Source organism: Pongo abelii, chromosome 22 (assembly GCF_028885655.2).
Source record: "Pongo abelii isolate AG06213 chromosome 22, NHGRI_mPonAbe1-v2.0_pri, whole genome shotgun sequence".
NCBI classification, from domain to species: Eukaryota; Metazoa; Chordata; class Mammalia; order Primates; family Hominidae; genus Pongo; species Pongo abelii.
The window spans coordinates 53,866,068-54,088,445 of record NC_072007.2 but is presented as its reverse complement, the minus strand read 5'-3'; the positions used below and the strand labels follow the sequence as shown (position 1 = coordinate 54,088,445).

At 46.0% G+C, this 222,378-nt stretch overlaps 2 protein-coding genes across 7 annotated transcripts; one reads left to right on the top strand and one right to left on the bottom strand.

Moving 5' to 3' along the window:
* Nucleotides 1–13,050: 13,050 nt before the first annotated feature.
* RRP1B (ribosomal RNA processing 1B) lies at nucleotides 13,051–48,210 on the bottom strand. The gene is made up of 16 exons (XM_009234009.4): nucleotides 47,864–48,210; nucleotides 37,817–37,899; nucleotides 35,418–35,475; nucleotides 33,819–33,904; nucleotides 33,086–33,147; nucleotides 32,617–32,746; nucleotides 31,469–31,533; nucleotides 30,890–31,071; nucleotides 25,748–25,842; nucleotides 24,422–24,519; nucleotides 23,276–23,295; nucleotides 22,128–22,259; nucleotides 20,822–21,546; nucleotides 18,636–18,788; nucleotides 17,581–17,644; nucleotides 13,051–15,940 (listed from the first exon to the last, which is right to left on the bottom strand). The coding sequence occupies exons 1-16, from the start codon at nucleotides 47,991–47,993 to the stop codon at nucleotides 15,747–15,749; spliced, it is 2,277 nt and encodes a 758-aa protein (XP_009232284.3). The 5' UTR covers nucleotides 47,994–48,210; the 3' UTR covers nucleotides 13,051–15,746.
* HSF2BP (heat shock transcription factor 2 binding protein) lies at nucleotides 48,129–174,036 on the top strand. Of its 6 annotated transcripts, none has more exons than XM_024239301.3 (9): nucleotides 48,129–48,269; nucleotides 49,338–49,597; nucleotides 50,921–51,071; nucleotides 63,193–63,296; nucleotides 74,169–74,318; nucleotides 76,970–77,102; nucleotides 92,947–93,064; nucleotides 114,522–114,625; nucleotides 173,262–174,036. In XM_024239301.3, the coding sequence occupies exons 2-9, from the start codon at nucleotides 49,562–49,564 to the stop codon at nucleotides 173,468–173,470; spliced, it is 1,005 nt and encodes a 334-aa protein (XP_024095069.2). In that variant the 5' UTR covers nucleotides 48,129–48,269; nucleotides 49,338–49,561; the 3' UTR covers nucleotides 173,471–174,036. The 6 variants fall into 6 exon arrangements, with proteins under 6 accessions (XP_024095069.2, XP_024095068.2, XP_054398578.2 ...); XM_024239300.3 differs by having other exon boundaries at nucleotides 48,146–48,269; nucleotides 74,169–74,327; XM_054542603.2 differs by having other exon boundaries at nucleotides 48,178–48,838; nucleotides 74,169–74,327.
* Nucleotides 174,037–222,378: the final 48,342 nt, after the last annotated feature.

The following is a 222,378-nucleotide window of genomic DNA, read 5'->3' as shown; positions in this document are numbered from 1 at the left end:
GCCATCAAGCCACGAAGAGAGTCAGGAAACGTTAGGTGCACATTACCAAGTGGAAGACACTGATCTGAAGAGTCTGCCCACTGTGTGACTCCAACCAAGTGACATCCTGGAAAAGGTAAAACTATGGAGATAATTAAAAGGTCAGGAGGCTGGGCATGGTGGCTCACACCATCATCCCAGCAGGGGCAGTGGCTCATGCCATCATCCCAGCACTTTGGGAGGCCGAGGCAGGTGGATGTTTGAGCCCAGGAGTTCAAGACCAGCTTGGACAATATAGTGAGGCCCCATCTCTAAAAAAAAAAAAAAAAAAAACCAAAAATTAACCGTGTGTGGTGGCACACTCCGGTAGTGTAGACCTAGCTATCTGAGAAAGGCTAAGGCAGGAGGATTGCTTGAGTCCAGGAGGCAGAGGTTTCAGTGAGCCAAGATCATGCCTCCGCACTCCAGTCTAGGAGTCAGAGCAGACCCTCTCTCCAAAAAAAAAAATTGGTCAGGGGTTGTCAGAAGGTTAGGACAAGGGGGAAAGGAAAGGATATGAGAAGCACAGCGGGCTTTAGGGCTGGAAAAGGACACTGCGATGGTCTGCACATGAGATTAGCATTTGACAGACCCAGAGAAGCACCCATCATGAGTGACCCCTGATGTGAACCAAGTGAACTATCCTGTAAATAATCACATAACAGCAGGACGGCACCACAGAGCTGGAATTGGCTATAGGGTGTGCACCAACTCACCTGCTGAAAAAAGAAAAACAGCAAAAGAAAGTAGAGATATTCATATGCTAATACGTTTTATTTTATTTTACTTTTTTGAGACAGGGTCTGCTCTGTCACCTGGGCTGGAGTGCAGTGGTGCCATCAGGGGTCACTGCAGCCTCAACTTCCTGGGCTCAAGCGATCCTCCTGCTTTGGCCTCCCAAGATGCTAGTATTACAGGCGTGCTCCACCACGCCCAGCTAATTCTGTAATTTTTTTTGTAGAGACAGTGTATTACACTGTTCTCATATTGCTATAAAGAAATACCTGAGACTGGGTTATTTATAAAGAAAAGAGCTTTAATTGGCTCACGGTTCTGCAGGCTGCACAGGAAGCTTGGCTCTGGCACCAGCGTCTGGGGAGGCCTTGGGGAGCTCGCACTCATGGTGGGAGGCGAGCAGGGAGCAGGCGCGGCAACAGGGCGAAAGCAGGAGCAAGAGAGTGAGGGGTGGGGGTACCACACACTTCTAGACACCCAGTTCTCCTGTGAACTCAGAGCAGGGAGCTCAGTTGTCGCCAAGGGGATGGCCCCAGCCATTCTTGAGGGAGCCGCCCCCATGACCCAAACACCTCCCATCAGGTCCCACCTCCAGCACCAGGGATCACATTCCAACATGAGATTTGGGCAGGGACCAATATCCAAGCTATATCGGACAGGGTTCCACTTGCTGCCCAGCCTGTCTTGAACTCCTGGCATCTTGGCCTCCCAAAGTGCAGAGACTACAGGGGTGACCCACCGCGCCCAGCCTGTGACTGCATTTCACTCCAATATATGACTATTCTGTGTCTGTCTTCAGCCAGCTCTGTTCTCAGTTAATGGACGTTTAGGTAGAGTCACCACTGTTTCACTATGGCGGAATCTCTTCAAACTTGCACGAATTCAACTAAAAGTGTGCAAACACCCCCACCCAAGAAAAAGGGAGCACAACAACCCGTTTAAGACTGTAAAGTCGGCCAAGCACGGTGGCTCACGCCTGTAGTCCCAGCACTTTGGGAGGCCAGGGCAGGCAGATCACGAGGTCAGGAGTTCGAGACCATCCTGGCTAACACGGTGAAACCCTGTCTCTACTAAAAAAAAAAAAAATACAAAAAATTAGCATGGTGTGCTAATATAACAAAAAGTTAGGCGTGGTGGTGGGCGCCTGTAGTCCCAGCTACTTGGGAGGCTGAGGCAGGAGAATGGTGTGAACCCGGGAGGTGGAGCTTGCAGTCGAGATTGCAGCCGAGATTGCGCCACTGCACTCCAGCCTGGGCGAGAGAGTGAGACTCCATCTAAAAAAAAAAAAGAAAAGACTATAAAGCCAGCCAGGCACGGGGCTTATGTCTGTAATCCCAGCACTTTGGGAGGCCGAGGTGGGAGGATTGCTTGAGCCCAGAAGTTCGAGACCAGCCTGGGCAACATAGGGAGACCCCGTCTCTACAAAAAAGTTAAAACAAACAAAACCAAACTGTAAAGCCAGTGAGTCTGGCTGCTCCTGGCCTCTGTGGGTATGTGGGGCTCATGAGGCACGTGGGGAGCATGGCTGTGGTTTGCCATACAACTCATTTTCTATGTTTGCTTTTATATGATAGAAATCATACTATTTTTCAATTAAGCTTTATTTTTTATCTAATGATGCAAACAATTCTTTTTTTTTTTGAGTCAGAGTCTTGCTCTGTTGCCCAAGCTGGAGTGCAGTAGCGCCATCTTGGTTCACTGCAACCTCTGCCTCCCGGGTTCAAGAGATTCTTCTGACTCAGCATCCTGAGTAGCTTGGGATTACAGGCATGCGCCTCCACACTGGGCTAATTTTTGTATTTTTAGTAGAGGCGGGGTTTCGCCATGTTGGCCAGGCTGGTCTCGAACTCCTGACCTTAGGTGATCCACCTGCTTCAGCCTCCTAAAGTGTTGGGATTACAGGCGTGAGCCACTGCACTGGGCCTCAAATTAGTTTTTATGTTTGTTTTTTCTTTCTTTCTTTTTTTGAGACAGGGTCTCACTCTGTCACCCAGGCTGGAGTGCCGTGCCGCGATCTCGGCTCACTGCAACCTCTGCCTCCCAGGTTCAAGTGATTCTCCTGCCTCAGCCTCCCGACTAGCTGGAATTACAGGCATGTGCCATCATGCCCCGCTAATTTTTGTATTTTTAGTAGAGACAAGGTTTCACCATGTCGGCCAGGCTGGTCTCGAACTCCTGACCTCAGGTGATCCACCCGTCTCGCCCTCCCAAAGTGCTGGGATTACAGGCGTGAGCCACCACGCCCGGCCCTATGTTGTGTTTTCCTTATAGAAATCTTATTTTTTTCAATTAAACTTTATTTTCTATCTAATGATGCAAACAATTTTTTAAAGGAAAATAATACGATCTTTAATGGAAAACAGCATTCCCTTCAGCAGGCTCTCCATCTGCATGTCTCATTCTTGATACAGGGACCACCTTTAACTTGTAGAGCTATTTATTCTATTTATGTATTTGTTTTCTTTTCTTTTTCTTTCTTTCTTTCTTTTTTTTTTTTGAGACAGAATCTTGCTCTGTTGCCCAGGCTGGAGGGCAGTTGAGCGATGTTGGCTCACTGCAACGTCTACCTCCCGGGCTCAAGCAATTCTCCTGCCTCAGCCTCCCAAGTAGCTGGGATTACAGGCACCTGCCACCCTTCTGGGCTAATTTTTGTATTTTTAGTAGATATGGGGTTTTGCCATGTTGGCCAGGCTGGTCTCAAACTCCTGACCTTAGGTGATCCGCCCGCCTCGGCCTCCCAAAGTTCTGGGATTACAGGCGTGAGCCACCACACTCAGCCGATTTTTTTCTTTTCCAACTTTTATTTCTAATTCAGGGGTGCAGGTGCAGGTCTGTTTCCTGGGTATACTGCGTGATGCTGAGGTTTGGGGTGCGAATGATCCTGAACCCAGGTACTGAGCGTAGTCTCCGGCAGTTGGTTTCTCAGCCCTTCCCCGCTCCCTCCCTCTCCTGTCTGGTGGTCCCAGTGTTTACTGTCGCGGTCTTTATGTCCATGGGCAACGATGTTTAGCTCCCACTTATAACTGAGAGCACGTGGTATTTGGTTTTTAGCTCCTGTATCGATTCACTCAGGACAGTGGCCTCCAGCTGCATCCATATTGCTACAAAGGACATGATCTCGTTCTTTTTCATGGCCGCATTTGTGTTCGTGACAGCAGGAGTGCTGTCAAACTGAGAGGCTCTCTCATATTTAAAGATTTTTTTTTTTTTTTTTTTTTTTTGAGACAGAGTCTTGCTCTGTCGCCCAGGCTGGAGTGCAGTGGCGTGATCTCAGCTCACTGCAACCTCCACTCCCCAGGTTCAAGGGATTCTCCTCCCTCAGCCTCCTGAGTAGCTGGGAATACAGGCATGAGCCACTACGCCCAGCTAATTTTTGTATTTTTTAGTAGAAATGAGGTTTTGCCATGTTGGCCAGGCTGGTCTCGAACTGCCGACCTCAGGTGATCCACCTGCCTCAGCCTCCCAAAGTGCTGGGATTATAGGCTTGAGCCACTGTGCCCAACCTAAAGGTGTATTTTTTTAATAGCATAGCCTCTACCCACAAGTCAGATATTTTTTCCTAGCACTGGACCCAATAGACAGCGCCTCCCAAAGGAGCTCCTGAGGGCAATCTTGGGTCTACCCAACTGCTAGAGACTGAGTGTGTCCCCCTAAATGCATAGGTTGAACCTAACTCCCAAGGTGAGGGTATCAAGACGTGGGGTCTTGGGAGGTGATGAAGTCGTTGCGGGGAGCCCTCAGGAATGAGATTTGTGCCCTTGTGAAAGAGGCCCCAAAGAGCTGCCTGGCCTCTCCCAGACACCAGATCTGCTGGTGCTCCATCTTGGACCTCTAGCCTCCAGAACTTTGAGAAAACAATTTCTGTTGTTTATAAGCAGTTTATGGTCCAGTCAAGTGCCACAAGTCCCATAGATAGTCCCATACATGATGACACCGTATTTTTTTTTTTTTTTGAGATGGAGTCTCGCTCTGTCGCCCAGGCTGGAGTGTAGTGGTGTGATCTCGGCTCACTGCAACCTCCGCCTCCCCAGTTCAAGCGATTCTCCTGCCTCAGCCTCAGAAGCTGGGATTACAGGCATGTGCCTCCATGCCCGGCTAATTTTTGTATTTTTAGTTTAGATGGGGTTTCACCATGTTGGCCAGGCTGGTCTCAAACTCCTGACCTCAGGTGATCCAACCGCCTCGGCCTCCCAAAGTGCTGGGATTACAGTGTGAGCCACCGTGCCTGGCTGGCACGTTATTTTTTACGCCTTTTCTGTATTTAGATACACAAGAGCTCACCACTGTCACGGGGGCCCACAGTATTTGGTGCAGTGACATGCTCTGCAGGTTTGTAGCCTGGGAACAGCAGGTTACAGCACAGGGCTCAGGTGTGTCGTGGGCTGTGCTAGCCGGGTTTGTGTGAGTGCATGCTGTGATGTCTGCACGACAGTGATATCGCCCGAGCATGCAGTTCTCAAAACAGATCTCACTAGGCGACCCATGACTGTACTTGCTATAGCAGCCAGCACGAACCAAGCCACTCCCGGGAAACTCCATCGCCAAATACCATCCCTCTGGGGATTAGGTTTCAACACATGCATTTGGAGGCCTCAGACATTCCATCTCTAACAGCCTCCATGTGGCAGGCCTGGGGGCCCTTCCAGGGCCAGAGCTGGGCAGGAAGCGGGAAGGGCCTTCTGGCTGAAGGGTCCCCACAAAGAGGCCAATGAGCGGGTCAACAGCGTGGCGGTTTGGGGAACTGAAGATAAGCCCCGGGGAGGTGGGGCTGTGACTGGGGCTGAGCAGGTAACAAGTGGGGACTTTGTCCAGCAGGTTCAGAAAAAGCTGTCACGCAGAACACACCTGGCTGCCATACCCATCTTAAAGCGTTTTCATCAGCAGATTTCAGCACATAATCATTTAGGACAAAGTTGCCTGCTCAACTGTGTTAAACATTAGCACTGCCTGCAGTTGCTTGTAGGGAACAAAAGCAACGTCTCCTTTCACCCGCAGAAAGCCCGTGATAGGGGGCGGGGCTGAGTGTCAGTGCTGCGTCTCTGCTGAGTTCTCAAGGTCGGCCTGAATGATTTGCCAGGACGTGGCGCTGCGGTGGCGATCGGGGCCACTCGGGGAAGGTACGAATCAAATAGGAATCACATCCGGTAGCTGTCAGTTCAGTACATTTTCAACTTTTATTCTTAAAAACCTGGGTGGAGAAATAATTATAGGATTTAAAGATTGACGGACTGAAGCCTTAGTCACCAGGCAGTGACTACGCCAGAAAGAGCTGCGGCAATTTTTAGACTGGGTTCAGAAGGGCACCGAGTCCTAGGAACAAAAGGCGGGCGCAGGGCCCTCCGGGAAAACATAGGGGCTGAATTGCAACAAGAGGCAGGCGGCTCACCGTTCTCTCCACCCAGACTCTACTTCCTAAAAGGGAATCGCACCAGCATAACCTGCAGAGAAGGGGCTTCAGCTGCCGTCTGTGGACCCCCTACACCCCCAGTCAACGCCACCTCCAGCCCCCAGGTAGGGCTGGCCTCCCTGTCCTTCTGAGACAGCTGCCTGCTGGGCGGCGGCGGCCGTGCCGGCCACGGAGGTAGTGTCTCTTCTGGCACGTGCTCCCAAAGCAGCAGTGGAGAGAAAGTCAGAGGCTGCAGTGTGCCAAACCCCAGGGGGCTGGCCCTGGAAGCCTGGGACGCCTGCAAGGGCCGGGTTAGTGGAGATGAGGACAGAGGCCCGCCTGCTGACTGGCTTCCCAGCTCTTCTCAGAAGGAAAATGTGCCCATGGAGATGAAGTGGATCAGGAAACGAGGTGGAGAGAGGCCGACACACTTGGAAGCCTCCCTGTCTTCTTTTCCTCATTGTCCCTGGGCCCTCCCCACATCAACCAGAAGCCAGTCCTCCGCTCCTGCCTGCTGAGCCCAGGTGTGGGCCCCAGGCCTGGCTGCCCTCCCACCTCTGGTCCTCTGGGCCTCTGACCCTTCCTTCCCCTGCTGCCTGGTGGGTGCTCTCCAGTGGCTCCTGAAGTGTGCACAGGACAAAGCCCAAACCCTGCCCACAGCCCCCCCGGCCCCCACGGCCCTCCCTGGCCGGCCCCCCTGCACCCTGGCTGCACTGGCTGTTCCCTCCTTTGTGCCTTTACTCAGGTGCGATTCCCTCTACTGAGATCCCCACCCCGACTTGTCCTTTGGACAAACTTCCTCTCAGCTTTAGCTATAGAATCGCCATGGGCAATATCATAGCTGCAACCACGTGACTCCAGAGTGCCAGGCGACACGCGCCATCAGCATCACGCCTGCTTTTGGAAACTTACTACAGAAAAAAAGCCTGCAAAATATCTCAATACTTTTTAATATTAATTACATGTTGAAATTATATTTTGGAAATACATTATTTAAAAAGATTGACAGTTTCTTTTTCTCTTTTAAAAAATGTGTCTACAGCCGGGTGCGGTGGCTCACGCCTATAATCCCAGCACTTTGGGAGGCCGAGGCGGGCAGATCACGAGGTCAGGAGATTGAGACCATCTTGGCCAACATGGTGAAACCCCGTCTCTACTAAAATAAAAAAAAAAAAAAATCCAGGTGTGGTGGTGGGCACCTGTAATCCCAGCTACTCGGGAGGCTGAGGCAGGGGAATCGCTGGAACCTGGGAGATGGACGTTGCAGTGAGCCGAGATCACACCACTGCACTCCAGCCTGGCAACAGAGCAAGACTCAGTCTCAAAAACAAAACAAAAAGTGTGCAAGGAAATTGAAAATGACAGCTGTGGCTTGCATGGTGTCGCAGGTTCCTCCGTCTCATCTCCTCTCTGGTCCCTGGACTCCAAGCAGTCCCTGTTGTCTTTCTGGCCTGCATCCCAGCGCCTGGCACTGCCTGGGCACTTGGCGGGGGTGCCAAGCATTTTTATCAAAGGAGAGAGTGCCTGAGACTCCTTGATCTGCACCCATCTTCAGTGAGTCAGTGTGTGGGTGCGTCTGAGGATGGGGCCCTCACCTGGCTGCAGCTGTGTGTGTGGTTTTTTTGGAGTTTTATTTTTTATTTTATGAAATGGGGTCTCGGTCTGTCACCCAGGCTGGAGTGTAGTGGTGTGATCTTGGCTCACTGCAACCTCTGCCCACTGGGCTCAAGCAATCCTCCGTTAGCTTCCTGAAGAGCTGGGACTACAGGTGCGTACCACCACACCCAGCTAATTTTTTGGTACTTTTGGTAGAGTTGGGGTTTCACCATGTTGCCCAGGCTGGTCTAGAACTCCTGAGCTCAAGTGATCCACCCTCCTCAGCCTCCCAGAATGCTGGGATTGCAGGCAGGAGCCACTGCGCCCGGCCAGCTGCAGCTGTTGCATGTGAGTGTGCAAGTGCGTTCTGGTTGGGGCACTGGGGTTGGGCGTTCTCTAACTTTGCAGGCAGCCCCTCCTTTCCGGAGTCCCTGGGAACTTCAAAGCAGGAACGGAACATTCAGAGGCAGCAGCAATGTCCTGGTTCCCACAGGCTTTGTAGGCTCAGAAAACAAACCTAAATCCAGTCATGTTTCTGCATTTAGCTTTATGTTTTTAAACAAAACTTTGGCTTGGCTTATGTTTCATTTATAGAAAAGTGGTATGTAGCTGGGGAGTTGGTGTAATAATAATTTATTCTCAGGCGCTGCAAAAACCAGCCATGTGTCTGCTTGCCTGCTGTGCTAACCCTGGAATTTATTGATCTCTGGGGTCCTAGGTAGATCCACAGTTGAGAGACTAAAGTTAGATGACAATTTGTGCTTGAGAAGCAGGAGCTCTGGGGAGAAGACGATGTCTTCTTGGAGTCTGCTGTGTCCCCATGGTGCCGGCTCAGCACCCTGGCTGGGTGAGAATAGGCCTCCTCGGGCTGCCCGCCCGGACACACAGGAAGACGCCAGCCCATGTGCTGCCCTGAGCTGCACTAGGACCAAGTCAAGGGGAAACCAGCCTGTGAGCTCTGGATTTGGGTCCTGATGCTGGGCCAGGGGGGTTATCCCTTCCTAGAGAAAGCTGGAAAGCTGTGGTTGGAGTTGTCATAGCAACCAGGCCATCAATCACCTGGCTGAGCACTGTCGGGGCGTTGGATGTCCAGGACTTCCCACACAGGGGTCCCTGTGACAGAGTGGACAGGCCACAACCCTGCTAGATCATCCCCAGGGCAATCAGAGGCAATCCACTGGGCTGTGGGGTCAAAGTTAGACACACTCTTCAAGAATGCAGTATCAGAAGAAATGAGGGGTAAACGATCTGGAAGAGAGACTTTAGACAAGAATCACTGCACATCCTTGGTTATTTCCCCGTAAGAAAAAATGTTTTGAGAACAACTAGGGGGAAATTTGAATGTGAACTTGTGTGAAGATGTCCTGATCTAAGTTAGTTTCCTGTAAGCATGGTGATATAGTTATAGAGAGGAATGTCACCCGGTAATGCAGGCTGGAGTGTTTGAGGACACAATGCTATATTGCCCATAACTTATTTTTATTTTTTCCTTCGAGACAGGGTCTTGCTCTGTCGCCCAGGCTGGAGTGCAGTGGTGCAGTCATGGCTCACTGCAGCCTTAACCTCCTGGGCTCAAGCGATCCTCCCATCTCAGCCTCCTGAATAGCTGGGGCTCTCGGCACGCGCCACCATGCCCAGCTAATTTTTGTATTTTTAGTAGAGACAGGGTTTCACCATGTTGGCCAGGATGGTCTTGATCTCCTGACCCTGTGATCTGCCCGCCTCGGTCTCCCAAAGTGCTGGGATTACAGGCATGAGCCACCGCACCTGGCCGGGAAGGGCACCTTCTAAAACGAAAAATGCACATCCTCTGCCAGCCCAGTCTCTCAGGAACCTCAGAGACATCCTCACACCAGGGGGGACAGGTGACGCGTTTGGCAAAACATTAATCCACATAGAGCATGAGTGCACGCTCATGAAATATCTAGAAACACAAAGTGCTGGTTGCCAGGTGCTGGCGGGGAAGGACGCGGGGCTGACTGCTCAGTGAGTGCAGGCCTTCTCTTGGGGTGATGAAATGCCTGCAGTAGAGGTGTGGCCTCACAACACTGTGAATATACTCAATGTTGGAGACCAGCCTCAACACCACCCGCAGGGTACCCGAAGTTTGGTGGCAACACAGGAATGAGAAGAGACAGGTTAAGAGTTTATAAAGGTGGGAGCCAGGGGGCCAGTTGCAAAATGGAGGCTGCAAAAGGCGCCAAGCTCTGGTCTCCACACTATTTATTGAGTACAGTCACTTAGATCTAAGAAGCAGATGTTCAGGGCAAAACAGTGAAAGGGAGGCAGTACGTCATAGGCACAATCTATAGCAATAGCAGTTTAAATGAATCTCCTTTGTGCTCAAACAGCATATCTTTAACTTATCGGAGAGGAGCTGGTGGGAGCGGGCTTAACTAGGAGCTCGTGTGTCTGTCCACATTCCAGTGCTTCAAAGGAGTATCTTTCTCCTTGAACACAGTGTTTACAGATAAGAGAGCGGGTCTTGCTCTGAGCATGGGAACATGATGACAATTAGGAGGCTTTCCTCCTCAGAGGCCTCTTGTGGCTTTCCACAACTTATTGTCCCATATTTTCATGGCCAGTTTATACAGGCACTCCACAAGCCTTTTTCCCAACACTAAATGCCACTGAACTGTACACTTTAAACAATGATTATGCCACTCAGCACGGCAGCTCACACCTGTAACCCCAGCACTTTGGGTGGCCGAGGTGGGCAGATCACTTGAGGCCAGGAGTTTGAGACCAGCCTTGGCTAACATGGTGAAACCCTGTCTCCACTAAAAATACAAAAATTAGCTGGGCGCAGTGGCGCATGCCTGCAATCCCAGCTTCTTGGGAGGCCAAGGCACAAGAATTGCTTGAACCCAGGAGGTAGAGGTTGCAATGAGCCGAGATCACACCACCTCACTCCAGCCTGCGTGACAAAGACTGTCTCAAAAAAAAAACAAAAAAAAGATTATGTGAATTTCACCCCAATTTAAGAAAGGGTCTTGGCTTTTTTCTTTCAGCGTTTTGAGTATCTCATCCCTGCCTTCAGTGTATTTTTTTTTTTTTTTCTGATGAGAAGTCAGAAAAAATATCTGAATCAGGTTTAAAAAAAATCTTAAACTTCCTGGGGTTCTCTTGTACGTGATGAGTCCTTCTCTGGCTGCTCTGAAGTTTTGTCTTTCAACATTTTGAGTTTCATCATTTCAGCTGTGTTTGGGTGTTGGAGGGTGTGGAGTTACTTAGATGTGTGCAGTTTTTGATCAGTGTACACATCTAAGAAACTCCACACACGCCAAGGAAGATAAACTCAAAGCTGGCAAGTTTTTGGCCGTGATTTTTTTGAGTATTTCTTCTCCTGCGGTCCTGCTGCCGTGTGTGCTGCGGCACTTGGCGGTCCTGCATTTCTGAGGCTCTGTTCATCAATTTTCTTTTTCAGATCACGTAATTTCTATTAAGCTACAAGTTTGCTGATTCTTTCTTCTGCCGCCTCAAATCTACAATAACTGAAATAAAAACTTCACTAGAGGGTCTCAACTCTATTGAAGTTTTGATTTCTCTTACTGTGCTTTTTAACGTCTATATCTCTATTTGGTTCCTTTTAAAAATACCTATTGGTATTATTTGATGAGACACTGTCATCATACTCTCTTTTATTTATTTTTATTTTTGAGACAGGAGTTTCACTCTTGTTGCCCAGGCTGGAATGCAGGGGTGCGATCTCGGCTCTCACGGCAGCCTCTGCCTCCCAGGTTCAAGTGATTCTCCTGCCTCAGCCTCCCCGGCTAATTTTTGTATTTTTAGTAGAGACGGGGTTTCATCATGTTGGCCAGGCTGGTGTTGAACTCCTGACCTCAGGTGATCCACCCGCCTCGGCCTCCCAAAGTGCAGGGATTACAGGCGTGAGATACTGAGCCCGGCCCCATCTTTTATTTCTTTAAATATGGTTTCCTTTAGTGATGTGAACATATTGATAATGGCTGGTTGAAGTTTGTCTGCTAAGATCAGCACCTGGGTGCCCTCAAAGCCAGTGTCTATTGCCTCTCTGCTCTTTGTGTATGTGACACTCTTTTGTTTCTTTGAATGTCTTGTTTTTCTTGAAAACTGGACATTTTAAATAATACAACAGAACTTCCTTCTTCCCCTAGGGCTTTTTTCTTTTTTTTTAAAGACAGGGTCTCATTTTGTCACCCAGGCTGGAGTGCAGTGGTATGATCATAGCTCACTGAAGCCTTGACCTCCCAGGTTCAAGCAATCCTCCTGCCTCAGGCCCCCAAGTAGCGGGGACTACAGGTGCACGCCACCATGCCTGGCTAATTATTTGTATTATTATTTTTTTTTTGTAGAGACAGGGTTTTGCCATGTCGCCCAGGCTGGTCTCAAACTCCTGGACTCAAGCGACTTGCCCGCCTAGGCCTCCCAAAGTGCTGAGATTACTGGGATGAGCCGCCGCGCCTGGCCCAGGGTTTGTTTTTGTTTGCTTGCTTGTTCAGTGTCTGTCTGTGGACTTCTCTGGGTCCAAAGTACAGGTGAAAAATTTGTTTCGGGGAATGTGTGCCTATAAAGACTGCGCCATGCCTGTACTCTGCTTGCCCGACACTGACCACACCCACCGCCAACACCCAGAACAGGCTGTCTGCTGGGTACCAGCTCACCCATGCCTGCCTCACCCTAGCTGGAACAGACTGTGTGCTGGGTTCCAGCCCCCCTGTGCCCGCCTCACCCTAGCTGGAACAGGCTGTGTGCTGGGTTCCAGCCCTCCTGTGCCCACCTCACCCTAGCTGCAGCCTCCCTGTGCCCGCCTCACCCTAGCTACAGCCTCCCTGTGCCCGCCTCACCCTAGCTGCAGCCTCCCTGTGCCCGCCTCACCCTAGCTGCAGCCTCCCTGTGCCCGCCTCACCCTAGCTGCAGCCTCCCTGTGCCCGCCTCACCCTAGCTGCAGCCTCCCTGTGCCCGCCTCACCCTAGCTGCAGCCTCCCTGTGCCTGCCTCACCCTAGCTGGAGTCAGTTTCTGGGCTCCAGCGGGGGATCTCCACCCGGGACACTGGCACTTCTCCGCTCATCGTCACAAGCGTAGGCCTGTGGAGTGATGTTTTAGACATGATAGTGAGCATTTGTGCGCAGTCAGGCCTGCTTCAAGCACCCGGAGAAGATCCCCGGAGCAGCGCCCCCACCAGCTCTGGCAGCAGCAGACAGATGAAGAGAATGGTACCCAGAGTCTTGTTTTCAAACCCAACCAACACCAACATCTTCCAAACTCTGCTGTGCTGAACAGCTCCCAAAGAGGCCTATTTTTACCCATACTGAAAGTCAACATCAAACACAAATTGGAGGGCAAAGACTTTTTTTAATTGGACTTGGCTTTGACGAGTACTGACAAACCCTGCAGACACTAGTACAATTTGATCGTAAACAAAGTCCCTGCTAGCATAGTCCAGCAAATTCTAATAAAACACATACAAAAGTTAAAAGACAGCTCGATTTCATCTTCCTCCCAACACCTGCAACTGTTTCCAGATTTTCTGTGTAGTCTTCTTTGTGCTTTCAGTTCAGTAAAAATTAGAAAGGATAACAAACTTGTAAAGTCAGATACCTAATTGTACAAAAGTGGCCACACCATGGAGAAGGGGAAGCATCATTGTACAAAATATTATTAAGATCACCAGCATTCATTTAAATTATTTTCTTTTCTGGACTTCCAAGTCCACTTGGCAATTTTACTTAGGAAAATATCATGCTTAAATAGAAAACTGGTATTCTAAACACATTTTCTTTATGTGACGTATTCTTGTGCGTCTATGTAATGAGAATTTTTAAAAAATTGTTTTCTTCCTGCTGTCAAAACTTAGGCATTAAAAATAAGGGACTGTAAACCTAGTTGACTTACCCATAAGAAGTAGTAAGTTCGGAGAATGAGAGAAGGACCAATAGAATCTAAGAAGCACCCTGTCACTCCCAGCCAGGACCTCTCACGTGTGGTTTTGACAGGAGGTGCGTTTATAGGACATTCACTGGTTCCTCAGAATGGACAGATAATACAGAAATGCTAGGAAGAAACATTCCTGCAATAGTCTGCAGAACAAGTGTGCCAGTTTTGCCTTAGATGTCTTAAGACATCTCAACAATGTTGGATTATATGGCCTGTTTGGCTATATCACCCATCTTTAAAGCTGAAATAAAAATTGTTAGAAAAATATTCTAGGAAGAATGAAACTTAAAAAAAAAAAAAAAGAAAAGTTAAAAATATTTGCTCACCTAAACTGTTTCACTGTATCAGTTTTGGTTCTGAATGTGACGTGAGGATCCTATCCAATGCAGCCATTAAACCATGCGGCCACCACAGGGATGCTGTACGTAAGACTTCTCATTACAGTGACGATTTAACAGCACAAGTTAATTAATTTTTTCATGGCTCATTATGACAAAACGATTACAGAGTAGGCGAAGAACAGAGTGAGTGCTTTCTCCTCACCAGGGCCTTCATCAGTGAGTCAACTGCTCTTGACGCCAGCAAGTCAGTCTGATGTTCGCAGGTGAAACCCCACCCTTGGCTCCATGAACGAATGAGACCGAGGTAAACCCAATGCAGCTCTGCAACCCCAGGGGCCGAAGCCACGTTGTCCAAAGCCATAGCCGGGACCTTGGAGAACCTGGGGCCCTCTGCTGGGAGGCAGCAGTGGAGAAGGGGACTGGCCGGGTTTTGCTGAAAAACCGAGGCTCCTGTATGGGGGGCATAACGGGAAGGAGGCGGCTTTCACTTCCAGGCCTGAGCAGAGCCTGGCTGGCTGGGAGAGCTGCACGCCAGCCCAAACCGTGTGCCCGTGCCCTCTCACCGTGCAAGACGGTAGCTGCGGAAGCCATGGAGAACGCGCATAGCCTCGGCGGCTCTCCTCAGGAGCTGCTCACTCTGAATCTGCACCTTCTCCAGCTCTCAGGCCCAGGTCAGACACTTTCTCAAACAGACCAATGATCGAGCAATCGCTGCTCAAAAGAAGGCCTTATTTCTGTTTCTCCAGCTAAAGCCTGAGTGCCTTCCGCCCGTGTTTGTAATGAACTTACAGGAGAACTGTCACGCTTCCGCATTTGAGAGGCAAGGTCGCTGAGCCGGAGCGCAGGCTCCACATGCGCAGGCAGCCTCTAGGGAAGATGAGGAGCTGCCATGGAGCCGGTCAGGCAGTGACTCGGCTGGAACGTGGACGGAGAGAGAGAGAAACGGGAGCGCAAGGGCATGGAGGAATGAGTGTGCTCCACGCAAGGACCTCAGGCAGAAGGCTCAGCACGGGGCGGGGTCCTGGGTAAGAGCCGGGGGCTGCGCTGGGCTCCCGAGAAGACACTTTGGGCTTGCCGTAGAGGTAGGAAAACAGGGAGGGAAACCGGGCAGGGGGAGGAGAAGAAAAAGCCCCCAGAACACAGAGCCTCTTCTTTCCCCACCCCTACCTGTCCACACCCCCAGCTGAGCACATGTAGAAAAACTATGGTATTGCTGATTCTGTGACAAGAATCTTCCCCATCGGTAACCTGCCAAACACCCACAGAACATGGCAATGAAGCCCTACATGCTTTTAAAAGAAAACAGGCTGTTAAGACTAACAGAAACCAACTTAGTACGGCGAGTACAGCAATGAGTACCAAGTTCCGCAGAACTGAGAGCTCGCAGGAAGTGCAGTCCCACCTTTCACTGTGCCAACAGCATTGATTGAGTTAAAAGTTCAGATCAACGCGCTCTCCGCAGCTTCAGAGAGGGTCTCATTTCCTACACCAATGGGAATCACTGAGGTTACCCCAAAATGTAAAATCCTGGAGAGCTCAAACACAAACATGGGTTGTAGCAAAAGATTCAACCAAGACGCCCGCAGCCACTACAGAGGGGCCAGGACGCAGCAGCCTGCGGGCACTTTCAGAACCTCGTGCACACAACTTATGGGAACTTATAAAATCATAAAAAAGGCCCCACATTCTTAAAGGTATAATTTATAGCGCATTCTGTACAAAAGCAGTCTTTTACAAGGGACTCTGCTGCTCCTCAGAAGAAATCCATAGCCCTGGGCCTTCTCCTTGGTGTGGTGGTGAGGGGCTTCTTCGCCACCAGGGGTGAGCTGGCAGGTGAGCTGGTGGGGGTCTTCAGCACCCCGTGGAGGGGCTTCTGTTCAGGGTCGAAGGCCACTCGAGAAGGGCCCGTGGGACTGACCAAGATACTCTTGTCTGTCTTCTTGAATTCTGTCCCAAATGAGAGCAAGGCCCCGTATTAAGTGGGTCCGACAGCTGTCCCTTCAACAGCTTAGACAGCGTCCTGCCTGGGTGCCAACCCCGCCCACTCGCTAGGACGAAGCAGGGCCATCTCAAGGCCCCGCAGAGAGCAGGCCCAAGAGCCTTCTGAGGAAAGGAGGTGAGGCCACATCCCATGCCTCACCTCACCCTCCCAAGGGAGGGCCTTAGGGCTGCCTGCACAGACCAAGGGGAGCTCCTGGAAGGGTGAACATTGGGGGTGGGGGTGTTTTGGACAATGAGTGAACCAGGCATTTGTGTCTGGGACAGATCTGTGCTATGTGGAGCTGCAGGATTCGTACTGTTCATTTTCTCCAGTTGTAAAGGCTGGGTGAGCTCCTCAGGCTCTGAAAGAGTCTCTTCTCCCTAAACATGCACACACGCACACACACATACATGCTGGTGCATGTACACACACTCGCACATACACATACTCTCTATTACTTGCAGTTCCCAACAAGAGTCAGGTCCTAAATTCGTTATAATACTTTTTTATTTTTTTGAGATGGAGTCTCACCCAGCCTGTCACCCAGGCTGGAGTGCAGTGAAACGATCTTGGCTCACTGCAACCTTCATCTCCTGGGTTCAAGCAATTCTCCTGCCTCAGCCTCTCGAGTAGCTGAGACTACAGGTGCTTGCCACTGCGCCCGGCTAATTTTTGTATTTTTAGTAGAGACGGGGTTTTACTATGTTGGCCAGGCTGGTCTTGAACTCCTGACCTCATGATCCGCCCACCTTGGCCTCCCAAAGTGCTGGGATTACAGGCATGAGCCACCGCGCCCGGCCTATAATACTTTTTAAAACTTTGGTTTCCTTTGTAAAAGCAACTCGAATGGATGGCACCAATATGAAGAGTAGGAAGATAGGGGTTACCCTTCTCTGTCCCCCAGGAAGCAAGTGGTTCCGAAGTTTCGCAGAGAGACAGCTACAGCTGATGGACCACTGCGATCTCAAATGGCCTCTCTGTGGGACAGCCTTCAGTATTTAGAAAGACACTTGGGAAAACGGCTTTTTGGATCACATCTCACCAGGTAGCCTCTCTTAATAGGTCCCAGGCAATTGGCTGCCCACTTACCACTGGCACCCCACTCACAGCCCTTTGAGGACGAGGGACAGACACACAGGTGCTTCCTTCTGACTCAGAAATGAGCAGTGAGGGGCCGGGCTCGGTGGCTCACGCCTGTAATCCCAGATCTTTGGGAGGCCGAGGCAGGCAGATCATCTGAGGTCAGGAGTTTGAGACCAGCCTGGCTGACATGGTGAAACTCCATCTCTACTAAAAATACAAAAATTAGCTGGATGTGATGGCATGCGCCTGTGATACCAGCTACCCGGCAGGCTGAGGCAGGAGAATCGCTTGAACCCAGCGGGGTGGAGGTTGCAGTGAGCCAAGATTTCACCACTGCACTGCAGCCTGGGTGACAGAGCGGCGAGACTGTCTCAAAAAAAAAAAAAAAAAAAAAAAAAGAAATGGGCAGTGAGGAGCTAGGAACCCCCTCTTCCCCAACCGCCTTGCGGAACCAGGCTGTGAGCCGCGCCAGGAGCCGCAGCTGTGCTCCAGAGAAGCTTGCCGCCGGCAAAACCCCACTTACCGGCAGTCATGTTTCTGTTCAGCCCAAAGGTGACTTTCTTGGAGCTGGACGGTGTCTTGTTTAGCTGCAGAAGAGAAATAACAGGAACGAAAAGAGTGACGCAGGTGCAACGGAGGCGCTTAGTCTCCCTGTCAGATTTTTCTGGAGAACCTGCCCTGGAGGGGACGCCGCCCACACTGCTGCTTACTGAGCGGCACATATAGGGAGAGGCCAAAGGGACTGCGGCCAAGACTGAAACCGACCCTCCTGTTGGGGCTTCACCAAGACCACCCTCTGTCCTTCCCAGCGTCCCACACGCGCACCTCCCCCAGCCCAGGGTCAGCGGTGCCCACAGTCTTGGCCCATCTGCGGTCACTGCCTCATCACTGCTGTGAGGTTCTACGATCCAGGGAAGAAAGGCAAACAGAGAGGATGCCTGAACTGTCCTAAAAACAGTTCACCACTGAGAACCCATGAGGACAAATGCCAAGACTCCCCTGCCTTTTGCTGGAGAGTTCTGAAGTTCTAACTTGAAGACTCTATGACATTGATGAGATGATGCCTATGATGGAATCTCACTGCAATGGACAATGGACACACAGTTTCCAGCTTTTTGTGCACAAGGACGCCAAGCTATCTGCATATCCCAACAGTTCACCACAATCAACTATCTTCTTTCCTACTTACATTCCTGGAAGCGGATCCAGCCTGCATTAGGAAGCACTGCCTCAAATTCCTGCTCTGACCCACATTTCTGTGTGGACCCCCTACTGCTGACTTGCACCACTTGCGTTTAACACTGTGACATTTCACGAGAGAAAACTGGTTTCTGCAAACCCTGAACCGGAAGCCCTGGGAGGCAGAATTTGTGGATCAACCGCCCCTCAAAGTCCCCTTCCCGACTGTGATCCCTCAGGGTGGGTCCCAGACCACCCAGACCGCGGAACCTGTCCACTGTGGACAGGCTCAGGGGGCCACAGTAGGGCTCCGGGCCCGGCATGGGAAGCACCGTCAGCTTAAGCCCATCTGTACCCTTGTGGTGAAACGTGCTGTGCCACTCTGGGGAGGGTGCGTACCTGGACGGCAGGGCCTGGAGGGCGGGTGGCAGTGCTGCTCTTGGCTCTTCTGAAGAATAGGGGCTTTGGTAAGAAGGGGGTGTCAAACTTCACAAAGTCGCTCTCTGCCCTCAGCTTCTGCTTCTTCAGGGAACTGCAAGTCCCACTGCTTCCCTATGTGAGCGAGGGGTGAGAAGCGGAGAGGGGTCAGACGACAGAGCCTCCTGTGCTGCCCACGCACACAGGAGGGGAAGGCAGAGCCCCACGGCGGATCCAGCCCACCCCACAGCCCGCGGTTTTCCGCACTGCGCTTGCAGACAGCCCTTCCATTCGGCAGAGCTCAGGCTTCACACACAACATGACCGCCTATCATGGCACCATGCCAAGAGGGGCGATGAAAACGCCTTGTCAGAGCAAGGACCCACTTTTATCTTCATCTTCAAAATGAGGATTTTGGCCTTTCAAAGCCAATCTGTTAATAATTCACTCTCCCATTTGTAGCTGAATCGTCACTGCGCTGGCAGTCTGGTGTGGAGGACAGTGATGCCCATGTGGGGCTGTGGGTCCCTCACAGGCAGGCCCAGGACACTCACTGGGTGTGCAGCAACTGACAGCCACCCCGAGAGAGACCGGGTCTCGTTCTGGGCTCTCAGAGGTGTGGGCAGCCCAGTGCTGCTGCTGACACATGGGTGGCTCTGGCAGGTTCAAGTGTGCCGCCTGGAGGGCAAAGAAGCCTGAGGAACTTCTCCTGTGCCGTGAGAGATGGCAGGGGAAGGCTTCCCTCAACCCTGGGACTTATTGAGCAACACCCCATCCTCTTTACAATAGACTGCCAGGGGCCTGAGACGACAGCAAGCAAGGCAATGTCTCTGGCCCTCTTAGTGAGGGAGCAGCGCTGAGGGTACGAGGGGCAGGCTGCAGTCCAGGGAGGAGATGGCGGCACTGTGAGGTAGGAGAGACTCGAGGCTAGAAATGGGCCTCCTGCTGTCCAGCTCAGTGCACGCTTCTCCTGGGTAAGGCTTTCCTGACCATAAACTCACTCACTAGCCACTTGCAGACACTCTTAGCCCCAAACCAGCACTTAACCAGGTCCACACATGTCCACTTAAACAAAAGAGAGGTCATAACCTCCGCAAAGCGCTGTGTGCAAAGCAAGAGCTGCCCAAGGTGCGCCAACTCTGTGAAGGGCAGAGTTGTTTTCTGCTTTACAGACCACAGGTCTCTGTCTCTACCACTTGCCTCTGCCGCTGCAGCATCAAAGTGGCCATGGACCTGCACATACGAGTGGATGTGGCTCTGTTCCAGTGAAACTACGTTTGCCGGCCCTGGCCTGGAAGCCCAGTGCGCCCAGAGGTGGTGTGAAAAGCGGATCAGGGCCAGGCGCAGGGGCTCACGCCTGTAATCCCACACTTTGGGAGGCTGAGGCAGGTGGACTGCTTGAGCCCAGCCTGGGCAACGAGGCAAAACTCTGTCTCTACAAAAATAACAAAAATTAGCCGGGCATGGTGATGTGTGTCTATAATTCCAGCTACTTGGGAGGCAGAGGCAGAAGAATCGCTTGAACCTGGGAGGTGGAGGTTGCAGTGAGCCGAGATTGTGCCACTGCACTCCAGCCTGGGTGACACAGCCAGACCCGAGACCAGATCAACAGCTTGGTTCCTCATTTATATCTGGCTCTAGAGATCGAAGTGGAAGGAAAGTCTTTCCATTAAGAAGGTAAGTGGTCCTGCTAGTGAAGTTTCTTGAGGGGGTGGTGGGGGCAAGCTAATACAAGAAAAGAATATAGAAAAGAAGGTGAGTGAGGCAAGAGAATTTTGGGCTTCCTCTTTTGCCAGAGGGGCCTGGACTGGCCATGGGCTGACGAAGAAAACCAGACCTGCCTTTGACTGAGGCCCAGACTGGCCTGAACACGCCTGGGGCAGGAGTGCCTGGCTCATGGGATAACCTTCCCAGCTTGGAGCGGGCCCTCCCAAACCCAAGCATGTGGCCTAGGGGAGTGAAGGTGGCCGATGAGGAGGACCGAAGTACTGGTCACCTGTGATTTCCTCCTTAGCGAAGGCTGTTATGAACACACCCTATTCTAACTACTGCTGAGTCCAGAGGCCTGGCCGCCAGCCCCCACCCCTTCCTCTCAGGAGGCAGTGGAGCCCCCTGGATGCGAGTGAGTGCCTCTGTGGCGAGCTGGCCTGTGGGTGCTCCCACCTTACCAGAGCCTGGGGTTGCCCAGCTTCGGACTCCAGCACCCCGTTGTGCTCTACCAAGTTTGACATCGCTCTCATTTTCTTCCTCTTTTTCAAGCTTGCTGTTTTCTGGCTGGGCAGGCCACAGAGCTCCAGGCTGCCGGGCCCTGCCTTCTTCTTCTGCAGCCTCCTGCGCTGGGGCAAGGTGGTGTGGCTGTTCGCCCCCTCTGCGGGGCCTGTGGGAGGGCCTTCCTGCTGCAGTGGAGGCCAGGCCGGTGTGGACAGGCCACTGCCATTGACTGGGACAACTCCAAGCTTCCGCTTCCTTTTTAGGAGTTGGGCTCCACCTGTCGGGGACCCTCTAGGTCCCTGAGGATGACTGCCACTCGGGCCACTCTGAGACATGTCCTCTGGGGGCAACACTGCTGATTCTGACATTTCCCTGTGGGCCCTCGGGCTCTTCTTCCGTGGCCGTTTCCTTTTATTGTGCATGGGGATGGCTGGAGGATGCTCGGAGCCACTCTCCTCCCCAGTGCTGGACGTGGCCTCTGCGCCTGGCTCGGCCACATGTGCCTTCAGGGCCTTCGGCCCAGCAGCCTCGGGCTCCCTGCCCTGGTTCTGTTCCAGGTACGGGGCTGCATCCCCTGGGCCTGGATTTTCAGGCTGCAGGTGGTGCTTCTTCTTCTTCTTCCTTCTTCTCTTTTGAAGACTGCTTTCACTGTCCTCTTCCTCTACACAAAAGACTCTGCTTCCTAAAAAGACAGAAACCCATCAACAAGCACCCCAATGCCGGCTGGGCCAGAGTCCTGCTGGTGATTCTGAGACAGTATGATTGGCGGACACAATTTCCTGACATTCTACCACCAGGAAAGTTTCTGTCTCCCTTGAGGTACTCAGTGTGCCCACTACCTTTGTTGTCTGGTCCCACTTCCTCCATCCCCAGCTGTGACTGGAAGCCTTCCTTCTGTCCGTTTATAAACACACATGGAACTGAAATAGTCCGATTTCCACTAATTTTAGGGCCCAAGAGTAAAAACCATAGATCTAGAGTGGTCATCAAACAGCCACACCCCCGTGCTCCCTGCAGCTCCTGCTTCCCTGCAGAGGTGCCCTGGAGAGCAGGCGGACGTGAGCGGGGTGAGGCGGGGACGTGGCTCCACCGAAAACAGCACAACACTTGGAAAACTGCCTTTACCTGTCAGCCATTAAAGACTGAAGCTTTGGGCTCTGCTAATGCTTTATGACGGCACGAGCTCAAGTCTCCAAGGCCTCCAAGGTGCCTGCCGCTCCCCAAAGGCTGAGTCATACCCTTCTTTTCAGCTTTACAGCTTACCTTTCTCCTTTTCCAAGTTAGTTTTCTCTAAAAGTTTATTTCCTTTCTTCTTATGCTTTCCTTGACTGATGATTTGGTCATCTTCATCAGCAGAAATGTCCTCCGCAAAACTGAGTTGAGATATACTGCTTCCTAGATGCCAGAGTGACACACCGTCAGCTTCCCCAGGCGCTCGAGACTCTGCCCCAGGGGCCTAAGAGCAGCACCCCTCCCAAGTTCTGCCTCATCATCATCGTTCCTCACCGTTTCTCCCACCCAAACCTGAGCGCTGCTGACACAGGAATTACAGACTTAAAAAAAGCTTTGTGGATTTCTCAACCAAGGCAAGGCAAGGGATCACAAGCCCTCGGTGACACCCTCCATGACTGGACCCCGGACGCTTGGCTAATGCGGTCTCCGCATTCCAACCAGCTTGCTGGTGCCTTTCCCAATTCCAAGTGTCCCTAGTGCATGAGGGGTATGGGGTAACTTCACTGACTTGTCCAAATGTGACCAAACTTAGAGCATCAGCCTTTCCCGGGGGGACCATCGACCATAACAGCAAATGAAAGGGATCCTGAGAAATTACATTTTTTACCTTCATAGAGTATCCAATTAAAACCTTCCTAGGCCATTGAAAATTCATCTAGTTAAAATAATAAAAACTAAACCAAAACATCGCAGTACCCACACATGAGAGCAGTCGGCCCTCTTGCTTTGGTGGTTAGGGGAGAGCCTGGGATAGGAAGGTGGGCAGGCTGCAGGGGGCCCTAGGCTTGCATCACTTCCCACGCTGTACTGCGGTACGACTAGGTAAGGGCTGGTCTTTCTTTCTTAAAAGTTGGGGTCTTGCTGTGTCACCCAGGCTGGAGTGCAGTGGCATGATGACAACTTACTGCATCCTGGACCTCCTGGGCTCAAGCGATCCTCCCCTCTTAGACTCCCAAGTGACTGGGACTACAGGCTCGCGCCACCATGCCTGGCTAATTTTTTCATTTTTAGTAGAGATGAGGTCTTGCTATTTTGCCTGGGCTAAGGACTATTATTTCTTATTAGAGGTTTTCAGTAAAGTTCTTTCAATCCTGTTTCTCAGCGTTTGGCATCAACGCCCCCAGTGGGGTCCATATTCATGAAAAACACCATGAATGATGATTCTCGGCGCGCCTCACCTTCAGAGAGGTCTTGGAATCTAAAAATAAAAAAATAAAAAATAAAAAATAAAAAATAAAAAAATAACAAATGTTCATAAAGAAATCCCTTCTGTCTTCTGTAGACATATGTATTTAATTTTTAAAATACAAGCCATAGTTAAATAGTTGTTAATTCACGTTCTCCTCCAGGAGGGGAGGCTAGACAGGAAATTCCATGAGGGAAGGGTGGTACAATACAAAAGCCAAAAAGCTCAAGGCCAGTGCCACCCTTGGTTACCATCAATACCAGCAAGGACACAGCGGGCCAAAGATGCATCTTGGCACACCCAAATCAAACTAAGAAATTCAATTTTTGTTTCTGAAGGCAGAAATAGCTTAGATCTCTCTTATATTCAATTCTTCAGTGAGAAAGGCAAAGCCATGTTTTGCTTCACACAATTTTTGTGCATTAGAACAAACAAGACGCATTGAAGCGCAGTGTGGGGAGGTGCATGGAGGAGGAGACACTGGATGGCAGGGACCTCAGGCAAGCTAGGACCATCCTGTGCCCTAAGAACCAGCTGGAAATGGGCAAAACTACAGGAGCTACTTTCTGGGGGCTTAACATGGAATACTTGAATGTATACAAAGTGCTCAGAGCAGTGCCAGGCTCCTAGAGTGTGATCAGACAGTTGTTGTCACCAATGACAGCAAGCCACACGAGGCCCTCCAGGAATTCCAGGCCATCATGTCACTATGGTCAGAGTGGCGTCAACACTGACAGCTGAATTAACTAACACCTTTGGCATAGCCATATGGGAGGGAGGGGAGAGGTAAAGAATTAACCCTATCTATCTCAGCAGCACACCAGCAGAAGACACCTAAATAGCAGATTCACATCAGTTTCTGGTTGGTTCATTTTAGACATGAATAGACTTCACACATCATTCTAAAGCAGCTAAGAGATGAGTATGGCTGCACTGGAAGAATGGAACCTGAGGGGTGGGACTGCTGTTTCCATTAAGCTTGTCAGTTTACATGTGTCTATTACATTGCTATACACAAAAGCATTAAAGGACAAAAAAAGAAGGAAGAAAAAAGATAAGCATGCAGATGGCTTGTCCCACACCGGGAGATGAGAACTAAAGGAATGATGATGTCAGAACCCTCTCCCCAGTTACTGACTTCTTGATGAGTTTGGAGAGGCGCTTCCTGTTGAAGTGGGGCGTGTTCTTCCTGCTGGTCATTTCCAGGAGTCGATCAGCAACAGCCTTATAGTCAAACTAGGCAGGAAGAGAAACTAAACATAAGTCTGCAGCCAAACAACACTGCCTGACTTGGACATTTACATCTGCTAGTAAGAGAAACCCTTACTGAAGCATTTGGCAACAGACAGGCTAAACAAGCTTGTGCTGGGACTTGGCAACCAGGAGCACAAGCACTACCTTTGAAAAATGCATGTTCAGGCCGGGCGCAGTGGCTCATGCCTGTAATCCCAGCACTTTGGGAGGCCGAGGCGGGTGGATCACAAGGTCAGGAGATCGAGACCATCCTGGCTAACACGGCAAAACCCCATCTCTACTAAAAATACAAAATATTAGCTGGGCATGATGGCGGGCGCCTGTAGTCTCAGCTACTCAGGGGGCTAAGGCAGGAGAATGGCGTGAACTCAGGAGGCGGAGCTTGCAGTGAGCCAAGATCGAGCCACTGCACTCCAGCCTGGGCGACAGAGCGTGACTCTGTCTCAAAAAAAAAAAAGAAAAAAAAAAAAGAAAAAAAGAAAAAAGGATGTTTTGTTTATTCTTGGGAGAAGCTGGGTAAGTAATTCTTAAAAAAAAAAAATTGTGATAGAGTACCCACAACAAAATTTACCTGGGTGTGCTTTTTTTTTTTTGAGCCAGAGTCTGTCACCCAGCCTGGAGTGCAGTGGCGTGATCTGGGTTCACTGCAACCTCAGCCTCTTGGGTTCAAATGATTTTCCTGCCTCAGCCTCCCGAGTAGCTGGGATTACAGATGCGCGCCACTGCGTCAGGCTAATTTTTGTATTTTCAGTAGAGACGGGTTTCACTGTGTTGGCCAGGCTGGTCTTGAACTCTTGACCTCAGGTGATCTGCCCGCCTGGGCCTCCCAAAGTGCTGGGATTACAGGCGTGAGCCAATGCACCCGGCTGGAGGGTGTGCTTCTTTTTAAATTTAATCTAGATTTGCAATCTGTACTTGGCAAACTTTTTTTTATTTGAAAAGTGCCACTAGAGCTGGCTCTGTGGTAGAGAACAGAGCAGAGCTTAGCCATTCAAAATAAGTGCTACTATCTCTTTCAAAACTCCATCATATTTACATTTCCTTGTCTCCAATAAGGTTATTCTTAGGAAGGTGACATTTAGTGACTGAAGGGATTAAAAAGGAGTTTACACTTCAGGCCTTATAGCTTAACTAGCTGTGACCCTAATTCTCTAGTCAGGCTACTCCACAGCAAATTTATATTCTATAAAAAGCAACAACTGCCACCCACCTGGAGAAGGGGCCCTGTGTCCTCAAAGGTTCCACAGTCATCTCTTCCTCTTTCATCACTGAGTCCATCTTTTCTGGAATGATTTTTGCCCAGTGCTGTCAAAATATACCCAAAGACCAAATTCTTGACATATCAAATATACAGAAGTGACTACTTCCACAGGAGCCACTGTCTAATTAGGTGTCTCTTAGCAAAAAAGAAGGTTGGGCACGGTGGCTCACGCCTGTAATTCTAGCACTTTGGGAGGCTGAGGTGGGTGGATCACTTGAGGCCAGGAATTCTAGATCAGCCTGGGCAACATGGCGAAACCCCGTCTCCACTAAAAATACAAAAATTAGCTGGGCGTGGTTGCGGGTGCCTGTAATCCCAGCTACTCGGGAGGCTGAGGCATGAGAATCGCTTGAACCTAGGAGGCAGAGGTTGCAGTGAGCCGAGATCATGCCACTGCACTCCAGCCCGGGCGACAACGAGACTCCGTCTCAAAAAAAGAAAAAAATGAAAGAAAATTTACTTAAGGAGAAAAACTCTGCAAAGCCATTTATAATTTCCCAGGACATTTTGATTGTTCAGGCTATGGGAATGAAGATAAGTCTGGGAAAAAGCACATGTTTTGCCTTTTGTACCCATAAAACCCCAATTCCCTGCTGCCTTTGATGATTCCCTCCCCGACACACGGTCCCGTTAGGACGAAGGCTGTGGTGAATGGGAAGCTCCTGTCCAGGGACGCAGGCAAGCAGATGGGACACTGCATCGCCCTGGACCACCAGGGGTAGGAGCATGGATGCAGGAATCTGGCCCTAGTCTCAGGTCAGTTTAGGACCTTGGTGAGAACCTGTCACAGCAGTACAGTCACTTTTCACGAGCATGCTTCAGGAAACACAAGTCAATATTAACGCAACTTTTAGCACTTAAAAAATTCAAAGAGTGTTACAGCCTATGAAGAAGCAGATTAAACAGACTCAGGAGAACTCAAAATTATCTTAAATGTGTACTGTTTCTGGAACCCTCTAAGCTTATTAGTGGTGTGACATCAGGGCGAGGCCTGGGGAGGATGGGGCAGGCGCAGCACGCATTTGATGAACGCAACTGGGAGGGAACGTCCGGAACTGCACTCAGAAGAGAGTCTGTGTCCAGGTTAGGCTGACAGAAGTGTGGGGAGCAGAGGGACCCAGAGACTGCTCCCATGACCACATGAAATTTGCTCCAGGTCCTTAGTCAACTCTGTTATCTACATCAAATGTAAAATCAGACTATTTCTTTTTTTCGTTTTGTTTTAGAGATGGGGGTCTCATTATGTTGCCCAAGCTGGTCTCAAACTCCTGGGCTCAAGTGATTTTCCCATCTTGGCCTTCCAAAGTACTAGGATTATAGGCATGAGTCCCCACACCTAGACTAGACTATTTCTTTTATTCTTTCTTTTTTGAGACAGGGTCGCTGGTAGCTCTGTTGCCCAGGACGCAGTGCAGTGACACGATCATGATTCACGGCAGCCTCACCCTCCCAGGTTCAACTGATTCTCCCAGCTCAGCCTCCTGAGTAGCTGAGACCACAGGCATGTGCCACCACGCTTGGCTAATTTTAAAATTTTTGTAGGGTCAAGGTCTTGTTATGTTGCCCAAGCTGGTCTCCCACTCCTAGGCTCAAGCGATCCTCCCACTTCAGGCTCCCAAAGTGCTGGGATTACGGGTGTGAGCCACCATGCCTGGCCAGAGTTATTTTTTCTTTCTTTTAAAGATTCTTGGCCGGGCACGGTGGCTCATGCCTGTCTGTAATTCCAAGACTTTGGGAGGCCCAGGCGAGTGGATCAACTGAGGTCGGGAGTTCGAGACCACCCTGACCAAAAGATAGATTCAAATTTTGCCGAGCATGGTGGTGCATGCCTGTAATCCCAGCTACTTGGGAGGCTGAGGCAGAATTGCTTGAACCTGGGAGGCGGAGGTTACAGTGAGCCGAGATCGCGCCATTGCACTCCAGCCTGGGCAACAAGAGCGAAACTCCATCTCAAAAAAAAAAAAAAAAAAAATAATTCCTGTCGACCAGGTCTAAAAATTAAAAAGAAAAAAAAAAGATTCTTGATTCTTTCTATCTATCTATCTATCTATCTATCTATCTATCTATTTATTTATTTTTTGAGACAGGGTTTTGCTTGGTTGCCCAGGCTGGAGTGCAGTGGCACGATCTTGGCTCACTTCAGCCTCCGCCTCCTGGGTTCAAGTGATTCTCCCACCTCAGCCTCCCAAGTAGCTGGAACTACAGGTGCACGCCACCACACCTGGATAATTTTTGTACTTTTTGGTAGAGACTTGGTTTCACCATGTTGGCCAGGCTGGTCTCGAACTCCTGACCTCAAGTTATCTGACCGCCTGGGCTTCCCAGAGTGCTGGGATTATAGGCATGAGCCACTGCAACCGGCTTGATTTTTTCTGATTAAATATAATATACAATCACTGTAGAAAATAGAGAAGTACAAAGGAAACAGAAATCACTCATAATTCTGCCACCTACAGCTAACCATACTAACATTTTCGGCTAGGTGTGGTGGCTCATGCCTTTAATCCCAGCACTTTGGGGAGGCTGAGGTGGGTGGAATGCTTAAGCCTAAGAGTTTAAGACCAGCCTGGGCAATACAGTGAGACCCCTGTCTCTACAAAAAATAAAGAGGTATGTGTTTGTGGTCCCAGCTACTTGGGAGGCTGAGGTGCGAGGATCACTTGAGCCCAGGAGGTTGAGGCCACAATAAACCATGATTGCTCCACTGCACTCCAGCCTGGGCAACAGAGCAAGACCCTGTCTCTCTCTCTTTTTTTTTTTTTTTTTTTTTTTTTGAGATGGCATCTCCCTCTGTCGCCCAGGCTGGAGTGCAGTGGCTCGATCTCTGCTCACTGCAACCTCTGCCTCCCAGGTTCAAGTGATTCTCCTGCCTCAGCCTCCTGAGTAGCTGGGGTTACAGGCGTGTGCCACCATGCCTGGCTAATTTTTTTTTTTTGTATTTTTAGTAGAGACAGGGTTTGAGCATGTTGGTTAGGCTGGTCTCGAACTCCTGATCTCATAATCCGCCTGCCTCCGCCTCCCAAAGTGCTGGGATTACAGGCCTGAGCCACCCCGCCTGGCTGACCCTGTCTCTAAATAAATAGATGAAACATTCTAAATAAATAAATAAAGAAAACAATCCCATCAAAAAGTGGGCTAAGGAAATGAACAGACAATTCTCTAAAGAAGATATACAAATGGTCAACAAACATACGGAAATGCAAATGAAAACCATAATGAGATACCACCTCATTCCAGCAAGAATGGCATAATTTAAAAAATCAAAAAATAATAGATGTTGGTAGCTGGGCGTGGTGGCTCATGCCTGTAATCCCTGCACTTTGGGAGGCAGAGGTGGGTGGATTACCTGAGGTCAGGAGTTTGAGACCAGCCTGGCCAACATGATGAAACCCCATCTCTACTAAAATGCAAAAAATTAGCTGGGCCTGGTGGCGGGTGTCTGTAATCCCAGTTACTCAGGAGGCTGAGGCAAGAGAATCGCTTGAACCTGGGAGGTGGAGTTTGCAGTGAACTGAGATGGCACCATTGCACTCCAGCCTGGGCGACAAGAAGCAAAACTCCATCTCAAAAAAAAAAAAAAAAGATGTTGGCACAGATGTGGTGAACAGGGAACACTTGTACACTGCTGGTGGGAATGTAAACTAGTACAACCACTATGGAAAACCGTGTGGAGATTCCTTAAAGAACTAAAAGTAGATCTACCATTTGATCCAGCAATTCCACTGCTGGGTATCTACCCAGAGGAAAAGAAGTCACTATATGAAAAAGACACTTGCACACGCATGTTTATAGCAGCACAGACATGGAACTGTTTGCAGTTTATAGCTGCAAAAACATGGAACTGGCCTGAATGCCCATTGACCAATGAGTGGATAAAGAAAATGTGGTATATATACTGTGAATACTACTCAGCCATAAAAAGGAATGAAATAATGGTATCCACAGCAACCTGGCTAGAGTTGGAGACCATTATTCTAAGTGAAGTAACTCAGGAATGGAAAACCAAATATTTTATGTTCTCACTTAAAAGTGGGAGCTAAGCTATGAGGATGCAAAGGCTTAAGAATGATACAATGGGCTTTGGGTACTCAGGGGGAAGGGTGAGACAGGGGTGGGGGATAAAAGACTACACAGTGGGTACAGTGTTCACTGCTCGGGTGACGGGTGTACCAAAATCTCAGAAATTACTACTAAAGAACTTATCCATGTAACCCAAACCACCTGTTCCCCCTAAATTATCAAAATAAATAAAATAACCTTTTAGGAAAAAAAAATAAAAGCACAAATAAACATTTAAAAACAAATCAGATGCACAACTATTATATAGCCATAATAATTAAAAAAAACCCAAACAACAAATCAGACTCCTTCCACGTACAGTTTGTGCCCTGCTTTAAAAAATATATATATATGTATGTCACATTTCCTTTGGTCCTTAGTTTTTAGGAGCTTTGCTTTTAAATGGTTATATAACACTTCAAAAGCATGGGTAAACTGGGACCTAACCATTTCCCTCATTTCGTGCATTCAGATGCCATAAAGCGCCGTGGTGAGAGTTTGGGTGGGCCTGCAACTTCAAATGCACATTCTACATGAAGCCCACAGACACAAAACAGCAGTGAGAATGATGTCAGTACACAGTGGGCATTTAAACATCCCAAGAAAAAGAAAAACATTCCCTGAAGGCAGCCATGAGTTGAGAAAGGACAGCCACAGAAACAAGAGTACGTCCCTCGAGTAACCTGTAGGAATGAGGCCACGCTAAAGTGTTGAAATACGTCAAACAAAACAACAAAGCAAACAAAAAGCACTAGCAGTGACAATGGTAAAATCCTCGAGGAGAGTCCTGAGATCCTGGGAGGTACAGAAATGTGTGTATGCCACATGGGACAGGTCTCAGGTCTCCCCAGAGCCCCGCTAGGCACCCCCCAGGTACAGTGAACCCACCTCTGCTGCCTTTCTTGGGAGGGGCTGAGGCAGAGCCATCAACTCTAGGTTGCATTCAGTAAGATGCCAACAAATGTATTAAAAACTGTCTGTCTGAGGATTCTACCAGAAAGAAAGCTAGACCGACCAAGAACATCCTCCTACCTGTCTTCTTTTTACTGACAGCTCTTCTCAAGGATACCTCATTTTCAGGTATCTCCTCAGCAGAGAGGTCACCATCACCCACTTTTGTCTTCTGTTCCTCCATCGTCTCTTCAGGCACAAAAGGAGACTGATCTACGATAGCTTCGAAGACACCCCGAGCTATGGTCTGCACCAGGGTGTGGCTGAGGGTAGAAGCACAGCGGAGAGCATGTGATTAGAACACACGGCCTGGCCTTCTGGCTTCAGGAGCACAGAGGGAAGCCCTGCACATGTTGCTGTGGTCTGGAGTGGCCCCCACGGGCCAGCAAGCATCTGAGAGGAACTGCCTAAGTGCCACCCGACAGGCATGGGACGCCCAGAGGTCAGATCTCTGGGCATGGGAGGGCATTCCTGGAATGAGTGAGTCAAATACTGAAGCTAGAAGAGCCAAATCACTGCTCAAAGCTTCGGCTGTCTTCTCCAGCTGCTCTCTGCTGTGAAGCAGTGTCCTGGGTACCCCACGCCAGGCTGCACGATGGCAAGCAGCTCCCCATGAGCAAGTGCCACGGAGCAGGAGGAACGAACAGGGGAATCACTTACTCCTTCGTCTTCGCAGCGATTTTGCAGAATGGATCGATAAACTTGAGATTCTGATCTGCTAAAAGCTGTAATTTAGAAAAAGGGAAAAAGTGAGAAAGAGCCTTTCCCTTCTTGACATGTCCTTGAAAAAGGGACCATTCCCATCTTTTACAAAGGTGGAGTTAGACCAAGCAATGCCTGTCTCACACAGCCCCAAAGCGCCCCTGTGGAACAAACGCCAGAGAAGCCTGGAGCCAGGCTGAAGATTGAGGCCGCCCTCCAGCTACTTGGTATCTTAGTGCAGTAGCTGGAGAAAGCCACCCAGCCCGACCGGCACTATCCTATACGCCCAACATATACAACAAGGGTGTCCAATCTTGTGACTTCCCCAAGTCACACTGGAAGAAGAACTGTCTTGGGCCACACCTAAAATACACAAACACTAACAACAGCTGATGAGCTAAAAATAAAATAAAATAAAATAAAATGCAAAAAAAAAAATCTCATAATATTTTAAGAAAGTTTATGAATTTGTGTTGGGCCACATTCAAAGCTGCCCTGGGGCCCCCGCAGCTCTCAGGCCGCGGGCTGGACAAACCTGATACAGGACATACGTATACTTCCTCTACAAGAGGGGTAACAGGGGCCTCCAAGTGTGAGACAAAAGAATTATTGTTTTGAATATAACATATTTTCCTTTAATCAAAAAAATACATGTTCCCTACAAAACATCTGTGAAAGAAAAGTAAAATCTGTGCACATTCCCACATTCAGAGAATCATTTGCATACTAAAAAATGTATGTTTCCTTTCCAGCCTTTTGTCTATTTATGAGTATATACCTTAAAAATGTCTACCATTTGCATAGCTTTTCCTGCCGCTTTATAAAGCTCCCTAGATCCTGAGCACTCCCCCGTGTTAGTGAGTTCTCTATTGGAGTCTGCAGGTTGCTTTCAATTCCATTTTACAGGTAAGACTGTCATGTACATCCTCAGTGCACAAATCCCATCCCACCAGCTGCTTAGGACACATTCCCAGACAGGACTGAAGCAACTCACGCTGCTACAGTCGCTGGTCATGCGAAGGGCCATCCCACAGCACTTCACTGGCGACTGCTGCAAACACTGGCGGCCCCCTCACCCCATGGGCAGCCTGTCGGCAGCTGCTTACCTCCTTCCCCCCGACTTTGGAGAGTTCATCCAGGTAAATATCAATGAAGTGGAATCTCACTCCATTAGGAGACTGACTCTCAGGACACAGGATCTCCTTCATCAGGACATCCAAGAAAACCTTGATTCGGCTAAAGAACCAAACACATGCTTCTGTGAACGACAGTATGCCAACACTTCCCACTTCCCAAAGAGAAACAAAAATACTCCGTCTAGTACCTACACAGCATAACAATCAATGAGAGGCTGAAATCATTTTACAAGGAAAAAAGCAATCACTTAAATCAGTATAAAATGTTAATTGTCATATATACTTAACTGTTTTATGCCTTCTACTGGATTTCAATTCTCTATAGGTAATGATGTATTGAGCTTCTCATGGTACTCTACAAGTTCAGAAAACTTGACAAACACTCTACTACCTTTTAAGTTTTAAGACTACCACATGCTAACTCAAATGGTTTACTGACCTTTCTTCCCAGCCATTTCGCTTCAAGACTTCAAAGGACTGCCTCAGGACCAGACGAATCAGCTAAAGAAAGGCAATTTTTGTTTAAAAAAAAAAAAAAAAAAGGAAAGGTAAGAAATATTAATCAGCTCAGCAGAATGACGGGACCAATGAAATTGTTATGGCCTGGATCCCAAAAGTAAAAAAATATTCACAACAGTCATATTTAACTTCTAGATCAAAAAACATATTCACAGCCAAGAGCAGTGGCTCATGCCTGTAACCCCAGCATTTTGGGAGGCTGAGGTGGCAGATCATTTGAGGCCAGGAGTTCAAGACCACCCTGGCCAACATGGCAAACCCTCATCTCTACTAAAAATACAAAAATTAGCCAGGCGTGGTGGTGCGCATCTATAGTCCCAGCTACTCAGGAGGCCGAGGCATGAGAATCACTTGAACCCAGGAGGCGGAGGTCGCAGTGAGCTGAGATCGCACCACTGCACTCCAACCTGGGGAACAGAGCAAGAGAGACTCTGTCTCAAAAAATACCCAACGTATTCACTAATGCTCCCCAAACTCATCCTTAAGAGCTGTGAAAGCTAAAACAGAGAAGCTTTCCAGGACACATTCAAATTCTTCCTTCACACTAAGCCTGTGGCTTGTTTTGCTTCACAAATAAACCTTTCCATTGTTTTAAAGATAAAGGACATTCTTTTCTTCCCAGGAGTTTTTGAAGTAACTGTGGCAGATCTTACCATATAGTATTTGTCCAGGCGTAACCTGTCTATTCCTTTCCATTCTCGATTCATGGTTTGCCAAAAGGTCTGAATGAACAGGTGTTCTGCAGTGAACAAAAGGCTCTAAATACTTGGCTTCCACATCAACATACTACCATATAGCAAGAAAATAGTGAAGAGGAACAAACTAGCGTTATTTATTATTCACTTTTCTCAGTAATTCTTGGGCAGCTAGAAAATGTTTCATAATTAAATATACTCAATCATTTCTTTTACACTTATTTATTAAATATTAAACATCACTTGGACTGTGCAGATCTTTTACTTTTTTTTTTTTTTTTTTGAGACGGGGTCCCACTCTGTGGCCCAGGGTGGAGTGCAATGGTGCGATCTCAGCTCATTGCAACCTCTGCCTCCTGGGTTCAAGTGATTCTCCTGCCTCAGCCTCCCGAGTAGCTGGGATTACAGGTGCGCACCACCACACCCGGCTAATTTTTGTATTTTTAGTAAAGACGGGGTTTAACCATGTTGGCCAGGCTGGTCTCAAACTCCTGACCTCAGGTGTTCCACCCAACTTGGCCTCCCAAAGTGCTGGGATTATAGGCATGAGCCACCACGCCTGGCCTTGATCTTTTGCATTTAAATAAAAACAGAATAATAGGAAGGGCTGGCAACATTGTAATGTCAGATTTGAATGCTCTCTGGAGCATTTTTCTTTTATCCATTGCAAAGCCACATTTCTTTTAAAATCAAAAGACTCCTTGTTCCACTTCTAGTAACTCTTCCTACTGCATTGGTACGTAACAATCAGTTCAAAACCATTAATTCTGACACTTATATAATCCATATAGAAACTCATATTTTTGTCTGATTATAGGTGTCGTCTGGGTGAGCTACAGTACAAAACACTGAATTTTTCTCTTCTGACCCACAGAACTAGCACTTTTTTATTCAAAAACAATTTTTGTTGATTTTTTGGCTTTATTTCTTTTTGCACAATTCCTTTTTCATCTTTGCAAATCTATTATACATCATATGTAGAATTTTGTTCAATATGAGTCAGCTAATATTCAGAGCACCACTGGGGGTTGTTGAAATCATTAGGATGGTTTTCTGAAGAGCACTAAGCAGAACAAACGAAGTCTGCTGCCTTTTTCTTCCTTTGCAAGCAATCAACGCCTGACACAGAAGCACCCTAACTAATTTCTTTTCTCTATGGTTGAGAGGAATTACTTCATAGTCTGCGACCGGTGGTGTCTTCTATGTATTTATTTATTACCAATGACGGCTCTGCTCTTGGGGAAGACGAACCTGGCATCCAGAAGTCACCGTGGACCCTGCATCTGGCTCTCCAGGCTCCAAGTGTTAAAGTAACTCAGAATTTGAAGATTCTGGAGGATTGTTATTTCTAAAAGCATTTTCTGAAATCTTTGAGATGTCAAATTGATTCTCCCCAAGACACTTTGCCCTCTCACCAAGTCAATGACTAAGTTTATCACAGCTTTTAAAAACAGGAATGGCTTGTCCCCTGACATCTACACAATACCGGCACAGCGTTCCCATTAAACTAGTAAGTCGGAAAACTTGGAAGGAAGGAGAAGAAACAACAGGACTTACGAGCCGCTGAGTTGTTAACAGCATGGACTAGCTGCGCAATGGTGTTGGCGAGCTCTTCCTGCAGAGGTGGGGTTGGGGAGAAACATGGGGATTATCGTGGGGCAACATGAGATGCCTGTGCCACGGCCTGCTTCCTCCTCCCACTTCTGCTGGTGGGAAGGTCTGCCCCTCTTGTCACTTCCACTAAGAAGTATGTATCTGAATATCTGAATTTTATCAAATGTGTAATTTCCAATATTGATGGACTATTATGCTAACTTGGTATGTCTGCAAGAACTGTGTTAAGCCACATGTTTAAAAAAGCATCTCTAATTATCAGTTCAAATGAACTAGAGATGAAATAAAGTAGTTATCCATTCCTGGCTTTATAACTATATCTGGCCTTGTGCGGTGGCTCACGCCTATAATCCTAGCACTTTGGGAGGCCGAGGCAGGTGGATCACCTGAGGTCAGGAGTTCAAGACCAGCCTGACCAAGATGGCACTCCCTACATGTCTACTAAAAATTCAAAAATTAGTCAGGCGTGGTGGCATGTGCCTGTAGTTCCAGCTAGTCGGGAGGCTGAGACACAATTGCTTGAACTCGGAGGTAGAGGGTGCAGTGAGCCAAGATCATGCCATTGCACTCCAGCCTGGGTGACAGAGCGAGACTCCATCTCAAAACAACAACAACAACAACCAAAAAACCCACATCTAAGCTGGGCATGGCAGCTCATGCCTGTAATGGGAGCCCGGGCACTTTGGGAGGCCGAGGTGGGTGGATCGCTCGAGTCCAGGAGTTCAACGCCTGGACTCACAACACAATGAGACCCAGTCTCTACAAAAAATACAAAAATTAGCCAGGCATGGAGGCGTGCACCTGTAGTCCCAGCTACTCGGGTGGCTGATGCAGGAGGATCAGCTGAGCAATAGAGAAGTCGGGGCTGTAGTGAGCCATGATGGCACCACTGCACTTCAGCCTGGGCAACAGAGTGAAACTCTTAAAAAAAAAAGAAAGAAAACTTCATCATAATCCCAGAAGTGATGTGAAACACAAAAACAGCAGGGCAGACCCCACAGAGGTGAGATGCTGGGGATGCTCACTGCACGCCATGGAAAAGTCCTCCCCACAGCTTGCTCAGAGACAAGGTGGAATGTGAAGGTAAACTCAGCCTTCTGGGCTCTGTCCTGGGTGAAGGGGTCCCTGGGAGAGCATGCCCTGCTGAGGTGCAGCAGGCTTACTCTGGGGAGACGCCCTCTGTTCCTGAGTTTCCGTGAGAAAAGCACACTCCTCATCAGTCTGACTCACACCGCACCCAGTCTGTTTTCCTTCGTGGGAAAATGAGATTTCTGTCCATTGGTTTTCTTCCTCCACTAAAGCTGTTGGTTGTTACTTTTGAATGCAATATAAAAATATTTTGCCCTGCTCCTACTCAAAATATGTTCAGTAAAATAAAAATAAATTAAAACAAGTTATTACGCAGCATGGGAGAAGCGGCAAGGCTGCACATTAAAACCCAGAAAAGTAAAATCTTGCCCTGAGGACTTGTCATCTGCATCAGAGACTTGCAAGCACTTCTCCTCAAGGCTGGTTCCTCTATCTCAGGGGTGTCCAGTCTGTTGCCTTCCCTGGGCCACACTGGAAGAACTGTCTTGGGCCACACACAGAATACACTAACACTAATAATAGTGAAGAGCTTAAAAAAAAAATCTCATAAGGTCCTAAGAAAGTTTCCGAATTTGTGTTGGGCCGCTTTGGAAGCCATCTTGGGCCGCATGTGGCCGGGGGTTGGACAAGCCTGCTCTCCCTCTACAGAGGCAGATCGGATTTACTTTCATGGGTCAGAGCAAAGCTTTTAAAAAGTGAAAGTCACTTCTTTAGTGTTGGCTTTGGTGGTGGGCTCAGCGGGCTCAGCAGGCCCCGCAGAGAGAGACCGAGCCTGGTGCGCGTTTGGGTGACTGCGCTGGCGCACTCGGCTTTAACAGGGAGGCTTTCGCTGAGCCCTACCGCTGCTTTCCATGGAACCCGAAGCCCAGTGACGCGGCTGCCTTGTCCTGGGTTTCACAGGGTCTTGACTAGTTAGTGCTCCTGTCATGCCATCCTTGACCACAAAAAATAAACTTACCAGAAGAGAGAAACTTTAAGTAACGTAAAACCTAGCATGGAACCTATGAAATTTTACAGAGAAATAGTAAATTGACAACGAATGCACATCTTTCCTTTTATTTGAAAAGACAATTCACCTAACTGTGTTGACCCTGCATCCCTTTCTGTATGGACAAGAGGTACGAAAATGACTCCTTGAAGCATGACTGTCAGTGTGCGTCAGTGTATCGGGGGACTGGCACAGCGTGAGTGATCAAGTCTCTTATCCATCCACAGCAAGAACCCAGGGGCATGACAAAGGGAACGCATGTTACCTGTAGAAGGGGTTCATCCTGCACCCACATGCAATAGAAGAGCCCCTTCCAGATTTTTAGAAGTTCTTCCTGACTGAAACCTCCTGGAAGGCAAAACAATACAAACGTCTTAGAGTTTATGCATCTCCTTTCTTCAAGTTTAGAAAGTGGTGAAGTACCACATACATTTTAATTCTCTTTCGTTTGCATGTCTTTTTAAAAAATTGAAGCAAACATTTCCTTATTGTTATAAAAGAAACACAAATAAATTACTACTGTACCTGCAGCTTTATCAGCTACAGGGTAGGGTGGCAGTGGTGGCCCGGCCTCAGCGTGAGGAAGCAAATGTCATCACAACACAAAATTCCCGAACAAAGTGGCCACTTATGAAATCAGCTCCTCATCAAGGCCCTCCCCGCCCACCATGTGCAGCCATCCTGCACACTGACATTTTCGCTGGTCTTGTGAAGTAAAACTGCAAATCTTACAAGAGATGCGGGGGACTTGCTCAAGTCATATGAAGCCCCAGCAACGGGCAGCCCCACTTCCGAGGAACAGAAAACCAGCCAGGCTGAGGACACAGGAGCTCCAAACAGTACATCTGAAAGTCAAAGGCCTAGGAAAGGGCCCGGGGACACTGACGTTGCTTTGGAATATTTTTGCAAAAATTACCTTTTAAGGATCCTAGTATGAGGTCAAAAGTGGCTGCCTCCCAGCCACCCTCCCTGTAACGGTGATCATTTACTGCGGCATCACCAGGGTTGGCTTTGTCAGTCACCCACCCTGTAAGGGTGATCATTTACTGCAGCATCACCAGGGTTGGCTTTGTTCTGACTCTAGCTACTCAGGGCTCTACCTCTGCCTTCATGATCTATGACTGAGTGACCAGTCTCGTTCAGCCTTAGATCTCCTGAGTAGACCCCAGGTGTCATAAAGTATTTGCTGACTGACATAAAGAATCACAAAATGATAAGGTAGGTGTACACTCTTGGAGTTTCCAAGCCTATGGACCATGAAATTAGAACACAAACAGAATCCTCAAGTCTTGATGTGTGTTACAAATGGTCTTTATTAGAATTTTACTAGGAGATCCTAGGAGAAATCTTTTGGAGCAACAAAGTGCTATAAACTAGATGAATGCAAACAAATATTTAGAATCAATGTGATCTTAATACTCCAAAAGATGCTTAAAAAGTGACAAAAAGGGCCGGGCGTGGTGGCTCATGCCTGTAATCTCAGCACTTTGGGAGGCCGAGGCCGGTGGATCACGAGGTCAGAAGATCAAGACCATCCTCACTAACACAGTGAAACCCTGTCTCTACTAAAAATACAAAAATTAGCCGGGCATGGTGGCGGGCACCTATAGTCCCAGCTACTCCAGAGGCTGAGGCAGTAGAACGGTGTGAACCCAGGAGGTGGAGTTTGCAGTGAGCTGAGATTGCGCCACTGCACTCCAGCCTGGGCGACAGAGTGAGAGTCCGTCTCAAAAAAAAAAAAAAAAAAAAAAAAAAAAAAAAAAAGTGACAGAAAGACCTTTTAATGGACCAAAGTTTATTTAGTGTAATCAGAGTGCGTTTTCCTTAATTTACAGGTATTGATTTCCACTTTGCTAAGGGTCTTTCTCCCATCAACAATTTTATAATGGTACATTTTGATTCTTTTTTTTTGGGATAGAGTCTTGCTCTGTTGCTCAGGCTGGAGTGCAGTGGCACAATCTAGGCTCACTGCAACCTCCGCCTCCCAAGTTCAAGCGATTCTCCTGCCTCAGCCTCAAGAGTAGCTGGGATTATAGGCGCGTGCCACCATGCCTGGCTAATCTTTTGTATTTTTAGTGGAGACAAGGTTTCACCATGTTGGCCAGGCTGGTCCGGAACTCCTGACCTCAGGTGATCTGCCGGCCTCGGCCTCCCAAAATGCTGGGATTACTGGCATGAGCCACCACGCCCGGCCTGCATTTTGATTCTTTTATGATAGTTTTCCATGTAAAACCAAGATATCAAGAACTAACATAAAACTAGTTTATTAAAGTATATTTCCTTTCACAGTTGGAGAGAAGATGTACAAACTGGTTCTCTTGCCCTCTTGTTATGAACAAGTCATGCCTGGGGATCCTCACGTGGATAATGTAAATATGGTATGAGTAATAAACCCCACTAGAGCTGAGCCAACTATGGTCATGATTGCAGTAACTTTTTTTTTCTTGGTCACAGTGACCTGCACTTATATTTAATCATGTTCAAAGACCACATATATCCCCAGTGAATTGAAGGCTTTGGGCAAGGATCATAAATAGCTGCTAAAACATTAGATGAAAAGATATCACCCAGGTGTGGCGGCTCACTTGAGCTCAGGAGTTTGAGACCAGCCTGGGCAACACAGCAAAACCCAGTCTCTACAACACTGTACTCCATGGAGCTTGGGCGACAGAGCAAGACCCTGTCTTAAACACACACACAGACACCAGCAACAAAACCAAAAAATTGGCAGAGCATGGTGGCATGTGCCTGTAGTCCCAAGTACTCAGGGGCTGAGGTAGGAGGATGACCTGAGCCCAGGAATTTGAGGCTGCAGTAAGCTATAATCGTGCCACTGCACTCCAACCTGGGCAACAGAGCAACTCTGTCTCTCAAACAAACAAACAAACAAATGATATTAAGAAACTTGAAAGTGGATGTGTCAGACCATCAACACCCAAACCCACCGACCAATCATTAACATGCACAGGCAATAATCACGCATCAGATGCCAGAGGTGATGCCAACAGGAAGAACGTTGCACCAACCTATGAAGTATTCTTACAAAAGTAAAAAAAAAAAACAACAAAAAACACCCAACTGTGTCAAATCTTAACTATTAATACTAGTTTCTAGGAAATACAGGGGATAGAGGAACATGGTAAGTGAGACAACGGGATGCAGTCAACAAACCCCAAATATGTGAAACTCTACAAGGCATATGAACCATGTCCTCCAACAAATAAACTGTACAGAAAAAGATGGGTAAGAACTGTTAGATTTTAAGAGTGTCTTGGCAGACATATTAACCAAATGCAGTGGGTGGTCCTCATTTGGATTGCTCATAAAAAACATTTGACGAGAAAAACTAAACAGATTGGATATTTCATGCTATTAAGGATTTTTTTTTTTTGAGACAGTTTTACTCTGTCACCCAGGCTGGAGTGCAGTGGTGCAATCCTGGCTCACTGCAACCTCTGCTGCCCGGGTTCAAGCGATTCTCCTGCCTCAGCCTCCCAAGTAGCTGGGATTACAGGCACCTGCCACCGCACCCAGCTAAGTTTTGTAGTTTTTAATAGAGACAGGGTTTCGCCATGTTGGTCAGGACGGTCTCAGCCTCTTGACCTCATGATCCGCCCGCCTCAGCTTCCCATAGTGCTGGGATTACAGGCGTGAGCCACCACGCCTGGCTGCCATGCTAGTTTTAAGGGGGAAAGTGAAGCACAACTTTGTGCAGGAGCTCAACTGCTGGTGCCAGAACCTTGTTTTTCTCCACTGCAACCTCTGCTGCCCCAAAGATTGTCTCCATTCTCAGACAGGCTCCACTTGTGTTACAAGGTGGCTGGGAGCAGTACAAACTGTGTGTTCTCTTCAAGTCCAGTAAGGAGAGAACTAGAGACTCCTAAGGACTGAGCAAGAAGATTTTTATCTGCAGAGGGTCACTTGGCTTTTCTTGAACCTGTCCTGTGGCGAAGGGAATTCTGATGAATTGGCGGAAGCCTTCTCCTCTCCATGTGGGGTAAGCCCCACCCAGACCACAGAGTCCCTCCACACCCTGCTTGAAGGTGGAGAGCCTTGGAGGGGAATCACAATGTAGCTGCCCAGCAAGGACAACGAGTGCCCTGAGCCTGACCCCATGCAGTAACCCGGGTCCTTCAAATCTTCTTTTTGTGTTTAAGTTGGTTAATGCTCCTGCCCTTCCAGTTGCATCATTGTCTTAGTCTGTTGCGCTGCTATAAAGGAACACCCGACGCTAAGAGGTTTATTTGGCTCAAGGCTCTGCAGCCTGTACAAGCATGGCTCCAGCATTTGCTTCTGGTGAGGACCTCAGTGAGTGTCCCATCTTGGCTGGAGGGGAAGGGGATTTGTCATGTCACATAGCAAGAGAGGAGGAAGGTGCCAGGCTCTTTAACAGTCAGATCCCACAGGAACTAGGAGTGCGCACTCATTTAATCCCAAGAGAATGGCACCAAGGGTTCCACTGGAAGCCAGGAGGCGGAGGTTTCAGTGAGCCAAGATCGCACCACTGCACTCCAGCCTGAGCGACAGAGCAAGACTCCATCTCAAAAAATAAACAAATAAATAAAATAAAATAAAACTAGCGTGGCATGGATGTTCTGTCAAGTTGCAACTGAAAGAGTCCTAACTAATAAAAACAGGTTTATTGCAAAGAACCTTACCACCATCAAAGTGATACAATCACAAGCTTGTCTTGCTCCCTGCCTCCTGAATCCCAGGCTCTGAACCAGAGGGACTGATGCAACCTGTCTGATGTGCATCTTTCCAGATCTTTCCTGTGCATTTATTTACAGAACAGTTACAGGTAGTGCAGAAAAGCACAGTTGTGTGTGTGACCTAAATGGCATAATATTCTGTATTCTGGTCTTTCTCACTTAAAAACAGCATATTTATCTGCAGATGGTTTTGTAAGTATACCATTGGGTCAAGCCAACAGTAAGTGACAATGTGGTCTGCCCAGCATCTGCTATGGATAGCCCACACCTATAACAGGCAAAGGCACAGTATGATGTGCTACAGAGGCGTTCATAATGGAAAACAGTAGATTCTGACAGTGACAATAGACCCTGGACAGTGGGCAGCAAAGTGGGCTGGGTGAGTTATATGGGTTGGCTGTGTCCCCACCCAAATCTCACCTCGAATTGTAATAATCCCCACATGTGGTGGGAGGGATCCAGTGGGAGGTAACTGAATCATGGGGACGGGTTTTTCTCATGCTGTTCTCGTGAGAGTGAATAAGTCTCATGAGATCTAACGGTTTTATAAAGGGGAGCTCTCCTGCACATACCCACTTGCCAGCCGCCATGGATGATGTGCCTTTGCTTTGCTTCTCCTTTGCTGTCTGCCATGATTGTGAGGCCTCCCCAGCCATGTGGAACTGTAAGTCCATTAAACCTCTTTCCTTTATAAATTACCCAGTCTCTGGAATGTCTTTATTAGCAGCGTGAGAACAGGCTAATACAATGAGAAAAGATACTCTGATTGTCTCTTTTCTAGGAGGCAACAGAGTAGCACGGAAACAAACCTTGGCTCAGCCCCCAGCTTCCTGCTGACAAGGGCCCAGTATCAGAAAACTGTCAACTGACTTTTGGGCCTCAGTTCTATCACCTATACTATATGAAAGATTTATTGTTAGGGTCAAGCCCAAGACGTGTGAAACACTGTAAGAACAAAGCACTATTGAGTTGGTGAGATATTACAATAATAATTGTCTCACTTTCTATTCCTAGGAATACATTTTACATTTTGTTTCCTTTTTTCTTTTTCTTTTTTTTTTTTGAGACAGAGTTTTGCTCTTGTTGCCCAGGCTGCAGCGCAATGGTGCGATCTTGGTTCACTGCAACCTCCGCCTCCCGGGTTCAGGTGATTTTCCTGCCTCAGCCTCCCAACCTCAGGTGATCCACCCGCCTCGGCCTCCCAAAGTGTTGGGATTACAGGCGTGAGCCACCGTGCCCGGCCCATTTTGTTCCCTCTTAAAACATCTATTTTCCATTTATGTCTGTGTCTGTGTGTTCACCTAGGAATCTAATAAAAACAAGCCACCAATTTTTGAAGTATTCAAAGTAAAAGAGAGAAATGCTCATTACTGAATTACTTTCAAAGCTCTGAAAGGCAAAGTATATTATCTGAAGCAGTTTGGTTTCACCAGCCTTGTCTTCTCTTTCTTCTTGGGGCTAAATTTCTTAAACTTAATACAACTATGTTTTTACAACAATACAATATAGGTTTAGTTATTTCAAAATGAATGAGGTAGGCCAGGGGCAGTGGCTCACTCCTGTAATCCCAGCACTTTGGGAGGCCGAGGCGGGCAGATCACCTGAGGTCAGGAGTTCAAGACCAGCCTGGCCATCATAGAGTGAAACCCTGTCTCTACTAAAAAAATACAAAAATTAGCTGGGCATGGCGATGCATGCCTGTAGTCCCAGCTACTTGGGAAGCTGAGGCAGGAGAATCGCTTGAACCTGGGAGGTGGAGGTTGCAATAAGCCGAGATTGTGCCACTGCACTCCAGCCTGGGCGATAGACCAAGTCTCTGTCTCTCAAAAACACAAAAACAAAGGCTGGGCACGGTGTGGCTCACACCTGTAATCCCAGCACTTTGAGAGGCCTAGGCAGGCGGATCATGAGGTCAGGAGCTCAAGACCAGCCTGGCCAACATGGTGAAACACTGTCTCTACTAAAAACACAAAAATTAGCCAGGCGTGGTGGTGGGCGCTCCCAGCTACTCGGGAGGGTGAGGTGGGAGAATTGCTTGAAACTGGAAGGTGGAGGTTGCAGTTAGCAGAGATCACGCTATTGCACTCCAGCCTGGGTGAAACAGCAAAACTCTGTCTCAAAAAACAAAAACACACAAAACAAATGAGGTAAACATCAAAGTGAGACATGTAGACATGTGAAATATCAGTAAGTTTTGAAATGAGCAAATCCAACAGCTACTCTCACCATGCAATGAGCCCAGGAGCCATTTTAGATGGGGGTAAAGTGTTATACTTGAACACACCCCAGTGTCAGAACATCCACAACTCCTATTTATTATAACTCTTGGGTAGAGAGAACCCTAACCCCATCATTATAAAAAAACTTATTTCCTCCATCATCTACACTGAATCTAACATAGCATCAACCATAAGATGTACTGTTATTTTGTATGCTGCCAAAAAGAAAGCAATGATACAAATGAAATTGTCACCGGGTTGATTTTGGGATGCCTCCCCATTTTGGTCAATATTTTTAAAGTTGCAGAACTGATAAGATAGGCAGGGATTGTCTGTTTTGTTCACTGCTATATTCCCAGTGTCAAGAATTGCGTACATAATAGTACACAGTTGGCACTCCATAAATGTTTGCTAAATATATGAATGAATGAATGAATTGGGACAAATAAGCTCTTATGAATGAAAGCCATGGAGAGTGATCATTTTATGACTGTGAGTACCCAACTTGAACAGTTAAAGCATGAGCGCGACATTCTGTTACTTAAAGCAATACAAAGATTTCCAATTTATTTTTAAAATTACAAAGCTATCTATTTATGTTGCTGCAGAACAGCTTATGTTTCAGGAAGAGTGATATCTCACATTTCCTTTATGATGCCTAAGACAAGATCCAAAAAAGTTTGAGCCTGTCATGGGGAGTCAAATGTCAGGCCAAGTTATTTCCAAACTTGTGTTTTAATTGTGATGGGGCGTAGCTGTGGTGGAGACCTTGTGTTTTCTTGTTCCATTATCACTGTCCATGACGTTCACGCTGCAGAGTTATTTTTTGAAGACCCACTGTACTCCATGCAATGTGGTGGTGAACAAGATATACAAGACAAGTCACTCTGGATGTGATAGGCACTAACCAGACAGGACTCTGGAGCACTGGTGTAAACTAGTCTTAGGCCCCCGCATAACCTCAGCATTTGCAAATCCTGGGCTGGCTCACCAAAGGGTTTGAGCAAAAGGCTCTGTCTAGGCTGTCTTAGCACCATAAGTATTGCCTCTGGTCTTCCACTCTTGTATAGGCCAAGACCTTTTACGGTTGCATGTACTCCCACTTCTGGCTAAGAAAACAGATGGAAGCTTACAGTGTTTCGGGAGAAGAATGACACATTGATGATTAAGAAGCAATGTAGCTAAGTGCTACAACAGAGACACAATGGATGTTTTAGAACCCTGGAGGTGTAGGGCAAGATGCTAGGGGAGGCTTTTTGAAGGAAGTGATACTGAATTGAATGCTGGCAGTGAAGAAGGGATTCTTTGCAGAGTGAACAGGAGAAGCAAAGGCAGAGAGAAGTGAGAAATTGTGTGCTGTACACCAAGAACTATGAGCGATTCTGTTGACGGAACATGAAGCAGTCACACGGGGCTTAGGCAGGAAGAGCACCTGAGGACAGATCATGACTTGCAGACACTGAATTTCAAAAAATATTGGTGATGTGGGATCAGATTTGTTTTAGGAAGATGACCCTGGGCTGGTCTGTGGAGGACAGATTCCTGGGGACACAAATGAAGTTAAGGAGACCAGTTAGGGAATATGCAGGTGCAGAAGTTTGGGTGAGATACAAAGGGCCCACGGTCAGAGAATTTATTTCATCAGGAGGTGAAGGAGGGAGGACTGGGGTACACTGGATGTGGGCCAGAGGAAGAGGATGAGGAAGACAGAGCAGTCCAGGACAATCCCGTGTGTCCAGCTGGAATCTGAATGGCTGGTGGGAACCAGCAACCAAAAGAAAACAGGTGGCAGCGGAGCAGCAGCAGAGAACAGGCTTTCGGGGAAAGAAAACAGAACGTTTTTTGGCATCCTGAGTGTGAGGTGTCAGGTAGAGAAGCCAGGCTAGCAAGGCACATCCGAGCTGCAAGTAGGAAAGGGCTGGGTCAACAATTTAGGTTTAGAAACCACCAGCATATATGGGGTACCTGGAACTGTGAGAGTAAACAAAATCTCTTGGGGAGATTCTTAACAGAATCAAAGTCAGGAATTTTGGTCTTTATTCCTTTTTCTACCAGACTTCCCAGGAAAGTGTATTTTCTTTTTTTGGGTAGTCTGGTGATTTCTCTTAAAAATAAAACAAACTGAGAATGTCAGTGATGGGGGAGATAATATCTGTTCTTTTAAGCAGATTCTAAATGTATTAGTACCATCAGTAACTAAATCAAACTTTATCTTAAAACCTCTATCACACATTGTAGTTCATATTGTATGGGCTCACTCAAGAGTTTACAGAAAGTATTTTTGGATCAGGTAAATGAAATCATTCAACAGCAGTGCCGTTAAAATCTGAACTACAAAGCCCTGTGTGATCTGGCCACTGCCTACATCTCCAGCTTCATCTCATAACACTCGCCCCCCCAATCCCAACTTATTGGTCTTTCAAACCACTCCTAGGGCACGTGAAGCTCTTTCCTGCCTCTGCATAGGCGGTTTCCGCTCACCTCTCTTCAGATCTGAGCTGAACATCACCCCAGAGAGGCCTTCCCAGAACAGCCTATCAAGAAGAGCAACCTCCTTCCCTTTTTGCTATTATCTGGTTTTCTTTTTCCTTTCCTTTCCTTTTCTTTTTGAGACGGAGTTTCGCTCTTGTTGCCCAGGCTGGAGTGCAATGGTGCGATCTCGGCTCACCGCAACCTCCGCCTCCCAGGTTCAAGCGATTCTCCTGCCTCAGCCTCCCGAGTACTGAGATTACAGACATGCACCACCATGCCCGGCTAATTTTGTATTTTTAGTAGAGCCGGCGTTTCACCATGTTGGCCCAGCTGGTCTCGAACTCCCGACCTCAGGTGATCCGCCCGCCTCGGCTTCCCAGTGCTGGGATTACATGCGTGAGACACCGCGCCCGGCCTACTACCTGGTTTTCATTTCCTTTACTACACTTACACAAGGTCTACTTTATTTGCCTGTTTGCCTCCTTGCTTTATTACTAATAGATCCTCGAGGGTAGCGATTTTGTCTCTCTTCTCTCCTGCAGCCCCGTCACGTAAAGGTGCTGGTCAAAGGAAGGCGGCAATCACCGACCGGACACCAGGGCAAATCAGGGCAGCCCAGTGATTCGAGATGCCGGCTGGGGAATCGGGCCCATGTGGGTCTTTTCTCAGCTTCCCCGCTTACTGTGACTTTCACAAGTAACGGAACCCCCTCAACCCGTTTCCTTAAGTGTAAAAAGGCACTAGACACAGCAAGAAGCGGTTCCGGCAGCGCGGAAACCGAAGCACACGCTGGGTGTCACGACAACACGTGGAAGCCGCATTCCGTGCCGGGGCCCTAGCCCCAGCCCCAGCCCCAGCCCCGGCCCCCGGCCCGCCATGTGGCGCGGCTGACCGCCGCCGTGCGCCCACCTGTCTCCCTCTGCGTCTTCACGCTGATGTACTGGCGCAGCTTCTTCACCGCTCGGTCCCGGATGCCCTTCTCGCTGGACGCCAGCCGCTGGGCAAATTGGATCTCGGCCGGCTGCATGGCGGGGGCCATCGCGCCCGCTGGAGCATCCCCGGCCGCGCAACCCGCGGTGCCGCTGCCGCCAGCCGAGCGCTGCGGAGCAGCCAGCCACCGTCCGCCCGGGCCGCGACTGCACAGAAGGCGGCGGCGGCGCGCGGGCTGATGGCGTCACAAAGGCGCCGACGCTCGCAGCGCGCTCTGGGAGTGAGCGCGGCTGTGGCCCTGGCAGCTGGCGGAGCCGCCCAGCCCGTGTGCACGTGGCGCCGGCGCTGCCTTTCGGTTGCCAAAATTCAGGCTGTAGACGGCGAGGTTAGCCAGGGTTAGGACTTGGGCAGGAAGACACAGAAGGCTGTTTGTAAACGGTCTAGGATTTTTTGTTTGTTTTTGAGACAGGGTCTCCCTCTGTCGCCCAGGCTGGAATGCAGTGGCGCGATCTTGGCGGTGATCCTGGCTCACTGCAGCCTCGACCTCCCAGACTCAAGCGATCCACCCATCTCGACCGCCCAAGTAGCTGAGACTACAGGCGCGCGCCATCACGCCCCACTACTTGTTATTTTTTTGTAGAGACGGTGTCTCGCTATGTTGCCCATGCTGGTCTCAAACTCCTGGGCCCAAGCAATCCTCCCACGTCGGCTTCCCTGATCGCTGGGATTACAGGCTTGAGCCACCGCGCCTGGCCACGGTCTAGGATCTTTAATCCCATTTAGCACACCCCGTTGAGCCAGCAGCTCACCTGCGATCTTCGTGGCATGGAGTTTTTAACTGTGGAGCCCCCGGGCCCCCGGGTGGAGTTGAGACTGGAAGGAAAGGCCGGCACTGGGGCCTGTTGAGCGGGTGGAGGGCTCGCCTTCCTCCAGCGCCTGCAGAGGCTTGGGCAGGTCGGCGCGCCCCTACCCCGGAGCCCTGGTGCCAGTGCAGGGGCGCCCGCGCAGGCGTTCCGAGGCCTGGAGAGCACGCGCGCTTCCAGGGGAGTGGGGCAGGGCGGGCTGCTTGATAATTCCAGAGAGGGAAGAAATCTTAGCTTTGGGTTCATCTAAAACCCGAGGCCATCCTATATTTTGCGGACTCAGCGGGCGTGCTGGGGCAAGTTAATGGACTAGGTCACTCCACACGTAGCGGGGGTTATCTCAGTTGCTCCGCTAAGTTATCTGGGCAACCTCCCGAGGTGCCTGTTGACACAAAATTTCAACCCTTAACATAAAAGCGCCTGAATCCGAGCGAGGGAAGGCGAACCACGGAGGCGAGGTTTCCAGCAAAGACTGCCCGTTTGAACGCAGTCCCCCTTAGTGTAGCATTCCTCGCCAAACAGGAAAGGACCCATCCAATTTATTTTACTTGACACTTACATCAGGGGCTGACTTTCCTTCTGCTTTGCAGATAACAAGTTTAAAACCCTGGCTAAGCCAGAAGAGCCAAAGTGGGACCTCGCCAAGGCCACTCCTCGCTCTCTAGGCCGAGAATACTGCGGAAATTCTGCGAGGTTTGAGCCTGGCGGCTCTCCGTTCCCGACCCCCGGCGTGGACGCGTTCCCGCGCTTTCTGGCGTGAGGGGTCAGAGGGCGCGCCGACGCGCAGGCAAACGGAGTGGAGGCGGCAGCGGCCATGGGCGAAGCGGGTGCCGCTGAGGAGGCCTGCCGGGTCAGTGAGGAAGCCGTGGCCGCCGCCAGCGTGTTTGAGCCGTCGCCGTTCGCTCCCCTCAGGGCCTTGCCCCGTGCGCTCGGAGACGGCCCGCTGTCGCGTGCTTGGGGGAAGCCTGGAGACTTCCTCCCCTAACAGCGTGGGCTGGGCCAGAGCGGGGTGGAGACCTGGGCGGGAGGCGACTTCGCCTCCAAACCCACCCGGGGACCCGGTCTGTGAGGCTGCGCGCGGTGGGGCACTCAGTGGCGCCAAAGCGGGCATGGGAGCGTGGGATGGATGGTCACTCTCCTCTCTGCCCTGTGGAAGCCCAGTTCCCCTCCGAAGGCCCTGGCCCCCTGCTTCGGGACTTAGCGTCAGGCTTAGAGAGAATCTGCCCTCCATCGATTTTATAACTGTAACTGATTGCATGCGATGGAGAAGGCACGTGGACTCTGGGGCCAGATCCGTGTTCACATCCTGCTTCCGCCCGTTATTAATTGTGCTGCATTGAGAGTCATCTAGCTCCCGTGCCTTAATTTCCATCTAGACAATCTTGGAGGCTTGGGGTGAATAGTAGATGAGATCACGGGCGGAGGGCTTGGCAAACCCAGTAGGAAACCATATGACTTCCTTTTCCTCCTGATGAGTTTGGTGCTGCAATGATAAAAAGTTGCAGGCGTTTTCTTTGACTTTTAGAAATAGAGCTCTTGTATGACTTTTCTTTTTCGTGGTCTTGCTCTGTTTCCCAGACTGGAGTGCAGTGGCACGATCATAGCTCACTGCAGCCTCCAACTCCTGAGCTCAAGCCTTCTTCCCGTGTCAGCCTGCTGAGTACTGGCGCCGGCCACCACACCTGGCTAATTTTTGTATTTTTAGTGAGATGGAGTTTCACCATATTGGTCAGGCTGGTCTTGAACTCCTGACCTCAGGTGATCCACCCGCTTTGGCCTCCCAAAGTGCTGGGATTACAGGCATGAGCCACTGTGCCGGGCCTGCTGGGCACATTTTCATATTTTTGTAGTGACAGGGTCTCTCTATGTTGCTCAGACTGGTCTTGAACTCCTGGCCTCCCAAATTCCTGGGATTTCAAGTGTGAGCCACCATGCCTGGCCTGTTTGTCCTTGTTATTTTTAACATCTGGCTCCCTTTTTGAAGGCTGAAGCTTCAGCTTTCAAAATGTTTATATATACATAAAATGTATCTATAGCAGAACATACAGTAGGTAGAGACATGATTTGAAACAACGATGCACATAAGAGGTGTGAAAGAAAAGCAAGTTAACTTGGGCTGTTGTTTTTTTTGTCATGTGAAGAGAAATATAATAAGATCTGCTTGTTCTTTTAGCACATGGGAACTAAAGAGGAATTTGTTAAAGTCAGAAAGAAGGACCTGGAACGCCTGACAACTGAAGTGATGCAAATACGGGACTTCTTACCCAGAATACTAAATGGGGAGGTGCTGGAGAGCTTCCAGAAATTAAAGATTGTAGAAAAAAGTGAGTCTTCATTTTCAGCAGTCATTGGTGGTAACAGTAATTTGTTCTAGCAGATTTACCTTAGGTAAATAATTGTAAACAAATTTTAAGGTACTCTTATAGTCCTTGTGATGATATTTGGGAGAGTCGGATGACCTCAGAAAGGGAGGTTTCCTCAATGTAGTGACTTGGACATATGTAAGTTGGTTGTCAGTTTTCTGAGCATCTATTAACAGCTTCTCTTTCTCTCTCACTCTCTTCATTGGCAGAAGAATTTTATACTTTTGATAACTGAAAAGCTCTATTCTGAAAATTAAGTACTTCACTGTGTAAGTTAAGGATCTTGCCATATGGAAACCTTGCATGGAGTTTACTTGTCAGTAGAGATAGCTGGAAGTGTGTTCACTTATCTAGGTGGATGGGTGAGCCAGTTTCTAGAACTGATTGAAGTTTAGGCTTTCTGGTGTCCATTCAGACTTTTGAGATTTGAGCTGAGCCGTTATGTTGAATACCAGTTTAGGAGCCTATTGAAGTTCCTGGAGATATTCTGAAATTGTCTCAGCACTTGCTTGATTGAGGCCGAATCATGATTAAATCAGCCTTTGACGGTAAAGGCCAATTTACTGCATGACATTTGGTTGTTAGCCCTCACTGTGTGCCCTCTAGAAAAGGTGCATCCAGGGGGCCCAGGTAGGTGTAGCACTCGTCCAGACAAGAAGATAGCTCACCCCAAGAATATGAGTTTCTGGCATGTGCAAATGTATCTGGTCAGTGGGCCAGCCACATCCAGTTAGAAGGGACAGTTCTCGTCCACAGTACCTTGTCCTGTTTATATTCTCTCCGAAGTCCTCGGATCCATTCTTCTCTGCCCTGTGGTGTGCTCTGGGAGGTAGATCCCTGCAGATGGGGTTCTCCTGGTTCCCTTGCTGGCTGCCGGTGGGGCTCACCAATGGAAGGCATTGCTGGGTGGAGAGAGAGGTTGGGGTGTTTCTTCCTGCTCTCTCCCTGCTTTGCTGCTGTTTTGTGGCAGTAGCTGCATCCCTCCACAACAGAGACTCCTGTCTAGAGGTCTCTTCCATAGTCCTAGCTCTTGCTGCACTCCCCCTGCTCCTGTGGCTGTAGTGCTGTTGCTAGTCCCTGGGTACCTCACTGTCCGTTGGTGGTTCCGTTATCTCTTCTCTCCCCTCTGTAAGTGATCCTTTCAGAAAAGTCTCAACATCTGGGTTGATTTCTCTTTGCCACTGGGACTCTGCCAGATACATGGCGTGTCATTGGTTGCCAAAATGTCAGGTCATTGACTTCTAATTTCCCTAGTTTTGATTTCAAGCTCATCCAGCAACTTTCTGAGATTAGTCATTCCTTGTGCATTTATCTTCAGGAAAAGAAGGTAAATAGGCATACACCAGTAGCAGTGTATGGCAGCCTGCTGGTTGGTTATATTCTCACTGTAAATTAATAAACTGGCTTTCTAAAAAATACGTCAGGGTCTTATGAGTTAGTTAACATGAGTGTCTTTAGTGATCAGTCCCCCTGCCAAAATCAAACCGAGTGAGGGCCACAAACAAATCTGTGGTCACTTGATCACAGTCTGACTTTGGGAGATCTTATCTCATAGTCCCGGCCTTCCCCAGGCTATAGAGTCACCTTTTTTCCCGTAGTCTCTCTGGCAATTCCTGTTTATTCCCCTTTGCTGAAATTTAGCCTTCTCTGCTTAGCAGCCTTCAAATAGGGCTTGAGGCTCAGGCCTAGGCCCCGCTTCTTGCCTCACCCCATGGTGTCTCCCTAGGCAGTCTCATGCAGACTCATAGCTTCAGTTACCATCTTGATGGCTGCTGGATTTACTCTCTAGCCCAGAACTCTCCAAGCTCATGGCCTTGTGCCTGACTCCTACTTGGCATTTCTTCCTGCTTGTTTCATGATTATTTCAAATTCTAAATGTTTGCCCTAGCCTAATCAGTCTAAGGTCACCAGGAACAGACCCACAGTCTGACAGAGTGAGGTTTATGGCTCTTTGCAATGAGGAAGACCATACCAGAACACCGAGAAACTGTGGGGCATCTCAACAAAGAAGAGGATAGAGTTGTTATAGGACTTGGAGACAGAGTGGTATTAGGTGAAGCATAAATGAAGCAAAATAGAACTGTGTCTAAAGGGACCAATATTAATTCTGACTGTGAAGTGGACCCAGGTCCCGTTTCCTTGAAAACTACAACGTTCAAATAGACGTGGAACATTGTTCTAGAAATCCCTTACTTGAAGCTCTGCAGTAGCTGGAAGTAGGGTTCTTTTCTGTGTCACAGTGACTTAGATCCTGCAGGCAAAAGTGGGATCTTCCTACTTGTATAATTTCAAACAACAAAATTTCTGCGAGTCTGGGATTTTACAGAATAAAGCTTCTCAGTGAATAAGAAGTTAGCAGTCGCTCAAAGAAGAGGTCATTATGACACTTTACAGTTGCATTGTCTTGGAGAGATATTTTCTGTTAACTTGGCACCTGACTTTATCTGTGTTTGTTATTCCAGCCTGACAGAAGCCAGGACAGACTTTTGCTTTCTCAGTGCAAGCTAATTTTTACATCCTGTTGTCATATCTGCCTCATGCTGTTCGTCCCCTGCCCCTGTCTTACACTGGCCTGCCTCAGTCTCCCCAGAGCACCAACACCCAGACTAGAGACCCAGGAGTCTTCCTTGTTACCTGTCTCTCTTCCTCACTACTCCCCTTGAAACCTGTCCGCTGGTAAGTCTTGTGAGTGTTACTTCGTGGATGCATCCTGAATCGTCAGCCTGTGTCTGTCACCACTGCTGTGTTCTGCCTCCTCCTGGCGGTCTCCTCACTGCCACTCTCCAGTCCCTCAGACACACTGTAGCCTGAGTAGTTTGTGGCAATTCAATCTGATGATGCCATTCACCTGCGTAAGTCTTCAGAAGCTTCTCTTTGTTTTTAGGATAAAGAACAAAAACCTAAAAACCCCACCCAAACTCACTATTATCCAAAAACCTAAACAAAACCATACTACGGCTTAAAAGTCTTTATATTATTGGGCACAGCCCTGGCCCAGAGTTACTGCCTAATCTGACTACCTCGACATGATTCGTCTTCCTTTGAAATGTTGTCATGGTACCCTATGCTTCCCCTTCAGACACATGGTTTCATTTCCATTTTACTTTATAAGTTGTTGGGAGCGCAGGGCCCCTGATTTTGTCTGTCATTATCTCCCTGCCTGATTATTTGGTCTTGAGGGAGCACCCTACTGTCTCTGCATGCCCTTCTTTCCTTCTCTGTCTTCCTTCCTTCTCCCTTCCCTTCCCTCCCCTCCCCTTCCCTTCCCTTCCTTTCCCTTTTCTCTCTCTCTCTCTCTGTCTCTCTTTCTCTCTTTCTCTTCTCTCACTCTGTTGCCCAGGCTTGAGTGCAGTGGCATGATCTCAGTTCACTGCAACCCTGCAACCTCTGCCTCCTGGGTTCAAGCAATTCTCTTGCCTCAGTCTCCCGAGTAGCTGGGATTACAGGTGTGCGCCACCACGCCAGCTAATTTTTGTATTTTTAGTTAGAGACCAGGTTTCACCATGTTGGCCAGACTAGTCTTGAACTCCTGACCTCTGGTGATCTGCCTGCCTCAGCCTCCCAAAGCGCTGGATTACAGTCATGAGCCACTGCGCCTGGCCTGATGCCCTTCTTTCTAGTTTGCAGTCCTATCTCATGAAACTCACATGTGCTCCAGGAAACGTGGTGTTAACAGAAAGGAAGGATCAGATTGGGCTGGGCTGGTTCCAGGAGGGTTACTGTGGCCTCCAGAGGCATCTTTTATCTAATTTTGGCTTTTGAGTTTTTACCATTTAGGCAACATCAAGAAAAACAAAAATTCTTGTTTTTATAAGGCCTAGATCTGATGGCCCTCCCCAAACCTTCCCACAAGCCTGTCTTCCTCGGCTAATCATGCTAGACATGACTGTAAGAATAGAGCTCTACAGAGGAAATTCACGATTGTACTGTGGCAGCAAGAGCCATTTAACATACTGATTCTTCTACTCTCCCACTAGCCCTATGGTCCAGTATCCACTCCTTTTGCTTCTAGAGGTTAATGTGCACTTTCAGTTTGCTTTTTTTGTTTGGTTTTTTTTTTTTTTTTTTTTTTTGAGATGGAGTCTTGCTCTGTCTCCCAGGCTGGAGTGCAGTGGTGTGATCTCGGCTCACTGCAAGCTGCGCCTCCCGGATTCAAGCTATTCTCCTGCCTCAGCCTCTAGAGTAGCTGGGAATACAGGCGCCTGCCATCACGCCTGGCTAATTTTTGTATTTTTTGTAGAGACAGGGTTTCACCATATTGGCCACGCTGGTCTCGATCTCCTGACCTCAAGTGATCTGCCCGCCTCGGCCTCCCAAAGTGCTGGGATTACAGGCATGAGTCACCATGTGCTTCCAATCTTAAGCAGCGACAAAAGGCAACCTGAAGGTAGGAATGAATGCAGGCAGGGAAGGAGTAGACCTAATTTGAGAAGTTTCTTTTAGAGTGTGGATATAGTTTTGTTTGGATGGGCTTAGGCTATATAGTAACTTGTAAGCCAGCTAGAGGATTGAGGTGACACATCAAGTAGTGAATGGGGCTTGATTTTGATTCTAGCCCAGCATCTACCTTTGGGAGGACTGGGCAAGGTAAGTGGCAGTTTGCAATAATACTGACGAAGGTGTTGCCTGAGAGTCTTAGGGAGTTGATGGGTACTGGGGAGAGGCATGATTTGTTAGGAGGAGAAGGGGAGATATTCTAGGCCAGGGCGGTGGCGTGTGAAAGTCACACATGGGATTGAGCAGGACCGATTGCAGGTTCATCAGCTAGTGTTTGATTGCTGTATGGAGTAAGGATTGGGGGTATAGCAGAATTAGGGATGGAAAATGAGCAGTTTATGGAAGACAATCATAGATTGTTTTTAATTTGAGATGAGAGTCAACTGGAAATTACCACATGGAAATAACCATCAAAACAGCGATCAAAATGACGTTTTTAGGAGAATGGTTTTTATAGGTGAGTGTAGGATAGATTTGAGGAATTGGGTGGAAGATGAATTAGAGCATTCGTCAAGGAAGGTCGTGGGTTCCATTAGTGTGTGGGACTGTGGCTGTATGGATGGAATGGAAGGGACGTTTGATTAGTCTCGGTGGTGAAGTCAGGACAAAGTGTCATGATTTGTGATCGGCAGTGAGAGTATGGAGATACGGGATCATCTATATACTGCCTGCTGATTAGTGTCTACAAAATGTGGACAGTAATGCTTACCTCATAGGCTATGGCAAAGTTTAAAATGAGATAAGCTCTGTAAGGTGTGTGCCACTGTGCCTGGCTCATGGGAGTCCCCAGTAAATAACACCTCCTCAGATGGTGTGGGAAACTATGTGAACCCTTGGGGAAATGAAGAGAGACTCCAATTCACAGCCCAGCAGCTTAGCTTCTTGCTCGGCTATTGTCACTTCATGAGTTTGGGAAAAGTTTAGGGAGGTTTGAGTAAGACTCACCTATGTTTGCAAGAGATATAAACCAGGCCGGGTGCGGTGGCTCACGCCTGTAATCCCAACACTTTGGGAAGCCAAGGCTAGCAGATCACTTGAGGTCAGGAGTTTGAGACCAGACTGGCCGACAAGGTGAAACTCCATCTCTACTAAAAATACAAAAATTAGCCGGGTGTGATGCCATGTACCTGTAATCCCGGCTACTCAGGAGGCCGAAGCAGGAGAATCGCTTGAACCTAGGAGGCAGAGGTTTCAGTGAGCTCAGATCATGCCACTGCACTCCAAGCTGGGTGACAAAGTGAGACTCCGTCTCAAAAAAAAAAAAAAAGCAAGCCTGAAAACACTATAGGAACCTCCATTTGACTTGTTAAGGTGGTGGCACTTAAGTACTTAGTAAAATATCACCCTCTGTTTTCTGTCATCCCTTCTTGTGCTTCATTCATCCAACAGTGGTGAATAAATCAGTGGGTATCAAAAATTTGTTTAAAACTAGGAAAATCCTATTTTTTTTATAAATAAAATTTTATGGGCCGGGCGCGGTGGCTCACGCCTGTAATCCCAGCACTTTGGGAGGCTGAGGCGGGCAGATCACGAGGTCAGGAGATCGAGACCATCCTGGCTAACATGGTGAAACCCTGTATCTACTAAAAATACAAAAATTAGCTGGGCGTGGTGGTGGGCGCCTGTATTCCCAGCTACTCGGGAGGCTGAGGCAGGAGAATGGCGTGAACCCAGGAGGCGGAGCTTGCAGTGAGCCGAGATCGCGCCACTGCTCTCCAGCCTGGGTAACAGAGTGAGACTCCATCTCAAAAAAAAAAAAATTGTATAACAGTATATGATGGTTCTAGATGTAAAATAGATGAAAATTGTATTTTCTGGATATTTATTTTTAAAATTAAGTTTTAGAACATTCACCTATAAAATCAGTAAGTACAATGAAGGTGGTGTGATGAAAACAAAAAGTTAGTATCAGGGATTTTGGAAGATATTTGGATGATCACTTTCAGCATCCAGTTCGTTTTTCGTTTTGCTTGTGAAGTAGCAAGAAGACACAATACCACAGATAAGGAGTTGCAGATGGTTGTTTTGAAATAGTTCACCTAGCAACATGAAGACACTTTCTAATTAAACTGATATGAAGCTTGAAATAAGAGGAGTCAGATATTTTTGTTTTACAATTAAATCGCTAAGATCTAGCAATTCTTTGCTTTCCTTGATTGGCAATTGTTCATTTTGGAGAGAAATAATAAAAAAGCCATTCAGTCTGTTTAAATCTTCATTGTCTTACAGAAAACACTTTTCATGCATTATGCTGCATTTGACAATTTGGCACCTTAGTGGCAGTCAGATATTCACTGACAGTCTCAGAGGAGCTGGAATAATTTTTGTAGGTTGACAGCACACCTAAAATTTTGGCCTCATTTCTGAAATAATTAAAATGTTAAATAATTTTAACCTTTTAAAATTTATTTGTTTATGTATTTTTTGATGTTAATGTGAACCAGCCTTGTTTTGGTCATTGAAAATATCAGCAGTGAATGCAAACTAGTGCAGCCATGATACGCTGGTGAGATATTTGACCAACAGATTTTTCTTTCTTTTTTTTTTTTGAGATGGAGTCTCCCTCTGTCACCCAGGCTGGAGTGCGTTGGCATCATCTTGACTCACTGCAACCCCAGCCTTCCTGGTTCATGCCATTCTCCTGTCTCAGCCTCCTGAGTGGCTGGGACTACAGGTGCACGCCATCATGCCTGGCTCATTTTTGTATTTAAATTAAAAAAACAAAACAAAACAAAACAAAAAACCCCAAAACCAAAAAACAAACAAAAGGCCAGGTGCGGTCAGCACACCTGTAATCCCAGCTACTTGGGAGGCTGAGGCAGGAGAGTCGCCTGAGCCCGGGAGGCAGAAGTGACAGTGAATTGAGATGATGCCACTGCACTGCAGCCTGGGCAACAGAGGGAAACTCCATCTCAAAAAAAATTTTAATTAAATAAATAAATGATGAGCAAATGAGGCAAACAAAATGTTAATAGTAGGTAAGTCTGGGTAAAGAGAGATACAGGCATTTTGTTTTGGCATTAGTTTTTGTGAATTTGAAATTCCTAATAAAAAGTTTAAACAACATTGTAAAATGGAGATGTTACTTAAATGTTTATGGGACTGTAATTGTTCCCCAGGTACTCTTAGATTCTTAGCAGTAGGATTTGAAAACCACTGCGCTATGTGATTTCTAAAGTGTAGGATATTTTGAGATTAATTTCCTGAGAGTTTGATATGGGGTACCCCCATTTCAGTTCTGGGAAGAATTATTTGTAGTCTATAGAAATAAGAACTTGAGAAATATCCATGAAGAGTGGAACCAAAGAGTCAGCACCAAAAAAGGATTATTACTTTGACTCGGAGTTTATTGTGGCCCAGATGAAAGAACATCAGGAGTGTGTCACATCCACATCCTGGCAGGGGCAAAAGGAGTAAAGAGAGTAGACTGAAGAGATTAAAGTGTGATCAGGGTTCGGGGAAGCAGTGCCTGGAGAAAGAAGCATCCAGGACTTACCGAGTGGAACGCCATTGCCTCCCCTGGGCTGAAGGAGCAGGAGAAGGGAGAGAGGTACCAGATGTGGTGAGAGGCGTTGCGCCGGACAAGATGCTTGACAGCACTTATGACCTCACCCAGAAGGATGAAGCCCAGCAGGGAGGATGGAGTGGGGAGACATGTCCCACCCTTAGTCATCTTCTCCAGTCCTCCAGTTTCCTGCGGGGCTGGTACTGCATCCAACAGGAAGCCATAGGACGAGGGAGCCCTGTTGCTGTGGGTCTTCACATCTGCCTCTTGGGGCACAGATCAGGGTGGAGATTGTCCAGAACACAGGAAAGTAGAGGAAAAAAACACTTGGCGAAATTATGGACAGAGAAGGTGGAAAGGTGGCCAAGATGGAGGAGGAAGAGGTGTGTAGTGTTTGAATATCATCAGTGACCACTCCGCTATTCATGTCATATATGTGTGTCAGTGAATGAAAAGCAAAATTCCCTGACTCTGGTTTGGGAAATCAACAGAATTAATTTGAGTTCAGCAAGATTGATTTTAGTTTTTTTTTTTTTTTTTGAGATGAAGTCTTGCTCTGTCGCCCAGGCTGGAGTGCACTGGCATGATCTTGGCTCACTGCAACCTCCGCCTCCCAGGTTCAAGCAATCCTCACACCTCAGCCTCCCGAGTAGCTGGGACTATGGGCGTGTACCACCACGCCGGGCTAATTTTTGTATTTTTAGTAGAGATGGGGTTTCGCCATGTTGTCTAGGCTGCTCTTGAACTCCTGACCTCACATACCAGGTGATAAAGAAATGGTAAGATAAATTGACGCCGTTTGTGCAGTTTTCTTTGATTAGTATTTTAGAAACCCTTATTTTCATTTCTAGCTTTCTGTACCCTCCCTGTGAATAAGTTGAGCATCAAGAGACACAGCCATTCTCATGTTATTAGACCTGTATTAAGAAAGGATTATGGGCTGCATGCAGCAGCTCATGCCTGTAATCCCAGCACTTTGGGAGGCCAAGATGGGCCGATCACTTGAGGTCAGGAGTTCAAGACCAGCCTGGTCAACATAGTGAAACCCCGTCTCTACTAAAAATACAAAAATTAGCCAGGCATGGTTGGTGGCGGGCGCCTGTAGTCCCAGCTACTCGGGAGGCTGAGTTGAGAGGATCACTTGAACCTGGGAGGCGTTGGTTGCAGTGAGCTGAGATCGCGCCACTGACTCCAGCCTGGGCAACAAAGAGACTCCGTCTGGAAAAAAAAAAAAAATGTTGTTTCAGAAGATACATAGATGTTTAAATGGTCTATGATTTAGGTTGTTTGTAATATTCACTGTTCATATTATTTCTGTCTCTGGGTTTAAAAAAAAAAAAGTAATATATTCTTATTGTATAAGAATGAGACATACAGATAAAGTAGCCATGTGTTTTTCTTGGTTCAAAGATTAGCAGAAGGAATGTATAAAGAAGTGAAATAAATTTATGTGACAAATATTTATGTATTGTCTATTATATTACATATAGACATTTGGAGAGTAGGCACAGAAGAAAACCTATGCAAATCCCTGCCTTCAGGGTGCTTTTAGGTAGCATGCATGCAGTGGGGCCAAGTTGAAAATGCAAGGTCAGGGTTCTGTTCCGAGGCAGCAGCAATGCTCCCATCTGGCCACAAGGCGGCGGCCTCATACAGCAGAAGGGCACTTGCCACCTCCCCAGGAGCCTGGCGTAGATGGGTGTGGCCTCCCTGATGACTGACTGGAATTCTATGAGATTGCCTACCGTAGAGTGGGATGTGTTAACCCTGTCCCTTTGGTATGTTAACTTACACTACGGTTGCATACAGTTGTCTAGAACAAGTGATTATGAAATTACCATCATGCAAGAGAGCCCTTTGGGGTGGTCAAAGTTAATTCCCACAGGTTTTTACGCATAAGGCTTGTAGAGATTTCCTATCTCCTTTACTATGTTTGAGTAATATATAGTTTAATAGTAGAAGCCAAATTTAACAGTTAAATGCAAAGAAAAAGTTTTAAATCACAGATTTCATCTTAGTTTTTCAGTTTGTTCATTTTTGTCTATGACCATAGGTGGTATTTCGTATGATGATTGTAGTGTGTATGTGTATAAATAATGTATTTCCATTTAACATTGTTACAAATAATGCAAGTATGTAGTTTTTAAAGCATAGTGCTTGCTAGTTGATTTTTTGGCTAGGATTAGGATAAAATCAAGAATTCCAGTAAAAGTCAGTGTGGCACAATATTTCTTAAAAGAGCGGAAAATGAAACTGTGATTTGAGGGAGAGGAAATAGTCCAAAGGCACTTTGCTCTATTTCTGAGAAACACTTTTTTTTTTTTTTTTTTTTTAAGAGATGGGAGTCTTACCCTGACTGGTCTCGAACTCCTGGCCTCAAGTGATCCTCCCACCTCAGCTTTCCAAAGTGCTGGAATTACACAGGTGTAAGCCACCGAGCCTGGCCCCTAAGAAACACGTTTTATAAGAAGCTTTGCCAGCCAATTTTATAATGTTTAGGTGGTCTGAATATTTACTTTTAGGTTCGAATTTTTCTTCTAGGACAGGGTCTCTAGAAAATTTAGAGACTAGCTTGCTTTCTTCCTTTATTAACATTTCCTTTAGAGCTTTGGGGATACATATGTGGTTCTAAGCAGTCCCCACAAGTTTCTTATTCTGGCTTCCTCTTGTCCTCTCAGACCCCTAGATTTGAAAGCCCCTACCCCTTTCTCGTTTGTTTGCACATAGTTGAGGAAGTGTCTGTGAGCTTTTTCTCCTCTAGGGTGGAGTAATGTTCCATTTTCCAGGTGCCTGGCTCTTTGAGGCTTTCTCACTCATCGCAAGTGACAGTACAAGAATGAGACAGATAACCAGAGTTGCCTTGTGTTTTTCTCAGTTCAAGCATTAGGAGACAGAATGTGTAAAGAAGTGAAATTCCTTCATGTGACAAATATTAGGTAGCTGCCTTCCATTACTCTCCATTTTTTTGCTCTTTCACATTCCTGTGGATGGGTTCCCTTGTTTGCTGTTGCTGGTCATGTGTTGCGTGTTCATTTTATTTTATTGGTGATGAGAGACCAGGTTATTGCCCAGAAGTAGTTCTCAAAGTGTGGGTCCCAGACAGGCAGCATGAGTCTCATCTGGGAACTTGTTAGAAATGTAAATTCTCAGGCTCACCCTAGATGTTCCAAATTGGAAACTGTGGATGGGACCCAGCCGACTCTGTATTATCAAGTCCTTCAGGGATTCTGGTGTACGCTAAAGTTTGAGAATCACTGTCTTAAAGCATCGCTACTTTAATCAAAGAAGTTAGACCATTAGCTCTTAGCACACTCAAATCTTGGTATATGTTGGCATAAAAACTGATGATTTCCTAGCTCTTGAGATCAAACACTTAAAAATTTGTATTATGTATTTGTTTCTTTGAATGTCAGTATTTTTGCAACATAATATTTTAAAGTTTGGTAATACTTTTGCTTGATTTATTCACGTGGATTTTTTTGGGATTTTTGTTGGCTGTTGTTGACTCATCAACTAAATGAGTGCGGTGGAGAGGAAGTAATATGTAGTTTCCACTCTTTCACTATAGCATTTTCTCATTTTTATCACTGTTCTTTCCCTTCTCCAGTGCCTGCTACTGCAGTTGTTCCCATGGAGTCAGTCTGCCAGTGGGTGACACTAGCTTTGTGAATCAGCCAGTGCTGGCGCCGTGCACTCCCTGAGCTGCCTTCTGCTTTTCACGGAGTAGCGACAAGTCTGTGCCATGAGACAGTCGGGCTTCTCAGCTCTGCCTTCCATCCTTTAAATAACATGTTTTCTTGAAGCCTTGAGTACTAGTCTGGCAGTAAAGTGAAACCTTAAAAACACAAAACAGAAAACAACCAAAGTCCTTTGTGCTGTGGGCTAAAAACTGAGATGAACTTAGAGAACAGGACTTTTAGAATATTAGTTATTCAAGGACAGGCTAGAAGTCAAGAAATGCAAATATTCTCACCTAAGAAATCAGTACACATTTTACTAAGTCAAGACTGGGCAAAATAGATGCTTAGGGAGAGATTAGTGACTTGAAATATCTTGAGTAATTTTATGTCTTTCTCCTAGACCTGGAAAGGAAAGAGCAAGAATTAGAGCAGCTGAAAATGGATTGTGAGCACTTTAAAGCCCGCCTGGAAACCGTGCAGGCTGACAGCATAAGAGAGAAGAAGGTACCATGCTCAGGGACAGACTCTCACCAAGCCAGAAAGTGGGGCTGGCTTACAGCCTTTCACTTTTGATAAGCAGTGGGTCTGAGTTTTTTACTCTTAATCCTCAGTAAATTGTATTTGTAAATGTATGTATTCTGAGTGGGTTGGAATGTAGTTGAACAGATGGATTTTGTAACCATTTAACACGTAGATCATTCACTTGGTATCTTTTAACTTTTATGTTTAAAAATCTGCCCTACAACATAAAGGTTCATAATTATCTTAGTTCATTTTGTGTTGCTATAACAAAATATCTGAGACTGAGTAATTAATTTTTTTTTTTTTTTTTTTTTGAGACAGAGTCTTGCTCTGTTGCCCAGGCTGGAGTGCAGTGGTGCGATCTCGGCTCATTGCAAGCTCCGCCTCCTGGGTTCACGCCATTCCCCTGCCTCAGCCTCCTGAGTAGCTGGCACAGGTGCCCGCCACCACGCCTGGCTAAGTTTTTGTATTTTTAGTAGAGACGGGGTTTCACTGTGTTAGCCAGGATGGTCTCGATCTCCAGACCTCGTGATCTGCCCGCCTTGGCCTCCCAAAGTGCTGGGATTACAGGTGTGAGCCATCACGCCCAGCGAGGCTGAGTAATTTATAAAGAAAAGAGGTTTATTTATGTCAAGATTTTGGTGGCTGGAAGGTTCAAGATTGGGCATCTTTTTCTGGTGAGGGCCTCAGGCTGCTTCAAATCATGACAGAAGGGGAGCGGGCTGTGTGATGAGATCACATCATGAGAGAAAGCAAGAGAGAGACACTGAGGAAGCCAGACTCTTTACCAACCTGCTGTCAGGGAAACTAATCCATTCCTGTGAGAGCAAGAACTCACTCACTCTCCAGAGAGCACATTAATCGATTCATGAGGAATCCACTCGCATGACCCATATACCTCCCACTAGGCCCCACCTCTCAAGAGTGCCACGTTGGGGTCCAGATTTCAACATGACTTTGCGGGGGACAAACCACATCCAAACCATAGCGGTGAGAGTCTCGGGGGAAGAAAATCATGTGCATAATATCTTATAGTTGGACATAGATGTATTAAATCAGAAGTACATGTAATTAATTTGGGGATTATTATATTTATAGCCAGTTATATTTTATATAAATATTAGAGAAACTATTTCTTAAAAATTGCTTAGTTTAACTTTTTGTGTGGCATAACTTCCTTTTCCATACAACTAGAACTATTCTGACACTTTTTATAAAATTTGGGGCCTGGATATACTTTTATTTTGGATAATAATAGTACTAACAGGCCAGGTACAGTGGCTCAAGCCTGTAATCCCAGCACTTTGGGAGGCCAGGGTGGGCGGTTCGCTTGCGGTCAGGAGTTCGAGACCAGCCTGGCTGAGGCAGGAGAATTGCTTGAACCTGGGAGGTGGAGGTTTCAGTGAGCCGAAATCGTGCCACTGCACTCCAGCCTGGGCAACAGAGCGAGACTCTGTCTCAAAAAAAAAAAAAAAAAAAAAAAAGAAAAGGAAGAAGCCATTCCAGTAAATGCATACTGAGAAGAAGGAAACAGCCATGGTAAAGTAGCTTGAAATCACTAGGGTTTTGTTGCCCTGGAACTTTGACCTTAAAATGTGGGAATATTTTACCCAACTATTCCCTATTTATAGTTAAAAATCTTGTTAAATAGTCCAATTTAATACAGAGGAAAGCCCCTGTAAGGTGAATACAGAGGGAAGCTCTTGCAAGGTGAATACAGAGGGAAGCCCCTGCAAGGTGAATACAGAGGGAAGCTCCTGCGAGGTGAATACAGAGAAGCCCCTGCAAGGTGAATACAGAGGAAAGCTCCTGCAAGGGTGCTGTAACAAGGCCATTTCTCTTTTAGCAGCTGCCTTATCTGTAGCCTTTGCTGTAGTCTCTGTTGAGGCCTGTACAGATCATGAGGAGGGACTCTAGAAACTTATTTTATTATTATTTTTTTTTTTTGAGACAGGGTCTTGCTCTGTTGCCAGGCTGGAGTGCAGTGGTGCAATAATAGTTGCAGTAGCTTCGACCTCCTGGGCTTAAGCGATCGTTCTCCTTGGCCTCCAGAGTGTCTGGGACTACAGAGATGTGCCATGACATCCAGCTAAATTTAATTAATTAATTTTTATTTTTTACAAGAACAATTCTATTGTTTAATTTTGGAAACAATTTTTAAAATTTTTTTATAGAGATGGGGTCTCACTGTGTTGCCCAGGTTGGTCTTCAACTCCTGGGCTCAAGTGATCCTCCTGCTTTGGGCCTCCCAAAGTGCTGGGATTACAGGCGTGGGCCACTGCACCTGGCCCTGGAAACTTACTATAGAATTGAGAACCCAGGAAAGAATCCAGGAACTAGATCCTAAATTAGATTACTGCTAGTAAGTACTTTTTTTTTTTTTTTTGGGACAGAGTCTTGCTCTGTTGTCCAGGCTGGAGTGTAGTGGCGCAATCTCAGCTCACTGCAACCTCCACCTCCTGGATACCTGGGATTACAGGCGCGTGCCACCATGCCTGGCTAATTTTTGTATTTTTAGTAGAGATGAGGTTTCACCATGTTGGCCAGGCTGGTCTTGAACTCCTGACCTCAGGTGATCCGTCCACTTTGGCCTCCTAAAGTGCTGGGATTACAGGCGTGAGCCACTGCACCTGGCTGCTAGCAAGTACTTCTGTATGAGTGAAAAATCACTAGGAAAAGGCAGAAGTTATTGAGTTCAATATGTAAGAAAAGGTCAGAAACAAAGTATGGAACCAAAATCATAAAGTGTGATGTATGAGCAAGCGGCTTCTGAACCTCTAGAGAAAGGCTACTCAAACAAGGAAGACTTTGTCCCTGGCCATGGTGGAGATGTTTCCTCCACAGAGATTTTGCTGGGTCAGTGGAGGAGGTGTGCTGGGTCTTGATACCTGCTTATGATGTGAGGAGGCTGGGCCAGGAAAGAGTCCTGGCAGTAGCAACATTTGAACTTTAGAGGAAAAAGATCCCAGCTTCCTGGTAAAGGCACAACTGTTGGAGAATATTGGCTGGGCGCAGTGGCTCACGCCTGTAATCCCAGCACTTTGGGAGGCTGAGGTGGGCGGATCATACGGTCAGGAGATCGAGACCATTCTGGCTAACACGGTGAAACCCCGTTTCTACTAAAAAAACACAAAAACAAAAACAAAAAATTAGCCAGGCGTGGTGGTGGGCGCCTGTAGTCCCAGCTACTCGGGAGGCTGAGGCAGGAGAATGGCGTGAACCTGGGAGGTGGAGCTTGCAGTGAGCCAAGAAACTTTTAAAAGAAAAATTGTAGTTAAGCTAAAATACGAAATGAACTACAGAAAGATATTGAAGAAATCTTGGGAGTTTTGTGCTTGATAAACTGTTATGTATGAGTATTCCTTTATACAGGAAAATATATCAGGGTTTGATTATTGTTTCTTTAAAAGAGCATTATTGAGGTATATTTTGTACCACAAAATTTTTTTTGCATTGTAATTATATATATTGTAATTGTATAGTTTGATAGTTTTTAGTAAATTTATACAGCTTTTTTTTTTTAGTTAAAATTTTTTGGTCCAATCCCACTGGAAACAAAAAATTTTTTTTGTGTTTACTTATAGATTCACTAGAAGTTTCAAAAAGTCCAGGGAAGTCCAGGGAAGTTACCTATACCCTTCACCCAGTTTCCCCTAGTGGTGATATCTTTCATAACTGTAGTAGAAGATAAAAACCAGGAAATTGGAATTGGTACAATTAACAGCTTTCAGGTTTCACCAGTTTCACCTGGACTTCTTTGTATTTCATCAATTCTGTATGTACTCATTTGTGTGTGTGTGTATGTACATAGTTCTGTGCAATTTTATGACATTTGTAGATTCATGTAACCACCACCACACTCACAGAACTGTACCATCGCCATAAGGCTCCTTGGTGCTACCCCTTTATAGCCATATCCACCCCATTCTCTCTGCCTAGCCCCTGGCAATCACTAATACATTTTCCGTCTCTAATTTTGTTATCTCAAGAATGTCATAACGTAGAATAACCTTTTGAGACTGACTTTTCCTTGAGACAGAGTCTCACTGTGTCACGCAGGCAGTGACATGCAGTGGCAGGATCATGGCTCGCTGCATCCTCGACCTCCTGGGCCCAAGCAATCCTCCCATGTCAGCCTCCCAAGTAGCTAGGTCCACAGGCACATGTCACCATGCCTAGCTAATTTTTAATTTTTTTTGTAGAGACAGGTTCGCTATGTTACTCAGGCTGGTCTTGAATCCCTGGGCTCAATTGATCCTTTGGCCTTGTCCTCCCAAAGTGCTGGGATTACAGGCATGAGCCACGGGTGCCTGACAGAGACTGACTTTCACTCAGATACATCCAAGTTGCATGTATCATTAGTTAGTTTCTTTTTATTGCCTCATATTCCATGGTATGTATATGTTGCAATTTGTTTGCAATATGTTGCAATTCCTCCACTGAAAGAAATTTGAATAGTTCTTACGTTTTTTTTTTTCTATTACTGATAAAGACACTAAATAACATCCATGTATAGGTTTTTGTGTGAATGTGTGTCTTTATTTTTGTGTGATAAATGCTTGAGATTACAATTACTGGGTTGTATGGTAAGTGCACATTTAGTTTTGGAAGAAATTGCCAAATTGTTTTCCAGAGTGGCTGTACCATTTTATAGTCCCACCAAAAATCTATGAGTGATTCACTTTCTCCATGTCCTAGCCAGCATTTGGTGTTATTCTATTTTGAATTTTAGTCATTTTGATAGGTTTGTTGTGGTTTTAATTTGCATTTCCCTGATAGCTAATGATGTTGAACATCATTTCATGCATTTATTTTCTGTCTGTGTATTCTCTTTTATGAAATGTTTTTTTCGTGTCTTTTACCCATGTTCTAATTGGATTTTTTCTTTTTTTACTTTTGCATTTGAGCTCTTGATATATTCTAGATACAAGTCCTTTGCTGAGTATATGTTTTGCAAGTCTTTTCTCCCAGTCTGTAGCTGCTCTTTTCATCTTCACAGGTTCTTTCAAAAAGCGAATGTTTTAAATTTTAATGAAGTCCAATTTACTGATTGCTCCTTTTATAGACTGTTTTCTTGTTGTTATGTCTAAGAATTTTTCACATAGCTCTAGGTCTGCACAATTTTCTCCCGTTCTTTTTTCTTAATGGTTTTATAGTTTTACATTTTACATTTAAGTCTATGATTCATTTTGAGTTAATTTTTGTAGAAGGTATGAGGATTAAGTTCAAGTTAATATTTTTTTCTTTGGCTTATCGTTGTCCAGTTGCTTCAGTACTGTTTCTCAAAAAGACTCTCTCTCCTTCATTGCATTGCTTTTGCACCATTGTCAAAATTCAGTCATACTGGCCTGGGTCTGTTGTGGGTTCTCTACTCAGGTACTTTGATCTGTTCCTGCACCAATAATACATTATTCTGATTACTGTAGCGACATAGTAAGCCTTAACACTGGATAAAATGATTTTTCCCATTTCATTCCTCTTTTTCAGAGTTGCCTTAACTATTCTAGCTCCTTTGCTTTTCCCCATAAATTTTAGAGTAAGCTTGTTTATGTCTACAAAAACCTTGCTGGGATTTTAATAGAAATTGTGGTATACTTATAGATCAGTTTGTAGAGAATTGATATCTTTACTATGTTGAATCTTTCAATTCATGAACATAGCATGTCTCTCCATTTCTTTAAGTTGTCTTTAATTTCTTTCATCAGCAGTTTATAATTATTTTCAGCATCTAGATTTGTGTTAGATTTTTACCTAATTATTTTCAGCATACACATTTGTATTAGATTTTTACCTAAGTATTTAATTTTATTTGGAGTAACTGTAAATGGTATTGTGTTTTTAATTTTGGTTTCCATTTTTTAGTTAGCACATAGAAATGTGGTTGCTTTTTGTTTGTTTATCTTGTCCCCTAGGCTGGAGTGCAGTGGTATGATCTCAGCTCACTACAACCTCCGCCTCTCAGGTTCAGGCAATTCTCCTGCCTCAGCCTCGCGAGTAGCTGGGATTACAGATGCACGCCACCTGTAATGCCTGGGTAGTTTTTGTATTTTTAGTGCAGACACAGTTTTACCATGTTGGCCAGGCTGGTCTCAAACTCCTGACCTCAAATGATCCGCCTGCCTTGGCCTCTCAAAGTGCTGGGATTATGGGTGTGAGCCACCGCGCCCGGCCCCTGTAGTCTTTCTGAACTCTTTATGCCTTCTAGGAGTTCTTTTATGGATTTCTTGAGATTTTCTACATGGACAATCATGTCATCTGCAAATAGGGGCTGTTCTAGTTCTTCATTCTACTTCGTATACCTTTTATTTCTTCCTCTTTCCTTGTTGCGTAGCCAGGCCTTCCAGCACTATAGTACAGTGCTGAATAAGAGTGGTGGGAGTAGATGTCTTTGCCTTGTTCCTGATCTCAGGGGAAAGTATTCAGTCTTTCAGCATTAATTATGATTTTAGCTGTAGGTTTTTGCAGATGCGTTTGTAAAATTGAGAAAGTTCCCCTCTATTCCGGGTTTGCTGAGTTCCTTTGTTCTTTCTTTCTTTTTTTTCCAGAGACAGGGCCTCACTCTGTAGCCCAGGCTGGAGTGCAGTAGTGTGATCATAGCTCACTGCAGCCTTGAACTCCTGGGCTCAAAGGATCCAGTTGCCTGAACCTCCTGAGTCTATAGGCATATGCCACCATGGCCAGCTAATTTTGTTTTTTTTTGAAGTTTTTGTAGAGATAGGGTCTTGCTGTGTTGCCAAGGCTGGTCTCCAACTCCTCTCTCGTCAAGTGAACCTCCCACCTTGGTTCCTTAAAATGCTGGGATTACAGGCATGAGCCACTGGGCCTGACTGAGAACTTTTATTTTTATTTATTTATTTATTTATTTTTATAATTAGTGAGTGTTGGATTTTGTCCAATCAACTTTTAGAACATTTCCATCACATATCTGTTGCAATTAGTCCCTGCTCTCTTGCACAGCCCCAGGCAAACACTGATCTTTCTGTCTCTTTAGATTTCCTTTTCTGAATATTTTGTAGGAACAGAATTATATAATATGTATATAATATGTAGTCTTTTGTGTCTGGCATAATGTTTTGAAGGTTTATTCGTGTTATAGCATACATCGTTTATTTTTTATTGCAAAACAATATTCCATTGGATGGATATTCACATTTTCTTCATCCATTCACCAGTTGATGGGCATTTAGATTATTTCCAGTTTTCTTTTTTATTTTATAGGTACAGGGTTTCGCCATGTTGGCCAGGCTGGTCTCGAACTCCTGGCTCCAAGTGTTCTGCCCGTCTTGGCCTTCCAAAGTGCTGGGATTACAAGTGTGAGCCACCTCGCTTGTCCTGTTCCAGTTTTTGACTGTTATGACTAATGCCACTATAAACATTTGTGTACAAGTTTTTCTGCAGTCATATGTTTTCATTTTTCTTTCTTTCTTTCTTTCTTTTTTTTTTTTTTGAGACAGGGTTTCGCTCAGGCTGGAGTGTAGCGCTGTGATCTCTGCTCACTGCAGCCTCCACCTCCCAGGTTCAAGCAATTCTTCTGCCTCAGCCTCCTGAGCAGCTGGGATTACAGGCACACGCCACCACACCCAGCTAATTTTTGTATTTTTATTAGAGACAGGGTTTCACCATGTTGGCCAGACTGGTCCTAAACTCCTGACCTCAAGTGATCCGCCTGCCTCGGCCTCTCAAAGTGCTGGGATTACCATCGCGCCCGGCCACATTTATATGTTTTCTTTGGTTAAATATCTCTTCAAATCTTTTGCCGATTTTTAGTTAGGTTGTGTTGTTGATGTGTAAGAATTCTTTAATCTGGACACAAGTCCTTTTTTAGATATGTGATTAGAAGTACTTTCTCTTAGCCTGTGGCTTGTCTTTTTACTTTCTTTATAAGGTATCTTTTGAAGAGTAGAACTTTTAAGTTTTGATGAAACTTACTTTATTATTATTTTTTAATAGGTCATGGTTTTGTGATGTCTAAAAAATATTTGCCTAACCCATGGTCATAATGATTTTTTTTGAGAAATTTTACATTTATGTTTATGATTCTTTCTCTTTTTTCCCCCTTCCTTTTTTCTTTTCTTTTCTTTCTTGAGATGGTGTCTTGCTCTGTCACCTAGGCTGGAGTGTAGTGGTGTGATCATGGCTCACTTCAGCTTCAACCTCCCAGGCTCAAGTGATCCTACTTCAGCCTCACCGTGCCTGGCTATTTAAAAAAAATTTTTTTTTTTTTTTTTTTTTTGTAGAGATGGGGTCTCACTGTGGTGCCCAGGATGGTCTTGATCCTCCCATCTCAGCCTCCCAAGGTACAATGAGCCACTGCGGCTGGCCTATGATTTTTTTTTTTTTTTTTTGAGATGGAGTCTTGCTCTGTCATCCAGGCTGGAGTGCAGTGGCATGATCTCGACTCACTGCAACCGCCCCCTCCTGGGTTCAAGCGATTCTCCTGCCTCAGCCTCCCAAGTAGGTGGGATTATAGGTGGGATTACAGGCCCGTGCCACCATGCTCAGCTAACTTTTGTATTTTTAGTAGAGACGGGTTTTACCATGTTGGTCAGGCTAGTCTTGAACTCCTGACTTCAAGCAATCCACCCACCTCAGCCTCCCAGAATGCTAGGATTGTAGGTGTGAGCCACCGCGCCCGGCCCTGTGATTCATTTTGAATTAATTTTTTTTTGCATATGAATATTCAGTTGTTTTAGCATCAGTTGTTGAAAAGACTATCCTTTTTCCATTGAATTGCATTGGCACCTTTGTTAAAATCAGTTGACATGTCAGTGTTTCACTGATCTATATGTCCATCCTTATAGCAATGCCACAATGGTTCTATTTCTGTAGGTTTATAGTTAGTTTGCTTTTGCCTCTAAATCAGGCACTGTTAGTCTTCTAACATTGTTCTTCTTTTTCAGACAATTTTTTAGATATTCTGAGTGTTGAATTTCCATAGAAATTTTAGAATCAGATTATCACTTTGTACAGAAGTCTGCTGAGATTTTGATAGGGATTGTGTTGAATCTGTAGATTAGTTTGGGAAGAATTGACATCCTACCAGTTTTTGAACATGGTATATCTCTTTATTTAGCTCTTTACTTTCTCTCAGTAATGCTTTGTAGTTTTCATTGTATAGGTCTTGCACTTTAAAAAATTATTCTCATTTTTGATGTTACTGGGAATGCTATGATTTTCTTTGAGTTTTTTTTTTTTTTTAATATTATTGTACTATGTGTGGAACCCTGCGTTGGGGAAAATATCCTCCTGCAACTACCAAATGTGACTGTAGTGAGCAAAGTCCTTCCTGGTTCTTCTCAGTAGTCTTTTTGTAGTCGTGCAGAAGAACCACCATATCCTGACTAACTGAGATGCAGACAGCTTAAGTTGTGAGAAAAGCTAGAATTCCAAAAGGAAGTGCTTGACATAGTTTTCTTCATGTGTCACCATGACTTGTGTTCAGCTACATACACTGGAAGGATGAATCTAGGAGTCCAGATTATTGTTATAATGAAGACATTAAAAACCCAGAGTTGACAGATCACATGATGCAGTATTAGCGTGTGCCAGAGGCTCAGTGGCCATTTTTTTCTTAAATACATGTGTGCATATATGTATGAATGTGTATGAATCTCTGTGTGCCAAATGCATTGTCTCCAGGTAACTATGAGTGGACCACCCTAATCCAAGTTATGAGGTCAACAGTTTTGATTTGTAGCTCCAAAGCTCCCTTTTTCCTCCAAGGGGTGAAAAGCCCCCTCTACTTTGTCTTGTATTTATCTCACTAAAAGAAAATCTACAACATTTAATATACTTTAACTTTGTTGTTTATGTAACTAATTACATTTGGTATAAATGAATTTAACTGGGGTTTTATAGTTTTCAGTTTTTGTCGTATTAAATCAGGAAATGGTATCACCTTTTAAGGGAATTTCAGGTACCTGGTGCTGGTGGTTGGAGAGGACAGGAAGCCCCCCATCACTCTAGCAGTACACTCAAGGTGAATCCTCGAAGTGTGCTTGTGTTGTCAGGAGGGCCATCAGGACGGCTATTCCCTGTGTTTCCCTTGTGAAGAGTGCCATGGCGGAGACTTGCCCAGCTACAGGTCACTTCAGACACTGCTGGTGGGAGAGTAGGAAACTCTTCCTAGCCTCCATCTTCTTAGACTGGCATTGGCTTGCTGCACCAGGGCATGAATAGGACTCCCAGCCTTCACACTTCTTTTTGCCCCTCCTCCCATCTTTCCTACCTGGTCTTAGGTTTTAGGTTTTCTTTCCCTGTTTAGTTTCACAGATTGTATTTTATATTTACTGGCACCTTTGGCAATATTCTCTTGAGGACTTAAGGATATGTTTATACAGAATGAGTTTTTCTAAAGTACTTCTTTTTTTTACAAATCCTGATGTCCAAGTGCCTTTTATTTGGTGTCTGCCTCTGGCAGATGGCGTTTTTTCAATGGAGTGAGCCACTTGGAGGAGGCAGTCTCCTGTCTTAGAAATGTTGCTTTCTGGGTAAATTGCTTTGTGAGGTTGTTTTTGTTCAGAAGCCTTGGTTGGTGCTGGTTCTGGGTATAGTTACTTGGGGCTTGAGATATTTCATATAGTTACTTAAAGCAGATGAATTCAGCTCTGTGGGTTTATCAACCATAATGTGGTAGTACGTTCTTTCCTCAGATATTTCTCAAATATTTTTGCCTTTGAAATTTCTTTTGTAGATATAGATTATGGCTCTCTTAGGACTAGCTTTCATTTGCAACTATTTTCTATAATTATACGTGCATTTCTTTAATAAATATCTTTGTGAAAGAGGAAATGTAATAAAGATATGTCAAGGTTGAATGCTATTATTTATTTTTCGATTTTGTTTTGCTTTTAGGAGAAACTGGCTCTTCGACAGCAGTTGAATGAAGCGAAGCAGCAACTCCTGCAGCAGGCAGAGTATTGCACAGAAATGGGAGCAGCAGCCTGTACCCTCTTGTGGGGTGTCTCCAGCAGTGAGGAAGTCGTCAAGGCCATTTTGGGAGGAGTAAGTATGGTCAGTGGGCTCTCAGATATTGTTGATTAATGCTTGTGTAACTTAGAGCATATAGCTTATTAAGGCATTTAAAGACTAAGTCCATATCTTTCCATTTTCTTTTGTTCATTCATCAACTAGTTACTGAATACCTATCATATATGGTTCATTGTAACCTGATGCAAAGTGAATGAAATAAGATCCCTTCTCTCCAGGAGACCTTGTGGTATATGTGGACATATTACCACTTCAGTATTAATACTTTCCATGTGTTTAACAAGATCAAAAGTGCTTTTATATATATTATCTCATGGTTAATATAGTATTTATTGAATATTATGTTATCTAACATATATACATGTATGTAGATGTGTGTGTGTGTTTATACATACACACACACACACACATACATATAGATGCAGAACCTTGAGCAACATGGAGGTTAGGGGCGCTGACCCCCTGCACAGTTGAAAAGCCACATAGAACTTTTGACTCTCTCTACTGTTGGCTGGAAGCCTTACTGATAACATAAATAGTTGATTAACACATTACATTTTTTGTATGTTAGATCATCATGAAGGTCTTCACCCTCATCATCTTCAAATTGAGTAGGCTGAAGAGGAGGAGGAAGAGGAGTGGTTGGGTTGGCATTGCTGTCTAAGGGGTGGTAGAGGTGGAGGAGGTGGAAGGGGAGGCTGGAGCAGCAGACACACTCGGTGTAACTTTTCCTGAAGAAAATTCTTGTGTAAGTGGACCTGTGCAGTTCAAACCCTTGTTTTCAAGGTTCAACTGTGTGTGTGTGGCAGCGTGTGTGTGTGAGCGTGTGTGTGAGCATGTGCGTGTGTGTGTGACCGTGGGAGCGTGTGTGGGAGCGTGTCTGTGTGTGTGGGCGCGTGTCTGTGTGGGAGCATGTGTGTGTGTGGGGAGCGTGTGTGTCTGGGAGCATGTATTTGTGTGGGAGCGTGTGTGTGGGAGCGTGTGTGTGTATGTGGGAGCATGTGTGTGTGTATGTGGGAGCATGTGTGTGTGTGGGGAGCGTGTGTGTGTGGGGGGGAGCGTGTGTGTAGGGGAGCATGTGTGTGGGGGAGTGTGTGTGTGTGTGTGAGCCTGTGTATGTGGGAGCGTGTGTGTGGGAGCGTGTGTGTGTGTGTGGGAGCATTGTGTGTGTGTGGGAGTGTGTGTGTGTGTGGGAGCATGTGTGTGTGGGGGCATTCTGTGTGTGGGAGCGTGTGTGTGTGTAGGAGCGTGCACACGCACATGTATGCATGTGTGCAGGCGTTTATCAGGGAACTTCACAGAAGGGGATAAATTTGAAATGGGCCTTGATGAATAGGTAGAAATGGCAGAAAATGGGTGGGTTTGTTTTAGGACAGTGAGTAGGTCAGTTGACACAGTGGAGAGTTAATGTAATAGAGTAGTGGGGAGATAAAGCTTAAACGTAGGTTGGGATGTGACTTTGGGACCTTGAATACCAGGTTGATGGTTCATCCTGTAGGTGGGAAGACTGGATTTTCCCTAAGAGTTTTTCAGTAAAAGAGTGATAGGATAAGAGCAGAATTTTAGGAAGATTCACCTGACAGTGCGTGAGGATGGATTAGGAGGTGGAGTTGTGGCACATCGCGTCTAGACAGGATGACTGATGAGGTGGTTGTTCTAGCTGGTCTGGCTGGAGTGAGCTCGGCCCTCTGCAGGGGAGATGGGAAAGAAGGAACATGTATGAGAGCTGTGGCAGTTGAGGCAGATGTGGTGGCCGGGCAGAGTGGGCACCTGGAGGGGACAAGAGGAGCCAAAAAAGATCGGTGTTTGGGAGCATGGCATGATCATGACTGGAAATGAAGGTGAAGAGGGGGATGTGTGGCAGGAAACCAGTGAGAAATTACTTACTGCTAATAGAAATAACAGTTGTGTTTGACTTTAGGTGGAACGACTAAATGTGTTTTTAAAAGTTTGTTGAGCTTTATTGGGTTTAATTTACATACTGTAAGATTGTAAATGTACAATTCAGTGGTTTTTAGCAAATTTTTAGAGTTGCATTAACCATCACCACAACCCAGTTTTAGATTATTTGATCATCCATGAAGTTTTCTTATATCATTTGTAAATGCAAATATTTCCATTTTTTAACTGGGTTAAAATGTACATTGGTTTTAAAATTCTTCTTCAGAACTCTAGCACCCCAAAGGAAGTAACTCAGAGGTTCAAACTTGGAAATGCTTTTTGCCAAGTGATGAAGATTTAAACTACCAGAGGAGCCAGTCTTTACCTCTTTTACATGTTTCCATTAAGATTTTTTTTTGAAAAAAGTTATGCTAAAGCTTTGAACACCTCTGGTTTAATGCCCAGAGCAAATAGACAGCATGTTTTTCTAGTATATTTTTATTAACATTTTGAGTGAATTCTTCCCATTTACTTTTATCATCATGTACATTTGTCCTATTTCATATTTATGCATATGAAGAGTCCACCAGTCTTCAGGGTAGTTTTTGTTGCTCCTGTATGCCTCAAGCTGCTTTCTCTGTTCTTTTAGTTGGAACTTTTAATGAGGGAATAGATTTTACAATATTCTACAGTTAAAACTAGAATCTTCTGTATCCTGCACTTTTAAAATGTTTTCACACTAGTGTCTGTAAAAAGATATGACACTTTGATTTTCAAACTTTCAGGATAAAGCTTTGAAGTTTTTCAGCATCACTGGTCAAACAATGGAGAGTTTTGTGAAGTCATTAGATGGTGATATCAAGGAGCTTGATTCGGATGAAAATCAGTTTGTTTTTGCTCTGGCTGGAATTGTAACAAGTAAGTGCAAGCATACCTTGGAGATATTGCGTGTTTGGTTCCAGACCACTGCAATAAAGCAAATATTGCAATAACAAATGAGTCACATGAATTTTTTTAGTTTCCCAGTGCATATACAAATTATGTTTACACTATACTGTAGTCTGTTATATGTACAATAGCATTATGTCTAAACAGTGTACAAACTTTAATTAGAAAATTCTTTATTGCTAAAAATGCTAATGATCATCTGAGCCTTCAGCGAGTTACAGTTTTTTGCTGGTGGAGGGTCTTGCCGTGATATTGATGACTGCTAACTGATCAGGGTGGTAGTTACTGAAGGTTGGGGTGGCTGTGGCAATTTCTTAAAATGAAGCAACAATGAAGTTTGCCACATCGATTAAGTCTTCCTTTCATGTAAGATTTCTCTGTAGCATGTGATGCTGTTTGATAGCATTTTTTCTGCAGTAGAACACTTTCAAAATTGGAGTCAGCCCTCTCAAACCCTACTGCTTCTTTGTCAGCTAAGTATATATAATATTCTGAATCTTTTGTTCTTATTTCAACAATGTCTTAGCATCTTCACCAAGAGTAGATTCCATCTCAAGAAACCACTTTCTTTGTTCTTCCATAAGAAGCAACTTATCCGTTGTTTCTACCACCACGTCTGTAGTTACTTACTCCACTGAAGTCATGAACCCTTCAAAGTCATCCATGAGGATTGAAATCAACTTCTTCCAAACTCCTGTTAATGTTGTTATTTTAACCTCCTCCCATGAATCATGAATATTCTCTTGTTGCCCAGGCTGGAGTGCAATGACATGAGCTCAGCTCACTGCAACCTCTGCCTTCTGGATTTAAGCGATTCTTCTGCCTCAGCCTCCCGAGTAGCTGGGATTACAGGCATGTGCCACCATGCCCGGCTAATTTTGTATTTTTAGTAGAGACGGGGTTTCTCCATGTTGGCCAGGCTGGTCTCGAACTCCCGACCTCAGGTGATCTGCCTGCCTCAGCCTCCCAAAGTGCTGGGATTATAGGCATGAGCCACTGCGCCCGGCTGAATCATGAATATTCTTAATGGCATCTAGAATGGTGAATCCTTTTTAGAAGGTTTTCAGTTTACTTCACCCAGATCCATCAGAGGAATCACTGTCTATGGCAGCCGTAGTGTTATGAAATGTAGTTCTTAAAAAAAAATAGGACTTGAAAGTTGAAATTTCTTTTTGATGTATGAGCTGAGGAATAGATCTTGTATTAGCAGGCATGGAGTCAACATTACTCTCCTTGTACCTCTCCATCATGGCTCTTGATTGACCAGGTGCATTGTCAATGAACAGTAGTATTTTGAAAGAAATCTTTTTTTCTGAGCAGTAGGTCTCAACAGTGGGCTGAAAATATTCAGTAAACCATGCTGGAAACAGGTGTGCTGTCATCCAGGCTTTGTTTTTCTATTTCTAGAGCACAGGCAAGAGTAGATTTAGCATAATTCTTAAGGGCTCTAGGATTTTCAGAATGGTTAAAGGAGCACTGGCTTTAAATGAGCATTGACTTCAATTAAAGTCACCAGCACCATTGGCCCCTAACAAGAGAGTCAGCCTGTCTTTTGATGCTTTGAAGCCAGGCATTGACTTTTCTCTAGCGGTGAAAGTCCTAGATGGCGTCTTCTTCCAATAGAAAGCTACTTTGTCTACATTGAAAATCTCTTGCTTAGTGTAACCACCCTCGGCAGTGATCTTAGCTAGATCTTCTGGATAACTTGCTGCAGCTTCTCCATCAGCACTTGCTGCTGCACATTGTACTTTTATGTTATGGAGACAACTTTTTTCCTTAAACCTCATGAAGCAACCTGTACTAGCGTCCAGCTTTTCTTCTGAAGCTTTCTTACCCCTGTCAGCCTTCACAGAATTGAAGAGCATTAGGGCTTTTCTCTGAATTAGGCTTTGGCTTAAGGGATTTTTGATGATTTTTGATCTTCTGTCTAGAATACTTGGGCTTTCTCCATATCAGCAATAAGGCTGTTTTGCATTCTTGTCATTCATGTGTTCACTGGAATAGAGCTTTTAATTTCTATCAAGAACTTTGCATTTGGAGTCATAGCTTGGCTGTTTGGCACAAGAGGTCTAACTTCCAGCAGGTCTCAGCTTTGGCCATGCCTTCACTAAGCTTAATCATTTCTAGCTTTTGCTTTCAGACATGTATCTTTTCCTTTTGCTTAAACATTTAGAGGTCATTGTAGGGTTATTAACTGGCCTAATTTCAATATTGTTGTGTCTCAGGGAATAGCAAGTTCCTAGGAGAGGGAGAGAAACGGGAATGGCCAGTCATTGGAAAAATCAGAAGATAAGTAGCATGTATTGATTAAATTTGCTGTCTTATATGGGTGTGGCTCATGGTGCCCTAAAACAATTACAGTGGTAACATCAAAGATCACTGATCACAGATGACCATAACAGATGTAATAATAATGAAAAAGTTTCAACTATTGCAAGGATTACCAAAATGTGACACAGAGACATGAATTAAGCACATACTGTTGGAAAAATGGCACCAACAGACTTGCTCAATGCAGGGTTGCCAAATTCCTTCAATTTGTAAAAAAACAGTATCTGCAAAGCACAATAAAGTGAATGCAATAAAATGAAATGTGCCTGTAATTCTTTTCAGCTGTAGTGACTGTTGGAGAGACTGGTGTTTACAGTCAGGGTTGAGAGTGTGTAAACATCTCTCAGGAGTGTTTTCAGATATTTAATGCTGGGGAGCACCCTGGATAATCTGATTCCATAGATCTGGGATAGGTACCAGTTATGTTTATTTTGGAAAATCACCCCAGGTGATTCTGATAAGTATCAGTTATTAAGAATGAATGATCTGAAGGAAACAGATGAGTTTGCATGTTCTGTGTAGTTATGTACCTTGACAGAAAAAAACAATTAAGTTTAGCTGCTTTTATTCAGAATCATAATTTTACTATCTAGCTAGCTAAAGTAAAAGCTTTAAGCTAAGCTTAAACTGAGCTCTTTGCTATTGTTTTAGTATAATAATTATATAATTCCAAAAACCTAAATTGCCTCTTCAGTAAAATTCTCCTAAAAGATAATAAAGTAAACCTTTCCCTGAGAGTTATGATAAAATTCCATATCAGAACTATCATAAAGGATAAAGTCCAGGGACTAAATAATTTCTTAGTATAGAGGCAAGGCACGGTGGCTTATGCCTGTAATCCCAGCATTTTGGGAGGCTTGAGGCAGGTGGATCACTTGAAGTCAGGAGGAGTTTGAGACCAGCCTGGCCAACATGGGGAAACCCTGTCTCTACTAAAAATACAAAAAAATTAGCCAGGCGTGGTGGTGTGCATCTGTAATCCCAGCTACTCAGTAGGCTGAGGCAGGAGAATCGCTTGAACCTGGGAGGTAGAGGTTGTAGTCAGCTGAAATCGTGCCACTACACTCCACCCTGGGTGACAGAGCAAGACTCCGTCTCTAAAAAAAAAAAAAAAAAAAAAAAATTCTTGGTATAGAAAGAGGTGGAATGTACTAGTGAGTATTGAGGCTCTTTGTTCTGAAGTCAGTGAAATGGTTCAATACATTGCTGTGACTTATCAGCCTTAAACAACGAGATTCAGAAAATATGACTAAGTACAGAGTTTATTTGTGCACAGAGCTTGACAGTGGCCACTCAGAAACACCAACTTCAAACCAATGGGGTCAGGGTTCCAAAGTGAAGAAGATTTTACTGATATAGGCAGAGACAGAGAAGTTCCAGCAGGATTAGAACATTTTCCATACAAGATCAGTGTGTGTGCCACAGTGATTTGACTGTTTATAGATTGCTACATTCCAAGGAGGGTTATCTGAGGAAGTCTTATCTCCAGCAGTTTGGTCTTAATTATTTACAGGAAAGAAAAATGCAGAATTTGCAGCCGCATAGCTACATTTTTCACGATGGTTGGGATAATTTAAAGTCCCAACAGCTTTAAGTTTGAATTATTTAATTTCAGACTGTTTTTTTTACATTGATCTTTAATCTCTGCTTTATTATTATTTTCCCATGCTGTTCTTAGGAAAATTCTCTGCTGTTAAAGTGAGAGAAAATTTTATTTTTCTTATGGTGTTATTCTTCTTTTATTGAAATCCTAATGGGATAGGTCCTGTGTAGACATTTGTTTCTTAATCCCTTAAAACTTGATGATAGTTCTTGCGGGGTGGATGCTGAGACTGTGATGTTTTTGGCTATTCCTTACTCCAGTGCAGGGCAGCATTCTGTACGTTCATCATGGCACCTACAGTTGTAGCAGGCTTGCATTGCCCTCCCTTTAAAAAAATTGTTTGCAGGTTGTCTTTTAACAGAAGCCATTTGCAAATTAAATAATTTGCGTTTTCTTCTCTTTGCAAGTGACCCCAAAGGCCTATGACCTATGCGACTTGTCATGTTGCTGGTTGTGAATTTGAGCTGCCTGAACTGCTGGCTGGCATGCAGGTGAGGCAGTGGGCTGTGAGTGAAGCCGCCCTGTTGCCTGCCCAGCATTCAAGCTCAGTGCGGCTTTGCTTTCCTGTGTTTGTGTTGGTTTACATAGGAACTCTTACGAAGAGTTGGATAGTGGGCACTTATATTTGCATGTTAATGAATTTGACTGCGAGGAATATTTTATTAAAGTGCTGATTTGCAGAGGCTTGGGGGCTTATAAGTCTCAAATACTAAGACTATTCTGTGGGGATAGGTAATAGATACCATGGGTTAGATGTCAAATGGATCCTTTTCCTTCTGAAACAAATGTTCTTTTTAAAATTTTACATACAGTGAATTCATTCTTATAGTTTTTTTTTTAAACCTTTTTGCAGTTCTGTAAATTTCTACAAAAGTATACAGTCGTTTACCCACCACAATTAGGTTGTGGAACTAATTCCTTCCCCCAGACTTCCTGCACCCCATCCTTCTGTAGTCCAGTTCTCCACTCATCACCAGCCCAAGGCAACTACTGATTTTGTGATTTGTTCAATATTTTAGCTGGGTTTTTTTTTTTTTTTTTTTTTTTTTTTTGCTGCCTTGTGTGGTGTCCAGCATATGCCCCAGGTGAGCAAGTGCTTGCTTCATGTATCTGCTTGGAGGCTGTTGCCTTTCGTCATTTTTCAGATTGGTTGGCTGATGTCCAGCCTTAGCTCTCTAATGTGTTCAAGAAGACCTGTGATTTTGGTAAATTATCTCTCCCTCTGCCCCCGGAAAGAATGGGGTAGCTGTTACCAGTTTTCTGTATCCTAAGCTAAAGCTGGAAATCAGGAATTTATTTAAACATTGAAATTGTTAAATTTCTACTCAACTGTAGTCACTATTCTTTTTTTTTTTTCTTTTATTATTATTATTATTATTATTATTATACTTTAGGTTTTATGGTACATGTGCGCAATGTGCAGGTAAGTTACATATGTATACATGTGCCATGCTGGTGCGCTGCACCCACCAACTCGTCATCTAGCATTAGGTATATCTCCCAATGCTATCCCTCCCCCCTCCCCCCACCCCACAACAGTCCCCAGAGTGTGATGTTCCCCTTCCTGTGTCCATGTGTTCTCATTGTTCAATTCCCACCTATGAGTGAGAATATGCAGTGTTTGGTTTTTTGTTCTTGCGATAGTTTACTGAGAATGATGATTTCCAATTTCATCCATGTCCCTACAAAGGACGTGAACTCATCATTTTTTATGGCTGCATAGTATTCCATGGTGTATATGTGCCACATTTTCTTAATCCAAAGGACTATAAATCATGCTGCTATAAAGACACATGCACACGTATGTTTATTGCGGCATTATTCACAGTAGCAAAGACTTGGAACCAACCCAAATGTCCAACGATGATAGACTGGATTAAGAAAATGTAGTCACTATTCTTTAACGATAGGTTAGTGTAGTACAGAGGAGGTTTGGCCCAGTGAATCTACTTCCCAGGATGTCAGTTCTCTGGACATGTGTAAGGTGAAATAGTAACATCTGCTCTAATTACTTTACATATTGTGAATTTTCTACTGAACCGTAGTAAATGATAGCACATTGATAGCAATGTGATTGTTTCCAGTAACTTGGATAAGAGGGAAAATGAAGAGCGTAAAAGAGACGGAAATCTTCACAGTCCTGGAAGATTAACTGCTTAACTTGCTAGTGAAATCTTTTAAATGCTTTTTCTGCTTTTCAGTGATTTGAAAATCATGATTGTACTCCTTGTCTCTGGTTTATGTATTCAAATAATATCAGATAATAATTGCAGCATCAAAATTACTTTTTGATGATTGATAATTTGGGGGCAGGACTGGATCCAGCTTAGTCTTCCAGGGACCTTCCTAGTTACACAAAGTTACCAGCAGAGTACCTTTGTGTCAGTGACCGTGGCTGCTCTTGGCCTGCCAATACCTCCTCCTCCACACACTCACACCAACACTTGGAGGCAGTGTGGCGTGCAGAAAAGGCCAGGTGGGGCTTGAGGCCCCATGTCCATTGCTGCTTCTGCCACTGACTAACCCTGTATTCTTGAATATATGACCGTCGGTTTTTGTCTTCTGAGAAGAGTCTGACACTAGATGACAATTATGGTATCCCAGTCCTAGAATTGTGTGACTCTGCATGTGGAAGAATAAGGTGCCAGTTTTGAGCTTAAACTTACTGGTCTTCTGTTGTCAGAGTCTAAGTCAGCAGTGAAGGGTCAATAAACAGGCATTTGGGTTGTTTCCACCTTTTGGCTGTTATGGATAATGCTGATACGCGCATTCGTGCAGAAGTTTATGTGTGGATGTATGTTTCAGTTTTTCTGGGTATCTGCCTCGGGGTGGAATAGCAGGGTGTGGTAACTCTGTTTAGCTTTTTGAGGAACTGCCAGACAGGTTTCCACAGTGACTGTACCATTTTATGTGCTGGTGGCTCCCTTTCCCCATGTCTTCAGAACAGCCCATCTTTTTCTAGGTGTGCAGGAGTCCTTGTTGCTGTTTTTGGTTCTTTGAGCACCCATTTGTTTCTCATGTACCTTGATCTCTAGGAGAGATCATTAGCGTTGTCCTGGTTCCCCCATTGTGGTTGAACTTCCTGAAAGGTGAGGTTAGTTTGGAGAGAGTTGATTTATAACTTGAGCACTGATCAACATTATTTTTTCCTCTTTTTTTTTGCGGAATCACCTGTTGAATCATCTGTCAGGACAATAGCTGAACAGAAACTTTTAATGCAACAGGTAGCAAACAAATACAATTTGAGGCACTATAAGAAAGAAGACCGCTCTGGAACCTTGACCCAGGTGACTTCATCACCAGCCTGGTATTGACTCTGTACTTTTAAGATGAGACCCTCTCAGCAAACAGCATAAAGTCAGGCTTTGGTATGGGAGTGTCGTCTACAAGATATCTTCTGGGCATGGACACTTGTTGGACTGTGGAGATAACCTTGAGGCTCTCGAGGTTTCATTAATCTTCTGTATTTTTTAGTTTTAATTTCATGTATTTATGGTCTGATCTTTATTATTTCTTTCCTTCTAGTATTTTTGAGTTTAGTTTGTTCTTACTTTTCTGTTTCCTTGGTGCGTCGTTAGATTGTTTATTTGGAGTCGTTCTACTTTTTCGATACAGGCATTTATTGCTATAAACTTCCCTCTTAGTATCGCTTTTGCCATGCCCTAGAGTTTTTGGTATGTTGTTTTTCCATTTTCATTTGTTTCAAGAAAATTTTAAATTTCTTCCCAATTTTTTCATTGACGCATTTGGTTGTTCAGGTGTATGTTGTTTAATTTCCATGTGTTTATATAGTTTCTGAGGTTCCTCTTGTTATTAATTTCTAGTTTTATTCTATTGTGGTCAGAAAAGATACTTGAGCTGGGCATAGTGGCCCATGCCTGTAATCGTAGCACTATGAGAGACTCAGGTGGGAGGACTGCTTGAGGTCAGGAGTTTCAGATGAGCCTGGGCAACGTGGCAAGATCCTATCTCTATGAAAAAAAAAGAAAAAGAAAAAAGAAAAGCTATTTGATATGATTCTACTTTTTGAATTTGTTGAGACTTGTTTTGTGGTATAAGATGTTGTCTGTAATGGAGAATGTTCCATATGCTGATGAAAAGAATGTATATTCTGTAACAGTTGGGTGAAATGTTCTGTAAAGATTCAGGTCTATTTGGTCTAGTATGTAGTTTACCTCTGATGTTTCTTTGTTGATTTTTTTTTGGTCTGGATCATCTGGCCATTACTGAGAGTGGAATGTTGAAGTCTCTACTGTTATTGTACTGCAGTCAATTTCTCCCTTTAGATTGATTAATGATTGATTTATATACTTGGATGCTGCTGTGTTGGGTGCATAGATATTTACAATTGTTATATCCTCTAGCTGAGTTGGTCCATTTTTCATTATATAGTGACTTGGTCTCTTTTCACAGTCTTTGACTTGTAGTCTATTTTATCTGATATAGATGTAGCTACTCCTGTTTTTTTTTGGTTTCCAGTTGCGTAGATATCTTTTTCCACCCTTCACTTTCAGTCTGTATGTGCCTTTATGGGTGAAGTGGGTTTCTTGTAGGCAGCATGTAGTTGAGTCTTGTTTCTTTCCATTCAGCCACTCCATATTTCTTTTAATTAGAAAATTGAATCTGTTTATATTCAGTGTTACTATCGATAAATAAGGACTTATTACTGCTAATTTGTTGCTTGTTTCCTGGTTGTTTTGCAACTCCTCTCTTTTTTCTTGCTTTCTTACTGTCATCCTTTATGGTTAAGTGATTTTCTCTGGTGTGTTTTAGTTCATTGCTTTTTATTTTTAGTGCATCTATTACAGATTTTTGCTTTGTGATTACCATGAGGCTTACAAAAAAAATCTTTAGATATAACAAGTTATTTTAAAGAGATGACTTATCTTTGATCACAAAAAAATAGAAACAAAGACAAAACTAAAAATACCCCTATACTTTAACTCCATCCCCCATATTTTGACTTTTTGTTATCTCAATTTACGTGTTTATATTACCTGTCTTTTAATAGGTCGCTGTAGCTCTGATTGTTTCTGTTTCTAGGCTTCACACTAGAGTTTTGCGTGGATTGCACATCGTGAGTACAGTATTCGAGTATTCTGGGGTTGTCTGTGTACCAGTGTGTTTTATATTTATTTTATATGTTTATTTAAGTATTTCTTTTTCCAGTAGGTTTTATACCCTCAATTTTTTTTCTTTCTGCATGTTAGTGTGTTTTTCTTTCAGTTTGAGGAACTTCCTTTAGCATTTCTTCTAAGATAGGTCTGGTTGGTGGTAAATTCTCTCAGTGTTTGGGAAAGACTTCATTAGTCCTTCATATTTGAAGGATGGCTTTGCTGGATGCGATATTCTTGTATAGTGTTTTCTTTCTTTCAGAACCTTGAAAATATCATCCCACTCCTTCCTGGCCTATATGATTTCTTCTTCTTTTTTTTCTGAGACAGAATCTTGCTCTCTTGCCCAGGCTGGAGTGCAGTGGCACAGTCTCGGCTCACTGCAGCCTCCAGCTCCCAGGTTCAAGTGATTCTCCTGCCTTAGCCTCCCGAGTAGCTGAGACCACAGGCACGTGCCACCACGCCTAGCTAATTTCTGTTTTCTTAGTGGAGACAGGGTTTCACCATCTTGGCCAGACTGGTCTCAAACTCCTAACCTCAAGTGATCTGCCCGCCTTGGCCTCCCAAAGTGCTGGGATTACAGGCATGAGCCACTGTGCCCCGCCTGGCTTGTATAGTTTCTGTTGAGAAGTCTGTCGCTATATGAATTGGAGTTCCTTTGTTACTTGCTTCTTTTCTTTTGCTGTTTTTAAGTTTCTCTCTTTATTTCTGAATGTTGAGAATTTGATTAGTATGTACCTTGGGGTACACTCATTTAAATTGACTCTGGTGTTCTGTGGTCTTCCTATAGCTGGATATTTATATCTTAAGTTTTGGAAGTTTTCTGTTATTTCTTTGAATAAGCTTTCTACCCCTTATTGTTGCTCATCACCTTGTTGAACACCATAATTCTTAGATTGGGTCTTTTGAGGTAATTTTCTATATCTTGTAGAAATAGAATATTGGGTCTTTTGAGGTAATTTTCTATATCTTGTTCATTCCTTTGCTTTTTTCTTTTTCTCCTCTCTGTGTTTTTGGATAGCTTGTCTCTGAGCTCAGTGATTCTCTGATTGATCCATTCCGCTGTTGACAGCCTCAAATTAATTTTTCAGTTCAGCAAATGTATTTCTCAGTTCCAGGATTTCTGTTTGATGGTGATGGTGATGATGATGATGATGATGATGATGATGATTTTTTAGAGATGGGATCTTGCTCTGTTACCCAGGCTGGAGTCCAGTGGTACAATTCTAGCTCACTGCAACCTCGAACTCCTGGGCTCAAGCAATGCTTCCACCTCAGCCTCCTGAGTAGGTAAGACTACAGGCGATCACCACAGTGCTTGGCTAATTTTTTATGTTTTTTGTAGAGATGGGGTCTTGCTATGTTGCTGAGGCTGTTCTCAAACTCCTGGCCCCAAGGCCCCTATCTCAACCTTCCACAGTGTTGGGATTACAGGCATGAGCCACTGTGCCCAGCAGTTTGATTGTTTTACGTTTCAATCTCTTTATTAAATTTCTGTGACAAGTTTCTGAATTACTTTTCTATGTTATCTTGGAGATCACTGAATTTCCTTAAAACTACTATTTTGAATTCTTGGTCAGAGAGCTCACATATTGCCATCTTGTTGGAGACAGTCACTGGTTCCTTGCTTTGTCTGTTTGGGGAGGCCATGGTTCCCTGTTTCCTGTTGTTTCTTATGGATATATGTCTATGTCTTTGCATTGAAAGAGTATTTATTCCAGTCTTGTCTGTCTTAGTTATTTTGGTTTTTACTGGATATGTTTACTTAGAGATTCTTTGTAATTTACTTGTTGAATTTCTTCCTTTTTTTCTGCTAGGTTGCTGCCTCTTTATAGGCACTAGATGGTGCCTTAAGCCCAGGTTTACCTTGGCTCTAGGGAACCATCAGAGTGTTGCCCATTCCGAATGGGGGAGGTCACAAAGAGGATAACCCGGCAGTGTGGGAATACTGGCAAGGCATCTGTGCCCAGGGGACCTGTGGGACATACCTTCTACTGTGTGCATCTGCTGAACGGCCACTCTGATTTGGTGTCTTCTCTGGCCAAGTTACAGAGCAGCATTTCCAGGGCTGGGAATAGTAGTTCTGCTTCCCCACTTTGCCTCTGGCTATCCTCAGGGATAGTTTCCCTTCAGGTACTTACAGTGCTTCCCATGGGTTGAAGCAGGGACAGGTCTTCTGCCAGGGAACCTAAGATGGTGGGACAGTAGTTGTTCACTTCCATCTGCTTTTTCCAGTGTAGCAACTGAGTTGGGGAAATTTTCCTCACGCTTGGTGCTGGGCACATTATGGAAACGGGTGTCACAGGTATGAAAGTCCAGTTGTCTTACTGTCTGTTCAGAGTTTTTTTCACTTGTCTGTTGCCGTGAGAGCTGTTTGATCCTCATATTTAGAGTTCTGGGATATTGCTGCTGATAATCTTGGAGCTGCTGTATGTTCGTTTTTGGTTTTCTTTTGGGAAGCAGTGAAGCCAACTTGCTTCTATGCCATCGTTTGGAACCAGAAACTCCTTGTTGCCCATATTTTAATTGGGTTATTTTCCTTTCTGTTACTGAGTTGTAAGAGGTATTTGTAATATACTAGTACCTTATCAGAGATATGATTTTGAAATACAGCCATACCTCAGAGATACTGTAGGTTTGGTTCCAGATGACTGCAATAAAGCAAATAGCACAATAAAGTGAGTCACATGAAATTTTTGGTTTCCCAGCATATACAAAAGTTGTGTTTACAGTGTACTTTAGTCTGTTAAGTATGAAATTAGCTGGGTGTGGCGGTGTAGGCCTGTAGTCCCAGCTACTCAGGAGGTTGAGGGTGCAGTGAGCTGTGATTGTGTCACTGCACTCCAGCCCAGGTGACAGAGTAAGATTCAAAAAAATAAGAATTTTATAGCTTTAATTCTTTTTTTTTTTCTTTTTTTGAGATGGAGTCTTGCTCTGTCGCTTAGGCTGGAGTGCAGTGGTGCGATCTCCACTCACTGCAAGCTCCGCCTCCCGGGTTCACACCATTCTCCTGCCTCAGCATCCTGAGTAGCTGGGACTAAGGCGCCCGCCACCGCGCCCGGCTAATTTTTTTTTTTTTTTTTGTATTTTTAGTAGAGACGGGGTTTCACCATACTAGCCAGGATGGTCTTGATCTCCTGACCTCGTGATCTGCCCGCCTCAGCCTCCCAAAATACTGGGATTACAGGCGTGAGCCACCACGCCCCGCCAGCTTTAATTCTTATATTCAGATATTTGATCCATTTTGAGTTTATATTTGTATATGGTGTGTGGTAGGTATCCAGCTTCCTTCCTTTGCATGTGAATATCCAGTTGTTTTAGCACCATTTGTTCAAAAGATTATTCTTTTATCATTTCTCCATTGATTTGTCTTGGCACCTTTGTTGGAATTCAGTTGACCATAAATGTGAGGATTTATTTCTGTCCTCTCAGTTCTACCATTGATTTACATGTCTGTCATTCTGCCAATACCCTATTATTACTTTTTTTGCTCAAAATAAGATGAAATTATTACAGTCTAAAGCAAAAGTATCAGACATAGTGCGTCTCAACTCTGTACATCCTTTTCAGCATGAATAATTGACACCAGATTCTTTTTTTTTTTAAATGGGGTCTGACTCTAATCGCCCAGGCTGGAGTACAGTGGCGTGATCATAATTCACTGTAGCCTCAAACTCCTGGGTGCAAGCAATCCTCCCACCTCAGCCTGGGTAGCTGGGACTATAGGCATGAGCCACACCTAGCTAATTTTTATTTTTATTTTGTAGAGATGGGGTCTCACTATGTTGCCTAAGACTCATCTCAAACTTCTAGGCTCAAGTGATCCTCCTACCTTGGCCTCCAAAAGTATTGGGATTATAGGTGTGAGCCACTGTGCTTGGCCCAGATTTATTTCCTTTTTTGTTTGAGACTGAGTTTTGCTCTGTTGCCCAGGCTGGAGTGCAGTGGCACCATCTCGGCTCACTGCAACCTCTGCCTCCCGGGTTCAAGTGATTCTTCTGCCTCAGCCTCCTGAATAGATGGGATTACAGGTGCATGCCACCACACCTGGCTAATTTTTGTATTTTTGGTAGAGACGGGGTTTCTCCATGTTGGCCAGGCTGGTCTCAAACTCTTGACCTCAGGTGATCCACCCGCCTTGGCCTCTGAAAGTACTGCGATTACGGGTGGGAGCCACCGTACCTGGCCCCATTTCTTAAATTATGTAATTATTATACTAACCTCTAGAATTACCTGTAAACACTTTTAATGAAAAATGAACCTAGAAAAACCATTTTAACAGAAAAATTAACTGGGAGTTTTTTAATTTTGGTAGATGGTAACAAAGTCAATTCTGTAGGCCCTGAATTGACTCACAAGCATTCTAGATAGATTAAATATCAGTAAGCAAAGTACAAATTACCATGTAAAACAAAGAAATTCCAACAGATTGACAAATACTGAAGCTGTGTAGAAGTTTATTCACATTTATTTTACTTTGTAGTTCATGTTTTAGTGATATTTAATGAAATGCAGCATTGGCATTTGCAGTTGCAATACTGGATATATGATACAGACTTCATTTACCAGTACATTTGTTGTGTTGGGCATTGTTGCTTGCTATGATATATATATATATATATATATATATATATATATATATATATATTTTTTTTTTTTCTTCAGCGATGTATTAGTAATGTTTCTATTTTCTATTGCTGTGTAACAAACCTCCTCAAAATATAAAGTCTTAAAATTTATCTTGCTCGTAGGTCTACAGTTTGGTCAGGCTTGGAAGGGACAGTTTGCTGCTGCTGCTCTCCAACATCTGGGTTTCTGCTGGGTTTCAGTATATTATCTGAGGTTATTTACATGAATAATGCTTTCCCCTGAAAAGCTACCTAAAAGCTATCTTTTATGTGTTTCTGATGCCAAATGCTTACTTGCTTTGTTTTTCTCCTAAAATATTTCCTTAGTAAAACTAGAATGTGTCATATTCTGGAAAATGTACCTATCAGGTTAAAATTCATTGACCAAAGAAGGTAAGTTTATGTCATGGAAAGGTCCTGTCCTCAGTAAAGTTATGGCTGTCATCAAAGTGTGTACTTGAAGACACTGCACCAATGATATGGTTAAAATGCTGCAAAGACAAGTAGAAAGGGGGAAAAATCTGTTAGGTTTGGTGGACTCTACTGTCCCTCTTGTGGTCCATCTGGGACCAGGTGAACAAAAGTAAATAGTAATGTCAAAGATCTGAGTTCGCGAAGCTGGCCTGGTAACATGAAATTTTATATTCTGCCATCAGATTACATCCAGTCAAAGGCAGAGAAATAAGTGATAAAACTCAACTTCCATTTTTCATAATTCTTAGCAAGCCAAAAATAGAAGAAGACTTCTTTAAATTGATAAAGGGTATCTACCAGAAACAGATCAGACATCACACTTAACTGTGAATTTTTAGAAGCGTTTCCATTAAAATCAGGAGCAAGGCAATGCTGCTGCCCCATCTCTTTTCCACCTTGGTCTCATCATTTGGCTTAGAAATCTTAGTCAGTTTGAATCATGCTTTACTGTCAGACCCAACTAAAGAAAACTCTTAACAAACACATACATAAATGCACTTGGATCATTGAATACTTCGAGGTATTTGGAAATGTTGATGGAGCCAGTAATGGCTGCAGCACTGCCCATTGGGAGCAGTGTAATTACTCGGTCTGGTCTTCAGGCCGATTCACAGGGCCTCAGGCATGAAGAAATGGGATACTTGCTGTTCCACAATGGGACATAAAATTGAAAAAATAAGTTTTCTTCAAAATCCATTTTCATACTTTTTTTTGACTACATATAATTTCAGTTTTGTATCATGGCTAAAAGTTATTAGCAAATATAGATTGAATATTCCTTATCTGAAATGCCCGGGACCAGAAGTGTTTTGGATTTTGGAATACTTGCATTATACCTACTGGTTCAACACTCTAATTCAAAAATCTGAAATCTGCAATGCTCTGTGAGGGTGACCTTTGTGTGTCTTTGTCAGTGCTCAAAAATGTTTAGATTTTGGAGCATTTTGGATTTTGGGTTTTCAGATTACGGATGCCATTAAAAGTGAATTTTCACATCCTTAGTCCCAGATAAGGTAATCAGCCCCCACCTTATGTTTGGACCCTGACTGCCTGCAGCTGCTTAATGCAGCACTCTGGAGCATGGTGACTGCAGACTTGGTTAGATTCCAGGGCTCAGTTTCACTCTTTCAGCGCTTGCTAATCACAGTGCACATTACTTAATATTTCAGTAACTCTTGTGGTTGTCAGTGATTCTTTCTGAGCTGTCATTTTTGTTGATAATACTTTTTTTTTTTTTTGAGACAGGGCTTTGCTCTGTCACCCAGGCTGGAGTGCAGTGGCATGATCATGGCTCACTGCAGCCTCTACCTCCTGGGCTCAAGCAATCCTTCTGCCTCCACCTCCTGAATAGCTAGGACTACAGGTGCACACACCATGCCCGGCTAATTTTTAAATTTTTTGTAGAGATAGGGTCTTGCTGTGTTGCCCAGGCTGGTCTTGAACTTGTGGCCTCAAGCAGTCCTCCCACCTCAGTCTCTCAAAATGTTGGGATTACAGGTGTGAACCACCATGCCTAGCAATTTCATTTGTAAATGCCTCGTTGTCAGCTGTGTTTTCATTAGGTCTTTTAGAAGAAAAACAGCAACAAATACTCTGTTGTGCACAAAATTGTCTAGGTTCTGAGTTATAGTGATCTTGATGCTTTGTTTCATTTTCTGTTGCAGATGTTGCTGCTATAGCATGTGGTCGTGAATTCTTGGTTAATTCAAGCCGGGTGCTCTTGGACACCATATTGCAGCTTCTGGGAGACTTGAAGCCAGGACAGTGCACCAAACTCAAAGTGTATGGTGGATGATTTTACAAAGTTAATCCTATTTGCATACTAATTAGACCGTGCTGAGCGGGCCTCTCTTCAAGTCAACACAGTTAATTTTGGTGGTAGTTTTAACAACTAGAAGAAATCAATTGCCTGGAGAAGTTAAGGGCATGCACTGTCTCTTAAATAGCATTTTAGAAAATAAATTTAAGGAAGGAATGTTCTCGCCTTAGAGCAATCAGTGAGTCCCAGTACTATCACACGGTACTTCATGGTTATGTCAAAATGAATTTAAATAGGTATCTGCTATGGTAGCACCGCACTTCCAGGTACTAAAATCTGTATTTGTTTTCTATTTTTATGTAACAAATTATCACCAACTTGGCGGCTAAAACAACACCATTTATTATTTCATAGTTTGGTAAGTCAGAAGTCTGAGTGGGTTTGAGAGGTTCTCTGCATAGGTCAAAAGTGAGGTGTTTTCCAGGGTGGGATCTTTTGAGAGAATCTGGGGGAGGAATCTGCTTCTGGGCACTTTGAAGTGGCTGGCGGAGTCCAGTGTCTTGGTTTCTAGGACCGAGTTCCCTGTTTCCCAGCTGGCTGGTCAGCTGTGGGTCAGTGGCTGAGGCAGCTTGCATTGCTTCTCACAGGGGCCCCATCTTCAAGCCATAGTCGCTCATTGAATCCTTCCCATGTTTCCAGTCTCGGAGACTTCCTCTTCTGCTACCAGCAAGATGAAACTCTGCTTTTATTCTTTTGTTAAAAAATTTACTTCAAGAAGGCAAAAACTCTGCTTCTTATAGATTTATGTGTTTAGATTAGGCATACCTGGATAAACTCCTTTTGATTAACTCTTGAGTGAGCTGGTTAGTAACCTTAACTACATCTACAGAATCCCCTTTTCCAGGCAATGACATAATCAGCATGTGATAATTTATAGTCCCAGAGATTAGGGCAGGAAATCTTGGGAGAGGGGCAGTGTAGGATTCTGCCACTCACACTGTTCATTCTGAGTGTTGCCTTTGACTTCTTAGAGCATCTTTATTTTTTAATTATTTTTTTAAAGAGACCGAGTCTCTACATACATTGCCCAGGCTGGCCTCAAACTCTTAGGCGTTCAAGTAATCCTTCCACCTCAGCCTCCTGAGTAGCTGGGACTACAGGCATGTGCCACCATGCCCTGCTGTGGAGCACTTTTTTTTTTTTTTTTTTTGAGACGGAGTCTCACTCTGTCACCCAGGCTGGAGTGCAGTGGCGTGATCTTGGCTCACTGCAAACTCCGCCTCCCGGGTTCACACCATTCTCCTGCCTCAGCCTTCCGAGTAGCTGGGATTACAGGCGCCTGTCACCATGCCCAGCTAATTTTTTGTATTTTTAGTAGAGATGGGGTTTCACCGTGTTAGCCAGGATGGTCTCGATCTCCTGACCTCGTGATCCGCCCGCCTCGGCCTCCCAAAGTGCTGGGATTATAGGCATGAGCCACCGCGCCCGGCCTAACACTTTTTAAAAGTAAGAGCTTCTGTAAAGTCTGTGCCAGGTGCTTCCAACACCTGTGTAATCCTGGCCTCGATGTCTCTTGTTTTTTTCCCATGAGAGTTGAGATTTTCCTGTTTCTTCATATGCCAAGTAATTTTGGATTTATCCTGGACATTTATGTGATCACTGGTCTTGTTTAAATCCTTGGGAAATGCTGGTGTTTATATTTTCACAGGCAGTCAACCCCTTTGGGTCAGATTCCAGCCAGCCTTTTCTCTGTTTGGTTTCAGTGTGTCGTCCTGTTTTCAGAGTCTTTACAGTGCTACTGGAACTGCCCCTCATGAGTACCGCCCAGTGGCCAGTCTGAGACCTGGGTGGTCTGGATCTTAGGTTCAGAGTCTTTCAGATGCTGTTTATGATCAGATCCACACAGGCACAACTTGGGATGAGGCCAGGAATTTATAAACAACTTTGTGGGGTCACTTTTCTGAGCTGTTAACTCTCTGGGTACACTTTAGTTACCTGGGACTGCCTTTTCCAGTCCCCCAGCTGGAATGCTACGGCTTCATATACCCTGCTGTGTCCAAGTGCCTGCGACTCAGCCCTCATCCCGCCCTGCGACAGGAGTTGAGAAGCTCTTAGAGCTTTCAGGTGTAAGGAAAAAATTCCTTTCCCCCAGAGTTTGAGTTACCTGGGGGATGTCCCCACCGCTACTGTGCTTGGTTGCTGGCAGAAGACCCCTTTCCCACTCCGTGAGCCTCACTAGAGACCTTCTCCTGGTGCTCTCTGTGTGGCTCAGGGCTACTTCTGGGTTTTGGAGCTCCCTCGAGTCCAGGCCAGGGACACTAGAGGAAAAAGTGGTAAACTCTCTGCTGGTTTAGTGGTTCTTAAAATTTTGATCTTCTTCCCCTATCTGCCTGCTACTGTTTACTTTTCAGAGTCCTCAAATAGCTGCTTCATGTGTTCTCTTTGGAATTTATAGCTGCATTCAGTGGAAGTGAGACTGGAGGGTATGTTCAGGCCATCTTATCCAGAACCAAGCTTTCTAGTCCATTTTAATATTTTTTGCTAACAAATACGTATACATACATAATACATATAATACAGTGTAACATATATGCAAAAGAATTTTTTTTTTTTTTTGAGACAGAGTCTTGCTTTGTAACCCAGGCTGGAGCACAGTGGTATGAACATGGCTCACTGCAGCCTCGACCTCTTAGGCTTAAGTTATCCTCCCAGCTCAGCCTTCTGAGTAGCTGGGACCATCGGTGCATGCCACCATGCCTGGCTAATTGTTAAATTTTTAAAATTTTTTTGTAGAGACGGGGTCTCTCCATGTTGCCCAGGCTGGCATAGATGGTTTTGTTTGGGGGTATAATTTTACAAATTGCTTGTGGATCTAGTTCATTCCTTTTAAGTGCCTTGCATCAAAGGAGATGTAATATTTGGATTATCCTTCCCTGACTGATGGGCATTGAAGTTACTTTCGGGTTTTACTTGACAAATATAATGCCGTAGTGAACATCCTTGATAAACTCTTTGCTAACCTGTCTGAGAGTTCTCTAGGAGTTTTCCCAGAAGAAATATTTGAGAAGTAGGACATGGAGATTTTCAATTTGATGAGATGCTGCCAAACTGGTCACCATAGTGTACATTTCTACCTGTACCATGTCAGTGTTCGTGTTTCCCACGTCCTTGTCAGCACTTTGCTATTTATTATATTCCTTTAAAGAAAAAAAATATATGTGTATATGGAGAGAGAGAGAGGTGCCGGGGGAAGAGGGGGAGAGACAGGGTCTTGCTGTGTTACCCAGGCTGGAGTGCAGTGGTGCAATCACAGCTCACTGCAGCCCCGACCTCCGGGGCTCAAGTGATCCTCCCATCCCAGCCTCCCAAGTAGCTGGAGTCCCAGCTACTCTGCACGCCACCATGCCCAGCTAATTTTTTTTTTTTGGTATTTTTTGTAGAGACAGGGTCTCACCTTGTTGCCCAGGCTTGTCTCAAACTCCTAAGCTCAAGTGATCCACCTACCTTGGCCTCCCAGAGTGTTGGGATTATGGCGTGAGCCACTGCACCTGGCCTTAAAGAGTATTTTTATCATCCACCTATCATCTGTGTGTCTTCGTCCTTCTCTCCCTTCCTTCAGATTTAGATTGCCAGTGAGGTTGAGGCTCTTCACATGTTTGTGCCATTCCAGTTCTTCCTTTGAGTCACCTCTCTGTGTCTTGTACCCACCTTCCTGTTGGGCTGCGTTTTTCTTAGTGATCTGCTGTAGGCTTTTGTGTGTGCTGGATACTAATCCATTACCTCTTCTGCTTCTATGGTCTGTACAAGGTCCATATTTATGGGCCAGCTAAAGTCCCCCTTCAACTTCCAAGGCAAAGCTGTGTGTGAGGGCTGGGTCACTTCTAGCCTCTCTGGTTCCAGTCCCTGGAGCTCTGTGCCTTTGGGTCCTGGTGAGCTCTTGTTGATTGCAGTGGGAGATGGGGAGAATTGCCTTCAGAGCCATTCACTGACTTTCTTGGCAGTCTTCCATTTGGCCACTGAGCAAAGCTGCGTGTTTAGCCTCTATCCTGACTCGGGATCTCAGCATGCACCAGCCTGAGAGGGGCCTTCCCCCTGGGATCTTTGGCTGCCTTCCAACATGCTCATGGCTTGTTCCCTCTCACCGCATCTCCAAGGCACTGTTCTCCCCTCTTTTCACCTCCCCCACTTCACTAATGCCCACCCTTGAGTCCTCTGGAGCCCCAGGACCTTTCGCATGCTATAAATCAGCCTCTTTTCTTCCTTGCCTGCCCCTGCCTTGGATATAGCTTGCCTCTCTCTGGGGAACTGTACTTTCACTGCCACTTTCATGATCGAAGGTCACTCATTTTCAGCAGTTAGTACCTTAGACCCAGAGATAGGGGTTATTTTCTTCCTAGTTGCGCATTTTTTAAAAAGATTTAAATTTAAATTTTAGATTCAGGGGGTACATGTGCAGGTTTGTTACAAGAGTATATCGTGTGATGCCAAGGTTTGGGCTTCTATTGAATCTGTCATTCAGATAGTAGATATAGTATCCAATAGATTTTTCAGTCCTTGTTCCTGTCCCTCCCTCTCTCCTTTTGGAGTCTCCAGTGTCTCTTGTTCCCATCTTTATGTCCATGTATACCAAGGGTTTAGCTCCCACTTACAAGTGAGAACATGCAATATTTGGTTTTCTACTTCTGGATTAATTCGCTTAGGATAAGAGGATGCAGCCTCCAGCTGTGTCCATGTTGCTGCAAAGGACATGGTGGTGGTCTTTCTTTCTGGCTGCGTAGTATTCCATGGCTTATATGTACCACATTTTCTTTATCCAATCCACTGTTGATGGACACCTAGGTTGATTCTATGTCTTTGCTATTTTTGTTTTGTTTAGTTATATTTTTGAGACAGGGTCTGGGTGTTCCATCCACACTGGCATGCAGTGGTGCTATGTTATCTCACTGCAGTCTGAAACTCCTGGGCTCAAGCAATCCTTCTGCCTCGGCCTCCCAAGTACTTGGGATTACAGGCATGTGACATCACACCTGGCTAATTAAAAAAAGTATATATTTTTTTGGTAGCGATAGGGGTCTCACTTTCTTGCCCAGGATAGTCTTGAACTCCTGAACTCAAGTGAACCTTTCACCTCAGCCTCCCAAAGTGCTGGGATTTCAGGCATGAGCCACCACTTATATTTGCTATTGTGAGCAGTGCTATGATAAACTTATAAGGGCAGGTGTCTTTTTGGTAGAACAATTTTATTTTCCTTTGGCTATTTACCAAGTAATGAGATTGCTGGGTTGAATGCTAGGTCTGTTTTTAGTTCTTTGAGAAATCTCCAGACTGCTTTCCATAGGTGCTGAATTAACTTACATTCCCACCAACAGTGTATAAGAGTTCCCTTTTTTCAGTAGTTTTGCCAACATGATGTTTTTTGACTTTCTAATAATAGCCATTTTGACCGATGTGAGATAGTATCTCATTGTGGTTTTGATTTGCATTTCCCTGATGACTAGTGATGTTGGGCATTTTTTCATGTTTCGTTGGCTGCTTATATGTTTTCTTTTAAGAAGTGTCTGTTCTTGCCCTTTGCCTGCTTTTTAATGAGGTTGTGTTTTTTTTTCTTGTTGATTTGTTTAACTTAACTTCCCTATAGATTCTGGATATTAGACTTTTGTTGGATCCATAGTTTGTGAATATTTTCTCCCATTCTGTAGGTTGTCTGTTTACTCTGTTGATAGTTTCTTTTGCTATGGAGAAGCTCTTTATTTTAATTAGGTCCCAATTGTCAGTTTTTGGTTTTGTTGCAATTGCTTTTGAGGACTCAGTCAAATTCTTTGCCTAGGCCGATGTCCAGAAGACTATTTCCTAGATTTTGTTCTAGGACTTTTATAGTTTGAGGTCTTACATTTAAGTCCTTAATCCATCTTGAGTTAATTTTTATCTGTGGTTAGAGGTAGGGGTCCAGTTTCATTTGTTTGCATATGGTTAGCTATTTTTCCCAGCATCATTTATTGAACAGGGAGTCCTTTCCTCATTGCTTATTTTTGTCAATTTTGTCAAAGATCCATTGGCTGTATGTGTGCAGCTTTAATTTCTGGGTTCTGTATTCTGTTCCATTGGTCTATGTGTTTATTTTTGTACCAGTGTTATGCTGTTTTAGTTAGTGTAGCCTGGGGGTATAGTTTGAAGGTGGCCAATGTGATGGCTCTAGCTTTGTTCCTTTTTCTTAGGGTTGCTTTGGCTATTTGGCCTCTTTTTTGGTTCTATAAGAATTTTAGAAGAGTTTGTTCTAATTCTATGAAAAATGATCTTGGTAATTTAATAGCAATAGCATTGAATCTGTAGATTGCTTTGGGCAGTTTGGACATTTTCATGATATTGATTCTTCCAGTCCATGAACATGGAATGTTTTTTCAGTTGTATCATCTATGATACTTCTTTCAGCAGCGTTCTGTAGTTCTTCTTGAAGAGATCTTTCACCCCCTTGGTTAGATGTATTCCTAGGTTTTGTGTGTGTGTGTGTGTGTGTGTGTGTGTGGCTGTTATAAATAGGATTGTGTTCTTGATTTGGCTCTCAGCTTGAACCTTTTTTTTTTTTTTTTTTTGAGACAGGGTCTCACCCTTTTACCCAGGCTGGAGTGCAGTGGCATAATCACGGCTCACTGCAGTCTCGATCTCCTGATCTCAAGCGATTCTCCTGCCTGAGCATCCTGAGTAGCTGGGACTACAGGTGTGTGCCATCACACCTGACTAATTTCTGTAGTTTTTTGTAGAGACAGGGTTTCGCCATGTTGCACAAGCTGGTCTCGAACTCCTGAGCTCAAGTGAGCCGCCTTCCTTGGCTCTTCCCAAAGTGCTGGGACTACAGGCGTGAGCTACCACACCTGGCCTCCAGTTCTGTGTTGAATAGGTGTGGTAAGAGTGGATATCTCTGTCTTATTCCAGTTCTTAGGGGAAGTGTTTCTTCTAGCTGCCCATTTTAATTTTTAATGAAATGTCCCAGAATGCTCATTTTTAAAAGGCTGTTTCTCTTCCAATCTCATGCAAATTTTTTTCCTCCTTGAAAATTCAAGCAACCAGTTGCTCTCTTCACATCCAGCCTTTCTCATCACTGTACTTTTCTGGCCATCCAGGCATTTCCCTTGTTCACTGAGTACTGGCTTGTTGGTGTCCGCCTCCCCATTTCCTGCTATCTTGAATGACTTGAACATGTTTACAGGTGATTCATTCAACAATCTAATTTCAAGGTCACCTGCCTTTCTCAGCTCCCAGATTTGCTGTGCCCTTCACTGTGGCAATAGTCTGCCTTGAGCCAGATGCTGCACATAGTCACCAGGTAAACACTGCTGTGGCACTCAGGCCGCACCTCCTCTCCTCCCTGCCTCCTTTTCCTACCATTGTTCCCTCTAAACTGCAAGCCCTCCTGCTCCTCCTCCCTCCTCTTTCCTCCTGCTCACACCATTGCCTCCGTGGCCTCCCCTCCCTCTAGCTCACCCAGCCCCAGTGTGCACCACATTTCCCGATGCTTTCAACCTTGGATCAGCCCAGCCATCCTTCTCTGTTCCTACAGCTGGGGCTGTTTAGTGAGGTTTGGGAAGAAGCTTTCTTGTGTGCACGGGCTCTCGTCATTTCTCCTGGTTTCCAGCACCCCGGAATCCTCCTCTATGTCCTTTCAGCTCCCACTCATTTCCACATTGGTGGAGGCAGACCTCGGGTGTGACCCTCACGGCCTCCCTGCTCTGCTCTTCCTTGGCAGGTGGGTGTCCCAGCAGGCGGCTTTACTTCCTGCCGCACAGAGGCAAGGGCGTGAGTGTGGCTGCCTCAGCTTGGCCCTCCCTTGTTTATTCCACTCACCTTTGCTTTTTCTTCTCATGTGTCAGAGGCACATATGACCTGGATGTGTGTGTGTGGTGTGGGTGTGTATATGTGGGGGGGGCGTGGGGAAATGAGGATGTATTTGGGTGTGGTGTATGTGTATGTGGGTGTCTTTTGGGGTGTCTGGTGTGTATGGTGTGTATGTGTTTGTGTGGGGCATGTTTATGGTGTGAGTGTGAGGGAATGTGTGTGGTGTGTGTGTATATATGTTGGGGGGAGGTGGGTGTCATGTGATGTGTGTGACTGTGGTGTGTTTGTATATGTGGGACTATGGGGGATTGGGATGTGTGTATTGTGTGTGGGGGGGGAGATGTGGGTGTGGCATGCATGGTGTGTGTGGCTATGTGAGGGGGATGTGTGTGTGTGGTATGTGTATGTTGGGGGATGTTTGTGGTGTGTATGTACATGTGGAGGGTATGGGGTATGTGTGTTTGTGGGAGGCGTGTGGGGGGATATGTGGGGGTGTGTGTGTGTGTGTGTGGGTGTGGCGTGTGGGGGTGTGTGGGCTGCATATGTGGGGGTGTGTGTATGTGTGTGTGTAGGAGTGTGTGTGGTGTGGGGAATGTGGGTGTGTGTGGTATGTGTGGTGTGTGTGTGGTGTGGTGTGTGTGTCGGGGGGTGGGTGATGTGTGTTTGTGGGCTCTGTCAGCCAAGGCTGGGGCAGTTAGTGCAGTCAGCTGGTATGTTGTGTATGGTGTGTGGGGTGTGATGTGTGTGTGATCTGTGGTGTGTGATGTGGGTGTGTGATGTGTATAGTGTGTGGTGTGTGTCTGGTGTGTGGTATGTGTGTGATGTGGGTGTGTGGGCTCTGGGGCAGTTAGTGCAGTCAGCTGGTGTGTGTGTGCTGTGTGTGGTGTGTGTGATGTGTGTGTGGTATCTGTGTGGTGTGTGTGTGATGTATGTGTGTTGTGTGGTGTGTGTGATATGTGTGTGGTGGGTATGTGGTGTGTGTGATGTGTGTGTGGTGTCTTATGTGTGTGGTGTGTGTGGTGTGTGTGGTGTGTAGTGTGTGTGTGGTGTATGGTGTGTGATGTCTTTGTGTGGTATGTGATGTGTCTTTGTGGTGTGTGTAGTGTGTGTGTGATGTATGTGGTGTGTAGTGTATGGTGTGTATGTGGTGTGTGTGTGTGGTGTGTGTGGTGTGTGATGTGTGGTATGTGTGGTGTGTGGTGTGTAGTGTGTGGCATGTGTGTGGTGTGTGGTGTGTGTGGTGTGTCATGTGCGAGTGGTGTGCGTATGGTGTGTGAGTGGTGTGTGTGTGGTGTCTGAGATGTGTGTGAGTGCAGTGTATAGTGTGGTGTGTGTTTGTGGTGTGTGGTGGTGTGTGTGTGGTGCGAGGTGTGGTGTGTGTGGTGCAGGGTGTGGTGTGTGTGCTGTATGATGTGTGTGGTGTGTGGTGTATGATGTGGTATGTGTAGTGTGTGTATGGTGGTGTGTGTATATTGGTGTGTGTGTGATGTGTGTGGTGTGTGTGTATGGTGTGGTGTGTGTAGTGTGTGTGGTGTGTGCATGGTGTGTGTGTGGGGTGTGTATGGTGTGTGTGTAGTGTGTGTGGTGTGTGTGTATGGTGTGCATGCTGTGTGGTGTGTGTGTGGTGTGTGTGTGTGGTGTGGTGTGTGTGTGTGTGGTTTGTGCGTGGTGTGTGTGGTGTGTGTGATGTGTGTGAGTGGTGTGTGGTGTGGGGTGTGTGCTGTGGTGTGTGTGTGTGTAATCCTCCTGCCTCTGTGTTGAGCCTTCCTCTGGGATGTGTCCTGTTGCCTGTCATTTCTTGCTCCAGTATTTCCAGCGCTCCCGCTCCACTGGCTCCTGTTCAGCCTTTTGTCTCCCAGGCCATGGCTGCCCTTTCAAACCACTAGCCAGCCTGGGTTTACCATGACATGTTGCATTTTCCCAGAATGCAGAGCTGGCTCGTGGAGTGTTCTTTTTGCCTCCCCCTGAAATCCCTGTGGGCCCTGCAGGTCAGTGGTGGATCAGACTCGATTCTGCAATTGGGCCACATGTCCATGTCTTTTGTGGCAAACATTCATAGGGTTGTACATGGGACATTGTTGTGACTCAGCCTCTGTGAGTTCTTTCAGTGGCATAGCCTCCCCAGCCATATGGTTTCGGGCTGTTCCTAGTTTATCTGCCTTTTTTGTGAAGACTCTGTTTTTAACTCTCCAAATCTAGGAACTTCCAGCATATGGTGGCCAGACACACCAGCTGACCTTGGAGGCCCCTGAAGGTGGTTGGTGCTGCCAGCAGGATGACTGGATTCTGTTTACTGTAGTGGTCGTAGCTTTTCAGTCTTGACAGCCATACCTCACGGGTAATTTTCCCCATTCCCATCAGCGTCTCAGGTGTCTGCTGGAAATGGCCACTTGACAGAACTGTGTGCAGGGTGAGCTCTGTCAGCCAAGGCTGGGGAAGTTCAGTGCAGTCAGCTGGTGGCATGCCCCTGGCAGGGTCCTGTCTGTTTTGTCTCTATGTATTTCTCCTTAGTCATTCAGCCATGGAATGACACGTGTCAGGAGCGTCCCCCATCGTCACCACCTCAGTCCATTTCCTTCCCCTCCGGCCACTGGTCACCCAGGCTTGTGCTCCCAGGGCCTGGTGTGGGCAGGATCTGTGCTGTGCCTGGACCTTGGGATTGCGGGGGGGCCCTGAGCGCTGTCCTGGCACTGAGCTGCATGTGGAGGGCCCAAAGTCTCCTTTCTGTGGCTCCTCTTTCTCCACTGCTGTGACATGACCCTGGCGTTTCCGTTTTCCTTGATACTTGGTAACACTTAGGCAACTGCAATTATTATTATTATTTTTTATTAGACTTGTGGATTTCTCCAGCTTTAAAGTTTCCCTTCCTTTTTTTGTACTTCCTTATGGAGGCCAGGTTATTTTTTTTCCTCACTGCCCACGCTGCCTATGATTTTACCAGTCCTTGTTGAGTAGGCCATGAAAGGCCTTCTCACATCTACACTAGTGGCTCCTCAGGTCAGACCTGCTGGAGGTGTTATTGAAGGGGATGGCAGAAGGCCCAGAATTTAAGGTGGTTCTTCATCCGGAGTGAGGAGAGAGGCCTCTGGGGTGGGAGCTACCCACATTCCTGAATGGTCACTTGGTTCTCAGGATAACACTCTCCTTGGATTTGCAGTTGGGGTGCAGTGTCTATGACGAGAACACCTCTGCTTTTACTAAGCTGAGGTAACTGACACAGTGCATTTCACTGTCATGGGCCGGAGAATATTTGGCATGTGTGGGAGAACAGTGGCTCAGCAAGGTTTTCTCATCCAGGCACAGGGTGGAGGGTTACAGAAATGCCTCTTGGAGTTTGGGCTCTATGTGGTTCCTGTTTCTCGAAGTTACTGTTGGTTTATCCCTGCCCAGCATCTTCCCCAGGTGTCACCAGTTGGATGTCATCAGTGAGAGTACGGCTTGTGGAAGTTTCTGGATTCTTTGTGCAGTTGACTTCAGAAGCAGCTGTGAGCTCTGCAGGAAAACCAGCTTACCTTTGTGGGCAAATCAGGGTGATGGTATCGTCCCACCTCTCTGTGGAGTAGCTGTGTGGCTGCATCTGCAGGTTGGAGCCACCCACAAGCTCCTGTTTTCCAAAGAATTCGTCTGGAATAGTCACAGTGCAGATTGCATTTTTCGAAGATGCTTCTAGAAGTGTTTCCACAAAATGTCTTAAGACAATAGCAGCCTTTTAGAACTAAGTGTGGAGAGGAACCTGTGAAGCTTATACCACACTTTGTTCACTAGTTGCTTTGTTTGTCTCTCTCCCATTTCCTGTAAACTGCTGGAGAGCGTGGAGTCCAGGACAGAGAAAATGCTCAGTAAATGTTACATGATGAGTGAGAGCAAATCCTCACTTTCTGGGTGTGGTTCTCCCTTGTTTGTTATTAAAAGTTCTACAGAGTGTTACTGTGCATTTTGGTGGCCCAATCACCTAATGGTGATCACATAAGTATTGGCTGAAAAGAAATCTTCAAACATGATGGGGTTTCTAAACAGTTTCCAGTCAAAGCTTTAGTAATTCTAGATAGGAAAGTTATCATTAGGGATCTTGTAAGATAATTTTAAGACATTGCATTACAATTAATTGTCGTAATGAAGGAAGTATGTTTTCAAGACAAACTCTATCTAGATAATGTTCAAATTCCTAAGTTTAGAGTCCTCATCATTTCCAGATATTAACAAAAGTCAATATCTGGAAGTCATTTGGGGCCTGTGAACTAATGTGTATTATTTCCAGGTGGTACAGCTTTCAGCTACAATGTACTTACCAGCCACTGAATTGGTCTCTGTTGAGTTATAAATTGGTAGATGGTGCTGTGAACATCAGCTCTTCTGAAAGGCATTTTTGGGTTTTACCCTGTCTAGTTTGGTCATTCTGTGTACATTTAAAAAAAAACTGGTATAACTAAGTAATTTGCTTATTTGGCCTTTTCAATAAGGAAAAGGCAAATAACCAAATACACAAATAGGCAAAAGAAAAAATCAGGCAATTTATGGAATAAAACATGCAGCAGCTTCATAAACATGGGAAAGATTCTTGCTCTCCATAGTGATCAGGGGAAAGCAAATTATAACCCTAATAAGATGCCTTTTCGGTGCCTCTCATTGAAAAAAAATCACAGTCTGATGATTACAAGCTTCCGATTGGACATGAAGCCACAGTGAAGCTTACACCTGTCCATGTGCTGCTGGAGGGTACGTGGAGCCAGCTGGCCTGTATCTGTGGAGGCTGTGTCTGCACATGCCGAGGACAGAGTCCCCGTCTGCATGTGTACTCCAGAGAACGTTTTCCATAGGATACCAGGATGCTTGTACAGAAAATGTTATAGCAGTGGTGTTTGTAATAGCACAAACTAGGAAATTACCTGAATGTCTATAAGATGGAGAATAGATAAATAAATTGTGATTAGTTAAAAAGTTGGCATATATCAGTGGAAATAGGTTGGAGCTATAGAAATCAACATAAACGAATCTCACCATGGCAGTGATTGCCATGCAGTATGCTGCTGTTGATGTAGACGTGCAAAGAAAAAAGATTCCACGCCTAAAGTATTAGCAATGCGTGGTTAGTTTAAATATCAGACATAGCTGTGGTTACACCTCCCTGAAGCACGCCTTTGGGTAGTGTTCACCAAGGGAATTCAACTCTGGTTATAGGGTTTCTTTCTTAACCAGGGAGGTGGGTATTGTATTATTCTTTATATCTTTTTGTATGTCTTCGTTGTAACATAATAGATACAAATTAACATACAGATATTTGAGGATGACATGATATAGACCACAGGTTTTTAGGTTCTAACTTGACTGAGGAAAGAGGCATGGAATCTAAAGTCTATTAAGTCATTAGTTACTGTACTCTGTCTAATGAAAAACTGGTAGGCCTCTTAAGTTTCTGTCAAGAATAATTTGGTCTAAAAATGTAATATTGCTGTGCCAATTGCTTTCTCAAATTATATGCAGTCTTTTGTAAGAATTTTATTACTTATTGTACTGTAGAATTACTTTATGGTGCTAATTTGGCTACCTTAGATTTTGGTCAGTTTAGCATCACTGATTGGCTTGTTTCTGGGCAGTGAACTTCACAGATACTCCTTTTTCTTGCTTATTTTTATTGCTAGTTTGTTTTGAAGTACTGGGCGTGTTTATTCTGTTACTCGTAGGTTACAAGTTATATTTTCTTTTAAGATGAAGAATAAGGTGGTCAAGTTGTCACTTTTACCTTTAGTGACTCAGTTGTGTTGGCCTGTGGAGGAGTGCTTTCTTGCTTTTCACACCTTGTGCTTGTTCAGCCCTGAGACCTTGTATATTTAGGTAAAGAGAACTTGCTTTTTATCGAAGATGAGTTACTCGTGTTGCTTATGTAGCATTTCGAGTTCACCAGTACCTTTATTTTAGCCATATTTTCAGTCCTTTTAAATGTCAGATGTGTCTTAGATGATCAAGACTGCAGAGATTGGGAACTTGCTCTTTTGGAGCCCATTAGCCCCATTTATAACAGGTTTTCTGCTGAGGTTTGTGGCAGGAAGCAGAATTTACCTACTTTTTTTTTTTTTGTCATTGGAAGAAAAAGCCTAACACTTAGTACGGTAGTTTGAGAAATAACGTTTTCTTTCTTCCTTTTTTTTTTTTGAGACCGAGTCTCACTTTATTGCCCAGGCTGTAGTACAGTGGTGCCATCTTGGCTCGCTGCAACCTCTGCCTCCCGGGTTCAATGATTCTCCTGCCTCAGCCTCCCGAGTAGCTGGGACTACAGGTGTGTGCCACCATGCCCAGCTAAGTTTTGTATTTTTAGTAGAGATGAGGTTTCACCATGTTGGCCAGGCTGGTCTCGAACTCCTGACCTCAAGTGACCCGCCCGCCTCAGCCTCCCAAAGTGCTGGGATTACAGGCATGAGCCACTGCATCTGGCCAAGAAATAACATTTAATATTTCAATACTAGAAGAGTAAAATGAATGGGCAGTCTCTTTAGACTTGATAACTGGAAACTTGATACACTATTTACAAATATTTTTGGTTAGAATAGAAGTGTTATATTAGACAAAACATTTGCATAAGAAACAGTTTTTTGGGTTTATTTTTTGCTAACTCTTGTGTGACCTAGAAGTCTTTGGTCTTCTGTGAGATGTATCTTGGCAGTCACGTGAGGTCTCAGGTGGCGCCATGGTTGTTGTAAGTATGTATTTCATTTTAGCTTCTTAAGGATAACTGATTTTGACCAAATATGAAAATTTAAAGACATCTGCCAACTTGGGAGTTGTTTTTGCCACCTTAAATCTAAATGGCAGTCAGCAGAGAATTTCAACTGGCCATCTTTTCAGAAGGTTGCCCTATATTACAGTTATTACCAGATACTAGCTTTGCTTTTTAAGACATACAGAAGATTGGCTTATCTTATTTTCATGCTGTAAGGCAGAGGTCAGCAAACTTTTTCCGTAAAGTGTCAGACAGAAAATATTTTAGGCTCTTGGGGTCATATGATCTCTGTTGCAGTGACTCAGTTCTGCTGTTACTGCCTGTGTGAAAGCAGCCATGGGCAATATATTTAATTCTAAGGAATTCCAACTCTGTGTTTGTGATCTGAAGCAGGAACTTTTCTTGGAATACTGGATTCAACAGCTCACTGAATTCTAGTTAAGGTGCTAAATTTTCCTCATGAACACTACATTTGAGTAGCCCTTAATAACTCATTAAATAGGTTACTAGTGAGTAGCTTTTGAATTCATGTAAAAATTGTCAGTGAAACTTGAAAGAACTTGCAGTGTGGCTTATTTTGTAGCCCGCTGGGAGGCTGAGGACCTTGTTTTGAGAACTGAGCACCCTGCTCTGGAGGGTGCTTGCATAGCTCTGTCTTTCCTGGCTCTAGAGCATTGCCAGGGACTTTGAAAGTGCCCATGGTCGGCCAGGGACGGTGGCTCAGGCCTGTAATCCCAGCACTTTGGGAGGCCGAGGCAGGTGGGTCACCTGAGGTCAGGAGTTTGAGACCAGCCTGGCCAACATGGTGAAACCCTGTCTCTACTAAAAAAAACCAAAAATTAGCCGGGTGTGGTGGCACACGCCTGTAGTCCTAGCTACTCAGGAGGCTGAGGCAGGAGAATTGCTGGAACCCGGGAGGCGGAGGTTGCAGGGAGCTGAGATTGCACCACTGCACTCCAGCCTGCCTGTCTCCCTCAGCGACAGAGCGAGACTCTGTCTCAAAACAAAAAAACAAACAAACAAAAAAACACACAAAAAAAGAAAGTGCCTGTGGTCACATGGGCGAGAAGGAAGACCTTAGCTTTTATATATTTTGATCTTTAATCACTGGGAGTTGATTCACTTTTCAGTAAATAAATTGAGTGCTTATTGCGTCCAGTCTTACTATACTAGTTTGTGAGATGATAAAGATAAGGCACGGAGCTTGCTTTTGACAAAGTTTAGTGGGGAAACCAGAGATTTTAATAGAGAACTACAATAGAAATTTTCTATGGCACGCATGTGTTACATGTACCATAGTATATTTAGTTAATCCCTTTATAATGGACTTGGTCAGTATTACTGATTTTTCCTTTTGCCTTAGGCTCCAGTATGTGACCAGTTCCATCTTTATTTAAAATTTTGGGCTGGGCACAATGGCTTAGGCCTGTAATCCCAGCACTTTGGGAGGCCGACGTGGGAAAATTGCCTGAGGCCAAGAATTCAAGACCAGCCTTGGCAAGATGGCAAGACCTCATCTCTACAAAAAATTACAAATTAGCTGGGTGTGGTGGCACGTGCCTGTAGTCTCAGCTACTCAGGAGGCTGAGGCAGGAGAATTGCTTGAGCCCAGGAATTCTAGGTGGCAGTGAATAATGACTGTACCACTGCACTCCAGCCTGGGTGACAAAGTGAGACCCTAGCTCTAGGAAAAAAAGTAAAAAATTAAAGTTTTGCTTATTAGGGCATTTTTAATATTATTTTTTAAAATATTGAATTACAGTGTTAAAAAATATGGGCTACTGGGCATTTTGATACTCCCTTAAATTTACACCCAAAGCAAGTGGCTTACTGTCCTCATCCTAGCCGGCTGTGCTAGTTCAGTGTTTATTTGATAGCATGTGTACTGAAGGTGGCAGAAGGTAGGTTGTGGGGGCTCTGGACTCCGTTATCTTTTCCTGAAGGGAATTATGTGAGTCCTAGCTGGTCGTCAGCTTTGCCTGACTCATACCTGAGCTCTGGCTCCCTGGATGTGGTCTGCAGCAGAGCTGTGCCTCATTCCTCTGCCTTGCAGCTCTCCCGCTTTCTCTGCTTCACACTTGTGCCATTTTCAGGCCAGGACCTTGGAGGGTTTTCATGCACACTTTAGTGTTCCCTTGTTCTGAAACCCTCCTTTCTAGGGATCTTCTTCCCTTTCTTTCCACCCTGGTGACCCTGGACTCTGGTTTTCCTTCTCAAGCTGCTCATCCCCAGGTTTCCGATAGAGGGTCGCTGCCTGGTGCTATGTGGCCTTGTCTAAACCTCAATATATTTGCCTCTTTATAAAAAAATAAATTGTCTCTCTCTTTTTTTTTTTTTTTTTTTTTTGAGACAGGGTCCTGCTCTGTCACACAGGCCAGAGCGCAGTGGCTGGCACCGTCACAACCCTGCAGCCTTGACGTCCCTGGGCTCAAGTGATTCTCTTGCCTCAGCCTTCCGAGTAGCTGAGACTCTAGGCATGTGCCACCATGCCTGTCTAATGTTTTTTTTCTGTTGTTGTTTGTTTTTTAATGAAGAGATGGGATCTTGTTGTGTTGGCCAAGCTGGTTTTGAACTCCGGGCTCAAGCAATCTTCCCATGTTGGCCTCCCAAAGTTGCTGGGATTATAGGCATGAGCCACCCCACTTCTTTCAAGGGGGCACTTCTCTTCAGTTTCTGCCTGCCTTTGGCTGCTTTCCGTTCCCCTTAAATGGTTCCTATATTTTGTTCAGAATTTGTGATTCTTATTAGTGGAGGGTTAGTCCAATGCAAGTTACTCCGCCATTGCTGCAGCTATTTTTTTCTGGAATAAGTATTAAAGGCTGCGTGTGTGTGTGTATTTCACTAGCATCACAAGTTTTATTTTTGTATATTCATTCTTGTTCAGTTGCCCAATTTTCCTCATAATTTCTTTGACTTATTCTTATAGAGATGTACTTTTAATTTTCTAAATGTTTGGAGTTTTAAAACTTACTTAAAAAATGATTTTTAACTTAATTATGTGGTGGATCAGAGAATCAGCTTAATGTATTAAGTGCTATAAGAGGTGCCTTAAAAGCTACCATTATTGTGGACTGGTCAGCATTTTCTTGTAGTTTTATCAATTTGTGCCTTTATGTATTTTTGAGGCTATATTGTTAGGTACATACAAGTTTAAAATGCTACCCTTCTGATGAACTGAACTTTTCAGTATTAAATATTTAGCCTTGCTGGGCGTGGTGGCTCATGCCTGTAATCTCAGCACGTTGGGAGGCCGAGGTGGGCGGATCATGAGGTCAGGAGTTCGAGAGCCTGACCAACATGGTGAAACTCCATCTCTACTAAAAATACAACAATTAGCTGGGTGTGGTGGCGTGTGCCTGTAATCCCAGCTACTCAGGAGGCTGAGGCAGGAGAATCACTTGAACCCAGGAGGCGGAGGTTGCAGTGAGCCGAGATAGCGCCACTGCACTCTAGCCTGGGTGAGAGAGCAAGACTCTGTTTCACAAAAAAAAAAAAAAGAAAAAAGAATTAGCCTCTTAATTTTTAAAGATGCTTTCCCTTCTTTTCTTTCTTTTAAAATTATTATTATTTTTAGTTATTATTTTTGAGATAGGGTCTTGCTCTGTCACCCAGGCTGGAGTGTAGTAGCACTGCCACAGCTCACTGCAGCCTCAACCTCCTGGGCTCAAGTGATCCTCCCACCTCAGCTGCTCCAGTGCTGGGACCACAGGGGTGTGCCATCATGCCCAGCTGTTTTTGTATTTTTTGCAGAGACGGGGTCTTGCCATGTTGCCCAGGCTGACCTCCAACTCCTGGGCTCAAGCTGCCCGCCCACCTCAGCCTCTGAAATTGTTGTGATTATAAGCGTGAGCCACTGCACTCAGTCTGTTTTCTTTTCTGTTAATGTAGCTACCTCAGCCTTTCTTCTTTTTTTTGAAAAATCTTTTCTCATTCTTTTACTTTCAACTTTCTGCAAACTTTTTTTTTTAGAGTCTCACTCTGTTGCCCAGGCTAGAATGCAGTGGTGCGATCTTGCTTCACTATAACCTCTGCCTCCTGTGTTCAAGAGATTCTCCTGCCTCAGCCTCTCTAGTAGTTGGGACTACAGGTGCACATCACCACATCTGGCTATTTTTTCATATTTTTAGCAGAGACAGGGTTTTGCCATGTTGGCCAGGGTGGTCTTGAACTCCTGGCCTCAAGCGATTTGCCCCACCCTGGCCTCCCAAAGTGCTGGGATTACAGGTGTGAGCCACCACTCCTGGCCCCTTTCTGGAAACTTTTGTTTCAGGTGTGTTTCTTTGAAACAGTCCATGGTTGCAGTTTGTTTTTCCTTTAATCTAACAATCTATAATCTATGCCTTTTAATAGGAGTATCCTGTTCATTAACATTTGTGATTAATGAAATAATTGGATTTATTTATTCTGTCATATTTTGTTTTTCTTTTTATTATGATTTTTCTGAGTTATCTTTCCCTCCCTACCTCTCTTTCTCCCTCGCTTCCTCCCTCCCTTCCTCCCTCCCTGTCTCCCTTCTTGCCTTCCTCCCACCATCTTTCTTCCTTCTCTCTCTCCCTTCTTCTTTCTCTTTTCGTTCCTTTTCTATTCTTTCTTTCAACAGGGTCTTACTCTGTTATCTTTCTTTCAAGGTCACTAAGATCTTTTCTGAGTTCATTTTATTCTTCTAGTGTCTTGAAAGTTTACCCTTGTTTCTTTCAGTGATAGCCCCTTTTTTAAAGCATGATTTGATGTATTTGGTATACTTGAAAGTAATTAATGTCTTTCTCACCTAAACAGTAGAGGCATCTTAGAATGCTCTAATACTTACATCCTGGATTACATGCATTCATGGACTGTATGTTAGCTCTGTTGAAAAGTTTCAAAAATCCCGTAGAGTAGACATTTTAATGACTGCTTTTACCCCCCATGTTTACTTCTGTACACTCACATCCCTTTACTTATTCCCTCCTTGTATCTCAGAACATTCTTCTGACATCATTTTCCTTTTTCTGAAGTCTGTCCTTCAAATTCTTTCAGTTCAGATCTGTTTAAAAATGTCTGAGATTTTCTTTGACAACATTTTTACTTTACCTCTTTTGTTGAAAATACTTTTGCTGGGTTCACAATTCTAACTTTATTGTTATTTTCTCTTTACACTTGGTAGATATAGAGAGCCCAGCTTTTGGTGTAATTACTCTTCTATAGGTAATATGTCCTCTCTGGCTGCTTTACAAAATTTGTCTTTAATTTTCTAAAGTTTGATTGTGATGTTTGTAGATTTGTATTATTTTTTATCTTTCTTGAGATTTTTTTGTGCCTCCTGAATCTGAGGGTTTGTATTTACTCATTTCTGGAAAATATTTTTGAAACATTTTTTTCCTTCATTCTTTCTGTTCTTTCTTTGTGGACCCTATTTGGAAGAATGTTGAACTTTTCCACCTTTGCCTCCTTGTACTTTTATCTTTCTTTAATCTGTTTTTCTTTCTTGCTGTAGTTTCTTAAGCTGTCTTTTCTGTTTAGTATTTCTCCTTTTCCATGTGTCTAATTACCCTTGAGTTTTACATTTTAATTATTGTTTTCATTTTTGTAAATTCTGTTGTTATTTTTAAATTGGCTGGTCATTCATAATAGTAATCCTAGCTTCTTGATTATGTTTTTAATTTCTTTTAAAATTATCTTCTCCCATTAAACATACCAGTTTTCTATTCTGCAGTTGATACTTCTAGTATCTGAAAAATTTTTGGTTCTAGCCCTGTTATTGGTTCTTTGTGCTGGCCGTTGCTTACCTGGTCTTCTTTTTTTCATGCGTCATATTATGATTTTTGTTACGAACTCCCATTTGCTAGTATGTATTTGTGGGAATTCTTTGAAGACCAGGTTGAGGATCCTTTCCTTTAATGTCCAGGAAGCTGGGGGAGCGTCTATCCCAGGTCTGTTTTATATTAAAATTACTGGCTTGGGGATTTTTCAGGCCTGCCAAAAATGTGAATTCATGCTAAGCTTGAAAGTTTCCTCTCTTCTGGTTTCTGCAGGGCCTGTGAACTGAATGTCCGTGTCTCTCTGAGGCTTTTCCCTTGGTCCCTCTGCATGAAGCCACTGTAACTGAAGCTCTAGTCTTTTGGAATTGTAGCATCTTTTGCACTTTCCTCTGAGATTTTGTGCTCTTACTTTGTTCCTGATTAGAGATGTTTTCCTTTCATTTCTTGCAAACTCATTCATTATTTCAAAGGCTTTGCAAAAAATATTTGTCTAGCCTTTTTATTGCTCTGCAGTGTAAAGTGTTTGGGTTCTTTATATTTTGCAGTATTTGCAGAAACCAAAGTCCTGTAGTTTCTGACTTTCATCAGACTCTGCATTGCCAGCCATGGTTCCGTCCCGAAACAGCTTGTAAAGTCCTATCCTATTCAGTAAACTGCTCTGTTGGTTGTGAGGGATGGTTGGGTTGTAGTATTCTTCATTCCTTGTACTGTGATTATGTAGTCCTGTGGCCTGACCTGGCTACCTGGATGTCATGCGTAATGTTCATTGAATGAAAATATGTCATTGGGTTTTAGATGGCTGAATTGAACTTTGAGAGTACAGTGCTCTTACAAATTGAGGGTAACCTGTATGTTAATGCAGGATTGGTAATAAAAGAAATGAATCAATAAATATGGTTTGTGAGGTTTCCTGTGGGACCCTCTCTGCATTGGAGACTCTTGATTATGTGAGCCTATGAAAGGCGGTATTATGTGATATCATTGCTGAAGTTGCCCATTTTCCTGTGGCCTCACATAGACAGATATTATTAATTCACATACGTTACATTACAGTTCTCATTATCCACATTGTAGAATTGGACATCTAAAATGTGAGGGAGCTCTAAATACGTTAAGTTCCTCTTAACTAGTAGGTATGTTTAGGGTGAAATGTAGTGTGGATGGAGCGTTCCAACACCTTTTTCTTTTACATTTCAGGCTAATGCTGATGTCCCTGTACAATGTAAGCATCAATTTGAAAGGCCTGAAATACATCAGCGAGAGTCCAGGATTCATCCCTTTGCTGTGGTGGCTTTTGAGTGGTAAGCGGGGGGTGATCTGTACAGCCGCTTGTACGGGTTCTGCAGTAGTCCTCCCTTATCCACGGGGCACACGCTCCAAGTTTCCTAGCAGATGCCTGAAACTAGAGATAGCACCAAATCCTCTCTATATACTATATTTTTAAACATTCATACATCTGTATGTAAAGTTTAATTTATAATTAGGCATAGAGGTTGTCAACAACTAATAATAAAATAGAACAATTATAATAATAAGCCAGCACCGCTACTCTTGTGCTTTAGGGCCATGATTAAGTAAAATAAGGGTTACTTGAACACCAGTGCTGTGGTACTACAGCAGTTGACCTGATGACCTAGATAGCTACTGAGTGACCTAAAGGGCGCATAGCGTATGCTGGACAAAGGGATGATTCATGTCCCTGATGGGATGGAGTGGGATGGCAGCATGAGATTTCATCCTGCTACGCAGAATGGTGTGCAATTTAAAACTTAAGAATTGTTTATTTCTGGATTTTTCCATTTGATGTTTCCAGACCGTGGTTGACTGTGGCTAACTGAAACTGTGGAAAGTGAAACTGTGGATAAGAGGGGACTACTGTATACCTGTGCTTCTGTAGCTGAAGGAAATTTTAAAGTATTAGAAAGTAGGATTGATTATAAGATGTTATTTCTTTAAAAAAAAGTCAAATTTTAGAAAATTTCTTGGTATCTTAAGTTTACTCTAGTTCTGTTTCTGAAGTATTGCTTTCAATTTGGTTATGATTTACTGGTGTCCTTACAACACAAAGAAAAATTGTCTCTTATAAAACAGCTGGTAAACAGCATCAGCCTATCCCATTCTCTATTTAACAGCACAGTACTCTATGTGGGTATGTGGTTCTATCAGATAAAAGAGAAGACTCATTGTTAAATAATTTGGGTAAAAAGAAATTGGAAAGACACTGCAGCTCTGAAGAGAAGTACACATGTATAGTATGTGTGTGTTTTAAAATTTCTTTAAAAAGTTATCTTTACTGCATCCTTTCCTCTTCACCCTTAACTACCAATCTAACCTAAAGTTCTGTCCCAATTTCATCATAATATTTAACACTATGTGTTGTTTAATGAGTTATACATTTCACCCATGTATAAAAATAATTTTCTTTATTTTTTTATAATTCAAATTAACCTCTATTTTTTTAGTGTCAGTTCCATTTGGTGGTGAATGCTTTTTTAAAAAATAGCTTTATTGATGTATAATCGACATGTAATAAGTTGCATATATTTAAAGTGAACAATTGATAAGTGTTGATATAAATGTCCACCTGTAAAATTATTATCACAGTCAAGGTAATGTGCAAACCCACCACCTCCAAAGGCACTTTGTGCCCCTTTGTGGTCCCTCCTTCCTGCTCCTCTCCCTGCTTTCCAGAGAGTGACTTGCCTCTTTTCTGTGCTGTAGTTAGTTTTCATTTTCTTTGATTTTATATAAGTGGAATCATAGTTTGTATTCTTTTTTGCCGTGCTTCTTTCACTTAGCATAATTATTTTGAGATCCACCCATGTTGATTTTGAGACCCATCCATGTCTATCCGTGTGTCTGTTAATAGTTCATCACTTTTTATTGCTAAATAATATTCCACGTTGTGGATATGCCACAATTGTGTATTCATTGAGCTAGTGATGGACATTTGGGTTGTCTCCAGCTTTTGGCTACTATACATAAAGCTGCTGGGAGCATTCTTGTACAAGTCTTTGCATGGACATATGCTTTTGTTTCTCTTGGGTAAATACCTAGAAGTGGGATCGCTGAGACATGTGGTAGGTGCATGTTAGTTTTTATGAAACTGCCACCCTGTTTTCCAAAGTGCTTGTACCATCTTACATTCCCAGCAGCATTGTATTAGTGTATGGTCATTCTCTTTAATTTTAGACATTCCAATAGGGTTACCATGATACTTCACTGTGGTTTTAATTTGTATTTTTGTTAATGACTAATGATGTTGAGTATCTTTTCATGTTTTGCCATTCGTGTAACTTCTTTGATGATATCTGTTCATATGTTTTCCTTATTTTAAAAAAATTGGATAGATTCTTACGAATATTGAGAGTTCTTTATGTATTCGGTTTGCGTGCTTTGACAAATGTGTTGGAAAAATATTTTTTCCCAGCTTGTGGCTTGTCTTTCATTCTCTTAAGAGCATCTTCTGAAGAGCAGAAGACCTATCTTAATTGTGATAAAGTTTATAATTCTTTTTCTTCGAAGAAGCATGCTTTTGTTGTAGAAATTTTTGCCTAAATCAGTGTCACAAAGGTTTTCTAATGTGTTTTCTCGTTGTTTTATAGTTTTGCATTTCACATTTAGGTATATGATTTGTTTTGAATTGGTATCTGTTTGTGGTGAGTTTTTTTTGTTGTTGTTTTTATTTTTATTTTTTGCTTTGTTTTTTGCATAAGACTTTCTATCTAGTTGATCCAGTACCATTTGTTTTGAAGACTTTGTTCTCCAAGGAATTGCCTTTGCACCTTGTTGACAGTAAGTTGACAATACATGTGAAGGTCATTTTGGATTCTGTTCTGTTCCATTCATCTATTTTTGGATCATTATGCCAATACCATGCTTTATAATAAATCTTGATAGCTTTGTAATAAATCTTAAAGTCAGGTAGTATAAGTCCTCCAACTTTGTTCTCTTTCAAGGTTGTTTTGGCTATTTTTAAGCCCTTTGCCTTTCCATATGAATTTAAAAATCAGCTCGTCACTTGCTACCAAAAAGAATCCTGTTGGAATTTTTATTGGGATTGTGTTGAATCAATAGTTCATTTTGGGGGGAATTGACACTTTAGCAATATTGAGACTTACAATCCATGAACACAAGTACATGTCTTCATTTATTTAGATATTGTGGAGACACAAGGGTCTCTCCTGTTTCTTCATGTGTTAAGAGCAGAGGAACTGACCTTTGTTTCTGGCTAGCTTTTCAAGGATGTGTGTATAGCAGACATCCTTAGAGGACAGAGATACTGTCTCCTTCCAGAGCAAAAAGGGTAGGTTTGTTTACACCTATGTAGTAATGTTTCCCTCTAGGGCAAAGTTCAGCCAGAGCTTGGGGTTCCTCTCCTGTGACACAGCCCACACAGCATGTATGTGGCCTTGTGGAATTGGGTCTTAAACTGGCATAAATGCTGCTGCTCTGGCAATGGCTGTTGCTATAACAAGTTCTTGGTCTCAGACTCAAGAGTTTGTGTCTTCTGCCAGTGTCTGTAAGACTCTAGCATGCTAGCTTGTTAGCTTGCAAGCTTGCAAGTAGGGTTAAAGCCCTAGACCTTCCACAGTTTGAGGGCAGGTCCAGGGGGCTATGCTTGTACTCCATTGATAACACTTACCCACCAGGGTTGGATACTTGACCAGACAGCTTTTTTCCTCTCATGAATCACAGAATCAGAGGTGGTTCCTAGACTTGACCTATAAGGTAACTATCCAGGCTGGTTGTTATGGGCCATGAGCAAGCAGACAGTGTCAATCTGTGGGAGAGGATGCTGGTGGTGCCAGGGAGAGAATAATTAAATAAGAATACCTAATACTTCTTGAGTACCAGTCATGGCTTTAAGTGTATTACGTTTGTTACATTTATGTCTGTCAGTACCCTGTAAGGTAAATACTGTTTCTGTATCATAGATGAAGAAACTGAGGCACATGGAAGTGAGTAAGGTGCCAGGGTTATATAGTTATGGGGTGGTGGAGCTGATTTGAGACCCCGACTGCCTGGCTCCAGACCCTGTTTCCCAACAATGCTACAGGACTGCTGCTCAGCAGGACATGTCTCGGGTGGAAGCCTTAGTGTTGGATGACTTCTTATTTATTTATTTATTTATTTATTTATTTATTTTTGAGATGGAGTTTCGCTCTTGTTGCCCAGGCTGGAGTGCAGTGATGCAGTCTCGGTTCACTACAACTTCCACCTCCTGGGTTCAAGTGATTCTCCTGCCTCAGCCTCCCAAGCAGCTGGAATTACAGGTGCCTGCCACTACACCTGGCTAATTTTTGTAATTTTAGTTGAGACAAAGTTTCACCATGTTGGCCAGGCTGGTCTCAAACTCCTGACCTCAGGTGATCCACCCGCCTCAGCCTCTCAGAGTGCTGGGATTACAGGCGTGAGCCGCCGTGCCGGGCCGGTACTGGATGACTTCTCACGTTTAGTTGACATTAGGTCTGGCTTTGCTTGGCTTCTGAGTCAGTTGCCCTGAAACAATATGCCAGCCTCTACTTAGGCTAATTTGCAGCCAGTAATCCTACTTTCTCATAAAAATAGGAGTTTAGGCTAAATGTTCTCTATGGCCCTTTTAGCTCTGGTCCTCCGGAAGTTTCCGGGGGTGAGTGAAAATTGTTGAGTTTCATCTTAATTTATGCAGTTCTGTCAGTAGCAAGCAACCCAAGTTCCCGCCACTCATCAGAGATTGTGTTCTTTGACTCAGGTGGACTTTTCCTGCTTAAGCTTTGGCTTATGGATAATATGAGGTGCTTGTTAAGTTGTGTTAATGCAGTTTTTTTTGCTTCTGGGACATCATCTCAGGCTTTCCTTTTTTTTTTTTTTTGAGACAGAATTTCGCTTTTGTTGTCCAGGTTGGAGTGCAATGGTGTGATCTCTGCTCACCACAGCCTCCGCCTCCCGGGTTCAAGCGATTCTCCTGCCTCAGACTCCTGAGTAGCTGGGATTACAGGCATGCACCACCACGCCCGGCTAATTTTGTATTTTTAATAGAGATGCAGTTTCTCCATGTTGGTCAGGTTGGTCTCGAACTCCCAGACCTCAGGTGATCTGCCTGCCTCAGCCTCCCAAAGTGCTGGGATTATAGGCGTGAGCTACCGCGCCTGGCCATCCCAGGCTTTCTTATCCATGAAAATAATTACTGGTTATTTCAACACAGTGAGCACAGCCCAACCCCTCATAAATTCATTGCAAGGTCATCTTACTTTAGAATGTTTAGAATCATTTGTTCTAAAGTCAAACAAAACAAGATCTGTTTAAGCCTAGGATGTTTGACTCCTGAGTTATGTATGGGATTACTTTAAATCTTAAATTATAGAATTTCACATGTGTTTTAGAAGGTGAATACATAGTTTACTATAGAATAGGAAAATAGGAACAAAAATAGTTCTTGGTGCTTGGTGGTGGTGCTGGTGGTAGTGGGACTGTTTTCAGAATCTAGAATCATAACTGCTTAGGACTAAGAGATAATTTGAAAACTGGCTTCTTCTATTCCTTTGGTTTTAGGTAGGTCTAGTTTATGAAAATATACTGGACAGATAAGAATCTCTTCTAATTTTTAAAAGATAGAGGAAAAGGAGAATTGTTTGAACCCAGGAGGCGGAGGTTGCAGTGAGCCAAGATCGTGCCACTGCACTTCAGCCTGGGCAACAAGAGTGAAACTTCATTTAAAAAAAAAATAAGATTGAGGAAAAAAAAGATCTCATTATCCCTTTCAGTAACCAGTTCCTACTTTTATCAATTTCTGTTAAGAAATTTGATATATTTTAATAAGAACACGAGCTTTGGACTCATTCAACCCAGATTTGAATTGCAGCTTTCCTGCTTGTGAACTTACCTAACCTTTTAGAATCCTGCTTTTCTGATCTATAAAATGAGAATTTCTACCTCAAGGATCTTCATGTATATTAAAATGCAATAGTGTTTAGGCCAACACCTAATGTAGCAGGTGTTAAATGGGTTCTAGTTTTCCTCTTTTATTTCTAATCTAAATATCTCATGCTTTAGGGATAAAAGACTTGAAATGAAAAAAAAAATCTCATGCTGCAGTGAAAACTCATTTTCTTTTGTTTGCTTGCTCTAAAGGTGGCAGGTTACTTTCAAGTATCTAGACTTCTCTGATTCAGAGTACGACACCAGTTGCTATTAACCATCCCTGACTAAATCATCTTATTTCCTTTAACGTTTGCTAGATTTCATTTGTCTTCCCTTTGTTCAACTACATGGCTGGCTTTTTCCCAGGCTTTGTCCACATTCTTCTCATTCCTCTTAAGCCACAGAACTGGCATAGAACTCGAGCAAATAGCCGACGAGGACAGAGTGTATTGAGATGGTGGCCACATGTTATGTAACTGTTAATGCAGACTAGTATTGTGATCACAGGAAACTGCATTTCCTACCATATTTTCAATGCTAAAAGGGCAGATAGGCGGTTATTCCCATCTTACATCTATTTGGCTTGTCTGAGTAACACAAAGCATTGATCAGGTTCTACCAGATTTGTGCCTTCAGCCCAGACCTCTGTTCCGAGCTCTAGCCTCATAGATTGAACTGTCTACTTGGACATCTAATAAACGTTCACATTCAATATGTTCAGACTAAACCCCTAATCTTCCCTCACACCAAATTCTAATCTCTATTGATTACAATTCTATTTTTCTAGTGTCTCAGACTTTTAAAAAACCTTCGAGTGATTCTTGACTCCTTTTAATCTCTTACGCCCTCATTCAATCTGTTAGGAAATCCTGATTGCTCTACTTTCAAAATATCTCCAGAATCTGATCACCAGCTAGCACTCCCACCTAGGTTTGTTTGTTTTTTTTTTGAGACAGAGTCTTGGTCGGTCACCCAGGCTGGAGTGCAGTGGTGCAATCTTGGCTCATTGCAACCCTCTGCCTCCTGGGTTCAAGCGATTCTCCTGTCTCAGCCTCCCAGTAGCTGGGATTACAGGTGCCCATCACCATGCCCGGCTAATTTTCCCACCCGGTTTTGAGCCACCATCACCTTGGGTTGAGAGCTTCCTATAGGTCTCCCTATGTTCCATCCTTCCAGGCCATGGATTGGGAGCTAGGGGTATGATGGAAAAATCCCTGACCACCTCTCCTTACTGAACAGTCAGAATGCTGAGTGAGACACAAAAAAACATTTTACTTACTTATTTCATACAGTGTCTTGCAATGTCGCCTAGGCTGGACTGCAGTGGAGTGATGCTAGCTTAATGTACATCGAATTCCTGGGCTCATGGGATCCTCCTGCTCCAGCCTCCTGAGTAGCTAGGACTACAGGCATGCACCACCATACTTGGCTAGTTTTTACAACATTTTTTTGTAGAGATGAAGTTTCACTGTGTTGCCCAGGCTGGTCTTGAACTCCTGGTCTCAAGTGATCTTCCTGCCTTGGCTTCCGAAAGTGCTGGGATTACAGGTGTGAGCCACTGTTCCTGGCCACTAAATAACTAACTAACTAACTAACTAAATAAATAAATAAAATTACACCTAGAGCATGAAAGTCAAGTGAAAGTGGCAGGACAGAGAGGTTAACAGAGAACTTAGCTTCTTGCTTTGAGGGTATTTTTCAAACTTTTCCTTTAGTTTTCAGGGCTCCCAGGGTGTGGGGGATAGGAGACAAAGCCCCGGTCCCACCTCAGGTGAGCAGCCTGAGAGGAAACTCCCAAGGGTCTTTCCCAGCAGTGTCGGGGTAAACTGAAGATACTCGCTTAATCTGGAAGTTTTTTAAGGAAAATTGTTTTGACCTTTGGCATTGAGTGTAGTGGGGGGAAAATCTCTTCTGAGAATTAGTAGGCTGGTTTTCATGCAGGTTTGAAGCTTTTATTCAAGCCACCTAGGTGGTCTCTAAGAGAGTTAATTTTTATATCAACTTGATTGGACCATGAGATGCCCAGACATTTGGCCAAACATTAACTCTGGGTCTGTCTATGAGGATGTTTCTGGATAAGATTAACATTTGAACCAGGAGACTGAGTAAAGCAGATTGCCTTCAGGCAGGTGAGTGGCTCTCATCTAGTCAGTTGGAGCCCCAACAGAATAAAAAGGCTGAATAAAAGGGATCTCTGCCTTGACTGTTGGAGCTGGGATGTGGGCCTTTTCCTGCCTTTGAACTCAAACTGAAACACCAGCTCTTGGGTCTCGAGCCTGCTGGCTTTCACACTGGCACTACACATTGGCTGTCCAGTCTCCAGTGCATGGACTGCAGATATTGGGACTCCCTCATCTCCCTCAGCAGGCCTTCATCTCCCTCAGCAGGTCCTCATCTCCCTCAGCAGGCCCTTCATCTCCCTCAGCAGGCCCTTCATCTCCCTCAGCAGGTCTTCATCTCGCTCAGCAGGCCCTTCATCTCCCTCAGCAGGCCTTCATCTCCCTCAGCAGGTCCTCATCTCCCTCAGCAGGTCCTCATCTCCCTCAGCAGGCCCTTCATCTCCCTCAGCAGGCCTTCATCTCCCTCAGCAGGCCCTTCATCTCCCTCAGCAGGCCCTTCATCTCCCTCAGCAGGCCCTTCATCTCCCTCAGCAGGTCCTCATCTCCCTCAGCAGGCCCTTCATCTCCCTCAGCAGGCCCTTCATCTCCCTCAGCAGGTCCTCATCTCCCTCAGCAGGCCTTCATCTCCCTCAGCAGGTCCTCATCTCCCTCAGCAGGTCCTCATCTCCCTCAGCAGGCCCTTCATCTCCCTCAGCAGGCCTTCATCTCCCTCAGCAGGTCCTCATCTCCCTCAGCAGGTCCTCATCTCCCTCAGCAGGCCCTTCATCTCCCTCAGCAGGCCTTCATCTCCCTCAGCAGGCCCTTCATCTCCCTCAGCAGGCCCTTCATCTCCCTCAGCAGGCCCTTCATCTCCCTCAGCAGGTCCTCATCTCCCTCAGCAGGCCCTTCATCTCCCTCAGCAGGCCCTTCATCTCCCTCAGCAGGTCCTCATCTCCCTCAGCAGGCCTTCATCTCCCTCAGCAGGTCCTCATCTCCCTCAGCAGGTCCTCATCTCCCTCAGCAGGCCCTTCATCTCCCTCAGCAGGCCTTCATCTCCCTCAGCAGGTCCTCATCTCCCTCAGCAGGCCCTTCATCTCCCTCAGCAGGCCCTTCATCTCCCTCAGCAGGTCCTCATCTCCCTCAGCAGGTCCTCATCTCCCTCAGCAGGTCATCATCTCCCTCAGCAGGTCCTCATCTCCCTCAGCAGGCCCTTCATCTCCCTCAGCAGGCCCTTCATCTCCCTCAGCAGGTCTTCATCTCCCTCAGCAGGCCCTTCATCTCCCTCAGCAGGCCTTCATCTCCCTCAGCAGGCCTTCATCTCCTGCAGCAGGTCTTCATCTCCCTCAGCTGGCCCTCATCTCCCTCAGCAGGCCCTCATCTCCCTCAGCAGGCCCTCATCTCCTGCAGCAGGCCCTTCATCCCCCTCAGCAGGCCCTCATCCCCCACAGCAGGTCTTCATCTCCCTCAGCCGGCCCTCATCTCCCGCAACAGGCCCTCATCTCCCGCAGCAGGTCTTCATCCCCCTCAACAGGTCTTCATCCCCCTCAGCTGGCCCTCATTGCCCACAACAGGCCCTCATCTCCCACAGCAGGCCCTCATCTCCCACAGCAGGCCCTCATCCCCCACAGCAGACCCTCATCTCCCACAGCAGGCCCTCATCCCCCACAGCAGGCCCTCATCCCCCACAGCAGGGCCCCTCAGCAGGCCCTCATCTTCTGCAGCACAGGCCCTTCTGACCACTGGCCAAGGTGAGACTTGGCAGTGCCAGCTATATGGCTGTGGCCACAGCGGTGATTTTAGTAGTGGTGAGTTTGTGCTCTGAGCTGGGCCAGAGTCTTTCTCCAGGAGTTTTCTGGCTTCAGCTGCTGAAGGACAGTGTTTTTTCGCCTTTCTTGGGCCATGGAACTATTGGATGTGACTCTAGAGCTGCCTGTGGCCGTGTTCCTGGCCACCTGGAGAAAATTTATCTGTGTTCTCAGTTGCTGAAGCCAAGACATAAATGCTGACCTGAGATGCAGAGGAACCCTATGGCTTGCAGTCAGCTTTATCCCTGTCCAGGTGGGCTGTATAGCTTTTCCTCAGATTTTGAGTTATCCCAGCATCTTTCATAAGTGACTCCTTTTATCCTTCTTTCTTTTCTTTTTTTGAGACAGAGTATCACTCTGTTACCCAGGCTGGAGTTCAGTGGCGTGATCTCGGCTCACTGAAAGCTCCACCTCCCGGGTTCACACCATTCTTCTGCCTCAGCCTCCAGAGTAGCTGGGACTACAGGCACCTGCCACCACACCCGGCTAATTTTTCATATTTTTAGTAGAGACGGGGTTTCACTGTGTTAGCCAGGATGGTCTTGATCTCCTGACCTCATGATCCGCCCGCCTCGGCCTCCCAAAGTGCTGGGATTACAGGCGTGAACCACTGCACCCGGCTGCCTTTTACCTTTCTTAAACTAATTTAAGCATCATCTTCCTTCCCGTGAGGGCAGTGTGCCCACTCCTCCAACTTTGATTCCACATCTTTTCCATGGCACCAGTTGCCTTCTGATATGGCATCTGATTCCCTTCAGTGTCTGGAATTTGGCTATATCACGTAACACAGAGAAAGGCCAGAGGGTTTAGTAAGTAGTGAATATTCAGTGATGTGTCTTCATAATTCTTTTCAACCCAAATATGTGGCATTGTCAGAGTACTGTATATGTTATGATTCTAGTAAGCAGCTTCTTTATTACATGAGCTATGGATGGCCATTTGATAGAAAAGCAAAATATTTAATATAAGATCTTCACCAATAAAAAATTTTACATGTAAATGTTTTATTATGTTGGTCAAGTGTTTCTCTTAATAGTTTTGTATTAGCCCAGTGTTTAGCCTTTTAGTCTAAACACTGGGCTAATACTGTGAGCTAATACAAAATGTGGTTTTTATCTTTTAAAAAATTTCTCAAACATTATTGACTTGAAACTTGTCCTTCAGAAGGTCCAATAGAACAAAGGTGTCAGCCTTTCCACAAGAGAGTGCTGGGACTGTTTTCTTTGATTAATCAATGCTTACATGATAACTTTAATAAGAAACATAATTTAAATGTTTGATTTTTCACTGTTGATATAATTGAGTGGTCAAATGGCCACTTTGTACGTCAAAGGATGTCAAAAAATTTGGCCTGCATATGTCCAGTCTGACAAGCTGAGCGCAATAGAAACTTTAGTGTAGTCTGTCAGGATGCAATTAACTCATAGGCACATTGAGAAAGGGGAGTGAGTTTACATGAAGATGAATTTGGTGTGTGACATGGTCAGTCTGACATAGTAAAAAGAAATCCAAATGGAAATAAATGTCCAAGAAATAGTTGGAGACAAGAAGCTTAGAGTTCACAAGAAACTTGCTAGTGACATGGGTTTGGGAGTCATTCTGAAAAAAGTGACAAACAGAAAGACTGGCAGTGTAGGGAACATCACACGGCAAGGCCGGCCGAGAGGCCTGAGCAGAGGGTTGTAGGGCTCATCAGAGCCCTGAGCTAGGAGACAGGTCGAGGCATCAGAAGGCAGGCTGGCCCTTCTCCTCCTGTATTCTGGTTTGTGGTTCTGGGTGAGTCCCTTCACTTCTGTGATATTCTGTCATCCACAAAATAGAGATATAAACACTGTTCCTGTCTATTTGGAACAGGGCGGCTGTGAGAATTTAGTGGAACAGCAATTGGAAATGCTTTATACATTTTAAAAAGAGGGACAAAAACCATTTATTTGAGAAGAATACAATGGTTGTTAGAGTCAGAACTCAAAGAAAACAAGAATGAAGAGAAGCCTTTGGCAACAGAGAATTATTGATGAACTCTGAAAAGGTTTCCCATAGAGCACAGGGTCAGGCACAAGGGTGGCTTAGTAGGAATGGGCAGAGAAGAAAGAGGGGTGGGTAGTGAGGGTGATGCTGCTTTGGGGATTTGTTGGTGAAAGGAGAGTTTTGTGTGTTTGTATTAAGGGTAATCAGATTCTAATTTTCAGGATTTCAGTCTAAAATGAAAAATAAGAACAAGAATTAACTATTTTACTTCAAAGTACACTGTAGCTTTCTTCATATTTTCTTGGGCTAGGAGTTCACCGTCCCCTGCAGTTCATCTTTAGACAGTGGCATCTGTGGCATCAAAGTAGGCTACTAAAATGTAATGCTTGCTCCATTTTTGTTGTTTGTTTTACTGTAAGTCACAAATACTGGAATAATTTTTATAATAATTCTGCATGAATTCATTATTCTTTAAGAAAAGATGTCATCGAATGTTCTTCATTAACTCATTGATGAAGGATCTGGGTGTTTAGGATTATTGTTGTGAGATTAGGAAACCGCAGCTAATGAAATCTTCCATATGATTTGTAAGCCTTCCAGCTGTGCATACAGTCAACTGATGACAATCTTAGTTACATAATGTCTTGGAAACCCTTTCTATTCAGATGGCAAAAGAAACCCTTTAGGACATGAAAATTGGGGAGTTAGCATTTGCCAAATATTTGTGGGTTATGTTTCTTGGACACAAATATACCATTTGTGTAAGTGCTAAAATTGCTAAGAAAAACTTGGACATCCTGGGCCCTGTCAAAGTCCTGACATCCCAGAGGCGGTCCTGGCCAGGCTGGAAGGTACACAACTAGTCTTCTCTTCTGGCTCATGCTCCTCCTAAGCCAGAGCGCCCTGCCAGGCCACAGAGACCTGGGTGGAGCAGACTGCCATGGCCCTGGGCAGCCACACAGCTTCAGCCCAGAAACAGCACAGGGTAGGCGCCCTAGCCCCATCTAACCTGGGAGGCTGTGTAGGAGAGCTCTGCTTACATTCTGTGGGGCTGTAGGACCCTTCAGAGGCTTTCTTATAGTCATGTCAGGTGACAGCATGCTAAGGTTATCACCTGTGTGTTGTGCAACACAGAGCCATCCATGAGAGAGCGGTGAAGGTGGTACAGTGCCGAGCCCGTTGCAGCATGGAGAAGGACCTATGTTGCCTTTCTTCATGATTGATTTGGTTGTGTCTGTGTAGAATGGGCACCATGGATGGCTTATTCTGCACCCTTTTTCCCTTTCTTCATTTCTAACAGAACCCCAGCTTTATTCAGGGCTGCATCCTCCCTTTCATGGATCATATGACTCAGGGAAAGAGAAGGGAGTTTCAGAGAGAGAGAAAAAAAAAAAAGAGAATGCACACACACACACACACACACACACACACACACACACGCACACGCACACATCTCTAGGGAATCTCATCCCTAGAGATTGTATTAATTGGGCAGGAGTATGGAGCAGGGCCCAGGCATCAGGATTTGTAAGTCTCTCTGAAGGATTCTAATGTGAGACAGGGTTGAAAATGAATGGTCTGAGCGAGCCCTAGCCATGTTAGCTGTGTGCCAGTGATGGGTTTAGGGTTGAAGGCATAAGGTGGTCAGTACATGGCATCCTTCTGCCAACAGTGCATGGTCCATGTGACGCACGTTCGTGTAAAGAGAGTCCACCAAACAGGCTTTGTGTGAGCAACAAGGTGCAGGCAGGCTGAGTCCGAAAAAGGAGTCAGCAAAGGGTGCTGGGATTATCATTAGTTCTCGTAGGTTTGGGATAGGCGGTGGAGTTAGAAGCAATCTTTTGTGGGCAGGGAGTGGATCTCACAAAGTACATTCTCAAGGGTGGGGAGAATATTATGAAGTACCTTCTTAAGGGTAGGGGGATATCACAGAGTCCATTATCACAGAGACAATATCAGAGACAATACAGGGAGGGCGTATTGTCATAAGGTCAGTTGATCAGTTAGGGTGGGGCAGGAACGATCACAATGGTGGAATGTCATCAGCTAAGGCAGGACCTGGCTATTTTCACTTCTTTTGTGGATCTTCAGTTTCCTCAGGCCATCTGGATGTATACGTGCAGGTCACAGGGGATATGATGGGTTAGCTTGGGCTGAGAGGCCTGACAGTCCAGAGGTGGGCACATGGCCTGAGTAGCTACATCCAGATCTGAGGGATGGTGGAGAGACTTCGTCACTGGAGTTGAATGAGGAAGCCTGTGGCCCCGAATGCCAGCCTTACAGTTGATGCTGTTGGGGCAAGCAGAGAAAATAACCCAGGCCTTCCATAACATAATCGAGACATTGGATCCAGCCCTGGACTTCTCGTTATAAGAAATAATAAATGTGGTTACGTTTAAGCCACTTTGAGTTGCAGTTTTGTACTTTCAGCTAAAGTATTTTGTACTTTTAGTTGAAGTATTTTGGCTGTTTCTGTAGTAATAGTCACTAAGTGTCCTAAGTCAATTCCAAATTTATTGATATGCAGAATAAAGGGAAATAAAGAAGGTGTGATAATTGGAGGTAACATCTTCATTTTCTTAAAAACATATCCTGCCAGCACCAACTTACTTGCTTTTCTTTTCTTAAAATATGAAGACACCAAATGCAAATAGAGAGGTGAACAGAGCCCCCTGCATGTGGTTGAGAAGTGGAGGTCGAGGGATGGGGTGCTGAAGTGCCAACCTACATGTCAGCTGTGGGTTTGGGGCAAGCTCCTTGACCACCTGAAGAATGGTGTCGCTGACATCACTTCAGAGCAATTATGAGAATTAAATTCGTTGACCTACATAGAGTACCCAGCACAGGCACTGGTGATAGGATTAGGTTGAACCACATGAAATTGCCAGTATTTATCCACTTTAGACCAATGAAAATGACAATTTCACATGGTTTAGCTGAATAATTTCTTTAATAATGATAGCTGTTATTAATAATAAGTGAAATTGGGAATTGAGGATTTCTGTGAGCATAACTAAAGCATTAATTTGGCTTCAAATAATGTTCAGTGAAAGTTTTTAAAAACTGAAATTCGCCATGTTTCACTTCACTTTGCATGTTTTAAGACCTTAGTCAAAGAACCTACAAATTTAATTTTTCAAGATTATGCAGAGTATTTAATTTGTAGAAATACAGAAGATTATAACTATGTCATCCTTTAAAATGCTTAGTGTTACCAAGTCAAGCTTTTCATCAATGTGATGTGGTAGTGGAGGGTTGCCTTCTATATAGTGTTGTGTAGACTGTACATGACTGGCACCTTTGTCATGAACAGCAATGGAAGCAAACGTGAATATAGCATGTTTACTTTTGCATTTACTACGTGACAGCCGCTGGACTAGAGCCTTTCCTTATGGGATTTGGTGTAATCTTTATGCCAGACATATTTTATATGTGGGGATGCTGAGGCTTAGTAGTGTAGAGGCTCTGTGTAACAACTAGTAATGACTAGTAAGAGGTGGAAATGACTTAAATTCATGGTTTATAGACAAGTTTAAGGCTTGCAGACAATTAGGAACTCACAAAACAAATAGGAAACCATTGACTTATTTTCCACTTAGAAATTGAAGTCACTGAGGTCTTGGCCCAGGAAGATGGCCTCACATCTGAGATTGATATCATTACATGCTGTTGAATATGAGAATTTGGAAATGACTTTTTTTTTTTTTTTTTTTTGAGACAAAGTCTTGCTCTGTCATCCAGGCTGGCGTGCAGTCGCGCAATCTTGGCTTACTGCAACCTCTGCTTCCCAAGTTCAAGGGATTCTCCTGCCTCAGCCTCCTGAGTAGCTGGGACTACAGGCGCACACCACCACACCCAGCTAATTTTTGTATTTTCAGTAGAGATGGGGTTTCGCCATGTTGGCCAGGCTGATCTCAAACTCCTAGCCTCAGTGAGCCACCCGCCCCAGCCTCCCAGAGTGTTGGGATTACAGGCATGAGCCTCTGCGCCTGGCTGACTTTTGAATGATATTTTAAATATCCTTAGCACTTACCACTGTCTTTTAGTGTGCACTAATCTTGGCTATTAACTATACATAGGAAGAAAGCTACCTTTAGGAGTTTTTTAGTCTATAGTGGGATCCTAACATTAGCTCATGCTGTTGTCCAGCTGGGTTTGTTGAGATGCACTTCCTATTTATTTGGCAGGATTACTGAACAGTAGTGTGTTTCATTTTATTTTGGGCTAAAGACTTTCCTCCCAAAGTAAAAATGCAGTAGTATGTGTGAAGGTAGTTTGCAAGTGGTGAATTGCTAGTCAAGTGTAAGTTATTTTTATCATCCTCTCCTTCTGGAAAGAATCGGGCCGGCAGTTTGTCCCACAGTGTTAGGTATCAGCTCCCCACTTCTTGCAATTGAAGAGCTACAGTATCTTCTCAAGTTTTTAAAGGGAGTCTGAAAGCTTAGGTGGTGGGTGTAATTCTCTGTGACAGGTTTATGACTTTTTCCATGGAGATGTGCAGGCTTCAAAATAAATTGCCCTTGTTGTCAGCATGAAGGGGTGAGGCTGCGTCACCTGGAAAGGCGAGCGTGCTCATGCAGCCCAGTGGAGCCTCGTGTTTTCATATTCTGTAACTTTTGTGGCTGACTTAGTGCACCTGTTATCAGAACTGTGATATAAATATCCTGTAACATTCGAGGAATTCCAAACCCCGGAGGTCTAAACATTTTGAGTTCCATTTCTTAAAACGGGAAGAAGACATGAAGAAGCTGCCTGAAAAGCACAGCAGGAGCTGCGTGAGCAGCAGGAGGGGAGGGAAGGCCCTGCTACTCCTGTGCCCTGGTTGCCTGTGTGCATGCGGTGAGCCCTGTGGGTTCTGTCGGGCCTGGGAATGGAAGGAAGCAGAGCCTGAGGCCCTGAGATGTGTGTCCGCCATGGCTTGTGCTGCTGCTGGCACTTTTGAGCCATCCCTTCATCGGGAGAGAAGAGGAAGCAGCTGGGTTGACGGCACCCCCTGTCCCGAGGAGGCTGAGCCGAGAGGAAGCCATCGCAGAGGAGAGAAAAGCAAGATCAGCCTTGGGGACAGCTCCTCCCCACGGAGGGTGGCCCTGTGTGCCCTGTGGTCTCAGTGTGCGTGGATGTTAGGGTCGGGAAGGACTAGGCCACAGCTTTTACCAGAATTGAAAAAGGGCTTAGGGCCAGGCACGGTGGCTCATGCCTGTAATCCCAGCACTTTGGGAGGCCGAGGCGGGCGGATCACAAGGTCAGGAGATCAAGACCATCCTGGCTAACATGGTGAAACCCTGTCTCTACTAAAAATATAAAAAATTAGCCAGGTGTGGTGGCGGGCGCCTCTAGTGCCAGCTACTCGGGAGGCTGAGGCAGGAGAATGGTGTGAACCCAGGAGGTGGAGCTTGCAGTGAGCCGAGATCGCTCTACTGCACTCCAGCCTGGGTGACAGAGTGAGACTCTGTCTCAAAAAAAAAAAAAAAAAAGAGAGAAAAAGGAAAAGGGCTGAAACTCAAAAAAAGGTTTAGGAACCATTGCTCCCAAGATAATCACCCAACGTGTAGATTTGCTGATGTCTTCAGATGAGTCAGCCAGTGCATAGCAACTGACTGATTTTTTTATTGTTTCAAATTTAAGTGCTAAATTGAATAGTTGCAGGTTGAAAGGGCGAGATGACGTAGCTGTGCTGTTTTCCAGGGGAAGGCAGGTTGCTGGCAGTCTGGTAAGAGATCCTGCTGGGCCTGTGGTCTGGCCTCCTCCCGCTGTGAGAGCCCCACAGTGGTCTTGGTCATGAAAGGCTGCCTCAGGCCCTGCCCACTCACAGAGGCTCAGGGAGCAGAAGCCCGTCGATGGCTTGGCCTCAAGGCTGTCTTCACTAGTGACTGGGATGCTCTTGTCCCATGCAGACGAGATGACTTCTTCCTAGTTTCCAACAGCTTAGCAAACGAAACGACTCATCACGAGGTTGCCCCGAAAGGTTGGGAATCGAGCAAAGTGGAAGGATGTGGGGAGCCAGATGCAGATGAGCCCCGAGATGCCCAGGTGTCACCCTCCCCCAGCACAGTGCCAGCTCCACTGATGACCCCTTCCTGTGCTGTCCTGCACACCCTCCCCCAGACTGCCAGGTGCCCTTTCAGTTCGTAGGGCCTTCCCGCCAGGACGCCACCAGCACAGTTTCTCTGTCCCCTGTGAGGGAGAAGGCAGAGACCAAGTCCTGGTCATTGCCCTGTGCTCAGTTGTGACCCAGAGCTGGGGAAGTAGCAGTGTTTCATCTGCATTTATCACATGAACGAAGGTGTTTTGGTCTGGCGTTCTGAAGATTACAGCAGGGTCATTTTGATTGGAGTTTTGGGTAATTCAGGACTCTTCATATGTTACTGGTTGGATTTCTAATTTATTTTCCAAGATTTCTAATTATGTACATTCTAAGTTTGTGGGTTTTCCTAGTTTCACTCTGAGATGGTAGCATTGTTGACAGGTTCTCAAGGGGAGCCTTGGGCTCCTCGGGGCTGTCCCTGTAGCTCTGTGAATGGAGCACCCTGCTATGGGCCCACCACACAGCTGGCTCGGCAGTACAGCTGCAATGGGGAGTGGGCAGCGTCAGCCCCCCGTCACACTGGGCAGCAGCATTAGAAAGGTGGGTCTTCTGGGGTCACAGAGGTAGTAGGCAGGGGAGCCAGGATCAAACCCTGCTTTTTCTGATTCCAGAGCACCATGCTTGGCTTACCCATGCAGAGCCGTGGCAGCGGACAGCTGGGGACACACACGTTCTTTCATTCACTCACTCATGGGCTCATTCGTGTATTCACCAAACACTTAGAGCCTCGTAAGGACCAAGTGCACTGCTAGTGTTGTAGAACAAGGGAAACGTCTTACTCTCACAGATTTAATGACTGTTCATTAGTGTACTCCAATCTTAGTGTGTTTTGTCATTGTTTAGCATTGTGAAAGTAGAATTGATTTGGGTCTAATCCAAAAGTTTTATAGCATAGAGAAGAAAAGTCAAAGATACCAAGAACATCTAAGCCCCAAAGATTGGAACTTTTTCACTTTGCTAACTTTCAAATACAGGAAGACGTGTGTGTGTTTCAGAGGGCTCTGACTCTGAAGACAGCTCGTTGGAAAAAGCAGCATCTGCAGCTGTCATTTTTGCCAGACACCGTTGGTTAGTTTTCCAACAGAGAGGAGAGAGCTCAGCAGCACTCATCCTTGTCCTCTCGGACACCTGAGTGCCAGGGAGCACCTGGAGAGGAGGCGTTGCTGCTGAAGCCCTAGGGAGTTCTGTCCACCGGCTTTGTAGTGGGCCTTCCCTGTGTGCGCTTGTGCTGGACGTAGGAAATGTGGGCGACTTCACATGCTCCCTCTCTGCTGCACTTCACACCTCTGTTTCTCCCTCACCTGCTTTCCTGAGGGTGCGTCTTGCCCCAGGGTCCTGTCACAGCAGGCCACTTCTCCAAGCTTACGTGTTCTCCGGGCAGTCACGTCTACACCTATGACTGTCACTGCTTTCTTTATTACAGTGGCACTGAAGTATCTAACTCAAGCCCAAATCTTTCTCCTAAGCTCTGGGCTAGCACTTCCAGAGCCTGTGCCTTTCCTTCACATGGACCTCCCACAGCCACCTCGTGACTCCCAGAGCTGGATGTGTCGTATTTCCCCTAAGGCTCGCCCTGTGCTCTCTCTTGCACTTCCTGGCTGATGGTGTCCACTCTCCTCCCCCAGGCCTGGCCTTTCCCTTCACTCCCACCGTGGAGGTCCGTTCAGGCCATGCGTCCTCTTGCTCCTGGCTGTTGTAACTTCCAGAATGTCTGCTGTGTCCTGCAGACTCTGACTGGGTCCAGACTGTGAGCATTTCTTGTTGGGTTACCAGGGGATCTGTTGGTGGTTCCCTTGGCTTTGGACCTAGTCGCTCTGATTCAGCCCTCTCTCTCCCCGCCGTTTTGTTAGACTGATCTTTCACAGTCGGATTACACCACTGACATCCCCACTGAAAACTGGAAGGGGCTCCGGTCAGAGTCCATGATCCGACCTCCTCTGGCCTCACCCGTGGGCATCCTCTGTGGTCACGCATGACCACATCCTCATCACTGTGTCCCTCTGTTCACACTCCTCACATTGCCTTGTTGGGTTTGGACTCAGAAAGGTGAGAGCTTTTCAGGAGAGAAACAGACTCAAAATGTGAATCTGAGAGAGCTCTATTTTGAGCTATGATATGAAGCAGAATTGATTCCATCTTCAGGGTAGAGCATGAGGGTGGCAGTAAATAGAGGGGGCTGAGCCGCCCCACACTCCCACTGGCCTATAGAAAGGGAAGGCAGAGTTGCTGAGGGATTCGGAGTTGCTTGGTGAAGGGAGAGCCTGGAAAAGGAGCAGAAAACAAGACCAAGAGGCTGAGGACTGAGTAGAGGCCCTGAGAGCCAGTGTCCAGATGTCTGGGCTCCTTGAAGAAAGCAGAATCAGTAGCATTGTGGTGCTAGAAGCCATATTGAAGGAAGGCTAGGGATGACAAGCACGGAGGGAGGGCCCCACAAGGTATGCAGTGGCAGCATGTAGGAGGGAAATGACCCAGTGTCAGGGCAAAGCTGCGTGGACAGAGGGCGGAGGGGCTGTCCAGGAGTGAGTCAAAGCAGAGGGGCTTCCACAGAGTACTGTGGAGGGGAGAGGCTTCGTGGACTTTGTGGGGACGGCATTTGTATCTGGGTACCTCTGGAGGATTTCTGATCTAATTTGCAATGAAGAGAATGCTTGTATGTCTTTGTTTTAAATATACACAAATAATTAAGTATACATGACTAATAGCATATGTACATATATTTAAAGTAAGGGACATAAGTATTGCTTTGTCCCACATTGTGTTATCACAGTAAACAAAAACATATTTGCTGACACAAACTCTAATATTTAAAACGTATTCTCCATAAACTGAACTTCCCAGAAAACCAAACCAAAAGGTAATTCTTGAAAAGATAATTCTTTCAGGCCAGAAGTATGTGATAATCTGCATGGCCAAAGGAAGCAGAGTAGCCAATGAGAGCCCTAATAGTTACTATTACATTTCTACCTGTTTTACATGTATTATACAATGTGCTGTATAAAACTCTTTGAGATGGATATACTTTGTATTATATTGACAAGGAAACAGGCTCAGAGAATGTAAAAGATTTACTTGCCAAGGCCAGTTAGTTAGGCAGTACCCCATTTGGCATTCATATCCTGGCCCCTGACTATAAACCCACTACCTCAGCTTGTGTGTTTTCTCCTGTGCCATGCCGAATTTATAAATTAAACCTACATTTAATTTGAAATGTAAAAATTATGTGTTGCCTTCATTTTAATAGATGAGAATTCTGAGAATTCTGTTTGCCAGTGGTATTTCTGTTATGGTTACTGACATCTGCTTATTTTAATGTATTTTGACATGTGTGGAAGTGGGACTAATCTGGTTGTGATTCAGGCTCTGCATATGTATCAGAGCTGACCCATCTGCCATGCAAGTATATTTTAGAAAAGGAGCAAATTCCTGGCTGGGCCAAGTAACACCTTTTCCACTTCTCCTCTGTGTGTGATCTGTTGTCTACAGTATCATGTTGAAAAAGTTGAGAAGCGATTTTGGAAAGAGAGAAGTGAGGAATCTGTTGCCAGAGTGTAATTGAGAAACAGATGAGCTAATGGAAGAAGCCAAGATGTTACATTCCATTATAAGGGAGTTGTAATTTACTGTAAAGTTTGAGGGAATAGCATCTTTTTGGAAAGAAAAAAGTCAGAAATATAAAATAGCCTACTATATAAAGTTTTATGACTCCATCTCATAATCATTTAAATGGGTAGATACTTTATGTTCCTATACCTTCAAAATCCAACTTGAAACCACTTTCCAGAGGGCCTTTCCAGATTTCACGTCCTCAAGTCTGATCATTCCTTCTTCTGTATCCCGTGGTGAATATTACAAATAGAGTCATAGTTGTACCATCTGAAACTGTTTCATTGTAAAATCCCTTGCCGGGCGTGGTAGCTCACGTTTGTAATCCCAGCACTTTGAGAGGCCGATGCAGGTGGATCACCTGAGGTCAGGAGTTCGAGACCAGCCTGGCCAACATGGTGAAACCCTGTCTCTACTAAAAATACAAGAATTAGCCGGGCGTGGTGGCAAGCGCCTGTAATCCCAGCTACTCAGGAGGCTGAAGCAGGAGAATCGCTTGAACCCGGGATGCGGAGGTTGCAGTGAGTCAAGATCACACCACTGCACTCCAGCCTGGGGACAGGGAGATTTGGTCTCAAAAAAAAAAAAGAAAGAAAAAGAAAAATCCCTAACTAGGTAAGAAAGTAAGGACTCGGTAAGAGAGTAGTTGTGTTTCTTTTTTGTCTTCCACAAAATACACTGAGGGAGCTTTGTGTCCCCTCTTCAGACAATGCTGCTGAGCCAGGGTGCTGAACCTGCCCTGGTTGGGGGTGGTGCCATGGGAGGGTGCGCTTCAGCTTGGAGCACACTCATGAGAGTTAGTCTGCAGGGAGTGGGCCGGCTTGTTTATTACCATTGTTGTCGAGCTCCCAGCACTTGGGTGGTTGAGAATGCAGGGAGTGGACCAGCCCCATTTGTTATAGTTGTCAGGCTCAGAAGTGAGCAAGACAGAGTTCTTTCCCTATGTAACTTACATTCAGGTGAGGAGACTTGATAGTAAACAAATATAATGGCATATATCATATAGTAATGCAAATAAAAATGGAGTGGCATGAGGAGCAGGCTAGAGAGTGTTGGGCGGAGCTGCTCTTTTGGGTATTTGAGTGGATACCTGAAGGAAGCGAAGGACAGCCTGTGCTGAGATCTTTGAGCAGAGCATCACAGGCCAAGAGTGGCAGGGGAAGGGTCTGAGGCAGCTATGGGCAAAGGAGTATTGTAGGAGTGACTAAAGGCCAGTGTCGCTGGAGAGGATAAGAATCTCTCTCTAGGAGTTGGGGCCAGAGGAACAGCTGGTGCTGGGAATCATCATAGTATAGAAGGTATTTGTAGCCATGGCAGGGGACTGCATTGCTGAGGGAGTGATATGGGGCTGAGGATGAAGCTGTGGGGCCAGCATTTTCAGTGCAGATGAAGATGATGAGAGAGCACAGAACAGCCAGGTGAGGTCAGAGGAAAGCCGGGAAGATGCAGTGTCCTCCAGGGCTAAATGGAAACAGTGTTTCCACATGCAGCTGGGGACTGTCCTATGCTACTGAGCCGGGCAGGTAAGCCTACAGGCGGGCAGGTGAGAGGACCCAGCTGTGTGAGTGGGGCTTGGGGAAGCCACTTGGTCTCTTCACCATCATTAGTGGCTTATAAATGAAGCTCACAGTAGCCAGCATGACTTTTATTTTTTATTTTATTTATTTTTTTGAGACGAAGTCTCACTCTGTCGCCCAGGCTGGAGTGCAGTGGTGCGATCTCGGCTCACTGCGACCTCCACCTCCTGGGTTGAAGTGATTCTCCTGCCTCAGCCTCCTGAGTAGTTAGGACTATAGGCATGTGTCACCATGCCCGGCAATTTTTTTTTGTATTTTTAGTAGAGACAGGGTTTCAGCATGTTGGCCAGGCTGGTCTTGAACTCCTGACCTCCTGGCCTCCCAAAGCGCTGGGATTACAGGCATGAGTCACCACACCTGGCCACCAACGTGACTTTTAAGACACTCTCAGTCTTAGAATCCTGATTGGGAGATGGTGTCAGAATCTAAGATGGTAACACAGATGTTTGTGTGTGGCTCACAGATTGAAGGTAGTTCTAGGAGGAGTTCCAAAAATGTTCTGAACAATGACAGTATTTTGAGGATGAAGACATAACACCTCATCACACATACAGCTGAGTGCCTTGAAGGGGAGAGCAAACTTTGGGTTTCTGTGAGTTCTGGTACTCTGGTGAAAGGGTAGTGCCCTGGAGACCTCCTGGGCCATTTCCATTTCAGATGTTGGTCATAGGGCAGGACTCTCTGGAAGGAAGAGGCAGTTTTCACAGCAAGGGAGGAACAGCTGCCAGCCCACACTCTCTTCTGCCATATTGAATTATTGAGGGAGAGACCAGTTTTCTTCTGGATGGTTTTATTTTGTTTAGCAGATTCTTGATGAATATTTGATTTTGGTGGAGAGAAGTTTTCTTCTGTGGAGGACTTTTCAGTTTATTATTACTTGTTCTCTTCATCCTTCTTAGTTCCACACAATGGCAACTACCTATTCTTTTTTTTTTTTTTGAGAAGTTTGGCTGGAATTCTTTTTGTAATCTCTAAATTCTTTTTTAAGAATTAGCTAGATAATTTTTCTCCAGGGAAGGGATTCTTTTGTTTTACATAAGCATATCTTAATAGATATGATTTTAAAAATCAAATTATGTTCTAATTGTAATTTAACGGATCTTATGGTCAGTACTTTTGTCGATTTGCCTTGAAATTGATCTGTTTTTGTCAAAGGCCCTTTTTATAGTTTAAATGTTCTCCAAGAACAGGCTGAAAGCACACCTGCCCTCCCATTTCTCATGCTTGTGTGTCGAGGATTGTTGTCAATATCCACAGGCATGTTGCCTTTTTGTGTTAGTTTCACTGTTTGTCAGCTCTTTTAGATAAGACAGGGCAAGGCGTTGAACCCTCCAGAACTCGTTCCCCTCATTGCAGATGGCAGCAGTAAGACCACTGCACTTGGGTGAGGGTCACTCATAAAAAGGGCAGAAGTAAACATCATCTATGAAAGTATTGTTTTTATATGATAGCACTAAATGTACTCAAATTGCTACTTTAATACACAGGTTCCTATGGCAATATTAAATGTGAATCTGATCTGTTTTAATGTTTAAAGCTCAATAACTCTCTTGGTTAGAGAATCAGATAATTAGTTTTGGTTGGTGATATGGTTTGGCCCTGTGTCCCCCCCCCAGATCTCATCTTGTAGCTCCCATAATTCCCTTGTGTTGTGGGAGGGAACCAGTGGGAGATTATTGAATCATGGGGGTGAGTCTTTCCTGTGCTGTTCTCATGATAGTGAGTAAGTCTCACGAGGTCTGATGGTTTTAAAAATGGGAGTTTCCCTGCACAAGATCTCTCTTTGCCTGCCGCCATCCATGTAAGATGTGATTTGCTCCTCCTTACCTCCTGCCATGATTGTGAGGCCTTCCCAGCCATGTGGAACTGTAAGTCTATTAAACCTCTTTTTCTTCCCAGTCTTGGATATGTCTTTATCAGCAGCGTGAAAATGGACTAATACAGTAAATTGGTACCAGGAGTGGGGTGCTGCTGAAAAGATACCCAAAAATGTGGAAGTGACTTTGGAACTGGGTTACAGGCAGATGTTGGAACAGTTTGGAGGGCTCAGAAGAAGAGAGGAAAATGAGGGAAAGTGTGGAACTTCCTAGAGACTTGGTGAATGGCTTTGACCAAAATGCTGATAATGATACGGACAATAAAGTCCAGGCTGAGATGGTCTCAGACAGAGATGAAGAACTTGTTGGGAACTGGAGCAAAGGTGACTCTTGTCATGTTATGTTTTAGTAAAGAGACTGCTGGCATTTTGCCCTTGCCTTAGAGGTCTGTGGAACTTTGAACTTGAGAGAGATGATTTAGGGTAACTGGTAGAAGAAATTTCTAAGCAGCAAAGAACTCAAGAGATAACCTGGGTGCTGTTAAAGGCATTCAGTTTTATAAGGGAAGCGGTTTGGAAAATTTGCAGCCTGATAATGTGATAGAAAATAAAATCCTGTTTTCTGAGGAGAAATTCAGACTGGCTAAAGAAATTTGCATAAGTAACAAGGAGCTGAATGTTAAGCCCTAAGACAGTGGAGAAGATGTCTCCAGGCATGTCAGAGACTTTTGCGGCAGCCCCTCCCATCATAGGCCTAGAGGCCTAGGAGGAAAAAGTGGTTTCATGGGCCAGGCCCAGGGTCCCTGTGCTTTGTGCAGCCTAGGGACTTGGTGCCCTGTGTCCCCGTCATTCCAACCATGGCTGAAAGGGGCCAACATAGTGCTCAGGCCGTGCCTTCAGAAGGTGCAAGCCTCAAGCCTTGGGAGCTTCCATGTGGTATTGAGCCTGTCAGTGCACAGAAGTCAAAAATTGGGTTTTGGGAACCTCTGCCTAGAGTTTAGAGGATGTATGGAAATGCCTGGTTGTCTAGGCAGAAGTTTACTGCAGGGATGGGGCTCTCATCGAGAACCTCTGCTAGGGCAGTGCAGAAAGGAAATGTGGGGTTGGAGCCCCCACACAGAGTCCCTACTGGAGCACCACCTAGGGGAGCTGTGAGAAAAGGGCCACCGTCCTCCAGACCCCAGAATAGTAGATCCACCAACAGCTTGCACCATGCACCTGGAAAAGCCGAAGACCCTCAACGCCAGCCCATGAAAGCAGCCAGGAGAGGGGCTGTACCTTGCAAAGCCACAGGGGTGGAGCTATCCAAGGTCATGGGAGCCCACCTCTTACATCAGCGTGACCTGGATGTGAGACATGGAATCAAAGGAGATTGTTTTGGAACTTTAAGATTTGACTGCCCTGCTGGATTTTGGACTTGTGTGGCCTTTATTTTGTTGAGGTATATTCCTTCTATCCTTAGTTTTTTTTAAGGTTTTTATCATAAAAGGATGTTGAATTTTACCAAATGCTTTTTCAGCATCTGTTGAATGATCATATGGTTTTGTCCTTTGTTCTGTTGATGTAATGTATCATGTTTATTGATTTGCATATGTTGAACCATCCTTGAATCCCTGGGATAAGTTCCATTTGATAATGATGTGTTATTTTTCTGATGTGCAGTTGGATTCAGTTTGCTAGTATTTTGTTGAGAATTTCTAAGTCTATATTCATTAGGAATGTTAGCCTATAATTTTCTTTTCTTTTCTTTTTTTTTGTGTTGTTGTTGTTTGAGATGGAGTCTTGCTCTGTCACCCAGGCTGGAGTGTAGTGGTGCGATCTCGGCTCATTGCAACCTCTGCCTCCCAGGTTCAAGCAATTCTTCTGTCTCAGCCTTCCAAGTAGCTGGGATTACAGATGCATGCTACCATGCCTGGCTAATTTTTGTATTTTTAGTAGAGACGGGGTTTCACCATGTTGGCCAGGCTGGTCTTGAATTCCTGACCTCATGATCCACCCACCTCGGCCTCCCTAAGTGTTGGGATTACAGGCGTGAGCCACTGCACCTGGCCTAGCATATACTTTTCTTTTTTTGTTGCATCTGTGTCTGGTTTTACTATCAGGATAATGCTGACTTCATAGAGTGATTTAGGGAGAATCCCTTTCTCTTCAATTTTTGGAATAGTTTTAGGAGAATTGGTGTTAGTTCTTTGAAAGTTTGGTAGAAGTTTGGTAGTGAAGCCATCCAGTCTTGGACTTCATTGGGAGACTTTTTATTACTGATTCAATTTCATTTCTTGGTATTGCTCTGTTCAGGTATTCTGTTTCTTCCTGACTCAATCTAGTAGATTGTATGTGTGTAGGAATTTATCCATTTCCTCTAGGTTTTCTAGGTAGTTAGTGTATAGTTGTTCATAATAGCCTCTGGTGATCTTTTGTATTTCCATGGTATCAGTTGTAATGTCTCCTTTTTAATTTCTGATTTTGTTTGTGTCTTCTCTTTTTCTTGGTTAGTCTAGGAAGTGCTTTATCAATTTTATCTTGTCAAAAAAACAGCTTTTTATTTATTTGATCCTTTGTGTGTTTTTTTTTTTTCTCTGATCTTTATTACTTGTTTCTTTCTACTAATTTTGGGTTTGGTTGGTTTTTGTTTTTCCAGTACCTCGAGGTGCACTGCTAGATTATTTATTTGAAATCATTCTACTTTTTCTGATGTAGGCATTTGTTACTATAAACTTCCATCTTAGCATTGCTTTTGCTGTATCCCGTTTGGTTTTGGTATGTTTTTCAGTTTTCATTCGTTTTCAAGACTTTTTAAAAATTTCCTCCTTAATTTCTTTCTTGGCTCAGTGGTCAGTCAGGAGCATATTGTTTAATTTTCATGCATTCGTAGTTTCCAAAGTTCCTCTTGTTATTGATTTCTAGTTATATTCCACTGTGGTCTGAAAAGATACTTGATATGATTTTGATTTTTAAAAATTTGTTGTTGCTTGTTTTGTGTCCTAACATGTGGTCTATCTTGGAGAATGTTCTGTGTGCTAATGAGAAGAATGTGTGTTCTGTAACTGTTGGATGAAATAGTTCAGTAACATCTGCTAGGCTTATTTGGTCTAATGTGCAGTTTCAATCCAATGTTTCTTTGTTAATTTTTTGTCTGAGTGATCCAGTGCCGAGAGTGGGGTGTTGAAGTCTTCAACTATTATTGTATTGCATTCTGTATCTCCCTTTAGATGTAATAGTACTTGCTTTATCTAGTGCTCTGGTGTTGGGTGCTCTGGCGTTGGGTGCATATATGCTTGGAATTGTTATATCCTCTTGCTGAATTGATCCTTTTATCATTATATAATGACCTTTTTTTGTCTCTTTTTACAGTTTTTGACTTAAAATCTGTTTTATCTGACATAAATAAAGCCACCCCTGCTTGCTTTTTGTTTCCATTTCCATGGGATATCTTTTCTTGTCCCTTTATTTTTAGTCTATATGTGTCTTTACAGGTGAGATGAATTTTGTGTAGGCAGCATGTAGTTGGGTCATGTTTTTTTTTTTTTTTTTTTAAATTCATTGAGCCAGTCTGTATCTTCTGAGTGGAAAATTTAATCCATTTACATTCAAGGCTATTATTGATATGTGAGGTTTACCCCTGTCATTTTATTACTTGATTTCTGATTGTTTTGTATATCCTTTGTTTCATTCTTTCTCTCTTGTTGTTTATTATTGTAGTTTGGTGGTGATCTGTAGTGGTAACATTTTAATTTTTTCTTTTCTTTTTTTCCTGTGTTTGCTCTACCAGTGGTTTTTATATTTTCATGTATTTTCATGATGATAGTTACTGTTCTTTCACTTTTGGTATAGGACTTCCTTAAGCATTTTTTATAGGACTGGTCTAGTGGTGGTGAATTCCCTCAGCTTTTGCTTGTCCGAGAAATACTTTTTGTGTCCTTTATTTATAAAGGATACTTTTACTGCAAATAGTATCCTTGAATAGCAGTTTTTTTTTTTTTTTCTTTCAGCACTTTGAATGTATCGTCACATTCTCTCCTGGCTTGTAAGGTTTCTGCTGAGAAATCCGTTAGTCTGATGAGAGTTCCTTTGTAGGTAACTAGATGCTTTTCTTTTGCTGTTTCTAAATTTTTCTCTTTATATTTGACTTTTGACAGTTTGACTGTAATATACTGTGGAGAGGATCTTTTTGAATTTTATCTATTTGGGGATCATTGAGACTCTTGTATCTAGATGTCTAAATCTCTTTCTAGACTTGGGAAGTTTTCATCTATTGTTAAATAAGTTTCTGTTTGCTTTTTCTTTACCTTCTGGGATACCAAAAATTTGAATATTTGATTTATGGTGTCCTATATGTTACAAAGTCTTTGCTGATTCTTTTTAATTCTTTTTTTTTTTTTCCTAAATCTTTGTCTCCCTGGGTTATTTCAAATGGTCTGCCTTCAAGTTTTGAGATTTTTTTCCTTTGGCTTATCTAGTTATTATTGAAGCTTTTGAATTTATTTTGTATTTCATTCAATGAATTTTTCAGTTACAGAATTTCTGTTTGGCTCTTCTTTATGATACCTGGTAAGGTTCGGCTATGTCCGCACCCAAATCTCGTCTTGAATTGTAGTTCCCATAATCCTTACATGTCTTGGATGGGACCCGGTGGGAGGTAATTGAATCACGGGGGCAGTGACCCCCATGCTGTTCTCGTGATAGTGAGTGAGTCCTCACAAGATCTGATGTTTTTATGAGGGGCTTTTCCCCCTTTGCTCAGCACTTCTCCTTCCTGCCACCATGTGAAAAAGGATGTGTTTGCTTCCCCTTCCACCATGATTGCATGTTTCTTGAGGCCTCCCCAGCCATGCTGAACTGTGAGTCAATTAAACTTCTTTCCTTTATAAATTACCCATTCTCGGGTATGTTTTTATTAGCAGTGTGAGAATGGACTAATACAGTAAATTGGCACTGCAGAGTGTGCTGCTGCTATAAAGATACCTGAAAATGTGGAAGTGACTTTGGAACTGGGTAACAGGCAGAGGTTGGAACAGTTTGGAGGGCTCAGAAGAAGAAAGGAAAATGTGCGAACGTTTGCAACTTACTAGAGACTTGGAGGGCTCAGAAGACAGGAAGATGTGGAAGTTTGGAACTTCCTAGAGACTTGTTGAATGGCTTTGATCAAAATGCTAATAATGATATGGACAATGAAGTCTAGGCTGAGGTGGTCTCAGATGGAGATGAGAAACTTGTTGGGAACTGGAGTAAAGGTCACTTTTGCTATGCTTTAGCAAAAGAAACTGGTAGCTTTTTGCCCCTGCACTAGAGATCTGTGGAACTTTAAACTTGAGAGAGATGATTTAGGGTGTCTGGTGGAAGAAATTTCTAAGCAGCAAAGCATTCAAGAGGTGACAGAGCATAAAAAGTTTGGAAAATTTGCAACCTGATGATGCAGTAGAAAAGAAAAATCCATTTTCTGGGGAGAAATTCAAGCCAGCTGCAGAAATTTGCACAAGTAATGAGTAGCCAAATGCTCATCACCACGACAATGGGGAATGTGTCACAGCCACTCCAGCCATGGCTAAAAGGGGCCAAGGTACAGCTCAGGATGTTGCTTCAGAGGGTGCAGGCCCCCAGCCTTGGCAGCTTCCCCATGATGTTGGTCCTGTGGTTGTGCAGGAGACAAGAATTGAGGTTTGGGAACCTCTGCCTAGATTTCGGAGGATGTATGGAAACACCTGGGCGTGATAGCAGCAGAAGGCAGACAAATGCCTAGATAGATAGTGGTGGATCCCCAGTGAAACCCTACCTTCAAGCCAAAGACAGTTTAAAGCCTGAAAGCCAAGCTACGAGCCAAATCCACGGACTGCATTGAGAACCTGTCTTCCCATTTGGCACACTTCCCTGTGATTGATCCTGCTCTTCGCCTATTTTACATTTACCTACCCTTTTCTAATTGTTTTTCTCCACTGTGGTGCCCACCTTTGAGTGGTGTCTTCGCTTTAACCTTTTTGCATACTCACAAACCAGCCAGCACACACTCCCCATTCTGAGTCTATACAAACCTCTGGACCCAGCCACACTGGGAGACAGAAAAAACCACTCAACTGTGGGTTGGTGGGACCCCCCCCCACTGCCTTCTGCGTCCCCTCTCTACTGACAGCTGGTCCATCATTCAGTAAAACTCTTCTCCACCCATCCTCACCTTCAGTTGTCAGTGTGACCTCATCCTTTTTGGATGCTGCACAAGAGCTCGGGACCCACCTAGTATAGGTACCCAGAAAGGCTGTCATACTGGCACTTTGCCTTTGCTGGCAGAGGGCAATCCATGCAACAGGGCCAGGGACTGACTGAGCTGCTAACACGCTGCCCTTCATCATCTAGACAGCAGAACTAAAAGAGCTAATTAGCACATTAACACCCCTCTGGAGCTTTGGGGTCAGGGGCACCCTTCCCTGGGTGCCACTGCGTTCCCCTCGAGGTGACATGCCTGGTCTGGCTGCAGGCCCTGCGCAGAGCTTTTTCCTGTGTTGGTGCTTGGAGTGGTTGGCCGGATCCTGTGCTTGCACACATGTGCTCCTGCCTGCAAGGGGCTGAGCATGGTGGGCTGAGAGAGTGCCCCTTCTGTGAGTCTGGCAAAGGAGCCAAGAAAAATCCTGTGTCAGAAGTCCAGGCAGAATTCTGCTGCAGGGGTAGAGCCCTCATAGAGAACCTCTGCTAGGGCAGTGTGGAAGGGAAATGTGGGGTTGGAGCCCCCACACAGAGTCCCCACTGGGACACTGACTAGTGGAGCTGTGAGAAGAGGGCCACGGTCCTCCAGACCACAGAATGGTAGATCAACTGACAGCTTACACTGTATCACTGGAAAAGCCACACTCAATGGCAACTGTGAAAGCAGCCAAGAGGGGGGCTGTACCCTGCAAAGACACAAGGGCAGAGCTGCTCAAGGCCATGGGAGCCCACCTCTTACATCAGCCTGACTTGGATGTGATACGTGGAGTCAAAGGAGACCATTTTGGAACTTTAAGGTTTAATGACTGCCCTATTGGATTTTGGACTTACATAGGGCGGCTGGTATCCTCTTTGGTTTGGCCGGTTTCTCCCATTTGAAACGGGGGTATTTGTCCAATTCTTGTACCCCCATTGTATCTAGGAAGTAACTAACTTGCTTTCGATTTTACAGGCTCCTAGGCAGAAGGGACTTGCCTTTTCTTAGATGAGACTTTGGACTTGGACTTTCGGGTTAATGAGCTAAGACTTTGGGGGACTGTTGGAGAGGCGTGATTGTGTTTTCAATTGTGAGGACGTGAGATTTGGGAGGGGCCAGGGCAGAATGATACGGTTTAGCTGTGTCCCCATCCAAGTCTTATCTTGAATTGTAGTTTCCATAATCTCTGTGTGTCTTGGGAGGGAGCTGGTGGGAGGTGATTGAATCATAGGGCAGTTACCCCCATGCTGTTTTCATGATTGTTTTATAAGGGGCTTTTCCCCCTTTGCTGAGCACTTCTTCCTGCCTCTGTGTGAAGAAGGATGTGTTTGCTTCACCTTCTGCCATGATTGTAAGTTTCCTGAGGCCTCCTCAGCCATGCTGAACCATAGTTCAGTTAAACCTCTTTCCTTTATAAATTACCCAGTCTTGGGTATGTCTTTATTAGCAGCGTGAGAAAGGACCAATACAATATCCATCTCTTGGATAAAATTTCTCCTTCTTATCCTGAATTGCTTTTTAAATTCCTTTGTATTTTTCAGCATTCTCCTGTATGCCATTGAACTTCCTTAGTATCAATATTTTGAATTATTTTCCTGGTATTCCATAAATTTCTTTTGGATTGGAATCTGTTGCTGGAGAATTGTTTTCTTTAGGAGATGTCATATTTTCTTGCTTTTTCATGTTTCCTGTACCCTTGCATTAGTATCTCTGTGGTATAATGGTCGTTTCTTCTAAGTTTTTTGAATTTACTTTCATAGAGGAGGACATTTTCCCGAAGATGTATCTGTGGTATTGGTAGGTAGGGCACTTTGGTTTTGAATCTGGGTGTGTGCAGTAGTGTAGTCTCTGTATGATTTCTTTGACTGTAAACAGCATTAATGATATCTATGATTTTCTTAATGGCTTAAGGTATGGTTGTTAGTGGAGGCTGTGGTGAAATTTTGCTGTTGACCTGGGTGCCAGGTAGGCCAGTCTTTTGGCCCCAGTGGTGGCAGTGGTGGACTGAGCATGCCTGTCTTTGGGCCCCAGGGTGGTGTACACTGGCACCAGTGTTAGCAGGTCCAGGCAGGCCAGTTCTTGGGCCTCCAGGTGGCTTCTTTGGGTACTAGGAATGGCAGTGGTGGGTTGGTTGGGTGGGTGGGTTCATGAGCCCCTGAGCAGCAGGTGTGCTGTGGTTGATGGCAACAGCAGTTGTGGTGTGGGTGATGGCAACAGCAGTGGTGGGACAGCCCTTTGGGGTCTTCACCTCTGGTAGCTTATGCTGGGCTGTTTTCCAAAGTGCTGATGTTTGTGACGGCTGTGACAGGTTGGGTGGGCTGGTCCTTGGACCTGCAGGTGGCACATGTGGGTGGGTGGCAGCGGTGGTGGTGGTAGCAAGTTGAGTGGGCCTGACCCACTCTCGGAGACTCTGCTGAGATGCTACTGGTGATCCCCAGGCCCCTGGACAGTGTGCTCTGGTTCTAGGGAGGGGTGGTGGAGGCAGGCTGGCTGGACCTGCCCTCAGGTCCCATGGTGGGGAGTGTAGGTATTGGCTGTGGTAAGTAGGGTTGGGGTGATTCCTAGGCCTCCCGTGGAATGCTCAGGTAGGGGTGGCCAGAGTTCCATTGTGCTCCTGCTACTGGGGAGGGTGGGGTTTCTTTCCCTGGGAGCAGCTGTAGTCAGGCACCTAGGGGGCATGGGCTTTGATTGCACCTCACCTCAGGCCTGCATCAGCTCATAGTGGTAGCAGTTGCAGGTAGTCGACTTTGACCTTGGAGCTCATGAAAATACATGGCTACCCATCTGCAGGGATGATGTGGGGGATCACTGCCTGTGGCTCCCACCTCCACCCTGGTGGCGGGGCAGGCTGCAGTTCACTGGGGGTTGTACTCTCCAAGTGGTGCCATGCCACAGCAGCTTAGGATTTGGGGGGTTATGGCACCCAGCGTGGGCTCTTTGTGGGGCAGTGCCTTTGCACAGTCTTCAGGCAGCTCTCCATAGTAGTCTTGGGGTCCTCTAGAATTGAAGGACTCTCCCAGGGCTGTGGATTGTAGAAGTCCACGGCAGCAATGTGCACTGCTTGGAAGGGTCTTTCACTTACCCTTTCCCCCAATTAGGGAGCCACTCCTGACTCCCAGTTAATCCCAGCCTAGCAGGCTGCCTTGGTTTTCTTTCCTTCCTTGCTTTTGGTGCTTCTGAATGTTTCTTTGTTGAATTCCAAAGTTCTCTCTTAGGTTATCTATTTGAAGTGTGATTACTTGCTATTTTGGTTCTTCTCTGTGGAAGAGGTGAGCACCAGATGTGTCTAGTCAGCCATCTTGAAGCCTCAAAACACTTTTTTTTTTTTTTTTTGACACAGAGTATCACTCTGTTGCTCAGGCTGGAGTGCAGTGGTGTGATCTCAGCTCACTGCAACCCCCTCCTCTCGGGTTCAAGCGATTCTCCTGCCTCAGCCTCCCCAGTAGCTGGGATTACAGGTGTCTGCCACCATGCCCAACTAATTTTTGTGTTTTTACTAGAGACAAGGTTTTGCCATGATGGCCAGGCTGGTCTCGAACTCCTGACTTCAAGTGAAACACCTGCCTCGTCCTCCCAAAGTGCTGGGATTACAGGCATAAGCCACCATGCCTGGTCTCAAAACATTTTTAATGAGAAGCACAGCATACCTAGAGAAAAGTACAGAAACATAAAAGTGAAGCTCAGAGAATGATTACAAAGGAACATTTGTTCACCACCACCCAGGGTGAGAAATGGCATGTTGCCTGCACCCAGGAAATGTGTGTGCTTCTTCCTCTTCACTACACACTCCCATTTTCCCATTTTTGAACATTATATAAATGAAACCATACTTTGATGTTGGCTTTTTCATTGAGCACTTTGCTAGTGAGGTCCATCGTGCTGTTGCATGTAGCTGTGGTTCATTTTCATTGCCACCTCGTAGGGTTTCTTAGCACTGCTGACGTTTCAGGCTTAATGATGCTCTGCTATGGGGCTGCCCTGTTCACTGTAGGGATTTTAGCCATCTTCCTGGTCTCTACCCACCAGATACCAATAGTGTCTCCCACTTGTGACAACCAAAAATGTTTCCAGATGTTCAGATTGCCCCCTGGGTTGGCAAAATGCCCCTTGCCCTGGTTGAGAACCACTGCTGTATAGTACAGGTTGAATATCCCTTATTTGAAATGCTTGGGACAGGAAGTATTTCAGATTTCAGATTGTTTTGGATTTTGGAATATTTGCATATCCATAATGAGATACCTTGGGGATAGGACCCAAGTCTAAACATGTTCATATATATTTCATATACCTGTGATAGACATAGCCTGAAGGTAATTTTATACAGTACTTTTAGTAATTTTGTACATGAAACAAAATTTGTGTATGTTGAACCATCAGAAAGTAAAGGTGTCACTCTCTGAGCCACCCGTGTAGACATTGTGTGGTTGTTTGCATCACCATCATTCCTGACTCTGAATTTCTAAGGGGCTGACAAGCAGTCATTTTCTCTCACTTATGCACACCTAAGTATTTAACAGTATTTACCGGCCCTCCATGGGGCAATGTGGGGAACCTGCCCTTGGTGCACTGGCCTGCACACACACCATTTTATTACCTTCGTGGGTGTGCTTGCGTTGGGGAATCCGGGCATGCACGGAAAAGACATCGCGGCCAAAGGGACCTGAAGGGTCTCTTTTCCCTTGGTGACTCTGAATAAACTGTGTGTTGTGTGCCTGCCTTTTGCTTGTAACCTGTCGTGTGAAGTCAGGTGTGGAATTTTTCACTTGTGGCATCATGTTGGCACTCAAAAAGTTTCAAACTTTGGAGCACTTTGGGTTTTGGATTTTCAGATTGATGATGCTCAACCTGTATTTTATTGTATGAATTTACCGTTTAGTTATCCATTTTACTATTGATGCACATTTGGATTGTTTCCAGTTATTGGCCTTTACAAATAGTACTTCTCTAACATTCTTGTACTTGTCGTTTGGTAAAGGACATGTGCATGTTTTCCTGTTGCGTTTATCTTTAGGAATGGAGGTTTGGGGTCTATAGAAGTGCATGTCTTCACCTCTAGTAGTTTATGCTGGGCTGTTTTGCAAAGTGGTTATATCAGGTGTGAACATTTACCAACAGCAAAGGAGCGTTCTGGTTGCTTTTCTTTCTTGGGAACACCTGGTATTGTCAGAGATCTTCATTGTAGCCATTCTGTGGGGGTGGAGCGCTGGCTCATTGTGGTTTTAATTTGCATTGTTTTTATGAGTTCTCAAGTGGAGCACCTTCTCCTGTGTTTACTGGCCATTTGGATATCCATTTTTGTCACAACCTATTCAGAGCTCTTGCCTTTTTTTCTTTTAGGTTGTCTGAATTTGTATATTCTGGATACAGAATCTTTTTTGATTTTATTGAAGTTGCACATTTATTTTACCACTCCATGTCTTGCTTTATTTCTCTTAATGGTATGTTTTGATGAACAGAAGTTCCTGATTTGAATGTAGTCTGAGTGCTTAATGTATCCTGTTAAGAAAATGTCTGCTTACCTCAAGGTCATGAATATATCTGCTTATATTGTCTCCTCGGTTTCTCTTTTCACCTTTTGCATTTATCTGTGGGCATGCTCTGTGGTAGGGGTCAAGTTAAGCGTTCCCCAGGGTTCTCACAGACCCAGCACCGACTGCGGAGGGCACTGTGCTTTCCCCACTCTCCTTGGTGCCCACACGTGTGTGGGGTCTGTGTCTGTGCACTCCATTGCACTCGGCCAGTCTCCCATCCTGCAGTGCTACATTGCCTCTTGTCAAGATGGATAAGTTTTTGATACCTAGAACGAACATTGTTTTTCTTCAAAAATGCCTTCACTATTATTGTCTCCTTTCCATATAAATTTTAGAATCTGCCTGTCAAATTCCACAAAGGACACTGTGTTGATTTTGATGGAAATTTCATGGAATCTGTAGATCAGTTTGGAAGAATTGACATTTTTAGAGTGTTGAGACTTCCAGTACATGACATGATACATTTCTTCACTGCTTAGGGCCGTCTTTCTCTCAACAGGGTATTGTAGTTTTCTGAATGGAGGTCTTCAATATCTTTAATCAGATTTACACCTAGTAGTAGTCCTTCTTCTTTCTAATTACATAATTAGAAACAGTGTCTATCACTAAACATCACTAATTCACTCACCACTACGTGCCAGGTCCTGTTCTAGGCACTGAGGCCACAGCAGCAAGCCAGACAGCCCCAAGTCCTTGCCTTCATGGAGCTAGCTAGTGAAGAGAGACAGCAGTGCCAGTAAAGCAGCGCAGGGCACTGTGGACTCTGTGATATTTAATGCCATGGAGGGTAAAAGGCAGGAGAACTGAGAGGGGTAGCTTTTGTGTTTTAATTTTAGAGTGGTCATGGAAGACCACTGAGCGGTTGACATCCACACAAAGACCTGAAAGAAGAGGGAAGTGAGCTCTTTTTTTTAAGGCAATTTTATAACTTTATTTGATGTATTTGACGATCAGCTGTTAGTTCTCATCCACATTGACTGTCTATAGATTTTTGAAAGCAGTAATGGGTACATAGGTAATCAAAGTATAGAGTTTATTTGGTGAATCTTCATTCTCTTTACATTTTCTGGACAACCACACATGGATGCGGTATGGGATATTCCTTATTCCTTTGGTCCAGACAGCTTTGTTGAGCCTGGTATCAATGTACATATCTGGAGTTCCCATCTCCTTCATGGCAAATTTCCAAATCTCTTTGAGTGCCTGAGGGGCACGCTTCTTGGAGGCCACTCCATGGATGTGCTGCGAATGTTGATGGTGTATCTCAGGTTACCACCTTGTTGATGGCAGAACGGCCCTTTTCCTTCTCGCCACCGTTTGTACGAGCCATTCTGCCAGGCCCAAGTTGGAAAGGAAGTGAGGCAAGCTCTTAGGGTGTCTGGGAAGGCACGTTCCAGCCAGAGGGATCAACATGTACAAGCTCCCGAGGTGGGGTGTGTTAGCAGAGCCAGAGGCCCATGTGGCAGGCATGGGGTGTTGGAGGAGAACATGGGGGTGGGGTGAGGCTTTAGTTTGTGTAATTTGGAAATTACTGTTTATGGAATGCCTACTATCTGCCAAGTGTGATAGTTTTGCTGGCTGGTATCTCCTCCTTTATTTAGCCTTTATAATAGTGGTGTAGAGAATTTAAAACCAGTTTATAGATGAGAAAACAAAGGCCTAGCAAGGTGACATGGCTTTGCCGAGGGGCTGCTGGTGAGTGACTCCAGAGTCTGTGTTTGCACCTCCGCATGGTGCTGCTGCACACAGTTATGGTGATGCACACTCAGTGTGCCTCATATGTTATTATAGTTTATGCATTTAATGTGTGAATTTTAGAAAAACAGACAATTAGCAGATAAGTAAAGATAGATTTGTTTATTGTCATTTGAAGGTGTGGTTGAGAATAGGGCCCTGTGAGCATGTGCCTGAGGAGCCCACCAGCAAGTATCAAGGAGCCAGCACAGCTGTCAGGGTGTCCTCCAGGCCGAGTTTGGTGGGTTTTCTTTGTGTTAGCATGAGTGCCTATGTCTGAGAAATGTGGCACTGGGAAATCAATGCCTGCGACAAGAGCCGTCACAAGGGCATGTGGAGCTAGGGTGTCTCGGTGCCATCTCCTTGTTCTCAGTTAGCTGTGACTTAACTCTGAGTGCCATTTTGTCTTTCCCTCCCTTCCCCTTCCCACTGGGTGTAAGCGTGGGACATATGAAAACCCTCTTACCATTGTGGGGAACTAGTATCCTGAGGGACCCAGTTTGGGAAACATTGAGCTACCTTGATGTTGACAGTGAGTGTGACATGGAGAATAGGAAGGGGTGGCGAAGAGGAGTATGGGCAAGGAGGGAGTTTGTAGACCTTGCTTCCTATCAGAGAGATGCCCGTGCCTGGTGGAGCCTTCTTTCTAAGGAACCTAAGTCGGCATGCACCAGCTTTAGGATAAGATGTTTCAGTTTGGCTGTGTGTATAAAGAAATGGGATTTTAAAGTTCCTCATCATTTTATTGAAGCGTAGTTACATCTTTACCTCTCATTCTGGGTTTTCTCCCCAAATCCCTGCACAGAGTGGGGAAGAATGTCGCCTACCAGTCATGATAACCAGTCATTGCCCAGCAGTACATCCTCTGTCCAGTGGCTGGGCCTGCAGTGGATGCCTGTGAATTGAACTGGCACAGCTGGCAGAGTCAGTTGCTTCTCAGCTGTTCAGAGTGGATTGGTGCAGTTATTTAAGCCTAGCCACAGGCACAGTTCCTGCCAGATGCTGCTGCTGCTGATAGATGTGACTGAGTGGCCGTGTGCTTACCAGAAGCATTTGTCCATGGCAGACACCTGTGACTTGAGACCTTCCAGCTGGAGGCCATCAGCCAGGGGAGCTTTCCGAGTGCCTGGTTGAGATTGTGTCAGTGTTCAGAGTTGTTGGTGGCCCTCTTGTTACGCTGGCTGCTCCAGGTCACCAGCGTAGATTCTCTGCCCTAAACTCCTTCCCACTCACAAATGGTTTAATGAGTGAGCACGTTAACAAAAAAAAATCTGTCTACTGTTGGGAGGAAACGTGGTGAGATACAGGCAGGGATTTCATGTCCATCCAAGCTCTTGATAGGACTTTGTGAGGAGAAAATAGCCCCAGAATGTCAAGAGGGGACTAAACTGAGAAACTGTAGAAGAAACCAAGCAGAATGTCATTTTATTTATTTTCATTTGCCTGAGCTTTAATAGTGAAATAGTGCTTTGCTGGGGTTGTTTCCTGTGATTTTCAAGAACAGGGTAGTAGAAACCAGAGCATCCGTTGCTTCTGGGTTGGGCTGCCTAGAAGGGACAGGAGGGCATGAAGGAGCTTCATGGCAGGGGAGAGACACACTGTATCTTGACAGAGCGATGTTTTTTGTGGTGCATGCATTTGTTAGACCTTAATTTTACTCATAAGATTTATGCGGTTTACCCTGTGTAAATTTTAACCTTATTTTGACATCCAGATTTTTTTTTTTTTTTTTTTTTTTTGAGACAGCCTTGCTCTGTTACCCAGGCTGGAGTGCAGTGGCATGATCTCGGCTCACTGCAACCTCCACCTCCCAGGTTCCAGCAATTCTCCCACCTCAGCCTCCAGAGTAGCTGGGACTACAGGCGCCTAGCTGATTTTTGTATTTTTGGTAGAGATGGGTTTCACCATGTTGGCCAGGCTGGTCTCAAACTCCTGACCTCAGGTGATCTGCCCACCTCAGCCTCCCAAAGTGCTGTGATTACAGGAGTGAGCTACCATGCCTGGCCCCACTTTATAGAAAAGTTGGAAAAATAGTAGCAAGTAACTCTCACCCAGCTTCCCCTAATGTTAGCATCTTACATAACCATAGAACAGTTACCAAAACCACAAAATTAACATTGGTATGATATTTTTAGATGATCTTTAGCTCTTGTTAGAATTTTTCTATTTTTCTCACATCATTTTTCTAAAAATGGCTTTATTGAGATATAATTTGCATGCTGTAAAATTCATTCATAATATACAATTCAGTGGTTTTTAGTTTATTCACAGAATTGTGCAAGCATTACCATTGTCTAATTTTAGAATATTTTCATTGCCACCAATAGAAACCCCCATACCTATTAGCAGTGACTCCATTCCCTTTTCTACCCATCCCTGGCAATCACTAATCTGTTTTCTGTCTCTATGGATTTGCCTATTATGAACATTTTATAAAATTAATGTTGTACAGTATGTGGCTTTTTGTGTCTGGCTTAGTGTGTTTTCAGAATTCATCTATGTTGTATCATGTATCAGTACACCATTCATTTTTATGACCTAATATCCCATTATGTGTATATACGACATTTTGTTTGCCCATTCATCATTTGACGGACGTTGGGTTATTTTCACTTTTTGAATGTTATGAATCATGCTGCTAGATTAACATTCCTATACAAGATTTTGTGTGGTCTAGCCATTCTTGTAGAGTAGTGTGATAGTCTGTTTTTTTTTTTTTTTTTTTGCTCAGGATTGCTTCAGCTATTTGGAGTCTTTTGTACTTCCATTATGAATTTCAGGATTGTTTTTTCTGCTTTTTTTTTTTTTTTTGTGAAGAATGTCATTGGTATTTTGGCAAGGATTGCATTGATTCTGTAGATTGCTTTTGGTAGTATGGTCATTTTTACAATATGTATTGTTCTAGTTTTTGAACATGGGATGTCTTTCCATTTGTTTGTGTCTTCAGTTTCTTTCATTGGTGTTTTATAGTTTTTCTTTTTGAGATCTTTTACTTCATGGTTAAATTTGGTTAAATTTATTCCTAAATATTTTTTGTAGCTATTGTAAATGGGATGGCCTCATTGATTTATTTTTGAGATTGTGTTATTGGTGTATAGAAATGCTGCTGAATTTTGCATGTTGATTTTTGTGTTCAGCAACTTTCTTTATTGAATTCATTTATTTTAACAATTTTTGGTGGACCTTTTAGGGTTTTCTGTGTATACAATAATGTTGTCTGTAAACAGGGACAATTTGACTTCCTCTTTTCCAATTTGGATGCCCTTTATTTATTTTTTTCTTGCCTAATTGCTGTGGCTGGGACTTACAGTACCATCTTGAATAGGAGTGGTGATGGTGGGAATCTTTATCTTATTCCAGATCTTAGAAGAAAAGCTTTCAACTTTTCCCTGTTCAGTATGATGTTGGCTATGGGTTTGTCATATATGGCCTCTATTATGTTGCTTCTGTACCTAAGTTATTAAGAGTTTTTGTCATAAAGCAATGCCAGATGGTATTAAATGCTTTTTCTGCATCTGTTGAGATGACCATATGGTTTTTGCACTTAATTCTATTAATATGTTGTATAATATCTGTTGATTTGCATGGGTGAACCATGCTTGCATCTCTGGCATAAATCTTTTTTGATCGTGGTGAATGATCTTTGTAATGTGCTGCTGTATTTGGTTTGCTAGTGTTTTGTTGAGAATTTTTGCATCCGTGTTTATCACGGATGTTGGCCTGTTTTTGTTGTTGTGTCCTTGTCTGGTTTTGGTATCAAGGTAATGCTGGCCTTAAAGCATAAGTTTGGAAGAATTCCTTTCTCAATTTTCTGGAAGAGTTGGAGAAGAATTGGTATCAGTTCTTTAAATGCGTGGTAGAATTCTACAGTGAAGCCGTCCCATTCTGGGCTTTTCTTTAACAGATTGAATCTTGTTACTTGTAACTGGTCTCTTCAGGTTTCTGTGTCTTCTTTGTTCTTCTTGGTCGGTTGTACGTGTCTGGGAAGTTATCCATTTCCCCTAGGTTTTCTAATTTGTTGGAATAGAGTTCTTTTTAATAGCCTTTCATGATCCTTTCTATTTATGTAATATCAGTTGTTACGTCTCCTTTTTCATTTCTGATTTTATTGATTTGGGTCTTTTCTCTTTTTCTTGGTTCGTCTAGCTAATGGTCTTTGATTTTTGTTTAACTTTTCAAAAAACCAACTCTTTGTTTTGTTGATATTTTGTATTGCTTTTTACTCTTAATTTTGTTTTGTTTTTGAGACATGGTCTTGTTGTCATTCAGGCTGGAGTGCAGTGGTACAATCACTGCTTACAGCAGCCTTGACCTGCTGGGGCCAAGCAATCCTCCCACCTTAGCCTTCTGAGTAGCTTGCATTATAGGCACACGCTGCCACACCTGACAAGTGGGTGTTTTTGTTTGTTTGGTAGAGACGGGGTCTCGCCTTGTTACCCGGGCTTGTTTTGAACACCTGGACTCAGGTGAGCCTCCCATCACTGCTTTCCAGAGTGCTATGATTATAGGCATGAGCCATCACACCTGGCCTTAATTTTATTTATTTCTTCTCTGATCTTTATTATTTCTTTCCCTGTACTAATTTGGGGTTCGGTTTGTTCTTGCTTTTGTATTTCCTTGAAATACATTGTTAGCTTGTTTATTTAAAATCTTTCCACTTTTCTGATGTAGACATTTATTGCTCTAAATTTCTCTCTTAGCGCTGCTTTTGCTATATCCTATTGGTTTTGATATATTGTGTTTTGATTTTCATTTGTTTCAATTAATTTTAAAATTTTCCTCTTGATTTTGTTGTTGACTCATTGATTGTTCAGGAGCAGGTTGTTTAATTCCCACATACTTGCCCAATTTTGAAAGTTCCTTCTTGTTGATTTCTAGTTTTATTCCACTGTGGTCAGAAAAGATACTTGCTATAATTTTAATTATTTTAGATTTGTTGAGACTTGTTTTGTGTCCTAACATGGTCCACCCTGGAAAAGGTTTTGTGTGCTGATAAGAAGAAAGTGTATTCTGTAGCTGTTGGATGAAATGTTCTGTAAACATCTGTTAGGTCCATTTGGTCTAATGTGTGGTTAAAGCCAAAGTTTCCTTGTTAATTTTATGTCTAGGTGATCTGTTCCATGTTGAGAGTGGGGTGTTTAAATTTTTAACTATTATCATATTGGAGTCTATCTCTCCCTTTAGGTCTAATAACATTTGCTTTATATATCTGGGTGCTCTGGTGTTGGGTGCATATATGTTCAGAATTGTTATATCCTCTTGCTGAATTGATCTTTTTAACATTATGTAATGACCTTCTTTATAGTTTTTGACATAAAGTCTATTTTAACTGATATAAATAAAGCTACCCCTGCTTGCTTTTGGTGTTCATTTGTGTGGAATATCTTTTCTTTATCCCTTTGCTTTCAGTCTATGTGTGTCTTAACAAATGACATGAGTTACATGTAGGCAATATGTAGTTTCCTTTTTCACTGGGGTTTGTTACTAGAGAGTTAATATTTTTTCAAATTAATTCAGCTAGTCCATATCTTTTAAGTGGGGGAATCTAATCTGTTTACATTTAATTTTATTAGTGATAGGTAAGGACTTACTCCTGTCATTTTGTTGTTTTGCAGTTGTTTTGTATAGTCTTTGTTTCCTTCTTCCTATCTTGTATTTTATCATTGAGGTTTAGTGAGGTTTTTTAGTGATAAGGCTTGATTCTTTTCTCTTTCTCCCTTGTGTATCTGCTGTACCAGTATGTTTTATACTTTTGTGGGTTTTTAAGAGAGTGTTTATCATCTTTTCACTTCCAGATGTAGGATTTCCTTGAGCATTTCTTGTAAGGCCAGTCTAGTAGTGATGAATTCCTTTAAGTTTTTGCTTGTCTGGGAAAGATGTTATGTCTCCCTCATTTCTGAAGGATAGCTTTGCTGGGTATAATAATCTTGGCTGCCAATTTTATTCTGCCATCATTTTGAATATTACATCACATTTTCTTCTGGTCTGTAAGGTTTTTGTGGAGAATTTTATGCTAGTCTAATGAAGATTCCTTTGTATGTGACTTGATGCTTTTATCTTGCTGCTTTTATAATTTTCTCTTTGTGTTTGATTTTTGACAATTTGACTACAGTGTGCCTGGGGAATAATTTTTTTTGGTTGAATCTATTTAGGGACCTTTAAACTTCCTGGACCTGGATGTCCATATGTCTTCCCAGACTTTTGAAGTTTTTGGCTATTATTTAATTAGGATTTCTATGCCTCTTCCCTTATCTCTCTTCTCCTTCTATAATTCTCATTATATGAAATTCATTTGCTTAATAGTGTCCCATAAGTCTTGCAGACTTTCTTCACTCTTTTTCATTCTTATTTCTTTCTTTCTCCCCTCTGACTGGGCAGTTTCAAATGACCTGTCTTCATATTCAGAGATTCTTTCTTCTGCTTGATCAAGTCTGCTGTTGAAGCTCTCTATTGTATTTCAAATGTAATTCATTGAATTCTTCAGCTTCAGGATTTGTTTAGTTCTTTCTTATGATTTCTGACTTTTTGTTGAATTTCTTGTTTGGATCATGAATTCCAGATTTTGTTGAATTGTCTATATGTATTTTCTTGTGTCTCATTGAGTTTCCTTAAGATCATTTGGAATTTTTCTTTTTGGCAGTTCACTGATTTTCTCTTTGTTGGGGTCTTCTATTCCTAGAAAGTTATTATGTTCCTTTGGCGGTGTCCTATTCCCTTGCTTTTTGATGTTTCTTGTGTCCCTGCATTGAGGTCTGTACATATGGTGGAATAATTGCCTTTTCCAAATTTTCTAGCATGGCTTTTGTAGAGAGAGACTTACCTGAAGTTGGGTTTTAGTGTGCCATTTAGGAAGGGTGTAGTGACTGTTTCTGGTTAGGTGCAGTGGTATAGTCTCCATGAACCTTTTTCAGCTGTGTTCAGTGTTAGCCTCAGTGGCCCAGGCTATAGAAGTTTGTTACAATGGTAGTGACAGTGTAAGTTGTTAATGTCCTTGGTATCAAGGGCTTTTGGGGTCCTCCTGGTCTCATTTTCCTTGCAATGGGGAGACTTAGCTGAGGGGAATCCCTTTGATGTCAGCTCTGACATGGCCTACAAGCAGCTGCCGTGGTGCTGGGTTCCAGGTGTAGGTGCTTGTAACGGTTGCGGGGCTGGGTTGCAACCCCTGTTGTGGCATGTGGGTCTTGGGGTACAGGTTTGCTCTCTATGGCAAGGTTGGATGTAGGTGGCCCTCAAAGCCAGGATCTGTGACTCTGAGGCACCCTTTAGCAGCTCGGGCCCCGGGGGCCAGGTTGTAACTGTGATTCTACCCCAGGGGGCGGGGCAGGGTACAGCACTGGTGGAACTCTGAGGAAGAAGGGGTGCTGTGGGGGCTTGGGCCTGGGGAGCCAGGGTATGGCTGCAGTTCCAGAACCTGAGCCAACAGGGCTCAGTGGCAGCTCAGGTCCCAGGGGATGTGACACTGTGTAATAATGACTCAAGACCCTAGGATGGTGAGGCTTGTGAGTATCCCAGACTTTGTGAGGCCATGTGTGGCAGGAGAACGTACCTCGGAATGACAGAGCACACCTGTCATTGGGGCCCTGAGGAGGGTGGGAAGCAGCGGATCCATGACTCCACTCTGCAGGGGGAGAGGTGTCTCAGCAGCTCAGACTGGGGTGGGGGGCTAGTTCAGCTCTAGGGAAGCCGGCAGTTGAGCTGTTTGGCCTGTAAGGTGGGATGTCTGGGCTCAGCTACTGCTCTGTTTCTCTGGGATGTAGGGCACTGCATCAGCTCAGCCCTGGGGTGTGCAGCTGCTCAGCTCAGCCAGGGCACTGATTCCCCTTGGAGTGGTGTGTCGCTTCCGCTCAGGCCTGAGGGACGGGACTTTCCTGGGTGGCCCACGCATTTCCCTGGATGCAGAGTGCTTCTTCAACTTGGGTTCCAGGAGGCATGACTGCTCTGAGCAACCAAGGTATTGTTTTCCCTGGAGGCAGTTTATGGCTTTAGCTCCAGCCTGAGGGGGCCAGAGCGGGTAGTGGAGTGACCCCAACTTTGCTCGGCCCCACAGAGGAGGTGTAACAGCTGCCTGCAGCTTAGCTGGGGGATGTGGGGCCACTGGGCTGGGGTGGTTGGGCAGCGGCTTAGCCTCAGGGCTGAAGGGGAGCTGGGGCTGCTCCCCCAGGAACAAGACACACTCCAGCAGTAGTTCCAGTCCCAGGAGGGCACCGCGGGCCACGGGGGCAGGCACAGTGTCGATTCCTTCTCCGGCGGGAGCACAGCGGTGTGGCCTGCGGGCAGCTCATTCCACCCTGGGCTTCGTGCCTGTGAGGACTGCAAGGGACCCCAAGGGTGAGGGCGGTGGGTGTCCACGGTGTTGGTGGGGGCTGCTGGGGTCCTCTTGATTACCTCCTCACTGAAGGGAGGTATTTTCCTGGGTTCTAGCTGACCCTGGTTAGGGGATGGGGGTGGCAGGGGCCCAGCATTTCCTTCTGTTCTTTTTGTGACTATCATGAATTTCTGGGCTTGCCAGGGTTTCTGTTGCTCGTCTAATGCACTTTAGCACTCTCCCTCAGTTGTTTTTGTTAACATTTAGTTGTGTATTCATTGTTCTGGCTGTCTCTGTGAGGGGGATGAATGCTAGGCACTTCTAGCTGGCTGTCTTGATAATGTTACCCAGAATGGGTAGTTTCTATTGTCCTGTCTTCCAATTTACTGATTTTTTTTTTCCTCTGTCCCCTCCATTCTGTCTTCACCAAGATTTTAATTTCAGTTATTTTATTTTTTCTGTTTTAATTTTTCCATTTTGGTTTTCTTTATATGTTGTTTTTTTCTCATTGGTTTCTAGCACAGTTGCTCACTAAAGAAATTTTTTGATGGCCGATTTAAAACCACCGTAAATCATATCAGATAATTTGAACATCTGTGTCATCTTTCTGCTGATGTCAGGCAATTTTCTTTTTTTCATTTAAGTTGCCTCATGTGTCTTTAAATCCAAAGTTCAGCCATGACTATCGTAAATGTTCTCAGTCTCAAGTAATGAGGCTTTTCATGATTAGACCTGAGCTCTGTGTTATTCTTCTACCTATGTTATGAGCAGAGTTTTGGTGCGTTATCAGCCATTCACATTCTTTTCATCTGTGTTCCCCTCAAAGGCTGTCACCCTGCTGCAGTGTTTTCCTTAGGATGACGTCCTCATGAGGTTGTTCCATGTTTTCCTTAGGATGACGTCCTCATGAGGTTGTTCCATTTGGGTTGTGCCCTTGACAGCATTTGTCTCATGGCTAAAGTGGCCTGTTTTATTTTACCCTTTCAGGGGGCTCACGTAGCTATCTCTTCAGCTTGACTAGTGATGCGATTTGTCCAGAAATTTCCTTATCAGTTGTATCCCTTGTATCCCATCAGCCTTAGCCACATAAAATAAATCCTTTCCATTCATTTAGCAAATATTTACTGAGCCTTTACTGTAAGATGGTGAACAACGCAGCCAATGTTCTGCTTTCATGAAGCTTTCAGTCTAAGGAAGAACACTTATTCCTATTTCATAGAATAATTATTATTGAGAGAACTAAAATAGGTTAATGGGCTTGACAATGAGTGGGCGATAAGGGACGGCCTCTCTGAGGAGAGAATATGTAAGCTGAAATTTGATTCTTTTCTGGAATTTCCATTTCTGTTTATATTATACATCTGTTCTTGCATATTTCTACTTTGCCATTAGAATTTCTTATATATTGAATTGTGTTCTCTCCCTCCCCACCCCCCATTTATATGTTGAGGTTCTAACCCTCAGTCCCTCAGAATGTTAATGTATTTAGAGATAGGGACTTTTCATTAAAGTAAAATTGGGCCATTAGGGTGGACCCTAGTCCAGTGAGACTGGTGTCTTTATAAGAAGAGAAGATGAAGATACATGGAGAAACCCCAGGGGCCTGTGTGCACAGAGGGATGACCACATGAAGAGGCAGTAAGAGGGTGGCGTCTGCAAGCCAAGGAGGGAGGTCTCAGAGGAAAGCAGGCCTGCTGAGAGCTTGATCTCAGACTTCTAGCCTCTAGAGACTGTGAGAAAATAAATTCATGTTGTTAAGCCACCCAGTTTGTGGTATTTTGTTATGGCAGGCTGGGCAAACTAATACAAAGCCATTAGCATATTAATCATAATTATTCTGAATTCCCTATCTGATACTTCTAAAATCTGTCATCTCTGCAGCTGGTTCTGATGCTTGGTTTGTCTCGTCAGACTGTGATTTTTTCTTTCCTTTTAGAATGCCTTGCAATTTTTGGTTGAAAGCTGGACATGATTTACTGTGTAATGGGGATTGAGGAAAATAGGCCTTTAGCGTGAGGTGTTTTGGTAATCTGGCTAGGAGTTGGGCTGTGTTTACTGTAGGGGACAGAGGCTTTATACTCTTCTAGCATCCTTGTTTATTCTCCCCTGTTCCCTTTGGGTTTCCCTAAGAATTCCTCCTTAGATAGAATTGGTGTCTTTCAGCTCTCTCGGCTATAATCCCTTTTAAAAATCCCTGTTGTGTGTTATGCTCTCTCATCTCTGTTGATATGGTTTAAGGTGTGTGTGGAGAGAAGTATTTATCATCTCAGTCTTTTAGTCGGCCTGTGTCTCTGGGCTTTGATCTTCAAAAGTGTTTCTTAACCCCCTCCCCTGCTTAGGTAAGTCAGGAATGGCAGAGAGGCCTGGAGTGGGAGAAAAGCTCTTCCCTTTAGGTGAGATAAGGCTCTGGTGAGGCCTTTCCCTGGAAACAGGGTGTATTCATAATGGCTACTCTTCCTGTCCCCCTGCCAGAGCTGCGAGGGAGCTTTCTTCGCACTTTACTTTGAGAACCTCATGGGGGTTTCTAAAGACAAAATCTACAAAAATATGGGGGCCCCCTAAGACTGCGACCCCCAGGAGTTCCTGATTCTCATTGTTGTCCACCCTCAGCTTCCAACAATTTGTCATTGAAATATTCCCACCAGTATGGCTATAGCAGCTTTTCCTCCAGGGAAGCAGATCTTGTTGTGACTCTCCAGATTTCATGGTGGCCTTAATTCTTTGATGGGTCCAAGAAAAGTCATTGATTTGTTTGTTCTGCTTTTCTTAGCGAAGGATGGAAGTGCTGATTTCTAAGCTCTTTGCATTGTTGACAAAAAGTGTCAAACTCTGTAAAATATTTGAAGGGATTTATTCTGAGCTAATTATGAGTGACCATGGCCTGTGACACGGCCCTCAGGAGGTCCTGAGAACATTCAGCTGAAGGTGGTTGGGGTACAGCTTGGTTTAATGTATTTTAGGAAGGCATGAGACATCAATCAAATATGTTTAAGAATTAACGTTGGTTTAGTTTAGAAAGGTGAACAACCCAAAGCAGGGGCTTTCAAGCCATAGGTAAATTTAAACATTTTCTGGGTGACAACTGGTTGAGGTTGTCTGAAGACCTAGGATCAATGGAAAGGAATGTTCAGGTTAAAGATAAAGGATGACGGAGACCAAGTTTTATTGTGCAGAGGAAGCCCTTAGATAGCTGACTTCAGAGAGAGCAGGTTGTAAATTGTTTTTTATCAGACCTAAAAGGGTGCCTGGCTCTTAATTGATTATCTCCTGGATCTGCAAAAAAAGGAAGGAAAATAAAAGAGGAAGGGGATTCTCTGTAGAATGTGGATTTTTTCCCACAAAAGACTTTGCAGGGCAATTTCAGGGCATGGCAAGGAACTATATTTTGGGGTTAAATATTTTGTCCTTGTCTCATAATGTTATGCCACAGTCAGATTGAAAAGTAAGTCACAATATATAGGGTCAAATAAAACTCATCTGATGAGAATCCATGGTTTGTAGGACATGACTCCCCAGACCCCTTAGGTAGGAATTTGGGCAAGATTTAAAAAATCAGAGCTTAGTCCTCAGCATGTTGGAGCTGGAATTGCTCTACTGAGTGAGATTTGAAAGGAGCAAGACGTGAAGATTGGGGCAGGAACATTCGGGTTAAGAAAATGCAGAGCAGGCTGGTGCGGATGATGAGTGATGTGAGGGGATGCCGAGAAGCAGGGGGGCTTGATCTGGCGGAGGACAAGGACTTGGGGCTCCATCCTGAGTGCAGTGAGGATCTGTGGGAGAGCAGGGAAGGTATGTATTCTGATTTCTGTTTAAAAAGTTTAAAATACAAAAATTAGCTGGGCGTGGTGGCATATGCCTGTAGTCTCAGCTACTCGGGAGGCTGAGGCAGGAGAATCACTTGAACCTGGGAGGCGGAGGTTGTGGTGAGCTGAGATCGTGCCACTGCACTCCAGCCTGGGCAACAGAACCAGACTCTGTCTCAAACAAACAAACAAACAGTTTAATTCTAGCTGTAGCATGGCAGATGGATAGGGGTAGGAAGAGGCAAGAATGCAAAATTAAATAAGCAAGCCACCAAGAAGGCTATTACAGTAGTCTGGGGGAAGTAGGATGGCTTAGACCAGGGTGGTGGTTATGGGCTTAGGGCGTGTTGGGAGGTAGAGTTGATAAGATGTGATGTGAGAGAAGAGACAAATCAATAACAATACCTGCCATCTTTGGGTGGGTAGATGGTAATGCTATTTACTGAGAATACCTGCATCTTTGGGTGGGTAAATGACAACGTTGTTTACTGAGATGGGGAAGATGAGGGAGGAGCACAGAGAATCAGGAGTTGGGTGTTGGCCTTGTGAAACCTGAGTTGGCAGTAAATTCCCAAGGGGAGTAGTCCAGGCAAGTTTTTGTGGATACGAAGTCTGGAATTCCAGGGAAAGACTGGGGTTGGAGAAATGGATTTGAGAGTCACTGGTAGATACATGAGATTTGAAGTCATGGAGTAGATGAAGTCACCTAAGGAGAGTAGAAAGAGAACGAAGCCTAGGACAGAGCCCTGGGCTAGCATCTAAAGGAGAAGTATAAGGAGGGACTGGTGAAGGAGTGCTATGGAAGCCAAGAAAAGCCAGAGGGGTCAAGTGAGATGAAAGCTGAGCAGTGACAACATGGAAGACATTGGTGACCTCAAGAGAAGCTGTCTCAGCAGTGAGCAGATGGTAGCATGACTGAAGGGTGAAGGTGAGGTGGGGCGGTAGCAACAACAGACCACTCTTGGAATATTTCTGGGAAGGGAGTCAAAAACTGGGCAGAACTGGAGGCCAGTTTGGGGTCAAGGAAGATTTTTTTTTTTTTTTTTTTTTTTGCCTTCTTGTTCTTTGAAGCTTGTAAGAATGGGCTTATGTTGCTGCTGGATGACTCCATGTTCCTAGGTGCCCAAGGAGCCTGGGGCATTGCCTAAGATGTGGCTGACATGGTCCAGAATCCATATGTGCTTTGGAGGTGGCCAGGGAGCCCATAGGAGGAGGGAATGCTCAGTGTGTGCCCTGAGAGCTTTGCCACTGTCAGAAAGCACCTGACAGGAACAAGTTTGATTGTATTTGACACATGCTGGCATTACCACAGAAAGTTTTAGCAACAGATAAGAGGGGAGATCTGTACTCTCAACTTCTTTTTTCATACTTCCTATTGAAGTTTTCATCTGTACTCTCAGGCGTTTAATTTCTAAGACTGCTGTTTTTTTTTAATTGTCTTAAAAAATAGCATCCCATTCTTGTTTAACAGATGATATACTTGTTTAACAGATGATATAGCTTCTTTTACCTCCTTGAGGAAGATATTAATAATAGTTTTTTAAAATTTTTCTTCTCACTGCACAATCTCTTCTTTGTCCTCCTTTTGTTCCTGTTTAAAATGATAGCCATTTATCTTTTTCTCAGGTGTCTGGCAATATGTGGTTGTCTGGTCATGTTTAACAGTGGGATTTATAATGCTGATTGGAAGCTGTGAGCATATGGGTGGAGCTTCTGAACTTTTCTGCAGTGTGAGCTGGTGCATCAATTAATTGGGAACCCATAGGTCAGTATCTTTGACTGTGTTGTCTTGGGTTGTTCAGATTGTCTGGAGAAGACTCACCCACCCTTATTTCTGAAGGGATGAAGGCCTATAAACTCTGGAAACAAAGTAGGGATAGAGGGAATGTCTTAGAGCTTGTAGGTATGTGTTTATCTAATCCACATGTTTTCCAGACAGAACCTCCATCCTCAATTGTGCCTGATGTTTCATCTCCAGAGATTCTTTAGAAAATAAATGTCCAGGCCGGGTGGGGTGGTTCACACCTGTAATCCCAGCACTTTGGGAGGCCAAGGTGGGCGGATCACCTGAGGTCAGGAGTTCGAAACCAGACTGGCCAACATGATGAAACCCCGTCTCTACTAAAAATAAAAAAATTAGCTGGGTGTGGTGGCAGGTGCCTGTAATCCCAGGTACTCAGGGTGCTGAGGCAGGAGAATCACTTGAACTGGGAGGCGGAGATTGTGATGAGCCAAGATTACGTCACTACACTCCAGCCTGGGCGACAGAGTGAGACTCTGTCTCACAAAAAAAAGAAAAGAAAAGAAATGTCCAGTCTCTACTAGGGAAGGGGCATTTGTCCAGAGGCAGGGAATAGGGGAGAGGGTCCAGGGATCTAATTTCTTCTTCTTATTTTTATTTTTATTTTTATTTTTGAGATGCAGTCTTACTCTGTTGCCCAGGTTGGAGTGCAATGGCGTGATCTCAGCTCACTGCAACCTCTGCCTATGGGGTTCAAGTGATTCTCCTGCCTCAGCCTCCCAGGTAGCTGGGATTACAGGAGCCTGCCATGACACCTGGCTAATTTTTGTATTTTTAGTAGAGACAGGGTTTCACCATGTTTTTCAGGCTGGTCTTGAACTCCTGACCTTAGGTGATCCACCTACCTTGGCCTCACAAAGTGCTGGGATTACAGGCGTGAGCCACCAAGCCTGGCCTTCTTCTTATTTTTAATATAAAGCCGTATTTGTTGAGTTATAATTTACATAGAACAAAATTCACTTGTTAGTAGACAGTTCTATGAGTTGTGACATAAAACTATCTCAGCATATAACTCATATGCTGAGTTATGTGGTATGTGTTTAAATGTATAGGAAATTGCCAAATCGTTGTCTAAGGTGGTTGTACCATTTTATTTATGTTATGTTATGTTATTTATTTTTGAGACAGAGTCTTGCTCTATTGCCCAGGCTGGAGTGCAGTGGCACGATCTCGGCTCACTGCAACCTCCACCTCCTGGGTTCAAGTGATTCTCCTGCCTCAGCCTCCTAAGTAGCTGGGATTACAGGTGTGTACCACCACGCCCAGCTAATTTTTGTATTTTTAGTAGAGATGGGGTTTCACCATATAGGCCAGGCTGGTCTCAAGCTCCTGACCTCGGGTGATCTGCCCGCCTCAGCCTCCCAAAGTGTTGGGATTACAGGCGTAAGCCACTGCATCTGGCCTGGCAGTACCATTTTAAATTTTCACCAGTAATCTATGAGCATTCCAGTTGTTCCTCATTCTTGTCAACACTTGGTATTTTCAGATTTTTATTTTTTAATTTTAGCCATTCTATTAGGTGTGGATTTAATTTCCATTTTTCTGATAGCCGTGATGCTGAGCATCTTTTTGTGTGCTTGCCATTTGTGTATCTCCTTTGGTGAAGTGTCTTTTCAAACACTTTGCCTGTTTTTTTTGGGCTGTTGTGTTACTGAGTTTTCAGAGATGTATGTGTATTCTGGATTCAGGTCCTTTATCAGATACATGTTTTGCAAATGTTTTGTCCTCATTTAGTGGTTTGTCTTTTCATTGTAACTGTCTTTTGAAGAGCAGATTTTTAAAATTTTGGTGTGGCTAATAAATTATTTGGTTGTATGGATTATGCTTTTGGTTTTGTGTCTAGGAAATCATTACCTAATTCAAGGTCACAAAGATTTTTCTCCTGTTTTCTTCCAGAAGTTTTAAAATTTGGGGTTTTACATTTAGGTCTGTTATTAATTTTTGTATAATTTTTGTATGTTAGGCAAGGTATAGATTGAAGTTCTTTGTTTTTGCATATGGATGTTCAATTTTTCCAGCACCATTTGTTGTAAAGGTTATTCTTTCTTGATTGACTTGAATGTATACCTCTGTTGAGAGTTCACAAAGCTGTGGTCTGTTTTTGGATCCTCTAATTTTATTTCACTTATCTCTTTGTCTGTCGCTCTGTCGCTTGACCAGTACCACACTCTTTATGGCCATAAATGTTGAAATCTAGTACTGTGATTCCCCAACATTTCTCTTTCTCTAAATTGTTTTGTCTGGTCTAGTTCCTTTGTTTTTGCAAATAAATTTGAGAATCACTTGTTGATTTCTGCTAAAATTTCAACTTGGATTTTGGTTGGCATTGCATTGATTATATAGATGAATTTGAGGAGATTTGACATTTTAACAATATTGAGTCTTCTAGTCCATAAATATGGTATATTCTCTCCATTTATATGTCTGTGGATCCTTATATCTGTGTTTTGTTGTTTTTCAGCATAGAAATCTTGCACATAGTTTCATGAGATTTATACTTAAGTGTTTCATGTTTTGGTGCTATTATATAATACATGGTCATTTTTTAAAAACATTAGATTTTTAATTTTTTATTATAAGTATGTGGATACAATTGACCTTTGTATGTTGAATTTGTATTCTGTGACCTTGCTAAACTCAATTAGTTCTAATAACTTTTTTTCTAGTTTCTTTGGGATTTTCTGTATAGACAATCATATCATCTGCAAATAGAGACAGTTTCATTTCTGCCTTTCTAATCAATAAACCTTTTATTTCTTTTTCTTGCCTTACTGCACAGGCTAGGATCTCTAGTATGATTTTGAATAGGGGTGATAGGATATTCTCGCATTGTACTTCATCTTAGGAAAGAAGCATTCAGTCTTCTACCAGTAAGTATGATGTTAGCTGTGTGTTTTTTGTAGATGCCCCTAATCTGGTTCAGGATGTTCCTTTTTTTATTCCTGTTTTGCTGAGGGCTTATTATTATTATTACTGTTATAAACAGATGTTGAATTTTGTCAAAAGCCTTTTCTGCATTTATTGAAGAGATAATTTTTTTTTCTTCTTTAGTCTATTGTTATGGTAGGTGATGTTGACTGATTTGCAAATAATGAGCCAGTCTTCCATTCCTAGAATAAGTATCTATTGGCTGTGAAGTATTATCCTTTTTATATATTGCTGAATGCAATTTGCTATTTTTTTGTTTAGGATTTTTGTGTCTTTGTTTATGAGGGATATTGGTCTGTTCTTTTATTTTAACATCTTTATCTAATTTTGGTGTCAGTGTAATTCTGGCCTCATAAAAAAAAAGTTGACTTATTTCCTCCTTTTCTGTTTTCTGAAAGACTTGTTTAAAATTTCTGTTATTTCTGTTTTAATTGTTTGATAGAATTTGACAATGAAGCTCTCTGAAATGTTATGCACTGCATGACTGTTTACCTTTAAATAATAATCTGCTGCTTCAGGTGTAGTGTAAGTACCTTAAAACAGTGTTTTCCCGTCTATTAATCATATTTATTTCAGATTCTTTTTCTGAAATTCCTGTATTATTATTCCAGGTTATCTGTGTGTCTGCTTCTGTTGATTGTCACTTGACAATGAGCCTTTTGTTTCCTTTGCCTTCTTTTGTTTGTTTGTTTGTTTTTGAGACAGAGTCTCACTCTGTCATCCAGGCTGGAGTGCAGTGGCGCAATCTCAGCTCACTGCAACCTCCACTTCCTGGGTTCAAGTGATTCTCCTGCCTCAGCCTCCTGAGTAGCTGGGATTACAGGCGTGCGCCACCACACCCAGCTAATTGTTATATTTTTAGTAGAGATGGGGTTTCACCATGTTGGGCCAGGCTGGTCTCAAACTCCTGACCTTGTGATCCGCCCGCCTTGGCCTCCCAAAGTGCTGGGATTACAGGTGTGAGCCTCCATTGCCTCTTCATTGTAATTTTTTATTTCAGTGTTGGACATTGTGTGGAGGGCAGTAGGCAAGGTCAACAAACTTTTTCTGTAATGGGCCAAATAAATATTTTGAGTTTTGAGGGCCACGTGTAGTCCCTGTTGCGTGTTATTCTTCTGGTTTTTACTTTTACAAAATTACCCTTAAAAAATGTAAAACCTGGCAGGGTGCAATGGTTCATGCCTCTAATTCTGGCCCTTTGGGAGACTGAGGTGGGAGGATTGCTTGAGCCCAGGGGTTTGATACCAGCCTGGGCAGCGTAGTGAGACACTGTCTCTACAAAAAAATAGGAAAAATTAACTGGGCGTGGCCACATGTACTGTGGTCCCGCTTTCTTGGGAGGCCGAGGTGGGAGGATGGCTTGAGCCCAGGAGACTGAGACTGCAGTGAGCCATGATTGTACCACAGTACTCCAGCCTGGGAGACAGAGCAAGACCCTGTCTCCAAAAGAAGAAGAAGAAGAAGAAGAAGAAGAAGAAGAAGAAGAAAATAAAACCACTCTTAGCTTGCAGACCGTATAGAAACGGGTCATGGGCTCCCTTTGGCCTCTGGGCCATAGTGTACCCTCTCTGTACGGGGGAATGAGGTGGGTAGATAGTGTTATATTCAGGAATGGCCACTCCTCTTTTTCTGCTGGGCTTTCATTGTTGGGGAGTTGAGGTGGGTCTGGGTTTTGTTGTTGTGTATGTACCTTCCATCCCACTGGCTTCAAATTCCTCTAACCTTTCCTTGAGCTTAGGATGAGGGCTGAGTTGCCAAAGCATCTTCACCTGTGGCTTTTGGCCTTGCCTCTGTGTCTGCCTTAGCTGCCCCTTACCTTTGGCAGGTCCCTACTAGAGAAAGTTCCCCTCCCTTCCCCCAAAGTAGGAGGACTCTAACAGTCTGGCTTAAGATGGCTCCTGGACCCTCCCCGAGGGCTAGAGCAGACTGCCTTTTATCTTCCCTGGCCACAGCAGTCTTCTGATTCTGTAGGTGAGAAGCTTCTTGTTAGGGTTTAGTGCTGTGGCAGCTCCCACTGAGAGAGAGACTGTTCAGTCTGCTCTTTCAGTCTACATCTTAAAAGGTTTTTTTTTTTTTTTTTTTTTTTTGGTTAAGTAAATGTGCTAAGAAAGAGGTGCTGATTTTGAGCCTGGTTCCAATTGCAGTACCCAGTCAAGAAGTGAATTTATGGCATCATAAAGGCTGCCAGTAGAGAGGAATGGTAAGGAAAGTTGGCTCCACTCTGGTGATGGATTGAAGCTTCCAGTGGGTTTGTCTAGCTATTTTTTTAGTGGTTGCTACAATGTATGCAAGGCTACCAGATTCTATAACTCCTGGGGCCATTCCCATGGAAAATAAACAATGTGAATTTTATATACCCAGTGACATTGTGTAAACTCAGTGGCCCTGATAAGTGCTGTATCTGTATGTGGTCCCTGAGGGATTTGCTGCAATTGGAGTGAAAAAGAAGTAATACTTTTTAAAACAACCTTATAAGTGGACAGAATGCTACTGTCGACAAAGAGTCAAACTCTACAAAATATTTGAAGAGATTTGTTCTGAGCCAAATATGAGTGAGGTCCTGAGAACATGTGCCCAAGATGGTTGGGTGCGGCTTGGCTTTATGCATTTTAGAGAGGTGTGAGACATCAATCAAAAACATTTAAGAAATACATTGGTTTGGTCCAGAAAAGTGGGACAACTCAAAGCCGGGGGGCGTGGGGCTTCCAGGCTATAGGTGAATTTAAACATTTTCTGATTGATAAAGACCGGGGATTGATAGAAAGGGAATGTTCAGGTTAAGGTAAAGATTGTGGACATCCAAGTTCTTTTGAAGTCTTATGGTGGCTGCCTTAGAGGCAATAGATGACAAATGTTTCCTATTCAGATCTTAGTTAATCTCTTTAGGATTGGGAGGGTCTTGAAGAAAAAGATCTAACTATGTTAGTAGAGATTCTTTACAAATGCAGATTTTCCCCCACAAAGAACAGCTTTGCAGGGCCATTTCAAAATGTGGCAAAGAAACATATTTTGGGGTAAAATATTTTTATTTTCTTTCTTGTCTCATAATGTTATGCCAGAGTCAGGTTGGAAAGTCACAATATATAGGGTTAAATAAAACCCATCTGATGAGAATTTATGATTTGTAGGACATGACTCCCCAGACCCCTTAGATAGGAATCTGGGCAAGATAAAAAAAATCAGAGTTTAGTCCTTACTAGCAAACAGAGAAAGCCCTCATCTTTCTAGTTTAGCACTTTAAAATTGTATGACTGTAATATTTGAAGATGATGGTTATTAGACTGTTGAGTTTTTTGATGCTGCTTTTATGAGCTAAGCTTTTATATCAAGCAGTGACTGTGTTTCTAGATTAGCCTGTAGTTTTCTAAACTGTCAAACCTGTTATTCAGAAAGGCCAGGAACCCCTTGAGGGGTAGATTGCAGTAGAACATTTTATTCTAGGCCAGGCGTGGTGGCTCACGCCTGTAATTCCAGCACTTTGGGAGGCCGAGGTGGGTGGATCACTTGAGGTCAGGAGTTCAAGACCAGCCTGACCAATATGATGAAACTCCATCTCTACTAAAAATACAAAAAATTAGCGAGGCATGGTGGCACACACCTGTTATCTCAGTTACTTGGGAAACTCCTGCCTCAGTTATAGAGGAAAGCTGAGGCAGGAGAGTCTCTTGAGCCTGGGAGGCGGAGGTTGCAGTAAGCAGAGATCATGCCACCACATTCCAGCCTGGGTGACAGAGCGAGACTCTGTCTCAAAAAAATAAAAAGAAAAAAGAAAATTTTATTCTAACCAGAAGCATTACCTCTTTCCCCTAGATCCAGATGCAGAGGTGTGCCTTCATGTACTGAGGCTTGTCCAGTCTGTGGTTCTGGAACCTGAAGTCTTCTCCAAGTCGGCCTCTGAGTTCCGGAGCTCCCTGCCCCTGCAACGCATCCTGGCAATGTCCAAGAGCCGCAACCCCCGCCTGCAAACTGCAGCCCAGGAGCTCCTGGAAGATCTCCGCGCTCTGGAGCATAATGTGTAGGTGTGCTCGGCCACCAGGGTTTTGGTGAAAATGCCAGTGTCCCTTCTCCCCAGATCCCTCATTTGATACTCCAAAACCATCACCATGTGCCATGTGTTAGAGTTGGCAAAATGTGATTGACTGGAGATGGACGTGAATTGCTATGTGTCCCACGTAGCTTGTCTTGGAGGTGGGAGCACTTGCAGGTGGCTGGTTAAGCTTGCCAAAGCAGAGGCCATGAAAGAGCCCGTCCTTCCGGAAAAATGGTCCATGTCTGTGCTGGCTGGAAGAGGGCCTGCTTAGGGCAGCTTCTTGCTGCTTAGCAGACCATGACCTGTAGGTTCACCATAAAACAGGGAAATTAAATAACCGTCTACCCCATTAGTCGGCATTTTCCTGAGATTCATTTCTTTGAAAAGCAATTCATTCTCTCTCTAGTAATTGTAATTAATCCCCCCAAAATGCAAGTTTACTTTTATAACCTTTTGGTGAACCTGCTATTTCGGATGACATTGGACATTGTAGTTCTATATTTTTTGTGCCTCTTTTATTTTTGAATAAAGAAAGTCAGAAGAGTTGTATTACGACCCTTGCTGTCTGAAATCTAAACTTGATACTAGGAAGTTGATCTTTGCATATTACCATGCTGCTCTTGGTTGGTGGGAAAAAAAAACTCTCCTTAAACTGTTCTGGGCCCTTTGGCTATAAACTTAGAAGTCCTATTTTTCTTATAACAAATGCTGTAAAAACAACTTGTATAATAGATTAGAACACATGCAGTTAGTTGAGATTCCATAAATGAAATGATAGTTCCTGCTCCCTTTTTGTGCATGGGTGTGCCTGTGTGCCAGGGCCCTGCCATGTCTGTGTTATCTACCTACTGGTTGCCGTCCAGCTTGTTTTCTAGGCCACTGGCAGAGAACAAGGGAGAATACACTTCATTTCTCACGGACACCATGATTGGTGAGAGTTGCCTTTTGTGTTAGTCTGCTTTCACACTGCTATAAAGAAATGCCTGAGACTTGGTAATTTATAGAGGAAAGAGGTTTAATTGACTCACAGTTCACTGTGGCTGGGGAGGTCTCAGGAAACTTACAATCATGGTTGAAGGGGAAGCAAGGCACCTTCTTCTCAAGGTGGCAGGAAGGAGAATGAATGCAGGAGAACCTACCAAATATTTATAAAACCATCAGCTCTCTTGAGAACTCACTATCACGAGAACAGCATGGGGGAGACCGCCCCCATAATCCAGTCACCTCCACCTGCTCTCTCCCATAATCCACACGCGGGGATTATGGGGATTGTAATTCAGGATGCGATATGGGCCTAACCGTATCACCATTTAAATCAATCCTCAAAGTCACGTCACGGGAACACATTCCCTTCTTTTCCTGGGCTGCTTCCTTCAGTGTGATGCTGGAGGGCTGCTGGGCTCTGGGCATGCTGTAAGAGCAAAACAAATGCAGGTGCACCCCACCAGTGGCAGCCCCATCTACAAGAATAAGCTGTTTTGTTGCATATGGCATTTTAGAGTAACTTCGTTTTTCTTTTAAGTAGATTTTTATAGGCAGTGTGCAATTTAAGGCTGAGGCTGAGTGAAGAAGTGTAGAGGAAGGCACAGTTGCTTGGATTTCACGAGCCAGCATATTGTGGAACACTAGCTCATCTGAGCCAGAGGAATGTTGCAAAAGGCAATTTAAAATTCATGGAGGCAGAAATCGATCCATCTGTGCTGTGTGGTTCTGTAGGTCCTGATTATTGGTGAATAAAATTAAGAATGTTGTGTTTCTATACTTAATACCATGGTGCTATCTTCTTTTTGATTGCTATTTATTTAATAAGGTAATAGGGAATGCTGCCTCTAGAACTACAGGACCTCTTTCTGCCAGAGATGGGGTCAACAGTGTATAGAGAGGAGTGAGTGTTGGCCAGACTCTTGGATGTTGTGTAGTTTAGCTAATTAGTGGATGGATGTGATTAAGAAGGATCATTTCTTTTCTGCTGATTTTGAGGTGCTAAGAATAGCAAGAGTTCTTACGAAAACTCTTTTAGGAAGAAACATGTGACAACTCCATATTTTGAATGTATATCCTAGGAAAAGTACATAAGGCCAGTTTTAAGGAGTGACCTGCCTCCTGCTCTTCATATGAAGGTCAACAGGAAAACATAGGTTCTTTAATTTTTCTACAACTAGTTATCTAAAGAAAACCTACTCAGTTTTTTAAAAGGTATTCATAAAAGCATGTACTTTGCAGATCTCGTGAATTTTAAAATCAGACAAAGTAAAATAGTGCATATATTTTGAAATGTTGTTTGTTTGTTTTAGACGGAGTTTCACTTTTGTTGCCCAGGCTGGAAGTGCAATGGTGCAATCTTGGCTCACTGCAACCTCCGCCTCCTGGGTTCAAGCGATTCTCCTGCCTTAGCCTCCTGAGTCGCTGGGATTACAGGCACCCGCCACCACGCCTAGTTAGTTTTTATTACTTTTAGTAGAGATGGGGTTTGGCCATGTTGGCCAAGCTGGTCTTGAACTCCTGACCTCAGGTGATCCACCCGCCTCGGCCTCCCAAAGTGCTGGGATTACAGGCATGAGCCACGGCCCCCGGCCTATATTTTTATTTTTGACACAAGAGTCTTGCTTTGTCACCCAGGCTGGAGTGCAGTGGCTCCATCTTGGCTCACTGCAGCCTCCGCCTCCTGGGTTCAAGCGATTCTCCTGCCTCAGCCTCCTGAGTAGCTGGGATTATAGGTGTACACCACCATGCCTGGCTAATTTTTGTACTTTCAGTAGAGACATGTTTTCACCATGTTGTCCAGGCTGGTCTAAATTCCGGATCTCAAGTGATCCACCCGCCTCGGTCTCCCAAAGTGCTGGGATTACAGGCGTGAGCCACCATGCCCAGCCTTGAAATGTAATTTTAACAGAATTCCTCTTACATTTATTAAGTTAAGGAACTATTTTTCTCCTTGGTACCATCAGTTTGTATGTAAAGGCGTGAAACCTGGCAGGCCAGACGTCAGACTTGACTCCCTCCTTCCTCACCGCTTCCCCCACACGGCTCTGAGCATTCCTCTTGCTGTCTGGCAGCTCATTAACCATCAGAGCTGCTTTCTGTTCAGTCCGAAAAGAGCAAACCCTTGTTCTGACTGAGAGCAATATGGAGACTTCGTGGGTGGCTTTGGAGACCCATGCCTCCTCATGGCATAGCTTGGGATAAGCCTCATGCCAAAGAGTTCTTCTGGTTCCGTACAGTTATATCGCCTGTGCCATTCACTCATTCCAGAGGATTTTAAAGTTAATTAAAGTACCAAGCATAGGATCACAGGTCTTGAGCCTGAAGAAAATTAGACCAAGGCTGGGAAGTCAGGCCGGGGTCAAGGAAGTGTTGACAAAAAGAGTCAAACTCTGTAAAATATTTGAAGAGACTTATTCTGAGCCAAATGTGAGTGACCAATGGCCTGTGACACAGCCCCAGGAAGTTCTGGGAACATGTGCCCAAGGTGGATGGGCCACAGTTCGGTTTTATGCATTGTAGGGAGACATAAGACATCAATCAATAGATGTAAGATGTAAGATACATTTGTTTTGTCTGGAAAGGCGGGACAATTGGAGGGGGTTGGGGGGTGTGTTCCAGGTCATAGGCAGATTCAAAGATTTTCTAATCCGCAGTTGGTTAAAAGAGTTAAGTTATTATCAGAAGACCTGGAATCCCTAGGAGGGAGCATCTGTTGTGGGGACCAAGGTTTTTATTATGCAGATGAAGCCTTCAGGTAGCAGGCTTCAGAGAGAATAGATTGGAAATGTTTCTTACCAGACTTAAAAAGGTACCAGACTCTTAGTTAATTATCTCCTGGATCAGAGAAGAGGAAAAAGATTCTCTACAGAATGTAGATTTTTCCCCACAAGAGACAGCTTTGCAGGGCCATTTCAAAATATGTCAAAGAAATATATTTTTGGGTAAAATATTTTGATTTCTTTCATGGCCTGGTGTCTGTCATGTGATGCTATACTAGAGTCAAGCTAGAATTTGATGTCTTATTGCAACAAAAAGTCTCAAGATCTCTGTTTTAATGTTTATACCGGTCAGTTGTACCTGAATTCCAGAGGGAGGAGGGCATAATGAGGCATGTCTGACCTCCACTTCCCATCATGACATAATGAGGCATGTCTGACCTTCACTTCCCATCACAGCCTGAACTAGTTTTTCAGGCCAACTTTGGAAGGCCCTTGGCTGAGAGGAGGGGTCCATTCAGATGGTTGAGGGGCTTAGAATTTTATTTTCGGTTTACAGAGGTTTTGAATAAAGCTCGTAAATGTGCCTGCCCATTCCGTTGATTCGGCTGGACCTGCCATTAGCTATTTTGTCACGCATTAATATAAATTGAAAAGGTTGATAAAAACTTTTGCAGGCTTACTAATTTTCTGGGAAGTCCTGAAGTTTGCTCTGTTTTCTTCCATGGCATAGATGCTGAGAATGCCTCAGAACTTCTCCAACCAGTGTAGGATCCTGAGTATAGACCCTGATATAGCGTAGGATCCTGAGTATAGACCCTGATATAGCGTAGGATCCTGAGTATAGACCCTGATATAGCGTAGGATCCTGAGTATAGACCCTGATATAGCGTAGGATCCTGAGTATAGACCCTGATATAGCGTAGGATCCTGAGTATAGACCCTGATATAGTGTAGGATGTGGCATCCTATAGGGCATTGAAAGGTCTTTGGATGCTTTTTGAGTCCAGGCTCAGGTAAGAAGGGCAAGAGATAACTGGTACACCTCTGTCTTCACAAACTCTCATCTTCAAGAGCCATGGCTGCCTCTCTGCTCTGAGAACGCACACATTTAAATTTATCTCCACATGTAGACTAAGAAATCAGAGTCTTTGTGCTAATTGCACATGCTACAAAATGAAAACTGTTGTTACAGTCCTTTTTAATTTGTAATTTCAGAAGTTTTAAAAATTGTTAAATATACCTAATACAAAATTTATGTTTTAACCATTTTAAAGTGAAGAATCAGTGGTATTAAATATGTCATAGTGTTTTATAATCATTACCATTATCTATTTCTGAAACTTTTCTTCATTCCAAACAGAAACTCTGTACCAGTTATATAACAACACATTCCCTAAACCTTTCTCCCCGGCCCCTAATATCTGCTCTTCTTTGTCTCCATGCATTTGACTACTCCACGCACCTCATAGAAGTAGAGTCATATGATCTTTGTTCTTTTGGGTCTGGCGTGTTTCACTTAGCATCGTGACCTCAAGGTTCATCCGTGTTGTAGCATGTGTCAGAACTCATTCCCTCTTCTGGCTGTATCATCCAATGTGTGGACGCAGCACATTTCGTTCATTCATCCGTCTGTTGAGGGACACTTGGCTTGTTTTCACCTTTTGGCTGTTGTGAATAGTATTGCTGTGAACATTGGGGTACAGGTATCTGTTTGAATTTCTGCTTTCAATTTTTTGGGGTGTGTACTTAGGAGTGAAATTGCTGAATCACATGGTAATTCTGTGTGTAGCTCTCTGAGGAACTGCCAACTGCCTTCCACAGCAGCCGCACCACTTTACATCCCCACCAGCAGCAGTGCCCAAGGGCTCCAGTTTCTCCACGTGTTCATCAGCATTTGTTGTTTTCTGTTTTATTGATAATAGCCATTGATAATGGGTGTGAAATGCATCTTGTTGAGGTTTTCATTTGCATTTCCCTAATGACGAATAATGTTGAGCATCTTTCCTTGTGCTTATTGGCTGTTTGTGTCTCTTCTTCGGAGAAAAGTCTATTCAGGGCGTTTGCCCATTTTTGAGTTGGATTGTTTGCTTTCTGTTGTTGAGTTACAGGAGCGAACACCTTGTCAGATGTGGGATTTGCGGGTATTAACTCCTATTCTCTGGGCTTCTGCACTCTATTAGTAGTGTCCTTTGATGAGCAAGAGTTCATTTTATTTAAGTCTAGTTTATTGATTTTTTTCTTTTATTGCCTATGCTTTTGGTGTCATATCCAAGAAATCACTATCAAATGTTTGGTCACAAGGATTTTCCCCTGTGTTTTCTTCTTCGTTTTATAGTTTTATCTCTTCAGTTTAGATCTTTAATCCATTTTGAGTCAATTTTTACATACCGTTAAGCTAAGGGTCTGGCATCATTCTTTTACATGTGGATTTTTCAGTTTTCTCACCACGACTTGCTGAATTTTATAATTATTATTTGAAAATGTTATTACAAATGTGATTTTCAAAACTGAAACACTTATGAATACTATGCTCATATGCTCACCATATTTTTAAATTATTTGGTTTCATGAATAGCCTTTTTTTTTGAGATAGGATCTCATTCTGTCACCAGGGCTGGAGTGCAGTGGTGTGATCTTGGCTCAATGCAGCCTCTGTCTCCTGGGCTCAAGTGATCTCCTGCCTCAGCCTCCAGAGCAGCTGGGACTCTAGGTGTGTGCCACAATACCTGGCTAATTTTCTGTATTTTTTGGGGGAGACGGAGTTTCACCATGTTGTCCAGGCTGGTCTCTAACTCCTGGACTCAAGTGATCCACCTGCCTCAGCTCCCCAAAGTGCTGGGATTACAGGCATGAGCTACTGCACCTGGCCATGAATAGCCTTTATTATAGGATTTTATATTGTTCCAGTGGAGCTTCCTAAGTTGCTGCTTTTCCCGCCATAAATGTACGTTTAATGCTTTTAGATCATACTCAGCACAAAATGACTGTTAGCTGGAAAAATGACTCACACTCACATAGTCTATTATATTTTTTAATTGAAGTCATACTTGCAGCCCAACTTTTCAGAGTAAATGGTGTTATGCAAAATATTACTGTTTCGATGTCTGAGAGTAGTGCAGGCTTTGGGAAGAAGTGCAAAGGCCCTGTAAGTGCGGGCTTGGTGTATGTTTGAAGGGCAGCAGAGAGTGCTCAGGTGCTGGCTGGGAGACCTCTCGCCTTGCTCTGTGCGATGGCTGTGGGGCCTGGGGCAGGAGCAGCCTCTGATTCACACTTAAAATTGTAAAAAAAAAAAAAAAAAAAAGTGGAATCTGCTCTTAAGATTGTCAGATGACCACACTGTCAGCCTCTAGTCATTGCTGCCCTCCCCACCCCCAGCACCTCAAATGGCAAAAGTCCTCGAGACTGCTGAAGTGAGTTTGTTTCCAAACATGGCTCCCCAAGGTAAAGCTTTCACTCTCCCCACAGATTCCAGCCACACCCAGATCTGAGGCCCAAGTGTGCATGTTCTCACTGGACACTGTGCCCAGCTGCCGTACACATACTTGGTCCTGCATAGCATGGGCTGATGTGAAGGTGATAGGTCCCTGCTGGAGTGGGGCCTGCCATCTGCCCACTGGGGAGGAAAGCATCTCCTCTGCCGTCCTGTGCCTTCATGCTCAGCCGCTGGCACCAGCAGCCTTTCCTTTGGCCATGGCTCGTACCTACTCTCTTTTTGGATCATAAGCCCTAGAACTGTGGTTCTTAGCTGTTACAGGGTCATGGGCCACTCTGAGAATCTGAGAAACCTTCTGTATACAAAAGTGTATGGACATGCTTATCTGATGTTTCATCTGCAGTTTCTGGGAGTTTGTGGGATTCCCCCCAGGATCATTTATTTTTGGTAAGGAGCCGTTTGCCCTGGGCTTGTAGAATTTGTGTGGCCTAGTGTAGTACCAGGCACTTGAGCATTGAAAGCATTTAATGATGTCTATGACACTGTAAGGCGTCCCACATTAACGGTAGTCCCATAGCTGAAGACAAAGCATTGGTTTCCTGGTGGCAGTTCAGAACCTCTGCCTGATTTCCTTCAGCTCAGTCAGTCCTCACGGCCACCCCGTGAGGTTGGCATCCCCAGCCACACTCTGCGGGTGAGGACACTGGACTCTAGTGACAGAGTTGCGGTTAGAATCTGTGCCTCTTGGTGTCACCTCCCTTTCCCTGGGCCCGAAACCTCATCTAGGGTCCTTTGCCTTCAGGCCAGTGTCTGTCCTGCGCCTGGGCATTTGCAGTTCTGGCGACGAGCTGCTTCACCCCCTGGCAGAGGGTCTGCAGCCGCTCTGGCCAATGTGCCGCTCTGCTGCCACCAGCAGGCCCCTGGGGTCAAGAGGGAGGGAACAGAATGGGGAGTAGTTGGTGTGGTGGGGGCAGTAACTCCTGCTCCCCACCAGGCTGGTATTGAGACAAGATGTGCTGATAAGTGACAGGCTCCTGTGGCTGCCTGATCACACAATAACATTTAGAAAGAAGAGGGAGAGTTGGCCGGGCGTGGTGGCTCACCCCTGTCATCCCAGCACTTTGGGAAGCTGATGCGGGTGTATCACTTGAGGCCAGGAGTCCAAGACCAGCCTGACCAACAAGGGGAAACCCCGTCTCTACTAAAAATACAAAAATTAGGTGGGCATGGTGGCACATGCCTGTTGTCCCAGCTACTGAGGAGGCAGAGGCAGGAGAATCACTTGCACTGTGGAGGCAGAGGTTGCAGTAAGCCGAGATCACACCACTGAACTTCAGCCTGGGCAACAGAGCAAGACTTTGTCTCAGAAAAGAAAAGAAAAGAAAAGAATAGGGAGAGACAGAGATTAATTATCAATATCAAAAGCCTTGATTTTTAAAAGGTTCTGTTCAGTATCTGCAGCAGTTTATAAAATTATCATTCCTGTCTCCAGGAGCTGCATGCTCAGGGATCACTACAACCTATCTTACCTTGCTTAGAATCATTGAGTAGTCCTCTCTTTCAGTCTTTCTTTTAGATTCCACAGAGCTGAGACAAACCAAGGCAGGAGCAGGACAAATTCTCCTCCCTGCTCTAGGCCAGAAAGCCAGCACAGGACATTGCTAGGCTTAGAGTTAACAGGACCTCTCCCTTCGAGATGTCCCCTGCTCTGGGCAGGCAGGTGGTCACAGCCCAGGGCTGACATGACCAAGCCAGAACGGGCAGGGAGAGGGGTGGGTAAGAGCATGCCTTGCAATAGCGGGTGCTTCTGCTTTGTTCTTTTCTTTTTGTTTTTTTAATCCAAATACTGATAGAAGAGAAATAAACGGGCATCTGAAACTTAGACGAGATTAAGATTACTTAAGGACAGAGTGGAGTGAGCATACAATTCACAAAGTGTGCATTTTTGCTGGGAGCTGAAGCTCACCCTTTAGGCATCAGGCTTTTTTTTTGAAAGAACCATTTTAATGGAAATTCTTAAAAAATATATCGCATGCTTCTTTATACATTGTACTTGGAACATTTTCCTCTTCTTGATGAATCAGTGTCCTTCCCTCCACCACCCTCAGCCAGGGAAGTAAGTTTTCCGGAAACTTAGTACTACACTTTGGCATTTGAGCACACGTCCTTCAATTATGAGAGTAGAAGGCTGTTTTCTCACATTTGGATGAAATTTCTCACCTCTCTGTACCTAAGATTCTGTAAAACTTGTTGTAGAGGGGCTGGGGGTGCATGTGTTGGCTTAGATACCTGTTCCTTAGAGGTAGTTTAGGTTTGGCCCGGAGCCCAGGGACGGGGAGGCAGCACCTGAATGTCCCATGAGCTGTTGTGCTGCTTGGAGCAGCAGCCTCAGTGTGTGCCGTGTTGGGCTGTGTGTGCTGTATTTGGGGGTATGTGGGTGTGCTGTGTTGAGGGTGGCAATCAGCAGACTGGGGCCTTTCTGTTCCCTTATCAGGTTGTGAACCCAAAAGTATCTGAGACTTGCCTCAATCAATTTAGAAAGTTAATTTTGCCAAGGTTAAGGATGAACCCATGACACAGCCTCGGGAGGTCCTGACGACATGTGTCCAAGGTGGTCGGGCCAGCTTGCTTTTGTACATTTTAGAGAGACATGAGTCATCAGTCAATATGCGTAAGAAGTACATTGGTTCAGTCCAGAAAGATGGGACGACTGGAAGCTGGGAAGAGTGGGAGGGCATTCCAGGTCATAGGTAAACAAGAGACAAAAGGTTGCATTCTTTTGGGTCTTTGATAAGCCTTTCACTGAATATACAATTTACATGTGAGAGGCAGGTAGAGAGGAATAGTCACTTATGCCTAAGCCTGGCTCAGTGAATCTGCACTTTTTTTTTTTTTTGAGATGGAGTTTCACACTCTTGTCGCCCAGGCTGGAGTGCAGTGGCGCAATCTCGGCTCACTGCAACTTCTGCCTCCTGGGTTCAAGTGATTCTTCTGCCTCAGCCTCCAGAGTAGCTGGGATGACAGGCACGTGCCACCATGCCTGGCTAATTTTTAAAATATTTTTAGTAGACACAGGGTTTCACCATGTTAGCCAAGCTGGTCTCGAACTCCTGACCTCAGGTGATCCACCCGCCTCAGCCTCCCAAAGTGCCGGGATTACAGGCGTGAACCACTGTGCCCGGCCAAATCTGCATTTTTATACATAAACAACAGGGCAGAGGAAGCCGTCAGATATGCATTTGTCCGGTGACCAGAGGGATGACTTTGAGTTCTGTCCTTTGTCCCATACCTGTGAAGATAACTTACCAATTTACATTGCCAGGGTGAAAATCACCAGAACTGTTTTAGGGTATAAATCTTGAGGCAAATTGTGAAGGAGGTATGTAGCTTTTTTTTAATCTTTGTAGCTATCTTATTTAGGAATAAAATGGGAGGCGTGACGCAGTTCCCAGTGTCAACAAAAGGAGTCGAACTCTCTAAAATATTTGAATAGATTTATTCTGAGCCAAATATGAGTGACCAGTGGCCCGTGACACAACCCCAGGAGGTTCTGAGATCATGTATCCAAGGTGGATGGGGTACAGCTTGTACATTTTAGGGAGACGTGAGACATCAATCAAATACATGTAAATGTACTTTGGTTCGGTCTGGAAAAGCGGGACAACTGGAAGGTGGGGGCTTCCAACTCATAGGTAGATTCAAAGATATTCTGATTGACAGTTGGTTGAAAGAGTTAAGTTATTGCCTAAAGACTTAGGAATGTCTGGGTTAAGATAAGGGTTTGTGGAGACCATAGGTGAAGCCTCCAGGTAGCAGGCTTCCGAGACAATAGATTGTAAATGTCTCTTATCAGACTTAAAGACCCTGTTCTATCAGTAATTCCAGAAGGGAAGAGGGTACAATGAGTCATGCCTGACTTCCCTTCCCATCGTGGCCTGAACTTGCTTTTCAGGTTAGCTTTGGAATGCTCTTGCTGAGAGGAAGAGTCCGTTCTGGTCGGGGGACTTAGAAGTTTATTTTTGGTTTACACCAGCTTGACTTTTCCATTTGGCTTAGTGATTTTGGGGTCCTGAGATTTATTTTCCTTTCACAAAGTCTTCCTGGTCTTCAAGAAGGTGCCTTGAGAGCCCTTCCTTGTGCCGCCTTCTCCTCGGGGACTCCTGCTCCTGTGGCTGCGGTTTACCCTGGGTGGAAAAGGCACCCATGCCCAGGCTGGCTAGAGCCCCTGTCACTCAACTGGCTGGGCCCCCGTATTCCTTGGGTGCTGCTCCCACTACCTGTCCAAGCCACCCACCAGGGCCCCAGACTCCCCTAGCACCTCTCTTGGGCTGTGTCCTTCCCTGGAGGCTGCTGAGCTGCCCTGGACTCTCCCCACAGTCACACCACAGTGGGATCCACCCATAACCCCTGCCCTGACCCACAGACACTTATTGCCTGAATCAGATGTGGACAGAGTTCAAGTTGTTTCAGTGATGTCCCTGGCAATTCAGTGGAGATGGCCACAGATCTGTGTGTGTGTCTCTCTGTGTGTGTGTGTGTGTGTGTGTGTGTGTCTTTGTGTGTGACTGTGCCTCTGTGTGTGCCTCTGTATGAGTCTGCATGTATGTGTGCATGTATGTCTGTGTGACTGTGTCGGTGAGTGTTGCTTCTGTATCTTTGTATGTTTTTGTGTGTCTCTGTGTGCATCTCTCTCTCTGTCTGCGTCTCTGTGTGTGGGGACTGTCATACCTTCCTTCCCATGCTAAACATAACTGCGTCTTGACTCTAGTCCGGCAAGCTTCCCTCCTACACCTCTGCCTCAACCCTAAGGAATTTGGCTGACACGCATACTAAGGTTTTCTAAGGGGGAGTTGGCTTTTGGCTGTGTGCGCTGGAACTAGGGTTTAGGGGAATGTTTCTCTCCCATTTGCTTCTGGCTCTGCACCCCCATGTATGAGGGGGCAGGAGGGCACTGTGACTGCCGCACTCCCGTGAGCCCAGAAGATATGTTTTACCCTGTGGGCACTGAAGACAGGGCCAGGTTTCTAGGGCTGTATAATCTTTTTAACTATTTTTGGCTACAGGTCAAGTGTAGATGTGTCAGGGGTCAGAGACCTCTGAGTCCTGCAGGACAAACCTGAAGCTGTCTGCTTAATGGAGTTAAATGTTCATCAGATTTGCATTTCTCCCTTAAAACCCAACAACCTTGTCACTGGAAACCTGGGTGGAAGTCTGGCCCAGTGCAGAAGCCACTAGACTCTCCTGCCAGCTCCAGAGGCTGTCTTAGCGTCCGGAGCCCCTTGCTTAATCCTGTTTTCTCTGCTGTGCTGGAAGAAAATCCCATTCCTGGGTAATTGCCAGAAGAAAGGCTCTGTCTTAAGGTTAAAGGAGCTAGAATCACAAGGGGAATCAGTAAACCCAGCTCCCAGGCCAGGGACCCAAGCTTTGGGATGAGCGATCTGGTCTTCAAGGCCAAAATGCTTGCTCACCAGCCTTCTTTCTCCTCCACACTCTGTCCAGGTTTGGGGGCACTGTCTTAGGCCCCTTTGACGTCATCAGCACAAGAGACTCAGAGCAAGGAACAAAACTGCCTGTACTCGCCAGGGCTCCTGATGCTATCGTCTCGTAGGAAACCCTGAATGAGGTCTGGGCAGGTGAAAAGCCTTCCTGTTTGTCCTCTCAATTAGTCACACTTGGTTCTGAGCCAAGCCGTCTGCTCCCGTGTTAATCCCCAGCCTGGGAGGGCAGGCTGCAGCCGGCAGGGCTTGCACAACCCACAGTCCAGGCTGCAAGGTGGCTTCTCTTCCCTGTATTTTGCAGCCCCTGCCATTACTCAGCACACACTTTCTTGTTTCTGAGTCCTTCCAAAACATTCTGGTTTGGGCTGCACTTTGTGCTGTTTGGGAGAGGCAGCCCTCACCTCAGAGGGCAGCTGCAGACCTCCTGTGTGAGGAGGGCTTGGCCTCCTTCCTGGGGTCTCTGCTGCTCAGGCAGGGGGCTCCCTTTCCCTCTCCATGTGCCTGTGGGTGGGGGCAGAGCTCCCGGCCTTGTCTCATGTAGAAGAGATGGTTCCAGGCCACATAGGCCTGAGCTGGTCTGCTGCATGGAGTGGCCTGACCACCAAGCGGAGAGCAGGAGCAGCAGGGGCAGTGCTTGTGCTTCGGGGTTCTTAGGGATTTATGAATGTGCACACCAAGAACAGCAAACAAACCTAAGTTCAAGTTATTTCTCTTTCTTCCAAGTCTGTATGAATATAGTCTCTTTCAGAGGAAGTTGATTAAACTCTATTGCACCAGCCTCTGAAGAATGCATAGTATGAAATAGCAGAGCATTTCTTGTGGCTCCCAGATCTGCCACCTGCAGTGGGGCCAGGCTACCCCACAGCTCCCAGGCCTCTGGGCACCATAGCTGTCTCCAGGTGCTCCAGCTCAGGACATGGCCATTCAGAGGCAAGAATCAGCAAGCTCCTTCCAGGCTGGGGCACATCCTGAAGCCCCATCAGAGCAGCCCCATGACAGTGGCTTAGGGGTATGGGCTTGTGTCCTCCTCATGGAGGAGGGAAGCATGTTTTCCCAGCAGCTCAGGTTTCCAGGGCCCCCCACCTTCCAGGTGTGACAGTTTTTCGTACTTAAAACATCACTCAACTATCAGAGCGGTATACTGGGGAGAGGCAGGGCTGTGACAGAGAGCTGAAGTGGTGTGCGACAGTCACAAACAACTTTCACCTTTAACCTTGGAACATGTGACATGTTTTGCCCAAGTTTTCATTTCTCCCTGATTGCATTTAGCTTGGGATCCTGTTAAAATCCGTCTGCATTTCCATAGCATACCCTGAGCACTCAAGAGGCAGGACAAGGGGTTCTAGCCAGGGACCCAGATGTTCCTGCAGACGTTACACACTGGAGGCAAGCGACGCCAGGGTGAGCCTGTCCTGATGCAGTGTCCCCAAAGAGGCTGGGCCACGGCAGCAGATTTACCCTGCAACAAGGCATGGGGCTCCTCCTGTCCCCTGCCCCTTGGGCCTGGGCCTCACAGTGTGGACTTGTCTGGAGTTTACCGAGTGCTCCGTGGCGTCATGAAAGCCTGTTCCTCAGGTGTCTCTGCCATTTACCCCTCTGTCCTCTAGAGAGCACCCACTGGGTGACAAGCCAACAAGGGTCTTGCAGAGTCTTTGGTCTGGCACCCTGAGAGCTTGGAGCCCTAGGGTCTTTCTCCACATGACACCAACAGGCCTGTCTCTTGCGGAGTGATGGGTCTGGGCGCCGGACACTTATGCCTCCTCACAGCTTCCAGGCTTATCTTTGCACCAGCCACTGCTGTATGCAGGTGTGACCAACAGCCCCTTTTGCCCTCTCCTGGGCTTCTCAGATCGGGCAGGGTGGGATACCAGGACCATACCAGGCCAGCACTCTTATGAGCAAGGCATGTGCAGGCAAGCTCCATTCTCCCCAGCTCCTCAGAGGGTCGCTGAGGGACAGAGCCTCAGTTGTCCATGGAGGAGACCAACTCAGGAATGCAACTTTGGGGCTGACATTTCCTCCTTTCTGCTCCCCTGGCCATTCCTCTTACTCGGGGTGGTTTCTAAAAACCACAACAGAGCTTTCTGCATAGGAAGAGCCCTGCCTTGGGCTCTGCTCCAGTGGAAGCCAGGTCCAGGAGGAAGTCCTGTGTTCCTGCCCCAGTGTAGGTCAAAGTATGTATCCCTGATCATTCATGCACTGGCTACATAATTTACACTTATCAAGCCCAAACAACCTGAGGAATGAAATGCACAAGCCAGTAAGCACATGGGGCAGCAACCCAGCTGTCCACAGGGCAAGTCCCCCTCCTCCTCCCCTGCAGGGCTCTCCAAAATGCTGGGCACAGTGAGTGTGACAGATCAATATCAGAACCTCTGTGCTCTGGCCCTGGGTCAGACCCTGCAGATTCAGGGATCCACAGATCAGGGGGTTGGACTCAAACCAGTCATCAGAATACTTAGCAGATGTTTTCTAAGAGCTAGTGTGTGCACGCACCACACATGGCCTGTTATCTGAATGGTCTCACGTGCGCCTCCCTATACACATATTCAAGCAACGATTAGTATTCTATAGATGAGGACACAGATTTTGAGGTTAAATTCTAGAAAGAGTGGCTGGGGTTTGAATTGGGCAGTCGATGGTAGATGCTGGCCATAATGGAAGGATTTTGGGGCTTGGAGTGAAGCACTGATGTGGAGGGGACACTTTTGGTAGGAAGGGGCTCTGGCAGTCAGGGTGGTGTCTGAACTGGACTTTGAAGGACACACACGCTCTGCCAAGGAGTCAGAGAAGGAGCTGTGGTAGGAAGAGGGGCTTCTGGGCAGAGGGATAGGATGTGCACCCTCAGGGTGTCACTTGGAGGGGAGGTTGGGGCCAGCAGGCTGGGAGGGCCAGCGTGGCCTCATGGTTTCTGTACCTTGTGCCCCCAACCAGGCTGTGTTCTTTATGTCCCCAGTGTCTGGACCAAATAAGTGCCGTGTCCAATAAATGTTGCTGAACTCAAGTGAAGGCCACTTTCCAGGAGGACAGAAAGTTCTAGAGGGAGGCTGTCCCAGAAAGAAGTTGGGGAAACAGGAGGATACCTAGCTTTGGTCTTGTTCTGTCGGGGTTGGATTTTTCTTTTCTTTTTTTTTTTTTGTTTTTTTGTTTTTTTCTTTTTTCAGGGACAGGGTCTCACTCTGTCATCCAGGCTGGAGTGCAGTGCCACAATCATAGCTCACTGCAGCCTTGAACTTCTTGGCTCAAGCGATCCTCCCACCTCAGCCTCCTAAGTAGCTGGCACTACAGGTGTGTGCCATCACACCTGGATAATTTTAATATTTTTTTGTAGAGATGGGGGTCTCACTATGTTGCCCAGGCTGGTCTCAAGCTCCTAGCCAGGGCCTCCCAGAGTACTAAGATTACAGGCTGAATTTTTCTTTTCTTTCCTATCTTTTTAGAGCGTCTGAGATATATTTCACAATGGATGGCCAGATAAATTGCTCTGTTGAGGCTTAATTTTTTGGGTAATTACCAGGCCTCCATTGGTCACCCAGTGTGGATGACTCACCACCACATTGTGGAAGAATGATTGTGTGTGTTGGGGTTGTGAGCCCAGAAAAGGGAGAAGAGCAAGGCCTCCAAGTTCTTTCTCCAGAAATGCAAGGTCATTGGAGCAGCTTCTCAACCCAGCATTTCTTGTCTTGCCACCTGGGAAGCAGTGGCTGTCACACTTTGACAGGGTTAGTGCAGCAGAATGACAGAAACAAGCCCAGAGTTGCCTTCTTTCTTGGCAAAAATCACCTCAGCATAAATGCTTTTTCTCTCATTATGGCTGGGTATAAAGGGCTGAGCAACCCTGGCCCCGTGTGTGGGAGAAACTGGCTGGATGTGAAGAATGGGGAGGACAGAGAGGCCAGCCGCAAGGTCATGAGGGCTGGCAGAAGCCTGTGTGGAGGGCACTGTCTGAACTTTATATAGAAGGCAGACCTTCTCCTTGGCAACAGAATGTTCTAGCATCGTACTGGAGCCTCCCACTGCCCTTAGACAGGCTGCACCTGAGCTCAGTTCCTCCTGGAGCTCAGCCATCCATTCCCAGCCCTCAAGACCAGCCATCACCAAAGGCCTGCTCTTCCTAGAAAGTTGTCACTAGAATTTTTTTGGAAGGCCTAATCCTTTCTTGGGATTTGGGAGGGCTGAGTATCTCCATAAACATTGGCTTAATACCTGCATCTGTTTTTCATATTTAGGATTATAGACCCATTCAAGTTGGTGATGAATGGTTACTGCAGCATTTTGGGGCACTCATTTCTTACTCCTTGTGTCCCAAGCCCCTCTTCTCCAGTTCACTGCTTGGGATCTGCCCTGGCCCTGAGGATCAGGAAAGGGCCTGTGAACTGGAGGAGGCTGAGGGAGGTCCCCAGAGGGGCCCTAGCTGGAGTCATGCTCTGGGCAGTCTCGAGAGCGATTTGGGATGAGCAGAGCTGGGAGCTGGGGCCCTGGACAGGCTCGAGGACCTGCGCCCAGGAACCTCTGGAGTTCGAGGGTGGGTACCTGGTGCTGGGTGGGGGTGGCTGCGTTTACATGTGAGTGTATGCACATGTGTGTGCATACACATAGGCTTGTGAGTGTATGGGGGTCTGTGCATGTGTGTGCACGTGTATGAGTGTATGAATGTGTGCATGCGTGTGTGAGTTGCAACTCCACAGGGAGGTACAGCTTCAGCTTCAGAGAGCGCCTCTGTCAGGAGCCTTCTCTCCCAGTGTGCCACCATGGGGTGCTCTGAAATGGGGTTCTCTGTGCCTCTCGTGCCTTGCCTGCTCTCGGAGGAGCTGCTCCATGGCTACTCGCCTTGTGCACAGATGTGTGTCAGTCATGGTGCTTTCATCTGAGTGGGGACAGTTCAGAAAGGAAATGCCCTGGCTGCCCCTGCCGCCCCTCATCAGCTTCTGTTTGTGGCCTCAGCCACCTGGTGCTAGCTTCTGGGCAACCTGAACTAATCCGGTGGCCCTTCCAGGCCGCCCAGCCCCTTGGCCTTGCCACCCCTCTGAAAGGTCCCTTTGGGAACCCCTTGCCTGCCCATTTCTACTTTTCTTCTCACTGGTTCTAAGACCACACCCCAGCAAGCTGGCTCCACACCTGGACCTGGCACAGCTGGTCCTGCCCATTGGCACAGCAGCCCCCTGTGCCTCGCCCCGGCTGGCCCCCTTCCTCCCTAGAAAACTTCCATGGCAGCACCGTGTTAGAGCCACTCTGTTAGGAACACCCTTCATGTTCTCACTGCTTGCCCACTGTTATGCTTGTCTGGCAAAGCTGGCCCTGGTGTCACTCAGCTCTGCCCCTTCTGGGCTGTCCTATGCAGCTGCTCCATCTCAGGAAACATTGACAGCACACATCAGTCCCCCATCAGTCCACTCCTGCCCTTCGGATACCAGCACCCCTTCTGCCACCCCCTGCCTCCCCTGACACTCGGATACACTGGGGTCAAAGTTCCTCTGCCCCCAGCACCAGTGCCTCCTCCTCTTTTCGCCTGAGCCAGCTCCCTCCCAGGTCTCCTCCAACCACGCTGGCCTCCTTTCTTGGGTATCTGAATATGGGCACTGCCCCGGGCTGGACCCATCTCCAGAGCAGCCCCCACACTCAGCTCCAGCATCAAATGCCACCAAATTCTGATCAGTGTAAATCTTTTTCTTTGGCACATTTGGATGCTAAACAGACATTTCATGCTTAACGTGGCTGCATCGTATACGGCGAGGAACTGGCTTATGCAATTGTGGGGGTGCTGGTTAGGCAAGTCTGAAATCCAGGGCAGGTGGGAGGCTGGAAACTCTCAGGCTGGAGCTGACACCGAGTCCGTGGGAGGAATCTCTCCTTCCTCAGGGAAGTTTCCGTGTGGCTCTCAAGGCCTTCAGCTATTGATAGGAGGTCCACCCAGATGTTTGAGGACAAGCTCCTTTACTTGAAGTCACGCGGAGCTGCCACATGCTCTCCCAGCAACTCCTAGAGTAGAGTTTGACTGAGTAACGGGGTTCTGTGTCCAGGCCCTGTGGACTCATAAACGGCAGAGCCATTTGGTTTTCTCCTTCAGTTTCTGTCTCACCAGACTGTTTTTCCACCCTCAGTCATTCTCTCTCCAGCGGCTTGTTGGATCTTTTAGAAATAGAAATCAGAGCAGTCATTCCTTCCCTGGCTGAAACTTCCCAGTGCCTCCCCAAGGTACCAGGAGTCAGCTGGGCTGAGCCTGTGCTCTGGGCCACACTGTACCTGCTGACTCAGCTAGCCTGGATGGTTTGGGGTTTCCCTTCCCTGCTGCTGTCTGAGTCAGTGTCGGGAGTGAGCATGTGTCACCCACCAAGGACCCTGCCTGTTGGCTCCCTCTGGTCACACCTGTTCAGACTTGTCTGTTTTGGGGCTGTAGCAGGGAAGGGGTTGGGGCTGAGGGAGGAAGGCTCTGACCCAAGGCAAACTGCTGATGGGCTAAGCACTCAAGCTGAACAGACCTGCCTGGCTCCTCTCTGGCTGTTGGAACCTCACCAGACCTCACATCCTTTCTGCCCTTGAATTGTGAAGGTTCCCCTGGGGACCTTCTGGAAAAGTCTGTAAAGCACCCCCCTCCCCCGCATGGATAGCCCCATTCTGGGCCCCGTCCTCTCCTGCACTGATCACCTGGCTGGTATCAGTCAGTGGCTGCCTTGCAGGGAGGCTGTTAAAAGGCTCATGGGAGCCTGAAGTTTTTCTTTTGAAGCAGCTCTTCCTGCCTTCCTCCTGTGGCCTCCATTTGTTCTCTGGCTGCATGTAAGGGCACCTCGGAGTCTCAGCAGAGCCTCAGCAAGTGGTGTTGGTGCCGTAAGGGACCGTCACCAGCTGCATCAGCCGATGTCTCCCAGCCTGTGTCTGTGAATGTTAGCTTCTTGGGATTGTGGAGTCCTAATTAGGGAAAAGGAGTCAGGCTGGCAGGACCAAGGGCAAGCAAAAAGAGAAAGCAGATAAACTGTAGATCTGACTTGCTTCATGGTCCAGGACATGCAGGCCTCCTGCTCAGATAACTCATGATCTTTGTGTGCCGAGCTATGGCCAGACACCTGCAAGTTAGCTCCCGGCTGCCTTGGCGTTATCAGTTCTGCACGTCGCCCTCTGCAGCCTAAGAACCACCCTATAAAATCCCCAGCAAACCTTTGTTTCTTTGCAGTTGGCTCCTCTTCTGCTGATTCTGCCCATTGCCACCTTGGAACGCGTTTTCATACTTTCTCTCATAAATCTGCCTTTCTTTGCCTACAACTGTCTTGATAAATTCTTTTACCCCAGTACCACCAGCCCAGATTGTTGCTGCTCACCCACCACAGGGATGTTACCTGATGTTGCAGATCAGTTGGCTCCAGGGGCAGAGGAGCCTAGAAGCCCTGTTGCTCTCTCAGAGATTCACAACAGGCGCCAGTTAAAGGCTCTGAGAAATCCACAGCAGAGACACCTGCTTACTCTGCTTGGCCCAGCATTTCCCAGGCCTGTCTGACCATCGGGCCACCCTAGTCCAGCCCCTTCTAGTCTGTGGAGCATGAGTTGGGAATCAGTGATCCAGACCAGACTTTCAGTTTGCAGGAAATGTAAAGGAAACAGAGGTGCCAGAGGTTCAGGGACTCCCCGAGGCTCGTATAAAAGTCAAGAGTGACGTTGGCCAGGGGACAGTGTGCAGTGGCAAGGAAGGCATCCACAGAGTGTCCCAAGGAGGTCATGCCAGCTGGTGTGATGATTGCAGGGCAGATGGCAAGCTCTTGTGCCCAGGGGACAGTACAGGGCTGAAAAGGGACAGTATGATGTGCAGCTGTGGATCTAAGACTCACCGGTGAGAGGAACTTCCAGCTCATCCTGTCTGTTCTTGGAGCGTTCTCACTGTTTAAAGTTCTCAGCACGGAGTTGAAAACGCCTTTGTCTAACTCTTCCCCAGTCATCCTGGCTATGTCTTCCGGAGCTGCAGAGACCAGTTTGGTCCCTCTCACACCAGGCGGATTCTTGAGCATCTGAAGATGGCTTTCCTCTCCCCTCCTTCTCACCAGCAGCAACGGCGCTTCACAGAAGACACTAGGGAAGACAGCCCTGAAAGAGTGACTCCTCGAGAATAATTGCCTCCTGGAGGGAGTGCTGTCCTGAGGCCCTAGCTCTGACCCACAGCGGGGTCTGGTCCATAGGAAAGAAAAGCCACCTCACCTACTTTCCCCACGTACCCCTGGGCCGGGCAGAGAGCAGAGGATCCTCGGCAGGATTTTGCATTCGCTCTGCAGACTTGCATGGGCTCTTCTCTTGTGCGTGCACATGCAGGATGTCGCCACCAGACTGTACTCACCTACCTCCAGAGGGGCCTCCTCTGGAGCACACGTTCAGAAGGATGCTCGTCAGGGGGCCTCTCCTGCTGGACACCTCTGTCCCTGGGGGGCCTCGCCTGCTGGACACCGGACACCTCTGTCCCTGGGAGGCTTCTTCTACTGGACATCTCTATCCCTGGGGGTCTCACCTGCCAGACAACGCTGTTCCTCGGGGGCCTCTCCTGCTGGACACCACTGTTGTTCAGGGGTCCTCACCTGCCAGGCACCTCTGTTCCTGGGGGCCTCACCTGCTGGGCTCTGCTGTTCATGGGAGGCCTCTCCTGCTGGGCTCTGCTGTTCATGGGAGGCCTCACCTGCTGGGCTCTGCCGTTCTTGGGGATCCTTGCCTGGGACTTTGAGCATCTCATGAGTCTGGTTTTCTTTCTGTTGAGGCCAGTAGGGTAGGCAGAGGGTGGCCCCATCCAGGTGTTCCTCCCAGGGTTGGGAAAGAACAGAGAAGCCTGAGGAGGGGCCTCCCTGCCTAGCTCAGGGCCCTACCAGCTACCCACTGCTGTGCCAGGGCCAGGACGTTTCCTGGGCTCAGGAAGCCGACCTGAACGCTAATGCTGTACCCTGCAGAGTGGGTCAGAGTGTTTCATCATGGAGCTTCGCCACGTGTTTCTGAGACGGGCTGAAGAAAAGGAGATGAGCATTAGGAATGGTTGCCACAGCAATAACTCAGAGTGGGATCTAAGAGAAAGGACTTCCTTCTTCCTGCATCTGCTGCCTACTCCTTGCGCACAGGGGAGGCTGCTGGCCTGGGTTCCAGGTGTTTATTAGGAACAAGGGGTCACACAGGCTAGATTATACCCTGAAACCTCCCTCTGGCTCTGCGACCAGGAACTCGGGGATGAGGGGCAGAGTGGGGGCCTCCTGATGCCCCAGGCTTCCAGCACTGAGTATGGAGTACATCTCACCCCCGGGGCTCCTGGAAGCCTTTCCCATCCTGGGCACAACCACGAATTCCTCTCTGGGTAATTCAGCAGTGAAAGGCATCTGCTCTTCATTGAAGAGCAGCTTGACTTGTGCTCTTCATTGAAGGTAGCTGTGCACAGACCTCGAGCCTGAAGGGTCTAAGGTGTCTTGTGAGCACAGGGTCAGCTCACAGCAGTTGGGAGATGATCCCTCAGGCTGGGTGGGAGAGACCTCAGTGTGAAAGACACAGCCCAGAGTGGACGCTGTCTTGTAGCGGGATTTTTTAAGGAATCAGAGAAACCGATGGGGTACATGAGGATATTTATTATTTAGGTGCCCCAGCCCAGTCAGATTAACATCCAAAGGACTGAGCCCCGAACAAAGAGTTAAGTTACCTTTTAAGCATCTCATCGGGTGGGGGAGATCTGTACAGGGGAAAGCATATTACACAAGCGAGAAACAAAGACAGTTATTTAATTAATGGAGACATGCATTATGGCATTTCTTACTTTTTAAGGAGAAACATGTTTTGCGACCTGAGTTTATCTGTCTGTGACCTTGCAGCTGCACAGCTAGGGAATCAGGGTCTCCACAGTGTGGGAAAGGGAGAGATAAGGCTCTCTAGCCACAGAAAAACAGGCAGTTAATTTTTAAAGGACTCCAGCTCTTTCTCTTTCTCAGGGGGAATTGGGTTTTCTTACAACTGAGTTTCTGCTTACACGTTCTTTAATTTCTTTTAATTCCTGTTCCAGTCTCACAGGGGCATTTTAAAGTGAAAGAGCCAGGTGACTGCTGTCTCAGCAGTGGAGACCTTGCCATGCGTGCTCTGTGAGGGCAGGACGGGCAATCCTTTAGCCTGGCACAGCAAGGAGTGGTCCAGGGTGGTGCAGTGCCAGGGTGCTGTTGTTGCTGTCTCAGCCTGCAGAAGGAGTGGGGGGGTGGTGGAGCCAGGCTGTCTTGGGGGGTGCTTGTCTCTGGCGTGTTGTGCTTCTGCCCTGGCCTGTCTAGGTGGGATGAGTCGTGGTCTTCTGGAGAGAGCCTTGCCTGCTCTTGTGTGTTGTTTTGAATGGCCATGCCTGTGTGCCTCAGGGGCCTGCGGTGGCTGTGGGGCATCACTGATGCGCTTCTATCTTGTACAGATGCTGCAGCACTGAGTTACTTGGCTGAGAGGGAGGGTGGGGCGGTGGGTCTGCAAGCAGCTGTTCTGACGCTGATGCTGCCCAGGGCTTCTGCACCCACGGGGCCGTTCTTGGTGTTTCAGTTCACTTGTTCCTTGAGGGTGCACTGTCCTGCTGGCCACAGGCCTGTGAGAACAGGGCTGGCCCATCCTGGCTCTGACCTTCGAGCGCCAGTCTGGGGCCTGTGTCATCACAGGCCACATGTGTGTCTTGCTGACTGCGCCTGTGAGGGGCCAGTTGGCCGGCCTGGCCTTGTGGTCACCATAGTCTGGCCGGCTCTGCCTCTGCCCAACGCTCTGTCCTCCCGAGCCTGGGCTTCCTGAGTGCTGGGCACCCCGGTCCACTTTGGGCCACTGAAGAACCCTGCCATTTGGGTCCAGCTTGCATTTGTTCAGTTGGTTTTGGGGTGTCCCTTGAGGCCCCTCCCTGCCTTGTGAGATCAATGACTCCCCACAGAAGTGTCCTTTGTGGTTGTCATTTGCGCAGACGGGTCCCTTGGAGCTTGTGGTGTGTCCTAAGTCACGAGCAGGAGGTGGGGCCTCTCCCCAGTGGTTCTTTTCTGGGAAGGGTTTCTCCCGCGAAGGAAGAGCCGGCACACTCGGCAGGAGTGGGGCAGACCGGGGCTGCCTTTCCCCAGAGCAGGACAACAAGCGAATAGCCGTGGACCTGCAGCAGCGAGGAGTCTTCAACAAGACCCAAGAGTGCCAGCCAAAGAGGAAAGGGTTGGTACAATCTGAAAGTTTGCCAGCTAAGAACACATGCTTACCAAAACCACCTGAAAGAAATGTAAATAAAAAATCCTACCAATCAGTAAGAAAAAGACCTACAACCCAATAGAGAAACATACATATGTTACTGGCAGGCATTTCTCAGTGACTTGGCTGGCAAACATGGGAAGAGATGGTCAACCTCATTCGTCTCCAGGGACATGCAAACCTGGATGGTAAGGAGATCACTGTGCACCCACCAGATTGGCCGAACCTCGGAAGTCCAACCTGTCGAGCCTGAGCGGGGTGTGGCTCTCTCCCAGTGCTGCTGGGGGAGTAGCGGTCTGAATATTTGGGAAGCTCATTTGGCACTGTGTGTGACGTTGAACATCATGTGCCCTTTCTACAGCAGGTTCCCTCCAGGCACCCCCAGGAGAAGCTCGAGCATGTGCTCACATCTCTGGGCAGTTCTGTTGGGAGCAGCCCCAAGCCAGACACAGCCCAGTGCCATCCCAGAGTTAAGGAGCACATCATGGCGCGCTGCACGTGGAAACCCCACACAGCTCTGGCCACACTGAGTGAGGGCCACAGCGACAGCACCAGTGCTGCATCGCGTAAGACTGAGTGAAAATGACAAGTCTTGAAGACTCTGTGTGACTCTGTCCCATACAGCTTGGAAACAAGCACAGCGAGCCGTGTGTTTTTCAGCAAGTGTGTGTATATGTGTTAAAACTTTTAAGAAAAAGGAGAAGGAGAAAACTCCAGATGGAGGTTGCCAGGCAGGGTGGGAATGGGAGAGAAAGAAGCATGTTGATTGCTTTCTCTGCTGTCCACTTCTTGGAGTGGGGTTAGGTTCACAAGTGCTCATCACGTTATTAAAATGAATGAATGAAAATACAAGGGAGCCTTACATGAACAAACGATGAACCAAGGATGGCATCAGTTCACTTGAGCCCCAGGATCCTGAGAGAAAGGCAGTGAGGACGCGCGGGTCCATCTCGAAGAAACGTCCACAGTGTGTTCCTTTGCGGTTTCCCATTATCTGCCACGGCGGGGCAGAAGTACAGAGGGCCCCGCCACATGGGGACCCACAGCCTCCATCTTTACTTCTTCCCCTCATCTGCGGGCACGGGGCTTGTAAAGTTGGGGCCTGTCCTCTGCCCTCCCCCAGAATGGCTGATGCATGTGAACGAATGCCTGGCTCTGGTAGGGGCTGCCTGCCAGGCCTATGTTCTGAGTGTCTCCACCCTGTGTGCCTGCACGAGGCTTTGGTGGATTGCATTCTATCCTCAGAGCAACTAGGTGAGGGCACAGTCACCATGTCCCGAGACAGGGAGATGGAGGCCGGGCGAGCTCCAGGGCAGGCGGGCGGATGGGAGCCCCTGTGATGTGGGCGCTGGGGGGCTGAGCGCCACCTTGTGGCAGGCAGCACCCCTCCTTCCTTGGTTTCTCCACAGCGGAGGTCCTCAGTCCTCCTGCAGCCTCCACCACTCCTCACACCGCAGCCACAGAACTGTGCAGGCCTTCGAGAGCCCGAGCGAGTCTCCTGTGCAGCCAGTGGGGGTTCTGGGTGACACAGGTTCTGCAGGCTCTGGGCCTGTTCTCTCTGGAAGCTTCCAGGACAGAGTGCAGGATCCAGGAGGGGAGGGGAGACTTGTCCCCGTTTGTGGCTGGGGAGTGTGAAGCACAGCAGGGTGGTGGCGTTCCCCCAGGGCCCAGGCTGCTGGGAGGCTCATGATTCTTGTCTCTGCTCCCTGCCGGTTCTGGGAACAAAGGAAATTGGGGAAGCTGGGCGTTTCCGAGAGAAGTTTCTTCAGAAACCCAGATTGGGTGTTGGACGTAAATCTGGAGGAGTCTGCCTCGTCTCCTGGGCTGTGACCTTGTGGAGCAAAGGTGGCGGGAAGCGGAAGCAGAGGCAGGCGGCCCGAGGTGCAGAGTGGGCCAGCGGGGTCCTGCTGCCCCTACTGTCCCCGGGAACCACTGCCTAGGAGCAGCTTCCGTCAACACCCCAGGCCAGAGGCCAAGGCCTCGCTACCATAAACCTACCGTAATCACAGTGCAGTGTTGAAATTAGGATAGACAGTGTATCAGTGGAACCGAATGAGTCCACAAATAGACCCACAAATACAGACACACATTTCCAACAAAGATTCAAAGACAATTCAGTGGAAAAGGGAAGTCTTTTTAACAATGGAGCAGAGACAATTGGGTATCCACTGGCACAAAAATGGAACTGCGTACTTTTCACTGCATACAGAACCTTAACAGATCATAGACCCACGTATGTGATCTAACACTATTAAATTTCTAGAAGAAAACAAAATTTTTGTAAACTTGAGTTAGGAAAAGATTTCGGTACATTGCTGTCAGAGAACGTTTGCAGAGAGCTCTGTTCACTGCAGGGGGAGCTGCAGGTCTGCACTGCTTTGTTCTCTTGGGGCAGCCACCCAGGTCCCCTCTGCTCTTAGGGGAAGCTGCCACCCTGGCCTTCAGGGCTGACTGGAAGCACATATCACTGCTTTGCGTCCTGTCCACCTGTGCCCAGCTTTATACACCTGCAGCAGGGGCTGTGAGGGGCGAGGCACCAGCTCAGGGCTGTGTGACCAGCAGGTGGATTTATATCCTCATCTGTTTATGCCAGCGCCTGCCCCTGGCTGCTGCCCACCCCCTCGTCTTCCCCTGCTCTTGCTTAAGAGGCCAAAGTCTGACTCCACGGAGGGCACAGCACGTTCCTGAGTGCCATGCTAACTTGGCATCTCTGAGCTGCATTTTCTGCAGCTCGAAAAGGAGGTGTGAGGAATGTGTCCTTTCCCGGCAGCTAGTGCTTTGGAAGGCACCACACACCTTCCTCTTTGCTTGTAGATGTGGCTCTTTAGAAAAACAAGATAGCGTTCCCCAGAGCGGCTCCTTGGAGAGAGTGGGAGGGGGTGATGGCACTTGTTGGACATGGCCATTCATAAGCGCAGGTCATGGAAGGGGACAGCAGCCAGGATGGAAAATTAAAGCCCGCATCCCTGGGAAGGCAAGCCAGGAGGTCTCACAGCTGCTTCACCTGCAGCAGGCACCAGTCTTCACAGTGTCCACAGAGCCCTGGCCTGGGAGCTAATGACTCCCCTGTAGCCCTGGGGCTTGCTGTGGTGGGGAGCACCACAGACCCCAAACTTCCTGATTGCTCTTGGTACAGATGAAATGCGCCTGAGTCTTCCAGCAGACATGTGGGTAATTTAGGCAAGAAGCATTGTGAGTGAGGACAAAGAGGACTTTTGGTTGCATGTTGTTTTCTTTGTCCAGCGTGGCTGCCTAAGGTGACCACGAGTTCTTGTTCAGCTGGCTGAATCACTGCAGGCAAGGGGAAGGACAACAACCTTTGCAAACATGTCCTCTTTTGGCCTCGGGAGGCAGCATGGGAGTGTCTGCTGAGCTGCCATGGCCTGTTGGGGGAGGGGCTGGTTGTTGAGCCTCAGTCCCCTGCCCTTGCTGTCCAGCCTGCCCGGGGCTCACTGAGGTTCCTGTGACAGCCATCCATGTTCCTCAGAGTTCCACGTGAGACCCCAGAAGCAGAGCAAAGAGCCCCAGGGCTGTATGTGGGCAGCAAGGAATGAAACGCTGAGTCCTCAGGGGATGTTTGAAGATAGAGGGACAGAGGCCAGTCCAGGTGGAAGGATAGAGAACGGTCTTCCAATAGCAATGTGTTCTGAATATTTTGAAACATAATTAGGTTGCCTTGGTGAATTCCCCTATTTTCTCCAGAGCACCTCTCAATCTGAAGTTGCATATTTACTTGGGAATTTACTTACTTGTTATGGATCGAACTGTATCCCCTTGATACTGAATTCCTAACCCGCAGTGCCTGTAAATGTGACCTTGTTTAGAAAGAGGGTCTTTACCGATGTAACCAGGTTAAGATGAGGTCAGACTCAAGTAGACTGATGTTCATGATGAAAAGGGGAAGTTGGACACGGAGACACGTGGAGAAGACACAAGACATGTGAAATGGAGGCAGAGACCAGGGTGATGCTTCTAGAAACCAAGGAATGCCAAGGGTTGCCAGCAACAAGAAGCTGGGGAGAGGCTGAGGTAGCTTCCTCCTCACAGCCATAGAAGGAACCAGCTCTGCCAACACCTTGACCTTGGATTTCCGACCTCCCAAACTGCAAGACAAATCCATCCCCGCTGTTTGGGCTACCTGGTCTGGGGTGCTTTGTTATGGCAGCCCCAGCAGATGCAACGCTACATCACTACCCGCCTCTCCTCTGGACCGGGGGCACAGTGCAAGTGGCAGCCACAACCACCCCTGTCACCAAGCGCCCAGGGGTGACTCCGAAGGTTTGCAAACTGGACAGATGCAGGACCCTCCATTCAGCCTTCTGCAGATTAGAAGGCCTCTCAGTGATGCCTCTGCACCTGTGTTGGTGAGAAGGGGCTGCTTTCTCTGTGGGGCTGGTGGGGAGCAGGCTGTTGGCTCAGGCAGCCTGCCTTAGCACCGGGGTTTCATGTGCTGAACATGGTCCTCTGCTGAGACTGACCTGACATCCAGGGGTGGTCTCTAACTTCTGGGAGCAGCATTGCCACACTCCTGCCCTTCACGTTGGGGGGCGGGGAGCTGGCCTGGGAGTGAACTTCAAGGCCTTTTGAGCCCCTGCTCCTCTGTATGTGTGTGCAGGTGTGTGCTGGGCACAAGGGGTGGGGCAGTTATTTCCTGAGCCAGAACGTGTGTGGGCCCACGCTCCCTCCACGCCATCTGCGCTGAGTTTCCGTCAAGCTTGCTTTCCAAGGTGGCATCCACCCCGGAATTCCTTGCCATGCCCTCTGGGAGTACTAGGCCGCTGCTGGGAGGCCATGCTTGTGTGGGGGTGGGATAGGGGTGCAGAGGCCCCTGGAGGCCAGTGGGGTTGCAGGGAAGGCTTCCCGATGTGAAAGAACACAGGCAGCACCCCCAGGGCCTTCTGCACCTGCCTTCACTGCAGCCCCATTCTGCCCACAGCAGAGGCTGAGAGAGGAATGGCTGTGCGAAGCCCTAGTTTCACCATGTCTGGCTTACCTCTCCCACAGCAAATGTGCCATCGATTTGAAAACCACTCCAGTGAAAACACGGTTAAACATTTCCCAGAGATGGGCTACTCCTCACTCCCCAGCGTCCCCTTGGGGTCAGTGAATCCTTAAGCAGAATGAGGGCTGCCCATGCCCTGCTGGGAAGAGCTGCATTGAGCGGGGCAGGCGAGGATTAGGTGTTACAGCTTTGGTTGTGTGGCTGGGAGCCCTCCTTAGCCGTGCCCTCCTGAGACTCAGCCAGACAGTTGTAAAATGGCCATTTCAGGAAGGGCCTGGCTGTGGAATGGGGCTGAACTCCAAATGCAGGAGACAGTGCTCTGAGGGGCGTGCACAGGCACATGCGAGAGTCTGGAAGCTTCGCCTCGTGGGGGAATCTAAGCCAGACAGTCGACCAGTTGCTGCGGTAGGGCGAGGGCCTGGAGCCCAGCACAGTGGTCTCATCAGCTGGCCCCACTCCCAGGCTGCAGGTAGATGGCCCAGGGCTGATGCCTTCTGAGAGTCATTGCAAGGCAGTGTGCAGCGTGTCTCTGACCCCTCAGATGTGTCTGTAATTTCTTGGCATGCTCCATGGGCTTCAGTGTCAGGTACTGCCATCTGGCCGTGTTCTCCTTGAGCAGAGAGTGCCAGTTTTCACACGTGGGCTGCCAGTCCAGACCAAAAGAGGTCCATGGCGAGGGGTGGAGGCTGGCCTCCTTGCAGCTCACTTTGAAGATCCAAATAGGCCACAGTCTCCGGCCTGACCATTAGGGCTTTGGAAACAGAAGGAAAACTCCACCCGTGGACCAAGGTTTTCCTGCTCTTTGAAAGGATCTTGGTTCCAGATTCCACCCTGGGGAGGTTCTGGAATCAGCCCATCCTGGAGGCTTTCTAGGGAGGGGTGGGAAGGTCAACAAGCAGGAGTGGGTAATTTGTCCCCTGGAAGCTCTGATCTAGCCCCAGGGGACAGCCCCACTGGCCACCCCCAGGCTCCAGGACAAAGAGCAAGGGTGAATAGGCCCTCCGTGCCTCTGGGCAGCAGAGAGAGGCTCAAACTTGCATCCCCCCACGTGAGAGAGGCTGCAGCTCCTGCAGTGTACACACGGACATCCTTGCCCGGCCACCTGGAGCGTGGCCGCCTGAGCCTACAGCCTGCTCCCCACCAACCCCACCAGCACATGCCACTGTGCCATGTGCTCAGACAGCCCTGGGGCCTCCCACGGGCTCCAGCTGCCCTTGCTGGACCTGTGTGTGTTTCACTCCTCTCATTTGCACAGTAGAGATGCTGCTTCCGCCTTCCAGCAGTCTCCCGGAGGCTTGTAAGGCTGAAGCGCGTTCACACTTAGCTCCTCGAACAGTGCCCAGCATACCCCCGGTGCGGCCCCTGGAGGTGGAGTCTTTTGCCTAAGGTCATGGAATGGGCAGTAGTTAAAACCAAATTTGAACCCACAGCTGTCATGGCAGCAACTGCTTTCGGGTCTGCATGCTCTTATGGGAGAGCTCCAGGTCGGCCTCCGCCCTTTCTGCCCTCACTAAGCCTTTTGCAGGCCTCACGTCCCTCCAAAGCCCCTGGTCTCGTGCCCTTCTTTATTCCAAATTCATGGACATCTGATGTTCATGTGCATGCAGGGACTGTGTCCCAGTAGTGTGCGTGCACGTTGGTGCTGACTGAGCCAGGCTGCGGTCCAGCTGCACAGCGGCAGCCTGCGGATGACTCACAGGTAGGCTCAGCCCTGCAGATGCCCCGGGTGGGCCTCAGGTACAACTTGGACAAGGTCTTCCAACTTCTGCTGGGGGCTTTTTGAATCTCACCCAAATTCTCACTCTTCTCAATGTCCCCGCTCTACCCTCTAACTGGGCTCAGGGAGGAGCAGGGAGGCTTCTCTCACAGGGCAGCTTTTGTCCCTCTCTTCTCCCACCCCAGAAGGTGCGTCTGACACCACCCACCCTGGCTTCCTTGGTTCTGAGCCTTCAGGGGATGTAGACCTGGGGCTGAGTGACTTTGTCTGGGTGATGGGAGCCCCAGGCCAGGCCGCATCCCTATCCAGGCTGTGCAGCCGCCATCCCCGCTCTCAGCCCTGTCAGTCACTACATGACAGATGAACAGCAGTTGGAGCCACAGTGCCCAGGTACAGTGCCCTCCCTTATCCTCAGGGGATGCATTCCAAGATCCCCGGTGGATGCCTGAATCCACAGATAGTATTGAACCCTAGATAGAACCCTAGATAGACCATGTTTTGTCCTCTACGTGCATACGTGTGATAAAGTTTAATTTATAAATTAGGCACAGTAAGAGACTAACAACAATAGCTAATAATAGAACAATTAGAACAATAAGCCAGCATCACTGCTCTTCTGATTTGGGGCTGTTATTAACTAGGATAAGGGTTACTTAAACACAGGTGCTGTGATACCACAACACTTATTCTGATCATCAGGACAGCTACAGCTGGGCGCAGTGGCTCACACCTGTAATACCAGCACTTTAGGAGGCTGAGGCAGGCAGATTACTTGAGGTCAGGAGTTTGAGACCAGCCTGGCCAACATGGTGAAACCCCATCTCTACTAAAAATACAAAAGTTATCTAGGTGTGGTGGCGTGCGCCTGTAATCCCAGCTGCTCCGGAGGCTGAGGCAGGAGAATCACTTGAACCTGGGAGGCAGAGGTTGCAGTGAGCCGAGATCGTGCCACTGCGCTCCAGCCTGGGTACAGAGCAAGACTCCGTCTCAAAAAGAAAAAAAAAAAAATACAGCTACAGAGTGACTAGCAGGCAGGTCAAATAGACACTGTGGAGATGCTGGACAAAGGATGCTACACGTCCCGGGTGGGACACAGCAGGACGGCAGGGAATTTCATCACACCACTCAGAATGGCGAGCAATTGAAAAAACTTATAAATTGTTTATTTCCGGAATTTTTTACTTAATATTTTCAGACTGCAGTTGACCTCAGGGCACTGAACTGTGGAAAGTGAAACCATGGATAAGGGGGAACAACTGTGCTTCCCAAAGTCACAGTGCACTTAGAGGGGGTCCTCCCACCCCATCCTCCCCTCAGACAGAGACTGGGTGTTGTGTGGTTTTCTACAGGGTCCTCTGGGAGGGCAGCGCCTGGGGTGAAGAAGTAGCCCCCAGACTCTGTCCACCCCCTCCCGCCTCTGGAATGTATCGGGGAAGACAGGCCTCCAGTTCCATGAGTTCCTGCCGTGGCCCCGCCCAGCACCCTCATGCCCACTGCCATTTTCACTTGGCCAGCACCACTGACCCCAGCGCACTTACGCACAGGCGTGTTCCCTGTGCATATGCTGTCTGTGCACATAAATCCTGAACCAGGCACACAGATGCACATACATTATACACACACGTGTGTGTGTACACATGCACTGTGTTCACACCCCAAAAACACACCTGTGTAGACACGTGCATGCACAGACATGTTTGTGTACTCGAAGTGGGTTCTGAGACAGTGAGCAGCAGGCACTTGGGTTCTTGGCCAGGAGCGCTGCTGTGCTAAGGCGGGGAGGGCCTGGGTCCCTGCAGGCATCACAGCCTTCCTTCTTACAGACTCGCTCTAGGTTGCCCCTGCTGTTGACACCTGTGTCAGTGCAGACACAGCCCTCCCAGCTGGGCAGCCGAGTCCGAAGGCTGCCTGTGCGCTGGCCCTTCCATCTCTGCTCCTGCACACGGCTCCTCTGCAGACCTATCTCATCGCTGTCACCTGCTTTCTTCTGTTCCAGAAGCCACCCCTGAGCCACGGGAAGCTCCCAGCACCTGCTCTTTTACTCCCAATTTGCTCCTCCTCTTCCGCCCTCCTATTTCTATTTGAAGAAGTATGGAAAGTCAAAAAGTACAGTGAATAAGAGCAACCCCCATATTCCCGTCACCCAGAATGAATAACCTGTTATATGTGTGGGGTGGTGGAAGGTGGTGTGCATGTGTGTGTGTGTGAGGGGTGGGGGGGTGCATGTGTGGTATGTAGTGTGTGTGCATGTGTGGCGTGAGGGTATGTGTGGTGTATGTGTGTAGTGTGAATTCAGTGTGTGGTATGTGTGGTGTGTGCATGTATGTTGTGTGGTGTCTGCGCATGTATGGTGTGTTTGGGGTATGTGTGGTGTGTGTGTGTGTGGGCTGTGTGGGGTGTGAATGTGTGTGGGTGTGTGGTATATGTGTGATGTGTGTGCATGTATGGTGCATGGAGTGTGTGGGGTGTGATATAAGTGTGATCACGTGGTATACATGTGTGCTGTGTGATGTGTGCATGTAGTGTGATGTATGTGCATGTATGGTGTGTGATGTGGCTGTGATGAGTTTGGTGTGAGTGTGCGTGTGGTGTGAGCGTGTGGTGTGTGTGCTGTGAGTGTGCTATAAGTGTGGTATAAGTGTGTGTGCTGTGAGTGTGGTATAAGTGTGTGGTATAAGTGTGGTGTGTGTGCTGTGTGGTATAAGTGTGTGGTATGAGTGTGTGGTATGAGTGTGGTGTGTGTGCTGTGAGTGTGGTATAAGTGTGTGGTATGAGTGTGGTGTGTGTGCTGTGGTATGAGTGTGTGGTATGAGTGTGGTGTGTGTGCTGTGGTATGAGTGTGTGGTGTGAGTGTGGTATGAGTGTGTGCTGTGAGTGTGGTATGAGTGTGTGGTGTGAGTGTGTGTGTGCTGTGAGTGTGGTATGAGTGTGGTGTGAGTGTGGTATACGTGTGTGATATGAGTGTGTGGTATGAGTGTGGTGTGTGTGCTGTGAGTGTGGTATAAGTGGTATGAGTGTGGTGTGTGTGCTGTGAGTGTGGTATGAGTGTGGTGTGTGTGCTGTGAGTGTGGTATAAGTGTGTGGTATGAGTGTGGTGTGTGTGCTGTGAGTGTGGTATAAGTGTGTGGTATGAGTGTGGTGTGTGTGCTGTGAGTGGTATGTGTGTGGTATGAGTGTGTGGTGTGTGTGCTGTGTGGTATGTGTGTGGTATGAGTGTGGTGTGTGTGCTGTGAGTGTGGTATGAGTGTGGTATGAGTGTGGTGTGTGTGCTGTGAGTGTGGTATAAGTGGTGTGAGCGTGTGTGGTATGAGTGTGGTGTGTGTGCTGTGAGTGTGGTATAAGTGGTGTGAGCGTGTGTGGTATGAGTGTGGTGTGTGTGCTGTGAGTGTGGTATAAGTGGTGTGAGCGTGTGTGGTATGAGTGTGGTGTGTGTGCTCTGTGGTATAAGTGTGTGGTATGAGTGTGGTGTGTGTACTGTGTGGTATGTGTGGTATGTGTGGTATGAGTGTGGTGTGTGTGCTGTGAGTGTGGTATGAGTGTGGTGTGTGTACTGTGAGTGTGGTATAAGTGGTATGAGTGTGGCATGTGTGCTGTGAGTGTGGTAGTGTGTGGTATGAGTGTGGTATAAGTGTGTGGTATGAGTGTAGTATGAGTGTGGTGTGTGCTGTGAGTGTGGTATGAGTGTGGTGTGTGTGCTGTGAGTGTGGTATAAGTGTGGTATGAGTGTGGTGTGTGCTGTGAGTGTGGTATAAGTGTGTGGTATGAGTGTGGTGTGTGTGCTGTGAGTGTGGTATAAGTGTGTGGTATGAGTGTGGTGTGTGTGCTGTGAGTGGTAGAAGTGTGTGGTATGAGTGTGGTGTGTGTGCTGTGTGTGTGTGGTATGAGTGTGTGGTATGAGTGTGGTGTGTGTGCTCTGTGTGTGGTATGAGTGTGTGGTATGAGTGTGGTGTGTGTGCTGTGAGTGTGTGTGGTATGAGTGTGTGGTATGAGTGTGGTGTGTGTGCTGTGAGTGTGGTATAAGAGTGTGGTATGAGTGTGGTGTGTGTGCTGTGGTGTGTGTGGTGTGAGTGTGGTGTGTGTGCTGTGAGTGTGGTATAAGTGTGTGGTATGAGTGTAGTATGAGTGTGGTGTGTGCTGTGAGTGTGGTATGAGTGTGGTGTGTGTGCTGTGAGTGTGGTATAAGTGTGTGGTATGAGTGTGGTATAAGTGTGGTATGAGTGTAGTATGAGTGTGGTGTGTGCTGTGAGTGTGGTATGAGTGTGGTGTGTGTGCTGTGAGTGTGGTATAAGTGTGTGGTATGAGTGTGGTGTGTGTGCTGTGAATGTGTGTGTGGTATGAGTGTGTGGTATGAATGTGGTGTGTGTACTGTGTGTGTGGTATAAGTGTGTGGTATGAGTGTGGTGTGTGTGCTGTGAGTGTGGTAGAAGTGTGTGGTATGAGTGGTGTGTGCTGTGAGTGTGGTATAAGTGTGTGGTGTGAGTGTGGTGTGTGTGCTGAGTGTGGTATGAGTGTGTGGTATGAGTGTGGTGTGTGTGCTGGTGAGTGTGGTATAAGTGTGTGGTATGAGTGTGTGGTATGTGTGGTGTGTGTGCTGTGAGTGTGGTATAAGTGTGTGGTATGAGTGTGGTGTGTGTACTGTGAGTGTGGTATAAGTGGTATGAGTGTGGTGTGTGTGCTGTGTGGTATGTGTGTGGTAGGAGTGTAGTATGAGTGTGGTGTGTGCTGTGAGTGTGGTATGAGTGTGGTGTGTGTGCTGTGTGTGTGGTATGAGTGTGGTGTGTGTGCTGTGAGTGTGTGTGTGGTATGAGCGTGTGGTATGAGTGTGGTGTGTGTGCTGTGAGTGTGGTATGAGTGTGTGGTATGAGTGTGGTGTGTGTGCTGGTGAGTGTGGTATGAGTGTGTGGTATGAGTGTGGTGTGTGTGCTGTGAGTGTGGTATAAGTGTGTGGTATGAGTGTGTGGTATGAGTGTGGTGTGTGTGCTGGTGAGTGTGGTATGAGTGTGTGGTGTGTGTGGTGTGTGTGTTGTGAGTGTGGTATGAGTGTGTGGTATGAGTGTGGTGTGTGTGCTGTGAGTGTGATATAAGTGTACGGTATGAGTGTGTGGTGTGTGAGCAGGTGGCGGGGGCAGGAAGGGATCACGCCAGCGCTGTTGTTACAGCACTGACTTCCCCATAGGTGATTTCCGCTGCATCCCAGACGCCCCCCAGCTGGCCCCAATTTTTGGAAAAGTGATTTGGGGGTGAATTGCACTACCTTTAAGTGATTCTGAAGTCCTCAGTGGCTCAGAAATGCAGGGAGACGACATTGGAGGCTTCCCTCCCTCTTGTTAGGACAAATCCCGTGATTTGCAGACCTTGAAAGTCTGAATCCGGGACCTGGACAGGCCCTGGCACCCCCGGGGCCCCTGCAGCAGGTGAGGGGAGGGGCTGGCAGGGCAGTGCACAGGGATGGAAGGTCGCAGGGTGGGCACAGCGTCCCCTGCAATGCCTAGCACATTCCTGTGGTTCCGTGGGTGGGTGGGCAGGACAGGGAGAATCACAGGTGGGAGGAGGCCTGGTCCCCTGTCCTCGCCCTGCGTCAGTCCTGGCTGGTGGCATTCTGGCCACCCTCTCCCGTGATACCAGCCTCGCCCCTCCCCCAGGCCTGGCTGTGTCCGGAGCTGCCCTCTGGGCTCTGTGGGCAATGTGAACATGTGGCCACCAAGAATAGCGCCTCATATTTAGACAGCAGCCTCCTCTGCTCTCGGCCTGCCCTTCCAGGCCCTCTGCGGGCAGGCTGGCCATTTGTCCCAAGTCCCTTTCAGGGTTCTGTTGGTGGAAGGGCCTCCGTCCTGCCCACCTCTTCAGCTGAAGGCTTCTGTCCCAGGATCACACCCCACGCTCCCAACAGGACTCAGAGGGCCTTGTCTTCCAGCCCAGAAGCCACCGAGTTCTTTTGTGTAAAGTGTAAAAAATGTTTTCACACCCAGCAATTTGTGTATGTGTGTGTACATTTAAAATTATGTATTTGTCGTATTCTCATTATCTAACGTCTTAAGGCACAGTGTGTGTTTACGGTGAAGTTTATAACAGCAGATGTTAACCCACCACGTGAAAGTGTTAACCCGATCATCTCAGAGGTGACTTCTAATCCTGGGTTCTCAGACTGGCCTGAGTCTGGGTGGTGATGGAGACAGCAGTGGCTTCCGGGAGGTCCCTGCACTGGCCCTACCCAGGGGACCATGGAAGGATTGGATCTGGGCCACCTGGGTCTCCTCTGGCCTCTTGTCCTGGCACCTGGGAGCAGGGGTGTTGGGAGGAGGAGGCTAGGCTGCTCCCGGGCGCTGGGCCTGGGCCAGGGCCAGTGGCTGTGTCTCAGAGGTCCAGGCTACCTTCCTGCCCCATGTTCCAGAAAGCTCTCCTGTCCCCAGGCTGCCTTCATTCAGGTACCTTTTCACACTTGGATGACTCCAACGGGCTGATTCAGTACCGCAGAGTGTCCCAGCAGCTGACAATGACTGGAACTTGGGGAACGTCTCCATGGCCAGACAGGGCCCTGTTGAGGTGGCTGAGGCCACAGCTTAACACCAACAAACCATTTGCTGGTGTCACAAGACGGGGTGAGTAGCAGCTGCGCATTCCTGCAGAGTGAGCAGGCATTCCCAGCTGGGTGGATGAAGGCCCTGCAGCCTGGATGCGGGAGCTGGAACTGTCCGCTTTGCCTGGCACACCCTACTGCACCCCATCGGCTAAAATGCATTGCCTACCACGGAGTCTTCACCCACCCACAGCTCTGCTCTGATTCCAGGTTGGGCGCTTCTTTCTCTGGCCACTGTACCTTTATTTTTTTTAGCCTTTGGCATATTTGTTTTTATTACTGTAAAATACACAATACAAATTTTACCATCATGGCTGGGTGTGGTGGCTCATGCCTGTATTCCCAGCACTTTGGGAGGCCAAGGCGGGCGGATGACTTGAGGTCAAGGGTTCGAGACCAGCCTGGGCAAGATGATGAAACCCCATCTCTACTAAATATACAAAAAATTAATTGGGCGTTTTGATGGCTACATGTAGTCCCAGCTACTTAGGGGGCTGAGGCAGGAGAATCGCTTGAACCTAGGAGGCAGAGGTTGCAGTGAACTGAGATCGTGCCACTGCACTCAAGCCTGGGTGGCAGAACGAGACTCCATCTCAAAAAAAAAAAAAAAAAAAAAAAAAGTTACCATCTTAAACCTTAAGGCTCATCCGTGTTGTAGCATGTGTCAGAATTTCCTTACTTTTTAAAACGGAGTAATATCCCATTTTGTGGATGGACCACATGTGTTCAGGTGAGTACCTAGGACTACAGACAGAGATGGGGTCTTACTATGTTGCCCAAGCTGGTCTCAAATTCCTGGCCTCAAGTGATCCTCCCACCTCAGCCTCCCAAAGTGTTGGGATTACAAGTGTGAGCCACCACGCCTGGCTGAGTTAATTTTTGTATACGGTGTAAGGTAAAGATCCAACTTCACTTTTATAAAAAATGTAACTAGATTTCCAATTTTCCCAGCACTATTTGATGGAAAGACTGTCCTTTCCCCATTAAATGGTGTTGGTACTCTCATCAAAAATCATCTGGCCATACATGCCAGGGTTTATTTCTGGGCTATTGTATTCCACTGGTCCATATGTCTGTCTTCAGGCCTGTACCACACTCTATTGATTACTGTAGCTTTGTAGTAAGTTTTGAAATACGAAAGTGTGAATCTTCCAACTTTATTCTTCTTTCCAGATTGCCTTGATTGCCGGGCGTGGTGGCTCACTGCTGTCATCCCGGGACTTTGGGAAGCGGAGGTGGGAATGTTGCTTGAGGCCAGGAGTTTGAGAGCAGCTTGGGCAACATAGAGACCTTGTTTCTACAATAAACACTTTTAAAAAAATTGGCCGGGCACAGTGGCTCACACCTGTAATCCCAGCACTTTGGGAGGCAGAGGTGGGCAGATCATGAGGTCAAGAGATCAAGACCATCCTGGCCAACATGGATGTGGTGGATGTGCACCTGTAGTCTAGCTGGATGTGGTGGTGTGCACCTGTAGTCTCAGCTACTTGGGAGGCTGAGGTAGGAGAATTGCTTGAGCCTGGGAGGCGGAGGTTGCAGTGAGCCGAGACCGCGCCACTGCACTCCAGCCTGGGCGACAGAGCAAGACTCCATCTAAAAAAAAAAAAAAAAAAAAAAATTAACTGGGCATGGTGGCATATGCCTATAGTCCCAGCTACTCAGGAAGCTGAGGCAGGAGGATCAATTGAGCACAGAAGGTCGAGGCTACAGTGAGCTATGATCATGCCACTATACCTCAGACTGGGTGACAGCGCAAGGCCCTCTCTCTAAAAAAAGATCGAAAAAAGTTTTTTAAATAAAAAAAAGATTGTCTTGACTATTCAGAGTCCCTTGCAATTCCATATGAATTGTAGAATGGATTTTAAAATTTCTTTAAAAAGTGCTGTTGGATTTAGGTAGGTAGTTATTGTGTTGAATCTATAGATTGCTTTGAGTAGTATTAACATCTCAATATTAGGTCTTCCAATTCATGAACATAGGATGTCTTTTAATGTCTTCTTTCGTGCCTTTCAGCAACATTTTGTAGTTTTTATTGTAGAAATCATTTACCTCCTTGTTTAATTTCTAAGTGTTTCATTCACTTTGATGCTACAAATGGACTTGCTTTCTTCATTTGTTCTTGGGTTGCCATTTGTTAGTGTATAGAAATGAGCTTGATTTTTGCAGGTTGATTTTGTATGCTGCAACTTTGCTGAATTCATTTATTAGTTCTAGCAGATGTGTGTGTGTGTAATCTTTAGTTTTCGGTGTACAAACAGAGAGGATTTTACTTCTTTTCCAATTTGGATGCCTTTGTGTGTCAGCATGTGTGAGTGATAGCGTGTGGCAGGCGAGTGCTGTGTGTGTGTGTGCATGTGTGTGTGTGTGTGTGCATGTGTGTTTGAGAGAGAGATGGGTGAAATCAGCTGGCTGGGCTGGGCGCTCTCTGGGGCTGTAGAGCGCCACTCCTGGGAGTCCGTGCTCCACAGGACAAGGGAGTGCGCTGGAATTCAGGCAGCAGGTTCACATTAGGGGTGTTTTCGTAGATGTCTCTGGATTTCAGTAGCTGGATCCCAACCAAAGCAAGTGGTGGCAGCTTTGAATTGTTGTAAAATTTCACTGCTTCTGAAAGATCTCTCTTTCTGTGTGTCTTCTCCACATCCTAGTCGAAAAATCATTTCAGAGAGAATCTCGGGAAGGGCTGCTGCCCTGCCACTGGAATGTGGGCCAGTCTGCCTGGGACAGATCCCTCTTTCAAGCAAGCATCTGCCCTTCTCCCAGTTCAGTTGGAAACTTGAGTTTGTCCAAGCGAGGTGGCCTCCGGGAGAGGCCAGGTGGAAGTCCTGATGTGAGCCAATGAGTTTGGTCTCCTTCTCACAAGCAGTTGCCAGCCACGGGCACGTGCACATTCTCACCTTCTCCATTGTTCTTCCCCTTTGGAGGGAGAACCCAGGAGTGCTGCGGTGCCCCACGGAGGGGGAGAACCCAGGAGTGCTGCGGTGCCCTGCAAAGGGAAGCTGGGGTGGGAGATGTCCACGGGCAGGGGGGTTCTGCCCTGCCCCACCCCACCATGGGTCACTGGGCCTGCCTGGTCAGATGGTGGAACTTTCTGGGCACGGAGTGGGGGTTGTAACCACACTTACTGCACAGTTGTTGCAAGAATCAAATGTCAGCTGCTTGGGGCCCAGGAGCTCGGTCCAGGTGAAGTCCTTTGTCGGGGGCAGATCCTGCCGTGAATCTGAGTGGATAGAGGCTCATGCAAGAGGCCAGGCCTCCAGCAGCACAGGGCACGCAGGTGGTCTGACACCTGCCCTAACACACTTCTGCTTTGTTCCCCAAACCCAGTGGGTTGATGGAAGCATTTCCGTCCTCTCCTGGTGGGTACCCCTGTGCTCTTCACTGCAAACCTCCTTTTAAGAAGGTTGAGTCCTGAGAAACTCTGCGTGCACACACATCCCCCCGTGGCCACCTGTCAGGGTAGTCTGGGTGTCAGTGTCGACAGCTGGGTGGCACTGCCCACACAGGACATTCTGCTAATAGCTGGGCAGCCATGCCTTCCTCTTCCGAGTCAGCCTCACTTGGAAGCTCAACGCAAACCCTGCCAGTCACCCAGCAGCCACAGATGGGTGAGTCACTGTGATAAACACACGATGAGGAAATACAGAGTCATCTCCCCACTGTACTGTACTCTGTGTGTGAGGGAGACAGAGAACACTGGGAGGAGGAGGAGTCCAGAAGGAGCTGGAACGGCCTTTTTGGGTGAGAACACAGCGTGTGCCAGCCTGGCCCTGTGGACCACAAGGCTCACGGTGGCCACCTTCATGGGCCTTCCCTGGACTCGCCCGGTGGGTCCTGAGGGCTTGTGTGCCCCCCTCACTCTGACCCAAGATGGCCCTAGGGATCCTTCGGCCTCAGACCTGTTCTCCAGGCAGGACCCAGCAGAAACCCCTCCCCTGTCTCCGCCCACAGGCCTCTTTGCCCTTTACAAAGTGTAAGGGTCACTCTGGAGTTTTTCGTTAGGGGCTCAGAAAGTCAGCCACACTCGGCGATCAGGGTCAGGCTTCATGGGGTCAGACAGGCACAGGGCGTGCTAGGGAGTGTCTAGCAGCCACTCTTGGGGTGTGAGGAGTCCTGGTCTGCTCCCCCAACAGCAGGCTTCCAGCTTCTAATGCAAACTTGCTGGCTGCAGAGTTGGTGTGAGATGTTCGCCTTGGAAGGCAGACGCACTCTCAGGACGTCAGGAAGTCTTGGTCAGGGTGATTGTGTTGGGGGAGAGACCACCTTAGCTGAAGGGGGTTTCCAGTGTGTGGTTCTGATCCGGGCTGTTGCAAAGGCTCAAGGCTCACAGGACGTCCTTCCTCCAGGGTCATGTGGGCCCCTGCACTGCAAATCTATGGCACCCATGGGCAGCAGGGCCTCCTCAGACAGCCCATCACACAAAAGACCACCTGTGGCCGGTCCCTCACCTGGAGGTGGTAGCACAGCCACAGCCACACTTTACCACCGGCTGGGGCAGAGACTGAGGGCGCTGCGGACGGCCGGTCCTTCCCAGGCTCCCACTCGGGGGAGCCCCAGAAAAAAGCACACGTGTACTGTTAGAAACATCCAAGGGAAGACCGTGTAACTGGAGGACCAGGAGGAGCATTGTGGCATCTCGGGGCAGTCCATCCTGTGCCCTGTGGCAGAGCTGAGTCACATGGCAGAGCTGAGTCACATGGCAGAGCTGAGCCGCGTGGCAGAGCTGAGTCACATGGCAGAGCTGAGTCACATGGCAGAGCTGAGCCGCGTGGCAGAGCTGAGTCGGCTTCTGAGAGGGAGCATCCTGTTCCCTGCAACCCTGGCCAGAGCCACCAGGCCAGCTCGTCCCATCCGGAGGAGCCTCCCTCAGGCGATGGCTGAGGGGTCCCAGGGTCTCTGCTGATGGTCGGTTTATCCAGCTATGCTGCTGGCCCTGCCTTCTCTTGCCAACCAAGGGCTAGGCTGCAGTGGGTAGGGGTAGTGGCCGGGATTGGTGAGGTCCCCCAGGGTGTGGCAGCCACTGGAGGAGGGTAGCTGGGCTCCGGCTGCCCCTGCGTGGAATCCTGGGCATGCTACTCAACCTTCAGCCTCGGTTTCCTCTTCCATGAAAGGGGAAAACAGTGGCTCAGGGGCTGGCAGTTGGACTAAGGAGGTGACGCCTACATGGTGGCTACTGTTAACACCACAGTTGCTCTTTTGCTTTAGGAAATTGTCTCAAGGAAGTTCCTGTTGAAATGCCAGTGTTGGTTGTAAATGATCCCCCCCTCCGACCTGGCACCAGCTGACTCGTCAGAAGGGCCAGGGGCACAGAAGGGGCAACAGTGGGGGGCACAGAGAAGCCCTGGCTCACAGCCTTGGGGAGATGGCACTGCCTCTCAGGGACCGCGAAGCTGCCACCACGCATCGCCCCTGCCTCAGAGCTGCCCATGAGGCCCTCCCGAACTGTCCAGCCAGCCCGGCTGCCTTGGCTGGGCCCGTCAGCGGCCCCTTCACGGTGTTTGTTCTCCCCAGCTCAGCTACAACGCCTGCTGGTGTCCCATGGCCCTGGGGTGCTGTTGCCCTGGCCCTCCCTTCCCTCTTCTCTGTTCAGGTTGCATGGCTGTCATGTTAATCACCGTTCAAGGGACCCTTAACTTCTGTGTCTCTCGCTCCCCTGGACTTGCCTGGAAAGCCTCTCCCTCGAATTCTGCGTGCCCTGGGCAGCAGCTGCAGCTCCAGCGCAGGCAGAGCGGGAGCCAAGACGAGAGCCCTGAGTGTCTTCTCTGTCCGTGTGGCCGTCCCTCAGGCTCCAGCCACCTCGCTTGCTGTGCCAGGTAACCTGTCCCACACGTCCATCTTCAGGTCCCCCCTGCCTCGGGACCTTGGCACGTGACGTCCCCTTTCCTGCCAGGCTCAGGCGCTGGCTTCATTGAGGTCTCCATGGTGCAGCTTCCTCCCTGGACTCCCTCTGTGGCCGTGTCCTCTGCACACCCAGGCCACCTTGCCTTCTGCTGCATGGCCGGTGCCGCTGTTTGCCATCATGGGTATTTTTTAAAAGGTGATTAATAACTCCTTCACCTTGAAAGAGTTAGGGGATCACTTTATTCTGAAAACTCATAAAGGGACAGAATCAAGTATGTATCCTGCTTGTCCTGGCAAACAAAGAGTTGATGACGGAAAGTTCTTCATAGAAGGTTAGCTAATAGGCCGGGCGTGGTGGCTCACGCCTGTAATCCCAGCACTTTGGGAGGCCGAGGCAGGTGGATCACGAGGTCAGGAGATTGAGACCATCCTGGCTAACACAGTGAAACCCCATCCCTACTCAAAATACAAAAAATTAGCCGGGCATGGTGGCGGGCGCCTGTAGTCCCAGCTACTCGGGAGGCTGAGGCAGGAGAATGGTGTGTACTCCCGGCAACTCCACCGGGAGGCGGAGCTTGCAGTGAGCCGAGATCACGCCACTGCACTCTAGCCTGGGCGACAGAGAGAGACTCCGTCTCAAAAAAAAAAGAAAGAAAGTTAGCTAATAAATGAAGAATGAATTAAAATATTGCCATTTTGCAACTTCCAGTGAAATCTCAGATGTGGGCATTGGTCCTCAATGGCTGCGGAAATTAGGAGGCGACAGGCTGTCAGGGGCCTTCACAGTGTGGGGCAGGCTGGCCATAGATGGACCCCAATCGATCTAATCAGAAGGACAGGGACAACCAGATGCCGTGCGCCTTCGGATGGGATGTGCTGGGAATCGCACAGCCCCACTGGGACCAGCCTGAATGAGGCCAGCCTCTGGTTCTAAGCACTGGTGTACCAGGCACAGAGGGGAATGTGCTGAACCACACCCAGCCATGCAGAGGCCATGAGACCCGGCAACAACCTGGTGTCCTGTCCTCAACAAATCAATGAAAGGAAAAAGAGAAGGAATCTTGTCTATTGATTAAAAAAAGGTAGATGAGCTCTAGCTGCCAAACATAGCACGCAGACCTTGTCTGGACCCTGATTGTCATAAACCAACCAAACAGACAGAGGCTACCGAAAGCATTGATGAGGCAGTTGGGAACTTTGGTGGTATGAAGGAATTACTTATTTTTGGTTGTGATAATGGGATCGTGATTATTTTTTAGAAAGAGCTGTCATTTAGAGATTCTACTGCACTGTTTGTGGTGCAATGAGAGATTTGCTTCAAAATACGCCAGTGGTGCTGGTGTGGGGACGGGGCTCAGGGTGCCATGGGGTACAAATGAGAGGCCACTGGTCACCAGCCACTGTGATGAGGGCTGCAGGGCTGACAGGTACAGGGTGTTTAGTATACTTTGCTTTCCGTTGGTATATATTTGGCAATTTCCTAATAAAAAGTTAAAAATCGGCCGGGCCCTGTGGCTCATGCCTGTAATCCAGCACTTTGAGAGACTGAGACGGGAGGATCACTGGAGGCCAGGAGTTTGTGACCAGCCTGGGCAATAGAGCAAGACCCTATCTCTATAAAGAAAAAATTAGCCAGGTGTGGTAGCACATGCCTGCAGTTTCAGCTACTCAAGAGGCTGAGGTGGGAAGACAGCTTGAGTCCAGGAGTTGGAAGTTGCAGTGAGCCAGGATTGTGCCACTGCACTCCAGCCTGGGTGACAGAGTGAGAGCCTGTCTCGAAAAGATTTTTTTAAGTTAAAAATCAGCCAGTAGGTGGATTATTCATCCCATAATCACCATTAGGCTGAAAGGTAATATTTTTCCTTTGGGTCACAAAGGTCTTCTGTAACCCCAGCAAAGTGTGAATGTAATATTACTTAAACTCCAGGAAGCCTTCAAAACAGGCAGTGTTATAAGCTAGGATGGTTTACACAAGCATAGAAACAAATAGATGACGTAAACCCTGATTGTGTGGAACCCATTTTATATGTTTGTGTGTTTTGTTTGCTTTCAAGAAGTTTAAGGTGTTTGGAAGAATCACTCACCCTAAATCATTGATTATGGTTTTAATGGTTTAAGGAAATGTAGTTACACCAATAAGCCTTAAATGATAAGAAAACTGCTTTTCAAAGTTCCCCTTATTCTTACATTAACTTTATTATTTATTATTTATTATTTTTATTTTTATTTTTATTTTTGAGACAGAGTCTCATTCACTCTCACCCAGACTGGAGTGCAATGGCGCGATCTCGGCTCACTGCAACCTGCACCTCCCAGGTTCAAGTGATTCTCCTGCCTCAGCCTCCGGAGTAGCTGGGATTATAGGCATGCACCACCACGCCCAGCTAATTTTTGTATTTTTTTTAGTAAAGATGGGGTTTCGCCATGTTGGCCAGGCTGGTCTTGAACTCCTGACCTCAGGTGATCTGCCCGCCGTGACCTCCCAAAGTGCTGGGATAACAGGTGTGAGCCACCATGCCTGGCCACATTCACTTTAATAACTAAAACATTGTAGAGCTGCAGGGCTCTGTTGAACACGCCCGGGGTTGGTCCCGCCTTGTGCTGGCTCTGTTTCTCCTTCTTTTCGTTTGGTGTCGGTCTCTGGCTGCTCTGAGCAGCACACAGTGGGGAGCCTCTGCTCCTCCCTGTTGAAGAGGGCAATATAGCTTGGATGTCCCGCTCTGGTCTCATGTGGGGATGTAGTCCCCAGTGCTGGAGGTGGGGCCTGGTGGGAGGAGCTGGAACATAGGGGTGGCTCCTGGCTTGGTGCTGTCCTTGTGATAGTCAGTGAGCTCTCGAGAGAGCTGGGAAACAGTCTGTGGCATCTTCCCCCTGCCACCTGCCCTCCTGCTCTTGCTGTGCGACACATGGGCTCCTCCTGTGCCTTCTGACATGATTGAAAGCTTCCTGAGGCCTCACCGGAAGCCAAGCAGATGCCAGTGCCATGCTTCCTGTGTAGCCTACAGAACCTGAGCCAATCAAACCTGTTTTCTTTATAAATTACCCATTCTCAGTTTGTTTCTTTATAGCAATGCAAGAATGGCCTACCTACCACAGGGGGGAATGGGCCCGTGGGGGAGGGGGGTAAAAGCCAGGACCTGAGGGCTCCTCAGTGTTGTTGTGGATAAAATGGGGGATGGACATTTCCTGGGTCCTTGCCATCCCCTGCGAAGTCATGGGGTATTCCTGAGTGTGCAGGACGCTGCCTGGCCTGGCCTCAGCCCTCCCGTCTCCACCCGTGCAGGACGATGCCTACAGAAATGTCCCTGGGTCACAGCCCATCAGAAGGAGGATTGGGCAGTGGTGTGGGGGCCTGCAGGGCCAAGAGCCTGTCTGCACAGAGATCCTTGGGGGCTCAAGACAGCCCTGCACCCCGGCCAGGAGCTCCATGTGTCACCCCTTTTGTTGGTTTATTTGTTTAAGGTTTTCTTGTTTGAGTTGCAGAAATGAGATTGAGAAAGGGGTGTGCTGGGGCTACCCTGCTGCATCCTGGGCAAATGTCTTGGAGCCTGGTCACCCAGATAGCTGTGTCCAGGCATTGGCAGTCAAGCCTGCCTGGGAAGACTGCCCGTGGGGGCTCAGCCCACCCAGTTCCCGCCAGCAGGAGCAGGCAGTGCCCACCGCTGCCCCCACTTGGAGGTTCTGAGGTGTCAGTCACCTTTTTGTTGTTGTTTTTAAAAAACTTCATTGAGGTGGAGTTTGCATGCTACACAAGTCACCTGTCTCAGGTGTATGATTCAGTGGTTGTCACTGCATCATACAGCCATCAGCACGATCCACCGTCAGAACATTGCATCCTTCCAGATAGACCCTGTGTGCCCCTTCACGGCTCATCCCATTCCTGTCCCAGGCCCTGGCAGCCCTGGCATAGCTCCTGTCTCTGTGGATGCGCCTGCTCTGAATCTTTCGCAGCAGCAGAGTCACAGGATGTGGCCTGTCACTGAGCAGCACGTCCTGAGGCTTGTCTGTGCTGTGGCGTGAGTCAGAGCCTCCCTCCTTTCCATGGCTGAACCAGGTTTCATCGTATGCATGTACTGCGCATCTGCCCAGCGGCTGATGGATGCTGGGGTGCCCACGTTGTGGCTATTGGGAATCGAGTGGCTGAGCACTTCACGGCACTTGTGTTTCCGTTTCTCTCGCGCAGACGTCTAGGAGTCGATGTCTTTTATGAAAGAGTAAGTCTTTGAGTAAGTTAGGTATGCCCAGGGAACAAGTTTCAGAAGGCGCAGAAGCAACTAAAGGAAGAGTGAGTAGTAAACGTCCTACTGGTGTCTCCTACTGGTGTTTCTCCAAAGGCGGCCATTGTTGCCAGATTCTTGTGTTTCCCCTGAGGGCCTTTCCACGTCTATCAGCAGAAAAACACACTGCATTTGATGTAAAAGATATGTGTCTTGGTTTGGGTTCCCCTGAAGGCAGAGCCCAGGCGGGGGCTTGGGTGCAGGTGGATTACCTGGAGGTGACCCAGGAAGCCCAAGGGGACAGGAGGGAGCAGGGGGATGGAGAGGTGGGAAGAAAGGAGTCTGTGCAGCTGAGTTGCTGCGCGGTTCCCACGGAGGGCAGCCGTGCTCAGTTCCACCAGGCACCTCCAAAGGCTGTGCCTCTGAAGGACGGGAGGTTGGGTTATTTGTGGGAGGACCTGGACCCCTCCTGGCTGAGGCTGGCCCCAGGGATTGCCGCTTCCACTTTCTGCGGCTTAGGTAGGATCTTTGTGTAGATGTTTGCACAGATGGTAGCTTTGTCTGTTCACGGTTCTGTACTTTTCTATATTCACTTGACCATGTATCTTGGGAACGTACCTCACTTTTTTTTTTTTTTTTTTTTTGAGTTGGAGCCTTGCTCTGTCACTCAGGCTGGAGTGCAGTGGTGCCATTTTAGCTCACTGCAACCTCTGCCTCCCCGGTTCAGGCGATTCTCCTGCCTCAGCCTCCTGAGTAGCTGGGACTACAGGCACGTGCCACCATCCCTGTCCAGTGTTTGTATTTTTAGTAGAGACAGGATTTCGCCATGTTGGTCAGGCTTGTCTTGAACTCCTGACCTCAGGTGATCCGCCCACCTCAGCCTCCCAAAGTGCTGGGATTACAGGCGTGAGCCACCACCCCCAGCCCCATACCTCACTCTTAAATGAAACATAATATTCCCTTGTATGGATATGCTGTGGTTTATTCACTAGTCTTGCCTAGTGATGGACCTTTAGATTTGTTTTTTTCTGAGAAATGCTGCAATAACTTACTTTGAAATGCATCAGAAGTAAGATGGGTGGATGGACGTGGGCTAGGCAAGTGTAGTGCGCTGTGCATGGGAGCGTCTGGGGGCACATGGGTCTTCACTGCACAACTGGTTAAATAAATTGCCATGTGTTTGAAAGCTTCAAAAAGTAAAACGATGAGGAGAGTGCTGGTCTCTTAAGTGTTAAAGCCCCAGGACAGTGGTATTGTGGGGTGCAGGGTCCATCAGCTCAGCTTCTTCCCAGACAGACAAGTGCAGGAAACCTGAGACCCCTGGACCCCTGGCAGGAGGGCACCTGGAAGGGCCCTGGGAAGCCCTGGAGTGCCTCGGAACAGGGAACCCAGTACAGAGTGATTCTGACGCCCAAGCCTAGGGCTTGGTGAGGCGGCCCCTCATGGATGCCCCAGCCCCCACTCTCTGCCCCGTTCCTGCTGGACGGGAGCGCTTGAAATTCAGGGCCTGTCACTGGATCCGCAATAACAGGAACATGTGGAGTCCCCTCACCACTCCTGCTCACAGCGAGCCTGTGGGTGCGGCCCCCCCAGACCCCATGCATAGGTGGGGACGTGGAAGCCCCAGGAGGCAGGGGGACAGGTCAGTGGGTGGTCCTGCCCAGCCTGCTCTCCTGCCCTCATGTCTGCTGGGTGACTTGGCAGTGTGCAGCATCAGTGCTGGTCCC

Bases quoted from the DNA above. Each gene is read 5' to 3' on its own strand.
- RRP1B (XM_009234009.4), bottom strand. From the start codon at position 47,993: ATGGCCCCCGCCATGCAGCCGGCCGAGATCCAATTTGCCCAGCGGCTG. The intron at 37,900-47,863 runs GTGGGCGCACGG...TTTGCCTTCCAG, and splicing joins GAAGACGCAGAGGGAGACAG to GAGGTTTCAGTCAGGAAGAA. The intron at 24,520-25,747 runs GTGGGTGGCAGT...CTTCCTGCCTAG, and splicing joins ACACAGGGCCCCTTCTCCAG to TTTGACTATAAGGCTGTTGC.
- HSF2BP (XM_024239300.3), top strand. From the start codon at position 49,562: ATGGGCGAAGCGGGTGCCGCTGAGGAGGCCTGCCGG. The intron at 63,297-74,168 runs GTACCATGCTCA...TTTTGCTTTTAG, and splicing joins ACAGCATAAGAGAGAAGAAG to GAGAAACTGGCTCTTCGACA. The intron at 77,103-92,946 runs GTAAGTGCAAGC...TTTCTGTTGCAG, and splicing joins TCTGGCTGGAATTGTAACAA to ATGTTGCTGCTATAGCATGT.